This window comes from Rattus norvegicus, chromosome 15 (assembly GCF_036323735.1).
Source record: "Rattus norvegicus strain BN/NHsdMcwi chromosome 15, GRCr8, whole genome shotgun sequence".
Lineage (NCBI taxonomy): Eukaryota > Metazoa > Chordata > Mammalia > Rodentia > Muridae > Rattus > Rattus norvegicus.
The window spans coordinates 27,602,721-27,891,078 of NC_086033.1; the positions used below are offsets into that span (position 1 = coordinate 27,602,721).

Genomic DNA, 288,358 nt, shown 5'->3' on the forward strand with positions numbered 1-288,358 from the left:
CCAGACCAACTGATCTAGATAACCACTCAGTCGAAATCCTTTCAGTGTATTGGAGATTATGTCAAGTTGATAGTTAAAACAAACTAGCATAGCATCAGTCGTTTGAGTTGATTGGCATGACAACATCCCAAGGGTTGCAAGTTTTCCTATGTCTGGACACTGTTGGGAAACACTATGCAGAATTATTGGAAACCATGTAACAGAAGAATGCCTAATTAATCATATAATACCATACAATGGGTCAGCACCCTAAAGAGGAATCACAGAGAAATGAATTTCAGTGGTTTGGAGAAGTATAAAACAATTAATTACTCCACAACTTCCATCTATCTAATTCATTTCAAACTAATTGCTTCACAATGTCTGTACTGGGAACTTTTATGTCAACTTGAAAGAAGCTAGAGTCACCAGAGAGGAGAAAGACTCAGCTGAGAAATGTCTCCATAAGATCTGGCTGTAGGCAAGCCTGTAGGACATTTTCTTAACCACTGATGGGCTCAGCCCATTGTGGGTGGTGCCATCCGTATAGGCTTGTGGCTCTGGGTTTTACAAGAAAGCAGGCTGAGTGTGTCATAACAAACAAGGCAATAGGCCACATCCCTTCATGGCCTCTGCATCTCCTCCTATCTCCAGGTTCCTGCCCTGTCCTGACTTCCTTCAGTGATGAATGGTGATATGGAAGTATAACCCAAATAAACCCTTTCCTCCCCAACTTGCTTTTTGGTCATGGTGTTTCATCACAACATGAATAACCCTAAGACAATGTCTCTTTCCATGAGGACTCTACCAGGACTTTTGTGATATAGTCCTGGGCCTTTCTATGTTACTTCAGGGTTCTCAGGGCTTCATCATGCTTTTTGTGGAGAACATGGCTCCACAGTAATACAGCTCTTTCCTCAACATTCACTCTGGCTGCCACCTCCTTGGTGAGAGTTTCCCCAGTCTTTGAAGGGATGAGAGCTTCTATTATGAAAGGTGATTACGGTACAATTTAAAGGCATCATCTGCTTAAGTGTTTACTTTTTTTCTTCTACTGTATCTGTAATCTACTTCAGAGCAAGGAACCAATCTACTTTGTTCTTTGATATATATGTGGCAGCTGCCCTATTGTTTGGCAAGTGGAAGGTAATAGAGAAATATCTCTTGGCCAACTGGCCAGTTATGTGACTAATGCCTCTTCTATTGATTCTGTGAGTACAGTGACCATCATGTCTCATATAATCATATTGTATACCTGAATTATACACAGTATATGACACTTTTCCTATTTCCTGCTGCTGACTGGACTGTAGGAGAAGCACAAGCAATGCGAATCCATGTTCAATGTAAGAGAGGCCCAAGTTTCCTGTTTGCTCAGGAATATTGTATTCATTTATTAAATGACCCAAGGAGGCCATTGGTTTGGATCATGTGGCTCATAGGATCTGACCTTTAGTACGTGTATTACTGACATCTTCTGTGTCTGTGAATAAAATACTCTGGCAATAGCAATTTTGGAAAAGAAGGGTTTGCCAGGCGTGGTGGCACACACCTTTAATCCTAGCACTTGGGAAGCAGAGGTAGACAGATCTCTGTGGGTTCTCGGCCAGCCTGGTCTACTTTGTGAATTCTAGGTCTAGATAGTGAACACCTCTATCAAAAAAAAGAAAAGAAGGTTTATTGACTTATCATTTAGGTATAATTCATCATGCTTCAGACATGTGCTAGCTACTCTTCTCTTGTTGTGATAAAGCACCATGACCAAGGCAGTTTATAGAAGGAAGGGTTTATCTGGGCTTACACAGTTCCAGAGGATTAGTCCATCCCCATCAGAGCATGGGGACGTGGCAGCAGGCTGCAAGCAGGAAACAGCATAACTGGGAATGGCTATAGTCTTTTATTTTTTATTTTGAGACTGTATAGCTTTGGCTGTCCCCGAACTTACTATGTATACCAGGGCTGGCCTGGAACTCAGAGATCCATCTGCCTCTGCCTCTCAAGTGCTGGGATCAAAGCCATGTGCCACCGCCACCACCCAGTGTGCTCTCTCTTTCTTTATTTCACTTTTGCAGTGCTGTGGATTGAACCCAGGTTCTTGAAATGCTAGGCAAGTATCCAGCAAGTGCTTTACCATTGGACTAACCCCTGTCCTCCTTTGCCTTTTGGAGAGGATGGTGTGGTCTTGTTATATTATTAAGGGTGGGCTCAAGTCGTCTTCCTAGTTTGGTCTCTGGAATAGCTGGGGCTACAGGAATATACCACCAGGTCCTGTTACTGCTTTCTAAAATCAGTCAATCAATCAATCTATCAATCAAAAGGTCTTTTGAGTTATTTACAGTGTGTGCTGCATCTTATGAAGGTTTTCTTGTCTCAGAAAGTTGTTGTTTTTCTTTTTTTCTTGCCATGATGGTGTTTTAAGTAACCTTTGGTTCAGAGTCTCATTATGTAGACTCGATTCAGCAGGGATTTGTGATCAACTTGCCTTAGTCTCCCAGGTGCTGTGATTACAGGCATGGATCACCATACCTAGCTAAAATTACGTTTACTGTGTATATTTCAGGTATACAATATGATTTTATGAGGCTTGATGGTCACTGTTCTCCAGCAAATTAATATGCTCATTACCTCACACAATGTCCTTTCCTGCAGAGAGCATAGTTCACATCTACACACATTGTTGAGGTGAACACAGTCAGGAATAACCATCAAGTTAGTTCTAGACTAAACTATTACATGTTAACTAGAAGCCAGTGGTAGTGGCGCATTCCTTAAATGCCAGCACTTGGGAGGCAGAGGCAGATAGATCTATGGGAGTTCAAAGCCAGCCTGGTGTACATAGCAAGTTTTAAGACAGTCAGAGCTACATAATACCGAGTCCCTGTCTAAAACAAAAACAAATACAAAAACAAACAAATGAACAAGCAAATAGAGCTAATTATATGGAGAGCCTAGCATTAACAGATGAATCATAGAGATACCATTAGAACATTCTTCTTTATAAACACAAATCTCAAGCACATTTTATCCATAATACTACTATTGAAAAAGGATTCGTGTATACAATAACATTTAGTAATTAACGATGCTGACCGTATCCTACTTCATAAGGCTCATAGAAGTGCGAATTTCAGAGATTGTCCACAAAGAGATTAAGTTAGATTTCTCTCACCTTGTTTTTGGGAGAGGTTGCCTTAATTTCCCTTGGAAGGATGGCTGTCTCTCTGTTTGGCTGGAAGAGAAAGAGATGGTGCAATTTCAACACAGGCCACCTCAGCACATTTTGTGAAAACTTGGTCATACTACAATTGCGAAGAATGAGGAAGACAGTTGCTTGAATATTCATAGATAATGAGCTTAAATGAATATTAAGAATCTTTGCATGGATAAAACATGTTTCTTTAGCCCGAGACAGGGAACTCTGGTGTGCTTTCCCAAGTGCTTCAGTGAAAGGATTTCTTCACCCTTTTCTTCTTGTCCTGGCCTGAGTAACTTGGAAGGAGGGAGACGGAAGGTACTTATTGTGGGTGGGCCCACGGGACAGGCTCCTTTTCTGGGTAGAGATAGCACAAAATGGTGGTTTTGAGTTGGGTCTGTGCTACTGGGGTTCTGGAAAATTGACCTGGGAGGTAAGGGGAAGATTTTTCCCAGAAGTGGCTACGTTCTACTGGTAGAAGACATGGTGTAGGATGCACATTGTCAGAGAGCAATTATAGGAATGGGTGGAGTCTTGTTTTTACAGACAAAAGGGAGCCAACCTAGGGGAAAAATGAAAACCAAGAGTAATTGACTGTTAACCTGGGACTCTTTTTTATTTGACAACTGACTGTTTGAAGTTGTGTAGCCTTGGTCTATGGAAACTGAGGTGGAAAAGCGATCTTAGATTCATCACTTAAAATATTTAAATATTGGGGGAGAAGTAAATTGTTTAGTTGGTAAAGTGTCTTCTGTAGAAGCATAAGAATTTGTGCTTGGATTCCCAGCACCCGTATACAAGCTGGACAAGGGGGCGCACATTTGCAACTCCAGTACTGGGTGAGGTGAGGGTAGGGTGGAGGTGAGGAGGATCCTCAGAATTCACTGGTCAGCCTGTAGAACCAACTGAGGAGCTCAGGTTAATGAGAGACCCTGTCTCAAAATCTAATGTGGTGAAGGGAGAAATGGCTCACTAGTTAAGAGCACTGGTCGATATACCAGAGGACCCAGATTCAATTCTCGGCACCCACACATTGGCTAACCAGTATCTGTAACTTTAATTCTGTGGGGATCCAATGCCCCTTCTGGTCTCCATGGGTACTAGGCACTCATATGGTGTAGAGATACTTGTTCATGCAGAACACCTATACACATACAATAAAATAATAAGTTAAAACATTCATGGAAAGCAATTGAAAAGGACACTCAGCATTGGCCTCCAGTCTCAACATACACCCCCCCATGAACATACACAGCACACACATAGATAATATAATAAAACTAGTATATTCTAGATGAAATAAAGCATATAAAATGAAGTATATGAGTATGTTCCTCGTCCAGGCTTATGAGGGGGAGGTGCCAGGTCTTAATCCAATTAGATATGCCATATTTGATTGATATCCCTGGGAGGTCTGATCTTTCCCAAATAGAAATGGAGAAGAGGATCTGGGGTGAGCAGAGGAGTTATAGGGACTTGGAGAGGAGGAGGGAGGGGCAGCTTCAGTGGGGATGTAATAAATGAGAAAAGAATAAATAAAAAAATTAAATATTTTGTCTTAAATACTTTTCTAAAATTTCTTGTTTTAAATAGATTGTTTAATGCCATCTTATATAATAGCTATCATTTATTATTAAAAGCATATAATTAAAGCAAACAGAAAGATGGCATCATCTCCCATACAATCAGCATTTAAAACAACATGGCTCAGGGGTGTGGCATGGTAATTTAAGGGAGAGGCCCCTTGAGCTGTAATGAATGAGAGCTGCAAGGACAACCACATAAGGGGAGCAGGACCCTCTTAACCACAGGCTAGACTGTTTGCTGCGACTCTTTGCTGGGAGGATGAGCTCCTTTGAGGCTCACGTGGTGTGGTAACTCTTCTTGCCTTTCACAGCATTAGACTGTGAAGGGTGGCAGGCCTTTTTTGTTTTGGCCTGTCTGCACTGAGCTCGGCCTTTTCAATATGCCTGCACTGAGGTTGATTTTGCATAGGACACTTTTGCATGAACGAATGAATTGCTTAAGGCTGTGTGGGATAAAGAACTACGTTCTGGCTCAGGTCTGCTTTTAGAGCCACATTCAGACGTCAGCCCTTTCAAGCCATGAGCTTGAGCCGAGAGGCAGAAGAGGCAGACCGAAGTGAGCATGCCCAGTGTGGGGAGACAGAAGCCACATTATTTCCATCTGATTCTTGTGCCAGTATCCTTGCATTCTAAGTTAAAAGAAAAATAATGTTCTTAAGGAAAGGCTCCTGAAGGAAGACACTCCAGTCAAATGTGTCTCAGGAAAGGGAGGGTTAAGCGCCTTACCTCTTACTGTGCTTGCACGGTGAAGCTGAACCAGGAACCATCTATTGCTTTACCACCCCCTAAAGAGACAAACAATAAATGGAAAAAGTTAATGTAAAATCGATATGCCTAATGTCTTAACTTCAGGTAGACTGAGGAAGAAGAAGAAGGCTTTTAAAAAAGTAAATATCGTTTTTGATCAAATTGTTAGAAAGAATCCTAAGCCTTGGAATGACTTTGCTACTATTGTAAATTGTTCTGGCCTTAGAGACACCTTTTCCTCAGATTCACAAGGACGCAGCAGTGCAGTCTTGGAGGAGGTCCTCTCTTCCCCAGGAGAAGAGTGCCTGGAGAAGAGTCCCCTCAGAGTAGCCCCCAGCCAGCTCTTTGCTTTGGAAGGCGATGAAAACCTTCCGGGACAGACAATGGCCGGAAGACTGAAGACTTGCGAGACCTGTTCTTGAAGGCTCTTTATACAGTACGGCTTCTTTCTCTATCCTAAATGTGGTTAGTTATTGAAAAATACCACCAAGAGATTTGGAAAAAACAAAACAAAAGGGAACCAAGGCAAAACAAACCCTCTGCCTCTTGGGAGTTCCACTCCAAACACTTCCCAGGCGAGAACGATGCCTCCCAGGTCCTCATTACTCTTTGTTTTGACAGCAAGCAAGGGTGATTTCTACCCATTTAGAAAGTGAACTACGAAGATCAATAGAACCAATTTGGGTGAGCTGCAGTTTCCGTGATTCCCCTTCCTGGTTGTTACCTGGCAGTCTATTGACATCTTCATAAATCTTCAATAATTGAGTATCTTCCTCACCTTCCCATTTCTCTAAACACAGAACAAAATCCCAAATAAAACAAACAACCCCTGCCCATGCCAGAAATTTAGGTTGGTTGAGAAAAGTCGGCTGCCTCCATTTTAAATAGTCTTGGATGACTTCTATCGATATTCCCATTAATTTCACTCTGAAATTAGGCAGAGTCTCACTCGGTAGCCTAGGCTGGCTCATATTTCTGCTTCAGCCTCCCAAGTACTGGAATTGCAGATGTGAGCCGCCATGCCAGGACTGCGTAGAGATTAAAATACCAATTTGCAATTAAAGTATATTTTAATTTAGTAAGGCATAGTAAACAAATATTATACTACTCAAAGCCACCACTCACAGTTATTTTATTGTTTTTAGTCTTGTCCGTAGTGGGCATGCTCCCTGGTATACCTCTCCCAAGTTCCGTGTGCAGGGTTTAGGACTCGGATCTGACTCAGTGGCAGTGTTTACACAATGGGAGCTGGAAAACAGCACAGAGCAGTGCTCAATAGACCATCTTTACGGCGATAATATTGTGTTATCACATTTATCCTTTTAGATGGCACATGTGTCACTGAGCATCCATGAAGGTCAGAAGCAGCTTGTGAGGGGCAGCTCTCTCCTTTCTCCATGAGAGTCTCAAGGAGAAAGCTCAACTTGTCAGGCTTGAGCAATCAGCTTTGAGCCATTGTGCTGTCCCATACTGTAGGTTTTTTTTTTTTTTTCTCAGAGCTGAGGACCGAACCCAGGGCCTTACGCTTGCTAGGCAAGCGCTCTTCCACTGAGCTAAATCCCCAACCCCCATACTGTAGTTTTTAAAACATATATTTTAGCTAATATCCACTTATTAGTGAGTATATACAGTGCACAGCCTTTTAGGGCTGAGTTACCCTACTCGGGATGATATTTTCTAGTTCCATCCATTTGCCTGCAAAACTCATGATGTCTTTCTTCTTAATAGCTGAGTAGTATTCCGTTGTGTAAATGAACCACATTTTCTGTATCCATCCTTTCATTGTGGGACTTCTGGGTTCTTTCCAGCTTCTGGCTATCACAGATAAGGCTGCTATGAACATAGTGGAACAAGTGTCCCTGTGGCACAGTGGAACATCTTTTGGGTACATTCCCAAGAGTGGTATAGCTGGGTCTTTGGATAGATCTATTTCCAATTTTCTGAGGAACCTCCAAATTGATCTCCAGAGTGGAAACCAGCAATGGAGGAGTGTTCCTCTCTCTCCACATCCTCGCCAACATGTGCTGTCACATGAGGTTTTTTATCTTAGCCATTCTGATTGGTGTAAGGTGGAATCTCAGGGTCGTTTTGATTTGCATTTCCCTGATGACTAAGGACTTTGAACATTTCTTTAAGTGCTTCCCAGCCATTCAAGATTCCTCTGCTGTGAATTCTCTGTTAACTCTGTACCCCATCTTTTGATTGAGTTGTTCGGTTTTTTTGGAGATTAGCTTCTTGAGTTTTTTTTATATATTTTGAATATTAGCTCTCTGTTGGATGTGGGGTTAGTGAAGATTTTTTTCCCCAATCTGTAGGTTGCCAATTTGTCCTATTGACTATGTCCTTTACCTTACAGAAGCCAGGATACACAGAACTCAAGAAGGTTAAGAAGCCATAAGGGCCCAAGTAAGGATGCTTCAATCCCACCTGGGAGGGAGAAGGAATCAATCATGGGAGGCAGAGGGAGGGAGGGAGCTGGGTGGGAGAGGGGAGGGGAAAAGGGGAACAAGATCAGGTATTGGGGGGAACTGGTGAGAAGCCCTGAAGGCCAACGTAATGAATGTAAATATGCAACCTCAGGAGGTAGGAGGTGGGGGACCCTCTAGAATGTACCAGAGATCTGGGAGGTGGGAGACTCTCTCAGGACTCAAAGGGAGGGGCCTTAGATGAAATGCACAACAGTGGGGAGAGGGAACTTTACAGTCCACCTCCAGTAGAAAGACAGGGCATCAAATAGAAGGATGGAGTTGCCATCCCACAGTCAAACACTGACCCAGAATTATTCTTGTCTAAAAGAACTGTTGGGACAAAAATGGAGAAGAGACCAAGGGAAGGGAGGTACAGTGACTTGCCCAACTTGCAATCCATTTCAAGGCAAGGCTCCAAGGCCTGACACTATTACTGCTGCTATGGTGTGCTTCCAGACGGGAGCCTAATATGGCTGTCCTCCGAGAGGTCCAACAAGCTGCTGACTGAGACAGACTCAGATACTTACACCCAACCAATGGACTGAAGTTGGGGACCCTGTGGTTAAATTAGGGAAAGGCTGGAAGAAGCTGAAGAGGAGGGAAATTTCATAGGAAGACCAGCAGTCTCAATCAATCTGGACCCCTGAGGTCTCTCAGACACTGAGCCACCAACCAGGTAACATACACTAGCTGCTCGGAGGCCCCTCAACACCTATACAGCAGAGGACTGCCTGGTCTGGCTTCAGTGAAAGAAGATGAACTTAACCCTTGAGAGACTTGAGGTCCCAGGGAGTGGGGAGGACTGGCGGAGATGGGGTGGAGTGGGGTGGGTGGGGGCGAGTGGGCGGGGTGGGGGCATCATCTTGGAGAGGGGGGAATGAATGGGACGAGGAACTGTGGGAGGGCAGACAGGAGGGGGATAATGACTGGACTGTAAACCAAGTAAAAGTAATGAAAATTATTTTTATATTTTAAATGATGTGTATGCACGTATTTGTCTGTATGTAGGGTCATGTGCAAATGAGTGGTGCCCTCAAAGGCCAGAGGTACTGGATGCCCTGGAGATGGAGTTACAGGTGGTGGTGAATAGCCTGATGTGGGTGATGGGAACTGGACTCTGGTCCTCTGGAAGAGCAGTAGGTACTCTCCCTGGCTGAGCCATCTGTCCAGTCCCTGTCTTTTAACTGATGTGTAATTTTACTTATTTTACAATTTACACACGGTTTAGTGTGACAATACCATACATGCATACAGTATGTCGTGGTCAGAGCAGGGGTTTCCTCTCGGAAACTCCAGTGCTTTTTCGGTTGGGAACTTCTGAACCTTTTCTTCCAGTTCCTTATTAAAATTGAGCAGCTTTGTTGGGTTTCTGATCTACTGTATTGGGAAGCAGCAGCCTCGTCTTCCTGCTAAGTGCACCTCTCTTCTTCTTCTTCCCTGGCGCCAGTACTGTTGTACCTTTGTGAAGTCAATGTTTTTAGCTTTCATCCACTAGTGAGCACAAGCGACACCTCTTCCTTCCTTCCTTTTTTTTTTTTTTTTTTTTTTGATTTTTCAGCTGACAGCAAGAGGGTTTATTGTACATGAGTTACACTTGGCCACAAGAGAGAACAGAACTAGTTCAGAATGCCAAAGGTCCAGGGCAGAGGGCCAGCGGGACTGTTTTGGTTGTGAGGAAGGCAGTCATTTTCCCAGCTGATCTAGGCGAGGTGACGTTCTGGGTCTACTGAGACTTATTACCGACAGCGGCATACAGTCCAACTACTTGTTCCGGCGTTCCGGGCTTCAGCATCCCTTACTTCTGCTCCCGCAGGCTTCGTGGGTGCACAAGATGGTTTACTTGGACCTCTGCTCATCTTTCTTCTCTTGCGCTTCGGTCTGCGCATTCTCTTCTTCTGCCACTTCGCTCTCGTGGCGCAGGAGTTTCAAGGAAGATGGCGCTAAGACCGAGATGGGATACGTCTTTCCATGTATAGTTTATTTGACTTAAAAAAGCGTCTTCTGCCTTCATCCATTGCAGCAAATATCACACTCTCATTTTTTTTGAGTGGTGTGATAACATTCCGTTATATAGGAACCTTTCCCTTTCCTGCCTCTCCTTTCCCTGCCCTGTTTTCTTCTTCCCATTTCTTTCTCTTTTTGTTTCCTTTACCTGTCCTCTTTCCATGATCCATCTCTTATTTATTGTTACTGTTTTAATATATGAGTGTTTTGCCTGCATAGTTCTATGTGTGCTGTGAGAGTGCTTGGTGCTCATGGAGGCCGGAAGAGGGCACTGGATACCCTGGAGCTAGAGTTACATTATGATGAAGATGTGCTTGAACTGATCCTCCTGCCTCCATGTTGGGAGTGATGGTATTAGAGGTGCCTACCACAATATCCAGTTTATGGTTGTGAACTTCTGCGTTCTGGGAACCAAACCTGGGTCTTCATCAAGAGCACACAATGTGCTCTTAACCACTGAGCCATCTCCACCTCTTTTCCTTTCTTCCTTCCTTTTCCCTTCCTTCTTACCTTCCTTCCTTTTTTTAATAACAAAAAAAATTTCTTTATTTATTTTATGTAGGTGAGCACACTGTCACTGTTTCCAGACACACCAGAAGAGGGCGTCAGATCCCATGACAGATGGTTGCGAGCCACCATGTGGTTGTTGGGAATTGAACTCAGGACCTCTGGAAGAGCAGCCAGTGCTCTCAACCGCTGAGCCATCTCTCCAGCCCCACCCCCTTTTCTCTTTCTTTAAAAAAATATAAAATTTACTCATTTTATTTTTATGTGTGTGTGTTTTGTCGGTATATATACACATGTGCCACGTGTGGGCTTGGTGCCTTAAGATCTGAAGGGTGTATCAGATCCCTTGTAACTGGAGTTATGGGTAGTTGTGAACTACCCAGTGGGTGCTGAAATTTGAACCTGGGTCCTCTTCAACAGCAGCAGTAGCTCTTAACTGCTGAGTCATCTCTAAAATGCCCCTCCTGAAGCTCTCAAGCCTGATCCTCCTTCTTCCCCTTTATGGTGATTCTAAATCCTTCTTCCCTGCCCAGGAAATCTGAAGTCCCACCTCTTTCTCCCTGCCCAGCCATTTGCCTCTGGCAACCTTATTTATCAATTAGAGCCAACTCAGGGCAGTGACCCGGGGAGTCTCATGCAGACATGCAAATTCCTGTGTAATACGGGGACTCAATTAACATAATACACGCAATAAGCCAAACCCACAACAATTCTATCTCCTGAAAATTGTGATCACTGCAGCAATTAGACATGGCTGACTAAGAATTACGGAAGGTCCTAAAGAAGGTCCCATGCTTATTTTTTGTGCTGGCTTCAGAGAAGCTATACCTCCCTGATGCTGTGGCTGGCCATGAAGCTTCCCTCAGTCACTACACCACTGCTAGAGGAGCGCCTCAACTCAAGTAAGCAAAACAGTCTTCTAACGGGCTTACTTGGAGGTTTTTCTCTCTGTATATTTCAGGAATTTTACTCTATTCTCTCTCTATATTGAAGTTCAAGCCATGATGATGTCTTCTTCTTTTCTCTTTCATCCAAGATTTATTATCTATGTTGGCTATTCTTGGTTGTCAACTTGACTGCATTTGGAATCAATTAAAACCCAATGGTTAGGCACGCCTGTGATAAATATTTTCTTAACTAAATCATTACACATGAGAAGACCCCACTAATCTGGATATTTGAGGTGGGAATATAAAGGCTCAATCAAAATCTTTAGAGTTGGGGAGATCCGGGTCTGGAGAGATGGCTCAGTGGTTAAGAGCACTGACTGTTGGGGTTGGGGATTTAGCTCAGTGGTAGAGCGCTTACCTAGGAAGCGCAAGGCCCTGGGTTCAGTCCCCAGCTCCGAAAAAAAAGAACCAAAAAAAAAAAAAAAAAAAAAAAAAAAAAAAAGCACTGACTGCTCTTCCAGAGGTCCTGAGTTCAATTCCCAGCACTTACATGGTGGCTCACAGCCATCTGTAATAATGGAAACCGATTCCCTCTCCTTGTGTGCATAAAGACAGAATGTTCATATACATTAAAATCACATAAATAGTTGGGGAGATCCATCTTTAATTTGGACTTCACCTTCTTCAGGCAGAACATGAAGAAAGGAAGCTCTCTCCTTTTGCCTACTTGCTCATTGTCTCATTGGCAAGTCCATTTTATTTATTTATTTATTTATTTATTTATTTATTTATTTAACACTCCAATTTTATTCCCCTCCTGGTCCACCCTCTGGCAGTCCATTCATTTTTTTTGCCTTAGAGCCTACTTCTTTAGAATTTTGGCTTGGACCTTCCATTGGTTGGACCAGCTGGACCATAGCCTGTAAGCCATTCTAATAAGTAACTCTCCCCTCTCTCTATATAGATTCTTGTAATATATAATTACATGTTACATATATATTACAGAATATATATTATTCTTAGGGTTTCTGTTGCTGGGAAGAGGCACCATGACCACAGCAACTTTTACAAAGGAACATGTTTAATTAGGGCTGACTTACAGTTCAGGGGTATTTCATTCATTATCGTCACAGCAGGAAGCAGAGCAGCACGCAGGCAAACATGGTGCTGGGGAGGGAGCCAAGAATTCTACATCTGGATCTTCAGGCAGCCAGAAGGGACAGGAAGGACAGCTGGCGACAAAATGAAGTATCTGTTAATAAACTCTAGAAATTGTACTTTTTCTTCTTTCAAGAGCAGGTAACTGGGCAACCTCACTGAAATGTGAGGTTTCTTAAGTAAGGCTTTCTTGGTGGTCATCTGTAGGACACTAAGTGACCCATCAGCTGTCCATATTCAGCATAAATTAGTCTCGTTCTTTTAAAGGGTTGGACATGATCTTAAAGTGGATGGGATAAAGGAGGCAGAAGGAGGTAGCGATGGGAAAGGAAGTGGGGTTTCAGTTTGACTCCTTCCTTCCTTCCTTCCTTCCTTCCTTTCTTCCTTCCTTCCTTCCTTCCTTCCCCCTTATCTTCTTTTTGAGACAGAGTCTCACTGGGTGGCCAGGCTGACCTCACACATCCTCCTAGCAGTTTCCCAGGCGCTGGGATTACAGGCATATACTCCTCTGATCAACTTACTCATTTCATTCTTTAAAAATTTAAAAATCACGAATTAATTTGTGTGCATTTCATAGGCACATGTGTGCTCTAGTGTCATGGAGTGCCTATAGATGGCAGAGAACAACTTGAAGTCGGTTCTCTTTTTCCACTATTCGGGTCCAGGCATTGAACTCAGACCGTCAGGCTTAGTGGCAGGCACCTTTACCAGCTGAGACCTGTCACTGGCCCTCACTACTTGCTTTATGTTGACACTGAATTCCTACTAACAACCTTGTAATACAATATCAGTTGTTTTATTGATGAGCTTGACATTTGTACATATAATTCTGAAAGCAGCTACACTTTGTGGATGAATTTGTATGTGATCTCCAGATGGCACAGTGACTTACAGTGACATGAAGAAACCGGTCACGACTTCTAGATTCTGTTTATTTATTGTTCATGGTGAAGACCAAACCCAGATCCCTGAAGATGCCTGGGAGCACTTTACTAATGAGCTGCTTACAGTTCTTTAATTGCTTAGATGTTAAAACTTGATTCTGGGGCTGTACAATCATGTCTACGTCCTGCTGCTATGGTCTTCCTGCAAGGCAGGGGTGGTGTTGTACTAATATATTTCTGAAGTTAAGAATTTTAAGTCTCTCCATGACCTCACTCACTCAAAGAGGTGAAATTTACCACAAATAAAAACATGCTTTTAAGTGGTTGACTGCGTGTTTAGAGCACAGATACTGGGCTCTTCTCCCTCCAGTTTCTTTGATCTCTAGTGTGTCCAGGGGAGAGTAAGACAGATAGCAGGAATAACTGATTCTATCTTGACTTTATCCCTATTTTTATTTATTTTAAGAATTGACTCTGAAAATCCCGTTCATGTATAGATTGTGTTTGGATCACATCCATCCACATCACTCTTCTCTATCTCCTGACTCCCTCCGACTTTCCGAGTTTATGTCCTTCCCCCCAGCATCCACACACTACTAACAGCTATCCAGACAGGGGAGGAGTCTCACGACCTCTTCTCCAGCTGAGTCTGTGGGTACAGTGGTTCAGTCCTATCCAGAACACAGCATTTCACGGTACTCTCTTCCATTTTCTTGCTCTTCTGTTTTCCCTGAACCTTGCCTGGGGTGGTGATCTAGATGTCTTGTTCAGAACCCAATGCTCAACAGTTAATTATTCCCAGTGGTTTGAATCTTTGTATTAACTGTTGCCCACTGTAAATAGAAGCGTCTCTGGCCAAGCACTGATCTACAGGTCTAAGCATAAATACGTAAATAAGTCAGTTTAGTGACAGGACTTTAGCAAAACAGCAGTAGTAGGCTCCTCTTCAGGGCCTATGATCTTTCTGGCATTAGGCCAGGTTTACAGTACTCACTGAGTTCCTTCCTGTGGAGTTAGCCTCAAATCTGGTCAAAGGCACAGTGACTTTATTTATTTATTTATTTATTTATTTATTTATTTATTTATTTAAGGACTTATTTTATGTATGTGAGTGTACTGTTGCTTTCTTCAGACACACCAGAAGAGGGCATCTGATTTCATTACATATAGTTGTGAGTCACCATGTGGTTGCTGGGAATTGGACTCAGGACCTCTGGAAGAGCAGTCAGTGCTCTTAACCACTGAGCCACCTCTCCAGCCCCAACGACTTTATTTTTATTTTAAACGTTTTTATAATTTTATTTATTTCAATGTGCATTGGTGTTTCACCTGCATGTATGTCTGTATGAGGGTGCTGGATCCCCTGGAACAGTTGTGAGCTGCTATGTGGCTGCTGGGCATTGAACCTGGGTCCTCTGGAAGGGCAGCCAGTGCTCTTAACTGCTGAGTCATCTCTCCAGCACTGTGATGGCTTTATTTTATTCATTTAAATATTTATTTAATTTTGAACTTGGAATACGCATGTGTTTCTGTTCATGAGTATATCAATGTGAATGTGAATGCCTCCAGAGACTAGAAGAGGATTTCGGATCTCCTGCAGTTTGAGTTATAGGTGGTTGTAAGCCACCCAAGATGGGTGCTGACAATCAAACTCACTTCTTCTGCAAGAGGAGCAAGTTCTCTTAACTACTGTACCATCTCTTCAGCCTGACGTCTTAATGTTTAAAGAAACACTTCAGGACACTTTGCCAGCCGTGTTTTGATTTGGACAACAATGAAATTTGATTGATAGTTATTAGGGGTGAAGAACAAGTACAAACGAAAGAATGCCTTGTTTCTCTTGGGACTCACAGTACATTTGGAGTAAAGAGATGACACCTTGCATCATATAGGACAGATTGTCACATGGTCTGTAATAAAGTAACCGGGCCTGGTGGCTTATGCTTGCAATCCTAGCACTGCAGGGGCCAAGGCTGGTGGATTGCTGTTTGTGCCTTTGAATTTACTATGTTTCTTAGGCTGGCCTTGACTTCCTGATTCGGTTGCTTCGTCTCTTGAGTGCCAGGATCACAGGTCTGCACTAGCAGGCTTGCAAGGGAATTAAATTTGATTATGGTATGAGGAGTAAAAGGAGACATGACTAGTTAGGAGACATGGGGTCAGTAACCAAACATTAATAATTATATTATCCTGGTTAGCTTCCTATTGTTGTGATAAGAGACTAAGCAAATGCAACTCACAGGAGGAAATAATTTATTTGGCTCACAGCTTGTAATCCACCATCAAGGGAAGCTAAGGCAGGAACTCAAGGTAGAAACTTGGAAGCAAAGACCTGAAGCAGAGACCATGGAGGAGCGCTGTGTACTGGCTGCTCAGCTACCTTCCTTGCTCAAGGGTGGCACCGCCTTCAGTGGGCTAGGCTCTCATCTACTAATTAGCAACCAAGAAAATATCCCACAGACACGTCCAATCTGATAAAAGCAACTCTTCAACAGAGGCGCCCTTCTCTCAGGTGTGTCAAGCTGACAACCAAAATTAACTATAAAAATAATTCAGGATTTTCACGTTCAACTACTTAGATGTATTGATGCCATGGACAAGCAAATCCCACAGAGTTTGGACAGGCTTGATTAAGGGTAAAGACAGTGAAAATGAGAGTGTGGTTAGCATTGTTTTATTTTATTTTCCTTCAGAGCTTCCGGCATAACGATGCACTTGCTAAGATGTAGATGCATTAGTGTTTGCCTCAATCTTCCACGAAGCATTTTCTCCTCTCAAGAAGTTGTTAGAGATGATAAGTCATGTGCCTGTTTATTTCTAAAATAATCTACAATGAAAAGATTAGGGTAGGAAGTCTTCCAATTTTAATTAAACTCAGTTTAGTTTAAACCATTATCATTGTTGAGCATTTGTTCCACGAGGAGCAGTAGTTAAAAACAGGGCAGTTATGATGGTGATGTGTGTGGTCCCTGAGTCATTGGCTACTTGTCTCCACCCACATGCCCTCTACCTGCTCTTAGCCTCTTCAGGGCAGCCTTCACTTCCTGGTTCCTCAGAGTGTAGATGAGGGGATTCAGTAATGGAGTGACAACAGTGTAAAATACAGCAACCGCTCCGTCAAAGGAACTCTTGGAACCTGCCCGAAGGTAGATGAAAATACAGGGGACATAGTAGACTGTGACCACAGTGAGATGGGAGCCACAGGTGGAGAAGGCACGTCTCCTGCCATCTGCAGTGCGTATCTTCAGGATGGCATGAACTATGTTGGCGTAGGAGAGCAGAATCAGCAGGAAGCAACTGGCAGCCACTACCCCAATGTCCACAAAGGTCACCAGTTCATTGATTGCTGTATCAGCACAGGCCAGTCTCAGCACTGCAGGAATGTCACAGATAAAATAATCTATTTGGTTGGGCCCACAGTAGGGCAATCGGAAGGTCAGGGTGGCTTGAATAGACCCATGGATGGAGCCAGCCACCCAAGCTCCAGCCACCAGGATTGTGCATAACTTCCCATTCATGAGCACAGGGTAGCGAAGAGGCTGACATATTGCCAGGTACCTGTCATAGGCCATCAAGGTATAGAGGAAGCACTGGGTGCTGCCTAGGAAGTGGAAAAAATAGAGTTGAGCTACACAGCCACCAAATGGGATAGCCTTGCTGGCAGGAGTGAAGTTTAAAATAAGTTGAGGGACAATGACTGAGGAGAGCCACATGTCCAGGAAGGAGAGCACGCCCAGCAGAATGTACATGGGGCGGGCATGCAGCTTGGGGTCAGCCCACACCGTGAGCAGGATGAGCAGGTTCCCCAGCTGTGTCAGGATGTAAATGAGGAAGAAGACCAGGAAGAGGAACGTTCTTAGATTTGGAGGATGAGCCAAGCCCAGGAGAAGGAAATCTGTCACCACAGTGTCCAGTGATGTGTTTCTGTTTCTTTTCATGTCTTAATCTGTTAAGATGAACCATGAAGTCAGACAAGGGGAATGCATAGAGGAAGGAGATAAAACGAGGCTTTTGTTTGATGATTAGTGGCTAACAGGAGAGGAATATATATGTATAAAATGGTTTGAAAGAAGAAGGCTTGGTGTCACCTATTAATTATTTAGGTTTATGTGGAAAAAAATAACCCACAGGCTGGCTGTTTTGGTGGATGTATGGAACCTCTTGACCAGTGAGAGGCCACAAGGAACAGTATTACACAGATCAAGGAAGAGAAGAAGCTGTCAGCCATAGGATGAACTGGTAAGTACAATAGAAAGGATTTTAATGAAGGGAGGCTAAAGCAAATGCAGGGCAGCAAACAGATATCCTAAGATCACACGTACTTCCCCTCACTGACCTCACTGCTATGCTGCCTTTTTGTCTGCAGCTAAGAATCAGCTATACTCACCATAGCATGCGATGTCTGGTCCTCCCTCACCACCATATCAGTTCCCACCTAGTGTTTGGTCCATAACAACATTCTGAAGGCTCTCTTGAAATGTGCTTTCAACACCTAGACATGCTGTATACTTAATTTTTCCCTGGGTAGAACCCCCTCTTCCCTTCAGCCTTGTTTAGGGGACCATTACCTTCAAGAATTATTTTCTGATTCTTGATTACATATACCTTTTCAATGACTATCCTACTCTATTTACATTGTCTAATTCTTTATCAATCTTTCCATTATTCAATTGCTAGTGCATTAAAAGTGATAAATACTTTAATCTTACCTGTTGGGCCTCTTTCAGGCCAAAGTCAATCTTTGGTATTATACGATATGGATCTAGTTTAATGGTAACAAACTCCAGAGATCACTCCTGACCCTTAGTATTTTAGGCTATCATTTAGTTTTATTGATTTATATGTCCACTGGTTTAGATTGAATTTTGTAAAATGCAGAATTTCAAAGGAACTTTTTATTGTTTGTTTTAAAAGCATTGACCAACACATGGTTGTTAGCAAGCTTGTGCACATATATACACACAGGTTTCTGTTAGCAAGCTTGTGCACATATATACACACAGGTTTCTGTTAGCAAGCTTGTGCACATATATACACACAGGTTTCTGTTAGCAAGCTTGTGCATGTATATACACTTGGTTTCTGTTTGCTATCCAGCAACTCTTTCTAAAGAATGTTAAAGATTTCAAATACCTGAACCAGCCAGATGACAAGGAAACCAGAGGAATGCTTTCATATCTGCTTCTTGCTTACCAAAAAGTCTCCACCACAGGTTTCTACCACAAAGATTCGCCCAGGTACACAGGGCCAAGCAGACATGGACTGCGCTATGAACCAAATAGATCTTTCCTCTCTTAAAAGAAACAAAAACCAACCTTCCCCCAAACCAACTGACCAACCAACCAATCAACTAACCAACCAACCAAAAAACAAAAACAAAACAAAACAAAAGCGTCAACCCCCCCAAACCCCCAAGCCCCTAAACAACAACAACCCCCAAAACAAAACAAAAAAGAGACAAAGAGGAAAGACTTATTATTTCATTCTTGTTGCTGAATAATTTTTTTTCCTATCCTGGGGTTTAATATGCATTCATCTAACCATAAATAATCTATAGTATTTTTAGAAAGCAACAAAATTATACCCATGTTTCACCATTTAGCTGCCATCAAAAACTCTCCTAGCGGGTGGTTAAGGACTCTTGCTGACAGGCCTGACAACTTGAGTTCAATTCCTGGGATCCACACAGAAGAGAAGAACTAACTCTTGAAAGTTTTCCTCTGATCTCCCACACCCATGCCTGTGTGTGTGCACATGTACACACACACACACACACACACACACACACACACACACACACACACACACACACAGAGACACACACACACACAGACAGACAGACAGACACACACACACACACACACACACACACACACACACACTCCCCTACCTCTCCAAATAGATTTTTATCTATTTTCTAAAGTAATAATTCCTATGTTAAAGTATTATCCCTAATGATGGTGATGGTGATGGTGGTGGTGGTGGTGGTGGTGATGACGGTGAGCAGGCATGGCTTTTCCTGAGACAGTCCGTGTCTCTAGACAGGCATGTAAATAATGCAGATCACTGTGGTGTTCAGGAGCTGCAGAGGAACATACCCTGGGCTTCCCAGATATAAATTTTATAACAATAGAGCATGTTTTTGCCAAAGATTTGGATCTGATAATGAGACTAGAACAGGACAGGCTTAAAGGAAGTAAAGACAGACTACCCAGCATCCTCCTGCACCACCTCCCCCATTCTTTAGCTTCCTATGTCATAGGGTTTGTAGCCTCTTTCTTGTTTTTAGTTGTTGAAACTTTCAAAAACGTTGCAAACAAGTTGAGTATATCCAGTCTGGCTGATTAAACAACCGAGATATTCTAAAAAATAAATCCAAATATTAGCTTGTATCTGATAATGATAAAATTATCTTGTAATATGGTCAGAATCTAATCAAAGCACATAAAAATACTGACTGATTAAAATTCAATATAAAGGCATTGCACTATAAGACTCCAGTAACATCAGAGACTAAGTGTCACATCTCTGGAAAGTAATTGCAGTGAAAGTTTCAGGAAGACTGTGAGGATAGATGGAAGAGGACCAGTGAGGCGCAAAGGGTCAAACAGTTCCCCAGGAGTGAGAAAGAGTGGATTTCTACTGTGACCCTGGGGTGTGGGGTACTAGGGAAACAGGTATGAAATTCTGAAGATGGGGAGGGAAACTGACTGAGTGCTGGGCCCAACACGCTCAAAGGACTCCTATTTACTATGGGGAAATATCTAGTCCGAATCTATTCCTGGCAATGGTATTTACCTTCCTCCTCTTTCATTCAGTTAGGTGTTCTGGTAAGGACAGGGCAGATCAAAGGGAATGTAGAGTGTCCTAGGCACATTTTAAGTAATCAACAGAGTAGATTTCTGTCCTTTACCATAGATTAAGAGAAAAAGAGCATATCTTGGAAGAAACCTAGTCCCTCTTCACTGGAGGGGAAAGAACATCTGGCCTCTCTTTGTTTCTGCCTTGCCATCATAATAAAAAGAGAAAGTAAAAAAAAAAAGATATTAGCTTTCTGAGTCCTCTTTTCAACTTTATTAAGGTCAAACTTATCCTAACAATTGGGGGAAAGTTCCAGAAAGAAATGGGAAGAGACTAACATTTAGACCATACGATCTAGCCTCCAAGCTACAGGCTGGTTGTGCTCTCTTGAGTGGAGCTCTCCTCCACATTTTCCTCTTAGACTTACCTGTGTAGAGCTGCAGAATTGGTTGTTTGTCCCTGAGTGGACTTGTCCTGCAGATAGAGTGATGCTGTCCAGAGGCTCAGTCCAGCCTGTGGTACAGGGCTCTTCTCTGTTTTAAAAAGAATTTAGCATTCTTTCAGGAGTTTGCCCTGCAGGCAAATGCCCTTCAGGGCTCTCTGATGAGTGCGACTTATCTCAAGTCATCAGTTTTTATCAAGTTGCTTTTCTTGCTCTGATTAAAAGGTTGGTGGGGGGTAGGGAGAAGAATCACTGCCTAGAGATTCGAGGCAGACTTCTGACCTCAAGGGAAATCCTACAGCAAAGTATTCCCCTAGTGAGTCCTCCCTCCCTGAATCCTCATTATTTTTTGTTGAGAGAGGTATCAGGCAACATGAGCAGTAGCTCTCAGGAAAGGGGGCTGTGGACTGTGGAGAATGCTCGCATGTATGTGAGCTCTCAGTTTGTGTTCTGAGTGCTCTCTGTGGGACTGCTGACTTCTTAGTGCTGTCTCCATTTACCCCTGGTCTCTCACATACTCCTCTGCTCTGGCTGCCACCTGTTTCCTTCTAAGATGCCGTTGAGTCCAGTGGATGAAATCTCCCTTGACTTTCCTCTTCCTCTATTTCGTTTTCTTGGTTCCTGTTAATGCTATTGAATATACTGTGTTTGCCCATCTATTTTTTGTCTTCATTCCCTAGAATGTAGCCTTTGTAATGGCACTTTGGCTCATGTGGAATTGCATGTAATAGGTTCTTAATAGATATTTTTCAATGAATGCCTTGGGCGGCAAAAAAGAAAGCTGTGGTTTCAAATATAAACCTGACATTTAAAGTTACCTGGAGTATGGCTGGGGAGATGGGTCAGTGGATATAAGGGCTTGCTGTATGAGCATAAGGACACACTTAATACGTATGTATATACATAAACCACACACATATATGCACATACACATGAACATATACATGTGAATACAGAATGCACCACCTCATGTGCATTGACATACATATATATTACACACATATATATCACATGTACACACAAACACATGAATACATCATACACTACCCCATAAGAATCCACACACATGTATGACACACACAAGGACACATAAATACACAAATATACACATGGATATACCATATACCATCCCCAGATGCACACACACATACACCACACATGTATACACACCACATGTATGGAAATATACACTATAGATACCATATGAGTACACTACACACATTCCAGCTACACATATGTAAATACATTATAACACACACACAGAGGGAGAGAGAGAGAGAGAGAGAGAGAGAGAGAGAGAGAGAGAGAGAGAGAGAGAGAGAGAGAACAAAGTTACTTGGAGTATTTCTTGATATCAAATTGATCTCTACATCTACTCTCATGTTTAGATTCCTAGGTAAGTCACACTGGAAATTCATTTATTTGTTTTACAAATATTCATGTCAGGTGTATGTATGTGCAACAGCCTGTCACCTGAGACTTGTTGTGTGGGTTCTGGTGTCAGTGGGTGACAGTGGCTGGAGAATGAGGAGAGGGCCCTAAGGAGATAGGAATGGTTTCATAGAAAACCATATAGTCTTGGGGCCAGCAAGGTGACTTAGTGGGTAAGGGTGCTTGCCACAAAGCTTGCTGTCTTAGTTAGGGCTTCTATTGCCATGACATAGCACCATGACCTAAAGCAGCTTGTAGAGGAAAGGATTTCTTTTAGCTTATAGTTCCACATCACGGGCCATCACTGAAGGAACTCAGGGTAGGAACCCAAACAGGGCAGGGACCTAGAGGTAGGACATAAAGCAGAGGCTATGCTTACTGGCTTGCTTTTCATGGCTTGCTCAGCCTTCTTTCTCACAGCACCCAGGACTACCATTCCAGGGGTGGTACCACCCACACTGAGCTGGGCCCTCCCCCATCTGCCATCAATCAAGAAAATGTGCCACAAGCTTGCCTACAGTCCAGTCTGGGGAACATTTTCACAATCTCTTGCGATTTCCCCTTACAAAATGACTCTAGCTTCTGTCAAGCCAACATAGAGTCAGTTAGCATGTCTGTACACCTAAGCTTGAACCATGAGACCCACATAGCAGAAGGAGAAAATCAATTTTCACAAGTTGTCCTCCAAACTCCACATATGCACCAGTGTGTGTACATGGCCTGCCAATAAATGATATCTCTAATAAAAAATGGAAGAGAAAACCAATAGCCTATCTGCATCTGGTGAAATTAGTAGATCAGTGGATCGAGGACCTACAGCCCAGAGCTAGGTGGGAACCCCATCCACTGCTGCCAAACTTCTTTTCTAATGTTCAGGGGTTCAAGTGTTAGTAATCTGAAAGAGGTTTGGAAGATACTGGATGATACCCAGGCACAGTCTGCCAGAGCTCCCAAGAGGAAATTGGAGAAAGCTGAATATAAGATGTCAGAGGGGAAGGATTATACAGATACAGGGTCAGCATTCATAACTGGACTCCTGAAGGACTGCCCCGAAGAGAGGCCAGCATCTGAGACCCCATCTGTGAGGTATCACATGAATTTGACCAGAACTTGTACCCAGTCTTCCAAAGAAAGAGCTGGAAGCGAGGACAGGATGCCTGTAAAGGAACTTAGGGATAAGATAAGTTTCCAAGTGCTGCAAAGAAGCACTGAGAGACTTGAGGCTGGTCCGGGAATCAGTGCAGACAACATTCAGCTGCTTCCCCTCCTTCATATTTATCTCACTGTTTTATACACATCAATTTAGCCGGTCAGCTCATTCCTACTCGGTCTTCCCTCCTCCCACTCTAGTCTCGCCTTTACGTTTTCCTTTCTTAAAGAATGCAGACTGGCCTTGTTGGTGGGTTCTGCGTGGCTTAGCCTGTGGAGATTGGGGACTTTTCTATGTCATCTGAATACAATTTAATAAGAGGGGATAGTAGAACACAGGTGACGTAGAAGAAGAGATGGGAGAATGCTCAGGTTTAAAGACCTAAGGGGGATAGTGGGCTTGTAGATAGGAAAGAGTAGGTTGTGTATTCATAAAGGTATATAAATAAACTTTATGGAAACCAATTAGTTTGTGAGACGACTAAGAAAACACACACACACACACACACACACACACACACACACACACACGCATATGGATTTAAGCAGAATCATCTTGTGCAGGTGGGCAATGCTGCTCCCATAGGACAAGGGTTAGTAAATGAAAATCTCAGTGCCAGGCTGTCATGCATAGGATACTTTTATACAAATTGCTGGTCAGGGAGGCCCTCAAAGGACACAGGGTACTGTCACTGCTACTGGTTGCCCACCGTGACTAGATGGTAAGACCTTATTGCTGAAGATACCATTCAGTTTCAACACAAGGCATAAAGAAATCAACCTTGACTTTACCAGGGAACTCTGACTATACACATGTAGGAAAGTAAAACTAGATTCCCCATCTCTCACCCTGTATAAAAATAGGTTCCAAATGCAGCTTTAAGTCATTAAGGGAAAACCCGAAACTCTGCAACCACTAGAAGAAAAAGTAAGGAAAACATTTCAAGGCACAAGACATAGGCAAGGACTTTCTCAATGGTAATCCCAACACTTTCATTAATCAACTGATGGATTGACATATTTTTTAAAGTTTACGTGCATAATTGTCTAAATGTATTTATGTGCACTGTGTGTATCTCTGATACCCATGGAAGATGATGTTGTATGCCCTGGAACTGGAGTTATGGATGGTTGTGAGTCATTGTGTTTATGCTGGCTACAACTGTTGCTGGGTCCTCTGAAAGAAGAACAAGTTCTTTCTCTCTCTCTCAGATTGTAATTTAATTACAGCATTTCTCCATTCCCTTTCCTCCACCCAAGCCCTCCAAGACACCCCTCCCTCACTTCCTTCATATTCATGGCTTCTTTTCCATTCATTTCTATCACATAAATATATGTATTTGTAGCTACATATATTTCCAGATATAACCCGAAAAATGCCCTTAATTACTAAACCATCTCTTTAGCTCTTAACTTCAACAATTAAAAAAATATACCTTATGAAATTAAAAAGATTCTGTATAAAAAAAAAGGAACAGTTGAGTAAAGAGACTCAGCTGGAGTGGGAGAAAATTTTTGCTGGCTATATACATCTGACAGAGGATTAATATAAAGATATGCAAAGAAAAAATGAAGCATAGATACAATCAACTGAATAATAACATTGGTTAATAAGCTGAGCAGACAGCTCTCAAAAGAAGTACAAAGGTTAACATTTAGAAGCATGTTCAACGTTCTTAACCATCAGGGAAATGGCAATTAAAACTCTTTTGGGGTTGAATCTCACCCCAGTCAGATAGACTACTATTAAGGATGTTTCAATCATACTTAGAAGGGGGGGACAAAATAATCGTGAGATATAGAGGGAGGCAGGGACCTGGAGGGAGACAGGAGGGGGAAGACAAAGGGGGGAGGCAGGATCAGGTATGGGAAGAGAGAGGAGAGAAATCCAGAGGGCCAGGAAAATGAATAGAAATATGTAGCAGTGGAGATTGGGGAATGGGGTGGGGGAAACCATTAGAAAGTCCCAGATGTCAGGGAAGCAAGAGGTTCCCAGGACCTAACAAGGATGGCATTAGCCGAAATACCCAACAGGGGGGAGATAGAACCACCTCCAGTAGATAGGCACGCCCCTTGGTTGAGGAATGGGGTCACCCACACATCTCAAAATGTTTAGCATGGAATTGCTCCTGTCTAAAGGAAACACAGGGACAAAAAATGGAGGAGAGACTGAAGAAAAGGCCATCCAGAGACCACTCCTCCTTGGAATCCATCCCATCTGCGGATATCAAACCCTGACACTATTCCTGATGCCAAGATGTGCTTGCAGACAAGAGTCTAGTATGACTGTCCTCTGAGAGGCTTGACCAGCAGCTGACTAAGACAGATGTAAGACAGATACTCACGGCCAACCATCGGACTGAGCCTGGGGATCCCAATGGAAGAGTAAGGGGAAGGACTGAAGGAGCTGAAGAGGATTATAACCCCATGGGAAGAACAATAGTATCAACTAACCAGACACCCCAGAGTTCCCAGGGACTAAACCACCAACCAAAGCGTATACATGGAGGAGTCCATGGCTCCAGCAATGGATGTAGCAGAGGATTACCTTTTCTTATATCAGGGGGAGGGGAGACCCTTGGTCCTATGGAGGCTTGTTGCCCCAGCATAGGGGGATGCTAGAAGTGTGAGGTGGGAGTGGGTGGGTGGGGGAGTACTCTCTTAGAGGCAAAGGGGAGGGAGGATGGGATAGGAGTTTATGGAGGGGACAAGGGAGGGGGACGGCATTTGAAATGTAAATAAATAAAATAACCAATTTAACCAATTAAAAAAAAACAGAAAAAGGAAAAGAAAGAAAAAGAAGAAGAAGAAAAAAACCCCAACAAATTAACAGTTGGGTTACATTTGGTGTCGCATCCTGTAAGCCGTATGCCTTAAGAATCCAGTGGAGGGATAAAGACATCCACCCATCCACAAAACTTTCTACCCCAAATTTGTCCTGTCTACCAAAAAAAATGCAGGGGAAAAAGATGGATCAGAAACTGAGGGAATGGGCAAACAACTTGAGACCCATCCCATGGGCAAGCACCAATCTCTGACACTATTAATGACTCTGTTGTATTTGTAGACAGGAACCTAGCATGACTGTCCTCTGAGAGGCTCCACCCCCCAGCTCTCTGAAACAGATGCAGAGACCCACAGCCAAACAGTGAATGGAGCTTGGGGACTCTCATGGCAAAGTTGAGGAAATGATTGGGGGCCCAGAAGGGGATAGAAACTCTACAGGAAGACCAAGAGATTCAACTAACTTGGACCTTTGGGAGCTCTTAGAGATTGAACCACCAACCAAAGAACATACACTTGTTGGACCTAGGCCTCCCCTCACATCTGTAGCTCAGTGTTCTTGTGGGTTCCCCAGCAACTGGAGCAAAGGCTGTCTTTGAAGTTGTTCCTGTCTGTGGAATTCATTCTCCTAACTGGGCTGCCTTGTCTGGCTTCAGTGGGAGAGAATGCTTCGACGCTGCAGAGACTTGATGTGCTACGGTTGGGGGATACTCAGGGAGGCCTCAGAGGAGAAGTGGAAGGGGATTGAAGGAAGGAATTGTGTGAGGGGGAGATGGGTGGTTTACAATCAGGGTGTAAAGTATATAAATAAATAATTTAATGAAGAAATTGTCTACTCTTGCTTTACCGTAGGTCCTGATCTTCTCAGCCAGTCTTGTGCTGGAACACAAGGGGAAGAAGCTAGCTGAATGGATGTTTTAGGGATTTTTTTTCTGCAATAGTTGGGTTTACCAGCAGTTTCGTGGCTGAACATTTGGGTGGACTGTCTATATAGTTATGGTCAGATTTGTTTTCCCGTGTCTGCTAACACTTCCCCCGTGGCCCACCTACCCCCAACATCCCCTGAAGTGGTTACCTGTTCAAGACTTAGGCACAGAAGACAAGAAATCAGGGGACAGAAACATTAATAGGTATTCTAAATATAATTGATCGGTGCTCTCACGATTCAGCACTTGCTTTTGTTTCTTGTACAGTGAACTGAATTGCTTTCATAACCAAAACATGAGCTTAAACCGCCTACGTGCTTACGAGCACAGCTGTGTAGAGATCCAGTTGTCCTGGTTTTATTTCTAATCCGATTGTATTTTAATTTATAACTATTTTATATCATCTCTTCATAATCTTGTTATGGAGGACAAGAAATGCAGGTATGTAATGCCTCTTTCAGGTGCGTATAATGAACAGACACTGCATAACTGGTAAAGAAAAGAAGAGCTCTCTCCTCCTGCCGAGCAAGACGCTCAAAGGAAAGAAGGCCTAGGCGAAGAAGGTGGCCCCAGCACCCGCCATCATCAAGAAACAGGAGGCCAAAAAGGTGGTCAATTCTTTGTTTAAGAAAAGGCCCAAGAACTTCGGCATTGGGCAGGACATCCAGTCCAAAACAGATCTCACACGCTTCGTCAAATGGCCCCGCTACATCAGGCTGCAGCGGCAAAGAGCCATCCTCTATAAGCGGCTCACAGTACCTCCTGCCATCAACCAGCTCACCCAGGCCCTGGACAGGCAAACAGCACCTCAGCTCCTTAAGCTCACCCACAAGTTCAGGCCAGAGACAAAGCAGGAGAAGAAGCAGAGGCTGCTGGCCCGCGCTGAGAAGAAAGCTGCTGGCAAAGGGTACGTCCCAGCTAAGAGACTGCCTGTCCTCTGAGCACGGGTCAAGAAGGCTCAGCTGGTGGTGACTGCCTATGATGCTGCACCCCATTGAACTGGTGGTTTTCCTGCCTGCCCTGTGTTGAAAGATGAGGGTGCCCTACTGCATCATCAAGGGAAAGGCCAGGCTGGGGCGCCTGGTCCACAGGAAGACGTGCACCACTGTTGCCTTCACACAGGTTAACTCAGAAGACAAGGGTGCTCTGGCTAAGTTGGTGGAGGTTATTAGGACCAATTAGAATGACAGATCTGACGAGATCTGCCGTCACTGGGGAGGCAACGTTCTGGGTGCTAAGTCTGTGGCTTGCATTTGTCGAGCTGGAAAAGGCAAAGGCTAAAGAACTCACCACTAAACTGGGTTAAATGTATACTAAGTTTTCTGTACATAAATATAATTACAAAATTAAAAAAAAGAAAAGAAAAGAAAGAGGAAAACAAACAACAGTCAGGTGGTTGCACATGCCTTTGATTCAAGCACTGGAGGCAGAGGCAGGTGAATTTCTGTGAGTTCAAGACCAACCTGGTCTACACAGTGAGTTCCAGGCCAGTACACAGAGAAAAAAAACAAAACAAAGCAAAACAAAAGAAGCAAACAAGGCTACAAATATTGGCATGGATGTGAGGAAAGAGGAAACCTTATTCACTGCTTATGGAAATGTATATTTGTGCAGTGAATAAGGAAACCAGCATTGAGGTCCCTTAAAAAATTACAGAATTTCCACATGACCCAGCCAAGCCAGTTCTGAGCATATTCCTAAAGTAGTCTATATCCTACCAAAGAGATACATGTACATCCATGTTAAATATTTTATACACAGTGACAGCTAATGGAATTAGCCTATCTACAGATGAAGGGGTAATGAGATCATGGTAATACACGCAATAGACTTTTATTCAGAACTTAAGAAAAATTTCATGTGATTTACTTGAAAATGCATACAATTGGAAAAGATTATATTTACTGAGATAATCCAGGCCCAGAAAGACAAATACTGCATTATTGAATGTCCTTTTAATATGCGTGTCCTTGCTTTGAATATGCCTGCCTGTCTACCTACCTACTTATCTACCTACCTATTCGTTTATAATGTATAGAGTCTGTGTAACTGGAAAGGTGACTGTGAGGTGGAACATTGGAGGTCGAAGTGTATGAGCAGGGACAGGGAGTAGGGAGATGAGGGGAGAGAGTGCCGGCCAACCAAAGTAAGTATGTATAATAAACCGTGAAAATGAGGAAACCTATTATTTTGTATCCAATAAAGGAAGGAAAAAGAATTACAAAAAATAAGTTAATGTTATGAGTAATGCTAGAGACGTGGTTGAAATAAAGAACTGTTGGAGTGTGGTACCAGCTGTAGGAGGCTATTCTGACTAATGGAGGTCTGTGAAAACTGAATGGCTTCTAAAGGATCTTTCAATTCTAAATTAGGAAGTGACTGCTTAAAGCTTGGTGTGGTGGTGGTGGTGGTGGTGGTGGTGGTGGTGGTGGTGGTGGTGGTGGTGATGTGTGTGTGTGCATGTGTGCAAAACTACAGGGCTTTATATATCTCACAAAAGATGACAGCGTTATCTTTACTTTTCACATTTATTGATTGATTGACAGTGACATATATGTATAGAATGTATTGTGATCATATTCACCTCCTCTCACTCTGTCTCCTCTCCCATTCTCAATGACTCCTTTTTCCTGTGAGCCCCACTCTCCCTCCCCTGTTTATGCAAGCCTCATTCAGGCAGCCGTATCTGCTGTGTGCTCATGATTGCAGGAGCCCTGCTGTATCCAGAGGGCAGTGTTTCCAGCTCTTCTTCATCCTCTACTTCTACTTGTCTTCCTTCTCTTCTGCGATGCTCTCTGGGCCTGGGAATGGGTGATACAGATGTGCTGCTAGGGCAGAACACCGTCTCACTTATTCTCAACACACTGGACCCTTGTCAGTTTCTGTATTAACTCTGCAGAAAGAGACTTCCCTGGCCTAGATTGCGAGCAGCTGTAGTTTGTGCACATCAGTGCTTAGGAAATACTTTGTGTCTTAGGGTTTATATTGCAGTATAGAGACACCCTAACCACAGCAACCCTTATAAAGGAAAACATCTAATTGGAGTTGGCTTACAGTTCCGAGATTTACGTCATAGAGGGAAGCATGGGGACACACAGGCAGACATGGCGCTGGAGGAGTGGAGCTTTCTATATCTAGAACAGCAGATGTCACTGGGCCTGACGTCTGAGACCTCAAAGCCCATCTTCACAGTGACGTACTTCCTCCAACAAGGCCACACCTCTCAATAGTGCCACCTCCTGTGGATCTATGGGGGCGATTTTCATTCACACCACCAGTTTGTCTGAAATATCAGTGGTACATTCTTCCCAAGGGCCTGAGATCTCCTCAGTGACAGCCTTTTGACCAGGTTTATAGTACTAGGTGTGTGCTCACTCTCCTAGAGAGGGCCTTAAACTCTATTACAAAGTGGTTGGTTAGCTCATAGTGGTCTGACACTATTGCCCAGTGGGTGAATGTATGCTAGTAGGTCAGAATAATAGCATACAGGGTCTACAACTCATTATTATTTTTAATAAAGCCATGTATTACATTCTACTTTACGGAGTGAGTGCACAGAAATGAATCCAAATGATTCATGATGAGAGTAGTTACTCTGGTAAGAATACCACATGTTGACCCAGATCTGGAGGCAAACGTTTGTAATACCATCTCTTGGAAGGACATGATTCTGAGATCAGCCTGGTCTACACTGCCGGGTTTATTTCAATGCCAAACCAAGCCAAGCCAAACCAAACCAAACTAAACTACGACAAGACAGAAGAAAACAAACAAAACCAAATGAGGCAGGCAGGCAGAAGACACTGAGTGTCCTGCCACCAGAGGCACCACTACCGTGTGGTGGAGGGGTGGGAGAGGAAGAGAAGCGGAATGTTGTGAACACAATGAAGAGCGGTGGAACTGGAGACTCCAGGGTGGTGAGGAGCAGCCTGGGGTGAGAAGCCTGTGATGCCACCTGAGGCCATGGCAAGGTCCTGGCCTGGTCTACCAATGAGGGACATGTCTGGGTCTGTGTCAATGTCTGTGGCCCATGTTACCACCAAAGGTCATGCAGATGTCCGTAGTCTGGGCTGCCACCCGGGATCATGTTGATGTCCAAGGGCTGCCCAGATTTGGCCTCACCTCTTCCTGGCTGCAGCACTCCACATAGTGCTCCTCCTTGGCATCACAGTAGATCTGCCCCTGGCCTCAGGGGTGCAGGTGAGCTGGTGTGAGTGCTAGAGAGCCTGCTCCTGCCTCTTGTTGGTTGTCACTGGCAAAAGAGCTGTCCCCGTGTCCCTTACTTGGGGAAAGCAGGAGAGTTGGCCTTGGTGGTGTGAGCGCAAGATTCAGGCTAACCAACTCAGCTACTCAGATCCAGGGCTTGCTTGCTTTATTTATTTATTTATTTATTTATTTATTTATTTATTTATTTATTTTAAGCATGTCATGAAGATTTTATTGTACATTTTTCTTTTTTCTTTTTCTTTTTTATTAACTTGAGTATTTCTTATTTACATTTCGAATGTTATTCCCTTTCCCGGTTTCCGGGCCAACATCCCCCTAACCCCTACCCCTCCCCTTCTTTATGGGTGTTCCCCTCCCCATCCTCCCCCCATTGCCGCCCTCCCCCCAACAATCACATTCACTGGGGGTTCAGTCTTAGCAGGACCAAGGGCTTCCCCTTACACTGGTGATCTTACTAGGCCATTCATTACTACCTATGAGGTTAGAGTCCAGGGTCAGTCCATGTATAGTCTTTAGGTAGTGGCTTAGTCCCTGGAAGCTCTGGTTGCTTGGCATTGTTGTTCATATGGGGTCTCGAACTCCTTCAAGCTCTTCCAGTTCTTTCTCTGATTCCTTCAACGGGGGTCCTATTCTCAGTTCAGTGGTTTGCTGCTGGCATTCGCCTCTGTATTTGCTGTATTCTGGCTGTGTCTCTCAGGAGAGATCTACATTCGGCTCCTGTCGGTCTGCACTTCTTTGCTTCATCTATCTTGTCTAATTGGGTGGCTGTATATGTATGGGCCACATGTGGGGCAGGCTCTGAATGGGTGTTCCTTCTGTGTCTGTTTTAATCTTTGCCTCTCTATTCCCTGCCGAGGGTATTCTTGTTTGATCCAGGGCGTTTGACACAGCCCAACATCTCCATCTATGAACCACTAGTGTGTGAAGAGGCTGGTCTTGCAAATCCAAAGCTTCAAGATCTCCATGACACAGGGTTAACAACATGACATCTGAGAGGATCCAGTATTGATAGTGCAGCAGAAGCCAGAGGCCTCGAACTAGACCTCATTGCAATGAACATTTGCAAGTAAAGATGTGTGGACAAGGGCTTATACTATGTGACACACCATGAAACATTACAGCTTCCAAGGCAAGGTGATTTTTTTTTTTGATGGGTGAAATTTCACATGTGGAGGGCAGATATGGAGGGGCAGGGAAATAAGTAGGATTGGGTGCATGATGTGAAATTTACAGAGAACAAAAAGTTAAAAACCAACACAAATAACAGGAAAAAGATGCTACATGGCAGACACTTACTTGAGAAAACAACATTTTCTTTTAAAATAGGGTTTCATATATCTCAAACTGGCCTTGAACTTGAGTTCCTGATCCTCCTTCCCTGACCCCTATTGTTGGAATATGATACACCACATCATGCACTGTTAACCACGCCCTTTTACACTTAGGAAGTAGGCTGAAGTGCAAGCCTCTTCCTGAATGTGCTCATCTAGCTTTCATTTCTTTAGCCCTGTCTTCTGCTTCTTGCTTTCTGCCTTTTCTCTTTTCCAAGGTTGCATGTTACTGAGCAAAAATATTAAATAGCAGAGATATTTAAGACAGTGTTAATGCTTGGTCTCTTCTTTTTTAATATTCCAGGCATCTGAAATAATAGATAGTTTAACTCCCCACTTCCGCTGTATTCACACATATATTCACTCATACATTTACACACATATTCACACACATATTCACACACAGATACAGTATCCATTTATTCACTGCCACAAACACCGCCGTGGAGACCGCAGTGTATTCACACTGTGTGCATATTCTACAGCCTTTGTTTTTTGTTTTCTTCTATCCTGGGAAAAGAAACTTAGCATGGGGCACTTGACCACTTCTGCTCTTGCTTTACGTTCCTATTTGCTCTGCTTTTTCTTGGTAGGCACCACGGACTGGCCTTGAGCACAGGATCTCCCCCGGCCTTTCAAGTGCCGCCTTCAAGTGCCGCCGCCGTTAGAGGCCTGCACCACCTCTCCCAGCTGTTTTTCTTCTTCACAAGCAGTACTGTGAATACTTCACAGGCGAGCTTCATCAAAGTCAGTGGTGTTAAACCCTAAGGAGTAGTCAGAACACACGGTCTTCAGAAGGGACTCCCGATTTCAAAGGGACTTCCCCCGATGTCGCTGAAGCATCTTGAAGACACCCCTCCACAAAGGACATCCTCTTCTTGCTTCTGTGGGTTTGCATCCAGGATGAGCCTCCTCCCTTCCCGCATGGGGTTTTCTTTCTGAAGCCGCTGGTGCTCAGAACTGGGGGACTCAGTGTCAGGGTGGCGGTGTCTTGCTGCAGATGTGGGGATTTGTTCTCTGTCTCTTCCTGATGGCGGGAGGTGAGCGCCAACTTCAGAGAGAACACGGCTGGGAGTTTTCAAAATAATTTTCCTCCAGCTGAATAATTGCGACTTTTCTAATGGAAAAAGCCTTTGCTATTAGATGTTTTCTTTTCGTTCTTTTCTGTCTGTCTGTCTGTCGAATGTCTTTTGAGACAGGGTTTCTCTGTGTAGCCCTGGCTGTCCTGGAACTCACTCTATAGACCAGGCTGGCCTTGAACTCAGAGATCCACCTGCCCCTGCCTCCTGAGTGCTGGGATTAAAGGCATGGCCAACATCTCGGGTGGATAGATTGTCTTCTTATAATGTGCCCACTGTTACTGGCCTTTTGATAATGAGCAGTCCCCACTGGTGCCGCTGCTTTTGACACTCACTGTTTATCTTAACAACTCCCTGTTGCTCTAAGTTTTCCTGGACCACATGGAAGCATGGCATCTTTTTAAATTAATTTTTAAATAATTCAATGTGTGAGTAGTGCATCTATGGCATTTCCACACTCTCCTTCTCCTAATCTTTCCTGTGTCTCATAGGTGCTTCAGGACAAGGCGTGGAGCAGCCTGCCAAGTTGATGTCTGTGGAAGGAACCTTTGCTCGGGTCAACTGCACATACAGCACCTCAGGGTTCAACGGGTTATCCTGGTACCAGCAGCATGAAGGCCAAGCGCCTGTGTTTCTTTTTTACACTGTTCTGGATGGTTTGAAGGACAGTGGGCGTTTCTCCACGTTTCTGAGCCGCTCGGATGGGTACAGTTACCTGCTTCTGACAGAGCTCCAGATCAAAGACTCTGCCTCATACCTCTGTGCTGTGAGGGACACAGTGACTGTGCTACCTCTGCAGCTGCACAGAAATTCAAAGAGGTCACTGCAGGGGTGCAGTTACATTTCCCTCCTGTGCTTTGCTACGAATCAAGACTAGGCCCCTTGGAAACAGCCTGATTCAGTTTTCCACTTTCTATCTGGGTGGTTTTTAAATGAGCCACTTTAACTTAAAGTGATTTTTACATTTATTGATTGATTTTTTTTTTTGGTTGTGAGCCTAGCCTTTAACAGCTGAGCCATCTCTCCAGCCCTAGTGATTGATTTTTTTAAATTATCATTTCAATTTTCTCATGTATAAAGTGGGGCTAACAACTTTAGCCTTAGCCCTAACACAGAATATTTTTATGAAATTTTAGTTATTTATAAAGTTGAAGTCTTTCTAAAGTTTGACTAGGGGGATGCATATCCAAGATAGTGCATTTACATAAGGAGAGAGTAGAATCTGGGAAAGCAAGGGAGGTAGGGAGGAGGGGAGGAGAGAAAATTATCTTTGTAAATGAGCCTCAGAAGTGCCATCCAAAAACAATGACTTCATGAAATTCATAGGCAAATGGATAGAACTAGAAAAATATCATCCTGAGTGAGGTAACCCAATCAAAGAAAAACACACATGGTACGTACTCATTGATAAGTGGATATTAGCCCAAATGCTCAAATTACCCAAGATGCAATGCACGGACTACATGAAACTAAAGAAGCATGACCAAAATGCTTTACTTTTTCTTTAAAAGGGGAACAAAAATATCCATAGGAGGGGATAGGGAGGCAAAGTTTAAAGCAGAGACTGAAGGAATGGTCATTCAGAGCCTGCCCCACATGTGGCCCATATCAAAACTAGATTCACAGCCATCTTAGCTGGATGAAGCTAAGAAGGGCAGGCTGACAGGAACCGGATGTAGATCTCTCCTGAGAGACACAGCCAGAACATGTCAAATACATAGGCAAATGCCAACAGCAAACCATTGAACTGAGAACGGGACCCCCGTTGAAGGATTCAGAGAAAGGACTGAAAGAGCTGAAGGGGCTTGCAACCCCAGAAGAACAACAATGCCAACCAACCAGAGCTTCCAGGGACTAAGCCACTACCCAAAGACTATACATGGACTGACCCTGGGCTCCAACTGCATAGGTAGCAGTGAATAGCCTTGTTGGGGCACCAGTAGAAGGGGAAGCCCTTGGTCTTGTCAAAGTTGGACCCCCAGTGTAGGGGATTGTTGGGGGGCAGTAATGGGGGGTGGATGGGGAGGGGAACACCTATATAGAAGGGGAGGGGGAGAGGTTAGGGGGCTGATGGACAGGAAACCGGGAAAGGGAATAACATTTGAAATGCAAATAAGAAATAACCAATTTAATGAAAATGGGGAAAAAAAAGGAAAAAAAGAAGTGTCATCCATCACAGCTATTGTATTTTAAAGGCCTCGTATAGTGAAGTAGGAGATTGCACAGAGACGTTTAATGTCATTTCTATCACTTTGCTGATTGGCTACTATCTGTCAAACCCACCACGTGTGTGTGTGTGTGTGTGTGTGTGTGTGTGTGTGTGTGTGCGCGCGCGATGGCCACATGTGCAAGTCACAGGGTAACTTCCCAGACCAGAGTCAGCTCTCTCCTACTATCATGTTGGCCTTGAAGACTGAACTCAGGTCATCAGCTTTACAGCAAGCGTCTTTACCCACTGAGCAATCCTACTCTCTGAATGCTAAAACTTTCATTATTGTCTCATAGATCGTTGGGACACATTTTCCCCTCCAGACTGTTTTTCTTGCTGTAAGAAAATTCTGCCCCCTGTCTCTCAGATCTGGCCACTCTCATTTTCCTGTTGATTCTAACCTGAAAGATTTTTCACTTAAGTTTTAATCTTTTATTTCTTTAGTTTACTAGATGTTTTTCTCCACAATTTCTTTTTTAATTCTTGACTGAAATGTTCTGGTTTCCCGATTAAGAGGAATTGCATTCATGCATTTGTTGAAGCATTTCACGGTAGCTGTTAAAACATGCTGTCCCGTGAGTTCGGAATCGGATTTGTCTTGGTGTTGGTGTCATCGTTTCTCATTCATGTTGTGATTTTGCTTCTTAGAATCAGGATGAGCATCACTGTAGAAAACGTGGCTCCCCATTTGATTTTCTCTTCAGCAGGTTTGTCTGTAGAGGTGTAGAACGAGGGTTGGCTCCAGCTCGTTCCATTCCGTTGAGGAGAGTTGAATTTGCCTACTGCCGGATCCCATTCCCTGCTTGCCGAGCGACTGGAGCGTCACTTGTTTCTGCCAAAAGGACAATGGGAGAGCTGCTTTCTGCTTACCAGGCGGAATCTGGGGCAAGGATCGCATGTTGGTGTTTGTCTGGCAAAGGAAGGGCACTGCCTGAGAGACTTTTCTTTTGTTAGAATTCCACTCCTTTCCTTGACCTTTGAGGAGCACCAGGCTTTCCTGAGATTCTTTTAGATTTGTGTACCACGACACATTGTTTTCCAAATGCCTTTACTTTTAACGTCTCCGTGTCTTTACATTTAAAGTGAATGTCTTCCTCGGACGTAGCTCAGTCTGTAGAGAGACTGCTTAACCTTCATAAAGTCCTGGGTTCAAAGTCCCAGTTCCACATTATATCAGGTATGGTAGTGCATACCTTGGAAGATGGGAACGAGGATCAGAAATTTAATGTTGTTCTTGGTTACATATTAGTGCCAAAGCCAACCTGGGATATATGGAATCTTGTTTTAAAAAGAGGGTTTTTGTTTGTTTGTTTGTTTGTTTGTTTGTTTTGTTTTTCGAGACAGGTTTCTTCTTGTACCCCTGGCGGTTCTGGATCTTGAATTGTAGACCAGGCTGGACTTGAATTCAGACATCTGCCTGCCTCTGCCTCCTGAGTCCTGGGATTAAAGGCATCCACCACCAGTGACTAGTTTAAAAAGTTTTTTTTTTTTTTTTTTTTTTTGGAATGGAATTTCTGCAATGATATAGCATTTAGTAATGCTTCCTTTAAACAGTTAAAAAGTTGAGATTATAATATTTCTCCCCTATTTTCTTTCCTTCCAACTCCTCCCCTTCTCTTTAAAATTAATTACACAAAATTCAGAACTTAAATTTTTATCCTTCCTTTCAGTTGCATTAATTTTGACTGAGAAAACTTGATAAATGAGTTCATCTTATATATATATATAAATTTTTAAAAATATATTATCCATCATTCAACAGTATTATGCTAATTTCTATTGTAAATAGAATATATTAAGAAAATCTCTAGAATTTAAAAGGGCTATGGGAATTTGTATTTTGTAAATGGAGTTAGTTGCAGCAGTTCAGAATAACATGAGAGTAACTTGTTCCTCGAAAGTCCAAGTTAAAAATTTATCCCCATGCCACCAAAACTAGATAAGATTGATGAAGCTCAAAAATGCATGCTGAAAGGGACCGGATATAGATCTCTCCTGAGAGACACAACCAGAGCATGTCCAATACAGAGGTTAGTGCTAGCAGCAAACCACTGAACTGAGAACAGGACCCCCTTGGGGGGAATTAGAGGAAGGATTGAAAGAGTTGAAGGAGCTTGCAACCCCATAAGAACAGCAATGCCAACCAACCAGAGCTTCCAGGGACTAAACCACTACCAAAAGACTATACATGGACTGACCCAGGGCTCCAACTGCATATGTAGCAGAGAATAGCCTTGTTGGGGCACCAGTGGAAGGGGAAGCCCTTGGTCCTGCCAAGGTTGGACCCCCAGTGCAGGGGAATATGGGGGGGCAATAAGGGGGATGGATGGGGAGAATACCTGTATGGGGTAGGGGGAGGGGATGGGGGCTTTTGGACAGGAAACCGGGAAAGGGAATAACATTTGAAATATAAGTAAAGAAATACATCTAATAAAAAATTTATCCCTATGGAAAAATAAATATTTAATCCCTTTTATGGAAAACAAAAATGTAATTGAAATAATTGACAGGAAATAAAATTAATAACAGAAAAAATGGCAAAAATTATCATTTTAGAATATCAGTTACTTCAAGTACACATTGACATGGATGAGGTGGCAAAGGAAAAAGACAAGTATTAATTATTCAACTACTAAGTATATTAGATGCTCTTTTTCTAGTCTCAGTTCAAAATATTTAGATTTTCCTTATAAATGCTAGAATTATCACAAAAGCCTTCAGATTCAGACAACAAAGATGTATTTTAAGAATCTATATTCTGTAGCAGAGGATGGTCTTGTTGGGCACCAATGGGAGAAGAAGCCCTTAGTCCTACCAAGGCTTGGTACCCCAGTGTAGGGAAATGTCAGGGTGGGGAGGCAGGAAGGGATGGGTGAGTGGGTGGGAGAACACCCTCATAGAAGCAGGGGGGTGGGGGATGAGGTATCCAGTGAGATAGAAACAATAACTAAAGATCTCTAATGTGAAAATAACCCCAGTGCTATTTCAGCAGAAAATTCTGCTAGATCTTCAGGGAAGAGCTAACACAAATATTCTTCAAACTAGTCTACAAAGTAAATGAGGAGGGAACATTTCCAAAATTCTTTGACAAAGCTGGTATTGCTTAATACCAACCAAAGATCTAACAAAAATAAGAATGATGCCAATATTTCTCATGAATGTAGGCACATACATTTTCAACAAAATATTTGTGAAATGAATACAAGAACATATAAAAAAGATGACCCATCATGATCAAGTGGACCTCATTCCAGAGGTACAAGGATGGGTCAATATATTTAAATCATCAGAGGTAATTCACCACAGAAATAGGCTCAAAGACCACACGATTATTCACTAGATACTGAAAAGGCTTTTGACAAAAATCCAGTTTTTCTTCATGAGAAAAGTTCTGGAGAGCTTAGGGTTACAAGGGACACATAGCAGCACCATAAAGATGATTTACGGGAAGACTACAGACAATATCATTCTAAACGGAGAATAACCTCAAAGCCTTTTTACTAAAATTCAGGCACAGGACAGGGATATTCACTCTTCCTGCTCCTGTTCAGTTGTGGTCTTGGGTAAAGCAGCAAGACAACTGAGAGATAAAGGGGCTATAAATAGAAGATGTTGAAGTATCCTTATTTTCAGATGATATGATTCTGTACAAAAAGACCTACGGTCTCCACAAGAAAACTCCTACAGCTGACAAACACATCTAGTGAAGCAGCAGGGTGGTCCTAGTTATGGTCTCTATTGCTGTAAAGAGACACCATGACCACAGCAACTCTTTTTTTTTAAATTGTTTTTATTTTTTTACAGTCCAGTTGTTGCCCCCCTCTCAGTCTGCCCTCCCACAGTTCCTCATCCCATTCCTCCTCCCCTCTGTCTTCAAGAGGGTGTCTCTCCTCTGTCAGGACTCCTCACTCCCTGGGGCCTCAAGTTTCTCAAGGGTTAGGCATGGTCTTCTCCCACTTAGGCCAAATCAGGCAGTCCTCTGTTGTATATTTGTCGGGGCCCTTGGACCAGCTTGTATATGCTGCCTTTTAAAAGGGAGAACATTTAATTTGGACTGGCTTACAGTTCAGAGGTTTAGTCCATTATTATCATGGGTAGGAAGCATAAAGGCATGCAGACAGACAGGGTGCTGGAGAGTTATCTAAAGTGTTCTATATCTGGATGGGCAAGGAGGAGAAAGTGATACTGGGCGTAGCTTGAGCTTCTGAAATGTCAAAGCCCACACCCAATGACCTATTCCAAGATCACACCTATTCCAACAAGGCCACACCTCCTAAGAGTACCACTCCGTATGAGCCTACAGGGATCATTTCATTCAAACCACCATATTCCACTCCCTGCCCCCATAGACCGATATCCATATCACAATACAGAAAGCATTCAGTCCAACCTAAAAAATCCCCATAGTTGATTACAATCTTAATTTTTAAAATGTTCCAAAGTTCATAGTCTGTTCTGAGGTTCATCGATCTCTTAACTGTGATCCCTTGCAAAATTACAATAAAAGCCAGATCATGTACTTCCAAAATACAACAGCACAGGATGTACATTAGCAAGAGAAAAGGGAGGAAAAGGAGCATAGCGGGGAAACACTGGACCAAAGTAAGATCAAGAACTAATTAGGCAAACTCCAAACTCTGTATTTCCATGTCTGATGTCAAAACGCTCTTTAGATCTCCAGTTCCTTTCATCTCTGTTGACTGCAACACTTCTTTCTCGTGGGCTCGTTCCACTCCCTGTTAGAAGCTTTCCTTAGCAGGTGTCCCACAGCTCTGAAATCTTTAACACCTTGGGTCTCCAAGGCAATTTAGGCTTTGAGAACCTTCACGGCTTCACACAAAGGCTGCTTTATGTCACCTAGCAGAGACATCTGTGGACACAAGTCTGGCCTCAGAGGCTTTTCTTAGTCTTGGAGGGAGATTCCATAACTCCTTTCTTCTCTCCTTGAAGCTGAAGTCTACCATTGTCTGGATAATCTAAGCTCTGTGCAAAATGGGGACTTCCTTTACTAGGCGGGCTTCTTCTCTGACCTTATCTGGGGAGTTTGAAACCCCCATACTCGTAGCCTTGGTTAGATTACAGGTTCACTTTCCTTTCTTCCATTAATATCTCAATACCTTAGCCTTCAGCCAATGATTTTTGCCCACATTGGATATTCCTACCCACTTCTCCAAAACCATACCAACCAAGTTGATCTGTCTCCCTGAAGTGATCCCAGAGATGAGTTGGTTATTGTCATCATACTCATGGGCCAACCCAAACCCTGTTCATGACTCTCCTCCCTTTGTCCTCATGGGCTGGTGGCCAAATACCCTGGGGAGAAGAGAGACCTACAACTTTTCACATGTTGGAAGCTTAACAGGGTGGAGTCTTGACCTGAGGTCACCACGTCCTTTATTTCATTCAGCATCAGGTTTTTCTTAAAACTTTTTCCTGGTGCTCCTTTCCCCTTCAAACCGCGTATTTTATATTTGCCTCACTCAGCTTGCTTTTTTTTTTCATTATAGATTTGCATATTACTAGGAACCAATAACTAAGCAATATAGTCAATACTAGACTGCTTTGAAATGTCCTCTGCAAAAGCTGTTAATTGCAAAAGCTCTTCAACGTAGTCTCAGGGAGAGTTTTTGGACAAGGACAGAAAGCAGAAACATTCTTAGCCCAAGTATTACAAGAACCATCCCTAGTCTACATATTAATATTCTTCTCTTCTGAAACCTCGAGTCAGGCCCATGCAGTTTAAATCACCCTTGGTACCATTGTTTCCCATGCTCCTTTTATAATACTTAAAGCGTTCAGCTGCTTTTATAGTCCAATGTCCAAAAGCCCACATTTCTCCAAACAAAAACATACTCGGGACTGGCACAGCAATATCCAGTCCCTGGTACTAATATCTGCCTTTGTCAGGATTTCTACTGCTGTGAAGAAGATACTACGACAATCGCAACTCTTATAAAGGAAAACTTTGAATTGGGGCAGGCTCAGGTTTAGAGGTAGCACACATGGTGTCACGTGGTCATATATGGTGTTGGAGAGGTAGCCAAGAGGTCTACATCATCAGTTGGCAATAGGAAGAAAGAATGACATTGGTCCTGGTTTGGGCTTCTGAAACCTCAAAGACAACCCCCAGTGACACATTTCCTCCAAGAAGACGTACCTCCTAATAGCGCCACTCCCTGTGAGCCTATGGGGGGGCTATTTTCATTCACGCTACCACAAGGACACAAAATCTCTCCAAAAAGAAAGAGCTCTCAAAACAGTGAAACACAAATAACTGAGAAACATCTCTGAAATATGTTCAACATCATTAATCATTTGGGAAATTCAAGTTAAAGCCACGTTGAGAGTTCATTTTTACCATAGGCACAATATTTAATATTAAAAAGCAAAAAGGCTGCAAATGCTGGTATGTGCATGGGGAATGGGAACATTTATTTACTGTTAGTGGGCGTTCAAACCCATACAGCCGGTATGAAAATCAGCATGGAGCTTTCCTCAAAAAGCTTTCTACCACGTAGAGTTACACCACTCCTTATACCCCAAAGACTCTGTGTCCTATGACAGAGGTATCTGCTTGCCCATTTTTATTGACACTTTATTTATGACAGTAAAGGAATAGAAACAGTCTAGACGTCTATCAATGGACAGATGGTTAAGGGAAATGTAGCACATTTACACAATGGGATATTTATACAGCTGTTAAGAAAAGTGGAATCGTGAACTTAATTTGCAGGTAGAGGATAGAGCTGAGAACGATCATTCTGTGTAAGGTAACCCAGGCACGCAAGGACAGATGTCACATGTTTTCTCTCATCTGTGGATGGTTTCTTTGAAGTTTTAGATTTGTCTGTTTCATTTGGAAAACCCACTGAGATCGGGAGATTAGTAAGCAGCCATGGAGGGGGAATTTCAAGGGAGGGAAGAGAGAATACAGTGACTGTAAAAGGGGAAAGGGAATAATGGGATAAGAAGGGTTAAATGAGATGGGTAAATGGGAGGGCAGGGGAGAGGAGGGGATATGAAGAAGGGCAACGAACACGAGAGACCTTCTGAAAAAGTCTTGAGAAAAATCAACACCACAGAAGCTTCCTAAAATATAAACTCTTGTCTATAGAGAGAATTTAAATGGAGTTATCCTACACTAGTGCAACAATATGCTACTAGATAACTCAGGCTAACAAAGAAAGAGCCTGGTGCTAGGAATTGGTTACTTCTAAGGAGCTGCTAACCAGTGATCACATAGAACCCCAAATTTTATAGACTAATGTCGTTACTATCAGTTACCCTCCAGAACTTAATGATAAAACTCTATTGCTGAAAATTATCACATACTTGAGTAATAGGACTTGGAGGAATCAAGTTGGCACTGATGTGGAAGGCTTATTCTGGCTAGCTTTCATATGCACTACTGGGGGAGAAAAATAATTACCAGTTTTATGCAGCTATGAACCTTGTGAGCTACAATAATGACCAGCTTGGCAAGATGTGCCCGTTGGTACAATGGTGGAATAAGTATCATGGGAATAGCCATCTACTCTATGACTGGATTTAAGGTCCACTACCAAAAGATAAACCTTTTTTCTTTTTCCAAATTTGCTTTTCTTTCTTTTTCTTTTTATCGGATTTTTTATTTACATTTCAAATGTTATCCCTTTCCCAGTTTCCCATCCATAAGCCCCCTACCCTTGCCCCCTACCCATTCTTCTATGATGGTGTCCCACCCCCAAACACCCACCCCTTCCTGCCTCCCCACCCTGGCACTTCCCAACATGGGGGTCCAGCTTTGGCAGGACCAAGGGCTTCTCCTCCCATCGGTGCCCAAGAAGGCCATCCTCTGCTATAGATGCGGCTGGAGCCATAGCTCTGTCCGTGTGTGTGCTTTGGGTGGTGTTTTAGTCCCTGGGAACTCTGGTTGCTTCGTATTGTTGCTCTTATAGGACTACAAGCCCCTTCAGCTCCTTCAATCCTTTCTGTAACTCCTCTGATGGAGACCGCTCCCCCTTCTCAGTTCAGTTGTTGATTGCTAGCATTCGCCTCTGCATTTGTCATGCTCTGGCAGAGCCTCTCAGGAGACAACTATATCAGGCTCCTGTCAGTGTGCACTTCTTGGCATCAGCAATATTGTCTGGGTTTGGTGGCTGTATGTATATGGGCTGGATCCCCAGGTGGGGCAGTCTCTGAATGGCCTTTCCTTCAGTCTCACTCCAAACTTTTTCTCCATATTTCCTCTTATGAATATTTTTGTTTCCACTTCTTAGAAGGACTGAAGCATCCAGACTTTGGTTGTTCTTCTTGAGCTTCATGTGGTCTGTGGATTGTAATTTAGGCAATTTGAGCTTTTGGGTTAATATCCACTTATCAGTGAGCGCATACCTTTTTTGGGGGGGGGTTGGGCTACATCACTCAGGATATATTCTAGTTCCATCTATTTGCCTATGAATTTCATGAAGTCATTGTTTTAAAAGCTGAGTAGTACTCCATTGTGTAGATATACCACATTTTCTGTATCCATTCTTCTGTTGAAGGACATCTGGGCTCTTTCCAGCTTCTGGCTATTATAAATAAGGCTGCTATGAACATAGTGGAGCATGTGTCCTTGTTATAGGTTGGAGCATCTTTTGGGTATATGCCCAGGATTGATATAGCTGTGTTCTCAGGTAGTTCAATGCCCAATTTTCTGAGGAAACTCCAGACTGATTTCCAGAGTGATTGTACCAGCTTGCAATCCCACCAACAATGGAGGAATGTTCCTCTTTCTCCATATCCTCCACAGCATTTACTGTCACCTGAGTTTTTGATCTTAGTCATTCTGGCTGGTGTGAGGTGGAATCTCAGGGTTGTTTTGGTTTGCATTTCCCTGATGACTAAGGATGTTGAACATTTCTTTAGGTACTTCTTAGCCATTTGATATTCCTCAGCTCAGAATTTTTTGTTTAGCTCTGTACCTCATTTTTTAAAAAAGGGTTATTTGATTCTCTTGGGTCTAACTTCTTGAGTTCTTTGTACATATTGGATATTAGCCTTCTATCAGATGTAGATTTAGTAAAGATCTTTTCCCAATGTGTTGGTTGCCATTTTGTCCTAGTGATAGTGTTCTTTGTCATACAGAAGCTTTGCAATTTTTTGAGATTCCATTTTTGATTCTTGGTCTTAGATCATAAGCCATTGGTGTTCTGTTCAGAAAAATTTCCCCAGTATCCATGAGTTCCAGGCTCTTCCCCACTTTTTCTTCTATTAGTTTGAGTGTATCTGGTTTTATGTGGAGGTCCTTGATCCACTTGGACTTAAGCTTTGTACAGGGTGATAAGAATGGATCGATTTGCATTCTTCTACATGCTGACCTCCAGTTGAACCAGCACCATTTGTTGAAAATGCTGTCTTTTTTTCCACTGGATGGATTTAGCTGCTTTGTCAAAGATCAAGTGACCACAAGTGTGTGGGTTCATTTCTGGGTCTTCAATTCTATTCCACTGGTCTATCTGTCTGTCTCTGTGCCAATACCATACAGTTTTTATCACTATTGCTCTATAAATACAGCTTGAGGTCAGGGATGGTGATTCCCACAGAAGTTCTTTTATTGTTGAATATAGTTTTTGCTATCCTGGGTTTTTTGTTAATCCAAATGAATTTGCAAATTGCTCTAACTCTGTGAAGAATTGAGTGGAAATTTTGATGAGGATTGCCTTGAATTTGTAGATTGCTTTTGGAAAATGGTCATTTTTACTACATTAATCCTGCCAATCCAGGATCCTGGGAGATCTTTCCATCTTCTGAAATCTTCTTCAATTTCTTTCTTCAGAGACTTGAAGTTCTTGTCATACTGATCTTTCACTTGCTTGGTTAGAGTCACACTGAGGTATTTTATGTTATCTGTGATTATTGTGAAGGGTGTCATTTCCCTAATTTCTTTTTCAGGCTGGTTATCCTTTGAGTAGAGGAGGACTACTGATTTGTTTGAGTTAATTTCATATCCAGCCACTTTGCTGAAGTTGTTTACCAGGCTTAGTAGTTCTCTGGTGAAACTTTTGGGGTCACTTAAGTATACTATCATATCATGTGCAAAGAGTGATGTTTTGACTTCTTCCTTTCCAATTTGTATACCTTTGACCCCCTTTTGTTGTCTGATTGCTTTGGCTAGGACTTTGAGAACTGTATTGAATAAGTAGGGAGAGAGTGGGCAGTCTTGTCTAGTCTCTGATTTTAGTGGGATTGCTTCAAGTTTCTCGCCATTTAGTTTGATGTAAGCTACTGGTTTGCTGTATATTGCTTTTACTATGTTTAGGTATGGGCCTCGAATTCCTGACCTTTCTAGGACTTTTATCATAAAACGGTGTTGAATTTTGTCAAATGCTTTCTCAGCATCTAATGAAATCATCATCTGGTTTTTATCTTTTAGTTTGTTTATATAGTGGATTACGTTGATAGTTTTCCATATATTGAACTATCCCTGCATACTTGGGATGAAGCCTACTTGATCATGATGGATGATCGTTTTGATGTGTTCTTGGATTTGGGTTGGAAGGATAAGAGTTCATCTTGGATTTTATTGAGTATTTTTGCATTGGTATTCATAAGGGAAATTGGTCTGAAGTTCTTTTTCGTTGTTGGGTCTTTGTTTGGTTTAGGTCTAAGCGTAATTATGGCTTCATAGAAGGAATTGGGTAGTGTTCCTTTTGTTTCTATTTTATGGAATAGTTTGGAAATATTGGTATTAGTTCTTCTATAAAGGACTGATAGAATTCTGCACTAAACCCATTTGGTCTTGGGCATTTTTTGTTTGGGAGATTTTTTTTTTTTCGGAGCTGGGGACCGAACCCAGGGCCTTGCGCTTGCTAGGCAAGCGCTCTACCACTGAGCCAAATCCCCAACCCCTATGTTTGGGAGATTTTTAATAATTACTTCTATTTCTTTAGGAGTTATGGGACTGTTGACATGACAGGTAGGTGCCTGATTTAACTTTGGCACCTACCTGATGTCTGTCTAGAAAATTGTCTATTTCATCCAGATTTTTCAGTTTTGTTGAATATAGTCCTTTGAAGTAGGATCTGATGATTTTTTTGAATTTCTTCAGATTATGTGTTATGGATTCCATTTCATTTTTGATTTTGTTAATTTGGATACATTCTCTGTGCCCTCTGGTTAGTGTGGCTAAGGGTTTATCTATCTTGTTGATTTTCTCAAAGAACCAGCTCCTGGTTTTGTTTTTTCTTTATATAGTTCTTTTTGTTCCTCTGTGGTTGATTTCAGTCCTGATTTTGATTATTTCCTGCTGTCTACTCCTCCTGGGTGTATTTGCTTCTTTTTGTTCTAGAGCTTTTAGGTGTGCTGTCAAGGTGCTAATGTATGCTCTCTCCAGTTTCTTTTTGGAGGCACTCAGAGCTATAGGTTTTCCTCTTAGCACTGCTTTCATTGTGTCCCAGAAGTTTGGGTGTGTTGTGCCTTCAGTTTCATTAAATTCTAAAAAGGCTTTAATTTCTTTCTTTCTTCCTTGACCAAGTTATCATTGAGTAGAGCGTTGTTCAACTTCTATGTCTGTGTGGGCTTTCTGTCATTTTTGTTGTTATTGAAGACCAGCCTTAGTCTGTGGTGGTCTGATAGGATTATTTTAATTTTCTTGTATCTGTTGAGTCCTGTTTTGTGACTGATTATATGGTCAATTTTGGACAAGGTACTATGAGGTGCTGAGAAAAAGATAAATTATTTTGTTTTAGGATGCAATGTCCTATAGATACCTGTCAAATCCAGTTGGTTCATAACTTCTTTTAATTTCACTGTGTGTCCGTTCATTTTCTGTTTCCATGATCTATCCACTGATGAGAGTGGGGTGTTGAAGTCTCCCACTATTATTGTGTGAGGTGCAATATGTGCTTTGAGCTTTAGTAAGGTTTCTTTTATGAATGTAGGTGCCCTTGCATTTAGAGTATAGATATTCAGGGTTGAGAGTTCGTCTTGTAGTTTTCCATTGATGAATATGAAGTGCCCTTCCTTATCTTTTCTGATAACTTTTTACTGAAAGTTGATTTTATTCGATATTAGAATCACTACTCCAGCTTGTTTTCTGGAACCATTTGCTTGGAAAATTGTTTTCTAGCCTTTTACTCTGAGGTAGTGTCTCTCTTTGTCACTGAGGTGTGTTTCTTGCATGCAGCAAAATGCTGGATCCAGTCTGTTAGTCTATGTCTTTTTATTGGGGAATTGAGTCTATTGATGTTAAGAGATATTAAGGAATAGCGATTGTTGCTTCCTGTTATTTTTCTTGTTAGAGGTGGAATTATGTTTGTGTGGCTCTCTTCTTTTGGGTTTGTTGCAAGGTTACTTTCTTGCTTTTTGTAGTGTGTAGTTTCCCTTCTTGTGTTGTTGTTTTCTATCTATCATCCTTTATAGAGCTGGATTTGTGGAAAGATATTGTGTAAATTTGGTTTTGTCATGGAATATCTTGGTTTCTCCATCTGTGTTACTTGAGAGTTTTGTTGGATCTAGTAGCTTGGGCTGGCATTTGTGTTTTCTTAGTGTCTGTATGACATGTGTCTAGGATCTTCTGGCTTCCATAGTCTCTAGTGAGATGTGTGGTGTAATTCTGATAGGTCTGCCTTTATATGTTACTTGGCCTTTTCCCCTTGCTGTTTTTAATATTCTTTCTTTGTTTTGTGCATTTGGCATTTTGAGTATTATGTGATGGGGGGAATTTCTTTTCTGGTCCAATCTATTTGGAGTTCTGTAGGCTTCTTGTATATTTATGGGGATTTCTTTTTTTTTAGCTTAGGGAAGTTTTGTTTTATAATTTTGTTGAATATATTTACTTGCCCTTTAAGTTGGGAATCTTTGCTCTCTTCTATACATATTATCCTTAGGTTTGATCTTCTCATTGTGTCCTGCATTTCCTGGATGTTTTGAGTTAGGAGCTTTTTGCATTTCACATTTTCTTTGACAGTTGTGCAGAAACCAGAAGGATCCCATCCCAGACTGCTCCTTGGTTTATGTGTCCTGAGGGCTCCATGTGGGTTGCTTGGAGCAGAAAAGTTGGTCTTACCTCTGATCTCATGTGTGTCAGTGCTCCTGGCAACCGTCTTTCAGCTCTGGGCTCAGGCAAAGACCTGAAGGATCCTCTCCCTGACTGATCCTAGGTCCCTGTTTTCAGAGGGCTTGTAGGCCGGTTCCTCTTAGGCCAGGAATGTGAGCAGAAGTGGTGTTCTCCCCTGAGCTCTCAGGATTGTCCGCACTTCTGAAAGTCCACCTTTCTCCCTCACAAGATTTGAATACAGAGAGTTGTGGGACCAGGTCAGCTCCTGGCACAGGTAGAAACTGGGAGGGTCCTGTTCCAGAGTGCTCAAGGGTTTATGTGTCCTGAGGGCTCCAGGCTGGTATCTCAGAGTAGAAGTGGTGGTCTTCCCTCTGGTCTCAGGTGTGCCAGTGCTCCTGGTGACTCCAAAAGATAAATCTTATACCTGGAACATTTATTGGGGTCAAGAAACTGTGGCTGCATGGATCATTGGCCCTAGGGAAAAATCTAGTTCAGTCATGTTACTCTGCTAATGGTGTATAGTATTAAAACAACTCTTAACAACTTATCATCATACCTCTAGATTTATATACCTTTGGCCTTCACTGCAGAAGTTTCTTTTTGCAGTAGATGACTATTAATGCAGGGATGCACAACTGGGCAAGCTGTGGAGCATAAGTACCAGTAGGAGTTCCAGCCCTAAAGGAACATCTATGTCACACATCATTGTGGTAAGGTTCAGAGGTCATTGCAGAAGAAAGGCAGAAAGGTTTTAAGAGCTAAAAGTGGTATATGAGTACAAAGAGCCAGTGTTTCCAGATACGGTAGTATAGCAGTGGTTATGATAGCATGCACAAACCTGTACAGGCTGAAGGCAGTCCAAATCCCAACGTGGAGTGGGGAGGCAGGCATGAAACCATACTCCTAGATAAGGAGTTATTTGTATTTGCTAGGTGCTGAAGAGGGAGTGTTAGTTTATTTTGTAGGTGTGTCCCCTGGTAGGTCAAACATTATCATTGGATGGACACATACTGAAGTATATAGACAGCAATTCCTGGACTCAAGTTAAAAAAAGAACACAAAGTTGGGGTGTGTATCGAACAGAGGGTAGAGTAAGAGATATGGAAGCAAGGTGAATATGGCCAAATATATGAAATTCTCATAGAATTAATAAAACAATAAAAAGTAGATTAGGGCAAAACCAAACCTGCTTATACTTGGATGATTTATACCATCTATAGTTCACTTTATTGTCATAATGCACAAGACAATATTTTTTAGAATACTAATGGAGTCATAAAATCAAACTTAATCTTTGAACATCTTCAACATCTCAAAAAGGAAAGCATGCTGTCTAGCCATCTTCTTCTTTTCTCTATTTTTCAGCCCCTCGAAACCATTAATTTTACCTTTACAGATTTGCCTATTTTGGAATATATATATATATATACATATATATATATATTTCTAAAAAATAGCTTCCATTTAAAAGTTACTGTTCTACTTGTGAACGTCCTTAACATCCCTGGTGTGTAGTGCAATGTCTAGTGTCATGTCCACATAAGCTGTTGTCATGGAAACTGCAAAAGTGTTTGAACTCTTCCTTATTTAGAGGCTACTGCATTTGTTGTCCATTTATCAAATTGCTAAATGAGTGAGGCTAATAACAGGAAGTACACTGAGCCATAAAACTTTTAATAATGCCCCTGGGTATTCTCTGATGGGAGACTCAAGTAGAGTCATTTAACAATCATTTCCAGTTCAATTAGAGCCATTCAGTGACCACTTCAAGAGCTTGGATTAGATTGATTAAAAACCTCAGAGCTTGCAAGCCTAAAATATGCCCAGTACAGGATTTTGTGCTCTGTGATTTTGTATCCCAGGTGTCTGTGCTAAAGGGTAGGAGAACTGAATCACTAATGGAAGTATGGGATAGATGGCTTCTGTTGTCTGTTGGGGGGATTTATTTTGAATAAATATAGATATGTAGATCTCATCTATAAAGATGTATTTATTATTTATTGCTTTGGGCCATACAGAGAGTTTAACAGAGCTACTGGGGTGAATGATACAAGTCATGTTTGTAAAGAGTTTGTTGTCATTTATTTAAAATGGATGATGATCAGGACTAGAAGGAGATAAAGTCTTCCAGGGACAGCTCTCTCCTGAGGGTGCACAGGATGGTGATATTTCTTCTCTCTTACTACACTGGTATCTTTAAGGCCATTGCAAGCATTGCAAGAAAGAAAACTCTATTAGCCACGGTTATCCAGACAGACAGATGGTGGGAGAGAGAGAATGGGAAGTAAACTGAGTGCTTGAATGAATTGAAGGTGGAGTTTTTCTTCTGCTGGGAAACTCAGCCTTGTAAGGCTTTCTAATGGGTGGATAAGGCCTGCCCACATCATTAAGGATCTTTCCCAAAGTCTATGCATTTAAGTTTTTTTTCCAATAAGAATAAAATTTATTTGTGCATCTTTAACATACTTATTTAAATGTCCATACATAACAAATAATCAGAATGTATGCATGAAATTTTGTGGGCTGTATTTTATAGACACACAAACTTTGCAATTTTATTCTACTTCTTGCCCTCATATAAATTAGGGATTGCAGACAACCTTCACTTATCAAACTTTCAATATTTTAAATTCACTGTTAATTCTCAAATCAAATTTTGAAAAATATATTTTATTTAAATACAAGGAGAAAATTTTAATCATGACTAAAAATACCACCACAGAAATAGCTAGGTCACTAACCAGAAATCTGTGTTTCATGGCATAGCTGAGTTGATGCATAAAGCTAATTATTATAGTAATTTAAAATGTTAATTTTACCTACTTATTGAGAATGAAGTGACTTGCCCAAGTGTATTCAAATATATCAACTCAGAAAAGGTCTTCACATGATGTTTATGAGTTAATCCAGACAGTAAAAGAACCCAAGATTAAATAGACTTGATTTGACATAGATTCCTTAAATTTATATTTTTCTAGAAAAAATTTAAACTTGATGTTGTCATCAGGTTACATCTCCTCAAGTATGCCTCATATTTATATCCCCCAGAGTAAATAATTTTCTTGTATGAAAAATTTGCACAATCTATATCTTACTTTTGAATGACAAATCTGGGGAGGTATTGATGTAAGTTCTAGTGGTGGTCATGCTTAGTGACTGCTTAAAATGATACTGAGAGGAGGTTTAATTCTACTTATCTTGGCCAGAAAGAAGGGAAAAAAACATTTGAAAGTATAGATCAGAACATTCAGAGAAGGAAAATATTAAAAAAAAAAACCTCAAAGGGCCAATATTACAATTATATAATTATTCACACAGAAGACTAGTTACCTAAATCGGAATCTGTTATTTATTTAAAATATGCCACTGTTTGTGTTGTATTTCTAGGAGGAATTGTGAGGAAGGTGAATGAAAGAGCATAATATCACTGTAAGAATCCCCACTGGACAACTGTAGAGCACTGGTCAGTGCCAGCACTCTTCATTGACAGCATGGGAACATGCTTCTGTGGGTCTGCCCCTGACTACACTGTGGCACAGCACTGAACAAGGCTCTTTTCCAGGTATTTATCAGATAAATTGTATCCACATGGCTTGAAGTTTAATAGGAGTACTTTTAACTTAGACTCATTTTAAATTTCCTTGACATTCAGAATCAGCCATATTTTTTGATGTGCTGCACACATGCATCCCCCAGCACAAACATGTAGGTGTGTGTGTGTACACACAGGCACAGGTACACACATCCCAAACATACTCATACCCTGCACACTCCTCACTGTCGTCCCAAGCATATATGTACACACAAACATGTCTGTCTGTCTGTCTGTCTGTCTGTCTGTCTGTCTGTCTATCTATCTATCTATCTATCTATCTATCTATCTATCTATCTATCTATCTATCTATCTATCTATCCATCCATCCATTCCATCATCCATCTATCTATCTATCTATCTATCTATCTATCTATCTATCTATCTATCTATCTATCTATCTATCTATCTATCTATCTATCTATCCATCCATCCATTCCATCATCCATCCATCCATCCATCCATCCATCTATCTATCTATCTATCTATCTATCTATCTATCTATCTATCTATCTATCTATCTATCTATCTATCTATCTATCCTATCCAAGACTCTTCAAGATGTTTGAGGCTATGACTCTTTGTCTTTTCTATTTCACGGTATCACTTGCCTCTTTTGATTACTGAAAGAATCATTGGGTCTTGGGTGGGGAGAGATCAATGCTTTCTCTTCCCACTGCTTCTTCATGTTTGAATCTCCAGCACAATTCATAGAAAAGAGTTCACAGAAAGAACACTGAGCTTGAAAAAAACTTCCAAAGAAGAGGCCCTATTTTTGGCTCATTTGTCTTACCACCAGAGGAAAATTCTCCTCCATGTTCTGAAATTCAGCCAAAAGATCTGCTTTGGGATGCTCCAGAGATGATACGGAGGACTAGTTGAGGCATGGTGGCTTACTTTGGCTGCCTGGGCTTCCCTCTCTGGGAGGGTCATTCTCTGGGGCTCATCACAACTGCATTCTTGATGTGGTGTGAAACTGAGGCATTTCTCTGTGTGCAGAGTGGAAGGTATTGTTGTGTCTTTTTGGGTGTCATTTTCTTTCTCAGAGGCTTCTGTCTCAGTGTTGGTTGACCACTGGGTATATGATCTCATTTATATGCTAAAGAGTCAAATCTTTTTTTTTTTTTTTTTTTTTTTTTGAGCTGGGGACCGAACCCAGGGCTTTGCGCTTCCTAGGTAAGCGCTCTACCACTGAGCTAAATCCCCAGCCCCTAAAGAGTCAAATCTTAAGAGCTTGATACAGCCTATTGTAAACAATAAAAAAAAAACAGATAAGAATCTAAGTACAATTTGGTAAAAGATGCAAGAATTTATTTCACTCAGTTTTCCACAACTGTCAAACAGAGGAGGCCTATGGTAGAGGTAGTGGGATGGAGTTCTAATCTTAATATGATTAAAATCTCAAAATATTCCTGAAACCTATTGCATTTTACTAGAATGTGAAACTGTCAAAAAGGTTTACACAGCTCTCTGTGAGTACCTCTCTGTCTCCTTTAACCCTCTGACATTCAATTAGTGTAGGGCATTTTCTCCTTCTGGATTCATTCAAGTAAGGTCTTGGCAGCCCAGAATTTTATAGATAAACTTGAAGCTAAATTGGTAGGCGGCAGTGATGGGCACCAAGCCTTCTCTTTGCAAAAGGAGTTCCCTCTAAGGGTGTCTTTGCCAAGGTTTGGTCCTGGAGTTTTCAAATAGAGGTCAGGTAGAAACAGACAAGGCATCAGACAGACGAATACAGTTTGGGGGTTTCTGATACAGTGACAGACACCAATAGGCTAAAACTGGGGAGTCTGGAAGTGAAGGCCTTTAATCAGTAGTGACTCAGTAGACAATTAGCAGGGTAATTGAAAAAAGGGACAATCATTAATGTCTGTGTTTGGAAGCCGCTGTGGGAACTCTAGGAAAAGCTAAACAGGCAAAGTAAAGGACCAAAGCTCAGTCCTTGCTGCCTCACTATGCATGCCTGGGCACAATCCTCGTGCCCAGTGGGGATTCTGGCCCTTTGGTTCTCCCGTCCCATTACAGAGTGCATGTCTATTAAGGTCATCTTGTGCCCCCAATATTTGGTTTCTTTACTGTTTTCTATTTGCAACATTATTTCCTTTTTTCAGCTAAGAAGTAGTTAGTGGGTTCTGTTTTTTGTGACAAGGACTTTGCTATATGGATAGAAAAATAAAATATTTCCCTTTCTTCAAGGAGTGCATGGTTAGGCCCCATTGTTCCTTAAAGGCCACTGCATGTTTGCTCGCTTATTTCTTGTTCAGTGTGTTCTAAGCAGCACGACACTGCGCTTTAGTGTGCAGGCTTTGGAAAGTTGGATCCCTCTTCCTCAACTTTCAGAGCTCTAGGACTATAGGTGTGTGCTACGACAGCCAGATGATGACTCTTTATTTTAAAAGAGCTATTATTAAGTCAGTAGATGAGGAATTCTTTCCTTCTCCCTCCCACCCCCAATCTCTCCCATATCTTCTGCTGAGTATCAAGCATAGGACCTTGTGTATGGTAAGTGAATGCTTGACCACAGGACTACACTGCAGCCCCAAAGAGGAATTTCTTAATTAACTTTGTTTTACCCAATAATTTGAATTTAATATTTTTTATTTAACAGTCTTACATTGCAAAGCACTATGTTTAACCTTTTCTGTGTTTGAAAGCATCCATAGACTGAGGATATAACTCACTGGTAGAATATTTGCCTAGTAGCATACATTAAATGGGTGCAATTGCCAGTGCCACTAAAAACACTAAATCAAAGCAAAATGGTTGTGTGGCTCGTGTCTTAGTGATGTAGAGATAACACCCAGCACAAGAGTATTTCTTTATAAAAGAGCTAGATATGTTTGCGCATGCCTGCAACTTCAGCACTATGGGGCTCAAATGGGAAGGTTGTATGGTCGAGGCCAGCTTGGGCTACAAAGAGAGTTCTAGGCTGGCCTAAGCAGCATTGTGAGACCATTTCACAAGACAACATAAAGATACAAACACATCATAATCCCTCAGACACAGAGAAGGAGAAAAAAAAAACTACTTGGAACTCTATGAAATCACCATATTTTAAAAGCTTTTCTCCATAAAAGTTTCAATATTCTGTTTTTAAAGCATGCCTTGTGTGTAAACGATTATAGAATATAACAAAAAAGTTAATAAAATCTTTGTATTCTCTTTAATCCTGTGCTTATGGAAGAAAATAATATTGAAATTTATATTCTTCAAATCTACTATTTTAGAAATATATGCAAGTAGAAATAATGAATATTTACATATGTTTGCATGTTTAAAAACATATATACATGTACACATATGCATATACAAATGTTTCTTGATTCCTTTCTTTGTCCCTTTCTTCTTCCCTCCATCCTTTTCAAGGACTCACACTATATTCATAATAGATTCTTTAGGACTTCCTTTGAAATTAGTTGTTTGAGGTCTTGACTATATGTTGAAATCACCAAGGAGAGGTGAATTAATTGTTTGAGGTGAGATTGGACATCAAAATTTATAAACATCATTTAAAACATCATTTATAAACAGCCATGTTGAGAACCACTGCCTTTGGCTACTACACATGCATCATTCATAGTTCGAGTGTATTCCATATAGTTCCTGTAGCAAAAGTCATTTACCCATGGGGCTCATTGGATAAGAGCACTGGATGCTCTTTCATAGGACCCTGGTTCGATTCCTAGCACCCACACAGCAGCTCATAACTGTCTGTAACTTAAGTTCCACAGATTCTTCTCTAGTCTTCAACTTCGCAGGCACACGCATGATACACAGACATACCCTCAGGTAAAACACACATACTCCTAAAATAAGATAAACATTAAGAAACTTAAAAAATCATTTATTTCTGTACTGATAAGCATTGCTTGTTTCCAGTACCTCATTTTACTAAAAATTATTTTAATAAGTGCCTTTAGTCCCCAGTTCCCAGTTCCCAGTTCCCTTAGTGCTATGAAATTCAGTCCTGAAAACAGGATTCCTTCATGTAGAAGTAGAGACATTAAAATTCTCTTCAGTACCAACTTATTTCCCACAAAAGGCCTTAAGAATACTGTCAGGAACTGTATGTAAAGGCTGAACCCGTTTTTCATGCTTTCGTCAGTGGGACAAAAGCAAGTGTGTTTGGTTTTATTTTCTAACTCTCCTGAATGACTGTCCCGTTTTTCATGCTTTCGTCAGTGTGTTTGGTTTTATTTTCTAACTCTCCTGAATGACTGTCCCTCAGACGTACATCTCCTTTGTGATTCCATTCCAGTGGTCTTTGGGTTTGTATTTTCAATGTGGCCATTTGTATTTTACTATCAAATTTTAAGGCTCTTTGAATAAGAGAATATTCTCCTTTTCTGTCCTATATGCTCTGACATTTTTTCCCGGTCTTCTTTTTGTCTTTTGATAACTTGATGGAGCACTAGCGTATAACAAAATGTTGAGGATATGCTATCATTCATCACCAGTATGTACTGCTTCAGTAGCTCTCGTGTCACCATCATTCCTAATGGGTGAGACAAGTCTAGTCAACTTCAGCCATTCATTCGGACTCCCTACACCCAACCCAATCCACGACTGCTAGGCTCCTTCGAATAGTAATAGATCTAAAATTCCTCTGTCTTTAGCTTTTTCTGTAGTTTGAACACTGTGTGAGCTTACCTTCCCCTAAGTGAAACACTTAGATCAAAGCTTCAATCTTGGATGATTTGTGATGGTAATCTTCTAAACTCTTGTAGTTTATGGTCACCCAACCAAAATGAACAATTAGGAACATTGCGATAGTTCTTGTATATAATATTTTCTGGCAGGAAACTTACGTTATAGAACTGAAAGAAACACACTTTGTGGCTTATTAGTTCAATTGAGAGGGCATGATTGGACTCACAATACCTAAGAAGTGAGTTTACTGCCAATAAGATACTTTTTTGCGAACCTACAAAGTGCAAGGCACCTGCAAAGTTCTGCCAGAGGTAAGTCACATGTGGTTGTTACATTTTGAAAAATATAATTTTTACAATTAAAATATAATTAAATTATTTCCCCCTTCCTTTTCCTTCATCTATACCCTGCCATATACTCTCCCTTTCTCCTTCCCAAATCAAATCCTCTTTTTCTTCATTATAATATATATGTATATAGATAATATTTATACATCGATATACAGATGTATAAATATGTAAACACAACTTGCTCAGTCTGTGAGTGTTTAGTGTTACCATGTATAAATAATTTCAGGGCTGGTCACTTTGTATTAGATAACCAAATAGGGGAAGACTATCTCTTCCACTCTCAGTATTCCTTAGTTGCTTGTAGTTCTTTGTTTATGACTGGGGCCCTGTGAGGTTCCCCCTTTCATGTTAGTGTGTCTATTGGTAGTGTACTTGTTCAGGTCTTGTTTAGTAGTCATATTGATGTATTATTGCTGATATGTATCAAGGGTGAAGCTTCTCTGTCATTTCTAGGAAACAGTATCTCACGGTTGGTTTCCTTGGTGCTCTGGCTTTTAAAATCTTTGTTACTTGTGTACTTTTAAAGAAATTTATGGGAATGAAAGCCAAATCTCCTACTTTCTTTTATAATTAAGTACCATAAAATAATTATGAAAGAGAAGCAGACTTTTATTGAATCAGGATAGATTTCCTAAAGTCAGTACTTTGAGATAGTTCAAAAATGAAGTAAAAAATGAATGGCATTTTAATAGATATAAAAGGACCCAACATTGACAAAAACAAAAGCCTGTTAAGGTTTTGAAGTTTAATTATCTTAATATAGAAGTCAAATAATGAGTGGTCTCAGTTGGAGTTTTATGATTTGGGAACAAATTGGATACTATTCTTGGTGGATTATTCTGAAATGAAAAGAACCAGGTAAAAACAGGATTTAAAATAACTTACATATTCATGCCAAGCCTCATAGAAAAACAGTCATTTCAATTACATCATCCCTGTATTACTCAGGATAATTTAAATTTACCCCCTCCCCCCAGGTCCTCTGGAACGCTCATTAGATGGGAGCTCTAAATCAAACAAGAGTGACTGAATTTGTCTTCCTGGGCCTCACTGACAACTGGGTGTTGGAGATTCTGTTTTTCATACCATTCACAGTCACTTATGTGTTAACACTTTTGGGGAATGTCCTCATTGTTGTCACCATCGTCTTCACTCCACGTCTCCACAATCCCATGTACTTCTTTCTGAGCAACCTGTCCTTCATTGACATCTGTCACTCATCTGTCACCGTGCCCAAGATGCTGGAGGGCTTGCTTTTAGTGAGGAAGACCATTTCCTTTGACAACTGCATCGCACAGCTCTTCTTCCTGCATCTCTTTGCTTGTGCTGAGATCTTTCTACTGACGATTATGGCGTACGATCGTTACGTGGCTATCTGTATCCCATTGCATTACCCCAATGTGATGAACATGAAGGTCTGTGTACAGCTTGTCTTCGCACTCTGGCTGGGGGGCACTGTTCATTCGCTTGTGCAGACCTTCTTGACTATTCGTCTACCCTACTGTGGCCCGAACACCATCGATAGCTACTTCTGTGACGTACCTCCTGTCATCAAGCTGGCCTGCACAGATACATACCTTACCGGGATTCTGATCGTGTCCAATAGTGGAACCATCTCCCTCGTATGTTTTCTAGCCTTGGTCACTTCCTACACAGTCATCCTGTTTTCTCTTCGAAAACAGTCAGCAGAAGGTCGTCGGAAAGCCCTGTCCACCTGCTCAGCCCACTTCATGGTGGTTGCCCTGTTCTTTGGGCCATGTATCTTCATCTATACTTGGCCAGATACCAGCTTCTCCATCGACAAGGTGGTATCCGTCTTCTACACAGTGGTCACCCCTTTGCTGAACCCTCTCATTTACACCTTGAGGAATGAGGAGGTGAAAACTTCCATGAAGCATCTCAGGCAGAGACGAATTTGCTCATGAAATCACGTGTGTGCATGTGCAGGGGGCCTTATGATGACAGTTGCAGTTGTGGCCACATCTTGAATGTGGAAATAACAAGTGCTCTTAAACACTGAGCCATTTCTCCACCCCGAAAATTCATTTTCTTAATAAAATACTCAGAAGATAAAAAGTTAAACATTTTGACTAAATTGATTATGACTTTTTATTTTTGTGGTTGATCCTTTCACATTGGAATCTGTCTACGTCCAAGCCTCAAAGATTTTTGACTGTTTTTTCTTTCTATAGTATAGAATAGAGTTTATTCAGAGTATGGGGAGCGGAGTTGAGGGAGTAGAGATAGAGAAAGGCAGAGAAACAGAGTAGAGGAGTAGAGGTTGGCAATGAGCACGTGGAGGATTTTGGGCTGTTTTACTTTACAAATTTCATAAATTTTCCCAAGTTTGACAAAATTTATTGTAATTTTAGTAAAGACACTCAGCTCAGTGGTCTCTCTCCATCTTGACCTCAGGTTAATTTGTTCTTTGAGTCAAGTAAAGAACATGTAGGAGAGATGTTATTTCAACAAACAGTAAAATGGACACATGGGCAGTTTGCGGACATAAAAGTTAATTTATGTATCTTGATATACTTAAATCACGCATGAACTAATAGTGCTAGTGTACATTTCCATCGTGGACTTGGGGGCTTATTAAGTAAACTAAATGTAGTGAATAATGTGTTAGGAACACCCGCAGGCTGCTTCTAGGAAGTCGTTACATTAAAGATTGCCTATCGTATAATCACCACCCATGAAACTCACCGAAACTGCCTCCAAAGTTAACATTCCAAGGGCATCTTATCATTTTGTTTGTCTGTGACTATTAAAGATGCATTAACTGTCACAGTTCCAAAGCCCATATACAATACAAAAGATACAAAACAAACCACCTAAATACAGAAATCTAAAAGCATATGTGATGAGAGACTCACAATGAAAATGTGTCTGAAGAAGCATTTCTGTCCTATTTCAGCCACTAAATGTGCCTTTGAAACCACTGCTCGGTATGTATATACTTAAAATAAGCCATGGAGTTGTACAAATAAGAAGTCCTGTGACTTCAATTCAAATTGTATCTAGTAAGTTAGTAACTTAAATGCTTCAAAAGTCACAGAAGGTGAGCTGCCTCATCTGTCTTCACACAATGTTATACCTTTTCCCTTTTTTGGTATTTAAATCTTTAAAAAAAAATAAAAGCCAGCCAAATTCTTAAGCAGTATACACACTGGTATTTTTTGGTGGTGTTTGTACTTTAAAAGAAACAGCTTCCTTAGTTTTGTCTCAAGTTCTGGTGGAAGTGCTTTATAAGAACTAGAATAGAAACCAAGAGAAGCACATTCAAGATACTGATTTACTTTGTAGCAAATAGTGTCCTTTGAAGACTCCTGAGGGGAGACAAGCTCCATAAAAGTGGGCTAGTTATAATACTCAATACATCATACAGGAGATTTTAAACAAAAAGCATCTTTTTTTAAAAGAGCAAAGCGTCTGTACCCATTGACAGAGAAGAAGTACTAGCATATGAAATGGCCCAGAACAAAGTGAAGTGCCCACAGGAAAAAGATTATTTTAATTGTATCTAAATTTACTTTCAGTCATAGTCTGGTAACATTGTCTTCTCAATCCAATACTCCCTCTCGGTAAGGCTGTTCCAGGGAGCCAGATAGTGAGGTAATGTGCGGAGAAGTCAGGAGAGGAACTGCTTTCAGTTTGAAGTAGGCAATAACTTTAGGTTTCCCTCTTAATGTGCTAATAGTTGTGTCTAAAAAAATATGCAATTCTTAGAAAGGTACCACTTCTGATTTCTTTATTATCTGTAACCCTTGGAAACTAATCATGGGAAACTACAAAATTAGCTAATGTCTTGAAATCTGTATATAAACCATACATTACCTCTAATTGCAAACTCTCATTTATTAGTGTACCACGCAACCTTAAAAAAAAAAACAGAAAAAAGGAAAAGAAAAAAGAAGAAAGAAAAACGGCTCCAAAGCTAGTCTTACACTATTCTTTACAAAAGGGAGACTGACTGCTCCTTCTAACTGCACCTGCCCACACCCCAATCTCAGAACATTTCACGCAATTGTCTTGGTCATGGACATTTCCAAGATGAGATTTTCTAATTCGCTCCCTCGGCTTCTGGTTACCGGAAAAGCCATGCTTTCCTTATTAAAGGAGTTTGTTCCGGCTGATGTTGGTGTGTCCCTTCCAATATTCTCCATCCTCATCTCTGCTTCTGGAGGCGTTTCTTCCGACTCATCATCTTCAGCTTCATTGCAAGCTGCTGCTACTGAAAGAGTTTTGGAGCAAGAGGTGTAACTGTTTCCTAATGGAGATGGCGGATGCTCTCCTTGCTGTCTGACTACCTATGGCAAATCCGAACTTGGACATCTTTCTTTGTAGGCTTTGTTGGGAGGTCTGCAGCTGACCACTTTTCAGCGTTGCGACTGGAACTTTGCCCTCCTTTACTGGAAGAAACAGTCTTAGTTTTCACAGGTTTTTCTGCTTCTTCTTCAGGTCCCCTGGAGGCTCCGGCTCCCTGCGGCTTCTCAGGCTTCTCCTCTTCCGCCTTCCGGTCCGCCATCTTCCCCACCGTGGCCTCCCAAATTTTATAATTTTACCTTTAAATTCTAGGTTTATAATGTTTTGGGTTTAGTTTTTGTACATGGTATGAAATAAGTTTGAGATTCATTTTATTCATCCATTGGCTTGATATGGCACAGTTTGAGATATTTATTTTATTATTAAATTACTTCTATTGAAAAAGACTTGGTCTTTCAAGAGTGGATTTCTTTTTTTATTAAATTATTTTATTTAAAAAAAATTATTTTATTTATTTACATTCCAAATGTTGTCCCCTTTTCTGGTCCCCCTTCCCAGAGTCCTTCACTTCCTCCTCCAATCCATTGCCTTTGATAGGGTGCTCCTCCAGGCACCCACATACCCACTCCCACCTCCTCCCCCTTCCCTGGGGCATTGGTCTCTATAGGCTTAGGAGCATTCTCTGTTCCTGAGGCCAGAGAAGGCAGTCTCCTGCTACATATCGGTTGGGTACATATCTGCTACATATCATGGTCTGTTGGGGCTACAGACCAGCCCATGTAGGCTCTTCGGTTGGTGGCTTAGTCTCTGGTAGCTCTGAGGGGTCCGGGTTAGTTGATACATGTTCTTCCTATGGGGTTACCATCCCCTTCAGGTCTTCAATCCCCCTAAGTCTTCCATAGGAGTCCCTGACCTCAGTCCAATGGCTTCGTTTGTAACTCTTTACATTGACTTTGATGTCTATACTTACATATGAGCATACTGTCTTGACTATTTTAGCTTTATAGTGGGCTTTTAGTGTGTTATGTGACTTCATTGGTCTTTCTCACAATGTTATGCATTTTCATGTGTATCTTGGGAAATGTTTTCTACAGAGGAAAATGTTGGATGGAATCTAGACTGTTGTCACATGATCTCAATAGACGACCTGGGAGAGAACTAAGCTGAAAAATATTCAACCTCAATCTGCTAATTTGAGAGGTCCTATTTTTTGTTTATGTTTTCTTTAGCTTCTTCATTAATCTTATCATTTGAATTTCTAATAAAACAGAGTTCATTAAGCTTATTTTGTTTTAATTTTGTTTTGTTTAATTTTATTTTGTTTCTTAAAAATATACACAGTGGATTTTATTCAATTGTAAAGAAGACTAAAATTTGTCAGATACAGGAATATAGATGGAGTGTAGATTACTATATTAAGTGACAGAAGCCTGAATTGGGCATGGTGGTGCATGCCTGTAACCTCATTTGGCATGGGGAGGCAGGAAGAACAGGAGTTCAAGGCCAGCCATGGCTATGTTGTGAGTTTGAAGTCAGCCTGAGTTTCATGAGGCCTGTCTAAAAAACAAAAGCAAGGCAGAGTTGAAATACAAATAATCACATATTTTCACTTATACATGAACTTCCATAGACAAAAAAAAATCCCGATGTAAATAAGACAGATCGATGAACACTTTATAGGAGGAATCTAAAAGAACAGAGTGATGGGAACAAGCAAGGTAGGAAAGGGGGAAGAAACAACTATCTCACCATTTTTCTCCCATGGTTTCTCATATGTACACACACACATATATATGAGCTAAGAATATATATATGAATATATATGAATATATTGCATATGGTTATCAGAATGAGAAGTGGGGCAAAAGAGGGGAAATACAATGACATGAATTTATGAAAATGGTGCAATGGAATCCCACTTGCACATTAAATAAAGAATAAAGTATAAAAACAAGACACATTTTTCTTATTAACTTGTCTACCATTATTATAGTCTTAATTTTCAAGCTGTTAGGGTTATAGTGTCTTTTCTCTCATCATAGACGCTGGGTATTCTAACAGTGGTTGTGTGCACACCAGAGAGGCAGAGAGCCATGTAGGTTCAGTCCATGAAGCTGATGCCTCAGCAGCACCAATTCAGTGCTGAAAAGCCAGGAAGGTCCCTGGATAGTCATTGGCATTGAGTCTAACACAGAAGGAGAAAGACACTGAAGTTTGATGTTAGCATTACAGGCTCAGGGAAGCAGTGAAGGCAGGAAGGAACTAGTGTTTTACTTTATTGATTGTTATTATTAATTTCATTTTTCATGTTTGTCGTTAATATGCAGTTACATATGTTATCTTTATTCTGTTGACATTGTTAAATGCAATCACAAGTTGGGCTAGACAAAATCTTTCCCTTCTCTTTCCTGTCCCCTTCCTACTTCACCTCCTCCTTCCTTTCCCTGTTCGTCTTTTGATAGAGATTGAACACAAGGCTTTACAGATGTTGGCAAGCCCTCCACAAGTGAGCTGCTGTACTTCAGATCTTCTGTAAGGTTTTAAGTCTTTCACTTTGGTAACAGCATCATCTTTTAATAAGAGGTTTGCATCTCCCTTTCTGATCTGTGTCATATTTGTTTTTTTTTCTTTCTGTCTTATTGTGCTGACTGGTTTCTATAGGTTTTTGTAGTACAGGCAGCTTTGTGCTTAAGTGAGGAGGAAGCTTTCAATAGTTTATAAAGTATAGAGTTGGGGCCAGAGAAACTTCTCAGAGGTTAAGAGCGCTGCTGTTCTTCCAGAGGACCTGAGTTTGGTTCCTGGCAGTCACATGATGGCTCACAACCACATATAACTCATTCCAAGGGGTCTGACATCATCGTTCTTTTTCCAATGACGTCACTCTCATTGGTGAGAGATGGAATCTCAATGTAGCTTTAAGTTTTATTTCTCTGATGACTATTGTTGTGGGACATTTTTAAAAATATTTATTGACTACTTGTATCATATCTTTTGAGAATGGTTTGTTCATTTCATTAGCCCATTAATTGATTTTTTCTTTAGTTTTTCGAGTTCTTGGTGTATTCTAGATATAAACCCTCTCTGGCAGATGCAAAGTTGGCAAAAATTTCTTCCATTTTGTAGTCTGTCTCTTTTTACATAATAATGGTTTCCTGGTTGTGCAGAAGTGTTTAACTTCATGAGGATTCATCAAGCATTAGCGTTATTTTCCGAGTGACTACAGGAGTCCTATTCAGAAAATCATTCCCCATCCCTGTATCTTCAAATGAATTCTTTACTTTCTCCTCTAACAGCTTTGGAGCTGATTTTTTTGTATATGATGAGATGTAGGTATCTAATTTCATTCTTCTACCTAGAAATATGTAGTTACTAGCATCATTTATTGAAGAGACTATCTTTCCTTCAATGTATACTTCTGAAATTTTTGTTTAAAAAAATCAGGTGTCTGTTGATGTGTGGGCTTATATTTGGCTCCTCTATTCTGTTCCATCCATCTACATGTCTGGTTATTTGCTTATATTAGACTGTCTTTGTTACTTATGGCTCTGTAATAAACTTGACTCAGGTATGTGACACCGACAGCATTATTCCTTTTATTCAGGCTCGCTTTGGGTGTTTGGTGTATTTTGTACTTCCACATGAATTTTAAGATTATATTTTATATATATATATATATATATATATATATATATATATATATGAAGAATGGCATTGAGATTTTTATGAGGACTACACAAGCCTGAAGACTGCTTTTGGTAGACTAGCGTTTCATATTATTTATTCCTGCAGTCAACACACGTGAAAGCAGCATCTCTAACTTCTAGAATGGTTTTCAATTTATTTTTTGTAGTTTAATATTTTCATTGTAGAAATGTGTCACTTTGTGGGTATGTCATTGTTTTTGTTTTTCTTTTCTTCCTAAGCATATTTGTGATTGAGGATACTGAATTTTTGTATCTTAATTTTGTATCTTTCCACCTTGCTGAAAGTTTCAATCAGCTCTAAAAGTTTTCTGGTAGAGTCTTTAGGGTCCTTTATAGATAGAATCACATCATCTGCAAATAAAGGTATTTTGACCTCTTTTCCCAATTGTGTCCCCTTTATTTCCTTTTCTTCTTCTATTGTTCTATCTGTGACTTCATCAAACACCATGTTGAGTTGAACTGGAGAGAGCAGGCAACCTTGTTTTGTCCTTCTTTTCGTGTATTTGGTATAATATTTGCTAATATAAAATTTGGCTATGCTTTTGTTGTATAAAGCCTTTATTATGTTAAGGCATGTTCTTTTGATTTATGACTTTTCAGGGATTGTCATCATGAAGGGATGCTGGATTTTGTAAGAAGACTTTTCTGAATCTATTGGTCATCACTTTAGTCTTAGTCTATTGCTGTGAAGAGACACTATGACCATGGTAACTCTTATAAAGGGAAACATTTAATTGGGGCTGGCTTTCAGTTTCAGAGATTTAGACCATTATCATCATGGCAGGAAGCATCGTACCATGCAGGCATGGAGAGGAGCTGAGAGTTCTACGTTACAATTGGCAGGCAGCAGGAATAGAGAGAACCAATGAGCCTGACTTGGGTTTCTGAAATCTCAAAGCCAGTTGCATATTTCTTCTAATAAGACAACACTTCCTAATCCCTCCCAAGTAGTGGCACCTTTTGATGACCTAGAATTTAGACATGTGTGTCTGGGGGGACCATTCTTACTCTGTTTAACTGTTTAAAGGCCAAAGTCTCTAATACTCATGGCAGTCTCTTAACTCTAACCGTCTGTAAAATCAAAATTATAAAGTGCATCATGTACTTCCACTATTCGATGACACAGAATATATATTACCCTTCCGAAATGTAGGACATGGAGAACAGTGAGGAAATGCTGGGCCAAAGGAAGACCTAAAATTAGCAATTCTAAATTCTGCATCGTCATGTTTGATATCAAAGCACTCTAAGAATCTCCAACTCCTTTCAGCCTTGTCTCTCTTGGCTGGTTCTACACTTGGTCTGCAGCTTTCCTTGGCTCATACTCTGGTATCTCCAACATCTTGAGGTCTCCAATACAATCCAGGCTTCACTTTCACAGTTACACACAATGGCCTTTCTTGGCCTCTATGCAGGGACACTCCTGACACATGCTGGGCCTCCGCAACTTTTATTAGTTGTAGAGCGAGATTCTAAACCACTTTCTTGTGTCCGTGACCAGAACCACATGGTGGAAGCTGCCAAGTTCTCCTACATTTTCACAGCTTTCTGTTTTGGATGTTTCTTCCACTGCTTAAGCTTTCCTTTCATTTTTTTTTCCCCACAAGTTGGAAGCTTAGCTGGGTGGAGTCTTTCCCCTAGGCTATCACTCCCTTCATTGCCATTTAGCTTAAAACTTAACCTTTTTAATCTCCTTGATCCCTGACCTAGTTCCATATACTTTCTTGTCTTCTTATTCTCTTCAATACAATATATTTTGTATTGTTCCTCGCTCAGCTTGTTCCTTTTAAAATTATAGGTCTGCATAAGAGTGGCCGTTAATAACCAAGTAACACAGTTGTAATTAGGCTGTCTTGAAATTTCCTCTGCCAAGTGCTTCAATTTAACCTCAGGCAGATTCCTCCTCCTCCTCCTCCTCCTCCTCCTCCTCCTCCTCCTCCTCCTCCTCTTCCTCCTCCTCCTCCTTCTCCTCCTCCTCCTCCTCCTCCTTCTTCTTTTCGGGACAAGGGCAGAAAGCAGTCACATTCCTAGTCAAAATTTCCCAAGCATGGTCTCTAGGCCACTTACTAATATTCTTCTACTCTGAAACTTCTTGAGCTGGGTTATCATAATTTACATTTCCTCAGCACCAGTGTCTTCCACACTCCTACTAGTGTGGCCCATTAAGCTCCACTTAAAGTGTTTAACTGCTTTCCTAATCCAAAGTCCCAAAGTTCACATTCTACCTACAAGAAGCATGGTCAGGCCTGTTGTAGCCATACTCAATACTTCCGGTAGCAACTTCAATCTTAGTCAATTTTTTTATTGCTGTGAAGAGACACCATGTTTTTGGCAACTCTTACAAGAGAAAGCATGTAATTGGAGTTTATTAAAGTTTCAGAGGTTTAGTTAGCTACTAGCATGGCAGGAAGCATGGTAACATGTTAAAGAGTTCTATATCTGGATCCACAGGCAGCAGGGAGAGAGAGAGAGAGAGAGAGAGAGAGAGAGAGAGAGAGAGAGAGAGAGAGATGGACTAGTCTAGTTTGGGATTCTGAACCACAAGACTCACCTCCAGTGGCACAATTCTTCCAACAAGACCATACCTACTCCATCAAAGCCACACCTCATAATTACTCCCAAGTAGTGGCACTCCTGATAACTAAGCATTCAAACATATGAACCTATGGGGGGCATCCTTACTGAAATTAAACCAATGTTTAAAGGTTTTTTTTTTTACCCCAGTGTCCTCTTTCCCCTTACTTTTAACCTGTAATCTACTATTCTCCCTTACTTAATGTGTCTTCTTCAAAGTTCAATTTCTGGCTTTCCCTTGTGCTCAAATACGCAAAACAAGCTTTGACACCAAGACCCTTATGTGAGAGAGAATATGAGACATTTGTCTTATGAGGCCTGAGTTGCTCACTTTGTATAATTGTGTCCCACTCACTTACCAACAAAATTCATTATTTCAATTTTATTTTCGGCTGATTAATATTACACTATCTACCTATACATATATATCTGTCTGTCTATCTATCTATCTATCTATCTATCTATCTATCTATCTATCTCTTATTTTTCTTATCCATCCATTTGGTAATGAACATCTAAATTTTGATCCCACTCTCTAGCTATTGTGAGTTCAGCCTTGATGAACATGGATGTTCAAGTGTTTCTATAGTAGGATATAAAGTCCGTTGAGTATATTCACAAGAGTCGTACAGAAGGGTCATATGTAAATTCTATTTCTTGTTATTTTAAAAGGATTTATTTTTTTTATGTGAATGGGTCATTGCCTATATGAACATATATGTACCAGAAGTGCCTGGTGCCTGTGGAGGCCAGAAGAAGTTGTTGGATCGCTTTGAATTGGAGTTACATATAGTTGTGAGCTACCATGTAGGTGCTGAACCTAGGTCTTCCACAAGACTAACAGGTGCTCTTGACAAGGAGAAGAAAGCAGAAAATATCAGAGGGAAATGCAACCAGGAAAGGTACTAAGAGGATCAATATTGGTGTTTTCAATGGTGAAGGGACTAACAGTCCTGGAATGTCTATAGAAATTGGAAAATGAAACTGAGCTTTCAGAAAACATGCCATCTTCCTGACACCTAAAGCTGGCCCAGGGTGGCGCGTGCTGAGTGTCTGGACTGACCACAGACCTGCAATGCAATGTTTACGGTGTTTAAAGAACTAGGTTGCAGTAGTTTGGTAACAGCACAAATACAAATGTTAGTGTCAGTACTTGCCATAAGAGCACATGCAAAACTTAGGTAGCAATCTTAATAATATTTTGTAGCTTGTTTGGGAAATGTCAACAAATCAAAATAGTTAAGAGGGCAACTTGCACGTTTACAATTTCAGAGCCTGATTTCTTGAACTTGATGTATTGTAGAATAGATTTAATGACACATTTTGAGATGCAGGCTAAAAGTATATAGTGTATGTGGAGAATTTCTGCTTATTTTGAAAAGAATTTAGAACCCAATGATATTAACTGGCATTCTGTTACTTGTAGAAATGATATCCAAATATATTCTGGAGTATTGGGCACAGGCAATATGGGCATAGGTACATCACAGACATACAGAGTGCAGAGTGAATGACCCACCAATTGCAACAAAAAGGCAAAACATGATTGAAGTGAGAGGGCAAAGATGTGATCTGTTTAAGCAAACAAGCTGTTCACAAGAATATTAATATCTGAAACCTGTAACTCTTTAGTTGATAATAAGGGGCAAAATATTGTCTACTCCTTAATCCTCTTATAAAACTAAAGTCAAAATAAAAGTCTTGTGTGATATAAGGGGTGATGAAAGAATGTCTGGGTATAACTTCTAAACTTATATTTAAGAATTTAGGAAAGAATAATTATACTTTACATTGTTTACATTTACATGCTCAGTCCCATTGTTATTTATTATATAGAAACAAGCCTCTAATATTTTATTTGAAATATGAAAATATTTTTCTATTGAATGGAATGTTGTGCCTGAGAGATTCAGTGGTTGGAGAAAAGGCAGTTGAACAAGTATCAAGGTCTTTTGAGCTATTTAAGGTGTTACAGGCTAAGCTCATAGTGTAAGCATAGCTCCTGGTTAGTGAGGGCAAGGGGATAATTAATTAAAAGCTAGCCTCAGGGCTTGAGACCCCATATGAACAACAATGCCAACCAACCAGAGCTTCCAGGGACTAAGCCATTACCCAAAGACTATATACATGGACTGACCCTGGGCTCCATCTGCATAGGTAGCAATGAATAGCCTAGTAAGGGCACTAGTGGAAGGGGAAGCCCTTGGTCCTGCCAAGGCTGGACCCCCAGTGAACGGGATTCTTGCGGGGAGGGCGGTAATGGGAGGAGGATGGGGAAGGGAACACCTATATAGAAGGGAAGGGGAAGGGGTTGGGGGGATGTTGGCCTGGAAACCGGGAAAGGGAATCACATTTGAAATGTAAATAAGAAATACCCAAGTTAATAAAGATGGAAAAAAAAAGCTAGCCTCAGCTATATAGTGCATTTGAAAAGAGCCTAGGATACAAGATCTTGTCTCAAAAAAAAAATTACAAAAATCCAAAAGATAAAAAACAAACAAACACACACACACACACAAACAAACAAACAAATAAACAAAACCCCCTTGGGCTGGAGAGATGGCTCAGCAGTTAAGAGCACTGACTGCTCTTCCAGAGGTCCTGAATTCAATTTCCAGCAACCACATGGTGGCTCACAACCATCTGTAATGGAATCCAATAAACCATTCTGTGAGTCTGAAAACAGCTATAGTGTGCTCATATAAATAAAATATATAAATCTTAAAAAAAAAACCTCAAAAAACCAAACAAAAACCCCCTCAAAACTCCAAAACCAAAAAGTCAAGATTATTTTCATTGTATTCTTTATCAAGTACACACATTTTAATCTTTTGTCAGAGTCTGAAATAATTTATGTGAAGTGGAGAATAGCTGTTTTATTTTATATCTTTAGAGAGTTGTGAAGATTCCCACAATTGTGATCGATAGTGGCCATTCACAGGTGACAACCTTAGTGATTGCTAGGCAACATTGGGTGATGTCGCCTTTCCTATCAACAACCTGTGTTTCTCTGCTGATTCCTGCACATGGGGGCTCTGTGCTCTTTGGAAATCTATTCTCACGCCTACCATTGCCTATAGGAAAAGGACATTTGTTTTATATGAGCCCTATGATTTTAGAACTTGGATCTTTTATCACACCAGGCAGAAGAACAAATATGGTTTAATGATATTCGGGCAGTTATGTTTGGGGAAAACAAGCATGGTATTAATGAGCTGATGTGTCTGTGGGAAATAAACATGTGCTACCTTAAATAACCCCCTACCACCAGTGCCTGCATAACCAAAGCTCAGAACAACTGAAATAGCTTTTGAAGCTCAAATCACCTACTAATACATTTACAGGCAAAGGGCTGTTAAAAGTAGAGATGGTTGTTGTGGTCCAGGGATTTATTGATGGCATCCTCACTGATGGCTGATGGCTTAGGAGATCCAAGATGAACTGCAGTGTGACTCTGACTGACGGAGTCACAGTGAATGTCTGATTTCCAGTATGTCATGCTCCTTTGTAAACACAGGTTCTTATGTAGTCCAGGCTAACCTTAAACTCAACAAGTAGCTGAGGCTGACTGTGAAGTTCTGATCCTCCTGCCTCCACATCTTAAATGTAGGGGTGACAGTTGGTACCACCATGTCTAGCCACTTCTCTTTTATAAATATGTTTGCCAATTCTGTTTGTCACATGCCTATTTGCTGTGGTGCAGGCTACCCCAAAGCAATGAAACGAGCTGGAAATAGACCATGGACTCAAGTTGGTGTTCTCTTTCAGTACTTGAAGCAGCATCAAGTGCTTATGATTAGTTTAGTGATAAGTGCTTAGTTGGGTTAGTTCTCCACACAATAAACAGACCAATCCAGGCATAGTGGTTCATGCCTGTAACTCTAGTGTCTGGAACTTAAGGGCAAGGGGATCAGGAATTTAAGGCCAGGCTGAGCTACATAAATGTCTGTCTCAAAAATAGCAATAAACCATTCAGTGGTGGCACACACCTTTAATCCCAGAACTGGGGAGACAAAGGCAGGTGGGTCTCTATGAGTTCGAGGCCAGCCTGATCTTCAGAGCAAGTTCCAGGACAGCCAAGGCTACACAGATAAATCCTATCTTGAACAACCAAAACACAACCAACCAACCAACCAACCAACCAACCCACAAACCAACCAACCAACCAACCAACCAACCAACAAACCAACCAACCAACCAACCACGATAAGAAAAATCTATTTTAACCTAACAAAACCTACGTGCCATTTCTCCTTTCTTTGCTTACTCAATTTTGGCATCTTCACACTGTATGAAAACGACTCTTAAACTCCTTAAGTGAATACAGATTTTTCATTTCTCCAGTGACCCATTTGCTGCCAGCCTGCCCTGCTGCCCCTATAGTGGTTGTCACTTGGAACAAGCAGTCTCCCCAAAGAGATTTTTGTACCTGACATTTCTTTAGCTTGGAATGCTTGCTGCTTCTGGTTTTTCATGGTTGGTTTCCTCTCGTGTTTCACACCTCAGGTATAATGAAACTTCCTCAAAGAGGTCAGTGCAGGGCACACCACCCCTCTGTGTCCATGGCACTCACTCTGCTCTTTCTTGTAGCATTTATAACTGTATTCAGTTGTTCACATTTCTGTTTTTGTTTTTTATTAGACTGTATACTCCACGTAGGACTGTCTATTATATATTTGCTGCATTTGTAACTGTAAATCTAGTATCCAGCACAAATTTGATGCTCTGAAAGTATTTGTGAAATAAGAAATAAAATGTTCCCATTTCATTATTCTGATGGCACATTTGAATGAACTCCCAAGAGCATTAGTAACCTTAGTGGATCAAAGTTTTTCTTTGTCACCAGTCATATTGCAATATCCTTTGTTTCATTTACCTTCATTTGAGAAGTCATTTAGGCAAGTCTCACAATGAGCAAAGTAGGTGGGAGTGGTTGGTTCAGAAGTCTGGTCTTGTTTAGATTTCTGGTTAATTGAAAAGCAGGAAGAACAGAATGAGATAATGAATTCAAGTTGGTATTTTCTCCCAGTTCTTGGAACAATAGTGTGTTGGTGGAATCTGTTTTGAAATCCAATCTTGTGACTTTTTTCTTTTGTCAAGTAGGGAAGTGAACCCAGGGCCACCTATATGCCAAGTACACATTCTGCACTGAGCTACACTCTGGGTTCCCTGAGTCCTGTCTATGGTTTTGTAGCAGGGTGATTTTCAGCATGGTATTTGGTGTAGTTGGATGAGCGTGTAACTACTGCTGTTGAGATAATTAAGTAAGCCCCACTCACTATGATAATGTCTACAATGTGAAGATGTTACCAGTCACAGCAGTTACCTTGACTGTTAGATATAGGACCAGAGGAAAATGTTGTAAGTCACATCACATGGTAAAAATAACATAAAGTTGCTGCTTTGCTTTGGATCACCAAGAATCCTAAGGGCTTATCATTTTTACTTTTCTCTCCTCCTGATTAACTTGTTCAAGGCACTCTTCATGTCCTCATTCCGAAGAGTGTAGATTATGGGGTTCAGTAGAGGGGTGACAGCAGTGAAAAACACAGATACAACCTTGTCCTCGGGAAGGCTGGTGGATGGGCGTGAGTAGATGAAGATACAGTGTCCCAGAAACAGAGTGACCACAGTGAGGTGGGCTGCACAGGTGGACAGGGCTTTCCTCTTGCCCTCAGAGATCTTCTGCCTCAGACTCACAAGGATGACGGCATAGGACACTACAAGAACCACAAAACATACCACAGAGATCAGCCCACTGTTGGAGACAATGAGAATCTCGATGATGTGGGTGTCAGTGCAAGCCAGTTTGATCACTTGAGGTACATCACAGAAGAAGTTGTCAATCTCATCAGGACCACAGTAGGGAAGTTTGATGGTGAGTGAGGTAAGAGATATGGAGTGGATGGTGCCCCCTGTCCATAGTGCTGTTGCCAGCAACATACATACTTTCCAGTTCATTATTGTCATATACTGCAAAGGTTTACAAATGGCCACATAGCGATCATAGGCCATGACAGTAAGCAGGAAGATCTCCGTGCAGGCAAAGAGATGCAGGAAGAACATCTGGACCACACAGGCATCAAAAGAGATGAGCTTGTCTTCTGACAAAGTGTCACTCAGCATCTTTGGGACAGTGACAGTGGAATGGCAGACATCAATAAAGGATAGATTGCTGAGAAAGAAATACATGGGAGTATGGAGCCGGTGGTCGAATATGATTGTTATGACAATGAGGATGTTACCAACCAGTGTCAGGACATAGAAAATGAGGAATATGAAAAACACAGCCATCTGTACTTTTGGATTTGCAGATAAACCTGTGAGCCGAAATGATGTCACTGAAGTGTGGTTGATGAGGACAGCCTTTTCCATTGTTTTAATTCTCTGTCAGAAAGTAGAGTAAAAATTTGAAACAAACGTGACACTTAACACTTGCATCAATCATTTGGTCCCTTAATTTCTTGGTTATTCATGACCTCATCCATATTTATAATTTGTGGGTCAAATATCTTGTGTTTATTTATTGTTCTGCTCACCCTCCTCTACACCCTCGGTGTTGAGAATTCGATAGCAGCTCAAACATGTGAAATGCTTGCTTTACCTGTGAGCTACAAGCTTTCTCTTGCATTTCTTAAAAACATTCTCTTTCAGGGTTGGGGATTTGGCTCAGTGGTAGAGCGCTTGCCTAGCAAGCGCAAGGCCCTGGGTTCGGTCCCCAGCTCCGAAAAAAAGGAAAGAAAAAAAACTCTCTTTCAACACCTAGTGAACGTGATTGTTGGGGGGAGGGTAGTGGGGGGGGAGGATGGGGAGGGGAAGCCCATATAGAAAGGGAGGTGGAGGGGTTAGCGGGATGTTGGCCTGGAAACTGGGAAAGGGAATAACAATCAAAATGTAAATAAGAAATACTTAAGTTAATAAAGATAAAAAAATTCTCTTTCAGCATCTTCACTAGATGTTAAACCTACAGCTTGCAAATAATGCTAGAGTGAACCTTGATTTACTAGGAAATTACGTTGAAGAGGGAGGTGGAGAACTCAAAGAAGCTATTCCCCTGTAGTCGTGTATCAGTTTTTAGAGTTACATTATAGTTTTTTGGTTTATTTGGAGATAGAGGTTCAAAGAGCCCAGACATGCTATGTAGCTGAGGGTGACCTTGAACTTCTCATCCTTCTCCCTCTGTTCCTGACTGCTGAGTGTGCTGGTGTTTGCCAGCTCAGCCAGCTCAGACTGTGGGTTAAGGTGCTTCACATTCTAAATAGGTCCTTCTTCTAAGGTTTGTAAGATTGGCCTTTGAATATATTTTCAATTGTTTTCTGATCAATCGTATTTTTCATGAGCCCAAATGTCTTCTCCTCTGGTGGTTTTGCCCAGGTGCTGGGAGCTTGAGGTCCACAATGTCAGTATTTGAGGACCGCAGACATTCACCATGCTGCTAGACAGATGGCCATGTGACTCTGAAGTTTGTTGAACAGTTCTTTAGAGAAGGCTGCACAAACCCTAGAAGCCCTAAGCTTCAGACAGGCTTGCCCTCATCCTGGAGGTCAAGGTCCAGGCTTAGCAACATCTGTGTGTTGACTAGATCACCTCCAGCTCTTCAGATTCTCCTCTTGCTTGATTTACCAGTCTATCCAAAGAAGCTGTTTCATTCATTTATATATTAGCTTTCTTGATTCAAGTATCACTGCTACTTTGCAAGATTTTATCTGTCTGTCTATCTATCTATCTATCTATCTATCTATCTATCTATCTATCTATCTTATGATTTCATGTGCATGGTTGTTTTGCCTGCATATATATTTTTTTGTTTATTTCTATATATTTTTTTTATTAACTTGAGTATTTCTTATATACATTTCAAGTGTTATTCCCTTTCCCGGTTTCCGGACAAACATCCCCCTCCCCCCTCCCCTTCCTTATGGGTGTTCCCCTCCCAACCCTCCCCCCATTGCCGCCCTCCCCCCACCAGTCTAGTTCACTGGGGGTTCAGTCTTAGCAGGACTCAGGGCTTCCCCTTCCACTGGTGCTCTTACTAGGATATGCATTGCTACCTATGAGGTCAGAGTCCAGGGTCAGTCCATGTATAGTCTTTGGGTAGGGGCTTAGTCCCTGGAAGCTCTGGTTGCTTGGCATTGTTGTACATATGGAGTCTCGAGCCCCTTCAAGCTCTTCCAGTTCTTTCTCTGATTCCTTCAACGGGGGTCCTATTCTCAGTTCAGTGGTTTGCTGCTGGCATTCGCCTCTGTATTTGCTGTATTCTGGCTGTGTCTCTTAGGAGCGATCTACATCCGGCTCCTGTCGGTCTGCACTTCTTTGCTTCATCCATCTTGTCTAATTGGGTGTTTGCCTGCATATATTAATGTTCACCATGAATGTCTACTGCCTGTGGAAGTCAGAAGTGGGCACCAGATTCTTCTGGAACTGGACTTACAGATGCTAATAAGCTTTCATATAGGCACTGTTGAGAGAACTTGGGGCTTCTGCAAAAACAGCTAAGCTCTTAATTGCTAAGACCTCTCTCCACTCCCACTACTGTTTTCTTTTCTTTTCTTTTTTTTAAATAACAATTGTATGTTCTATATAAGAGTCCCAGGATTTTAGTTCTTAGAAGGAGTTAAGGGTTTATTTTTTTCTTCCATTTCACAAATGGCAAAAATGAGACAAATAGAGGTAAAGCACTAACTATGCTCAAGGTTACACAGAATTGGAGTCATAGCTGGGTCAAGAGTTGAGGTGTTCTGGCCCCAGGCTTTATCCACTTCATCATTGCTCTGAACTTCTGAGATGGCCAGCAAAATAGGAGAGTCTGGCAGAGGTGTCTTAACACCATCTTTCTTCTCTTAGGTGTCCTGAGTCTGCTTGGGGTTTGCTCTTTACAGGGACCCATTTCTCAGCCTTGCCCAATCTTTGTGTGCCATCGTTGCCCACAGATATCCAGTGGTGGCTCATCCTGAGAACCTGTCTTTCTTTGTCCCCCACAGTCCCTCATTCTGTACTATCTGTCTATAACATTCCTCAGAATCAGACTCTGCTGGAAAATGAATCTTTCTCATATTGGTTAGAGGGAACTTCCCCTCTGCTCTCAGCAACTTCTAATATTCCCTGTCATTCACTGTGCCAGCCTTATGCAAATAATGGACACTTGCTGTTTATGTCAAAAGAAAGATTAACAGTAGGGTCAAACTGAGGCATTAACTAAATGGCAAACAGACAGAGGTCTTTCAATTAATACCTAAAAAAATAAATAACCAAATTAGTGCTTTATTGCAATTTACAGCAACATCTTTAGCTAACTATGGATTAATTTTGCATTTTATCATTTTTATTAGAACATGCATTTAACATTTTTCTTTTGCTACCGGAAACTATTTCAGGTATTTAATTAGTGTCTTACAGCCATTTTCCTTGTTTAAAAACTGAAAGTTGAAAGGCCAGGGGTTGATTTTAAGTTCATCAGGTGACATTTGTTCTGAGGCAAAGACTTCTGCTTCCTCCTCTTTGGACAGTGATATACACTGTTACCTCACCCTTTCTCCTGTCAGGATTTTTCTTGGACTTCTGTGAGCTCACACAAAAACATGGTTGTAAATTGTAGTGCCCAATGACATCAAATAACTGAGGTCAAAAATATGGGATAGCGAGATGGTTCAGAGTTAAGAGCACCTGTCACTTTCGTGGAGTACCAGGGCGTGGTTCCCAGCCACCATAACTCTGGTTCCAGGGTATATGATACCTTCTTCTGACCTCCACGGGCACCAGACAGTCACATGGTACATACACACACACAGATAAAACACTCATACATGTAAGATAGATGAGCTGAATCAAATCTATCGCTATCTATCTGTCTGTCTGTCTGTCTGCCTGCCTGCCTGCCTGCCTGCCTGCCTGCCTGCCTATCTATCTGTCTGTCTGTCTGTCTGTCTGTCTGTCTGTCTGTCTGTCTGTCTGTCTGTCTATCTATCTATCTATCCTCACACACGCATAGTGCATGAAGCTATACATTTCAGGAAAATGTAGAAGATGACGAGCAAAATAAAAAAGATTACTTACAAATCTCACCTGAGTGCTTCCTGATTCTCTCAGCCTCTTCGAAGATACCTGGGCATTCTATTGTGAAGTTTGAATATAATGAAAATTATCTTCCAGCAGGAGAATTCTTGAAGTTGGATAGTCAGAAAACCTTGTATTACTAAAGTTCTTGGAGAGTTTGTCAGTCATATGTCAGGGCAGAGAGGTTCGATTCCGGATTTCTGACAAAGCCATACTGTTGCATCTATACTCTTGCCTTGTCTACAGTATGCAAATAATTCTGCAGTAAGAGTTCGTAGGATGGTGTCCAGTGGACTGACGCTGTGGGCTAAGGGCACTGTATCTTCTATGTCTTTACAGTGATGAGTAGGGATTCAGAGCTGTGAGAAATCAGTTTCAGAGTTGCCCCAGTTGATCAGGACAGTTTAAAAAGAAAATGTCACCAATTTACTCAGAACCCCAGTGTGGCTGAAGTGTCTTGTTTCCTCTGTCACACACTTTAGGTGCAAGTTTTATTGTTAGTTACAGATGCATCTTTCAAGTTTTAAGCTCTGAAGGGGAATCATGAAGGAAGCAAACAGCTGGCTGGCAGCTGTTGCATTGGTGGTGTTCCACCCGAATTATCAAGGCTTTATTTCCAAGGCAACATCCAAACCATGACATCAGCTTGCCAGGTTACTAGATAGAAAAAGTGAATGCTGTGGCTGCTGATGTAATCACCTTGGTGTCTGTTGCTAAGAGGGTTTAATGGAAAAAAAAAGAATAGGACTTGAACACCTATCTCTCTGGGGCATATTGCATTAATTAAATTAACTAGTAGTATTTAGTGACCCTATGTGAAGAGCTAATTACTAGTTACAGGTTCTGCATTTTTAAAAAATTTATGTAAGAATGCAGATGTGAGAAGGACAGTAGATGTGAGGATTGATTTGATAGTGTAAGTGCTTTGTCTGGGAGTTAGATTGTAAAAGCCCTAGATGTTTAAAATTTGGGAAGTATGTTGGAACTCTGATCTTTATTTTCTTTTCCATAAAGTATGAATCAGGCCAGCAAGATGGCTCAATTGGGTAAAGGATTGTCATGTGAACCTGACAATTTAAATTTGATTCCTGGAACACATCTAAAGGTGGCCAACTCCACAAAATTGGAGAACTCTGACCTCCACATCAATGCTATGTCATATACACACATCCACACAACCTTCATACATATGTATATTTATGTGCATAAGTACATATATATGAATGACACATGAATATACATATAAATTAATGAGAATAAAATGAATAATTTTTAGAACTGTTGAGATATTCTCAAAGCATGTGGCATTAACTGTTAGGCATAAAATATGTATTTCAGGCAAAAAAATGAAACAAAATAAAACCTACCATCAATATTTTTGCCTCAAGTATTTGTTACTTTAGACAATGGCAAATCTCTTGAATAAATCAGAGTCTCTTATCCTGGTTCTCTTCTTGCTTCTTCTTTGCTGTAGCTTTTTGAATTTGGTATGTAACTATGTGAACAAGAATACAAAGTGGAGAGGTGAGGTTGCACTGATTTACAAAAATTAGCAAGTGTTTTAAAAAGATTTATTTATTATATACATTAAATAAAAAGTATGTATTAAATATTAAGTATATATGTTAAAATATGAATTAAATATTAGTTAAATCTAGTATGTCTATAATAGATACATACATAATCACACATGTGTGTATATATAGATTAGCCACATTAAATACAAATTATATATTAAATAAAAATTATACAGGTTAAGTATCAGTTATATACAGTGAATATGATTTATATATGTTAATATATGTGATATACAGTAAATATAAAGCATATGCATTAAATATTAAGTATATTTAAATGAAAATTATATATTTAATATGTATATTATATATCATAATAGTAAATATAAATCATATGCATAAAATATTATATACTATAAGGGAAACATATACTTTTAATATAAACTATGTATGTTAAATTATGAATTAAATATGAGTTAAATCTACAAAATATGAGTTACAATCTATATAATATATATAATTTCACATGTCCTCAAGGACAGGGAATTATGGAATGAGCCCATGGAGCTCTAAAAATTTAGTTACAAACAATGAAAAAAGCTGGAATTATATATTCCTTCACCACCAAATTTTATTTTAAAGTTTTTGACCTAGGATGCCAAGGGACTCTCTGCTGCTGAGTGTGTATGGCATCCTAAACCCAGCATACTAATGCCCCGGTGAAATGGAAGGATCTCTTACTGGCATATGGCACGTTCCTGATCAGGCATTAATATGGGGAAGAGGGTGTGTTTGTGTCTTTCCGCGGGATGGTGAAGGAGCATGGTTGCTGCGAGAGCAATGGTGAGGCACCCTGATGCTGGCACAGAAAACGATGCTGACTGTGATCTTGCGGAGTGCCCTGACGATGGTGATGGGGAAGCTGTACTGGGCATATGCTCCTGATCCACTTTTGTTACATCCTTCTGTATGGTCAAGGACAGAAGTAATTGTGACCTCTAGCAATACTCAGCTGTTAGGATTCCCTTTGTCTGAGAGTAAGAAGTATTCCAAATTGGTGAATTACACTGCTCTGGGTCAGGGCCTGCCTATTTGTTTTACTAGAAATAGTGCCAATGCTGGATGTGCTCCTGTGGATCCTCAACTTGGAAGAAGACTATCTCTAAGACTGTGCAGTGCAAAGCATTAAGATGGGAGTGCCCATATCTCAGACTAGACAAGCTGCCTTGCCTCAGGCTTTTAGACCTATGGGAGAGAGAACATGGAGACTGTGGAACCTGCCTTCCAAAAATCAGTCAAATGGAGAAGTTGTTATAATGAATCTCCTCTTTCCTTTAATGTGACTGGTTATTATGTCTCAATCATGAGCTGGCCTGGAAACCAATCCAATATTGAACAAACGGAAGTGACAGTGGGCATTTGGAGGGCTGGATCTGGACATTTTCAGAAACATATTTGGAAATTGGCAGCTGCCTTTTATGATGTTTCGTTTGCTGTGGATAGAAATGGAACAGGTTCTGGGGTTAAGGTAAATGTGACACCCTGCTTTGCCCTACCTAGTCTTTTACTAATTGGGAATGTTACTTTCGTTGTAAGCTCTGATAATGAGCTCAAGGCTTTTTGTTTTAATTGTCTTTTGTCCAAATGTGTTTCTGTCCTGGATAATGGTCAATCTGTAGTGGCAGTTTATCAACCAGCTAATATTGTGATTCCTATAAATTTACCTGAACCTTGGTATTCTGAAGAAGGTTTACAAATACTGGGAGAATTAGATCACACGTTGGCAAAGAGCAAATGTATGGTTGGGCAGATCATTGGCAGGGTTGTTGCTCTTATAACTTTTATAGCCAGTGTTACTACTGCATTAGCTTTAGCACAAGAGTTACTTAGAAACAGCTAGTTTTATTAATCATCTTTCTGAAAATATAACCAAGGGCCCTGAGTATACAAGAGTATTTGGAGAGATGATTAGAACAAAGAATTGACTCATTATATGATATAGTGCAGATCATGGGAGATGAGGTACAAGGAATGAAAGTCAGAAGCCATGAAGATGTCATGCTTGATATCTCTGGATTCGTAGAACTCCAAAAATATATAATTAGAGTCAACATAACTGGGCCAGAGTAAAAAGGGACCTTCAGGGTATACAAAATAATACTAATACTTCTTTACATTTGTTAGTCCTACACAAGAAGTTTGTAAGTTTAAGAAATGCAAAGTTTTTGTCTTTTGATGCTGCTAGAGCTGCAAAGGATATTCTGAAAGTTACAGGCCGTTTTTCCTTCTTGACCCTCGCTTACATTTCTCTTATTTGGCATAGCAGGACTTGGCTTTATGGACTTTTAATGGCATATCTACTACCTGTTCTTTTGTGAGGAATCACCAGAGCTTTTACAGACATCAAAGTAGAGTTGCATAACTTTAAGTTCTGATGCGCCCACCTCGACCAGCAAGGAAGATGCAACACGGTTGGATTCTTCTCTACAGCCTTTACTGCAGGACACCTTCATTGTTGACATGGGGACCACGAGCGGCAAAGTCGCTCGCCTTATATACACAACAGTATGCTAATAATCTCTCAGGGATTGGTGGGGCACGGGTCACCCCACTATCACCCCACTGTCATTCCACTATCACCCCACTACTTGTCCTCCATGGATTGGCGAAGAACGAATCACCTCACCAGCATGGTACCGCCCCCCTCATTAGCATATTACCGGCCAACTGACACCAGGTGCAAAACCTGTGCACGTGCAGTACTATTGTTCACCACAGGAGGGCGCCGGATCATACAGCTGCCCTGACGAGGGGACAAGCCTGTGCATGCGCGGTAAGTTGTTTACATTCAGACGGGGCTGGCTGTCGGCGACATCTTTGTTTTGCCGCACCACTCCCTACAAAGTTCCAACATCTTCCCTAGCAGAAGTTGGTAGTCAATGATGGGTAAGATCATCTTAAAATTCTTCTCAACTTAAGACAGGCCACAAATACAAGATTATTCACTTGCCAATGATGGGCAAGAGCTGTGTTTTTGGATGGCAATCTAAGACAAGCACAACTTTCTGCTCTGTGACTGATAAAGTGCGCCTTATATTTTTGGTTGTGAGCCTAGTCTTTAATGGCTAAGCCTTCTCTCCAGCCCAATATCTTATAGATAAAAAAGACAGGTAAGGTCTCTCAAAGGTGGATCAACCTAAGATAGGGCATAAATGCTAGGATTCATGTACTGATGACAGGTAATGTCCAAACTCCTAGAGGGGATGCCTAAGACAGGCATAGTATTTCTATGCCAATAGGTGAGACAGTTTTGGCTTGTATAGATAAAAAGGGGGACATGTGGGGAACACTTCTGGAGTTAACTTTGGCTGACTTCTTGCTTGTGATTAATCATGAATGAGTCTGCCTATATCTGTCTTTGTTTTTAATTAAGAAGTGTGTTATACCCTGCCAAGTTTTTCCAATTACTTATACATGCTCGAGAGACTGTCCTAGATGGAAGGAAATGGCCTTAGCCATACATAGATACTGTGTACCATAAACTCACCATTTAAGGATTTGTGGTCATTGTTTATCTTCCTGGTGTTGCTGCTTGCCTTTAAAAGATACTGAGAAAGTAAACTGGCTCACTGGTATGATATTAACCAGCAATCCTCCCATATTCTATCTGCCTTTCCTATAATCATCCTCACTTCCCTAGTCATGGTTCCTGTGTTGACTGACTGGCAGACTCTGGCAATAAATGAGGATTTGCTTTCATATATACCTGTGTACTGCATCTCTGCTTGGTATACACAGAGTTTAGGTGAGGGTGTCAGACCTCTTGGAACTGTATTTACAGATAGTTCTGAGCTAGCATGTGGGTGCTAGGAAATGGACCCAGGTCCTCTGCAAGAATAGCCAGTGCTTTTAGCCATTGGCCAATCTCTCCAGTCCCTTAAGTTTATTTAATTTTTATTTATTATTAACTTATTTATGACATACACACAAATTATACATGCTATGAGGTACCATGTTATGTTTGATATGTGCATATTTTATGTAAAGTTCATACCTGACTGTATACAGTCACTCCCTCCTCAAATTTTTATCATTTCTTTATAGCTAAAGGATTCAAAATTTTGTGTCCTAGCAATTAAGAAATGTGTAGAATTACCTATAGCAGCTTGGTGTCTGTTGTGGCTGGGGTCCAGGTGTTATTTCTCCTGTGCCATACCATGTCAAGTCAGAGGAAGGTCAAGGTCATCTCTCTCATGCACATGCCCTCAGTGCTGGCTCACTTGCCCCTCCCCCTGCTACCAGGGCCAGTTCTACTCTGTTGCTCAGGTATGGTACAGGGCTTGCTCTCTGGAGTTCTATAGTTGGCAAGGAGTAGGGCCAGAAAAGAGATTATTCTTTAATATTTGTGTGTGTGTGTGTGTGTGTGTGTGTGTGTGTGTTTGTGCACATCTTACTTGACTTTGATGTTAGAGTAATAATGTTTTTGTGAAAGAGTGTGGTAGAGGTCCTTCTGTTCTAATTTTAGGCAACAGTTTCAGAGGGATGATGCTCTTCTTTAAAGTTTTGGTAGAATTCAGCAATAAGTACATCTAGGTCAACAACCAAAGAACAAGCATTGACTAGATCTAGGCCTCACACACATATATAGAAGATATGCAACTTGGTCTTCATGTGGGTCTTCTGACAACTGAAGCAAAGTTCCTCCATTCTGTTGCTGCCTGTGGATCCCATTCCCCTAATTGGACCACCCTGTCTGGCCTCAGTAGAAGAGGATGCACCTAATCTTGCAGTGACTTGATGTGCCAGGGTAGGGTGATACCCAAGGGGGAAGGCCTATCTCTTTTCATAGGAGAAGCAAAGGAGGGAATGGGGGAAACAGACTATTTGAGAGGGGGACTGGGGGGAGGGGTGTCTGATATTAGGCCCTCTACCAAGTGAATAAATAAATTAATTAATAAAAAATGCATCCAGACAATTTTTTTCTGTTAGGAGGTTTTATTTTATTTATTATGATTTGTTTATTCTTGAGAATTTTATAGATGTATACGATGAAATATAATTAAATCATCTCATACTTCCTCTTTCAATTCCCCTGTATCCCCCAACATATTCTTCTAACGTTCGTTTGTTTCTTTCTTTCTTTTGAGAAGGCACTTGGTTCAATTAGGTCCACCTATAAGCACATGGATGTAGACCACCTATTGAAAGATGGGAAACCCATTAGTAGTCACACCCATGATTTTCCCTCTTCCAGAAGGTATGAATGTTTAAGAGCTCCACAGTAAGGGTTTAGGTTTGAAGGGTACCTTGCCCTGTCTATAACAAGATTTTGGCTGGTTTGATCTTGTTAGCAGATATCTGTAATTTCTGTGCATTGATGAGAACAATAGCCTTGTTATGGGTAGGAAAGAGCATTTCACAGCACCTCTCCCCATCCTCCAGCTCTTCTGAGATATTTCCTGAATGTTGCCATGAAGGGATTGATAATGGTGTCCTATATAGGATTGAACACTTAATTTGTTGTTCTCAGTACTTTGACCAATTATACATTTTTGCATTGACTGCTGCTCAGTACAAAAAGAGGCCTGTTTAACCCATATGCAGAGCAGACTAGCTCTATGGGAATAACAATAATATTTAGAAGGCTATTTGATACTATGATTATTGAGCAAACCAACAAGAGCAGATTTCCCCCTATGGCCCATGGTTTCCCCAGTCATGAGCTATTTACCAGGGTTATAGAAGCATAACTGAAATTCTCTCCTGTGGAACAGACATCCAGTCAAACCAGAAAATTATTACTTATCCCACAATAGTCATACCAGTACTATACTAAGGGACATATCTTGCTTGGAAGCTCAATATTGTAACATGCAAAATCTAGCACTGGGTAGCATGCAAAAAATACTGCTGATATTTTTTCTCTTCCACCATCCTGCATAATATATTCAAGCACTTACAGTGCTATTCAGTATGGAGTAAGTTTTATGATCATTTTGTGATTAATTTCTCTATCTCCTATAGCCAACATGTATAGTATTTTCAGCAATAGCACCTTACCATATAGCTATGGTGGATAACCAAGGAAAATGTCAGTTAACTAGTGTTGGTTTTGAGACTGTTGATCCTCATTAAGCATAGGGAGGTGTTCTAGTCCTTGCACTGTTATTTAATAATCATGACTTCTTGGGCTGGCATTGATCACCCATGTCAGGTAATTCTAGTTGAACTCTTTATAAAATTGTACTCTGAAATTATCTTATTAATTAGTAGATTTTGATAAATTTTATATGTTATAGAGCCTCAGTTTTGCCTAATCCATCCAGTACCTCTTCCTCTCCCTCATCGTCCTGTTCCCATCCCCCACCTAATTCTATTTTTTTAATTGGATTTTTAAATTTACGTTTCAAATGCTATCCCCTTTCCCAGTTTCCTGTCCATAACCCCCCATCCCATCCCCACTCCCCATTCTTCTATGAGTGTGTTCCCCCATCCACAAACCCACCCTTTCCCCCTCCCCACCCTGACATTCCCTTACACTGGGGGTCAAGCCTTGGCAGGACCAAGGGCTTCCCCTCCCATTGGTGCTCATGCCCATTGATACATAGGGAGCTGGAGCCATGGGTCTTTCCATGGGTACTCTTTTGGATGGTGGTTTAGTCCCTAGGAGATCTGGTTGGTTGGTATTGTTGTTCCTGTGGGGTTGTAAACCTCTTCAGCTCCTTGAATCCTTTCTCTAACTCCTTCAATGTGGACCCCATTCTCAGTTCAATGGTTGGCTGTGATCATCTGCCTCTGTCATGCTCTGACTGTGCCTCTCAGGAGACAGCTGTATCAGATCCTGTCAACATGAATTTCTTGGCATCAGCAATATTGTCTGGGTTTGGTGGCTGTATATATATGGGCTGGATCCCTGGGTAGGTAAGTCTCTGAATGGCCTTTCCCTTAGTCTCTGCTCCAAAATTTTTCTCCATACTTCCTGCTGTGAATATTTTTGTTCCCCCTTCTAAGAAAGACTGAAGCATCTGCATTTTGGGTGTCCTTCTTCTTGAGCTTCATATAGTCTGTGTATTGTATCTTGGGTAATTTGAGCTTTTAGGATAATATCAACTTATCAGTGAGTGCATACCGTGTGTGCTTTTGTGATTGGGTTACCTCACTCAGGATAATATTTGCTAGTTCTATCCATTTGCCTATTAGTTTCACGAAGTCATTGTTTTTGATAGCTGAGTAGTACTCCATTGTGTAGATGTACCACATTTTCTGCATCCATTCTTCTGTCCAGGGACATCTGGGTTCTTACCAGCTTCTGGCTATTATAAATAAGGCTGCTATGAACATAGTGGAGCATGTGTCTTTGTTATATGTTGGAGCATCTTTTGGGTTTATGCCCAGGAGAGGTATAGCTGGGTCCTCAGGTAGTGGAATGTCCAACTTTCTGAAGAACCTCCATACTGATTTCCAGAGTGGCTGTACCAGCTTGCAATCTCATCAACAATGGAGGAGTGTTCCACTTTCTCCAAATACTGTTTGTCAGCATCTGCTGTCATCTGAGGGTTTTTTTTTTTTTTTTATCTTAGCCATTCTGACCAGTGTGAAGTGGAATCTCAGGATTCTTTTTTTTTTCTTGTTATTTTACTCTTTTTTCTCCATCTTTATTAAATTGGGTATTTCTTATTTACATTTCAATTGTTATTACTTTTCCTGATTTCCAGGCAAACATCCCCCTAACCCCTCCCCTCCCCTTCTATATGGGTGTTCCCCTTCCCATCTTCCTCCCATTACCACCCTCCCCACAACAATCCTGTTCACTGGGAGTTCAGTCTTGGCAGGACCAAGGACTTCCCCTTCCACTGGTGCTCTTACTAGGCTATTCATTGCTACCTATACAGTTGGAGCCCAGGGTCAGTCCTTGTATAGTCTTTGGGTAGTGACTTAGTCCGTGGAAGCTCTGGTTGGTTGGCATTGTTGTTCTTATGGGGTTGCAAGCCCCTTCAGCTCTTTCAATCCTCACTCTAATTCCTCCAAAGGGGGTCCTATTCTCAGTTCAGTGGTTTGCTGCTAGCATTCATCTCTGTATTTGACATTCTCTGGATGTGTCTCTCAGGAGAGATCTATATCCAGTCCCTTTCAGCATGGACTTTTTAGCTTCATCAATCTTACCTAGTTTTGGTGGCTGTGTGTGTGTGTATATATATCTATCATCTATCTATTTATCTATCTATCTATCTATCTATCTATCTATCTATCTATCTATCTATCTATCTATCTATCTATCTCTATATATCTATCTATCTCACATGTGGGGGAAGCTCTAAATGGCCATTCCTTCAGTTTCTGCTCTAAACTTTGCTTCCTATGCCCTCCTATAGATATTTTTGTTTCTCTTTTTAAGAAGGAGTAGGAACATCCACATTTTGGTGATCCTTCTTCTTGAGCTTCCTGTGGTCTGTGGATTGCACCTTGGGTAATTTGAGCTTTTGGGCTAATATCCACTTATCAATGAGTGCATACCATGTGTGTTTTTCTGTGATTGGGTTACCTCACTCAGGATGATATTTTCCAGTTTCATCCATTTGCCTATGAATTTCATAAAGTCATTGTTTTTGATAGCTGAGTAATATTCCATTGTGTAGATGTACCACATTTTCTGTATCCATTCCTCTGTTGAAGGGCATCTGGGTTCTTTCCAGCTTCTGGCTATTAGAAATAAGGCTAACATAGTGGAGCATGTGTCTTTGTTATATGTTGGGGCATCTTTTGGGTATATGCCCAAGAGTGGTATAGCTGGATCCTCAGGTAGTTCAATGTCCAATTTTCTGAGGAACCTCCAGACTGATTTCCAGAATGGTTGTACCAGTTTGCAATCCCACCAACAATGGAGGAGTGTTCCTCTTTCTCCACATCCTCTCCAGCATTTGCTGTCACCTAAATTTTTGATCTTAGCCATTCTCACTGGTGTGAGGTGAAATCTCAGGGTTGTTTTGATTTGCATTTCTCTGGGTGCTTTTAATTTGCATTTCTCTGATGACTAAGGATGTTGAGCATTTCTTTTGGTACTTCTCAGCCATTTGATATTCGTCAGTTGAGAATTCTTGGTTTAGCTCTGCACCCCATTTTTTCCGAGACAGAGTCTTTTCTTTTCTTTTCTCTTTTTTTCGGAGCTGGGGACCGAACCCAGGGCCTTCCGCTTGCTAGGCAAGCGCTCTACCACTGAGCTAAATCCCCAACCCCTGCACCCCATTTTTTAATAGGGTTATTTGATTTTCTGGAGTCTAACTCATTGAGTTCATCGTATATAATGTACATCTCCATCAGATGTAGGATTGGTAAAGACCTTTTCCCAATCTGTTGGTTGCTGTTTTGTCCTAATGACTGTGTCCTCTGCCTGACAGAAGCTTTGCAATTTTATGAGATCCCATTATTCAATTCTTGATCTTAGAGCATAAGCCATTGGTTTTTTGTTCAGGAAAATTTTTCCGGTGCTCATGTGTTTGAGCCTCTTCCCCACTTTTTCTTCTGTTAGTTTGAGTGTATCTAGTTTTATGCGAAGATCCTTGATCCAGTTGGACTTGAGCTTTGTAGAGGGAGATAAGAATGGGAGATAAGAATCAATTCTTCTACATGCTGACCTCCAGTTGAACCAGCACCGTTTGTTGAAAATGCTGTACTTTTTCCACTGCATGGTTTTAGCTCCTTTGTCAAAGATTAAGTGACCATAGGTGTGTGGGTTCATTTCTGAGTTTTCAATTCTATTTCATCGATTTACCTGCCAGTATCTGTTGCAATACTACACAGTTTTTTTTTTTTCCACTATTGCTCTGTAATACTGCTTGAGGTCAGGGATGGTGATTCCTCCAGAAGTTCTTTTATGGTTGAGTATAGTTTTTGCTATTCTGGGTTTTTGGTTATACCAAATGAATTTGCAAGTTTCTCTTTCTAACTCTAAGAAAAATTTTGTTGGAATTTTGATGGTGATTGCATTGAATCTGTAGATTGCTGTTGGCAAAATGACCATTTTACTATATTAATCCTGCCAATCCATGAGCATGGGAGTTCTTTCCATCTTCTGAGATCTTCAACTTCTTGCTTCAGAGACTTAAAGTTCTTGTCATACAGATCTTTCACCTGCTTGGTTACAGTCATACCAAGGTATTTTATATTATTTGCGACTATTGTGAAGGGTGTCATTTTCCTAATTTCTTTTTCAGCCTGTTTATCCTGTAAGTGGAGGAAGACTACTGAATTGTTTGAGATAATTTTATATCCAGCCACTTTGGTGAAGTTGTTTATCAGGTTTAGGAGTTCATTGGTGGAATTTTGTGGGTTACTTAAGTATACTATCATATCATCTGCAAATAGTGATATTTTCACTTTTTCTTTCCAATTTGTATCCCTTTGACCTCCTTCTGTTGTCTGATTGCTCTGGCTAAGACTTCAAGTAGTATATTGAGAGAGTGGGCAGCTTTGTCTATTCCCTCATTTTATTGGGCTTGCTTCAAGTTTCTCTCCATTTAGTTTGATGTTGGCTACTGGTTTGCTATATATTACTTTTACTATGTTTAGGTATGGGTCTTGAATTCCTGATCTTTCCAAGACTTTTAAAATGAAAGGGTGTTGAATTTTATCAAATGCTTTCTCACAATCTAATGTGATCATTGTGTTTTTTTTCTTTCAGTTTGTTTATATAGTGGATTATGTTGATGGATTTCTGTATGTTGAACCATCCCTGCATCCCTGTGATGAAGTGTACTTGATCGTGATGGATGATCGTTTTGATGTGTTCAGTTTGCAAGAATTTTATCGAGTATTTTTGTGTCGATATTCATAAGGGAAATTGATCTGAAGTTCTCTTTCTTTGTTGGGTCTTTGTGTGATTTAGGTATAAGCATAATTTTGGTTTCATAGGAGGAATTGGGTAGTGTTCCTTCTGTTTGTATTTTGTGGAATAGTTTGGACAGTATTAGTATTGGTTCTTCTATGAAGGTCTGATTGAATTCTGAACTAAACCCATCTGTTCCTGGGCTTTATTTTTTTGGGGAGCTTTTTTTTTTTAATAACTGCTTCTATTTCTTTAGGAGTTATGGGACTGTTTAGATGGTTTATCTCATCCTGATTTAACTTTGTTACCTGATATCTGTCTAGAAAATTGTTTATGTCCTCCAGATTTTCCAGTTTTGTTGGGTATAGGCTTTTGTAGTAGGATCTGATGAATTTTTGAATTTCCTCCGATTCTGTTTTTATATCTCCCTTTTCATTTCTTATTTTGTTAATTTGGATACTCTATCTGTGCCCTCTTGTTTGTCTGGCTAAGGGTTTATTTGTCTTTTTGATTTTCTTAAAGAACCAGCTCCTGGTTTTGTTGATTCTTTGTATAATTTTTTTTTGTTGTTTCTACTTGGTTTCTTTCAGCCCTGAGTTTATTTCCTGCAATGTTTACTCCTCTTAGGAGCATTTACTTCTTTTTGTTCTAGAGCTTTCAGTTGTCATGTTAAACTGCTAGTGTATGCTCTTTTGAGTTTCTTTTTGGAGGCACTCAGAGCTATGAGTTTTCTTCTTAGCACAGCTTTCATTGTGTGCCATAGTTTGGGTATTCATTTTCATTAAATTCTAAAATTTTCTTTATTTCTTTCTTTAATTTCTTTCTTTCTTCCTTGACCAACTTGTCACTGAGTAGATCATTGTTCAGCTTCCATGTCTATGTGGCCTTTCTGTTGTTATTGTTGTTATTGATGACCAGCCTTGTCACGCCCAACCTCGACCAGCAAGGAAGACACGACCAGCGAAAATCTTCTTCAAGCAGTTTTACTCAGGAACCTTGATACAATCTTCTGACCCCAGGGAACCCCCGCACCACACTTAAATAGCTAGCGCTGGACAATCCTAGCAAGCCTCGTGGGTCATGCAGATAGGCTGTCACTATGCGGAAGCTAGCAGGCCAGGCAGGCATAGCCAAATAAGGACTTGTTTACTACAAGGAGCATTCACCGTTGGGAGGGTGGAAGGCGGAAACCAGCGCCATCTTTGAGGCGCAGCACGTCGCAGCTCCCTACACAGCCTTAGTCTGTGGTGATCTGATAGTGGGATTATTTCAATCTTCTTTTATCTGTTGAGGCCTGTTTTGTGCTCGATTATATGGTCAATTTTGGAGACGGTACCATGAGATACTGAGAAGAAGGTATATTATTTTGTTTTAGAATGAAATGTTCTATAGGTATCTGTTCAATCCATTTGGTTCATAACTTCTGCTAGTTTCCCTGTGTCTCTGTTTAATTTCTGTTTCCAGAATCTGTTCATTGATGAGAGTAGGTTGTTGACGTCTCCCACTATTGTTGTGTGCTTCTGTTTTAGTAAGGTTTCTTTTAGGAATGTAGGTGCCCTTGCATTTGGAGCAGAGATATTTATGATTGAGAGTTTATCTTGGTGGAATTTTCCTTTGATGAATAGGAAGTGTCCTTCCTTATCTTATTTTGATAACTTTTGGTTGAAAGTGGATTTTATTTGATATTAGAATGGCTACTCCAGCTTGTTATTTGGACCATTTGCTTGGAAAGTTGTTTTCCAGCCTTTTACTCTGAGGTAGTGTTTGTCTTTGTCTCTGAGGTGTGTTTCCTATATGCAGCAAAATGCTGGGTCCTCTTTCTATATCCAGTCTGTTAGTCTATGTCTTTTTATTTGGGAATTGATTCCATTCATGTTGAGAGATTTTAGGGACCAATGATTGTTGTTTCCTGTTATTTATTTATTTTTTTTTGTTAGAGGTGGAATTATGTTTGTGTGTCTCTCTTCTTTTGGTTTTGTTGCAAGGAGTTACTTTTTCTTGCTTTTTCTATTGTGTAGTTTTCTTCCTTGTGTTGGAGTTTTCCATCTATTATCCTTTGTAGGGCTGGATTTGTGGAAAGATATTGTGTAAATTTGGTTTTGTCATGGAATATCTTGGTTTCTCCATCTATGTTAATTGAGAGTTTTGCTGGATCTAGTAGTTTGGGCTGGCATTTGTGTTCTCTTAGGGTCTGTATGACATAAGCCGAGGAATTCTGGTTTTCATAGTCTCTGGTGAGAATTCTGGTGTAATTCTGATAGGTCTGCCTTTATATGTTACTTGACTTTTTTCCCTTACTGCTTTTATTATTCTTTCATTTTTTTTGTGCATTGGTGTTTTGTCTATTATGTGACTGGAGGAATTTCTTTTCTGGTCCAATCTATTTTGAATTCTGTAGTCTTCTTGTTTGTTTCCGGAGATCTTTTTCTTTAGGTTAGGGAGGTTTTCTTCTACAATTTTGCTGAAGATATTTACTTGCCCTTTAAGTTGGGAATCTTTGCTCTCTTCTATACCTATTATCCTTAGGTTTTGTTTTTCTGGAGTTTTTTGGATACTTGGGGTTAGGAGCTTTTTGTGTTTTACATTTTCTTTGATGGCTGTGTCAATGTTTTCTATGGTATCTTCTGTCCCTGAGACACAGCTGTCAAAATTCTACCACTGAGCTAAATCCCCAACCACCCCCCCCCCACTTAATTTTTCAACCCCAGGTTTATCCTCACTTCTTTCATATCTCATGTACTCCATGATTCCTTTGATTATATTTTAAAGATAGGTTGTGAGATAGTAGATTTAAATATAGCTTTTCACATGACTGTTCTTTGTGTTAGCTGTCTCTACTAACCTCTCATTTCCCCATCTTTTTTCCTGTTTGCTTTACTTAATGTTCTATTGCTGTGGAGAGACACCATGGCCATGATTACTCTTAAAATGCAAGCATTTAATTGGGGTTTGCTTATAGTTCCAGAGGTTTAGTCCATTGTCATTATGGCAATGAGCAGGGTAGCATGCAGGCCGAACAGACATGTCATGGGAAGTAGTTAAGAGTTCTATATCTGGATCTACAGGTAGCAGGAAAAGAGATAGCGTGACTTGGGTGTTTGAAACCCCATAGCCCACCCCAGTGACACACTTCTTTCAACAAGACCACATGTACTCCAACAAGGCCACATCTCTTAACCTCTCCCAGTATTGGCACTCCCTGAAGACTAAGCATTCAAACAAAAGAGCCAATGGGGGCCATTCTTATTCAAATTACCACAATATTTAAGAGTGTTTCCACCCCCAGAATTCTATTTTCCACTCTTTTAATCTACAGTTTACTTTTCCCTCTTTATTAATGTGTCTTCATCCTCAAAGGTAAATTTATGGCTTTCACTTCTGCTCCATACACACAAAACAAAAGATTTAAAATTAAGACCCTCATATAAGAGGCAATATGAGACATTTGTCTTATGAGGTCTGATTTGCTCACTTTGTATAATTGTGTACTACCCAGTTAACAACAAAAGTCATTATTTCATTTGTCTTTATAGTTGACTAATATTGTACCATTTCTGTCTCTATACATCTATACACACATCTATCTATCTATCTATCTATCTATCTATCTATCTATCTATCTATCTATCTATCATCTATCTATCTATCTATCTATCTATCTATCTATCTATCTATCCATATATCTATTTTTCGTATCATCTAGTTATTGATAAACATCTATTTTGATTCCATTTTTTAGCTGTTTTGAGTTCATCTTTGATGAACATGGATGTGCAAGTGTTTCTATAGTAGGCTGTAAAGTCCTTAGGCTATAGGCACAAGGGATGTATAGATGGGTCATATGTAAATCCTATTTCCGGTTATTATAAAATGATTTTTATTTTTACATGAATGGATCATTGCCTACATGGATGTATGAGTACCACAAGTGCTTGGTGCTTGTGGAGGCCAGAAGAGTTTGTTGGATTTCTTTGAACTAAAGTTACAGATAGTTGTGAGCTACCATGTAGGAACAGGAAGCTGAATCCAGGTCTTCTACAAGAGTAACAAGTGCTCTTGACAGGGAGAAGAAAGTAGAAGATCTTAGAGGAAGACGATGTTGATACTACCAAGTGAGAACAAGAACTTTCTCCCAAATTAAAGCCTGTTAGGTGATCTTTATTTACCATGCATAGGACTGACTCTCCAAAATGGGATTTGAGGGCTTACTTTTCAGGCTTCCTTTTATAAAGGAAATTGTATAAACTGGGGATTTTGTAAAATAAGGACTTTGAAAGCAAAATTTATAAAAACAGATGGCAAATTAGATTATTTGACAGATCATCTTGGCAGAACATCTCAAGGTTCCTTGACAGAAGACCTTATCTTAGCAGGGCAGACTACCTGTGAGTCAAGCTCCATTCCAGAGACAGAACATTTCGGGATTCCTTAGGCAGAATATCATCTTATCAGGGTAAAATATGCTGAGTCAAACTTTAGTTTTGTAACAAATAGAATTAATCTATTCTGATCTTATAACAAAATGGCTTTTTACCCTAAGACGGAGCTAGACTGGTCCATCAGTACAGCCAGGAAACATACTGGACCAACACTGTCTGCTTCGAAGACGAAGAGACTAACAGCCCTAGAATGCAACATGGCTTCTAAAAATTAGAACAGGAAACTGAACCTTCAGAAACCATGTTATCCTCCTGACACCTGGTGCTAGTCTAGAGTGGTGTCTGTTGAATGTTTAGATCACATTGTGAATTGGATGTCTGGACCACAGAACTGCAATGCAATGTTTATGGTGTTTAAAGCACTAAGATGTAGTAGTTGATTATAGCACCAATACAAACGTTAGTGCCAGTACGTACCATAAGTGGACACACAACATTGTTGGGAAACATTCCCAGTAATAATTTAAAATTTATTTGGAAAATATTGTGTGGTATAGTTGATGAAAGAAAGTCTGGATATAGCTTCTTAAACTTATATTTAAGAATTTAGGAAAGAATAATTATACATTACATTGTGTACATTTACATGCATTGATGTTCAGACCCTTTGATCCATTATATAGGAAGAAGTCTCTAATACCTTATTTGCTCATTTACTTTGTGACAATATTAAAATATTTTCTATTGCGTGGAATGTTGTGCCTGAGAGATTCAGGGGTTGAAGAGAAAGCAGCTGAACAAGAGTCAAGGTCTTTTGAGTTATTCAGGTGTTACATGTTTGTAAGCATAGCTCCTGGGAGGTGAGGGCAAGGGGATAATGAGTTAAAGACTAGCCTCAGCTCTATAGTATGATTGAAGAGAGCTTGGCCTACAGGAGATCCTGTGTCAACAAAACAAACAAACAAACAAACAAACACCCAAAAACTTCACCCCCCCAAAATCAAACGAAATTTAAGATATTTTTATTTTATTTGTCATTAAGCAACTATACATATTTTTATCTTTTGCCAGAGTCTGAAATAATTTCTGTGAAGAGGAGAATAGCTATTTTATTTTATGTCTTTAGAGAGTTGTGAAGATTCCCACAATTGTAATCGATAGTGGCCATTCACAGGTGACAACCTAAGTGACTGCTAGGCAACATTGAGCGATGTCGCCTTTCCTATCAACAGCATGTGTTCCTCTGCTGATTCCTGCACACAGGGGCTCTGTGCTCTTTGGAAATCTATCCTCACGCCTACCATTGCCTATAGGAAAAGGACATTTGTTTTATATGAACCCTATGATTTTAGAAGTTGGCTCTTTTATCATACCAGACAGAAAAAATATGATTTAATGCTATCCAGGCAGTTATGTTTGGGGAAAACAAGCATGGTATTAGTGAGCTGATGTGTCTGTGGGAAATAAACATGTGCTACCTTAAATAACCCCCTCCCACCAGTGCCTACATAACCAAAGCTCAGAACAACTGAAATAGCTTTTGAAGCTCAAATCACCCACTAATACGTTTACAGGTAAAGGACCATTAAAAGTAGAGATGGTTGTTTTGGTCCAGGGATTTATTGATGGCATCCTCACTGATGGCCGATGGCTTAGGAGATCCAAGGTGAACTGCAGTATGACTCTGAGTGACGGAGTCACAGTGAATGTCTGATTTCCAGTATGTCATGCTCCTTTGTAAACACAGGTTCTTATGTAGTCCAGGCTAACCTTAAACTCAACAAGTAGCTGAGGCTGACTGTGAAGTTCTGATCCTCCTGCCTCCACATCTTAATGCAGGGCTGAGGCTGACTGTGAACCTCTGATCCTCCTGCCTCCACATCTTAAATGTGGGGATGACAGCTGGTGCTACCATGTCCAGCTACTTTCTCTTTTATAAATATGTAGAGACACAATTTTTTGTTTGCCAATTCCATTTGCCACATGCATGTTTGCTGTGGTGTAGGCTACCCTGAAGCAATGAAAGGAGCTGGCAATAGACCATGGACTCAAGTTGGTGTTCTCTTTCAGTACTTGAAGCAACATCAAGTGCTTATGATTAGTTTAGTAATAAGTGCTTAGTTGGGTTAGTTCTCTACATAAGAAACAGACTAATCCAGGCATAGTGGTTCATGCCTGTAACTCTAGGGTCTGGAACTTAAAGGCAAGGGATCAGGAGTTTAAGGCCAGGCTGAGCTACTTGAAAGCCTATTTCAAAAACAACACCACAAAGTTTACTTACTTAGCAAAACCCACATACTATTTGTCTGTCATTCTGGAATATTTTTATTATATGATAAAAGACTCTGGACTCTCTAAGTGAACACAGAAAGATTTTCTTTTTACTTCTCCAGTTCCCCCTTTCTTTCTAGCCTGCCCTCCTGTCTAGGCTGTGGCCACAGTGGTTGCTACTTCTCGGAACAAGTCATCTTTACCAAGAGAGGATTTTGCACCTGCCATTTCCTCTGCACGGACGTTTGCTGCTTCTATATTTCATGGCTGGTTCCTTTTCCATGTTTTATACCTCAGCTCAAATGCGACTACCTCAAAGAGGTTTCTCTGGACTGCTCAGCCCAAGTCCTGCCTTTCTGCATGTTCACGACACTCATTCTCTTCCCCATCAGCATTTTGTTGCATCTGTAACCACATTTAGTTTTTCACAGTTTGCTTCTTCTTTGGACTAAACTGTGTACTCTATGTAGGGGTGTCTATATATTTGTTGCGTTTGTAACTATAAATCTAGTATTTAGCACAAATTTGATGCTTAGGAAATATTTGTGAAATATGAAATATGTCCTCATTGTGTTACCTTGATGTCAGATTTGGGTAAACTTTCAAGAGGATTAGTAACTTCAGTGGTTCAGAATCTTTGTCACCAGTTATACTCAAATGTTAATTGTTTCATTTATCCACTTTTAGTGTGCCATCTAGGCAGATGTCAGAATGAATCATGTAGGTTAGGTGACAACTGAAAAGCGGGAGATAATGAATTCAGGTTGGTATTTTCTCCCAGCTCTTGGAGCAATGATGGGTTGATAGATTTGATTGAAATCCAATTTGTGACGTGTGTGTGTGTGTGTGTGTGTGTGTGTGAGAGAGAGAGAGAGAGAGAGAGAGAGAGAGAGAGAGAGAGAAAGCAAGGAGATTTTGTGTGTGTGTGTGTGTGTGTGTGTGTGTGAGAGAGAGAGAGAGAGAGAGAGAGAGAGAGAGAGAGAGAGAGAGAGAGAGAGAGCAAGGAGATTTTTGTGTGTGTGTGTGTGAAGTAGGGAATTGAACCAGGGCCTCTTATATGCCAAGTACACATTCTGTACTGAGCTACATCCTGGGCCCCTGAATCCTGTCTTTATGATTTGTAGCAGGGTGACTTTCAGCATGGTATTTACTCTGAGTGAGCTTTTGTTTCCTTATAGTTAGATGAACATGCAACTATTGCTATAAAGAAAGTTAAGTTAGCGCCCAGTCCTATGACAATGTCTAGAATATGAAAAATGTTACTAGTTACAGCAGTTACTTTGTTAGATATAGGACCGGAAGAAAATGTTGTCATATCATTTGTTAAATACAATATATAGTTGATTCTTTGATTTGGATCACTAAGAATCCTAAGCAGTTATCATTTTTACTTTTCTTTCCTCTCTTTCCTCCTGATTAACTTCTTCAAGGCACTCTTCATGTCCTCATTCCTAAAGGTGTAGATTATGGGATTCAACAGAGGGGTTACAGCAGTGAAAAATGCAGATACAATTTTGTCCTCGGGAAGGCTGATGGATGGGCGTGAGTAGATGAAGATACAGTGTCCCAGAAACAGAGTGACCACAGTGAGGTGGGCTGCACAGGTGGACAGGGCTTTCCTCTTGCCGTCAGAGATCTGTTGCCTCAGACTCACAAGAATGACTGCATAGGAAACAACAATAATCACAAAACATACCATAGAGATCATCCCACTGTTGGAGACAACGAGAATCTCAGTGATGCGGGTGTCAGTGCAAGCCAGTTCTATCACTTGAGGTACATCACAGAAGAAGTTGTCAATCTCATCAGGACCACAGTAGGGCAGCTTGATGGTGAGTGAGGTGAAAGATATGGAGTGCACAGTCCCTGCTGTCCACATGGCCACTCCCAGCACCGTACACACCTTCCAGTTCATTATTGTCATATACCTCAAAGGCTTACAAATGGCCACATAGCGGTCATAGGCCATGACAGTAAGCAGGAAGATCTCCGTGCAGGCAAAGAGATGCAGGAAAAATATCTGGACCACACAGGCATCAAAAGAGATGACCTTTTCATCTGACAAAGTGTCACTCAGCATCTTTGGGACAGTAACAGTGGAATGGCAGACATCAATAAAGGATAGATTGCTGAGGAAGAAATACATGGGAGTATGGAGGCGGTGGTCGAATATGATTGTTATGACAATGAGGATGTTACCAACCAGTGTCATGACATAGAAAACGAGGAATATGAAAAACACAAACATCTGTACTTTTGGATTTGCAGATAAACCTGTGAGCCGAAATGATGTCACTGAAGTTTGGTTGATGAGGACAGCCTTTTCCATTTTTTAAAAAAAAATTCTGTGTCAAAAATTAAGGGAAAAATCATGAAACAAATGTATCACTTAACACGTGCATCAATCATTTGGTCCCTCTGTTTCTTGGTCATTCATGATGTCATGTACATCTAGAACCTATGAGTTAAATATCTAGTTCATTTCCCGTTCTCTTGTTCTGTCCCTTCTCCCTTGATGCGGAAGATTTGATAGCAGCTCAAAGATATTAAGAGCTTGTTTTATCTCTCTCTGAGCTATGTCCCCTGTCTTGTTTCTTTAAATGCTCTGTAAGATCCAAAAGAATCGAGGATACCACAAAAAATCCTACAAAGTAAACTAATCTGGGCTTGTAGGGGCTCACAGAGACTGAACTGACAACTAGGGATTTTGCTTGAGACTGACTTCGATTCTCTACACATACATTATAGTTGTTAGGAGTCTTGAGGGACTCCTAACATTGCAAACAGGGACTGTCTTTCATTCTACTGCCTGCTTTTCTAACCCCTTTCTCTTACTGGGTTGACTTTTCCAGACTTCACAGGAGAAGTTGTGCCTAGTCTTTCTGCAGCTTGATATGCCAGGGCTGGTTGAGATCCATGGAAGGCCTGCCCTTTTCTGAAGAGAAAAGGAATGGATGAGGGGGAAAGGAGTAGGGAGGTACTGGGAAGAAAGGAATGAAGGGAAACTGCAGTTGTTTTATATATAAAACAATCTAAATAAATAAATAAAAATGAATAAATAAAACATAAGACTGTCCCATGAGCCCTCAAGTAGGTTTAGACTTAGATTTAGAAATAAAAAGTATTTTTGTAGGAATAACTATTTCCAAAAATATGTGTGTGATATTCTCTTGGGTGTCTGTACATAGTACCTTCTCTTAAGTCTAAAGTATGTAGCCAAACCCTTTGGAATATTAGATTATAACAGAAAAGCAGCAAAGAAATAAGGGCTTTGATTAATGCTCTTTAAATTCAAAATAAATAGTGTCTTCTATGTAATGTAGACATAGTTTCAAATGAAACAATTTTCTCAATTCTCTTCGTTCCCATTTAACAATAACAAGGGCCAGTTCGGGCAGATTAAATCACAGGCTTTCCCCCATAGTGTAGCAAATATAACTTTTGCTTTACGACATCTACTCAGAAGCCAAAGGAACACACATTAAGGGGAAGACAAAAGAAAACTGTATGTGCAGTGGACGTTGGGTCTTCCAGAGACCTCCTCAGGACTGAGAGGCTGATTCCAGCAACTGTTGGGGGAAACTGCTAGCAGACAGCCCTCAGCTGTCATCCTGCTTTGACAAGTGTCTCGTCTATACACCTTGGAAGGCAGCTCCAGTCCAGCCCTTGGCAGGATAAAGTGTTTCTCTTTTCCCAAGTCAGGATAACTGTAATGGACCATGCTGGCTTCAGCCTTCTCACAGGCTTGAGTGGAGCCACTGAGACTGCAGAGGAGGACAAACTCGTCCCCTTGCCCAGCTAACGCTTCTTTCTTCCAAGGGTGATGATTCCTATAGGGCTCCTAATAAACAAACATTCTTCACTCTCAAAAAACAAAACAAAACCTTCTTTCAGCATCTTCACTAGATGTGAAGTCCACACTTTGCAAATAATGCTATAGTGAGTCTTGGTTTACTAGGAAATTAAAAAAATCACCTTGAAGAGGAAGGTGGAGAGCTCAAAGAAGCTATTTATCCCTTACTGTAGCGATGTATCAGTGTTTAGCGTCACTTTATAGTTTTTTTGGTTTTTCTGGAGACTTGCTATGTAGCTGAGGGTGTCCTTGAACTCCTGATCCTCCTCTCTCCCTTCCTCACTGCTGAATTTGCTGATGTGTGCCATCGCAACCAGCTCAGATTATGGATTAAGATTATCCAAGCTCTAACTAGGTCTTTTGTCTAAGGTCCATAAACTTGACCTTTGAATAGTTTTTTTTTTAAAATTTTCTCGTTGATTATACTTTCCACTGGCCCACATCTCTTCTTCCCTGGTGGCTTTGCCCAGGTGCTGGGAGCTTAATGTCCACAATGTCGGTTTCTGAGGGCCAAAGCCATTCACCATGCTGCTGGTCATGTGGCTGTGATGTTTGTCAAGCAGTTCCTTAGATAAGGCTGCATAAATCCTAGAAGCCCTGCACTGCATACTGGCTTGCCCTTAACCTGGAGGTCAAGGTCCAAGCTTAGCAATGTCTGTGTGTTGACTAGACCATCGCAGCTCTTTAGAGTCTCATTCTGTTGCTTGATTTATGAGTAAATCAAAAGAAGCTGTTTATTTATTTTTTTAAAATTAGCTTTCCTCTGATCCAAGTATCACTGGAATTTAAAAGATTTTTATTGATTTATTAACTATCTATCTATCTATCTATCTATCTATCTATCTATCTATCTATCCATGTATGTATATATATATTTTATGTGTATGGGTATTTTGCCTGCATATGTTAATGTGCACTATGAATGCCTACTGCCCATGGAGGTCAGAAGTGGGCATCAGATTCTTCTGGAACTGGAGTTACAGATGCTTAAAGCTTCCTTGTGGGTTCTATCGAGAGAACTTGGGACCTCTGCAAGAGCTGCCTTGGTCTTAATTGTTGAGACCTCTCTCTACTCCCACTACTGTTCCCAGGATTTTAGTTCTTAAAAGGATTTGAGGGTTTATGTTTTCTTCCACAAATGTCAAAATGAGGCATACAGAGGTAAAGCACTAACTATGCTCAAGGTTACACAGAATTGGAGTCATAGCTGGGTCAAGAGTTCAGATGTCCTGGCCCAAGGTTTTATCAACTTCACCATTGTGAACTTCTGTGGTGGCCAGCATAATAGGAGAGTCAGGCAGAGGTGTCTTAACGCCATCTTTCTTCTCCTAGGTGTCCTGAGTCTGCTTGGGGTTTGATCTTTACAGGGGCCCATTTCTCAGCCTTGCCTAATCTTTGTGTGCCATCGTTGCCCACAGATATCCAGTGGTGGCTCATCTTGGGAACCTGTCTTTCTTTGTCTCCCACAGTCCCTCATCCTGTACTATCTGTCTATAACATTCCTCAGGATCAGACTCTGCTGGAAAATGAGTCTTTCTTATACTGGTTAGAGGGAACTTCCCCTCTGCTCTCAGCAATTTCTAATATTACCTGTTGTAGCCTTATGCAAATAATAGACACTTGCTGTTTATGTCAAAAGAACGATTAACAGTAGGGTCAAACTGAGGCACTAACTAAATGGCAAACAGACAGAGGTCTTTCAATTAACATCTGAAACAGAAGTAGACTGGTGTTTTGTTAGAATTACAGCAGCGTCTTTACATAACTGTGGATAGATTTTACATTTTATCATTCTTATTAGAACATTCGTTTAACATTTTTTCTTTTGCTACAGAAAACTATTTCAGTTATTGACTTAAAGCCAATTTCCTTGTTTAAAAACTAAAAGTTGAAGGGCCAGGGGTTGATTTTAAGTTCATCAGGTGACATTTGTCCTGAAGCAAAGACTTCTGCTTCCTCCTCTTTGGACAGTGATATACACTGTTACCTCACCCTTTCTCTTGCCACCATTTTTTTCTTGGACTTTTTGTGAGCTCACACAGAAAGATGTTGGAAATTGTAGTGCCCAATGACATTGAATAACGGAGGTCAAAAATATGGGATAGCGAGACAGTTCAGAGTTAAGAGCACCTGTCACTCTCACGAAACCAGGGCGTGGTTCCCAGAATCCACAACTCTGGGTCCAGACATTTGATACCTTCTTCTGACCTCCATGGGTACCAGGCATTCAGGCAAAATACTTATACATGTAAGACAAATGAACTCAATCTCTCTCTCTCTCTCTCTCTCTCTCTCTCTCTCTCTCCACACACACACAGACACACACACACACACACACACACACACACACACACACACACACACAGTGCATGAACCTATACATTTCAGGAAAATGTAGAAGAGGATGAGCAAAATAAGAAAGATTATTTTTAAATCTCACCTGAGTGCTTTTTGATTCTCTCAGTCCCTTCGTAGATACCTGGGCATTCTGTTGTGGAGTTTGAATATAATGAAAATTATCTTCTAGCAGGAAAATTCTTGAAGTTGGATAGTCAGAAAACCTTGTATTACTGAAGTTCCTGGAGAGCTTGTCAGTCATACGTCAGGGCAGAGAGGTTCTATTCCAGATTTCTGCCAAAGCCATACTGTTGCATCTATACTCTTGCCTTGTCTTCAGGATGTGAATAATTCTGCAGTAAGAGTTCCTAGGATGGTGTCCAGTGGACTGACACTGTGGGCTAAGGGCAGTGTATCTTCTATGTCTTTACAGACCCAGTGATGAGTAGGGATTCAGAACTGTGAGCAATCAGTTTCAGAGCTGCCCCAGTTGATCAGAACAGTTTAAAAAGAAAATGTTACCGATTTACTCTCAGAACCCCAGTGTGGCCGAAGGGTCTTGTTTCCTCTGTCACACACTTAAAGTTTTATTGTTAGTTACAGATGCAACTTCCAAGTTTTAAGCTCTGAGGGGGAATCATGAAGGAAGCAAGCAGCTGTGGCTGGCAGCTGTTGCATTGGTGGTGTTCCACCTGAATTATCAAGGCTTTATTTCCAAGGCAACATCCCAACCGTGACATCAGCTTGCCAGGTTAGTAGTTAGAGAAAGTGAATGCTGTGGTCGCTGATGCAATCACCCTGGTGTCTGTCTCTAAAGGAAGTTAATGAAAACAAACAACACAAAACAATCCAACAGAACTCCAGTAACTTTTTGGGGCATAATGTATATAGTAAATTAACTACTAGTGCTTAGTGACTGTATGTGAGGAGCTAATTACTAGATGATGGCTCTGCATTTTCTTATTTAATTCGTATGAGAACACAGACAGAGGAAGGGAAGTGGATGTGAGGTTCAGTCAGCCCTCCGATAGTGTAGATACTTTGTCTGGAAGTTAGATTGTCTGGGTACAACTGTAAAAGTCCTGGATGTTTAAATTTTGGGAAATGTGTCAGTGTTGCATGTAATATTAAAAGATCAACCCATATTGTTGCGGGCTATGCTCTTGTAATGTGGTTTCCCCTCCCCCATTGGGAGCTGCAAGTCGTGGTCTTTTCTGTTTTGGTTCACCTACCTCTGAACCACTGGACCTTCCCAGCCATCTGCCCCCATGGTTAGCTGTCACAAATTCCCATTACCCAGCAAAAACTCTAGAGGCTTGTAGTTTATCTGTCAGATTTATATCAGTAAATTCTCAACCCACAAAACGCCCATGAACTCAGAGACATTTGATATTGATCCATGCTGCCTACCTAGATTGGACAAATTGTCCTATATTATTCTACCCCTTCTATGATATTCATAGCTACCTGTGATTATTCAAAGCCATGTGAATCTGGTCCTTCCTCTTCTTCCATCTTCTCTGTCCTTCTGTCCTTCTGTCCTCTCTGTCTAGTCTTTAAAACTTTCAGACTGCCTTCTCTCTTTACTGCCCAATTACAGACTCCGTCTTATAGTTTACCTGCCCTCATCTCTACAGCAATCCACATGTCAGGTCTCTGATCCTTAGTTTCTTCTCCATAAAGTATGAATAGGGCCCACAAGATGGCTCATTTGCATAAAGGCTTGCTATATGCACTTGGCAACCTAAGTGTAGTTACTGGGACACACGGAAAGGTGGAAGGAGAGAACCGACTCCACAAACTCGGAGAACTCTGACCTCTACATTTATGATATGTCATGTAGATATGCCCACACCTTCTCTGTCTCTCTGTCTCTCTCTCATTCTCTTTCTTTATATATTCATATATATATATAAACAAAATTAAAAAGAATAAAATGCATAACTTTTAGAACTTTTGAGATATTTCCAAAGCACGTGGCATGAAGTATTAATAAAATATGCCTTTCAGGCAAAAGAAATGAAACAAAACAAAACCTACTGTCAATTTTTTAGCCTCAAAGTTTTTTATTTCAGACAATAGCAAATGTGTATATAAATTAGAATCCCTTACCCTGGTTCTCCTTGTCATTTTTCTTTGCTGTAACTATTTGTGTTTGGTGTTTAAATCAATGAAGAAGAATACAAAGTGGAGAGATGAAGATCATGCTAATTTTTAAAAATTAAAATGTGTATATTTTAAGATCTATTTTTTCATATGTCAGTTTTTTAATATACGTTGCCTACAGATATGTCTGAGCACCACATACATGCTTTGTATCCACTGAGTCCAGAAGAAGAGGGTGTCAGATCCCCTCAACTGGATGTACAGACAGTTCTGAGCAACCATGTGGGTGCTGGGAACTGAACCCAGGCCCTCTGCGGGAGCAGGCAGTGCTTTTAACCATCGAGCCATCTTTCTAGCCCCTTAAATTTGTTTTTTGTTTGTTGTTTATTTATTTATTTTTGGTTTTTTTGAGACAGCGTTTCTCTGTGTACTAGCCCTGGGTGTTCCAGAACTTGCTTTGTGAACCTGCCTGGGATTGAACTCACTGAGATCTACCCGCTTTTGCCCTTCAGATACTGGGATTAAAGGCAAGGCTTACCATACCTGGCTAATTTATTTTTAACGTATTCATGACACACAAAGTATAAATGTTGTGAGGTACCATGTCATGTTTGATGTGTGTTTATTTGATGTATATATCTGATTATACATCAGATATTATTTTTGAACTAACGCCTTCAAAATATTGTCTCATAGCAATTAAGAAATGTGTAGAGTTATCTATAGCAGTCCTACTGTGCACACGAATTCACCTGTTCCTGTGTAACTATGTACAGTTACTGTTGATCAATTTCTCCCCACCCTTTCAACCCTTCCCTTCCCCTAGCTTCAGGAAAGTTCCATTCTACTCTCTACTCTTGTGGGATAAACATTCTCAGACATCTAAGAATATCTAAAATTATCTAAGAATTATTCTGATTGTGAGTGAGATAATCCAGTATTTACTTTTCTGAGCTTGGATAATTTTATTTAACACAATCACGTTCACTTCCACTTATGTAGTCTCCAGTGACAATATTTCGCTTTTGAAAAGTGGCCAGCACACAGTATTTCATTTTATTCACACACACCACATTAAAAAAAATCATCAGTTAGAGTTGGGGGAGGAATTGGGAGCCCGGAAAGGACAGGAACTCCACAGGAAGACCAACAGAGTCCACTAACCTGGACCCTTGGGGGCTCCCAGAGACTGAGTCACCAAGGAATAAGCACCGACTGGACCTAGGCTCCCGCACACATGTAGCAGATGAGCCCTTTGGTCTTCATGCTGGTCCCCATCAACTTGAGTAGGGTCTGTCCCTGAGCCTGTTGCTTGCCAGCCTGTGGATCCTGAGTCACTAAATGAACCACCTCAGTGGGAGAGGATGTACCTAGTCCTGGAGTGACTTGATGTGCAGGGGGCCAGGGAGGTTAGTGTGTGGGAGTAATACCCAGAGGTTAGGGGAGGGGAAATAAGAGAGGACTTGCATGAGAAGGGGGTACTGGGAGGAGAGGAAGGGCTGATTTGGGGTTGTAAAGTGAATAAATAAAAAAATTAAAAAAGCAAAAACAAAACAACCCATCAGTTCATTAGCACTTTGGTTGTTTTTATTTCTTAAATTTGATGAGAATGCTAAATAAACACTTTGGAGCAGTTGTCTCTTTGAGTTATTGATTTATTTCTTTTGGTATACCCACAATGTGATTAAAAAATTATATGATAGTTATATTTTTAATTTTGAGGAACTGTTTATGTATTGGCTTAAGAAAACAGTATGCAAATATTCCCTTTCGCCCCACAGCCTTGCCAACACATTTTATCTTTATTTTATTTTGTATTTTTTTTTTTTTTGGTATATGTGGCACTGGAGAGAAATCTTACAACATTACAACAACAACAACAAAAACAACAACATCATCTTTTAATTGCCTTTAGAATTAATCCTGCTTTTAAAAATTTTTATTAGATATATTTTTTTATTTACATTTCAAATGTTATTCCCTTTCCCGGCTTCCTGTCCATAAGGCCCCCCTCCCCTCCCCCTCCCTGATACGTGTGTTCCCCCCATCTACCCTCCTTATCCTCCCGACATTCCTCTGCACTGGGGGTCCAACCTTGGCAGAACCAAGGGCTTCCCCTTCTACTGGTGCCCCAACAAGGCTAGTCTCTGCTACATATGCAGTTGGAGCCCTGGGTCAGTCCATGTATAGTCTTTTGGCAGTGGTTTAGTCCCTGGAAGTTCTGGCTGGTAGCCACTGTTGTTCTTATGGGGTTGCAAGCCCCTTCAGCTCTTTCAATCCTTTCTCTAATTCCCCCAAAGGGGTTCCTATTCTCAGTTTAGTGGTTTAATGCTAGCATTGACCTCTGTATTGGACATGCTCTGGATGTGTCTCTCAGGAGAGATCTATATCCAGTTCCTTTCAGCATGCACTTTTTAGCTTCATCAATCTTATTTAGTTTTGGTATATATATATATATATATATATATATATATATATATATGTATATGGGCCACATGTAGGGCAGGCTCTGAATGGCCGTTCCTTCAGTCTCTGCTCTAAACTTTGCCTCCATATCCCCTCCTATGAATATTTTTATTCCCCCTTTTAAGAAGGAGTGAAGCATCTGCATTTTGGTCATCCTTATTCTTGAGCTTCATGTGGTCTGTGAATTGCATCATGGGTAATTCAGGTTTTTGGAATAATATCCACTTATAAATGAATGCATACCAAGTGTGATTTTCCGTGATTGGGTTGCCTCACTCAGGATGATATTTTCTAGTTTATTCCATTTGCCTATGAATTTCATGAAGTCATTGTTTTTGATAGCTGAATAGTACTCCATTGTGTACTCCATCTGCTGTCACCAGAGTTTTTGATCTTAGCCATTCTGACTGGTGTGAGGTGGACTCTCCAGGTTGTTTTGATTTACATTTCCCTGATGACTAAGGATGTTGAGCATTTCCTTAGGTGCTTTTTGGCCATTTGATAATCTTCAGTGGAGAATGTTTTGTTTAGCTCTGTACCCCATTTTTTAATAGGGTCATTTGACTCTCAAGAATTGACAAATGGGATCTCATAAAACTGCAAAGCTTCTGTAAGGCAAAGGACACTGTTGTTAGGACAGAACGACAACCAACAGATTGGGAAAAGATCTTTACCAATCCTACAACTGATAGAGGGCTTATATCCAAAATATACAAAGAACTCAAGAAATTAGACCACAGGGAGACAAATAACCCTATTAAAAAATGGAGTTCAGAGCTAAACAAAGAATTCACAGCTGAGGAATGCCGAATGGCTGAGAAACACCTAAAGAAATGTTCAACATCTTTAGTCATAAGGGAAATGCAAATCAAAACAACCCTGAGATTTCACCTCACACCAGCGAGAATGGCTATGATCAAAAACTCAGGTGACAGCAAATGCTGGCGAGGATGTGGAGAAAGAGGAACACTCCTTCATTGTTGGTGGGATTGCAGACTAGTACAACCATTCTGGAAATCAGTCTGGAGGTTCCTCAGAAAATTGGACATTCCACTACCTGAGGACCCAGCTATACCTCTCTTAGGCATATACCCAAAAGATGCCCCAACATATAACAAAGACACATGCTCCACTATGTTCATAGCAGCCTTATTTATAATAGCCAGAAGCTGGAAAGAACCCATATGCCCTTCAACAGAGGAATGGATATAGAAAATGTGGTACATCTACACAATAGATTATTACTCAGCTATCAAAAACAATGACTTTATGAAATTCATAGGCAAATGGATGGAAGTGGAAAATATCATCCTGAGTGAGGTAAGACAATCACAGAAAAACACACATGGTATGCACTCATTGATAAGTGGATGTTATCCCAAATGTTCGAAGTACCCTAGATGCACAGAACACATGAAACTCAAGAAGGATGACCAAAATGCGAATGCTTCACTCCTTCTTTAAAAGGGGAACAAGAATACCCTTGGCAGGGAATAGAGAGGCAAAGTTTAGAACACAGGCAGAAGGAACAGCCATTCAGAGCCTGCCTCACATGTGGCCCATACATTTACAGCCACCAAACTAGATAAGATGGATGAAGCAAAGAAGTGCAGGCCAACAGGAACCTGAGAGACACAACCAGAATACAGCAAATACATAGGTGAATGCCATCGTTAAATCACTGAACTGAGAATGGGCCCCCTGTTGAAGGAATCTTAGAAAGGACTGAAAGAGCTTGAAGGGGCTTGAGACCCCATATGAACAACAATGACAACCAACCAGAGCTTCCAGGGACTAACCCTGGGCTCTAACCTCATAGGTAGCAATGAATAGCCTAGTAAGAGCATCAGTGGAAGGGGAAGCCTTTAGTCCTGCCAAGACTGAACCCCCAGTGAATGTGATTGTTGGGGGGAGGGTGGTAATGGGGGGAGGATGGGGAGGGGAACACCGATAGAGAAGGGGAGAGGGAGGGGCTAGGGGGATGTTGGCCCAGAAACCGGGAAAGGGAATAACAATCGAAATGTAAATAAGAAATACCCAAGTTAATAAAGATGAAGAAAAAAAAGTAATTTTGGCTTCATAGAAGGAATTTGGTAGCGCTCCATCTGTTTCAATTTTGTGGAATAGTTTGGATAGTATTGATATGAGGTCTTCTATGAAGGTCTGATAGAATTCTGCACTGAACCCATCTGGACCTGGGCTCTTTTTGGTTGGGAGACCTTTAATGACTGCTTCTATTTCGTTAAGAGTTATGGGGTTGTTTAAATGGTTTATCTGTTCCTGATTTAACTTCGGTACCTGGTATTTGTCTAGGAAATTGTCCATTTCCTGCAGATTTCAAGTTTTGTTGAATATAGGCTTTTGTAGTAGGATCTGATGATTTTTTGAATTTCCTCTGATTCTGTTGTTATATCTCCCTTTTCATTTCTGATTTTGTTAATTTGGACACACTCTCTGTGTCCTCTCGTTAGTCTGGCTAAGGGATTATCTATATTGTTTATTTTTTCAAAGAACCAACTTTTGGTTCTGTTGATTCTTTCTATGGTCCTTTTTGTTTCTACTTGGTTGATTTCAGCTCTGAGTTTGATTATTTCCTGCCTTCTACTCCTCCTGGGTGTATTTGCTTCTTTTTGTTCTAGAGCTTTTAGGTGTGCTGTCAAGCTGCTGACATATGCTCTTTCCTGTTTCTTTCTGCAGGCACTCAGAGCTATGAGTTTTCCTCTTAGCATAGCTTTCATTGTGTCCCATAAGTTTGGGTATGTTGTACCTTCATTTTCATTAAATTCTAAGAAGTCTTTAATTTCTTTCTTTATTTCTTCCTTGACCAGGTTATCATTGAGTAGAGCATTATTCAACTTCCATGTATATGTGGGCATTGTTTCCTTACTGTTATTGAAGACCAGCTTTAGCTCATGGTGGTCTTATAGGAATCATGAGATTATTTCTATCTTTATGTATCTGTTGAGGCCTATTTTATGATCGATTATATGGTCAATTTTGGAGAAAGTACCATGAGGTGGTGAGAAGAAGGTATATCCTTTTGTTTTAAAATAGAATGTTCTATAAATATCTGTTAAATCCATTTGGTTCATGACTTCTCTTAGTCTGTCTATGACTCTGTTTAATTTCTGTTTCCATGATCTGTCCATTGACGAGAGTGGAGTGTTGAAATCTCCTACTATTATTGTGTGAGGTGCAATGTGTGCTTTGAGCTTTAGTAAAGTTTCTTTTATGTATGTAGGTGCCCTTGTATTTGGGGCATAGATATTTAGGATTGAGAGTTCATCTTGGTGGATTTTTCCTTTGATGAATATGAAGTGTCCTTCCTTATCTTTTTTGATGACTTTTGGTTGAAACGTGATTTTATTCAATATTAGAATGGCTACTCCAGCTTGCTTCTTCAGACCATTTGCTTGGAAAGTTGTTTTCCATAAGGTTGGTATTTCATGCCCACTTCCTCTCGTCCATGCTGGGATTTTGTCTGGCTTGTGTTTATCAGCTGTAGAAGTTCCTGGTAGAGTTTGTATTGTCTTTTATATATGGGGTCATATCATTGACAAATAGATAATTCCACTTCTTCCTTTCCTAGTTGTATCCCCTTGATCTCCTTCAGTTGTCTTACTGCTCTAGCCAACACTGCTAGCAAAATATTGAATTGATATAGAGTGGACACCCTTAGCTTGTTTTTTATTTTAATGGAAATGCTTTCAGTTTATCTCCATTTAGGGTGATGTTGATTGTGGTCTTACAGAAAGTGCATTTATTATGTTGGGTTTTTCCATTGTATCCCTTATCTCTCCGGGACTTCTATCATGAACACATATTGGGTTTTTCCGAAAGATCTTGTTTTTCTGTGAGCTTCTAAAAAGAAAGTATATTCTTTAGTGTTTGGTAGAAATGATCTGTAGATACCTGCTAGGTCCACTTGATTTATGACATTATTGAACTTCAACATTTCTATAAACTTTCTATTGTCAAGCAGGTGGTATTAATCTCCCTGTATCACTGTATGAGGGTTGACATGTGATTTTAGCTGTAGTAATGTTTCTTCCATGAACTTGGATGTCCTTATGTTTGGTTTATAAATGTTTAGAATTGCCATATACTCTTGGTGTTTTTTCCCTTTCATGAGTACCTAGTGTCCTTCCCTATCTCTTCTGATTACTTTTGTTTTGAAGTCTATATTTTCTCAGCCCTTAAAATGGCTGAACCTACTTGCTTTTTGGAGCAATTTGTTTGGAATATCTTTTTTCCTCTTTTTGCACTGAGGAGGTGCCTATCTCCGATGATGAGGTTTGTTTCTTGGATGTAGTAGAAAAATAAATTCTATTGTCTGATCAAGTCTGTTAGTCTGTGTTTGGAGAATTGATGCCATTAATATTGAGAGCTATCAGTAAGCAGTGTTTATTTGTTTCTATTATTTTGTTCTTATGATGTGGGGTTTTTCACTCTTCTATTGATTTACTGCTCTGGTATTACTCATTCCTTGTGTCTTCTTGGGTGTGTTAACCACTTCAGACTGAAGTTTCTTTCTAGAGCCTTCTGTAGATCTGAATTGGTAATGAAAAATGGCTTACATTTTGTTTTACTCATGGAATATATTTCTTTCTCCATTAATTGTAGTTGTTAGTTTTTCTGGGTATAGTAGTTTGGACTAGCATCTGAGGTTTCTTAAAAAGTAGAGGGTCTCAGGTGGAACCCAGGGAGTGGCCATCAGGGCACTGAAGGAGGAGGCCAGGGTGAGACCAAGATGGCAAATATCAGGCCCCGTGACTGGGAAATAGGCTGGGAAGTAGTCTAAACCCAGCGTAATCAGGATAGAATAGCTCAATATCTACAAGCTACAGTGCAAGAGGTTTTTAGTAAATAATGAATAAGTAAATAAATAAAAATTCTACTGAAAACATAAAACAATTTTGTGCTTCTGGGGGAAAAAGAATTGTAGAATATGTATCCACATCCTTCTGGCTTTCAGAGTCTCCACTAAGAAGTCACGTGTAGTTCTCATAGATCTGCCTTCATATATTACTTGGTCATTTTCCTTTGTGGCTTTTAACATCCTTTTTTTGGTCTGTATATTTAGTGTTTTAATTATTATGTGTCATGGGGAATTTCTTTTCTGGTCCTGCCTATTTGGTGTATGCTTCTTGTACCTTGAAGGAACCTCCTTCTTTAGGTTGAAGAAATATTTCTATATGATTTGTTCAAAGTATTTTCTGTGCCTTTGACATGGGTTTCTTCTTTCTTTGTCTCTATTTTTTTTAATTTTGTCTTTTCATATGATTCTTTATTTTCTGTGTAATTTTGCCTGGATTTTTTTTAGATTTAACATTTTTTTTGGTTGACTTATCAATTTCTTCTATCTTGTAGAGACTCCCTCTTCCACATTGTGTACTCTGTTGGTGAGGCTTAACTATGTTGTTTTTGTTTGCCATCCTAAACTTTTTAACTTTTATTTGTTTGGGCTCCCTTTAGCAATTCTGCTGCTGCTGCTGCTGCTGCTGCTGCTAAATTCTACTGAATGCTCTTTTTGAAGCCTACAGAAAGCAATTGGAAGGTCAGAAGTTCACCATGTCTACTCTCAAGATTCATCCCACTGAGATCTTTGACTGTCATAGGAATCCCATGGTTGAGGTCGATCTTTGCACTTCAAAAGGTCTCTTTCAAGCTGCTATGCCAAGCATCCTGCCAGTCCCACCTTTCAATGTGATCAACAGCTGGAAACAAGCTGGTCGTACAAGAGTTCATGATCCTCCCTGTTGGGGCATCCAGTTTCCACGAAGTGCTGTGCATTGGAGCAAAGGTTTACCACAACCTGAAGAATGCCATCAAGGAGAAATATGAGAAGGGATGCCACCAATGTGAGTGACAAGGGCAAGTTTACACTTAATGTCCTGGAAAACAAAGAAGTGCTAGTGCTGCTTGAAGATCATAATTACAAAGTCCAGCTACACTGACCAAGTCATTATTGGTGTGGATATGGCTGCCTCTGAGTTCTTTAGATCTGGCAAGTATAACCTGAACTCCAAGTCTCCTATGACTTCAGCAAGTACATCACACCTGAACAGCTGGTTGACTTATATACGTTCTTCATCTGGGAGTATCCAATGATGTTCGTGGAAGACCCCTTTGACCAGGACAATGGGACAGCTTGGAAGAAGTTCACAGCTAGTGCACGTGGTTGAGAGTATCTCATAATAACCAATCCTAAATGGATTGCTAAGGCTGTGGGAAAGAAGTTCTGCAACTGCCTCCTCCACTCAAGGTGAACCAGATCAGCTCTGTGGCTGAATCTCTGCAAAAGTGTAAGATAGCACAGTCCAATGGTTGGCATGTCATGGTGTCCCACATCGTTCTAGGGAGACTAAGGATACTTCCATCACTGACCTGGTGGCAGGGCTTTGCACCGGGCAGACCAAGACTGGTGTCCCTTGCTGGTCTGAACAACTGGTCAAGTACACTTATGTGCTTAGAATCAAGGAAGAGTTGGAAGTCAAGGCCAAGTTTGCCAGCAGGTCCCTCGGGAATTGCCTGGCCAAGTAAAGTGCAAGCTGGAGAGCCCTAAAGTCACCATTGCTTAGACCCTATTCTAAGATCATCGAGGCAGCTCAAAGCTGACCCAGTTCTTGACCCTCCAATGCCACTGATTCCTTAGATGTTGGAACCAGTGACACTTAGATGTTGGACCACTTGATGCTGGAAGCCCAGATGGAAACTCCTGCTTTGTAATCAAGTGATTGGCTTAAATAATTGTTTCTATTAACTCACTTCCCAGCTAGTGTCTGGAGTCCTTGTAACTCCACTTTAATCTCAAGGGTTGCCACTGGCAAGACCCCCCCCCCCCAATCAGTGGTTCTACATGCAAAAAAAAAAAGCCTCAGTGATCCCTAATTAGTTGTACTTTCGTATCTTTAATTTTTCAATATTTTATTCAACTGCTTGTGTTTTCACAGACTTCATTATTCATATCCTCTTTATTCATATTTTCTGTAAGATCCTTAAACATGTTCATAGTTGCTATCTTTGAAGCCCTTGTCTTATGCTTCAGTGGTATTGTATTTCTCAAGGTCTACTGTAAAAGGATTACTGGCTTCTGGTGGAGTCTGGTTGTCTTGACTGTTTGCTTTTGTGTTCTGCACTGAGGTCTAAGCATTCGGAGCCATGATGTTTGAGATGTTTCTCGGTATTGGTACCTGATTTTGTTGTTGAGTGTGTGTTCTGTTCTTTGGTTGCTGTTACCCTTTGCCTGTATCCTAAGCAAGTGTGGTTGCTGTGGGGTCTCTGGTAAAGAGTAGTTTTGTGGGTAGGTCACTGGCAGAAAGGAATGAAGAGCTACTAGAAGGAGAGGCTGAGAAGACTGTGGGAAAGAGCTGGAGGAATGTGTCCATATCAGGAGTCAGAGTCTCCAAGGGATATAGGTGTTTTGGGGGAAGGGCTCCAGTAAACACGCTACAGTTGAATAAATAAAAAGTCTGGATACTGTGAGCACCTGCCTCTGTATTTATCAGGCTCTGGAAGAGTCTCTCAGGAGACAGCTATATCAGGCTCCTGTCAGCATGCACTTCTTGGCATCCACAATATTGTCTGGGTTTGGTGACAGTATATGGGGTGGATCCCTAGGTGGCGCCATTTCTGGATGACCTTTCTCTCAGTCTTTGCTCCACACTTTGTATTTCCTCCAGTGAATATTTTGTTCTCCCTTCTAAGAAGGACTGAAGCATCCACTCTTTGGTTTTCCAACTTCTTGAGCTTCATGTGGTCTGTGGATTGTATCTTGGGCATTCTGAGCTTTTGGGCTAATATCCACTTATCAGTGAGTGCACACCATGTGCATTCTTTTGTGATTGGGTTACCTCACCCAGGATGATATTTTCTAGTTTCATCCATTTGGTTAAGAATTTCATGAAGTCATAAATTGAACTGAGAATGGGGTCCCTAATGGAGGAGTTAGAGAAAGGACTGAAGGAGCTGAAGGGGTTCTCAACCCCATAGGAATATCAAGCAATCAGATCCCCCAGAGCTCCCAGAGTGTAAACCACCAACCAAAGAGTACACATGGAGGGACCCATGGCTCCAGTCACATATGTAGCAGAGGATGGCCTTTTAGGGCATCAATGAGAGGAGAAGCCCTTGGCCCTGTGAAGGCACAATGCTCTTGTGTAGGCTCAAAGCCAAGGCAGGGAGATGGGAGTGAGTGAGTGGGTGGGTGGGGGAACAATCTCATAGAGTCAGGGGGAGGGAAGAAAGGATAGGAGGACTCCAGAGGGGAAATCGGGAAATGGGATGTCTTAGTCACAGTTTCTATTCCTGCACAAACATCATGACCAAGAAGCAAGTTGGGGAGGAAAGGGTTTATTCAGCTTACTTATATGTTGCTGTTCATCACAAAAGGAAGTCAGGACTGGAGCTCAAACAGGTCAGGAGGCAGGAGCTGTTGCAGAGGTCATGGAGGGATGTTACTTACTGGCTTGCTTCCCCTGGCTTGCTCAGCTTGCTCTCTTATAGAACCCAAGACCATCAGCCCAGGGACTGCCCCACCCACAATGGGCTGGGTCCTCCCACCTTGATCACTAATTGAGAAAATGCCTTACAGCTGGATCTCATGAAGGCATTTCCACAACCGAGGCTCCTTTTTCTGTGATAACTCCAGCTTGTGTCAACTTGACACACAAAACTAGCCGGTACACAGGATAACATTTGAAATGTAAGTAAAGAAAATATCCAAAAAAAAAAAAAAAGAGAAAAGTCTGGAGATGGGTGAAATGGCAAGAGTATCCCTGATTCTGCACCAAAATGTGGAGTCACTAGTGAATGGAGTTTGGTTGAGAGGAGGGGCTTCTGTAAAAAGGCTGCTACAGCACTAGGAATAAAGACTGGACAGACAGGAAGAACAGTTACAACTGCCTACCTGAGTTCCAGCCTAGTATGGCCATTGGAGTCCCTGGTAGAAAGTATTTGTGGAAATGGATGATCCATGCAAAGGAATGAAAATAGGGTAGCAAGGAAGGCTGAGAGGGACAGCAGGAAAGGTTCTACTCCAAGCAATAGTCCCCAGGAAGTAGGGTAAGAGGAAGGACTCCTGCAAGTCTGAAGATATAATGGCAGACAGGAAGGATAGTGAAAAATGCCTGCATGAGTCCCAGACCCAGGGATGCACATCTTCATAGAAATACTTCAGTCTTCTGTTAGCGTGACTGTCAAGGAGGTGGCACTGGATGATTAATCCTAGGTCTTGTAGATCCTAAGCAAGCACTAACACAAAAGTAGATCTCCAGTCTTTTCTACGTTTTCCTCTTATTTTGAGACTATCCCACTAAGTTGCCCTGCCTGGTCTTAAACTTACCATGTAGCCCAGTTAATTCACCTGTCTCACTTCTCAAGTAAATAAGATTACTTGCGTGCACCAGCAAACAAGTTCTTTTGCTCATTTTAACAATATATTGTTTGTTATTTTATTGTTAAGTTGTACTATGGCTTTTTAAAGGCTTTCTAATTGTTTGAGAATTTTACACAATATATTTTGATCATATTCACCCACCACTCCACCCCCTAATTATACCCTGTGATGGTTTGAATATGATAGACCCAGGGAGTGGCACTATTTGGGGGTGTAGCCTTGTTGGAGTAGTTGTGGCCTTGGAGTAGGTGTGCCAAAAAGGCATGGGCTTTAAGACCATTGTCCTAGCTGTCTGGAAGTCAGCCTTCTAGCAGCCTTCAGATGAAGATGTAGAACTCTCAGCTCCTCCTGCACCATGCCTGCTATGTTCCCACCTTGAGGATAATGGACTAAATCTCTGAACCTGTAAGCCAGCCCCAATCAAGTGTTGTTCTTGTAAGACTTGTCTCAGTCATGGTGTCTTCTCACAGCAGTAAAACACCAAGACACACCCACATCCACTCCCATATCCTTCTTCCCATGTCTTTTTCTTTTCTTTTCTTTTCTTTTCTTTTTTTTTTTAGTTTACTAACCCATCAACTCCAATTTGTGCTGTATAGTTCTTGCTGTGGGGTCATCTAGTGGAGCATGGGTGACCTACCAGGAATAATACACTAAAAGAGAATTCTTTCTCTCCCATTTCTATTCTCTCTCTCTCTCTCTCTCTCTCTCTCTCTCTCTCTCTCTCTCTCTCTCTCTCTCTCCCAGAAACCATCTAGTTCCTCTAGAATATTGTATACAGGAACCTTTTTTGAGGGAAGCAGACACTAGTATTTCTTTTCTTTAATGTGATTCTTTTTTATAGACTATGTGTTTTCTTAAATCATATTCTTTCCCCCCTCTCAACTCCTCCCAAAGACAAAGAGCAAAACAAGCAGGCAAAAAACTAATAAGCTAATGAAGTCTAAAACAAAACAAAAAGCACACACACAAAAATAAATGGAGTCCATTTTGTGTTGTCTACTCTTGGGAATGGCCCCTGGAGTCATTGATATATACCCTACTGGAGAAAAGTGATGTTTCAGTAAGGATTTTTATTGCTGCAGTGAAAACCCATGACAAAAAAGCAGGTTGATAAGGAAAAGGTTTGTTTGGCTTACACTTCTACATTATGACACATCACTGAATGGAGCTAGGACAGGAACTCAAACCCATTAGGAACCGCAGTCAAGAGCTGATGCAGAGGCAATGAAGGGGTGCTGCTCCCTGGCTTGCTCCCCATGGCTTGCTCAGCCTGCTTTCTTATAGAACTTAGGACCACCATTCTAGGGATGGCACCACCTACAATGGATTGGGCCCTCCACTACCAATTCCCAATCGAGAGAATGACCTACAGCCAGATGTTATAGAGGCATTCTCTTGAGATTTCCTCCTTTCAGATAACTCTACCTTTCAAGTCGACATAAAACTATCCAAGAAAATTTATTTTCTCTTTCCAATAGGTGTCAATTACAAAAAGATTCTTGGCAAATGGTAGGATTTTGTGTCCACTTCCTCTCTATGTTAGAATTTTTTTTTTTTTGAGGAGGGTCTGGTTTGAACCTGTGGAGATAATACGAGTGCTATCACAGTCTCTGTAAGTTCTTAAGTTTATCCATCCTATTGTCTCTAAATGACTCTATTTCCCTGGAATCATCCACCATGACTGGCTCTTACAGTCTTTAGGTCTTCATTCCACATAGAGCCCTGAGCCTTGACAGGGGGAGGGTTGATAAAGACATCAAATTTAGGACTGAGTGATCCAAAGTCTCAGGCTCTCTGTATGTCATCCAGTTGTGAGTCTCTCTATTAACTATTGCCTACTACCAAAAGAAGCTTCTCTGATGAAGGTTGAGAGATCTATGGGTATAGCAATATGTTATCAGAAGTCTTATGGTTATGTTCCTTTAGGATAATAATAGTAGTACATTTTTCCTGAGTGGTCCTTACCAATCAAGTCTCAAGTTCTTGGTCATTTTAAGAGTGTGGGGTATATATTCCTATTCGAGGGCTGTGCCTTAAATCCAATCAGAAATCACTGCTCTTGTACTGCTACCTGTGCCACTACTATATCAGTATATCCAGTGGGCAGGTTGCTGTTGTGGGTTACAGGGTTTGTAGCTGAGTGATACTGACAATCACTTTTCTGTCACCATGAATGCTAGTCAGTAGGTAGGAATGAAACTTCCAGTTGGGTACCAGATCAATTTATCTAAATTTGATGACATAAGAAATGGTGTTAGGTTGTGGAGAGTAGCTAGTAGCCTTAGTGAAAGGACAACATAAACCCCACTTGTCTCCATTTAAGAACCAGACCTGATTTCAAAAAGAAGACCATAAGGCACCGACTTCGGGAGTAGACCATAAGTCCCAGAAACTAGACCATAAGTCACCAGCTTCAGGAACAGACCATAAAACCCAGGAAGAAAGTCAAAAATCCCCTCCCAAAGAGCAGACTAGGGTAACCACAAGAATGGAAAAATACCTTGTCTCAGGATCGGCCATCTGTACTGGACAGCCCTATCACATTCTGTGGTTAAACATTAATGGCATAGGAGGATAGACCAGTGGCCAGCTGACACAAACCAACCAGAGGCCAACCCTTGTGACATGACTGAATGCTCATGACATAGGAATGTAGACCACTGATCACCTGTGACCTCTAGCATCCACCAGTGAAATTTTAGATTACCTAATCCTTTTAGAAAATACCCCTAATTCCTTTTAAGAAGGTCTGTGTGCCTTTGTCTAGGGTCGGCATTTTGAAGAATGTTTAGCCCCTATATGTTGATTGTTTCTCCAGAATAAAGGCTCTTTGTCTTCCATACTATCTGAGGCTGAGGTCTTCCTTCAGTGATTTTTTGAACTCATATTAGCAATAGCCATATGAAAACTTTCAAAATATATTCTAGAAGCTAGACCTTTATCAGAAATATGATGTTTTTTAGTATTTTCTTCTGTTCTTCAGATTGTCTTTTTGCTTTTTTTATTGGATACTTTTTATGTACATTTCAAATATCCCCTTTACAAGTTTCCTGTCCATAAGATCCTTATCCTATCATCCTCCACTTCTTCTATAAAGGAGTTCCCCCTCCCCAACCAGCCCTGACATTCCCCTACACTGGCAGGGGAGGGGGATGTGCATCCAGCTTTGGCAGGACCAAGGATTTCTCCTCCTACTGGTGCCCAACAAGGCCATCCTCTGTAACATATGCAGCTGGAGCCATGGGTCTGTCCATGTGTAGTCTTTTGGGAGTGGTTTAGTCCCTGGAGGCTCTGGTTGATTGGCATTATTGTTCTTATGGGGTTGCAAGTCCCTTCAGATCCTTCAATCCTTTCTCTAATTCCTCCAATGAGGACCCCATTCTCAGTTCAATGGTTTGCTGCTAGCATTCACCTCTGTATTTGTCATGCTCTGGCTGAGCCTCTCAGGAGACAGCTATATCATGATCCTATCAGCATGCACTTCTTGGCTTCATCAATATTGTCTGAGATTGGGGGATGTATGTATATAGGTTGGATCCTCAGGTGGGGGAGGCTCTGAATGGCCATTCCTTCAGTCTCTACTCCAAACTTTGTCTCCATATCCCCTCCTATGAATATTTTTGTTCCCCCTTTTAAGAAGGACTGAAGTATCCCCACTTTAGTCATCCTTCTTCATGAGCTTCATGTGGTCTGTGGACTGTATCTTGGGTAATTTGAACTTTTGGGCTAATATCCACTTATCAATGAGTGCATACCATGTGTGTTTTCTTGTGATTGGGACACTTCTCTTAGGATGACATTTTCTAGTTCCATCTATTTGCCTATGAATTGCATGAAGTCATTGTTTTTGATAACTGAGTAGTAATCCATCGTGTAGATATACAATATTTTCTGTATCCATTCTTCTGTTGAAGGGCATCTGGTTGTTTCCACATTCTGGCTATTATAAATAAGACTGCTATAAACATAGTGTAGCATGTGTCTTTGTTGTATGTTGGGGCATCTTTTGGGTATATGTCCAGGAGAGGTACAGCTGGGTCCTTAGGTAATGCAATGTCTAGTTTTCTGAGGAATCTTCAGATTGACTTCCAGAATGGTCATACTAGCTTGCAATCCCACCAACAATGGAGAAGTGTTCCTCTTTCTCCATATCCTCACCAGCATCCGTTGTCACCTGAGTTTTTGATCTTAGCCATTCTGACTGGTGTGAAAGGAAATTTCAGGGTTGTTTTGATTTGCATTTCCCTGTTGACTAAGGATGCTGAACGTTTCTTTAGGTACTTCCCAACAATTCATTGTTTAGCTTTTTACCCCATTTTTAATAGTGCTATTTAATTCTCTGGAATCCAACTTCTTGAGTTCTTTGTATATTTTGGATATTAGCCCTCTGTCAGATGTAGGATTGGTAAAGATCTTTTCCCAATCTGTTCGTTGCCATTTTGTCCTAATGACAGTGCTCTTTGCCTTATAGAAGCTTTGCAGTTTTATGAGCTCCCATTTGTCAATTCTTGATCATAGAGCATAAGCCATTGGTGTTCTATTCAGGAGATTTTTCCCCAGTGTCCATGTGTTTGAGGCTCTTCCCTTTTTTCTTCCATTAGTTTGAGTGTATCTGGCTTTATGTGGAGGTCCTTTGTCCACTTTGACTTTTTTTTTTTTTTTTGACTTTTTTTTTTTTTTTTTATTAACTTGAGTATTTCTTATATACATTTCAAGTGTTATTCCCTTTCCCGGTTTCTGGGCAAAATCCCCCTCCCCCCTCCCCTTCCTTATGGGTGTTCCCCTCCCAACCCTCCCCCCATTGCCGCCCTCCCCCCATAGTCTACTTCACTGGGGGTTCAGTCTTAGCAGGACCCAGGGCTTCCCCTTCCACTGGTGCTCTTACTAGGATATTCATTGCTACCTATGGGGTCAGAGTCCAGGGTCAGTCCATATATAGTCTTTAGGTAGTGGCTTAGTCCCTGGAAGCTCTGGTTGCTTGATATTGTTGTACTTTTGGGGTCGCGAGCCCCTTCAAGCTCTTCCAGTTCTTTCTCTGATTTCTTCAACGGGGGACCTATTCTCAGCTCAGTGGTTTGCTGCTGGCATTCGCCTCTGTATTTGCTGTATTCTGGCTGTGTCTCTCAGGAGCGATCTACATCCGGCTCCTGTCGGTCTGCACTTCTTTGCTTCATCCATCTTGTCCAATTGGGTGGCTGTATATGTATGGGCCACCTGTGGGGCAGGCTCTGAATGGGTGTTCCTTCAGTCTCTGTTTTAATCTTTGCCTCTCCCTTCCCAGCCAAGGGTATTCTTTTTCCTCATTTAAAGAAGGAGTGAAGCATTCACATTTTGATCATCCATCTTGAGTTTCGTTTGTTCTAGGGATCTAGGGTAATTCAAGCATTTGGGCTAATAGCCACTTATCAATGAGTGCATACCATGTATGTCTTTCTGTGATTGGGTTAGCTCACTCAGGATGATATTTTCCAGTTCCAACCATTTGCCTACGAATTTCATAGACTCGTTGTTTTTGATAGCTGAGTAATATTCCATTGTGTAGATGTACCACATTTTCTGTATCCATTCCTCTGTTGAAGGGCATCTCGGTTCTTTCCATTTTCTGGCTATTATAAATAAGGCTGCGATGAACATAGTGGAGCACGTGTCTCTTTTATATGTTGAGGCATCTTTTGGGTATATGCCCAAGAGAGGTATAACTGGATCCTCAGGCAGTTCAATGTCCAATTTTCTGAGGAACCTCCAGACTGATTTCCAGAGTGGTTTTACCAGTCTGCAATCCCACCAACAATGGAGGAGTGTTCCTCTTTCTCCACATCCTCGCCAGCATCTGCTGTCACCTGAGTTTTTGATCTTAGCCATTCTCACTGGTGTGAGGTGAAATCTCAGGGTTGTTTTGATTTGCATTTCCCTTATGACTAAAGATGTTGAACATTTCTTTAGGTGTTTCTCAGCCATTCGGCATTCCTCAGCTGTGAATTCTTTGTTTAGCTCTGAACCCCATTTTTTAATAGGGTTATTTGTTTCCCTGCGGTCTAACTTCTTGAGTTCTTTGTATATTTTGGATATAAGGCCTCTATCTGTTGTAGGATTGGTAAAGATCTTTTCCCAATCTGTTGGTTGCCGTTTTGTCCTAACCACCGTGTCCTTTGCCTTACAGAAGCTTTGCAGTTTTATGAGATCCCATTTGTCGATTCTTGATCTTAGAGCATAAGCCATTGGTGTTTTGTTCAGGAAATTTTTTCCAGTGCCCATGTGTTCCAGATGCTTCCCTAGTTTTTCTTCTATTAGTTTGAGTGTGTCTGGTTTGATGTGGAGGTCCTTGATCCACTTGGACTTAAGCTTTGTACAGGGTGATAAGCATGGATCGATCTGCATTCTTCTACATGTTGCCCTCCAGTTGAACCAGCACCATTTGCTGAAAATGCTATCTTTTTTCCATTGGATGGTTTTGGCTCCTTTGTCAAAAATCAAGTGACCATAGGTGTGTGGGTTCATTTCTGGGTCTTCAATTCTATTCCATTGGTCTATCTGTCTGTCTCTGTACCAATACCATGCAGTTTTTATCACTATTGCTCTGTAATACTGCTTGAGTTCAGGGATAGTGATTCCCCCTGAAGTCCTTTTATTGTTGAGGATAGCTTTAGCTATCCTGGGTTTTTTGTTATTCCAGATGAATTTGCAAATTGTTCTGTCTAACTCTTTGAAGAATTGGATTGGTATTTTGATGGGGATTGCATTGAATCTGTAGATTGCTTTTGGTAAAATGGCCATTTTTACTATATTAATCCTGCCAATCCATGAGCATGGGAGATCTTTCCATCTTCTGAGGTCTTCTTCAATTTCTTTCCTCAGTGTCTTGAAGTTCTTATTGTACAGATCTTTTACTTGCTTGGTTAAAGTCACACCGAGGTACTTTATATTATTTGGGTCTATTATGAAGGGTGTCGTTTCCCTAATTTCTTTCTCGGCTTGTTTCTCTTTTGTATAGAGGAAGGCAACTGATTTATTTGAGTTAATTTTATACCCAGCCACTTTGCTGAAGTTGTTTATCAGCTTTAGTAGTTCTCTGGTGGAACTTTTGGGATCACTTAAATATACTATCATGTCATCTGCAAATAGTGATATTTTGACTTCTTCTTTTCCGATCTGTATCCCCTTGATCTCCTTTTGTTGTCTGATTGCTCTGGCTAGAACTTCAAGAACTATATTGAATAAGTAGGGAGAGAGTGGGCAGCCTTGTCTAGTCCCTGATTTTAGTGGGATTGCTTCGAGTTTCTCTCCATTTAGTTTAATGTTAGCAACTGGTTTGCTGTATATGGCTTTTACTATGTTTAGGTATGGGCCTTGAATTCCTATTCTTTCCAGGACTTTTATCATGAAGGGGTGTTGAATTTTGTCAAATGCTTTCTCAGCATCTAATGAAATGATCATGTGGTTTTGTTCTTTCAGTTTGTTTATATGATGGATCACGTTGATGGTTTTCCGTATATTAAACCATCCCTGCATGCCTGGGATGAAGCCTACTTGATCATGGTGGATGATTGTTTTGATGTGCTCTTGAATTCGGTTTGCCAGAATTTTATTGAGTATTTTTGCGTCGATATTCATAAGGGAAATTGGTCTGAAGTTCTCTTTCTTTGTTGTGTCTTTGTGTGGTTTAGGTATAAGAGTAATTGTGGCTTCGTAGAAGGAATTCGGTAGTGCTCCATCTGTTTCAATTTTGTGGAATAGTTTGGATAATATTGGTATGAGGTCTTCTATGAAGGTTTGATAGAATTCTGCACTAAACCCGTCTGGACCTGGGCTCTTTTTGGTTGGAAGACCTTTAATGACTGCTTCTATTTCCTTAGGAGTTATGGGGTTGTTTAACTGGTTTATCTGTTCCTGATTTAACTTCGATACCTGGTATCTGTCTAGGAAATTGTCCATTTTCTGAAGATTTTCAAGTTTTGCTGAATATAGGTTTTTATAGTAAGATCTGATGATTTTTTGAATTTCCTCTGAATCTGTAGTTATGTCTCCCTTTTCATTTCTGATTTTGTTAATTTGGACGCACTCTCTGTGTCCTCTCGTTAGTCTGGCTAAGGGTTTATCTATCTTGTTGATTTTCTCAAAGAACCAACTTTTGGTTCTGTTGATTCTTTCTATGGTCCTTTTTGTTTCTACTTGGTTGATTTCAGCTCTGAGTTTGATTATTTCCTGCCTTCTACTCCTCCTGGGTGTATTTGCTTCTTTTTGTTCTAGAGCTTTTAGGTGTGCTGTCAAGCTGCTGACATATGCTCTTTCCTGTTTCTTTCTGCAGGCACTCAGCGCTATGAGTTTTCCTCTTAGCACACCTTTCATTGTGTCCCATAAGTTTGGGTATGTTGTATCTTCATTTTCATTAAATTCTAAAAAGTTTTTAATTTCTTTCTTTATTTCTTCCTTGACCAGGTTATCATTGAGTAGAGCATTGTTCAATTTCCACGTATATGTGGGCATTCTTCCCTTATTGTTATTGAAGACCAGTTTTAGGCCGTGGTGGTCCGATAGCATGCATGGGATTATCTCTATCTTTCTGTACCTGTTGAGGCCCGTTTTTTGACCAATTATATGGTCAATTTTGGAGAAAGTACCATGAGGAGCTGAGAAGAAGGTATATCCTTTTGCTTTAGGATAGAATGTTCTATAAATATCCGTTAAGTCCATTTGGCTCATGACTTCTCTTAGTCTGTCGACATCACTGTTTAATTTCTGTTTCCATGATCTGTCCATTGATGAGAGTGGGGTGTTGAAGTCTCCCACTATTATTGTGTGAGGTGCAATGTGTGTTTTGAGCTTTAGTAAGGTTTCTTTTACGTATGTAGGTGCCCTTGTATTTGGGGCATAGATATTTAGGATTGAGAGTTCATCTTGGTGGATTTTTCCTTTGATGAATATGAAGTGTCCTTCCTTATCTTTTTTGATGACTTTTAGTTGGAAATTGATTTTATTTGATATTAGAATGGCTACTCCAGCTTGTTTCTTCTGACCATTTGCTTGGAAAGTTGTTTTCCAGCCTTTCACTCTGAGGTAGTGTCTGTCTTTGTCTCTGAGGTGTGTTTCCTGTAGGCAGCAGAATGCAGGGTCCTCATTGCGTATCCAGTTTGTTAATCTATGTCTTTTTATTGGGGAGTTGAGGCCATTGATATTGAGAGATATTAAGGAATAGTGATTATTGCTTCCCTTTATATTCATATTTGGATGTGAGGTTATGTTTGTGTGCTTTCATTCTCTTTGTTTTGTTGCCAAGTCGATTAGTTTCTTGCTTCTTCTAGGGTATAGCTTGCCTCCTTATGTTGGGCTTTACCATTTATTATCCTTTGTAGTGCTGGATTTGTAGAAAGATATTGTGTAAATTTGGTTTTGTCATGGAATATCTTGGTTTCTCCATCAATGTTAATTGAGAGTTTTGCTGGATACAGTACCCTGGGCTGGCATTTGTGTTCTCTTAGGGTCTGTATGACATCAGTCCAGGATCTTCTGGCCTTCATAGTTTCTGGCGAGAAGTCTGGTGTGATTCTGATAGGTCTCCCTTTATATGTTACTTGACCTTTTTCTCTTACTGCTTTTAATATTCTTTCTTTATTTTGTGCGTTTGGTGTTTTGACAATTATGTGACGGGAGGTGTTTCTTTTCTGGTCCAATCTATTTGGAGTTCTGTAGGCTTCTTGTATGTCTATGGGTATCTCTTTTTTTAGGTTAGGGAAGTTTTCTTCTATGATTTTGTTGAAGATATTTACTGGTCCTTTGAGCTGGGAGTCTTCACTCTCTTCTATACCTATTATCCTTAGGTTTGATCTTCTCATTGAGTCCTGGATTTCCTGTATGTTTTGGACCAGTAGCTTTTTCCGCTTTACATTATCTTTGACAGTTGAGTCAATGATTTCTATGGAATCTTCTGCTCCTGAGATTCTCTCTTCCATCTCTTGGATTCTGTTGGTGAGGCTTGTATCTACAGCTCCTTGTCTCTTCTTTTGGTTTTCTATATCCAGAGTTGTTTCCATGTGTTCTTTCTTGATTGCTTCTATTTCCATTTTTAATTCCTTCAACTGTTTGATTGTGTTTTCCTGGAATTCTTTCAGGGATTTTTGCGATTCCTCTCTGTAGGCTTTTACTTGTTTATTAATGTTTTCCTGTGCTTCCCTAAGTGTGTTCATGTCTTTCTTGAAGTCCTCCAGCATCATGATCAAATATGATTTTGTAACTAGATCTTGCTTTTCTGGTGTGTTTGGATATTCCATGTTTGTTTTGGTGGGAGAATTGGGCTCCGATGATGGCATGTAGTCTTGGTTTCTGTTGCTTGGGTTCCTGCGCTTGCCTCTCGCCATCAGATTATCTCTAGTGTTACTTTGTTCTGCTATTTCTGACAGTGGCTAGACTGTCCTATAAGCCTGTGTGACAGGAGTGCTGTAGACCTGTTTTCCTCTTTCAGTCAGTTATGGGGACAGAGTGTTCTGCTTTCTGGCATGTAGTTTTTCCTCTCTACAGGTCTTCAGCTGTTCCTGTGGGCCTGTGTCTTGAGTTCACCAGGCAGCTTTCTTGCAGCAGAAAATTTGGTCTTACCTGTGGTCCCGAGGCTCAGGTTCGCTCGTGGGGTGCTCCCCACGGGCTCTCTGCAGCGGCAGCAACCAGGAATACCTGTGCCGCCCCTTCCGGGAGCTTCAGTGCACCAGGGTTCCAGATGGTCTTTGGCTTTTTCCTCTGGCGTCCGAGATGTGTGTGCAGGGAGCAGTCACTTCTGGTTTCCCAGGCTTGTCTGTCTCTCTGAAGGTTTAGCTCTCCCTCCCACGGGATTTGGGTGCAGAGAACTGTTTATCCGGTCTGTTTCTTTCAGGTTCCGGCGGTGTCTCAGGCACAGGGGTCCTGCCGCTCCTGGGCCCTGCCCCACGGGAGCCCAGAGGCCTTATACAGTTTCCTCTTGGGCCAGGGATGTGGGCAGGGGTGAGCAGTGTTGGTGGTCTCTTCCGCTCTGCAGCTTCAGGAGTGCCCACCTGACCAGGCGGTTGGGTCTCTCTCTCACCGGGTCTGGGACCAGAGAGCTGCTGCGGGCCAGGATCCGCGGGTGTGGGACTTCCGGTAAACACAGAACGTGCCCGGTCCTAGAGAAATTCTGCTTTCCTGTGTCCCAAGCTCACCAGGCAGCTTTCTTGTAGCAGAAAATTTGGTCTTACCTGTGGTCCTGAGGCTCAGGTTCGCTCGTGGGGTGCTCCCCACGGGCTCTCTGCAGCGGCAGCAACCAGGAAGACCTGTGCCGCCCCTTCCGGGAGCTTCAGTGCACCAGGGTTCCAGATGGTCTTTGGCTTTTTCCTCTGGCGTCCGAGATGTGTGTGCAGGGAGCAGTCACTTCTGGTTTCCCAGGCTTGTCTGCCTCTCTGAAGGTTTAGCTCTCCCTCCCACGGGATTTGGGTGCAGAGAACTGTTTATCCGGTCTGTTTCTTTCAGATTCCGGCGGTGTCTCAGGCACAGGGGTCCTGCCGCTCCTGGGCCCTTCCCCACGGGAGCCCAGAGGTCTTATACAGTTTCCTCTTGGGCCAGGGATGTGGGCAGGGGTGAGCAGAGTTGGTGGTCTCTTCCGCTCTGCAGCTTCAGGAGTGCCCACCTGACCAGGCGGTTGGGTCTCTCTCTCACCGGGTCTGGGACCAGAGAGCTGCTCCACTTTGACTTTTTGTACAGGGTGATAAGAATGGATCAATTTGCATTCTTCTACATGCTGACCTCCAGTTAAACCAACACCATTTGTTGAAAACGCTATATTTTTTCTACTGGATGGTTTTAGCTCCTTTGTCAAAGATCAAGTGACCATAGGTGTGTGGGTTCATTTCCGGGTCTTCAATTCTATTTGATTGATCTACCTGCCTGTCTCTGTAACAATAGCATACAATTTTTATCACTATTGCTCTGTAATACTGCTTGAGGTCAAGGATGGTGATTCCCCCAGAAGTTCTTTTATTGTTGAGGATAGTTTCTGCTGTCCTGTTTTTTGTTTTTGTTTTTGTTTTTTTTTGTTATTCTTAATGAATTTGCAAATTGCTCTTTCTAACTCTATGAAGAATTGAGTTGGAATTTTGATGGGGATTGCATTGAATCTGTACATTGCTTTTGGCAAGATAGACATTTTTACTATGTTAATCATGCCAATACATGAGCATGGGAGATCTTTCCATCTTCTGAGATCTTCAATTTCTTTCTTCAGAGACTTGAAGTTCTTGTCATACAGATTTTTCACTTCTTGGTTAGAGTTGCTCCAAGGTATTTTATGTTATTTGTTACTATTGTGAAGGGTGTCATTTCCCTAATTTCTTTCTCAGTTTGTTTATTCTTTGAATAGAGGAAGACTACTGATTTGTTTGAGTTAATTTGATACCCAGCAACTTTGGTGAAGTTGTTTATCAGGTTGTGTGTGAGCACTCCTGTAGACCTGTTTTTCTTTCAGCTGGATCTGGGAACAAAGAGCTGCTCCTGGGTTTGTGTGTCCTGCCTCTAGGCAAGTCGCTTGGAGCAGAAGAGTTTGTCTTACCTCTGTTCTCAGGTGTGTCAGTGCTCCAGGTGACTGTCTTTTGACTCTGGTTGTAGACAGAAAGTGAATGGGTCCTGCCCCTGACTGCTCTAGGGCTCAGAGGGCATTAGCCAGGTTCCTCTTGGGCCAGGATGTGAGCAGAAGTGGCAGTTTCCCCTGAGCTCTCAATATTGTCCGAAATTCTGAGGGTCCAGCTCTCTCCCACATAGGATTTGGGTGCAGAGAGCTGTGGGAGCTGTTCAGCTCTGGGCACTGGCAGAAACCAGAAGTGTCCTGTCTCAGACAACTTCTGCCTTTGTGTGTCCTGAGGCCATCAGGTGGGTTGCTTGGAGCAGAAGAGTTGGTCTTACTTCTGCTCTCAGGTGAGGCTGCAGTCCTGGTGACTGACTTTCAGCTCTTGGCACAGGCAGAAACCCATCTTTTTGCCTTTTTGATATTATCCTTCTATATATTGTTCATTTTAAAGACAAAGTATTTTTTTGTCCATTACTGTTTGTGCTTTTGATGGCTTTTCTAATAATCAACTTTTGCTAAATCAAAAGTCATGGAAATTACTCTTATGCTTTCTTCTAAAAGTTTTCCCTTTTATCTCTTCAGTTTAGATGTTTGGTACATTTTGAGATAGAATTTATATCTCTTATGAGGTATGGATCCAACTTTCTTTGTTGCATATATTCAGTTGTTCCTACATTGTCAGTGAGATCATTCTTTTTCTTACTAACAGGTCTTTCCTTTTTTGTTGCAAAGCAATTGCGATAGCTATATGGGTTTCTTTGATCTTTCAATTTTATCCTATTGAGTCTCTTTTGTCTGTAATACATGACCAAGAGCAAGCAAAATCATTGTAGACTAATGCTTTCTAAAGTATGTCCTCTATACAAACATGAGATAAGAAAATATTTTAAAATATTGATTCTTGGGTTTTACCCTAAATCAAATTAGTTGGAACCTTGTAAGAGTTTTGCAGGGGAGAGAGGAATGAGGTCTACTGATAGTAAAATAAATGTTCTACCTTATACAGATGTTCAACCACAGAGCCCTTCTTACATTTTAGTTTACACAATGTCTCATTCTGTCACCCAGTCCAGCTTTGCTCTCAGGGGTCACCTGTCTTAGGTGGCCTTGCAACAGTGGGCTTGCTAAATATTTGTGTTTCTGTAAGTCTTCCAAGCGATTCCAATGCATTCTGAAGCTTGGAATCCACTGTTCTGGAATTATATTGAAAAAGCTATGACTAACAATGTACAAGATTTAAACTCAGCTCCAGCATGAATCCTGACACCCATCTTTCCACAATGTTTTATCTTCTGCATTTCTTTTTGGCTCAATACTCACATATCTTCATCAAATATACTCATTCTAAAAACAAAGAAAAGATTGATGCAAAGCTAATTGGAATTCTCAGTTTAAAACCCTAACCCTAAAATTATTTCAGTTTTGAGATACTTACCTACATTTAATTCCCCCTCGCTCAATTTATTTAGTTTTATTTTATGTATATGGATGCTTTGCCTGAATGTATATCTATGTACCACTTGCACACAGTGCCCCCAGAGGCTGAATAAGGTATTGGCTCTAGCCATTACATAGACGCTAGGAAATAAATCCAGGTCCTCTGAAAGAACAGTCAGTGCTCTTGATTGCAGAGTCATCTCTCGAGTACCCTCCTCTCCCCTTATCCTACCCCCATCTCTATTAAGCACAAGGACAACTTTATGTGCAAAAGGAAAAGATCCAGAGCAAGCAAACTGTAATCTCAGAAGGTTCCAGGAGGACAAAACATAGGAGAGGAGGGGAATAGGAGAGGAGGGGAAAAGCCATGCCATTTGAGTATCAGCATGAACATCAGCAACATGGCAAGGAAGGTATTTTCAAGAAGTGAAGCACAAAAGAGAGAATATCCAAATTAACAAAATCAAGGGAGACCTAACAACAGAATCTAGGGAAATTAAAAAAAATCATCAGATCCTACTACAAAAAGCCTATATTCAACAAAATTGGAAAATCTGGATGAAATGGACAATTTTCTAGGCAAATAACAGGTATAAAATTAAATCAGGATCAGATTAACCATCTAGACAGTCCCATAATTCCTAAAGAAATAGAAGCAGTTATTAAAAGTCAACCAAAAAAAAAAAAAAAAAAAAAGAAAGAAAGCCCAGGACTAGATGGGTTTAGTGCAGAAATCTATTAGACCTTCATAGAAGACCTAATACAAATACTATCGAAACTATTCCACAAAATAGAAACAGGCACAGCACTACTAAATTCCTTCTATGAAGCCACAATTCACACAAAGACCTAACAAAGAAAGAGAACTTCTGACCAATCTATGAAGCCACAATTATGCTTATACTTAAACCACACAAAGACCTAACAAAGAAAGAGAACTTCAGACCAATTTCCCTTATGAATACTGATGCAAAAATACTCAATAAAATTCTTGCAAAATGAATCCAAGAATGCTTCAAAACGTTCATCCATCACGATCAAGTAGGCTTCATTCCAGGGATGCAGGAATGGTTCATATAATGTGGAAATCACCAACATAATCCAATACATAAACAAACTCAAAGGAAAAAACACATGATCATGATGACCTGATGATTTTTTGAATTTCCTCTAATTCTGTTGTTGTGTCTCCCTTTTCATTTCTGATTTTATTAATTTGGACACACTCTCTGCGTCCTCTGGTTAGTCTGGCTAAGAGTTTATCTATCTTGTTGGTTTTCTCAAAGAACCAGCTTTTGGTTCTGTTGATTCTTTGTATAGTCCTTTTTGTTTCTACTTGGTTGATTTCAGCTCTGAGTTTTTTTTTATTTCCAGCCTTCTACTCCTCCCGGGTGTATTTGCTTCCTTTTGTTTTAGAGCTTTTAGGTGTGCTGAAATCTACCCATTCTTATCGCCCTGTACAAAGCTTAATTCCAAATGAATCAAGGACCTTCACATCAAACCAGATGCACTCAAACTAATAGAAGAAAAAATGAGGAAGAGTCTTGATCACATGGGCACTGGGGAAAATTTCCTGAACAAAACTCCAATAGCTTATGTTCTAAAATCAAGAATCAACAAATGGGACCTCATAAAACTGCAAAGCTTCTATAAGGCAAAGAACACTGTCATTAGGGATAAAATGGCCACCAACAGATTGGGAAAAGATCTTTACCAATCCTACATCCAACAGAGGGGTAATGTCCAATATATACAAAGAACTCAAGAAATTAGACTCCAGAGAATCACATAACCCTTTTAAAAATGGGGTACAGACCTAAACAAGAATTTTTAGCTGAGGAATATCAGATGTCTGAGAAGTACCTAAAGAAATGTTCAACGTCCTTAGTCATCAGGGAAATACAAATCAAAAACAATTCTTAGATTCCACCTCACACCATTCAGAATGACTAAGATAAAAAATTTAGGTGACAGTACATGCTGGAGAGGATGTGGAGAAAGAGGAGCACTCCTCCATTGTTGGTGGGATTACATGCTGGTACAACCACTCTGGGAATTGATCTGGAGGTTCCTTAGAAAATTGGACATAGTACTACCTGAGGACCCAGCTATACCACTCCTCAGCATATATTCAAATGATGCTCCGGCATATAATAAGGACACATGCTCCACTATGTTCATAGCAGTCTTATTTATAATACTGCTAGGGAAAACCCAGATGTCCTCCAACAGAGGAATGGATACAGTATATGTGGTAAATCTACATAATGGAGTACTACTCAGCTATCAAAAACAATGACTTCACAACATTCATAGGCAAATGGATGCAACTAGAGAATATCATCCTGAGTGAGGTAATCCAATCACAGAAAACACACATGGTATACACTCACTGATAAGTGGTTATTAGCCCCAAAACTTTGATTACCCAAGTCCTCATGAAGCTCAAGAAAAATGATGACCAAAGTGCAGATGATTCGGTCTTTCTTAGAAAGTGGAACAAAAATATCCATAGCAGGAGATATGGAGACAAAGTTTTCAGCAGAGACTGAAGGAGTGACCATTCAGAGCCTGCCCCACCTGGGGATCTAGTCCATATTCATACAGCCACCAAACCTAGACAATATTGCATGCTGACAGGAGCCTGATACAGCTGTTTTCTGAGAGGCTCTGCCAGAACATGACAAATCCAGAGGCAAATGTTAGCAGACAACCATTGAACTGAGACTGGTGTCCCCTTTGGAGGAGTTAGAGAAAGAATTGAAGAAGCTGAAGTGTTTGCAACCTCATAAGAACAACAATACCAACCAATGGGAGCTTGCCATCCCACAGTCAAAAACTCTGACCCAGAATTGTTTCTGTCTATAAGAATTGCAGGGACAAAAATGGAGAAGAGCCTAAGGGAAAGGAGGTCCAGTGACAGGCCCAACTTGGGATTCATCTTACGGGGAGGCTCCAAGGCCTGACATTATTACTGATGCTATAGTGCTATGATATACTTACAGACAGGAGACTAGCCTGGCTGTCCTCTGAGAAGCCCAACAAGCAGCTGACTGAGACAGATGCAAATACTTACACCTAACCAGTGGATTAAAGTCAGGGGACCCTGTGATTGAATTAGGAAAAGGCTGGAAGAAGCTGAGAAGGTTTACCCCATAGCAAGACCAACACTAACCCAGACCCTTGAGCTCTCTCAGACACTGAGCCACCAACCAAGCAGCATACAAGAGCTTGTCTGAGGCCAACACATATACAGCAGAGGACTGACTGGTGTGGCCTAAATGAAGGAAGTGTCTAACCCTCCAGAGACTTGAGGCCTCAGAGAGTGGAAGGCCTGGTGAGGGTGGGGGTGCATAATCCTCTTGGAGACAGGGGGAAGAGGAATAGGATGAGGAACTGTGAGAGGGCAGACTGGGAGGGGTCTAATGACTGGACTGAAAAAAATAAAGGTAATTAAAAAATACTTTATCTGATCCTAATTTAACTTTGGTTTAAATTAAGTGGTATCTATCTAGAAAATCATCTATTCCATATAACTTTTCCAATTTTGTATAGTGAAGGCTTTTGAAATAAGTCCTTATGATTCTTTGAATTACCTCAGTGTCTGTTGTTATGTGTCCCTTTTCATTTCTGATTTTGTTAGTTTGGATACTGTCTTTGCCTTCTAATTGGTTTGGCTAAGAGTTTATCTATCTTGTTGATTTTCTCAAAGAACCAGCTCTTGGTTTCATTGATTCTTCGTATTGTTCTCTTTGTTTCTAATTTATTGATTTCAGCCCCAAGTTTGGTTATTTCCTGACCTCTACTCCTTTTTGGTGTATTTGCTTCTTTTTTTTCTAGAGTTGACAGGTGAACTGTTAAGTTGCTAGTATGTGATCTCTCTAATTTCTTTATTAAGGTGTTTAGTGCTATGGACTTTCTTCTTAGCACTGCTTTCATTGTGTCCCATAAGTTTTGGTATGTTGTACCTTCATTTTCATCGAATTCTAGAAAGTCTTTAATTTCTTTATTTCTTCCCTGACCCAGTGGTCATTTGTAAAGCATTGTTCAATTCCCATGCATTTGTAGGCTTTCTGTTGTTTCTGTTGTTGTTGAAGTCCATCTTTAATCCATGATGATCTGATAAGATGCAAGGAGTTGTTCCCATCTTTCTTTTATCTGTTGAGGCTTGCTTTGTGACTGACTATATGGTTAATCTTGGAAAAGGTTCTGTGAGGTGCTAAGAAGGTATATTCTTTTGTGTTTGGGTGAAATATTCTGTAGATAATTGTTAAGTCCATTTACTCCATAACCTTTCTTAGTTTCATTATTTCTGTTTAGTTTCTGTCTTGATGATGGGTTTATTGGTGAAAGTTGAGTATTAAAGTCTCCCACTATCAATATGAAGTGTGCAATTTAAACTTTAGTAATGCTTGTTTTAAGAACATTAAGTATGCCCTTGCACTTGAGGCAAAGATTTCAGAATTGAACAGTCATCTTGGTAGACTTTTTGCTTTGATGACTATGAATTCTCCTTCCCCATTAAAATTAATTTTTTGATTAATTATGGCTGAAAGTCTATTTTATAAGAAATTATAATGGTTAATCCAGCTTGCTAACTTGCTTCTTGGACTGTTTGCTTGGAAATTTTTTTTCAAGTTTTTTACTCTGAGGTAATGGGTATCTTTGTTGTGGAGGTGTATTTATTGTATATAGCAGAATGATGGATCCTGTTTTCACATGGATTCTATTAGCCTCTGTCTTTTTATTGGGGAAAAAACTGTGGGAATGTTGAGAGATGTTAATGTGATGTTGAGAGATGTTAATGACCAATAACTGTTAATTCCTCTGATTTTGATGTTTGTGGTATGGGTGTGTGTGTGTGTGTGTGTGTGTGTGTATTTTCCCTCTTTTATTTTCGTTGGTGTGGAATTACTTTATTTCCTATACTTTTTTGGGTGTAGTTAAGCTTCCTGGGTTGGAGTTTTCCTTCTAGCATTTTCTGTAGAGCTGGATTTGTAGATAGATATTGTATAAATTTAGTTTTGTCTTGAAGTATCTTGCTTTCTCCATCTGTGGTAATTGATGGTTTCGCTTAGTATAGTAGTCTAGGTTGGCATATGTGGTCTCTTAGAGACTGCAATATATCTGTCTAGGCCCTTCTAGCTTTTGGAGTCTCTATTGAGAAGTTGAGTATAATTCTGATAGGTCTGCCTTTGTATGTTACTTGGCCTTTTTCCCCTTGCAGCTTTTAATATTCTTTCACTGTTTTATAGATGGATGTTTTGATTATTAGGTAGTGGGAAATTTTTCTTTTTGGGTCCAATCTAGTTCATGTTCTGTAAACTTCTTGTATGTTCCTTCATGTTGGAGAATTTTTCTTCTATCATGTCGTGGAAAATATTTTCTAGGCCTTGGAGCGGGGACTCTTCACCTTCTTCCATCCTATTATTTTTATGTTGGGTCTTTTCATAATATCCTTGATTGCCTGGATATTTTGTGTTAGGAATTTTTTAGATTTAACATTTTCTTTGTCTGATGTATCAATTTCTTCTACCAAATCTTCTACACTTGGGATTCTCTCTTCCACCTCTTGTATTCTCTTGATGATGTTTGCATGGTTTCTTCCTGTTCTTTTCTCTAGGTTTTCCAACACCAAGACTCCCTCAGTTTGCATTTTCTTTATTGTTTCTATTTATAGTTCCAGGTCTTATTCATTCCTTCACCTGTTTAATTGTATTTTCCTGTATTTCTTTAGTGGATTTATCCAACTCTTCTTTTAAGGCCTCTATCATCTTTATAAGATTGGATTTAAAGTAATTTTTCTTGTGCTTCAGTTGTGTTAGGATATCCAGGGCTTGCAGTAGTGGGATAGCTGTGCTCTGGAGGTGCCATACAGCCCTGGCTCTTGTTGATTGTGTTCTTATAATGGTCTTTAGAAATTTGGCTGTCCCTGTATGTCCCTGGTAAAGCCAGTCTCCAGAAAGGTGGGCTTAACCTAGATTTTTTTGTACATCTGGGCTCAGGTGGGCAGCCTTAGGCTGGATAGTGATACTCAGAGAGATGTATACCTCTCTGAGTCATATAAACAAACCATGTTCTCCACAGTTGCTGGGACAACTGTGTGTGCACCAGGACAGCTGGGTGTGCACCAGGGGACTCAGGGCTAGTAGACTGGGGTGGAAAGGGATCTAACCTGAATGTTCCTGGTGAAACCTGCCTGGTAAAGATAGGTGGAGTGGTGTTCAGAAAATAGAGCTATGGGGACAGCACACAGCTTGAAATAGCTGGGTATGTCCCAGAGTACTTGGCAGGCTGGGTTTTACTTTTTAAGTTCCTGAAACTAACAAAAGTGATTTCAAAAAAATGTAGTAATTTTACTTCCAAAATCAGTTGAGAAGTTCTCTTTGGAGAGGAAAATGATGAGGGAAAGAAGGAAGAGAGGATTAAACACCTATTTTAATGTGTTTCTCTAACCATTGTTATCACAGAGAAGCCTTCATCAATGTTATCAAAAATGTAGATGTGGAGTATTACATTCAAGTGTAATTTTATAATTTTCAGAGTGGACATACTCACTGGTAGCATTTGTGATCTCGGTTGATCAAAATGTTAGTAGACTAAGACCAGGATCAATCCATTAAGTACAAATGCCATTCCATCATCTGTTAAATTCAACCTTTTGTTTTTATAAGGATTCCATTTTAAATACATTTCTTTATCCAAGTCTAGCTCCCTGAATAGAGTAACCATGCATTACCAAGAAAGTTGGTGAGTGCAAGCAGCTGTGGATCCCCAAGGCAATAACCCCATCAGTGCTTCCCCAAGTGGGGCTCCCATTCTGTCTTGTTCTGGAACACAGAAAACTCCCTCACAGGGAACCAAGTGGAGGCAAATTCACATGGCCTCAAAGCCTGCTACATAGGATGGAAAATGATCTCTTCGAAGTCCTTCACTGTTACGAATCATTTAAGAATGTAGGAGCAGCAGATTCTAGAAAGGAGCTGACACAAGATTGCCCTATTAGAAGGGAGATTCTTGTGACCATAGTTGTAAGGGGGTATAATCAGGCCTTGAAGTGGGAGAGCATTAGAAGAAGTTCATACCAGAGACAGAATGATTGAGGCCATGAAGATTTAGACAGCCTTCCCTTCGTTAGGAGAGATGCTTGAAGTGGGAGAGTAGGAGAGATATCTGGCATGTACAGAATTATGTGTGTTCTACAAGAGAGAGGTAAGCCCTTCAGTAGCTCTCAAAAACATTCTAAACCAAAGGTTTTTATTTACTTGTATATATTTTCAGGATTCCCTCTCCATTTGCTTTGTCAGACACAGTCTACATGAATCTTAGATTGCTTTCTACTGCTGTGATAAATGCCATGACCTAAAGCAACTGTGGAGAACATGGTTTGTTTATATGACTTAGACATCCAATCATAGCCAATCATTGAAAGAAACTAGTGTAGGAACTTACTTGCTTTCTTTAAGATCCTGTTCAACCATCTTTCTTATGCCTCCCAGAACCACCTGCCCAAGGACAGCACGGCCCAGAGCACCTCTGCATCAATCATCACTCAAGAAAATGACATGAGGACATGCTTAAAGATAATTCTGTTGGAAGCTTTTCCTCAACTTCATCCTATATGATCTACTTGGCAGAAACTAACCAGCATGATGAGGGAAATGGAAGAGGCGGGCACTGAATAGGACCATAATTTATCTTGTCATTGTAAGAAAGAGGAACTAGCTTGCCTCCACATCACCTCAGCCTGAGTGCTCATAGCCAGAGTTGTCTTTGTAGAGAACAGACTACTGGAGAGTGTGGCCTTGATCTGGGAGATAGAGGGGAAGGTAGAGGGTCTCTTATTTAACATCCACCATCAACTATTGCCTCAAGTTTCCCTCAGGGCCAAATGGGAGAGAAAAACCAAATGAAAGAGTTCCTGCAGATCTAACATAAAAGTCTATTTAAATAGTACAACTGCTGTTTTGAAATTAGAAATAGTTTTTGCCCTAAAGGATAATCACATTGCCAGAGTGGTGAGAGAAAAACACACACTTAAGGAGAGACCTAAGTAAACACACGCACACACACACACCATGTTGTCAAGGTTTAGAGATTTGAAACAGGATAAAGTCCCTAAAGCCACCTTCTAATAAAACTTGAGAGACACAACCTGTACCCAAAGAAAGTCTTTAATATAAGACAACTCAAAGAACCAACCAAAAGTGGAAAGAAGAAAAGGGAGCTTTACTATGGGGTATGTGTGTCTGTGTGTTAAGAGAGTGAGAGAGAAAGGAATAAGAGAGAAAAACATCTAGTAAAAGAATATTTACTGGAGGGTGTAATGTACATTATATTGGTCTTTTTGTTGTTATTGTGATTATTGTTTTATAAATTTCTTTTTTATTAGAGATTTTTAAATTTACATTTCAAATGTTATCCCCTTTTCTAGTTTCCCATACATAAACGCCCTACCCCATAACCACTCCCCCTTCTTCTATGAGGATATTCCCCCTCCCCAACCACCCACCCCTTCTTGCCTCCCAGCTGTAACATTATCCTACAAGGAGGTGAGGGGGTCCAGCTTTGGCAGAACCAAGAGCTTCTCCTCCAATTGGTGCCCAACAAGGTCATCCTCTGCTACATATGCAGCTGGAGGATGGGTCTGTCCCTGTGTACTCTTTGGATGGTAGTTTAGTCCCTGGGAGCTCCCATTGGTTGGTATTGTTGTTCTTATGAGGTTGCAAACACTTCAGCTTCTTCAATTCTTTCTCTAACTCCTCCAAAGGGGACACCAGTCTCAGTTCAATGGTTGTCTGCTAACATTTGCCTCTGGATTTGTCATGTTCTGGCAGAGCCTCTCAGAAAACAGCTGTATCAGGCTCCTGTCAGCATGCAATATTGTCTAGGTTTGGTGGCTGTATGAATATGGACTAGATCCCCAGGTGGGGCAGGCTCTGAATGGTCACTCCTTCAGTCTCTGCTGAAAACTTTGTCTCCATATCTCCTGCTATGGATATTTTTGTTCCACTTTCTAAGAAAGACCGAATCATCTGCACTTTGGTCATCATTTTTCTTGAGCTTCATGAGGACTTGGGTAATCAAAGTTTTGGGGCTAATAACCACTTATCAGTGAGTGTATACCATGTGTGTTTTCTGTGATTGGATTACCTCACTCAGGATGATATTCTCTAGTTGCATCCATTTGCCTATGAATGTTGTGAAGTCATTGTTTTTGATAGCTGAGTAGTACTCCATTATGTAGATTTACCACATATACTGTATCCATTCCTCTGTTGGAGGACATCTGGGTTTTCCCTAGCAGTATTATAAATAAGACTGCTATGAACATAGTGGAGCATGTGTCCTTATTATATGCCGGAGCATCATTTGAATATATGCTGAGGAGTGGTATAGCTGGGTCCTCAGGTAGTACTATGTCCAATTTTCTAAGGAACCTCCAGATCAATTCCCAGAGTGGTTGTACCAGCATGTAATCCCACCAACAATGGAGGAGTGCTCCTCTTTCTCCACATCCTCTCCAGCATGTACTGTCACCTAAATTTTTTATCTTAGTCATTCTGAATGGTGTGAGGTGGAATCTAAGAATTGTTTTTGATTTGTATTTCCCTGATGACTAAGGACGTTGAACATTTCTTTAGGTACTTCTCAGACATCTGATATTCCTCAGCTAAAAATTCTTGTTTAGGTCTGTACCCCATTTTTAAAAGGGTTATGTGATTCTCTGGAGTCTAATTTCTTGAGTTCTTTGTATATATTGGACATTACCCCTCTGTTGGATGTAGGATTGGTAAAGATCTTTTCCCAATCTGTTGGTGGCCATTTTATCCCTAATGACAGTGTTCTTTGCCTTATAGAAGCTTTGCAGTTTTATGAGGTCCCATTTGTTGATTCTTGATTTTAGAACATAAGCTATTGGAGTTTTGTTCAGGAAATTTTCCCCAGGTTTCTAGTACATTCTAGAGGGTCCATCTCCCACTCCCTGAGGTTGCATATTTCCATTCATTCTGCTGGGCTTCAGGGCTTCTCTGCTATTCCTTCCAATACCTGATCATGTTCCTCTTTTCCCTCCCTCTCCCCTCTCTTACCTAGGTCCTTCCTCTGCCTCCTGTGGTTGCTCTCTTCTCCCTCCCAAGTGGGATTGAAGCATTTTCATTTGTGCCTTTCTGCTTGCTAGCCTTCTTGAGTTCTGTGGATTGTATCCTAGGTATTCTGAACTTTTTCACCTAATATTATTAGGCAGTACATATAATGCATGTACTTTTGGGTCTGAGTTATCTCACTCAGGAAGATATTTTTAGTGCCATCTATTTGCCTGAAAAACCCATGATGGCCTTGTTCTTAATAGCTGAATAGTATTCCATTGTGTAAATGAACCACATTTTCTAATCCATTCTTCTGTGGTTGGACATCTGGGTTCTTTTTAGCTTCTGGCCACTATGAACATAGTGGAACATGTGCCCCTGTGGTATGGTTGTGCATTTTTTGGGTATATGCCCATGAGTGGTATAGCTGGATCTTCAGGTAGATCTATTTAAAATTTTCTGAGGAACCTCCAGACTGATTTTCAGAGTGGTTGTACCAGTTTGCAATCCTCGCCAACATTTGCTGTCACCTGAGTTTTTGATCTTAGCCATTCTGGTGCAAGGTAGAATCTCAGGGTAGTTTTGATTTGCATTTCCCTAGGATCAGGTAAACTATTTAAATAGTTCTATAACCTCTAATGAAATAGAAGCAGTCCTCAAAGGCACCCCAACCCCCCCAAAAGCAGCTTAGGGCCAGATGCTTTTAGTGCAGAATTCTACCAGAGTTTCAAAGAAGAGCTAATACCAGCATTCTTTAACTATTCCAAAAAATAGAAAGGAATGTGGCCAAATTCATTCTCTGAGGTCACACTCTCTGTGATATCTAAACCATACAAAGGTTAAACAAATAAAATATCAGAATAATTTCCCATATGAGCATTGGTGCAAAAATACCCAATAAAACACTCATAAACTGAATACAAGAACACATCAAAAGTATAGCCTTCATTCCAGGGATTCAGGGATGGTTCAGTATATGAAAATTCATCAACATGATCCAACATAATATGATCATCTCCTTAGATGCTGAAAAAGCCTTTGACAAATCTAACACCCCTTCATGATAAAAAATCTGGGCTACAAGGCACATACCTAAGCATAGTAGAAGTAATCTACAGCAATCCAATAGCCAACATCAAGTGTAATGGAGAGAAACTTTAAGCAATTCCACTAAAATCAAGGAGAAGTCAAGGCTGCCTACACTCTCTGTATCTAGTCAACATAGTATTTGAAGTTCTAGCTAGAGCAATAAGACAACTATAGGAAATTGCCAGGGACCATTGAGGCACCCCAGGGGGACTGGTTTCAGGTGGGCAAGGAGTCAGCAAATGACAAACAGACACAGACGCCAGATGGTCTTGGATCTGAGTGCGATTTTACTGTTCAAGCATCAGACTTTTATCATCATAAAGCAAAGTGAAAAGCAATGTTGCATATACACAGGAACAGGAAGGACCAAGGTTCCCAGGAACAGTTTTACAATGTTCTTATTAGATATTCATAAATTGGACACAACTCCAAGAAATCAGTAAACCATTCATTTGCAAGGAATATCTGAAGTTGATGTTATCTCTAATGTTTGAGACAGTGGCCAAGTTGGCAAACCACTCAGTGGTATTTGTGGTCAGCAGTTAACTATCTGAGATTTTATAGTAACCTTCTTCTTGTTGCTTTTTGAGCTGCCAAATTAGATTCATCATATATGGGTTTCTTTCTAATTTCTTCTAATATATTTAATTCTAACACTAACTCTACTTAGGGGTTGTTGTAACTGTGTAATGATACTATCTCTATTCTCTTTAAATAATAAACACCACGGGGGTCAAGATTGTGCCAATTTTCCCCATAAATGGGAGTGAATAATATACCTATTTTCCATTGTTATTGATCAATCGATTCCCAGATTCATCATAATCTCCTGTATATGACAAGGGATCAAGGGGAGCACACTGTGGCCCCATCCTGCTTACAGGGGGAAACCACCATCTCCCTGCTCTAAGCCATTGCCATCTGCCATCTGCCATCCACAAATCTCTTAGGAATGCCGTAAAGCCTTTTATTTTTAGAGAAACTCATTCCTTTCTTTAAAGGAAACTCATAAGAGTGAGTGGCTGGAATAATTTCCTGTCTAACCATCCCCACTTTTAAGGGTTATATGTATTTACAGGGAGTTCTGGTAAAACAATTCTTACTGCTGTAGTTCAGTCAAAAGTCCATATTCTGCAAGATAAATGATGACATTTTCCCACAGAAAGGCCAAATCCAAAACAGGGTCAGTGGTTACCCTATTGCACTTTCTGTGATCTTTCTTTGTCTATGGGAGGCTAGTAGGGCAGAATGTGCCCTGAACAAAAGTACACAGGGTAGAAATGAGATGGCAAGAAAAGATGTTCCAAGCATGGCAGCCATGATGAGTGAAGTACGTATCCTTCTGAGAGGACAGCCAATCCCTCCAGGAGACTGACTTGCTTGAAGTCATTGCCTGGGGTGAGTGTGCCAGGCTTTTGCCCAGTCACACAGACTCTACTGGAGGGAGTGTGGCAGGAAATCAAGGGGATACAACTTGGAAAGGAAGAAGTCAAACTACCACTGTTTGAAGATGATATGATGGCATGCACAAGTATCTCCAAGGTAAACACCCTCAGCAAAGTGGCTGGATACAAAATTAACTGAAAAAAAAAGTAGCTCTCCTTTATACAAATGATAAAGAGACTGAGAAAGAAATTAGGAGAACAACACCCTTTACAATAGCCATAGTAATATATCTCAGTGTAGCTCTAACCGAGCAAGTGAAAGGTCTGTATGACAGGAACTTCCAGTCTCTGAAAAGACTAATTGCAGAAGATATCAGAAGATGGAAAGATCTCCTATGCTCATGGATCAGTAGGATTTACGTAGTAAAAATGGCCATCTTACCAAAAGCAATCTACAGATTCCATGAAATTCCCGTAAAAATTCCAATGCAATTCTTTACTGACTTTGAGAGAGCAATTTTCAACTTTAGGTGAAAAAACAAAACAAAAACAAACAGACAAAAACAAAAATAAACAAAACCCAAAAACAAACAAAAACCCAAAAACCCCAGGATAGCTAAAACAATCTTGTAAAATAAAAGAACTTCTGGAAGTTTTATCATCCTTGATTTCAAGTCATTTCAAGTGTAGGAAGAGTAATAAAACTGTATGTTATTGGCATAAAAACAGACAGGTTGATCAACGGAATCGAATCAAAGACCCAGAAGCAAACCATATATGTATGGATACTTGATTTTTGATAAAGAAACCAAAACAATACAATGGGAAAAAGAAAGTATTTGCACCAATAGGTGCTTGTTTAATTGGATGTGTGAATGTAAAAATGCAAATAGACCCATTCCTTTTTCCCTGCACAAAGCTCAAGTCCAAGTGGATCAAAGACCTCAACACAAAACTGGGCACATTAAATCTAATAGAAGAGAAGGTGGGGATCTTCCTTGTACATATTGGCATAGCAGATAAATTCCTGAACAGAACACCAATAGCTTAGGCACTGAGATCAACAATTAATAAATGGGACCTCATGAAACTGAAAAGCTTTTGCAAGGCTAAGTACACCATGTATAAGACAAAACAGCAGCCTACAGATTGGGAAAAGATCTTTACCTACCCTACATCTGGCAGCAGACTAATATCCAAAATATATAAAGAACTCAAGAAATTAGACACCAACAAACAAAATAGCCCAATTTAAAAGGGAGTACAGAGCTAAATAGAATTCTCAACAGAGGAATATCTAATGGCTGAGAAATACATAAAGAAATGTTCAAAATCTTTAGTCATCAGGTGAATGTAAATAAAAAAATGACTCTGAGATTTCAACCTTATACACATTAGAATGGCTAAGACCAAAACTCAAGGGGCAACACATGCTGGCAAAGATGTGGAACAAGGGAGAACACTTCTCCATTGCTGGTGCGAGTGTAAACTTGTACAACCACTTTGGAAATCAATTTGGCTTTTTCTCAGAAAATTGGGAGTAGTTCTACCTGAAGACCCAGATATACCACTGCTGGGCATCTTCCCAAAAGATGCTTCCCTATATCACAAGGACACTTGCTCAACTATGTTTATGGGAGGTTTTTATCCATCATAGCCAGAAATGGAAACCAATCGACATGTCCCTCTACTGAAGAATGTACATACAGAATGTGGTACATGTTACACAGTGGAGCACTATTCAGTCGTTGAAAACAAAATCATCATGAAATTTGCAGGTAAATAGATGGAACTAGAAACCATCCTGCCAGGTGTGGGGAGGATAAGGGAGGTGGCCAGATGGCCATGAAAATGAATAACGAACTATGCAACTGAAGATGTTTGGGAGGTGGGGGGGGCATCGTCAGGATGTGACAGAGACCTGGGTTAAAGGAGATATCCAAGAATCAATGGGGGTGACCTTATCTGTGACTCACAGCATTAAGGATATGTGGGTCTGTATTTTGCCACACCACTGGGGTGTGGGACATGACACTTGGGCAGGCAGAACCCAGAGACATTAGAATGCTCCCTGCTCATAAATAGCAGATGTGCAGCTTGGTCTTCCTGTGGGTCCTAAACAACTGGAGAGGGTGCTATCCCAAAAATGTTGCCTATACATGGAATATATTCTAGCTGGGCTGCCTTGTCTGGGTTCAGTGGGAGAGAATTCACCAAGCCCTGAAGAGACTTGATGTGCCAGGGTTGGAGGATACTGGGGGGTGGGCCCAGCCACTCAGAAAGAGAGGGGCAGGGGCAAATAGGGGGAAAGACTATAGGAAGGGGTGACCAGAATGGGGGCAGTGAGCAGGATGTAAAGTGAATATATATTCAATAAATTAATATATATATATTAAATAAAAAGAAAATAACATCATGAGTATGGTAACCCAGATCAAGAAAGACATAGACATTATGTACTCACTTATAAGTGAAAAGTAGCCATAAAGCACAGGATAACCACACTACTATGAAACTAAGTAATAAGGAGGGCCCAAGGGAGAATACATGACTCTCACTCAAAAGGGAAAATAAAATAGATGCCTGAGATGAAGCGGGGGAGCCGGGTGGAAGACAGGGTAAGGAGGGGAACAGCAATGGGGCTCAGGTGCGGGGAGAGGTGGGGCAGGAGAGGACTGTGTGTGAGAATGGAGTTGATAGGGGGCGTCTCTGGGACTAGCTGGAGACCTGAGAGGGGGGAGGCTCCTGAGAGTCTATGGTGGCTACCCTAGCTGATCCTCCTATCATCTGGGAATACGGAGACTGAGGTGGTCATCTCCAGTAGCCATGTGGGACTTCCAGTGGAGGAAGATTGACATCAACCCATCAACAAAACCTTAAACCTAAAATTTGTCCTGTCTACAAGATGTACAGAGAGAAAGATGGAGCAGAAGTTGAGGGAAAGGCCAACCAATGACAGGCCAAACTTGAGACCCATCCGATGTGAGAAAGCCAAACCCCAACACTATTAATGATACTCTGCCGTGCTTGCAGACGGGAACCTGGCATAACTGTCTCCTTGGAGGCTTCATCCAGCAGTGGATGGAAATAGCTGCACAGACTCATAGCCCAACATCAGGCAGAGCCAGGGGATTCTTGTGGAAGAGCGGGGGACAGGATCAAGGGAGCTGGAGGAGTCAAGGACACCACAAGATGACCTACTGAGCCAATTAACCTGGGCCCATGGGGCCTCACAGAGGCTAAACCATCAACCAAAGGGCATTCAGGGGCTATCCATAGACCCCTTACACATTTGTAGCAGATATGCGTCTTGGTCTTCATGTGGGCCCTTGCTCTAGGTGATGTTCCTGGAGTCTGCTTTAAGGTTGCTAAAGAAGCCCACAGGTCTCTTTGGGCCCTGTGCAAGGCAAGAAGGAAAAACCAAGATTATGAGAGCATAAACTTTGACGATGGAAACAATAATAAATTTCATACTCTACAAAAAAGCAGCCATTTCTAGGCTTATACAAATTACATACACTTTTAGAAGAATAAAGATCATGACTCTTTATTCCTCTTGCCTTGGTCTCTTTGTACATTATGATGCTTAGGTGGTGAGGCCAACAGGTAAAACAGACGGATTAAGGAAACCACGGAGTAAAATATTGCCCAAGGACATTAAAAAAAAAAAAAGAACTGGATTAGCGCTGTCTCTGACTCTCCTGCCTGCCACTGGTTCCCTTTCCCCCAGCTGGACTGCTTGGTTGGGCCTCAGTGGGAGAGCATGCACTTAGTTCTGCTTCAGTATCCCAGAACGTAGTGGTGCCCAAGGGGGGTTCCCCTTCTCTGAGAAGAAAGGAAATGGTTAATGTGGAGGGGACTTGTAAGGGTGGGACTGGGAGGAGAAAAGAGAGGGGGCTATGATTGGGATGTAAAGTGAATAAATAAATTAATGGAAAAAATTGTTTACTTGATTTCTGTTTCAGTTTTTAAGACTTAGTGTTTTTTTTTTAATATGGACATGTAAATAGAAATGATGAAATCGATAGGACTTGTAACTGTTTTTTTTAACTAATTTATAATGAAATCAATAGAACTCTTTTTAACTAGTTTATACAGACATGAGCATATGATTTTTTTGTACACAAATATTTATTCCAATACAAATCCTGCACTTACAGATAAAAACTGTATTATTATTTATGCAGTAGAAAATCAAAGAGCTAGAAGAGAACTCATAAATTCATACTGCAAAGAGCGAGATTCAGAGTTTTCTTCCTACATTGATTAATTTTGTAAAGCTGGTTTAATTCCTCCAAACTTCGTTATTCCTCCTGAAAATTGAGGCTAGTAATTTACATGTCATATGTGTAATCTTAAGATTATGGTATTAATCCTACTATATGTATTTGTTCATATATAAACATTAAAATGAATTTAGTAAAATAATTAAACTTTTCGTTTACTAATTCTTACTCTGTATCCCCTTACGCTCTGATTGACTATACAGAGAAAAGGTCTTCCTATTTCCACAGTTTTGTTATCCTGATGCCATCTTCTGCCACCAGCATTCCAAGGGAATTTGGAGTCCCTTTTCTCCTATGTGACTCAAGTGGTGGATCTAGTGTGGCTGAAATTCTTCTAACCCCAAGTAAAATGTCCTATAAATGTCTACCCTCTCTAGCGATGACGTGGAATGAGGTGAGGAATACTTTTTTCTCATTTGTAATGGTTATAATGAGAAGACCTTTTTTTGCTAGCAGCAAACCACCGAACTGAGAACAGGACCCCCTTGGGGGGAATTAGAGGAAGGATTGAAAGAGCTGAAGGGGCCTGCAACCCCATAAAACAACAATGCCAACCAACCAGAGCTTCCAGGGACTAAACCACTACCCAAAGACTATACATGGACTGACCCAGGGCTCCAACTGCATATGTAGCAGAGAATAGCCTTGTTGGGCACCAGTGGAAGGGGAAGCCCTTGGTCCTGCCAAGGTTGGACCCCCGGTGCAGGGGAATATGGAGGGGACAATAAGGGGGATGTATAGGGGGAATGTATAGGGGGAGGGGGAGGGGAGGGAATGGGGGCTTATGGACAGGAAACCAGGAAGGAGAATAACCTTTGAAATTTAAGTAAAGAAATATATCTAATGAAAAATTAAAAAAGTAAAAAATTAAAAATCTAAAACATATCAAAAATTATTTATTTATTTATTTATAGAGATACTTATTTACATTTCAAATGTTATCCCTTTTCCTGGTTTCCTGTCCATAAACCCCCTATCCCATTCCCCCCTCCCTCTTCTTCTATGAGGCTGTTCCCCCACTCATCCACCCACCCCTTCCCACCCTGACATTCCCCTACACTGGGGGGTTGAGCTTTGGCAGGACCAAGGGCTTTTCTTCCCATCGGTGCCCAACAATGCCATCCTCTGCTACATGTGCCGCTGGAGCCGTGGACCTGTCCATGTGTGCTCTTTGGATGGTGGTTTAGTGCCTGGGAGCTCTGGTTGGTCGGTATTGTTGTTCTTAGACTATCACACAGAAAAACCCTTTACTTCAAATTCTACAGGAGAGGGAATGAAAGCAATGAGGAGGACTCAGAACTGAAGGATTTTGTCTGAGCCGGAAACAAGAGTCACAATCCAAATTCACCTGGGATTCAAAGATTTCAGTAGAGATGAGCTGTAAGGTGGAGTTGGTGAGAGGTGGAGAAAATTTGAGACAGTATCCTAGAAGGTAGAATTAGTGTTAAAGACACTGGGACATGCGCACAGACTTCAGTTACAAAGGAGAACTCAGCCATACCCAACTCTGCTGTACTTTGCGCCTTGAAAATTCTTTTGGGGAAAGTTCTGAATTTTTGTGATAATTATTTATTCTCTTGCTCCTTGTACTTCATCATATTCCACTCTACTCTCATGGAATCAATGTCCTCAGCTTATAAATGTCTGAAACCTCTTCAACTAAAAAAAGGTCCCTAAAACCTAGTTTAGGCGAATGGCTATTCTCTTATTTATTTATTTCATAAAACATTATTTGCTTGTTTGCTTCTTGTAGTTGCATATCCATACTTAGAATCTGGTGGAAGTTATTCTCTTGAAGGTCACGCATCACCTCATAACGGTCAGTTCAGAAAACTAACTTTATGTATGTATGTATGTATGTATGTATGTATGTATGTATGTATGTATGTATGTTTGTCCCAACTACAGCTTCCTTTCTCTCCTCTCCTTCCAGTTCCTCCTTGATCCCCCTCCTCTTTGACAATCCATCTGCTCCTCCTCATGTTTCTCTTCAGGAAAATGCAGGCTTTTTGTGGACATCGACTAGTTATGGCATCACATGTTGCAATAAGACTAGGCACCTCCTTTCCTATTAAGGCTAGATGAGGCAAACCATTAGAAGGAAAGGGTTTGAAAAGCAGGCAATAGGGTGGGAGACAGCCCCTGCTATCACTGTTAGGAATCCTAAGCTATACAATTGTCAGTCCCTAGGTCAGTCCCATATAGGCTCCTTGGTTTGTGGTTCAGTCTCTGCGAGCCCCTATGGATTCAGGTTAATTGACTTCGTAGGTTTTCTTGTGGTGTCCTTGACCCCTTTGGCTCTTACAATTCTTTTCTCTTCTTCCACAGGATTCCCCAAACTCTGCCTAATGAACCTTTGCAAAATTATCTTTTATTTGCCAGATGTAATTGCCATCTTGAAGGCTTACTGCTGAACAGGCTCAACCTTTCTAGTTCTTTCTGAACTCTGGCTAACTCATTATGGCTCAAACTCGTCTCCATGTTGACTGATTCAATGTGACTTCTCTCAGCTGCTCACTGAATTGCTCTGCTTGGCGTCAAGCTTACTCTGGCAATTTGTTCTAATCATCTGGCTCCTTCTTATTCTCTGACTTCAACTGTCTCTGCTGAACTGCACTGAACTTCATTAACTTACAAATGAACTCAACTCCACTGTATTCCATTGACTCCCACCTCACTGACCGAACTGATTCCACTGCACTATCTCTCAAATGCCTCCCCACTCACTGAACTCTCTTTTCTGTGCTCCTTCCTCTTAAATAGCTTCTCTTTCCTGAACTGTTATAGTGCGAGCTGGGTGTATCCCAGCTCTGACTCATTCTGTCAGATCTTTCTCTGATTCATCATTTTGGCTGTCCTTCAATTAGATGTCACTTTCCAACGTGGCTGCTTCCTTCTACAAACTAACTTCACCTTCATTATTTGGGATTAAAGGTGTATATTAAGGATTCCAGAGGGATTAAAGATTAAACGCATGTCATTCCAGCCAGGTAACACACGTGTTTGGATGTGATTCCTTGCCAGAGGAGACATGTTGCTGGGTTAAAATTCATCTACAATATTTTTGTTTTAACATAATATTTTTAATGATTATTTGGGAATTTCATATAATGCATCCTGATTACCCTTACTTCCCAGTCCTCCCAGATCTACCTCCTACCCTAAGGTCTCCTTCACAAAAAATGATTTTTAAAAAGTTCAATTTGTGTTGTCTATGTAGTTCCTGGAGCATAATCAAACTCCCTGTGGCCAGCCCCTTAAAGAAAAGTGAGTCCTTCTTCACTACCACTCTGCCGGTAGACATCTATTGTGGAAAACTATAATTCAGCATACCTATCACAAATTTTAAGAGTTCTCTTTGATGGCTCCCTGTCCTAAGTTGTTACTTTTGGGGTGAGGGTAGGAGTAAGAGAGTTACCATAGAAGAAGCCTTCTATGTCCCTCTTTCTCAATTGTGAGTCTGCAGCCATCAATACCACCACAGAAGCTCCTTTTTTCTTTATAGTCAGTAGAAGCATGGATCATGAACTTACATGCTATCTGTCCACAGCATGAACCACAGACATCTGCCCTGGTCTCTGGTATTGGCATGTGCCATGGACTTTAGCATGGTGTCTAATGGCAAAATGGGCCATAGATATCAACATCATCCCCAGTGGCAGCCCAGTCCATCGAAATCAACATGGTTTTAGGTGGCACCACAGATCACAGACCTTGGATATCAGGGGTAACTTCGTGGGCCATGGATGGCAGCATGGACCACAGACATCAACATGATAGGTAGCAGCACAGGCTATTCACATCTGTGTGGCTATCAGTGGCATCATGGCCCACAGGCATGAGCACATCCCTGACAGAAAACCATTTTAAAAAAATACATTTATCAGGGCATATGTGATGGCTATTTTCTTTTATTTTGAACTTGATTATTTAAGGAATTAACTAAAATGCATAGTGTTCATAACAAGATTATGAAGACAATTTGGTATCTTGATTCACCTATTGTGAGAAACTAGAGATTTGGTGACTATATAAAACTTTTGGCAATGTGTGGAAAATCAGGAAAGTAATGATGCTGGCTGGTTGTTCCTGGCATCTCTGGATAAACTGACAAAGGAAACGGATGGACTCTGATAAAACATCCAACTTATATCATCTCAGAATACGGAAGACAACAATGAACTCAATGATTGAAGTGACCATTTCTAGATTGTATAAAATAGTTTAAAGTTTTCTAAATGTCCCCTGGAATAGAATCTTTTCACCAGCAGCCATAGAACTCAAGTTTCAGAAGATTAAACCAAAGTCCTAAATATAAGATTGGCTGAATTACAGAGAAAATTCTCAAGCCCCAGTTTCAGAGAGGGTCAGTGGTTATTGTAAGAGAATTAATTGGTAAAAAAGAGATTCTCTAACATGGGAGTGAAGATGTGTAGGAGGACCCTACTGCAACTGAGAACTTGATCTCACAGATTCTTAAGGGTTTATTTCATCTTGGGGAATTCTTTCCACCCTTAGGAAAAGATGCCCCCAGGAACTCCACCAACTGAAGGCCCTTCATACCTTTCCCTGGGATAATTAATCCTTCAATGTCTCATAAGAAAGCAATGGCTCTCCCTGGAGATGCCAGGCAAGACAATATTGATGTCCCTCAGGGCTTAGCAATAGTTTTCTCTAGACCTATAATCAGACTTAAGGCTAAGAAGGCTCCTAGTGGGAAGACAGAAAGCATTGTCTATGAAGAAATTTGCTAATTTATTCAAGCAGAAGTCTGGGGAATTTGTATGGGAATGGATTTTTAAGGGTGTGGGATAATGGTGGGAGGAACCTAAAACTAGATCAGGCTGAATTTACTGATACAGACCCACAGGGTGGAAATTATAGGTTTAATATGAACCACCATACAGTTAAAAAGATGCCAAAAGTCTGATTGGTTGGTTAAAACATTTGTCAAAAGATGGCCTACTGAAAAGGAACTAGAGATGCCTCATATCTCTTAGCTTAGTGTTAATGAAGAAAATTTAAAGCTCAGAGAAACTGCAGTGGTAGAGTGGGAATGCTATGTAAAACTTAATCCTCCATGATGGAAGAAGACCCAGAAGATACGCCCTTCACTAATTCTATAAGATATAAAATAGTGAGGGAGTACCAGCATATGTCAGTGCTGTCTTTGCCTTTTCCCTTATGGCAGACCTTTGGATTGGAGATGCTGCCGCTCAGTTGGATGAATTAAATGTTATGGGTTTAAAGTAGCATGACCAAGGCAAGTCTTATAAAAGAAAGCATTTAGTTGGAAGCTTGCTTACAGTTTCAGAGGTTAGTCTGTTATCACCGTGGTGGGGGACATGGTGGCATGCAGGCAGACATGGTGCTGGAGAAATAGTGGCCAAGTTCTGTGCATCAGTATCCTGACCTGTAGGAAGGCATACATACATACATACATACATTCATACATACATACATACATACATACATACATACATACATACATACATATTCTGAGCTTTTGAAACCTGAAAGCTAACACCCAGTGACAAACTTCCTCTAAAGGGCCACATGTCCTAACCTTTTTTTAAATGTAATTTTTATTGAGTTTTTTTTTGTGTGTGTGAATTTCACCTCATACACTCCAATCCCAGTCATTTCCCAGTCTTTCCATATCTCCCCTTACCTTTGTAACCCCCCCCACCTAAATGAAAAAAAATGGCTTCTTGACCCTCAACAACCCACTTCTCTATTAACTGCAGCCTTGTCTCATACCTGCCACAGCTATTGCTCCTCTAGTTTTGTTGTGCACGTACTATTCCACTCCTCTGTCTTTCCCACCTCTCCATCACCTGTCACAGAGGCATTAGAAACTGTGTAAGTGTTCATTGCAACTAGGTTGGGTTCAAGACCTCTGATTTCTGCTACACCATCGATACTGGACCTTACTGAGATTGGCAACGTCTCTTGGCTATCCTGATGTTGTCCTGAGTTATGGAGACCCTTTGATTTTGCAGAACTGGCGCCTTCACATACTCTAGCAGTTCATAGGTGTGGTAGGTAGATGCTGGGGTGGGCCAGCTTAAAGCCCTGGATCTGGGCTTCAGTGGTAGCTGATTTGGTCACCCCACCAGCTTTCCTGCACCCATTCCACCAGGACCAGCTCTTCTGTGCTGCCCTGGGAAGGGGCAGAGCTAGCTCTCTTGTGTGTAGCAGCTTGTGTGGTGTGGGGAGAGATCTCCCACACCTACACCACCATGTCCAGCTCTCCTGCACTGCCCAGAAAGAGGTAAGGCCAGCTTAGCAAGGCTCTGGGACATCCACATGGCTTCAGGAGGCAGCCTAGACAATGGGCATCCACATGGCCTTTGATGATAACATGGGCCATGAACATCAACACAGACCTTGGCAACAGTAAGGGCTTGGGCCCCAACATGGCTCTTGGTGGCAGCACAGGATGTCACCATGCCCTCAGGTGGCAGCATAGACCTCTCACATCAGGCTGTTTCTCACCACCATAGCTTCCACCTCTCTTCATTGGGCCCAAACCACTCTGCTTCTCTCTTTTCTATCTCCCCACCAAGTACTTGCTCATCTTAGTGGTAGCTACTCCAGGCAGACCTTAGGCTGGCTTCCACCCAGCCAGGTGCTAATGGATAGGCCTCTGACCCTAATCCTTTTAATCCCTTCAAATAGTGCCACTTCCTGGTGACTAAGCACTCAATTACGTATGCATAGTGGCCATTCTTATTCAAATAACCACATGGCCTGACCCATAAATAGGCAGCACAGGTAAAGTGATTTTTTTTTTTAATGGAGGCATGACTCCTATAGACCTTCAGTACTGGTTATTCAGTCATATTTCCAGGCATGAAATAGGTAAGAAGCACATGGTGTTTTTGTTTGATCTGTCTATGAAGAAAAATTTGCAAACGGAAGAAAGGTTACATTGGATCCTGGCAAGAGGGAATCTGAGCCTATGAAACAATTTCCAGACTTGAACAAGTTTGCAGACTCAAAGCCCCTTTAAGGAGGGAAGGCTGATTCCTCCTAACGGAGGGCCTTGGTAAAATACTTAATTTTTTATTGTTACTCTTTTTCTCATTCTTCTGTAGAGGTGTCAACAGTCTTTTACAAGGGTAACTGGACACTGGGGGAAAAGAGACAATCAGACTTTCCAGGAGCTACTGGATACTGGTTCAGAATTGAAATTGATTCCAGGAGATCTTGAGGAATATTGTGACCATTTAGTTAAAGTAAGGACTTCTGGAGCTCAAGTGATTAATGGTGCTTTGACTGAAATCCAAATCACAGTAGGCCCAGTAGTCCCTGAACTCATTGTGTAGTTATTTCCCTAGCCCCAGAATGCATAACTGAGATGTGCACACATATATATTATATATATTATAAAATTTAAAATATATTATATATTTATAAATTTATATGTATTATGTACTATAATACATTATATATTATGTACGTATATACATGTATATATATGTAATATACATACAATACATAACATGTATATAATATACATATATGTAATTACATATATATTTATAATGTTATTAGAATTCCCACAGAATACCAGGGAAACATGCCAAAAATATTGGAATATATGCTTTGATGAATATTGACTATGTATACATTCATGAGACAACCAAATTATCTAACAAATATTTTGAAAAGTCTCCTTTTGTCCCTTTAGAATCTCATTTTCTGCTGAGATTAGTGGATTTTACCTATATTTACAGTATTTGGAGGTTGAGGAACTTTGAGTCCAAGGCTAGCTTGGTCTAGTGAGTAAGATTCTGTCTCAAAAAAAAAAAAAAAAGAGAAAGAAAGAAAAAAAGAAAAAGAGTATTCTTTTGGCCCTGATTTCTCTATAAGGAAGTAATAATAGATTTTATGTTACTACTGAATAATTTGCATTTTCAGAGTTTTAGGTAAGTAGATAAAAATGTACTTTTGGGGGGAATCTAGTTTCTTTTACTAAATATAATTATGTCAAGTTTCATTTCTTTTATCAATTTTTATTCTTTCTAAATCACAGAATACTACTCCATTATGCGATATATCAGTTTGTTTTTTCCAACTTTAATATTAAAGATGTATTTATAAAAATATGATAGAAAAGATATGAAATATATACAATTAACTTTGGGAAGAACACAAAATGTTAAATCTATTTTAGAGAAAAACTGAGAACATAGGTCAAAGAATTAGAAATAGTTACATTATTTGAGGCATCGCATTTTTACTAAATATAATCTGGTCTTAACATTTTGCCCATGGGACTTGTCTTCAGGCGGCAGATACTCATATGCTTATCTGGAAGAATACTGAGCAAGAAGACTAAAGTGCTAGCTATAGAGCCCGTTAGCTACTTTATGACTTTAGACAAGTTGTGTATCTCCAACATCTGCTCTCTGTCCTAAGAAATGATTGACTTGCTACAGGTCAACTACAAGATGCCTTCCCACTCCAAAGCCCTCACACTTTCAGAACTGCAGCTGCATTCCTGATTGCACTTAAGAGAACAATTCAGGTAGGAATGGGAAGAGTTGAACAGGCCAACTCCTCATAAAACAACTACTAGACTAATAGTTTTTTTGCACACTGTATTGTCTCTTAATGATGAAGGATGCTGGGCACAATGGAATAGAGATAGAAGACATCCCCATTTACCTCTGCTCTGCCAGGTTTACTGACACTCAAGAGGTTATGCACTTTAAATCAAGACATATAAAGTTCTGGGAAGATATAAGAGTAGAGTTGGTTACTTTTGACAAGTTACAGATCCATAGGGATTATCTGGTAAGATGAACAACCCAAAGGAAAGCTTAACTTTTTAATTAATCTCCTGTGTTTTTCAGGTTCAGGCCTATATCACCGGTAAGACCTAGGATGCCTCTAGTGGTTCATTATAGTTCTTCTCTCATTAATCGCCCTTTGCTCTCAAAATGTGTCTCTGGGGCAAAGAGGAACTGAATTCCTCATGGGACCTCATTAAATGTATCATAGTTATAAGGTGAATAATTCATGTAAATAAATTAGTGTTATCAGTGAATCCTACATCATATGTGCACAGAGGGGATAGGGAATCACAATGTCTAGTCATACCCAGGAGAGCATTGTTTGTCAGTCAAAAGTTAGTTCTGGGAGAAGGAAGAAAAAGGAACCCTGAGATCCACCACTGTAGTTTCAGAAATTTTAAACATGAAAGGATAGGATATTAGGTCATTGTAGCATTTAAATGTGTCGTTTTAGTATATACTTCTGGAGCAAAAAGTAAAAGTGCCTTTCCTTTAGGGAGGCTGATCAGCTCCAGAAGCTGTTCCAAGCTGCCTTTGTCCACCTGTTGGAACTGTGTCAACACCATGAAGTTCCTTATACACACTGAGAGAGAGAGAGAGGCTGCGTGCTTTTCGTCTACTTTGTAGAGCAGATAGGAGGGAGGTTGGAGCTAAGCCAAGAGCTTGAATCTAGGTGAATAGTAGCAATAAATGTGGATATTGAAAGTCAGAAGGACAAAGTTGTTTGTATTAAAATTTAGGTTAGATTTTGGCTTGTTGAATGACAAGATATTCTAAGTAAAGAAAGTTGAGTTTGCCTCTTAGGAAGTCACTAGTTTACTTTGTGTTTTTGAGTTATTAGAAAGCAAGGACCATTATGAAATATTTTTGTATGAATTATAATGAATTTCAGTATGTTCGCAATTTGCTGATTTTCAGATGATAAAGTTGCTTTAGCAGCACTTCTCAGGAAATTGTAATGGAGTTTCAAATCTCAGGGTTAGCAATGGGAATTATTCTCATAGGACTGGGCAGTACACACGTGATGACTACATGCAGGGCCATATCAGGCTAGAGATTTATTTGAAAATAAATAGGGGCTGGGGAATGCAGCTCAGTGTCAGAGCCTCAGTGTAAGAGCATATGTTTAACATGAATGCAGTCCTGAGTTCAGTTACAAGTGCCAAAACCAATTAAATAAATAATAAAGTCAAACAAAGTAAAAACAAAAGATTCAAACACTTCCTCAGAATATATATATAAAATTAATATATATTTATATATATAAATAAATAATAAATAAATTTATATATATAAAATTATATATATTATATATCATATATGAATTTATATATATAAAATTAATACAAGACAGAAATGATGATCAAAGATACAAATAGTATGAAACTTGAAAAACAACAAAAGTTTAAGGCTGGAAGTAAAATCTTAGAGAATGTGTATGGAAAGGAAAATAATGGATAAATAAAAAGATAGAGTTTTAGAAGTACTGGGTTTTAATGTAAAAAACTATTCTTTCGAATGGACTATCACAAGGTAGGCAAAGGCCAGCCTGGTCTACAGAATGAGTTCCAGGAAAACCCAGAGAAAAAATTAAATGGTGGTTGATAAGTCTTTAGTCAATTTAACCACCCCCCCAAAAAAGATAGAGAATACAATTTAGTAAAATTAGAGATGAAAATGGAGATATTATAACAGATACTGAGGAAATTTAGAGACATGCAGATTTCTATAAATTCAAGGCCAACCTGGTCTGCATGGTGAGTAGCCAAGGATACATAAATGAGGTCCTGTCTCAAACAACCAAACCAATAAAATAAGTCAAGATGAAATAAAAAATTTAAATAGACCCGTAACATTCAATGGGTTAGGAGCAGTAACTAAAAATTTACTGCTTCTCCCATTTCAAAAGCCCAGGGTCAGATGGTTTCAGCATAGAATTCTATTAGACCTTCAAATAACTACCACCAATACTCCTCAAACTACTCCACAAAACAGAAAAGGAAAGAATATTTACAAATTTCTTTTACAAAGTTAGCATTACATTGAGATCATAAACCAAAGACCTAATAAGAAAGAAAATAATAAGTCACTATCTCTGATGAATATAGATAAAATTCCCAATAAAATACTTACAAATGTAATTCAAGAAAACATCAGAAAAGTTATCCACTATGATGAAATCAGTTTTATCCCAGGGATGGTTCAACATATGGAAATCAGGAAATGTAATCCAGCACTAAAATAGACTCAAGGACAGAAACCACATGATCCTCTCATTAGATGCAGGAAGAAACTACAACAAAATCCAACATCCTTTTTATGATAGAATCCCCAGACAATTGAGGAAAACCAAGCACACATCTCAACATAATAAAGGCTGTTTACAACAACACTATATGCAACCATTTTTTTAAAAAAATTATTGGACAGTTTATGTATTTACATTTCAAATGTTATCCCCTTTCCCAGTTCCCCCCTCCCATACTCCCTCTCCCTGTTTCTATGAGGATGCTCTCCCTCCCACCCACCTACTCCCATCTCAACACCCTGGCATTCCCCTACTCTGGGGAAAAGAGACTTTACAGGGCTTCTCTTCCTATTGATGCCAGACAATGCCATCCTTTGCAACATATGCAGCTGGAGTCATGAGTCCTCACATGTGTGCTCTTTGGTTGGTGGTTTAGTCCCAGGGAGCTCTGGGGTGATCTGGTTGGTTGATGTTGTTCTTCCTATGGGGTTGCAAACCCCTTCAGCTCCTTCAGTTCTTTCTCTAACTCCTCCATGGGGTCTTCATGTTCAGTCTGATGGTTAGCTGCCAGCCTCTTAGTCTGTATCAGTAGGGCTCTGGTAGAGCCTCTCAGGAGACATCCATATTAGGATCCTGTCAGCAAGCACTTCTTGGCATCAGCAATAGTGACTGGGTTTGGCGACTGCATATGGGATGGGTCACCAGGTGGGGCAGTCTCTGGTTGGCCTTTCCTTCAGTCTCTGTTCCACTCTTGTCACTGTATTTTGAGTATTTTGTTCCCCTTCCTAAGAACAGATGCATCCACATTTTGATCTTTCTTCTTCTTGAGCTTCATATGGTCTATGAATTGTTTCTTGGTTATTCTGAGCTTTGGGGCTAATATCCACTTATAAGTGAATGCATACCATGTGTGTTCTTTTGTGACAGGGTAACCTCACTCAGGATGATATTTTCTAGATCCACCCATTTGCCTATGAATTTCATGAAGTCACTGCTTTCAATAGCTGAGTAGTACTCCAGTGTGTAAATATTCTAAGTAGCAAAAACTCAAAGCAATTCCATAGAATCAGGAACAAGGTATGGCTGCCTCCTCTCTTCACTTTCTCTCAACATAGTACTTAATGTCAGCTTAAGCAATAAGGCAAGCAAAGGAAATAAAGAGAAACAGTCAAATATTTTTATTTGCAAATGATATGATTCTATACATAAAAGACTCAAAAGACTCTACCAGAAAACATCTACAACAGATAAATATAGTCTGCAAAGTAGAAAGAAACAAAATCAACACATAAAAATCAGTAAGTAGCCTTCTTATATACAAAGGATAAACATGCCGACAAAGAAATAAAGGAAAATGACATAATTTTCAATTACTTTAAAATATTGGAATAAATCTAACAAGTAAAGTAAAAGACTTGTACAGTAAAACCTTTAAGACACTGAAGAAAGAAAACAGAAGGTGGAAAGATGTTCACTTCATAGATTATTTGGAATGATATTAGAAAGTGGCCAACCTATAAAAGCTACCTACAGATTCATTGCAATCACCAGCAAAATTCCAATTCAATTCTTCACAGGAATTAAAAAAATTTTTAAACTTTATAGAAAAACAAACAAATAAACAAACAAAGACAACTCATGATAGCTCAAATGATTCTGAACAATAAAAGAACTGCTAGAGATATCACCATTTCTGATTTTAAGTTACACTACAGAGTTATAGTACGAAAAACAGTATGGCAGTGGCATAAAGTAGACATGTGGATCAGCAGACTAGAATTGAGGACTCAGAAATAAGTCTACATAAAAACACCCATTGTTTCACAGAGGTAAAAAAATATACATTAGAGAAAAGATAGCATCTACTATCTCATCCTGCACAAGATTCAAGTTCAAACGGGTCATAGACCTCCAACCTAAGACCAGATACCTTGAACCTGATAGAGGAGAAAACAGCAAGCTTAAACTTTTAGACACGGGAAAGAACTTTCTAAACAAGCATTGCACAGACATTAAGATCAAAAATTGATAAATGTTTACCACATGAAACTAAAAAGTTTTGAACAGAGTCTACCACCTTTTGAGTGAAGAGTAGCCTGCAGAATGGATGAAAAGTCTTTACCAGCTTTACATCTGACAGAGGATTAATATATAAAATATACAAACAACTAAATAAACTAAACATGAAAAAACAAAACAAAAAACAAACAACACAATTAAAACTGTGGCACAGAGCTAAACAGAGAGTTCTCAAAATATAAAATGCTAATGCTGAGAAACACTTTAAAGAAATGTCTAACAATTTTAACCATCAGGGAAATGCAAATTAACTACTTTCAGATTTCCTTTTGTCCCAGTTAGAATGTCCAAGCAAAACAAACAAACAAACAAAACCAAATGACCACAGATGAAGTTCAAAATGTGGGAAAGAGAAACACTTAGTCACTTTTGGTGGAGTGCCAACTGGTATAGTCTCTATGGAAACATTTTGAATTTTTCTCAAAAAGCTGAATAGATCTATCACATGACATAATTATTCAATTCTTAGGCATATACCTAAGGGACTGTACCTTATTACAGATCTACTTCCTTTTCCAAGTTAGTTGCTACTCTATTTACAATAGCTAGGAAGTAGTAACAACCTAGATGACCACCAACTGATGAATGTATAATGAAAATCTGAGACTTATACACAATGGAATATTATTCATCTGTTAAGAAGAACAAGATCATGAAATTCAAATGAAAATGGATGAAGTTGGAAATAATCATCCTGAGTGAGGTAACTCAGACCCAGAAAGACAAATATATCATGCTTTCTCTCATATGTTGGTGTCAGATTTTAATCTCTAGATATGTATGCTTCATTTGGAATATTCATTGAGTTCACATAACTAGTAAGGTGCCATTGTTCAAGAAAACTGTACTAGCTAGTTTTATACCAATTTAACGCAAGCTAGCATCATTTGGGGAGAGGGAACCTTAAGTGAGAAAACTATCTCACCAGATTGACCTGTGTGCAAGCCTGTAGTGTGTTTTCTTGAATGATGATTGATGTAGGAGAGCCCAGCTCACTGTGGGCAATGCCATTCCCTGGACTGGTGGTCCTGGAATATGTAAGAAAGCAGGCCGAGCAAGCATGAGGAACAAGACATTCCATCTGATCAGAGCTCAGTGGGCTGTTCTGTCAGTGTCTGACACATATAAATGCTGAGAACTGTGAAGGAGGAGATCTGGCTTGCAAAGTTTCTGATAGAAGGTTCTATAGTCCCTTGAAGACTCTATCTGGGACCGTTCAATACTTTAAAAACTTGTGCTTCTCATCAGCAGGAGCTGAAGGATTGGTTGTGATTAACAAGAGACAGGAACCATTAAAGTTCAAGTTTTGCTTTGCAAGGATAATCAATATTAGTCAAATGGGATGAAGAATAAGCAATGACTAAGAAAAGACTAGCACCATTGGGGCAAAAATTTTCTGGAAAGTGTTTTCTTTGGGTCATCACACAGAAGCTGTCATCCAGTGTGAGCCAGGGTACCTTGTGCTGGCCACTGAACTTGAGTAATGGGTAAGGGTTTCGTAGGTGGTATTGATTTTGAAGGTGTGAAGGGGTTATGGAGAACAGTTGAGGCATTGTACTGTGTGACAAGGTTAGGTCAGTGAAGAGAGCTCAGGAGAGGATACTGAGTAAGTTGCAGTCCGGTTGTAGCAGAGACCCTTGTATTTTGGAGATATCACTACCATGGGATGACCACCAAGGGCGGCAGAGACTGTGGAGGGACCTGGCCTGAGCTTATGGGACAAGTTGTATGTGCTATTAAAAGTAGACCTGGAGAAATGGAGCCCCATTGGATCCCAGAATACTGTGAGTGACATTGAGCTTTACCCTGTCGGATCTGGGTTTGACTTGATTGACTGTGTCCTGATTTTTTCCTCTCTGAGTAAGATGGTGTTTAATTTATTTTTGATATTATAGGAGCCCACAGTTGAAAGACTTTGGAATTTTAGAGGGATGTTTGAATCTTAAAGATTAGAATTTTAGAGAGATTTTTGGATATTTTAGAGAGGCTTTGGATGATTAAAGAGGCAGAACTTTAAAATGTTTGAATTTTTAGACTCTGGGACTTCTAAAAGTTGAGACGATTTATAGTGTGATAAAAATATTAACATGACATCTTGGGGTACAAATAGAAAAGAAAAGTCCCAGTTGAAAAGTAGTATGTATGTCAAGTTGACAAGGTATCAATTGTGGGATATGGTTTTATATCAACTTTACACAAGGTAGAGTCATTTGGGAAAGAACTTCAATTGAGAAAATGCCATTGTCTAACAGAGAGAAAGGGTGGGGAGAGAGAGAGAGAGAGAGAGAGAGAGAGAGAGAGAGAGAGAGAGAGAGAGAGAGAGAGAGAGAAACTATCAATATCAGAAGACAGGAGGTAGTTGTATATGGATGTAGAATGCCTGGTCTTTTCCCCCAAGTCACCATCAGAAAATACTGTTCAAAGGGAACACATTATTTTAGAAGTAATCATCTATTCCTATCCATGATACTTTGTTTGTTTTGGGATGACCTGTCTGCTTCTGCCTCGTGGGAAAAGCCACTTTTCCTTATACTTTTTTTAAGAGAAAAAGAAACAACCAATTTTCTTAGCATTATTATGATTTTGAGCTGTGGATGATACAGTGGATGAGTAAAAACGTAAGACCAAAATTTAAATGTATTTACAATCTATTATTTTCATTTCGAATTTTCGAAAAATTGAATTACACCTAATTTTCTTTTTAGCTTATAGATGTTTTTAGTTCAACACTTTACAAATTAAAGGTTAAAAAACTATTGTTTTTCTAGGAACATTAAGCAGATGAAGTTCTTTGTTGAGTGATAATCTTTACTCCGTTTGAGAAAATGAAAACCTGCGAAACTGGCTGATTAATCACCTTGTAAATGCTACTGAAATCCCCTAAACACTTGCAGAGATGAGAACACACAAGAACGCCCGGCTTGGCCCCGGCCCGCCCCGGCCCGCCCCGGCCCGCCCCGCCCCGGCCCGCCCCGCCCCGGCCCGCCCCGCCCCGGCCCGCCCCGCCCCGCCCCGCGCCCCGCCCCGCTCCCAGACCAAAACAGGGAGCCCTTAATTGGAAGACAGATCAGAAAGGGACAGTAGAAGCTGTTGAGGAAACAATTACAGAAATGGGATGCTGTTAGGAAGCTCCTGCTGTCTCTCACTAGAGTCCTCCACACTTGTGGTAATCACAAACTGTGCACCCAGTTTCTGGTTCCCAGGGACATGGAGTGAAGACAAGTGTTTCCTTTAGTCTATTGGCCTATTAAACTCAGTGCGAGTGTTTGTAGGCAGGATGTTTTCAGAATGTGTGTGATATCCTATGTAACTGACAGGTACAGCATAGTGGAAGGCTATTTGGAAACTCATGTTTTAATTTTTGTTTATTTATACATTATATTTTTATTTAATAATATAGAATATATGATGTAAAATAATATTTTATTATTTTGGATATTTACATTATGTTTACTGTAACAACCCCAAGCATTTGTTAGGGAGATTGCTTTCTCTTGATTGCCTCTTCACTGAAGAAGCCCCAGACCTTCCATGTAATATAAGGCTTTAGCTCTCTCCTTTCCCCATTTCTTTATTTTCTCACTTGTTCAAAGTTATATTTCCTTGGTGGATTGAAAATTGTCTTTCAGAAAACTTGGCATTGCAACAGGCTGTAGTGTCTATTCTATATATTTAGAACTGTGATTTCAGCCCCCCCCCCTCTCTCCTATTAGTTTTCTAGTAGGATTTCCCTTTTTGGGGTCTTAGAGCCATTAATGAAAGAAGTTCGTTGTCTCACTTTCTCCCTGGCTCCATGAATTGCTTCACACCGAGTTGGTTTGAGAATGTGGCCCCACTGGGTGGGGAGGGTCTGCTTCCCTGTTTGATGCATGTTAAACAGTACTTGGAAAATAGATGATACGTGGACTTGAGATCCTTTAAAGATACCCATGAATTAGGAGATGGAAGGTCCCGGTTCAGACTTTTCATCCGTTCTTTTTTGAGATGAGATAAGGGTCTTGTGGTCTATCTTCTGGGGCATATTTCAGGCCATAGCGTGCTAGATAATAAAGATTTTGCCTAGTCTATGAGTCTGTGAGTGTTGGATGTCTACCGTAGCTGACCTCCCTCTGGGGCTGTCCCACAGGGACAGGGAAAGAAGAGCATGAGTGAAGCTACCTGTCGTGTAGTTGCTTTATGATCCCCTCATCGATTTGACTGCACCAAACATTTAAAGCGAAACCCAGACTGCTACTCTCAGAGGCTGCCGCCCACCCCCTCCTCCTCTACTTCCTTTTGCTTTGGGGCTTTGAATTCTGAAGGGAAGTCTTACAGTCGGCAGCTGCTGCCCTGCTGTTGGTAGTTCTTTGGGGATCACACCCAGGTGAGGGAAGCAAGAGTGGTGCCTGGCAACGCCTTCCCTGTCTCTTCCTTGGTTCCTACTCTGGTCTAGCACAGACTCAGGGCCTGTGCTTACAAAGAGACTATGAAGCAGGTGGCAAAAGTGACTGTGCTCCTGGTCTTGGGTGAGTTCTTTTTGGATTCAAAGGAATTAGGACCTGGGCTTTTGGATGCTGGACAGGGTTCTTCAATGAGGCAGGCCAACTACTCATTATCCAAGATACCCAGCAAAGCTTTGTGGTGTTACTCATCGCTGGCCTTTACCCGGCTTTTATGTGAAGCATTTGTTGGGGGTGAGAAAGTTGTTCATGGTCACTGATCACTCACATCGTGCAAGGGACAGGGAAAGTAGCTGCTGTCACTGTACCTGTGATCCTGGCATCTCTTGAATTAAAGGAAAGGGTAGTTTTGATCTGAATCACAGATGGGAAGTGAATTTGGTACATGTGTATGGTTGACAGGAAGAGTAAGGGGTAGGTTCGACTGAGAAACAGCTATGTGAACTGCATGGGGGGATTCTACTCATCTTGCTTCAGGATAGGAATGACGAATGTGTTTGCTCCCACAGCCTCGTGGAGCCTTGCCAAGACGACCCAGCCCCTCTCCAGGGACTCCTATGAAGGGCAAGCAGTGAATGTGTCCTGCAGCCATACAAACATTGCTACAAGCGAGTACATCTACTGGTACCGGCAGGCCTCCCACCAGGGACCACAATTTATTATTCAAGGATATAAAGACTATGTGGCAAATGAAGTGGCATCTCTGTTTATCTCTGCTGACAGGAAGCTCAGCACTCTGAGCCTGCCCCGGGTTTCCCTGAGAGACACTGCTGTGTATTACTGCATTGTGGCTGACACACAGTGAGACAGCTGGCTCTGCACCTGTGCAGTATCCTGCGGTGGGTACTTCTAGATGGAAGTCCAGACGCAGTGCTTTTCAAAGTTCCACTGTATTTTCAGTTTTAGAAGGTGTAAGCATGCATTATATTTTAAAAATAAAGTATTTATTTATTTACTTACTTACTTATTTATACACTCCAGATTTTATTCCCCTCCTGGTCCACTCTCCGACTGTTCCACATCCCATACCTCCCTCCTGTCCCTCCTTCTCCACGTGGATTTCCCCACCCCACCAGACCTCTAAACTCCCTGGGGCCTCCGGTCTTTTGAAGGTTAGGTGCATCTTCTCTGACTGAACCCAGACCTGGCGGTCCTCTGCTGTATATGTGTTGGGGACCTCATATCAGCTAGGATATGCTGCCTGGTTGGTGATCCAGTGTCTGAGAGATCTCTGGAGTCCAGGTTAATTGAGACCGCTGGTCCTCTTACAGGGTCACTCTCTTCCTCAGCTTCCTCAAGCTTTTCCCTAATTCAACCAGAGGGGTCAGCAGCTTCTGTTCATGGGTCAGCGGCAACGTATCTATTCTGTTTTGTTTTATTTTTCTTTGCTTTCCAGATGAATTTGAGATTTGCTCTTTCCATGTCTATGAAGAATTGTGTTGGGATTTTGATGGGGATTGCATTGAATCTGTAGATTGGCTTTGGTAGAATGGCCATTTTTACTATGCTAATTCTGCCCATCCATGAGCGTGGAAGATCTCTCCATTTTCTGAGATCTTCGATTTCTTTCATGAGAGACTTGAAGTTTTATCATACAGATCTTTCACTTGTTTGGTTAGAGTTCCCCCAAGATATTTTATATTATTTGTGGTTATTATGAAAGGAGTTGTTTCCCTAATTTCTTTCTCGGCCTGTTTATCATTTGTATAAAGGAAGGCTACTGATTTATTTGAGTTAATTTTATATCTGGCCACTTTGCTGAAGTTGTTTATCAGCTGGAGAAGTTCTCTGGTAGAATTTTCAGAGTCGCGTATGTATACTATCATATCATCTGCAAATAGTGATACCTTTATTTCTTCTTTGCCAATTAGTATACCCCTTCATCTTTTTTTTTGTTGTCTTATTGTTCTAGCTAGCACTTCGAGTACTATATTGAATAGATATGGGAAGAGTGGGCATCCTTGTCTTGTCCCTGATTTTAGTGGGATTGCTTCAAGTATCTCTCCATTTAATTTGATATTGGCTGTTGGTTTGCAGTAAATTGCTTTTACTATGTTTAGGTATGGGCCTTGAATTCCTGATTGAAGAAGGGGTGTTGGATTTTGTCGAATGCTTCTTCTGCATCTAAGGAGATGATCATGTGATTTTTCTTTGTTTGTTTATATAGTGGATTATGTTAATGGATTTTCATATATTGAACCAATCTTACATCCCTGGGATGAAGCCTACTTGATCGTGGTGAATGATTGTTTTAATATGTTCTTGGATTTGGTTTGCAAGAATTTTATTGAATATTTTTGCATCAATATTCACAAGTGAGATTGGTCTGAAGTTCTTCTTTTAGTAGGGTCCTTGTGTGTTTTAGGTATCAGAGTAATTGTGGCTTCATAGAATGAATTAGGTAGTGTTCCTTCTGTTTCTATTTTATAGACTAGTTTGAGAAATATTGGTATCAGGTCTTTGAAGGTCTGGTAGAATTCTGAACTAAATCCTTCTGGCCCTTGTCTCCTTTTGGTGGGGAGATTTTTTAATGACTTCTTCTATTTCCTTATGGGATATGGACCTGTTTATAAAGTTTACCTGCGCTTGATTTAACTTTGGTATGTGGTATCTGTCTAGAAAACCATCCATTTCATCTAGATTTTCCAGTTTTGTTAAGTATAGGTTTTTGTAGTAGGATCTGATGATTTTTGAATTTCCTCTGTTTCTGTTGTTATGTCTCCTCTTCATTTCTGATTTTGTTAATTTGGATACTGCCTCAGGGCCCTTTGGCTTGGGCTTTATCTATCTTGTTGATTCTCTCAAAGAACCAGATTTTGGTTTCGTTGATTCTTTGCATTGTTCTCTTTGTTTCTTTCTTAAAAAATATTTTATTAGATATATTTCTTTACTTTCATTTCAAACATTATACCCCTTCCCGGTTTCCTGTCCATAAGCCCCCATTCCCTCCCCTCCACCATACAGGTATTCCCCCATACATCTGCCTTATTGTACCTCCCCATATTCCCCTGCACTGGGGGTCCAACCTTGACAGGACCAAGGGCTTCCCCTTCCACTGGTGCCCCAAAAAGGCTATTCTCTGCTGCATATGTAGTTGGAGCCCTGGGTCAGTCCATGTATAGTCTTTCGGTAGTGGTTTAGTCCCTGGAAGCTCTGGTTGGCTGGCATTGTTGTTTTTATGGGATTGCAAGCTCCTTCAACTCTTTCAATCCTTCCTCTAATTCCCCACAAGGAGGTCCTATTCTCAGTTCAGTGGTTTGCTGCTAGCATTGACCTCTGTATTGGACATACTCTGGTTGTGTCTCTCAGGAGAGATCTATATCCGGTGCCTTTCAGCATGCATTTTCTAGCTTCATCAATCTTATCTAGTTTTGGCAGCTGTATATATATGGGCCATATGTGGGTCAGGCTCTGAATGGCCATTTCCTGAGCTCTAAACTTTGCTTCCATATCCCCTCCTATGGATATTTTTTCTCCTTTTAAGAAGGAGTGGGATCATCTGCATTTTGGTCGTCCTTTTTCTTGAGCTTCCTGTGGTCTGTGGATTGCATCTTGGGTAATTCAGGCTTTTGGGCTAATATCCACTTATCAATGAGTGCATACCAAGTGTGTTTTTCTGTGATTGAATAACCTCACTCAGGATGATATTTTCTAGTTCATTCTATTTACCTATGATTTTCATGAAGTCATTGTTTTTGATAGCTGAGTAATATTCCATTGTGTAGATGTACCACATTTTCTGTATCCATTCCTCTGTTGAAGGGCATCTGGGTTCTTTCCAGCTTCTGGCTATTATAAATAAGGCTGCGATGAACATAGTGGAGCACGTGTCTTTTTTATATGTTGGGGCATCTTTTGGGTATATGCCCAAGAGAGGTATAGCTGGGTCCTCAGGTAGTGCAACGTCCAACTTTCTGAGGAACCTCTAGACTGATTTCCAGAATGGTTGTACCAGTTTGCAATCCCACCAACAATGCGGGAGTGTTCCTCTTTCTCCACATCCTCGCCAGCATCTGCTATCACATGAGTTTTTTATCTTACCCATTCTGACTGGTGTGAGGTGGAATCTCAGGGTTGTTTTGATTTTCATTTCCCTGATGACTAAGGATGTTGAACATTTCTTTAGGTGCTTTTTGGCCATTCATTAATGCTCAGCTGAGAATGTTTTGTTTAGCTCTGTACCCCATTTTTTAATAGGGTTATTTGGCTCTCTAGAGTCTAACTTCTTGAGTTTTTTTTTTTTTTATATTTTGGATAGTAGCCCTCTATCAGATGTAGGATTGGTAAAGAACCTTTCCTAATCTGTTGGTTGCCATTTTGTCCTAATGACAGTGTCTTTTGCCTCACAGAAGCTTTGCAGTTTTATGAGGTCCCATTTGTCGATTCTTGATCTTAGAGCATGAGCCATTTGGTTGTTTTCAGCCCACTGTTTGATTATTTCCTGCCATCTACTCTTCTTGGGTGAATTTGCTTCTTTTTGTTCTAGAGCTTTCAGGAGTGCTGTTAAGTTGCTAGTGTAAGATCTCTCCTGTTTCTTTACCAGTGCACTTAGTGCTATGAATTTTCCTCTTAGCACTGCCTTTGTTGTGTCCCACAGGTTTGGGTATGATGTGTCAACATTTTCATTAAATTCCAGAAAGTCTTTAATTTCTTTATTTTACCCCTGACCAAATTATCACTGAGAGTTGTTCAGTTTCCACATGTATGTGGGTTTCTGTTGCTTTTGTTGTTATTGAAGACCAACCTTAGGCTATGGTGTTCTGATAGGGTGCATGGGATTATTTCAATCTTCTTGTGTCAATTGAGGGTTGTTTTGTGACCAATTATATGGTTGATTTTGGAGAAGGTACCATGAGGTACTGAAAAGAAGGTGTATCATTTTGTTTTAGGGTGAAATATTCTGTAGACACTTATTAAATACATTTGGCTCATAACCTCTATTAGTTTCACTGTGTCTCTGTTTAGTTTCTGTTTCAGTGACCTGTCCATTGATGAGAGTGGAGTGTTGAAGCCTCCCACTATTATTGTGTGGGGTTCAATGTATGTTTTAAGCTTTAGTTAAGTTTCTTTTATGAATGTTGGTACCATTGCATTTGGGGCATAGATGTTTAGATTGAGACCTTCTTTTGGTGAATTTTCTTTTGATGAATATGAAGTGTCCTTCCTCATCATGCTTGACAACTTTTGGTTGAAAGTCCGTTTTATTGGATATTAGGATAGCAGCTCCAGCCTTTTCCTTGGGACCATTCGCTTGGAAGACCTTTTACTCTGAGATAGTGTCTGTCTTTGTTTTTTAAGTGTGTTTCTTGTATGAAGCAAAGGTTGGATTTAGTTTGTGTATCTAATGTGGTAGCTTATGTCTTTTTATAGGTGAGTTGAGTCCATTAATATTGAGAGATATTAAAGACTATTGGTTCCTGTTATATTTGTTTTTTTGTAGGTGGCTTTATGTGCTTGAAGTTCTCTCCTTTTCTTGTTAGATGCTTTATATGTTGTGTTTTCTTTGATGTAGGTATCTTCCTTGTGTTGGAGTTTTCCTTCTAGGTTCCTCTGTAGGGCTGGATTGGTGGATAGGTACTGTGTAAATTTGGTTTTGTCCTGGAATATTTTGGTTTCTCTGATTGAGAGTTTTGCTGGGTATAGTAGCTTAGGCTGGCATTTGTGTTCTCTCAGAGTTTGCATGACCTCTGACCAGGCTCTTCTGGCTTTCATAGTCTCTGTTGAAAAGTCTGGTGTAATTCTGATAGGTCTGCCTTTGTATGTTACTTGGCCTTTTTCCCTTGCAGCTTTTAATAATCTTTCTTTGTTGTGTGCATTTAGTATTTTGATTACTATGAGATGAGAGAATTTTATTTTCTCATCCCATTTGTTTGGTGTTCTATAGGCTTCTTGTACCTTTACGGCCATCTGTTTCTTTAGGTTGGGGAAGTTTTCTTCTATGATTTTGTTGAAGACCTTTTCAGGTTCTTTGAGCCGGGAATATTTGGTCTCTATTCCAATTATTCTTAGATTTGGTGTTCTCATTTGTGCCCTGAATTTCTTGAATGTTTTGGGTTAGCAGTTTTTTTATGTTTTGAATTTTCTTTGACAGTTGTTTCAATCTCTTCTACACCCGAGATTCTTTCTTCTATCTCCTGTATTCTGTTGGTGATACTTACATCTGTAATTTCTGATGTCTTTCCTAGGTTTTCCATTTTCTGGTTTGCCTCCATTTGTGTGTTTTTTTTTTTAAATTTTTATTTTTTCTACTTCCACTTTTAGGTCTTGGACCATTTTACGCAATTCCTTCACCTGTTTGATTGTGTTTTCCTCTATTTTTTAAAGGGATTTATTTGTTTCCTCTTTAAGGGCTTCTACCTGTTTACCTGTGTTTTCCTGTATTTCTTTGAGTAAATTATTTATATCCTGTTGGGCCCTACCTTGGTGTTTCCCTCCCCCTTCGCTGAGCCTCTTAGCCTGCTATAGCAAGAAATTGTTTACACCCTTGGGAGCTGTTCTTAGCCCCTGATTTGGGGCTGGGATTTTCCATGGCACCCTTCCTCCCCACTGAGCCTTCCTACTTGTTGTTAAGAAGTTGTTTATGCCCCTGATTGGGCCGGAACTTTCACCACACAGACTTTTCCTGTTTTCCTAGTTGGGGATTTTTCACCTGCCTTGTTTTTCCAAGGCTTTTGCCTCGGGTATATAAGGAGATCTCAGTAAAGCCTTGCGGGCACTCGCTGAAAACTGGTGATCCGTGGACTCGATTTATTTCAATCTCGCAGACCTACGCCCGATATTCATACACTGGTGGCACAGGCGCCGACAATATCCTCCTTAAAGAACTCTATTATCATCATGAGATAGGATTTTAGGTTAGCTCTATGATTTTCAGGTGCGTTGGTGTGTGCAGGTCTTGCTGTGGTGGGAGAATTGGGTTCTAATGATTCCCATGTATATTGGCTTCTGCCACTTATGGTCTTGCACTTGCCTCTTGCCATCTGGTTATCCCTAGTGTTTGATGGTTTGGGTGACTCTGTCTGGAGTTTTCCTCTTTTGTCCCTGGGTTGCAACAGGGCTCTTGGTAGGCCTGTGGCCCTGGCTGTAGCAGACAGCCTGTGGGGTCTTCCAACTGGAGGGTCTTCAGAGGGGCAGAGAAGCTGCTGATTTGTTGCCCTGGCTGCAGTAGGTATCCTGGGAGGCCTGCAGACTGTTGGGTCTTCAGAGGAGCAGTCAAACTGTTGTTTGGTATGAAGCTGTTCTCCCGGGCGGGGGGGGGGGTGCGGGCTGTGTATGTGTCAATAGACTGTGGTTTCTGTTTCCTTGTGTGAAGCCAAACTCCAGGGAGGCTTTCAGTCTTTTGGGCCAGTGACTCCGGGTGCCACAGAGCCTCTGGGAGGTCTTCAGAGCCTCTTGGAGGTCTGTGGTGTCAATTGCCCAGTTGCCCTGTGTACAGAGGAACTCCTGGGATGATTTCGAGGTGTGGTGTCCTGGGTGCAGTGGATCTCCTGGGATGTGTCCAGTTGTGGTGTCAGATGACCAGGATGCAGCAGATCTCCTGGGATGCCTCAGGATGTGGTATCAAATGCTCTAAGTGCAGTGGTTATTCTTGTATCTTTCAGGATATGATGTCAAATGTTCTGAATGCAGTGGATCCTTTGGTATGTCTCAGGATATATTGTCTTCCAGGGAAACAGATTAGCTAGCCGTCTGTCCCAGCAGAAAGGACCAGGCAGAAGGGAAAAAGCATGCATTCTTAGGTTACCTAATTTTTTGTCACTAGTTTAAAATTCACTTGATTTTAAATAGGCATTTCAGTTTAGATGGTGTTAAATTTAAAAAGTAAGAAGACGGGACTGGAGAAATGGTTCAGTGGTTAAGAGAACTTTTTGCTGCAGCAGCTGCCTATATCCCTGAAAACCTGTTGCTGGAGCAACCAGGCGAGATTCCCCAAGCCTCAAACCCTTTTCCCCTGGGTCCCCTCATGAGCCCAATAGCCCTGAGGTCTGCCCTGTTCATCTTCTAGTTCACACCTTTCACTACAATCCCAGAGGCCTGCAGCCACTGGGGGCTACCAGGTGAGACCCTCTTAAACCCCACCTCCCAATTTCCTGCAGCTTTTTCTGTAATCCCAGAGGCCTGCTGACATCAGGGACTACCAGGCCTCCAAACACAAGGAACAGCCAATGGCTAGAGGACAGCATAAGAAAACAATCAACAAAAGCCAGGGCTGTAGGGCACCTCCAGAGCACAACTATCCCACTACAGCAAGCCCTGGATATCCTAACACAACTGAAGCAAAAGAAAATGACTTTAAAATCTAATCTTATGAAGATGAGAGAGGCCTTTAAAGAGGAAATGAGTAAATCCCTTAAAGAAATAAAGGAAAATACATTCAAACAGGGGAAGAAAATGAATAAAATGGTTTAAAACTGAAAACAGAAATAGGAGCAATAAAGAAAACACAAGCTGAGGCAATCCTGAAGATGGGCAACCTAGGAAAGAGAACAGGAACTACAGACTCAGGCATCACCAACAGAAAATAAGAGATGGAAGAGAGAATCTCGGGCTTAGAAGATATGGAAAATTCAAAAACTAAAATGTTTCTAACATAAAATATCCAAGAAATTTGGGACACTATGAAAAGACCAAACCTAAGAATCATAGGAATAGAAGAAGGCTCCCAATTAAAAGGCCCAGAAAATATCTTCAGCAAAATCATAGAAGAACATTTCTCTAACTTAAAGAAAGAGATGCTTATAAACATACAAGAAGCTTACAGAACCCCAAATAGATTGGACCAGAAAAGAAAATCCTCCTGCCACATAATAATCAAAACAGCAAATGTACAGAACAAAGGAAAAATATTAAAAGTCACAAGGGATAAAGGCCAAGACTAGGCATTTTCCCTCATATGAAGCATGGATGAGGTGTCCCCAGTAGGAGGATAAAAGTCCCTAAAGCAGGCAAAAGTGTCAGGAACAGTCCCTGCTCCCTCTGTTAGGAGTCCACAGAAACATAAGCTACATAACTATAACATATATGCAGGGGGCCTAGGTTAGGCCTATGCAAGCTTGCTATCAGTTCAGGCTCAGTGAGCCCTATGAATCCAGCTTTGTGGATTCTGTGGGTTTTCTTATGGTGGTCTTCACTCTCTCTGACTCCTACAGTCCTTCCTCCTCCTCTTCCACAGAATTCACTTGAGTTCTGCCTAATGTTTGTCTCTAGGGTCTCAGCATCTGTTTCCATCGGTTGCTGGATGAAGCCTCTCTGATGGTGATTACGCCAGGCTCCTGTCTATGGGGATGGTAGAATATCATTAGGAATAATTCCCTTACTTTTTTTTTCTGACAAGTTTTGGTTCTGTCCTAGGTCCCTGGGCCATCCAGCTTCTGGTTTCTGATCCTCCAGGCAGTCTTGGGGTGGGCTTCTCCTCATGGCATGGGTCTCAAGCTGGACTGATTATTGTTTAGCCACTCCCACAGTGTTGTGCCACCTTCACCCCAGTACATCATGCTGGCAGGACAAATTGTAGGTTGAAGGTTTTGTAGCTGGGTTGATGACCCTATTCTTCCATTAGAAGTCTTGCATGGTTATAGGAAATAGCTGGTTCAGGCTCTGTATGCCCCATGACTAGGAGTTTTAGCTAGGGTCACCCTAATAGTTTCCTGGGAGTTCCCATTGCTCTAGGTTTCTACTCTCCTGCCCCTGAATTGCATTTCAATTTCAGTTGTCTCCCAATACTCTTCCCCCATAACGCTCCCAACCTGATCGCTTCTGTTCCTATCTCCACCCACTACCAGACTATGTGAAATATATATTATATTTCTCCTTCCCAGGGAGAGCTATGCATCCCCCATTGAGCCTTACTTGTTATGTATTTTCTCTAGGTCTGGGGATTGTGGTATCATTATCCTTTAGAGTTAATATCCACTTATAAGTGAGTGCATAGTATGTTTGTATTTCTGGGTCTGGGTTACCTCACTCAGGATGATATTTTCTAGTTCCATCAATTTGCCTAAAATTTTCATGATGTTATTGTTTTTACTAGCTGAGTAATGAACCCCCAGTGATTGTTGGGGGGAGGGTGGTAATGGGGGGAGGATGGGGAGGGGAAGCCCATATAGAAGAGGAGGGGAAGGGGTTAGGGGGATGTTGGCCTGGAAACCAGGAAGGGGAATAACAATTGAAATGTAAATAAGAAATACTCAAGTTAATAAAGATAAAAAAATTGAGTAATACTTCATTGTGTAAATGAACCACATTTTCGTTATCCAGTCTTTGCTTGGGGACATATAGATTGATTCCAGTTTCAGGCCATTATGAATAAAGGTTATATGAACATAGTTTAGCAAGTGTTCTTGTGGTAGGATGGAGCATCTTCCTGGGTATATGTGCAGGAGTGGTCTTGAAGTAGATCTGTACCCAGTTTTCTGAGAAACCACCATAATGACTTCCACCATATTGGCCGTACAAGTTTGCCCTCCCACCAGCAGTGGAGGAGTGCTGTTCTTGTTCCACATCCTCTCCTGTATGTGCTGTCCCTAATGTTTTTGATTTTAGCCATCTGAGAGTTGTAAGATGTAATCTCAGAGTTGTTTTGATTTGCATTTCCCTCATGGCTAAGAATGTTGAACATTTCTTCAAGTGCTTCTCAGCCATTTTGAGATTCCTTTGTTGAGAATTCTCTGTTTAGGTCTGTACCTCACTGTTTTACTGGATTATTATTTTTTAATATCTAGTTTCTTGAGTTTGATGTTGGCTTGCTGTATATTGACTGTATTATGTGTAAGTATACATCTTGTATCACTGTTCTCTCCAAAGCTTTTATCATGAAGGGGTGTTGGATTTTTGTCAAAGACTTTTGCAGCATCTGAGATGATCATTTTTTAAAAATTTTTGTCTTCTTTTCAGTCTGTTAATATGGTAGATTACATGGACAAATTCTTGTGTGTAGAGTCATCCCTACACATCTGGGATGGAGCTTACTTGGTCATATTGAATAATCTTTTTGATGCATTGTTGGATTTGTTTTGAAATATTTTATTCAGTATCAATCAGAATATTTTGCATCAATGTTCATGAAAAAAGATTGGTCTGTAATTCTCTTTCTTTGTGGAGTCTTCATGTGGTTTGTGTATCAGGGTGACTGTGGCCTCATAAAATGAATCTGGCAATGTTCCTTCTCTTTCTATTTTGTGAAATAATTTGAGGAGTATTAGTATTATTTCTTCTTTATAAGTCTGGTAGAATTGTGCCTTAAAATTCTCTGGCCCTTGGCTACTTTTGTTTGGGAGACTTTTAATGACTGCTTCTATTTCCTTAGAGGTGATAGGTCTATTTAAAATTGTTTATCTGATCTTGATTTAACCTTGGTAAGTGGTATCTATCTATCAAGAGAATTGTAAGTTTCTTTTATTTTCCAATTTTGAGGAATACAGATTAGTTTGGATAAGGGTTTGCCTGTCATGTTGACTTTCTCAAAGAACCAACTTTATTTCATTGATTCTTTGTATCATTCTTTTTGTTTTATTTTGTTGATTTCGTCCCTGAGTTTGATTATTTTCTGACCTTCACTCCTCTTGGTGCATTTGCTTCTTTTTGTTTTAGAGATCTCAGATCTGTTTGAGTTAAAAATGACTGTTAGCTCTATTATTTCTCTGTTTAATTTTTGTTTGTAATTGACCTATATATTAGAGTATTGAATCCTCCCACTCTTAAAAATTCAATGTGTGATTTAAACTTTAGTAATGTTTCTTTTGTAAATGTGGGTGTCCTTGCACTTGGGACTCAGGTATTCAGAATAGAGGTGTTATTTTGATGGATTTTTTTTCTTTTGATGAGATTTTCCTCCCCATCTCTTTTGATTAATTTTGGTTTAAAGTCTATTTTGTTAGATATTAGAATGACTACACTGGCTTGCTTCTTAGTTTGTTTGAAAATCTTATCTATCACTTAACTCTTAGGTAATGTTTATCATTGATGTTAAGATGTATTTATTATATTCAGGAAGAAGATGGATCCTGTATTCATGTTTGTTCTGTTAGCTTGTGTCTTTTTATTGGGAAATTGAGTCCATTGAAATTGAGAGATATCAATGACCAAACAATTGTTAATTACTGTTATTTTAGTATAGTTTTTGTTGGTTTTGTGTGTGTGTGTGTGTCTGTGTGTGTCTGTGTCTGTGTCTGTGTGTCTGTGTGTGTGTTTCCCTTCTTTTAGTTTTGATGGTGTGAGATTATTGTGTTTTCTTGGCTGTAGTTAACCTTCTTGGGTTGGAGTTTTCCTTCTAGTACCTTCTATGGGGCTGGATTTGTGGACTGATATTGTTTAAATTTGGCTTTGTCATGGAATATGTTGTTTTCTCCTTCTATGATGATTGATACTTTTGCTGGATACACTAGTATGCACTGGAATCTGTGGTCACTTATAGTCTGCAAGACTCTAAGTGTCTGACCAGGCCTTTGTGGTTTAGCATTTTCATTGAGAAGTTGGGTATAATTCTAATAGGTCTGCCTTCATATTACTTCCTCTTTTCCCACTTATAACTTTAATATTCTTTCATTGTTCGGAATATTTAGTGTTTTGATTATTATGTGGTGAGGGGACTTCTTTTTCTGGTCTCATCTATTTGGTGTTTTTATAAGCCTTTTGTACTTTTATAGGCATATCCTTCTTTAGGTTATGAAACTTTCTTCTATTTTTTTGATGAAAATATGTATGTAGTCCATCATTGTGGAAACTCATGACAGGAATTGATTGGGAGACCACATAGGAGTTCTGCTTACTGACTTTCTCCTCATGGCTTGCACATTAGTGTGGTTTCTTATACAACCCACTACTACCTGCCAAGTGGTGGTACCATCCACAGTGAGTTGGGCTCTCCCACATCTGGACGTGCCTCAAGATTTGCAGGCCTGCCAGTCTGACAAAGGTATTTTCTCAATTGAAATTCTCTCTCCCCAAATGACTATGGCTTGTGTTATGTTGATAAAAAACTAACCAGCACAGTAACTTGGCTGCTTTTATTAAAGGACAGCCCACAACACTGCCTATCTCCTGGGATTGGGGAAAACATCAAAAATTGAAGGAGCAAAGCCTGTGGTATCACGTATATGACATACTTTGTGAGTCTCTGTCCCGTTGTCCAATATTTGTGCTTATGTTCTTTCCATAGGTGGTGTTTTCTTCTGTGAGAGCTGAATAAAGATGATCTGGCACCCAGCTGGTTGCTATTGTTACAATCTAAAAGTAGAAGCCTGAGGGGGAAGACTTATTTCATTCGCTTTGTAGACTAATTGATACCAGTTCCCTGATTTCAAACAGGCAAATCCTGTTGTTCAATAAACATGGGAAACTCCCAGCTTTCCTGAACGATCTCGGCAGTGTGCAGAGAACATGCAACATAATTCTGTACTTTTATCTTTTCACCATGTTTGCTGTCTGTTACATGATGCCAATTTTGATATTGGATGCACTTGGAACTTAATTCATTGACTTACTATTTGGTGTGTCTCAATGTTTGGGAGGTACAGGCTCAAAGAAGACTGGAGTCTCTGGTGCAGCAGAAAGGAGCTGTCCACAAGGTGGCAGAGCATTTCCACTCCTGCAAACTCACAAAGGGCTTTTTTTTTTTTTTTTTTTTTTTTTTTTTGTTGCTTTCTGTAAGAGCAGCCTGCAGACAGTCAGCAGCAGCCTTCTGTGCAGATGGCTGAAGAAGCCTCAGTGTTGTGGAGGACAGAGGAAGTGAGCTGATCACAGAAGCATCCTGTCTGGCTGGAGGCCACAGTCCGGAGGGAGAGCAATGAAGACACTGACTGGGTCTTTGTTCCTGTTCTTCTGGCTGCAGCTGAACTGTGAGTGAGAGCTTTGGGGGAACAAGGTGTTTGTCAGTGTTCATTATCAGTCTGTGGAGAAGACTGGCCTCCTCAAAATTGCCTGAAATCACTGTAGGAAGGAAAGCAATGTCTGGAGAATGGCGGCCTCATGGTCTCCTGCTCTTTCCTTTTGCACAGGTGTGAGCAGAGGGGAGCAGGTGGAGCAGCGCCCGTCTCACCTGAGTGTCCTGGAGGGAGACAGTGCCGCTATCGTCTGCACCTACACAGACAGTAACAATGATTATTTCTTTTGGTACAAACAAGAGTTTGGGGCAGGTCTCCAGTTGCTTATGAGTGTTCTTTCAAATGTGAATAGAAAAGAAGAACAAGGACTCACTGTCCTACTGAACAAGAAAGACAAACATCTATCACTGAACATCACAGCTGCCCATCTTGGGGACTCAGCCATGTACTTCTGTGCAGTCAGTGCACAGTGCTCCCCAGGCACCTGCTGCCTGCACACAAATCCTGCACGGGGATAAGAGGAAGCAACTTTAAAAAGTGTTTGAAATAGATTATGTTTAGTTATGTTAGTATATGAATATTCTAAAGTACCTTGAAAGTTAGCCTCAATTGTACCTGGGAACATTTTGAAGGAACTTTATACTGAGAATTTCTCTTATAAAATACAAACTTTTATTATTTTATATGTATGAGTATTTTGACTGCATATGTCTGTCACTTGTGTGCCTACTGCTGGCTGAGGCCAGAATGGGGCATAGGATTCGTTGGAAATGGAGTTACAGATAGTTGTAAGATGCTGGGTCTCCTGGAAGAGCAGCCAATACTCATAACCCTTAGCCATCTTTTTTCTTTGACATTTTTTCTCTTATTAGATATTTTTAATTTAAATTTTAAATGTTATACCATTTCCAGGTTTCCCCTCCAGAAATACACTACCTCTCCCCCTCCCCTTACTTCTATGAGGGTGCTCCCTCACCCACACACCCACTCCTTCCCACCTTCCCACCTTGACATTCCCATACACTGGGGCATCAAGCCTAGACAGGACCAAGGGTCTCTCCTCCCACTGATGCCCGACAAGGTCATCCTCTGCTACATATGCAGATGGAGCCATGGGTCCATCTCTGTGTACTCTTGGGATTGTGGTTCAGTTCCTAGAAGTTCTGGGGAGTCTGGTTGGCTGATATTGTTTTTCTTATGGGGTTGCAAACCTCTTCGGCTCCTACAGTATTTTTTATAACTCCTCCATTGATGTCCCTGTGCTCAGTCCAACAGTTGGCTGCGAGCATCTGCCTCTGTATTTGTTCTGCTCTGGCAGAGCCTCTCAGCAGACAGCTATATCAGGCTCCTGTCAGTATGCACTTCTTGGCATTCACAATATTGTCTGGTTTTGGTATCTGTATATGGGCTGGATCCCCATGGGACAGGCTCTGAATGCCCTTTCCTTCAGTCACTGCTCCAAACTTTGTCTCTGTATTTCCTCCTGTGATTATTTTTGTTCCCTCTTCCTAAGAAGGTCTGAAGCATCGGCACTTTGGTCTTCCTTCTTCTTGAGCCTCATGTGGTTTGTGAATTGTATCTTGAGTATTCCGAGCTTTTGGGCTAATATGCACTTATCAGTGAGTGTATATCATGTGTGTTCTTTTGTGATTGGGTTACCTCACTCAGGATGATTTTTTTCTAGTTCCATCCATTTACCTAAGAATTTCATGAAGTCACTGTTTTTAATAGCTGAGTAATATTCCATTGTGTAGATGTACCACATTTTCTGTATCCATTCCTCTGTTGAAGGGCATCTGGGTTCTTTTCAGCTTCTGGCTATTATAAATAAGGCTGCTATGAACATAGTGGAGCACGTGTCTTTTTTATATGTTGGGGCACCTTTTGGGTATATGCCCAAGAGAGGTATAGCTGGGTCCTCAGGTAGTACTGTGTTCAATTTTCTGAGGCCTGCCAGACTGATTTCCAGAGTGATTGTACCAGCTTGCAATCACACCAACAGTAGAGGAGTCTTCCTTTTCTCCACATCCTCGCCAGCATCTGCTGTCACTCGAGTTATTGATCTTAGCCATTCTGACTGCTGTGAGGTGAGATCTTAGAGTTGTTCTGATTTGCATTTTCCTGATCACTAAAGATATTGAACATTTCTTTAGGTACTTCTCAGTCATTCGATATTCCTCAGTTGAGAATTCTTTGTTTAGGTCTGTACCCCATTTTTTAAAAAGGTTATTGGGTTTTCTGGAGTCTAACTTCTTGAATTTTGTTCCCTTTTTATTGGATATTTTTATTTACATTTTAAATATTATTCCTTTTTCCAGTTTCCCCTCCATAACTCCCCTATCCCATCCCCCTTCCCTTCTTCTATAAGGGTGTTCCTCCTACCCACGCCCCTTTTCCTTTCTCTCCTCCCTGACATTCCCATAGCTTTGGCAGGACCAAGGTCTTCCCCTTCCCATTGGTGACCAACAAGGTCATCCTCTGCTACATATGCAGCTGGAGCCATGGGTCTGTCCATGTGTAGTTTTTGGGTAGCTCTGGTTGGTTGGAATTGTTGTTCTTATGGGGTTGCAAGTCCCTTCAGCTTCTTCCGTCCTTTCTCTAACTCCTCCAACAGGACTCCATTATCAGTTCAATGTTTTGCTGCTAGCATTCACCTCTGTATTGGCACGCTTTGGCTGAGCATCTCAGGAGACAGCTATATCAGGCTCCCATCAGCACGCACTTCTTGGCTTCATCAATATTGTCTAGTTTTGGTGGCTGTATATATATATGGGCTGGATTGCCAGGTAGGGCAGGCTCTGCTCCAAACTTTGTCTCCATATTTCCTCCTATGAATATTTTGTTCTCCCTTTTAAGAAGGACTGAAGCATCTGCACTTTGGTCATCCTTCTTCTTGAGCTTCATGTGTTCTGTGGATTGTATCTTGGGTAATTTGAGCTTTTGGGCTAATATACACTTATTGGTAAGTGCATACCATGTGTGTTTTTCTGTGATTGGTTACCTCACTCAGGATGATATTTTCTGTTTCCATTCATTTGCCTATGAATTTCATGAAGTCATTGTTTTTGATAGCTGAGTAGTACTCCATTGTGTAGATGTACCACTGGTACAACCTTTCTGGAAATCAGTCTGGAGGTTCCTCAGAAAATTGGGTATTGCACTACCTGAGGACCCAGCTATACCTCTCTTGGGCATATACCCAAAAGAAGCTCTAACATACAACAGACACATGCTCCACTATGTTCATAGCAGCCTTATTTATAATAGCCAGAAGCTGGAAAGAACCCAGATGCCCTTCAACAGAGGAATGGATACAGAAAAGTTGGTGCATCTACACAATGGAGTACTACTCAGCTATCAAAAACAATGACTTCATGAAATTCATAGGCAAATAAATGGAGCTAGAAAATAACATCCTGAGTGAGGTAACCCAATCACAGAAAAATGCACATGGTATGCACTCATTGATAAGTGGATACTAGCCCAAATGCTCGAATTACCCAAGATGCACAGAACACATGAAACTCAAGGATGACCAAAATGTGGATGCTTCACTCCTTCTTTAAAAGGGGAACAAGAATACCCTTGGGAGGGGATAGGGAGGCAAAGTTTAGAACAGAGACTGAAGGAACGGCCATTCAGAACCTGCCTCACATGTACATACAAACTAGATAAGATGGATGATGTAAAGAGGTGCAGGCTGACAGGAACCGAACGTAGATCTCTCCTGAGAGGCATAGCCAGAATATGGCAAATGCATAGGCAAATGCCAGCAACAAACCACTAACCTGAGAACAGGACCCCCGTTGAAGGAATCAGAGAAAGGACTGAAAGAGCTGAAGGGGCTTGAGACCCCATATGAACAACAATGCCAACAGCCAGAGCTTCTAGGGACGAAGCCACTACCCAAAAACTAAACATGGACTGGCCCTGGGCTCCAAATTCATAGGTAGCAATATATAGCCTAGTAAGGGTACCAGTGGAAGGGGAAGCCCTTGGTCCTGCCAAGGCTGGACCCTCAGTGAATGGGATTGTTGAGGGGAGGCTGGTAATGGGGGAAGAATGGGGAGGGGAGCACCCATGTTGAAGGGGAGGGGGCTAGGGGGATGTTGGCCTGGAAACCAGGAAAGGTAATAACATTTGAAATATAAATAAGCAATACCCATTTAATAAAGATGGAAAAAATATGCAAAATGCAGAGGATGGAAGTCCCATGGTAAAGCCCATGCAGAAAAGATACAAACTAAAATAAAACAACTAAATAATTGAAACACAAACCATAAATAAAACATAAGAAAAGAAATAAAAAGAAACAGAAGGAACTATAATCTTAGCATTTCTTGAGATACTGAGATGAATGAATGTTGAGATGAATGTTGTTTGTTCTTTCCCTTGATTGCCTTTTGTAGAAGTCTCTTCAGGTACAAAGAAGGCAGCAAGACTCAAGAACTCAAAGAATTTAAGACCCTATGTGGTTCCTGTTCAAAGGAGTTTCTGTGGAACTACACAAAGACCTTTAAAAAAAATTCAGTCCCTCTTGAACATTGCCAACATTTCACTGAAAGAAGAAAGTTAGGTTTCATCATCACCATCATCATCATCATCACCACCACCACCACCACCACCACCATCATCATCATCGTCATGATAATAATAATAAAATAATAATAATAATAATAATAATAATAATAATATGATCAACTAATGGCTTGACTAAAGATACCCATGTCCCAGTGCTACATTAAAGATTCTTGGATGAGACAAATACCCCCATCTGGCCCATTGGGCACCACTGCAAGGAGAGATCAGATGATGGAGAGAAGGGAGTGACTGAAGAAGAGAGTGATGTGTACCCTTGGAGGACAGAACTGGAGAAATGACAGGGGTAACTGGAGAGAGATAAAGGGCTGAGGTTGATGGTGGGGTTGCCCAGTGGGGTTTACAGGATAGTATGTAGCAACCTGAAGCTTAAGCAAATGCAGACTCAGCCCTAGAACAAGCTTCCCTGATAGAGGCTCACCCTAGATCTGGGCAGTGATAGACATCTGAGATGAGGAATGGCCCACTTTTTAGATTAGACCTCTTTGAAGAACCACCATGTACCATGATGTGACTGAGGACCCTGTGTGGGTCAGTAGTCCTGATGTGACCAGAGTTAATGTTTGAGGACCATGTTGTCATCTGCCAATATGCAGATGTTCATGGGTTGTGCTGTGGCCCGATTCCATGTTGATATTCATTGGCTGTGCTGCCCCAGGGTGCTGTTCTTATCTGGGTGGTCTGTGCTGCCACCTGGGGCCATGGGGATGTTCAGGCCCAAGCTACTGCTCAGGGCTATGTCACTTTTCTACCAATTCTTACCAGGTCTACCCCTCCTTCTTACTCCTCCAGCTTCTCTTTCTTTGATTTTGGAGAAAAAGAGAACCTTTAAGTACAGTGTGTGCTGTCCATACCTCTTAGACATGACCTTCATTCAAGTGCTGTTGAAGCCATAACTGGGTCCATAACTGAAAAGAAAACAGATTGACCTTCTCTTGGTTGCTATCAGATGCCAGTATCTCCTTAGTTAGGGGCAGAACTGCCCAAATCCCCCAACCCCACTGGAAGTTTGTGTAGCTTGATGCCATTCCAACTGCTTTGAGTTCATGTAAATTACTTTTCCTTGTAATTGAAGATTCGATGATAAAATGTATAAATAAAGATTCTGATTACATACAAATTATGATGGTTTGAATGAAAGTTGCCCCCATAGGCTCATATATCTGCATGCTTTACTCCTCATTGATAAACTGTTTGGGAAACATTGGAAGGTGTGTAGATTTGTTGGATGAAGTGTTGAGCGTATGTCACTGGCTTTGAGGTTTACAAAGCCCACAGCAGGCCCAGTGTCTCTTTCTCTGCCTGATGCTTACTGATGAGGATGGAAAAACTTCCTTGGCGCCACACAGCTTGCTGCCATGTTCCTGGTCATGGTGATAATGAACCAATGCTCTAAATCTCTAGGCAAGTCCCAATTTAAATTTCTTTTATAAGTTGCTTTGGTTTTGGTATCTCTTCACAGCCATAAACAGTAACTAAGACACAAATAATAAAGCCACTTTTACTTTATCAGATATCCACAACTTACAAAAATGAAGTTTGAGAAAGTACTTAATTGCTACCATGTAAGTTCACTGCTGTAAAAGTTAATGCTTAGAACAAAAGACTTATGCAAAACTCAGGTGTATTGAGTAGATAATTCATTTCAGAAAAATTGTTCCTCTGCAATCATCAAACCTAGATTTAATAAAGCATGTGTCTGCAACTAATTCACTAGATGTTTCTGCTGATATCCTTGCAGTGCACAACACAGTGGTCAGAGCTCAGGTGTCAGCTTTGTCCTTTCTCAAATTCAGAAACCGTCAAAAATTGGGTTTAAAGTTTTACATTTCTAAAAAGCATCTGACATCATCCAGTTGTACAACTTGTAAAGAAAGTTGCTAGAGGATAACTTTATACACGAGTGAATAGCTGTACAGGGTTAAGCAGAACAGTCAAAGGATTAACACATCATTGCATCAAATCCCAAGATACATTAGCAGAGCAATGCCACTTACTTTTTATTACATTTTAAAATTATTTTTGAATTTTATACAATATATTTGATTCTAGTCTTTATTTTCCCTCGTGTCCTCCCAGGTCCTCTCCACCTCATGCTCAACTAACCCTTAAAACCAAAACAATCAAGAAGACAAAACAACCCCCAAAGACAAAACCCACTAAAGCATATAACAGCAATAGCACACACAAAAATATGCCTGTTGGCTTAGTAATTCTGAACTTGAAGCCTGCCCTTGAATGTGGGGATATCCCTGTTGTCACTCCACTGGAGAAAACTGATTTTCCTCTCCCATTAGATATTAGTGCAGAAGGCTTCTCCATTAGGGGTGAGACTTTCTGTGCACTTTTCCTTCTCTATGCTAGGATTTTGTATGGCTTCAGTTTTTTTAGGTCTTGTGCACGACATTACAGTCTCTGAGAGTCCATATGTAGATCAGCAGTGTCTTCAGAGACTATTTCCTTGTCTTCAGAGACAAGGGAGAAGTTGTAAGAACTGAAATGAACTCACACTGGTCCTGGTAGTGCTGGCCTCTGGTGTCAGCACTTGGGATATTGAAGCAGGGCAATCCTAAGTCAGAGGCCAGCCTAGGTGTCATAACAATATTTGTGCTCATTTAATGAGATGGAATGTACTAGCTTCTTCAAAAGCAAGTAAAAGCCATGCAGAAGGGTTCTGCAGCACACTAACTTGATGCTATCTGAGTGTGTTCTCACCTTGTCCAGTTTTTCTGCAATGTTCTCTATAGGGCTTGTGCTGCTCATGTATTGGCTGGACCTAGGCACACCATGGCCAGTTGTTCTCTGCAGCATGACTAGTAGTGTTTTTCCTTTATGATCTCCTGCTGCTGTGAAAAGGACCTTTACAGAGGAGGTACCCTATGTGAACATAAAGGTAAGTCTTTAGGATGTTGTTAGGGCTTATACTGGCTTAGGAAAATGGCAGTGCAAGATTCTTATTTAGAGTTCATGACCTCTTTAGCCTTGGATAACCAAGTTGACAATAGCAGGCATGAATTTCTTCACATTGAGTTGGATAAAAGTCCAATTCAATGGTTGTCGGTTGCCTCCAAGATATAAGTGCCACAATTGAAGATTTGGGTTGCTGGTCATTGTTGTGGTTTATAGGTGTGACAGTTGGATGGGACTACTGACTGCTTTTTGCCCTTGGAAGTTTTTTTTTTAATATCTTTGGATACTATGAGAACTAAAACTCAGGAAAGAGATTTCTAGATCTGTTGTATCCTATTCCTCCAAGTCCTTTGTCCAAAGTGTATAGTAAGTGCTGGAGTTCATCTCTGGCAGGTCCTATCATCAAGTAGCACCCCTCTGTCATAAGACTTTTAAAGTTTCAGATAGAGTCATGCTCGTTGTATCATGCAACCTGATACATATCCATTATTCCTGATTAAACCATCTTTCCAAGAACCATTTTTTAAGTCTCTATGATCAAATACAGCTTCCTCATTTTAACCCTTTGTTGCTCAGACCTAGGTTCCTCAGAACAGTTATGCAAGCAGGACCCACTCCTCTCCAGAACAGCCAGAGGTTTACTCAGTGTGACTGTAGCTGTTTCTCTAGGGACATGATTACATGATACCCAGGATTAATGGTCACGTCTGGAGGATTGATAGAGGTAGAGAGAGCAGAGGAGGGTTTTACCCATTAAAAGACTACTGAGAAAAGTAGAATCATCCACAGGGCTTTAAGATAATTTGACTTATTTTCTTATTTCTATTCATTTAATTTTCTTCTTTTCTCTTATTGCACTAGCTTGTAGGCTTGGATTTTTCAAAATCTACTTTAGTTATTGTTCTTTAATGTTTTAACCTCCCTTCTAGCCCAGTACCCACCAGAGGTAGGGGAAAAGAAAGGTTAATAGGAAACATGGGTTGTAGACCTGTTTACAAATAGTTCTTTGGGGTTTAATTACAATCTTTTTTGTCAGCAGTCCAGTCCACTAGTAAAACATCAATCAACAGTGGCAGCCCAGTCAAATGGGCAAACACTAAACACAAATCAGTAGCAGTGGCTAGATCCAGAAGAAACTGCAAGGCTCTGCAAATCAGCATGGAAGCAGCCAGAGGCAGCCAGAATACCACCAGAAGTTCTTTGGTGCATTTTTCTCTATGAAGTCACAAGTGATGATTAGCGAAGAAAGCAAGAGTGTCATCAGCGAAGACCAGTGACAGCAAGGCCCAATGATGACCAGCAAAGCATATACTCTTTTCAAACATCACATGCTCTGTCAAGCATCCATTCCAGCAAAACATCCTATGCCCTTTCACCAGGCAACTTCAAGGAAAATACCACATGTCTGTTTTTAGCAAAACATCCTCTCATAAGACAGTTTCCAGAAAAATATTACATGACAGAACTGAGTCTCCAAAGAAACCAGAAATCCCTACTTCACTAGCTAGTGTTTCAAGCACTGTTTTGAAAATAAGTGGTGACAGTGGGCAGTCTTAACTCATTCCTGATTTTAATGAACTACTTTGAGTTTTCTCCATTTAAGAATCTGTTGGTCAAAATATATATAGCTGTTATTTTTATTAAGGTATGGTTCCTCAGTCCTACTTTCTCAGGACTTTGATCATGAAAGTTTATTAGATTTTATCAAAGAATCTTTTCAATATCTGTTGGTATGATCATGATTATGAGGGATATTGGCCTGCAAATCTATGTCTTTGTTTAGCCTTTCCCTGGTTTTCGTATTAGAGTAATGCTGGATTTAAATAAGGAGTTTAGAAGTGTTTCTTCTGTTTTTATTTTCTGAGTCATTTGAGACGTTTAGGATTTTTGTTTTTGTTTTTTTTATATTTTTATTTTTTGGAAATCTGGTAGAATTCTATACTAAATCCATCTGGGCCTGAATTTATTTTTGTTGGAAGACTTAATCACTGTTTCAATCTCCTTAATTAGTTTTGGTCTGTTTAAGTTAATGTATTTTTTTAAGGATTTATTTATTATTTATTATATATAAGTACATTGTAGCTGTTCAGACCAGAAGAGGGCATCAGATCTCATTACAGATGGTTGTGAGCCACCATGTGGTTGCTGGGATTTGAACTCAGGTCCTCTGGAAGAGCATTCAGTGCTCTTAACCACTGAGCCATCTCTCCAGCCCAAGTTAATGTATTTTTGATTTAACTTTAATTGTTTGTATGAATTTCCTTTATGTTTTTCAGTTTTATGCAGTACAGGGTTTTTTTTTCTTTCTTTCTTTCTTTTTTTTTTTTTTTTTTTTTTTTTTTTGGAGCTGGAGACCGAACCCAGGGCCTTGCGCTTGCTAGGCAAGCGCTCTACCACTGAGCTAAATCCCCAACCCGGCAGTAAAGGTTTTTAAAGTATTCTCTTACAACATTCTGAATTTCTTTGGTGTCTGCTTATCTCTGACTCTGTTAGTGAGTGTCATATCTCTTTCTCTTGATTAATTGGACCAAAGTTCTGCTAATCTTTACATTCTGGAATGACCAACTCTTCAATTTATTATTTTTTGTTTTTTTAATTCTACTTCATTGATTTCTGCTTTGATTTTTGTTACTTTGTCCCATCTATTGGATTTTGTGTTTCATTTGTTCTTATTTTTCCAAAGTTTTGAATTGTATCTTTAAATCATTTATTTGTATTTTCAGATTTCTATTTAAAATGTAACTACTTAGAACCAAAAAGCCTTATTCTAGTCTGCTTTTATTGAGTCTCAGAAGGGTGTGTGTGTGTGTGTGTGTGTGTGTGTGTGTGTGTGTGTTTGTGTGTGTGTGTGTGTGAGTGTGTGTGTGTGTTTGTGTGTGTGTGTGTTTGTGTGTGTGTGTGTGTGATGTGTGTGTGTGTGTGTGTGTGTGTGTGTGTGGTCATTTTGATTTCATTACAAGACTTTTTTCCCCTTGATTTCTCCTTTGACCTATTCATTATTAAGTAAGGGGTAATTTAATCTTCAGGAGCTTGTATAACTATTAGAGATTTGTTTGCTATGGATTTTATATTGCAGTCAGAAAGGACGCACAGAATTATTTCAGTTTTCCTGAGTTTGTCAATGTTCATCTTCTGTCCAAGAGTGTGGTGTACTCTAAAGAGCCTTCCACGTACTACTGACCAGAACGTGCACTCTTTGGTGTTTGTGTGGAATAGTCTATAGATACTGCTAGCTTTACTTGATGTATGATTTCATTTGATTCTAATGTTTACCAGTTTACTTTTTCACTTGCATGATTTGTCTATTGGAGTTGTAGGGCTATGGAAATCACCTATTATTACAGAATCGATATTAATCTGTTTCTTTGAATCCAAGAGTAGATTTTTTTTTTTAAAATAAAGTTGGGTGTCCCTGAGTTTGGAGCTTATATGTTTAGGATGCAATGTCTTCTTGGTTAACTGTTCTCTTGATTAAAATGAAGCGTCGCTCCTTATCTCTTCTGATTAATTTTAGCTTAATGCCTGTTTTGTGAAATATTAATGCAGAATCACCTGCTTCTGTGTCCTGATGTTAATCTAGGTAATTCTTATTGGAGAACATTTCTATAGAACTGATGGGTTTTTGTGGGAGTGGGGGTTGTCTTGACCTTTTATATTTGCCGTTTTGTAATATGATCTAGGCATGTCGATTTCTTTCATGGTGTCTGATATTGTAGCCTGCCTCTTTTGTAGAGAATTTTGCTTTTGATGTTTCTCAAGCTCACTTGTTTCAGATCGGCTTCTAAGAGCTGGTAGGTTTTTCCTTCTGATACAGATACTTCTTATTGATTGCAGGGATGAGAGTGATTCTAATTCAGTGATAGTCAAGAACGTGTGTGAATATGACCCAGGTCTGGGTCTCTCTATCGGTGCATAAGCTGTCCAAGCTTAGCGGTGCACGGGAGTGTGGGGATGGTACAAGAAGTTTCTAGGGAACTTACCCGCCTGGATTGGTATGCAGGTTTCAGGATCCAAGGCTGCAGGCTTTCTAGGAGCGTTGGGAAGAATGTGAGTGGATTGAGATCTGTGTCTCTTAACTGGATGGGCTGGTTTAGAGTTGGAGTAGCCACTACTAGACCTAGGGGTATAGGGATGGAGTAGGCTAATTGAGATCTGAAGCACTGGTTGTACTGGTTCACTGGCTACTCGACACAGCTAGGTCTGAGGATGTGGTACTCAGATGGGTGAATAGGAAGGTAAGGCACCCACCCTTGTTAGGCTGGTGCACAGTCTATGTGAGCACAGTTATTCTTTGAGGAGTAGGGATGGGACACGGGGGTCGGAATCTCCTCTGGAGATTTTTCTTTTTCTCTTTTTTTAAAATTTATTTTTGCACTCCAGATTTTATTCCTCTCCAGGTCCACCTTCACACCCTCGACTGTTCTACATCCAATACCTCCTCCCCACTCCCACCCCCATCTCCCCACGAATGTCCCCACCCCTCCCACCCCACCAGGCCTTGCTGCTGGGACAGACTGCTAACTAGTCTGCTCCCGGGAAGGAAGAGTCTAGATCCTGCACTCAGAATTTGGTAGGAACCCACCCCCTATCACCCCAAGTCCCACAGCTGCTGCTGGGGGCCAGTGGACTCGGAGATTTTCCTTTTTATGTGTTGTCTTTCCTAGAGTAAGATGTAAGCCAACTAGATTTCAGCAGTTAGACATCCGACCACAGGGTGGCAGTGCACCTCAGCTGATGCACGACAGAACACCTTCGTCAATTCTGAAAGAGCTGGCTTTTTTTTTTTTTTTTTTTTTTTCTTATTGTCTGGGCCAATCACTCATCATGTATGATTCTTAGAACAACAAGGGCCAATCTGAACTTACAAGTGTCTCAGCTGGCTACAGGCTGAGCATCTACAACTGATTTGAATAGGAAGCACAATGAAGACGGCTGTTCATGCTTTGTTTCTTTTCCTCTGGCTGAAGATGGACTGTGAGTTGAGGATGGGCGCTGGGTGAACCGGGTACCTGGGCATCGAGTATGTTAGTGGATGGTCCTTAAATGTTCAGAAAAGTGGCTTTATTTAGTTTTTCTCTCCTTACTGTAGGGAAAATATAAGCAAGGTTGACAATTTGACCTTTCTCTCCATCTTTCTGCATAGGGGAGAGCCAAGGCGAGCAGGTGAAACAGCACCCTTCCTCCCTGAGTGTCCAGGAAGGAGCCACTGCCCTCATCAACTGCTCCTACACAGACAGTGCCTCCGTCTACTTCCCTTGGTATAAGCAAGAGCCTGGGAGGCGTCCTCAGTTCATCATTGACATCCGTTCAAATATGGAAAGAAAGCAGACCCAAAGACTCACCCTTTTGTTTGATAAGAAAACCAAACACCTTTCCCTGAACATCACAGCCACTGAGCCTGGAGACTCAGCCGTTTACTTCTGCACAGCAAGTACACATTGCTCCCCAGGCACCTGCAGCCTGTCTTCAAACTTGCCTCCGGGGCTAGAGTGGTGCCCTTTTGCTGTGTCAGACATTTCCTGAGAGCATTTGTCACATTGTTTGTGAACGGAAAAAACTGATAAAGATACTAAAGTATGTAAGATAAGACCCAAGATGACTCAGGACGTTTAAAACATATTGTTAATTGCTGCTTAATAATTACTTAAAATTGATATTTATTCAGAGTATCTTGGTTTAGGCTAACATTAGAAAATGAATAGTTGGGTGAGTAGATGCACAGAGCGACGTCTGAAATAAGGAGTCAACTTGGATCTCCTTTCTGTGTGAGCCGATCTCGGCATGCCCATGTGTTCAGCAGTCCAATAACTCTGCATCGGAGATTCTACAGGAATTGGTGATGTTCTGCTTAGAAAACCACGCTCTAACAAATTTAAATTTGACATTCAGCCTCCTATCATGTGTGAAGCCCTTCAGTTTCAGTATCACAATCTCTGGCACTCATGGACTTTTGACTCTAGATAATTGCTTTTGCAGTTATTTTGGGGATTAAACATGAATTATATGTATATATGTTGTATAATATATATATTATACAATGTATGAAAGTGATTGACTGTGTACCTAGAGTGTAAATTGCTAAAGTTTGTTCAAACCAGAGTAATATGTCGTATCAATATATTCAGAGTTACATTGTACAATGTCAGTACTATAATTAAACTACAGTGTACAGTGGATTTTTGTTAAATACGTGATTTTAGCTGTTCCTGTCAAACACCCAAAACGTACCTGAAAATGATGGGCATATTGATTCACTTCACAATGTGATCATTTGATTACCCACTGTATCCTCTACCAAACATACTGTTGTGAACCTCAAATAGGTGCAACACAATCGATTTAAAGAAACACATCACATCTTTCCTTTTATGTTTCACTAAAGATACAAGCTTTTCAAGAAAATTAACTCGATTTCTACACTCTTGGTTTCTGCTGCTGCTCTGTCTTTCTGGTGTTTGTGAAAGTGTGTTTATCAATCACCTTACCCTGCTCTTGTAGTGGATAGAGAAGGAGATGAACTGAGGTTAATGTACAAATAGCTTTCTAAAGAATTCTCCGCTTTGGAGGCCCTTGGTCCTTGGAGGTTTGATGCCCCAGTGTAGGGAGATGCTGGTCTGGTGGGGTGGGAGTTGATGGGTAGGGGAGCACCCTCATAGAGGCAAAGGGGAGGAGGGAGAGGGCAGATGTGAGATGGGGGTTTTGTAGAGGGGTAACTGGGAAGTGGGATATCATTTGTGATGTGAATGAATGGAATGTGAATTAAAAATGAAAGAAAAAAGAATTTTCTGCTTGAGACTGAACTACCAACCAGAGAGTGAGCATGGGCTGGATCTAGCCCCCCTTCCCCCATATGTAACAGATATGCAGTTTGGTCTTCAAGCAGGTCCCCCAACCACTGGAGTGGGGGCTGTTCATATATGTTGACTGTCTGTAGCCTGTTGTTCTAACTGGGCCACCTATTCTGTCCTCAGTGGGAGAGGATGCACCTTGATGCAACTTGATGTGCCAGGTTTGGGTGATACCCTGGATGGGCTGTCCCCTTCTCAAAGGAGAAAGGAGTGGGGGGGAGGAGACGTATGGTGGGGAATTGGGAGGAGAGGGGTGCTGATATTAGGTTGTAAAGTGAATAAATAAATTAATGAAAGAGTTCTCTGCTTTATCTTCATGGTCTGAAGGAATCAAACATTAGCATAATTTAAAGTGTACTTTTGAGTAGTTGATGAGTCAGTGGCAATAAAGTTGTGTCAAAAACTGATTCCTTAATACTTCAACTTCTGACAAGGGAGGTATAATTTCAAGAACATCCAAACTCTAAGAGTAGGTATAATTAACTATTGGCTTGCTGAACCTGATTCACTCTTGTGATAGTTAAATATGCATTGCCTTTTTTACTACCAGGTCTTTTAGGAGAGAAGCAAGTTTACTCTTGATTGGTGGATTAGTCCATTTCCCCTACAGATGATAACGCTGTGAAGGGTAAGTGTGATTTATGTTGAATTATTTTATAACCCTTTTGATTTCAGAGAAAGGATATAATTAACGATGCTGGGCTCTTATTGAATTTTCTCGGTAGCATTTAAAGGCATATCTAGTAATGCAGAATGAGTGATGTTTTTTTAGAGGCAAGTACTTCACTAGTACAGCTACTGCCTGAGTAAATGCATTATGTTAGCAAATTAGCTAGTAAAAATAAGACAGCATACACTAGAGACACAGCATTCTAGCAGTAAGTAAGAAAAATAACTTAAAGGAAGAAAAGCAAAGGACTCTAGAGGAGAATTTGACAGGCAGTTGCTTCTGTCATTCTACTGTGACCATCATGGACGGGCTGTCTACATCATGGAAGTGAATGTGTGTCTAAGGGGTTTGGAGTCAGCTCTCATCTTCTGGATGATTTGCTGGAGATTAATTAAGATTGGTTAAGATCTTAAATATGACTAAGTTTCTGCTTACCATATGAATAGTGTCATACTAGTTGACAAAATGCAATGAGGAGTGACTTCTCCTGTTATGTCTGCTGACCTGTGTGAGAACAGTAGTAATGAGGTAATTTTTGCAAGGTTCAGTGGTGTTTTTATCCTGAACTGATTTTTAATCACTACCTCATCAGCATGCAGATCAAAGAAAGAAAGAGCAGGAAGGACAACTCTTTGGCCTATTGATGAAGGGACTGCCCTTCATTAGTTTCTCTAGCTAAGTCTGTGGAAAAATTACAATATGTATTGTGACAACATTAATGCACAGGTATCCCTCTCCACTTATGCTGACATTGATTCTTTTAGGAGTATACACAGGACTGGTATAGTAGAGCCACAGAGTAATTCTATATTTATTTATTTTTTTTACAAACCTTCATACTGATTTCTATAGTGGTTGTAAGTGCACATTCTGACTAACAATGCACAGGATTTATTTTTCTTACTACATTTGTTGATTTCTATTTTTTGGAGATTATAACATTAACCCAAATACGTCAGATACACAAGAACAAATACTGATTTTTTCCTTATACAAAACATCTAGATTTGAAAACAAAAACATGAAAATAGAGAAATACTATTTGGGAAGGCTAAGGGTAATATAGTTTATGAGAGGATAGGCAAGAGTGGGTTGGTTATAGGGGATGGGTCTGAACAAATCCATTGTACTCATGCATTTTATTTGTGTAATTAGCATACACTAAAGAAGTGAAGATTTGTATGATTTGAAGTTCTTGTTAGTGACTAGTCATGGCAAGAGTATGTAAGACTTTCTAAGGAAGAAGAATGCAATGGGAAGGAATGCTTTGCATAGCCCTTGGGTTTCAAGAACAAATACAGTGATTAGTCAAGGCCTTTGATTGTGGTTCTGTGGATTGAATGTGGAGTCTCAAAATACTCAATAGGTCTTCTGTTCTTGAGCTGTAGCCCAACATAATACAACAATGACCTTCAGCTTTAGCACACTGTTCCTGGTTTCCACCTTTCAGAGGATAGCAGGTGACAAAAAATTAAATTCCTGAGTGAGAGTAAGGTGGAACCTTGTTCCAGGAAACTTTTCTTCAGAACTAGAAGGATTCCAAGTAGAGAACACAACGTGAAACTGAATTTTAGCCATTATGAGTAGAGAGCGCCTCTGCTGCTGTAGAAAACAAAACTAAGCAAAAACAAAAATAAAAGCAACAACAGAAAAATGAATCCAAACTTATAATTCAGACAGGGAATATAATTTTACAAAATCACTGTGGAGATGTTTAAATAACTCCTTGGGCTGAGTTCTTGCTAAAACATCAGAGTTTCAATTTTTGTGTGATTTTTGTCATCTCAAACAACAGAACTGCACTCTCCTGTTGTTCTAGAAAACATCTCCATGAACAATTACCCTGCAGCCATTCTGTCCATGCTGCCTCTGAGGGATTTTATCAGGTGCCCATTGGGCATCATCTCAGCAGCAGACATTTCTAGCTTTGATCATATCTTTTCTTTATTTATGAAACAAATCAGAGCTTTCTCTTGCTTCTTTACAATACTGTGAACTACATGTTAGATGCCAGTGTTTCTGGAGTTAAGATGGACTAATGATCCTATCTCATGCATTTTGTCATTGTCATTTTAAGTTGTCCTTTCTTAAAGTTGTGAGTCAGAAGGACAAGTTTACGTTATAGTGATAATTTATTCAAGTACTGCCCTAATTTCAATAATGTCTCTTAGTGTCGTAGATTTTTTTTTCTTCATGACACTACTTTGGCTCTTGTGTGTTTTTTTTTTATGACACTACTTTTTCTTCATAATACTACCTTGAGTAGTATTAAGATTTCAAACAATTAATTAATTAATTCATTCATTCATTCATTCATAGGAATGTGTGGGATACATACCTTCAAAAAGTTTGGAAATACCACCATCACTGTAATACATGAAAGTTTTAGACATCAAAGTGTTTATACTCTTGCGCATATTTTTGTAATTTGCCATACCCAAAAGGGGGGTCATAAGTTTAGCAGCATATATTAATTTTGTTTCTCTCTTTTTTTATTTGATATTTTTATTTACATTTCGAATGTTATCCCCTTTCCTGGTTTCCTGTCCATAACCCCCCTATCGCATCGCCCCTCCCCCTGCTTCTATGAGAGTATTCCCCCACCCACCCACCCACCCCTTCCTGCCTCCCTGTCCTGACATTCCCCTACACTGGGACATTGAGCCTTGGCAGGACCAAGAGCTTCTCCTCCCATTGATGCCCAACAAGGCCATCCTCTGCTACATATGCAGTTGGAGCTATGCGCCTGTTCATGTGTACTCTTTGGATGGTGGTTTAGTCCCTGGAAGCTCTGGTTGCTTGATATTGTTGTTCTTATGGGGTTGCAAACCCCTTCAGCTCCTTCAATTCTTTCTCTAACTCCTCCAATGGGGTCTCTGTTTTCAGTTCAGTGGTTTGCTGCAAGCATTCTGGCTGAGCATCTCAGGAGACAGCTATATCAGGCTCCTGTCAGCATGCACTTCTTAGCTTCATCAATATTACTTAGTTTTGGTGGCTGTATGTATATGGGATGTATACCCATGTGAAGGAGGTTCTGGATGGCCATTTCTTCAGTCTCTGCTCCAAACTTTGTCTCCATATTCCCTCCTATGAATATTTTTGTTCCCCCTTCTAAGATGTACTGAAGCATCTGCACTGTGGTAGTCCTTCTTGAGCTTCATGTGGTTTGTGGGTTGGATCTTGGGTAATTTGAGCTTCTGGGATAATATCCACTTCTCAGTGAGTGCATACCATGTGTGTTTTTCTGTGATTGGGTTACCTCACTCAGGATGATATTTTCCAGTTCTATCCATTTGCCTGTGAATTTCATGAAGTCATTGTTTTTGATAGCTGAGTAGTACTCCATTGTGTAGATGTACCACATTTTCTGTATCCACTCCTCTTTAATGCTTGGATTTTATATTGGAGTCAAGAGTATTTGTTGGCTTTATCCACATCAACATCCAGCATGGCACAGTAACCCTCTGGGAGTAGTAGCGGCTCATACACCTTGGTAGCAATCATCTACTTTATAATCAGACTGGAGACTTTCTGAAAAATAGGTATGCTTGGTACTGGGCACCTAGTTAATCACTCAGTGCTAGTGAGGTTATGGTTATTTAAGGAGAATTTAGAACCACTGATTCGGTACTTCAGTCCAATCACTAAAAACAATCTATAAACATGTGTCGTTACATGCACAAGTAACTGTAGTCATCATTCATCATCAGGGAAACTTCCTCTGTAATAAATTGAGACCCTTACAGTAAAGTACAACCGATCAAAATACAGAGTTGTGGAAAATAGTTTCAATGGATACACCCCTTTTCCATTTTTAATGAGGATTTATTAATTAAACACAGTGTGTGTGTGTGTTTGTGTGTGTGTGTGTGTGTGTGTGTGTGTGTGTGTGTGTGTGTGTGTGTTTGAAAACTCTGCTAATTAAGGTTGAGGTCCACCATGACTGGATAGCTCCTGAACTCGGTGCAAAATGGGAAACTCCCTTGTTAGCAGGTTTTATCCTTCTCTGACCTTGTCCAGGGGATTCTAAGCCCCCACCCTTGCTTGTACATGAGGAACGTCACATAGCTTTAATAAGTTTGTAGATCAATTTTCTTTTGACAAAAATCTGTTCAGCTAGCATTTCAGAGTCCTCAAATGGTTCTCCATGCTAATGAGGTATGCCAGGTACCCTAAGCCTCTAGCCAATGGCCTTTGTTCATCCTGGATGTCCCAACCCTCATTCCCCAAAAGTTTATAAGCCTTGAATCACCCTAATGAGGCTGATCTGCCTACTGGCAAGCAGTACTGGTATGGTCATTCACCATATGTGCTCCCAGGGCTTCTGAACCACCCTACCCCATCCTCCTGCCAGCTATCACGGCTCACGTTGTCCTTGTGAACTGAATCAGCTGACGACCCACAAGTGTGGGGAGACCTACCTGTGTGTGTGTGTGTGTGTGTGTGTGTGTGTGTACCACATGCATGGGTCGTACCCATGGAGTCCAGAAGAAGGCGTCACAACACCTGGATCTGGAGTTATTGGTAGTCGTGAGCTACTATGTGTGAACTTGGAATTTAACTTAGGTATCCTGTAAGAGCTGCAAGTGCTCTTAGCTGCCAAGCCTTCCCCCTAACTACACTCTTTCAATTTTTAAGATAAGACTTATTGAAAAGGACTGTGGAGAGATCACTTAGCAATTAAGTAATCTTGCAGAGGACTGGAGTTGAATATCAAATACCCAAATCAGGAGGCTCGTAACTTCATGTAGCTTCACCCCTAGAAAATCCTAAGCCCTCTGCCTCCATGAACACTTGTATCCCATGTACAGACCCACACACAGACATGCAAGCATACGCCAAACTAGCCAGAGGAGAAACCATTAAAAATCTTTTATCAGGTTTGGAGAAGCAGTGAAAAACACTGGCTTCTCTTCTAGAGGATCCGAGTTCCATTCCCAGCACGAACATCATGGCAGCTTACAACTGTCTGTAATTCCAGTTCCAGAGGATCTGGCACCCTCCCACAGATATTCATGCAGGCAAAACATCAATGCACAAAAATACTGTTGAAAAATCCTTTATAAATCCCAAATTAAATTAAATTTGGCATGGCAGTATCAAGGCATTGTAGAACAGACATGGAAGTAGAGTTGAGAGCCCCTTGCATGAGAACTATAATGGATTTGTATTTGTAGCCATCCTACCCTGTAGATAAATGTAACCTCTCCTTAGAGGGGATAAATTTATACAGCCAGAGTGGCATCAGATTTGATGGAGTTGTCAGCACCAAGTCTGGAAGTGCGTCAGTCAATATAGACAATTCTGAAATTTTTTTGGAGATATGAATAATACGCTTTGACTATTATACCTGTCTTTGTTTGATTTGTGATAATTATTCTGAAAAAACCAAATTAGGGTAGTGCCTATAGCCAGAAAGTATACCACCTTGTTGTCTCCCATATATAGATCCTAGCTTTGAATGTTTAGAATTTTCTGTTTAAAGAATACAAGGTACAAGAGACCACTACAAGAACTCATAGGTTTTTATACAAATATTTCAGAGTTAGGTGTATGATATCTCCATGTGACATTGTTCAGGGAGGCCCCACAGGTCTCCAAACAATATGATGTTGCCAATCTCTTGGTTACATAATTGAACTAATTGAGAAGATGCTATTGTTGAAGAGACCATATTATTTTTGGGTAACATACAAAAAAGTAAGATTTGAACAGATATAGAATATTCTCGATTATGTAGAAAGCTACTAAGAGAGATAATCATCATTGGATTTACTAGCTGTGGACCCTGTGTGCTAAAAGACCAACCTGATAAGTATGATGTACTGGCTGGTGCAATGGTGATATGACTACTTTTAGGAGTAAGCAACTACTTCTTTATTTGAGAGTAGCCTTCTCTGTGGATGATGCATATACCCAATATATCAACTTGTAAAAAAAATCCTGTGACTATGAATTGCAAAAATAAAAAGGAAATAAGAAATAAAATGTGTTTTTATAAGTGATTCTACATCTTTTGTAGGAAGACAGCATGAAGAGCACATTCTGAAGGAGCTACAAGAATTGCTGGTGAGAAAAAACCAGAACTGGCCACATAATCATTACTTTGAACTATAAGAGACAAAGGTTCTGAGCCAAAAGCTAGCATTTAGAGATTACATTAACAACCTTAAAAATTAAGAATTAGGAAACAGATGTGGACAAAGGTGAGACAGGATAGCTTTGTGAGAAGGCAAATTCTGTCAGTGAGGAAAAATGACTAAGACCAAATTAAAGATAGATAGAAGGAGCTCTCACAGAGACATGGCAGCCATGAAAGCCAGACTCATGAGTGGAAGCTTCGAAACCTGAAAGAAGTAGCTTTTCTGGAGACAGGTATATGAGCTGGCGGCTGGGGATGCTCTCTGCAGGTCCTCAGGAAAGAGTCACACATGTCTGACCAGTCCCAAATAATAGTCAGCTTTGTGTTTCTCTACAGAGACCACTGGTCACAATGATATTTACAGAAACGTGCTAAGAAAAAGTCATATTGTACCTTTGATGGAGAATATGATACAACATGTGAGCCTTTCATGCCAGTCACAACTGCTTCCTTTGTTGTGGATGTCTGTGCAGTTAATCTTCAAGCATTGTTTCAAGACACTAATGATGTACCAAGTAAATGGGCAGAATGAACCAGTTTGAAAATTTTAGACAGTAAACAGAGCAGACTGTAATAATTGCACATTCCATAGGGCCAATTTGTAATTACTTAATTTTGAAGCAAACCTCTAAACTGAGAATGGGACCCCCATTGGAGGAATTAGAGAAAAGACTGAAAGAGCTGAAGGGGCTTGAGACCCCATATGAACAACAATGCCAACCAACCAGAGCTTCCAGGGACTAAACCACTACACAAAGACCATACATGGACTGACCCATGGCTCCAACTGCATATGTAGCAGTGAATAGCCTTGTTGGGGCACCAGTGGAAGGGGAAGCCCTTGGTCCTGCCAAGACTGAACCCCCAGTGTAGGGGATTATTGAGGGGTGATAATGAGGGGTGGATGGGGAGGGGAACACCTATATGGGGGAGCAGGCAGGGATGGGGGCTTATGGACAGGAAACTGGGAAAGGGAATAACATTTGAAATGTAAATCAGAAATACCCAATTTAATAAAAATGGAAAAAAATTCCTTAATTTAGTAGTATTTTTGAGAAAAGTTTAAAACCTTCTTTATCCCGTTTTATGTGCATGAATGTCTTGCCTGCATTTGTGTTTATGTACTGTGTATGTACCTGGTGCCAACGAAGGTCAAAAGAGGGAATCAGTTTGCCTGATACTGGAGTTACAGATGATTGTGAACCGTTGTTTGGGTACTAGGAATTGAACTTGGGCCCTCTGCAAAAACAAGTTCTCTCAAGTCTGAGCCAGACCCACATAGCACCTTACTATGTATTTAGATTAGTGAAAATAAATGGGTAGAAACCTACTTTTTGTCATTCAATTTGCCATGTGGAAAAGACCAAAGCAGAAAAACCATCAGTTACTCTACTACAACACTTTCACGTCGGGTAGAATCCCAAGAATGACAGCAGTCAATACGTTAATGGCCACTGTTTATGCTCTTCAGATTGATAAGGGACCTTTGAGGTCTGACAAGTGCCTTACAAATGATATTGAGTACTGGAGCACATTTCTGACTTCTGCACCATGTGCAATAGACCCTAGTTTAGTCTCTGTCCACCAGGGGGTGGAGTTCCCTAAGACAAGATCATTATCTGTGTGAATTATAAGCTTCATAATTCATCATTTGGTGTCATTTTTATCATTTCTTGGTATGAAGAGTTGAGAGTATCACTCTGGTGACACGGAAGATGAACTCTTCACCAGTTTTAGTGACTGTGATGCTATTCATGCTTGGTAAGTGCAGTGACTTAAAATTTGTACTTTTTCTTCTGTGATGTCAGAATATATTTAACTATCTATGAAATTTGCCCTTAATGTGACATAATCTCTTCTTCTTCCAGGAAGGACCTACGGAGACTCAGTGACCCAAAAAGAAGGTCAAGTGATCCTCTCAGAAGATGACTTCCTACTTATAAACTGTACTTATTCAGCTACGGGGTACCCGACTCTTTTCTGGTATGTCTGATATCCTGGAAAAGGTCCACAGTTCCTTTTGAAAGTCACAACACCCAATAACAAGGGAAGCAGCAGAGGTTTTGAAGCTACGTATGATAAAAGGAACACGTCCTTCCACTTGCAGAAAGCCTCAGTGCAAGCGTCAGACTCGGCCGTGTACTACTGTGCTCTGAGTGACACAGTGGCAGAAACCACAGAGGGAGCTGAGCACAAACTCTGAGAGGCAAAAGGAAGCCTGACTTCTGATCACCTACATTTTAGATCACCCTGTTTCCCCCACAGTCTGTGCTGTGTTCCGTAGTATTTCTCTGGTTGATGAAAAAAAAAATCATACAAATGGTCAGAGCAGAGCAGAAAGTAGATGACAGTAGTGCTGGATTTTTATACAGGAAACGAAAACCATAGGAGAGCAATGTTTCTTCATACAGGGACACAGTGATTTCATAGTAAAGCCATGGAAACATTGACAAGATCAGTTGTCTTTACCTCCATATGCAAGTCATTATTTTCACATTGCTTGTCACCTCCAGCCTGACATAGAGGGTTAATATGCCAGGAATGGTGGTATTTAGATAATATCCAGCTGATACTATGGAAGATTATCTGAGGGCTAGTGACTTGCATATCTCAAAATTTCTAAAAAGAAATATGAGGTTATGGCATGATTCTCTCTGTATGTCTGTACTGAGGAGCAGTAGAAAATTTTTTCCAGCTAGCTTCTCTCACACCGAAATGTGTGCCTCTACCTCATGAAACACTTGACGGACATGAGGTCCTCAGAAAATTGGACTACCTGAGAATCCAGCTATATCACTCCTGGGCATATACCCAAAAGATGCTCCAACACATGACAAGGACACGTGCTCCACTATGTTAATAGCCTCCTTATTTATAATAGCCAGAAGCTGGAAAGAACTCAGATGTCCTTCAATAGAATAATGGATACAGAAAATGTGGTATATTTACACAAAGGAATTCTACTCAGTTATTAAAAACAATGATTTCATGAAATATATTGGCAAATGATGGAGCTAGAAAATTTCATCCTGAGTGAGGTAACCCAATCACAAAAAAGCACACCGGCTGTGCACTCACTGATGAGTGGATATTAATCCAAAATCGGATTACCCAAGATACAATCTCAGACCACATGAAGCTCAAGAAGGATGACCAAAATGTGGATGGTTCAGTTCTTCTTAGAAGGGGGAACAAAAATTTCACAGGAGGAAATATTGAGACAACATTTGGAGAAGAGACTGAAGGAAAGGCCATTCAGAGCCTGCCCCACCTAGTGTGCCAGCCCATATACAGCCACCAAACCCAGACAATATTGCTGATGCCAAAAGTGCATGCTGACAGGAGCCTGATATAGTTGTCTCCTGAGAGGCTCTGCTACAGCATGACAAATACAGAGGCAGATTCTGGCAGCCAACCATTGGTCTGAGGATGGGGTCGCCATTCGGGGAGTTAGAGAAAGGATTGAAGGAGCTGAAGGGGTTTGCAATCCCATAAGAACAACTATACCAACTAACCAGAGCTCCCAGGGACTAAACCACCATCGAAAGAATACACATGGACAGACCCATGGCTCTAGCTGTAAACGTAGCAGAGGAGGGCCTTGTTAGGCACTGATGGGCGGAGAAGCCCTTGGTCCTGCCAAAGCTGGAACCCCCAGTGTAGAGGAATGCCAGGGCAGAGAGGTGGAAGATCAGAAGGGGTGGGTGGTTGGGTGGGGGAACAGTCTCATAGAAGAAGGTTAATGGGGGATTGGATAGGGTGTTTATAGACAGGAAACCAGGAAAGGGGATAACACTTGAAATGTAAATAAAATAATGTCCAGTAAAAAAAATGTCAGGATAATATGTCTACATTAAAACCCAGAATTCTACAGTAGACTCTGAGACATGCAACATAATTGAAGCCAAGACAAGGACTTCAGAAGAGTCTTTATAAATATGTAGAGGTCTTGCAAGAGAAATTGAATAAACTCCTTAATGAAATTTATAAAAATACAAACAATGGCATGAAATGAAGAAAATAGTTCTGGATGTGAAAGCCGGAGTAGAATCAGTAAAGAAAACAGAAACTGAGGAGAAACTGGAAATATAACAATTAGGAACTCAAATAGAAAACTCAGAGTCAAATCTTACCAAGAGAGTATACAAGATGGAAGAAGGAATCTTGGCCACTGAACACATGGATACCTTGGTCCCAGAAAATTTAAAAATGTCCAGGCACAAACCATCAAGGAAATCTAGGATACTTAGAAAAGACCAAATATATAAACAGGAGAAATAGAAGAAAGAGAAGAAACCCAGGTTGAACAGTATGAATAGAAGAAGGAGAAGCAGGCCAGGTCAACAGTATAGAAAAAAAAATCGACATCTCATAACTAAAATCTGTAACCCCCAACAGGGTTACCTATCAAAGTACAAGGAATAAACAGACAGAAAATAACTTCTGATTATATAATTATATAATACATATAATTTATTATATTTATAGTTTATAACATATTACATAATTATATAATAATAGAATACTTAATGTACAGAACAAGGAAGGAATATTTAGAGGCACAAGGGAAAAAGACATATAAAAGGAATAACATATAAGGCAGGCATGTTATTACACCTGACTTCTCAGTGGACTCTATAAACAAAAAAGATCCTGGACCAATGTTTTAAAAAATTTTAAATATTTTAAAAATTCTAAGAGACCTCAGAAGCCACCCTGACTACTACATTCAGCAAAAGTTTCAATCTCTATAGATGGAGAAAAGCATTCAATGAAAAACCAAATTAAACATAATCTATCTACAAATCCAGCTCTACAGATGTTGCTAAAAGGAAAACTTCAACTTGAAGAGGATAACGTCACTTCATTAAACATATGAATAAATAGTGTCAGATCAGCAAATCAAAAGAAAGGGGAAAGAAACCCACCACCAAACAAAAACGGAACCGACAAACACTGCTCATTTATAACTCTCAATATCAAATGGTTTCAATTCCTCAATAAAAAGACACACTAGTTAAAGGGTTAAAAAAATAGGACCCATTCTACTGCCTAACACACATTAACATCAAGGGTAGACATCCCCTAAGGGTAAAAGGATGGAAAAATATATTCCAAGCAAATGGACCAAAGAAGTAAGCTGCTATAGCCATTTTAATATCTGACTAAATAGATATGAAACCAAAACTACTCAGCAGAGATATATACTCATAAAAGGAAAATCCACCAAAGGACATTGCGATTCTTACCATCTATGCACCACAAAGAAGGGCACACAGGTTCATAAAAGAAACTACTACAGTTTAAATCATGTATTGGCCTTCACACACTGATAACGGGAGGCTTTAGTACTTCACTTTCACCAGTAGACACATCATCAGGACAAACACTCTAGAGAAAAATTTTGGAGCCAGCTGACATCATAAACCAAATGTACCTAACTAGGGACCATTTCACCGAAATACAGGTCTTTTCAGAACCTCAAGTAATTCTCTTCAGAATTGACCACATACTCAGACACAATGCAAGTCTCAACATGTATAAGAAAATTGAAATGACAACCTCCATCCCTTTTTTCAGTACCGTGGACACTACTACCAGCAGAAACAACAGAAAGCTTGCCAACTCATGGGAACTGAAGAACAAATTACTACATGAAAAATGGGCCAATACAGTGATTAGGAAAGAAAGAAAAAACTTTCTGCAATTGAAGGAAAATGAAACTCAACATACCCAGATTGATTTGACCCAAAGAATATGGTTCTAAGGGCATGTTCATAGCACCAAGTGCCTACATAAGAAAAGAAAAGCTGGAGAGATCTTATAGTAGCATCTTAACACGCTTAGAAGCTGCAGAAATAAGACCCACATGTGTAGATGGCAAGAAGTGCCCCAACTGGAGTTTTGTTAAATATTTTATAGGTCGTGTGTGTGTGTGTGTGTGTGTGTGTGTGTTTTTGTGGGGGTTATCAGTACAACTTAGTGTAAGATTGCGTGTTTATGTGTGTGTCTCTCTCTCTGTGTACATGTAATTTTAGGAGAACAGAAAATAATACAGTTCATTCAGAATTTACAAATATCATTTATTCTGTTTCTCCTCCCTCTGCTTCTGTGTTCACATCCCTTTCCGTCCGCAGTTAAATCTCCCTCCTCCTCATCTTGTCTATCTCCTTCTTCATATCCTTTATTTCCTGCTATTTCCCTCCTGGAGCTCCTCTCACTTGGTCCGTTTTTACTTTACTGGTGTGTGTAGTTACTTTAGTTTATAGTTCACATCTGAAGATCTGAGTTAGGAATAACAGATCAGAGAGAACATGAGGCGTGTGCCTTTCTGGGTCTCTGTCATTAGTGAAGGGTGTGTATCGAGTTCACTCATTTTGTTGTATTTTTACTGTTTGCAGTCTTAGTCATGCTTTGTGCTTCAGTAATTATCACTTCATTTGTTTTCTTTCTTTAGTTTCTTGGCCACATTTAATCAGCTCTTCAGCCTTTAGTCTTCCTTCTAATATCTGTGTGGATGGTCTCATGGACATGAGTTCTTTTAGGCTGTTTGTAGCATGGATACTTTCTCTTTCTCCTTCACCCACAGCAGATAGTTTTGCTGGGTCCTGTTGTCTAGGTTGACTTGTATAGACTTTTAGAACTTGGCATACATTGCTCTAGTCTCTAATGACTTTTAAAGTTTCCGTTTAGAAATCGTGTGCTCTTAGGATGGGTTTTCCTTTATGTATAACTTGTGTTTTTCCTTTTGCAGCTTTTAATACCTTTTCTTAGCTCTGTATGTTTAATGTTTTAACTATGATATTTTGTGGGGAATTTCTTTTGTGATATTTATTTGCTGTTTGTGTGCCTGTAGTATCTATATGAATGTATCTTTTCTTTGTTTCAGGAAGTTTTCTTCCATGATCTTTTTGAAGATCCATTTTATGCCATTGTCCTGGATTCTTCTTCTTTGTCTAGGCCTTTGGTTTGGAGATATGAATTTTCATATTTTATCATCATCATCACCATCATTTTCATCATCACTGTTGTCACTATTCTTATTCTTTTATTCTTATTCTTATAATTTTGTGTGTATGTGTGTTTCACCTACATGTGTGCCTATGCAGACCTTGTGTCTGATACCTGAAGAGGCAGGAGATGATGTCAGCTCCTCTAAAAATGTAGTTACAGCTGACCGGGAATTGAGCCCAGGTCCTCTGGAAGAGCAGATGGCACTTTTAACTGTCCAGCTTCCTCTCAAGATTTATCAACATTTAGCGTTTTTCTGGTGTCCTACAGTTCCTGCATGTTCCTTTCTCATGTTTCAAAAATGTTTTCCTTATTTCTTGCTCTTATTTCTTGCCTTTTAATTTCATCTTTACTTCAGCTTGAGTTGTCTTCAACTTTTCTATCTCTTGTTGAATTTGGTTTTAAACTCCTGCATTTTGTCTCTCATTTCTTTTAGGTTTATGTTTTGTTTTTGAGCATCACCCAAACATTTATTTCTTTTAAAATAATTTTCTTTAAATTCATGGATCTGTGTGCTTGTGTCACCTTTAAACTCTTTGGATTGTTTAATGAATTTTGTGATGGTTCTTTTAAGTTCTATGTTACAAGGTTCAACTAGGTAATTCTGGGTTTGGGATGATGGAGAACATCATAGCTTGACCTGTCATATTGCTTTTCTTTTTTGTTTTTTTGATTGGACTTGGACATGTAGATATCTTTCATTGATGTCTTGTGATGACAGAGTAGGCTGAGCTAGTACACAGGATTTGCCACCTGGACAAACTCAGAGGTTGAGTAAGACACAACTGGGACTCAGCAGTCTATATTGGGTCCTTGGTTGTGGATATGGGATAGATCTGAGGACTGGGGAGGGTGCAGAAAATATCACGCATTGTTGGCAGGCTGTGTTGGTGTATAAGATCTAGTGTGGGCCTAGAGGTTGGATATGAACACTAAGACTTTTCTACAGAAGATCTCTTATGATACCTTCAATGAATTATCTAGTGAGTGGAAGGCCCCATTCTCCAGTTCCTGCTTGTTGTCAGGTCACAGATCTCTCATAAATTATACCTTTGCAGTATGGCATATTTTACATCTGTGGATATTATTGAAACTCTTGTTTTCACTTCTGCATGAAGCTACACCAAGGGGAGTCTTCTCTCCCCTACTGTGTTTTCAGCACATAATATTAGGATTCTGAGTTTCTTTCAGAAGGTTAAACTTTAGTAATTTAGGATTTCATGAGTGTGGTGGTTTGAATATGCTTCTCCCAGGGAGTGGCACTATTAGGAGGTGTGGCCTTAATGGAATAGGTGTAGTCTTGTTGGAGGAAGTGTGTCATTGTTGGTGTGAGCTTTAAGACCCTCATCCTAGCTGCCTTGAAGTTAGTCTTTTCCTAGTGGCCTTCAGATGAGGATGTAGAACTCAGCTCCTCCTGAAGCTGCCTGCCTGGACACTGCCATGCTCCTACCACAATGATAGTGGACTGAACCTCTGAGCCTGTAAGCCAGCTCCAATTAAAAGTTTTCCTTATAAGAGTTGTATTGGTCATGGTGGCTGTTCATATCAGTAAAACACTAAAATGATCTGACTCTGTGATTACTTTGTGACTCCCACAATTTTACATATTGATCCCCCTCCTTAGTATCCACACCATGATGTTTTGTTTCAGGTTCACTGTGGCAAAGGAAAGTGCTGTGTATCTCTAACTAGTTCTTCTCCTGCTCTCTTGAGAAAACAGTTTATCTCGTTGTATGGCATATCTCTTCCTGGGAAGTGTGTGACCCTTCCTCTCCCCCAACCTCAGTGGCTGTTTTCCCACAGGGAATGGGGCCTAGGGCTCGACAGGCCAGGCCAGGATTTGGACAGTGTGAATACTGAGGGATTGACTTTTGTGTCTGCCTCTGAGAGACAGCTCAACCTTATTCCAGATGAACAAAGGCTATGTAGATCTTGGGGAGTGGGTTCTGATTTCCACAGTGGATATACACTACTGGCTATGGCAGAGATGCTTCATTTTACCAATGGAATTCTATAAATCTGCTGGGTAGGTTCCTACTGGGAGAGAGGAAGCTGAAACTGTAATCTGGCCATATAACATGACTTTCCTCCAAGGATATCTTTTGGGGGAGAGGCTGATTGGTCACAAGACAGTACCTAATTATCATAAGAGAGGAAGGGTTGAGTGCTAAAACCTGTAGTGCTTGTCAGAAGCTTTGTGCAGAGTCATCCTGTAGATAAGGTCAGGTGTCTGTTCTTAGAGTCACTCTCCAGATAAGATCAAGCAGAGAAGAGGAAACCCTTTGAGAAAGGGAGTCCTCCCTTTTCTGTGAGATTAGGGAGCTCATACAGACATTTTGGACTGTGACCTTAATTGCAGCATCTTCCAACCGAGGTGTATATTTTACAAAGACTGCTTCAAGTTGTTTCCTGCTCCTTTTTGAAAATTTCCCAAGGGCATGGTATTTGTTATTTTCATTGTTCTAACCCCCTCTATTGAGTTTGTTAGACACAAGGCCCCCCTTAATTCTAAGGAATGCCTTAAACTCACATCCTCTTGTATCAGCCTCCCAAGCCTTAATCTGCTCTGGGTTGAACATGTGCCCTGATTATCCCATTGTTTAGGGTTGACATTTCCTGAGAAATGAACATTGTTATTATTGTCATGGATAATATACTCTTGAAGTAAACCATTTGAGTATGGACATCTTTCCTTCATTCTTTTCCCTTTCTACTTGTTGGTGATAATGGAAGGTCTGATCAAACCATGTTTTGTAGATTCTGAGTACATGGCTCTTGAGCAGGATTAGACACCAGTATCTGTAAGCTCTCAAAGCTCAACATGGGACAGTTTTGGAGGCACAGAATTTCTATTGCTCACAGATATCTATGGGGGAACATTGAATGTGAATCCCAGAGGGTTGTTTCTTCAATGAAGGAACACATAATCTGTTATGTGCCCAGAAGTCTGGGAGCAGAAGTGGTTCAGAGCCTGGTAATCTTTGCACCTCACTTCCTTGCCCAGCTCCACACCATTATCATAAGCTTGTTTTTCTCAGTCTACTGAATCCATCTTTACAGAAGATTCCAATGACGTCAGGTCCAATCTTTACTTAGCTTACTTTGTGCCTCAAGTAGATTTATGATGCTTTATTGTATACACAGGATAAGTTAATTATCACCTGTGAAGTTTTGATCACATTGGCCTCCTTAAATATACCTAAAAATACACTCTTAGTATCAGGTCACCAAAGCAGGAACCAAGACCTGCTACTTAACTGTGTTGATCCACACTGCTTTCTTACCCCCACTCTACAGGCTGTGGAGTCTCACAGAGTCCTGCAGGACAGTTATTTCTTGATTTGTTTCCATGTGGACCTAATTCAGCTCTGGGATTCCTATTCCTCTGGTATATATGGCTTGACAACTATGTTAGAAATGGAGTGAGATAAAGTGAAAGGGATTGGGAAGAGGAGAGAGAAGTAAGAAAGGGGAGAGATCGAGGAGATCCAGACAGGCAGAAAGAGGGCAGAAGAAAGAAGTGAGATCTAGAATTTTCACAGATCAATACCTACTCAGCAAGACTTTATTGAAGAAAAGAGAATAAAACTGTTAGAGAGATGAACAAGTTGCCTAGGTTGTATTTTGAGTTTTGGTGTTCAACACAGCTCCATCTTTCCTCCACCAACTCAAGTTCAGTTTGTTACACACAAGTGTGCTCTTGGCTCCAAATGGATTGAAGAATTCCAGGCCTTTCTAGGCTCTGGCCAAGTGTCAGACCCTGTTTAGAGTCTGTGCAGACATTTGTAAGCCTTGAAGATTGATCTGAATGGGAGTGACAAGGGTTAGAGTTATGCTATAGAGAAGACTCTGTCTTAGATTTCCATGGCTGATGTTTCATAGTGATTTTTCAGTGCACATCAGTGACTGACTGTGTGCAATACTTATTACTACTGAGAAATGAGACATCTGCTGATTGTGTACACACAAACTCACCTCACTCCCAACTCTGACTTGGAGCAAATGTCTCTTCAATAGTCCAGTTGAACTGTCCAGTACTTTACCTTTTAATGGTTACATTAGAAGAGTTTACTGTGGGGCCCAGGAGCAGCAGGTCCGCTACATCTGAGACACCGCTGGAACCTGAAGGGAGTGACCAGATAAACAGTTCTCTGCACCCAAATCCCGTGGGAGGGAGAGCTAAACCTTCAGAGAGGCAGACACGCCTGGGAAACCAGAAGAGACTGCACTCTGCACACATCTCTGATGCCAGAGGAAAACACCAAACGCCATCTGTAACCCTGGTGCACGGAAGCTCCCGGAAAGGGCGGTGCAGATCTTCCTGGTTGCCACCATCGCAGAGAGCTCATAGGCAGCACCCCACGAGCAAACTTAAGCCTCGGGACCACAGGTAAGACCAACTTTTCTGCTGCAAACGACCTGCCTGGTGAACTCAGGACACACAGAGGCAAAATTCCTCTAGGACCGGGCACTTCCGGTGGTTAACGGGAGTCCCAAACCCGCGGATCCCTGCCCGCAGCAGCTCTCTGCTCCCAAACCCCGAGGGAGAGAGACCTCACCGCCTGGTCAGGTGGGCACTCCTGAGGCTGCAGAGCGGAAGAGACCACCAACACTGCCCACCCCTGCTCACATCCCTGGCCCAAGAGGAAACTGTATATGGCCTCTGGGTTCCCGGAGAGAAGGGCCCAGGAACAGCAGGTCTGCTGCGTCTGAGACACCGCCAGAACCTGAAGGGACTGACCGGATAAACAGTTCTCTGCACCCAAATCCTGTGGGAGGGAGAGCTAAACCTTCAGAGAGGCAGACACGCCTGGGAAACCAGAAGAGACTGCACTCTGCACACATCTCTGATGCCGGAGGAAAACACCAAATGCCATCTGAAATCCTGGTGCACGGAAACTCCCGGAAAGGGCGGCGCAGATCTTCCTGGTTGCTGCCGCCATGGAGAGCTCATAAGCAACACCCCACGAGCAAACTTGAGCCTCGGAACCACAGGTAAGACCAACTTTTCTGCTGCGAGTGACCTGCCTGGTGAACTCAAGACTCAGGCCCACAGGAACAGCTGAAGACCTGTAGATAGGAAAAACTACACGCCCGAAAGCAGAACACTCTGTCCCCATAACTGGCTGAAAGAAAACAGGAAAACAGGTCTACAGCACTCCTGACACACAGGCTTATAGGACAGTCTAGCCAGTGTCAGAAATAGCAGAACAAAGTAACACTAGAGATAATCCGATGGCTAGAGGCAAGCACAGGAACCCAAGCAACAGAAACCAAGACTACATGGCATCATCGGAGCCCAATTCTCCCACCAAAGCAAACACGGAATATCCAAACACACCAGAAAAGCAAGATCTAGTTTCAAAATCATATTTGATCATGATGCTGGAGGACTTCAAGAAAGACATGAAGAACTCCCTTAGAGAAACACAGGAAAACATTAATAAACAAGTAGAAGCCTACAGAGAGGAATCGCAAAAATCCCTGAAAGAATTCCAGGAAAACAAACAAGTAGAAGCCCATAGAGAGGAGACACAAAAATCCCTGAAAGAATTCCAGGAAAACACAATCAAACAGTTGAAGGAATTAAAAATGGAAATAGAAGCAATCAAGAAAGAACACATGGAAACAACCCTGGATATAGAAAACGAAAAGAGGAGACAAGGAGCTGTAGATACGAGCTTCACCAACAGAATACAAGAGATAGAAGAGAGAATCTCAGGAGCAGAAGATTCCATAGAAATCATCGACTCAACTGTCAAAGATAATGTAAAGCGGAAAAAGCTACTGGTCCAAAACATAAAGGAAATCCAGGACTCAATGAGAAGATCAAACCTAAGGATAATAGGTATAGAAGAGAGTGAAGACTCCCAGCTCAAAGGACCAGTAAATATCTTCAACAAAATCATAGAAGAAAACTTCCCTAACCTAAAAAAAGAGACACCAATAGGCATACAAGAAGCCTACTGAACTCCAAATAGATTGGACCAGAAAAGAAACACCTCCCGTCACATAATAGTCAAAACACCAAACGCACAAATTAAAGAAAGAATATTAAAAGCAGTAAGGGAAAAAGGTCAAGTAACATAAAGGCAGACCTATCAGAATCACACCAGACTTCTCGCCAGAAACTATGAAAGCCAGAAGATCCTGGACAGATGTCATACAGAACCTAAGAGAACACAAATGCCAGCCCAGGTTACTGTATCCTGCAAAACTCTCAATTAACATTGATGGAGAAACCAAGATATTCCATGACAAAACCAAATTTACACAATATCTTTCTCCAAATCCAGCACTACAAAGGATAATAAATGGTAAAGCCCAACATAAGGAGGCAAGCTATACCCTAGAAGAAGCAAGAAACTAATCGTCTTGGCAACAAAACAAAGAGAAGAAAAGCACACAAACATAACCTCACATCCAAATATGAATATAACAGGAAGCAATAATCACTATTCCTTAATATCTCTCAACATCAATGGTCTCAACTCCCCAATAAAAAGACAGAGATTAACAAACTGGATACGCAACGAGGACCCTGCATTCTGCTGCCTACAGGAAACACACCTCAGAGACAAAGACAGACATTACCTCAGAGTGAAAGGCTGGAAAACAACTTTCCAAGCAAATGGTCGGAAGAAGCAAGCTGGAGTAGCCATTCCAATATCAAATAAAATCAATTTTCAACTAAAAGTCATCAAAAAAGATAAGGAAGGACACTTCATATTCATCAAAGGAAAAATCCACCAAGATGAACTCTCAATCCTAAATATCTATGCCCCAAATACAAGGGCATCTACATATGTAAAAGAAACCTTACTAAAGCTCAAAATATACATTGCACCTCACACAATAATAGTGGGAGATTTCAACACCCCACTCTCATCAAAGGACAGATCATGGAAACAGAAATTAAACAGAGACATAGACAGACTAAGAGAAGTCATGAGCCAAATGGACTTAACAGATATTTATAGAATATTCTATCCTAAAGCAAAAGGATATACCTTCTTCTCAGCTCCTCATGGTACTTTCTCCAAAATTGACCATATAATTGGTCAAAAAACGGGCCTCAACAGGTACAGAAAGATAGAAATAATCCCATGCGTGCTATCAGATCACCACGGCCTAAGGCTGGTCTTCAATAACAATAAGGGAAGAATGCCCACATAACGTGGAAATTGAACAATGCTCCACTCAATGATAACCTGGTCAAGGAAGAAATAAAGAAAGAAATTAAAGACTATTTAGAATTTAATGAAAATAAAGGTACAACATACCCAAACTTATGGGACACAATGAAAGCTGTGCTAAGAAGAAAACTCATAGCGCTGAGTGCCTGCAGAAAGAAACAGGAAAGAGCATATGTCACCAGCTTGACAACACACCTAAAAGCTCTAGAACAAAAAGAAGCAAATACACCCAGGAGGAGTAGAAGGCAGGAAATAATCAAACTCAGAGCTGAAATCAACCAAGTAGAAACAAAAAGGACCATAGAAAGAATCAACAGAACCAAAAGTTGGTTCTTTGAGAAAATCAACAAGATAGATAAACCCTTAGCCAGACTAACGAGAGGACCCAGAGAGTGTGTCCAAATTAACAAAATCAGAAATGAAAAGGGAGACATAACTACAGATTCAGAGGAAATTCAAAAAATCATCAGATCTTACTATAAAAACCTATATTCAACAAAACTTGAAAATCTGCAGGAAATGGACAATTTCCTAGACAGATACCAGGTATCGAAGTAAAATCAGGAACAGATAAACCAGTTAAACAACCCCATAACTCCTAAGGAAATAGAAGCAGTCATTAAATGTCTCCCAACCAAAAAGAGCCCAGGTGCAGACGGGTTTAGTGCAGAATTCTATCAGACCTTCATAGAAGATCTCATACCAATACTATCCAAACTATTCCACAAAATTGAAACAGATGGAGCACTACCGAATTCCTTCTATGAAGCCATAATTACTCTTATACCTAAACCACACAAAGACACAACAAAGAAAGAGAACTTCAGACCAATTTCCCTTATGAATATCGACGCACAAATACTCAATAAAATTCTCGCAAACCGAATCCAAGAGCACATCAAAACAATCATCCACCATGATCAAGTAGGCTTCATCCCAGGCATGCAGGAATGGTTTAATATACGGAAAACCATCAACGTGATCCATTATATAAGCAAACTGAAAGAACAAAACCACATGATCATTTCATTAGACGCTGAGAAAGCATTTGACAAAATTCAACACCCCTTCATGATAAAAGTCCTGGAAAGAATAGGAATTCAAGGCCCATACCTAAACATAGTAAAAGCCATATACAGCAAACCAGTTGCTAACATTAAACTAAATGGTGAGAAACTTGAAGCAATCCCACTAAAATCATGGACTAGACAAGGCTGCCCACTCTCTGCCTACTTATTGAACATAGTTCTTGAAGTTCTAGCCAGAGCAATCAGACAACAAAAGGAGGTCAAGGGGATACAGATCGGAAAAGAAGAAGTCAAAATATCACTATTTGCAGATGCTATGATAGTTTATTTAAGTGATCCCAAAAGTTCCACCAGAGAACTACTAAGGCTGATAAACAACTTCAGCAAAGTGGCTGGGTATAAAATTAACTCAAATAAATCAGTAGCCTTCCTCTACACAAAAGAGAAACAAGCCGAGAAAGAAATTAGGGAAACGACACCCTTCATAATAGACCCAAATAATATAAAGTACCTCGGTGTGACTTTAACCAAGCAAGTAAAAGATCTGTACAATAAGATCTTCAAGCCTCTGAGGAAAGAAATTGAAGAAGACCTCAGAAGATGGAAAGATCTCCCATGCTCATGGATTGGCAGGATTAATATAGTAAAAATGGCCATTCTACCAAAAGCGATCTACAGATTCAATGCAATCCCCATCAAAATACCAATCCAATTCTTCAGAGAGTTAGACAGAACAATTTGCAAATTCATCTGGAATAACAAAAAATCCAGGATAGCTAAAACTATCCTCAACAATAAAAGGACTTCAGGGGGAATCACTATCCCTGAACTCAAGCAATATTACAGAGCAATAGTGATAAAAACTGCGTGGTATTGGTACAGAGACAGACAGGTAGACCAATAGAACAGAATTGAAGACCCAGAAATGAACCCACACACCTATGGGCACTTGATTTTTGACAAAGGAGCCAAAACCATTCAATGGAAAAAAGATAGCATTTTCAGCAAATGGTGCTGGTTCAACTGGAGGTCAAAATATAGAAGAATGCAGATCGATCCATGCTTATCACCCTGTACAAAGCTTAAGTCCAAGTGGATCAAGGACCTCCACATCAAACCAGATACACTCAAACTAATAGAAGAAAAACTAGGGAAGCATGTGGAACACATGGGCACTGGAAAAAATTTCCTGAACAAAACACCAATGGCTTATGCTCTAAGATCAAGAATCGACAAATGGGATCTCATAAAACTGCAAAGCTTCTGTAAGGCAAAGGACACTGTGGTTAGGACAAAACGGCAACCAACAGATTGGGAAAAGATCTTTACCAATCCTAGAACAGATAGAGGCCTTATATCCAAAATATATAAAGAACTCAAGAAGTTAGACCGCAGGGAGACAAATAACCCTATTAAAAAATAGGGTTCAGAGCTAAACAAAGATTTCACAGCTGAGGAGTGCCGAATGGCTGAGAAACACCTTAAGAAATGTTCAACATCTTTAGTCATAAGGGAAATGCAAATCAAAACAACCTGAGATTTCACCTCACACCAGTGAGAATGGCTAAGATCAAAAACTCAGCTGACGACAGGTCTTCCTGGTTGCTGCTGCTGCAGAGAGCCCCTGGGCAGCACCCCACGAGCGAACCTGAGCCTCGGGACCACAGGTAAGACCAAATTTTCTGCTGCAAGAAAGCTGCCTGGTGAGCTTGGGACACACGGAAGCAGAATTTCTCTAGGACCGGGCACGTTCTGTGTTTACCGGAAGTCCCACACCCGCGGATCCCGGCCCGCAGCAGCTCTCTGCTCCCAGACCCGGTGAGAGAGAGACCCAACCGCCTGGTCAGGTGGGCACTCCTGAGGCTGCAGAGCGGAAGAGACCACCAACACTGCTCACCCCTGCCCACATCCCTGGCCCAAGAGGAAACTGTATAAGGCCTCTGGGCTCCCGTGGGGGAGGGCCCAGGAGCGGCAGGACCCCTGCCTGAGACACCGCCGGAACCTGAAAGAAACAGACTGGATAAACAGTTCTCTGCACCCAAATCCCGTGGGAGGGAGAGCTAAACCTTCAGAGAGGCAGACAAGCCTGGGAAACCAGAAGAGACTGCTCCCTGCACACACATCTCAGACGCCAGAGGAAAAAGCCAAAGACCATCTGGAACCCTGGTGCACTGAAGCTCCTGGAAGGGGCGGCACAGGTCTTCCTGGTTGCTGCCGCTGCAGAGAGCCCGTGGGTAGCACCCCACGAGCGAACTTGAGCCTCAGGACCACAGGTAAGACCAAATTTTCTGCTGCAACAAAGCTGCCTGGTGAACTCAAGACACAGGCCCACAGGAACAGCTGAAGACCTGTAGAGAGGAAAAACTACACGCCCGAAAGCAGAACACTCTGTCCCCATAACTGACTGAAAGAGAGGAAAACAGGTCTACAGCACTCCTGTCACACAGGCTTATAGGACAGTCTAGCCACTGTCAGAAATAGCAGAACAAAGTAACACTAGAGATAATCTGATGGCGAGAGGCAAGCGCAGGAACCCAAGCAACAGAAACCAAGACTACATGGCACCATCGGAGCCCAATTCTCCCATCAAAACAAACATGGAATATCCAAACACACCAGAAAAGCAAGATCTAGTTTCAAAATCATTTTTGATCATGATGCTGGAGGACTTCAAGAAAGACATGAAGAACTCCCTTAGAGAACAAGTAGAAGCCTACAGAGAGGAATCGCAAAAATGCCTGAAAGAATCGCAAAAATCCCTGAAAGAATTCCAGGAAACATAAATAAACAAGTAGAAGCCCATAGAGAGGAGACACAAAAATCCCTGAAAGAATTCCAGGAAAACATAAATAAACAAGTAGAAGCCCATAGAGAGGAGACACAAAAATCCCTGAAAGAATTCCAGGAAAACACAATCAAACAGTTGAAGGAATTAAAAATGGAAATAGAAGCAATCAAGAAAGAACACATGGAAACAACCCTGGATATAGAAAACCAAAAGAAGAGACAAGGAGCTGTAGATACAAGCTTCACCAACAGAATACAAGAGATAGAAGAGAGAATCTCAGGAGCAGAAGATTCCATAGAAATCATTGACTCAACTGTCAAAGATAATGTAAAGCGGAAAAAGCTACTGATCCAAAACATACAGGAAATCCAGGACTCAATGAGGAGATCAAACCTAAGGATAATAGGTATAGAAGAGAGTGAAGACTCCCAGCTCAAAGGACCAGTAAATATCTTCAACAAAATCATAGAAGAAAACTTCCCTAACCTAAAAAAAGAGATACCCATAGGCATACAAGAAGCCTACAGAACTCCAAATAGATTGGACCAGAAAAGAAACACCTCCCGTCACATAATTGTCAAAACACCAAACGCACAAAATAAAGAAAGAATATTAAAAGCAGTAAGGGAAAAAGGTCAAGTAACATATAAAGGGAGACCTATCAGAATCACACCAGACTTCTCGCCAGAAACTATGAAGGCCAGAAGATCCTGGACTGATGTCATACAGACCCTAAGAGAACACAAATGCCAGCCCAGGTTACTGTATCCAGCAAAACTCTCAATTAACATTGATGGAGAAACCAAGATATTCCATGACAAAACCAAATTTACACAATATCTTTCTCCAAATCCAGCACTACAAAGGATAATAAATGGTAAAGCCCAACATAAGGAGGCAAGCTATACCCTAGAAGAAGCAAGAAACTAATCGTCTTGGCAACAAAACAAAGAGAATGAAAGCACACAAACATAACCTCACATCCAAATATGAATATAAAGGGAAACAATAATCACTATTCCTTAATATCTCTCAATATCAATGGCCTCAACTCCCCAATAAAAAGACAGAGATTAACAAACTGGATACGCAACGAGGACCCAGCATTCTGCTACCTACAGGAGACACACCTCAGAGACAAAGACAGACACTACCTCAGAGTGAAAGGCTGGAAAACAACTTTCCAAGCAAATGGTCAGAAGAAGCAAACTGGAGTAGCCATTCTAATATCAAATAAAATCAATTTCCAACTAAAAGTCATCAAAAAAGATAAGGAAGGACACTTCAAATTCATCAAAGGAAAAATCCACCAAGATGAACTCTCAATCCTAAATATCTATGCCCCAAATACAAGGGCACTTACATACGTAAAAGAAACCTTACTAAAGCTCAAAACACACATTGCACCTCACACAATAATAGTGGGAGATTTCAACACCCCACTCTCATCAATGGACAGATCATGGAAACAGAAATTAAACAGTGATGTCGACAGACTAAGAGAAGTCATGAGCCAAATGGACTTAACGGATATTTATAGCACATTCTATCCTAAAGCAAAAGGATATACCTTCTTCTCAGCTCCTCATGGTACTTTCTCCAAAATTGACCATATAATTGGTCAAAAAACGGGCCTCAACAGGTACAGAAAGATAGAAATAATCCCATGCGTGCTATCGGACCACCACGGCCTAAAACTGGTCTTCAATAACAATAAGGGAAAAATGCCCACATATACGTGGAAATTGAACAATGCTCTACTCAATGATAACCTGGTCAAGGAAGAAATAAAGAAAGAAATTAAAAACTTTTTAGAATTTAATGAAAATGAAGATACAACATACTCAAACTTATGGGACACAATGAAAGCTGTGCTAAGAGGAAAACTCATAGCGCTGAGTGCCTGCAGAAAGAAACAGGAAAGAGCATATGTCAGCAGCTTGACAGCACACCTAAAAGCTCTAGAACAAAAAGAAGCAAATACACCCAGGAGGAGGAGAAGGCAGGAAATAATCAAACTCAGAGCTGAAATCAACCAAGTAGAAACAAAAAGGACCATAGAAAGAATCAACAGAACCAAAAGTTGGTTCTTTGAGAAAATCAACAAGATAGATAAACCCTTAGACAGACTAACGAGAGGACACAGAGAGTGTGTCCAAATTAACAAAATCAGAAATGAAAAGGGAGACATAACTACAGATTCGGAGGAAATTCAAAAAATCATCAGATCTTACTATAAAAACCTATATTCAACAAAATTTGAAAATCTTCAGGAAATGGACAATTTCCTAGACAGATACCAGGTATCGAGGTTAAATCAGGAACAGATAAACCAGTTAAACAACCCCATAACTCCTAAGGAAATAGAAGCAGTCATTAAAGGTCTCCCAACCAAAAAGAGCCCAGGTCCAGACGGGTTTAGTGCAGAATTCTATCAAACCTTCATAGAAGACCTCATACCAATATTATCCAAACTATTCCACAAAATTGAAACAGATGGAGCCCTACCGAATTCCTTCTATGAAGCCACAATTACTCTTATACCTAAACCACACAAAGACACAACAAAGAAAGAGAACTTCAGACCAATTTCCCTTATGAATATTGACGCAAAAATACTCAATAAAAATCTGGCAAACCGAATTCAAGAGCACATCAAAACAATCATCCACCATGATCAAGTAGGCTTCATCCCAGGCATGCAGGGATGGTTTAATATACGGAAAACCATCAACGTGATCCATTATATAAACAAACTGAAAGAACAGAACCACATGATCATTTCATTAGATGCTGAGAAAGCATTTGACAAAATTCAACACCCCTTCATGATAAAAGTCCTGGAAAGAATAGGAATTCAAGGCCCATACCTAAACATAGTAAAAGCCATATACAGCAAACCAGTTGCTAACATTAAACTAAATGGTGAGAAACTTGAAGCAATCCCACTAAAATCAGGGACTAGACAAGGCTGCCCACTCTCTCCCTACTTATTCAATATAGTTCTTGAAGTTCTAGCCAGAGCAATCAGACAACAAAAGGAGGTCAAGGGGATACAGATCGGAAAAGAAGAGGTCAAAATATCACTATTTGCAGATGACATGATAGTTTATTTAAGTGATCCCAAAAGTTCCACCAGAGAACTACTAAAGCTGATAAACAACTTCAGCAAAGTGGCTGGGTATAAAATTAACTCAAATAAATCAGTAGCCTTCCTCTATACAAAAGAGAAACAAGCCGAGAAAGAAATTAGGGAAACGACACACTTCATAATAGACCCAAATAATATAAAGTACCTCGGTGTGACTTTAACCAAGCAAGTAAAAGATTTGTACAATAAGAACTTCAAGACTCTGAAGAAAGAAATTGAAGAAGACCTCAGAAGATGGAAAGATCTCCCATGCTCATGGATTGGCAGGATTAATATAGTAAAAATGGCCATTTTACCAAAAGCAATCTACAGATTCAATGCAATCCCCATCAAAATACCAATCCAATTCTTCAAAGAGTTAGACAGAACAATTTGCAAATTCATCTGGAATAACAAAAAACCCAGGATAGCTAAAGCTATCCTCAACAATAAAAGGACTTCAGGGGGAATCACTATCCCTGAACTCAAGCAGTATTACAGAGCAATAGTGATAAAAACTGCATGGTATTGGTACAGAGACAGACAGATAGACCAATGGAATAGAATTGAAGACCCAGAAATGAACCCACACACCTATGGTCACTTGATTTTTTACAAAGGAGCCAAAACCATCCAATGGAAAAAAGATAGCATTTTCAGCAAATGGTGCTGGTTCAACTGGAAGTCAACATGTAGAAGAATGCAGATCGATCCATGCTTATCACCCTGTACAAAACTTAAGTCCAAGTGGATCAAGGACCTCCACATCAAACCAGACACACTCAAACTAATAGAAGAAAAAATAGAAGAAAAACTAGGGAAGCATCTGGAACACATGGGCACTGGAAAAAATTTCCTGAACAAAACACCAATGGCTTATGCTCTAAGATCAAGAATCGACAAATGGGATCTCATAAAACTGCAAAGCTTTTGTAAGGCAAAGGACACGGTGGTTAGGACAAAACGGCAACCAACAGATTGTGAAAAGATCTTTACCAATCCTACAACAGATAGAGGCCTTATATCCAAAATATACAAAGAACTCAAGAAGTTAGACCGCAGGGAAACAAATAACCCTATTAAAAAATGGGGTTCAGAGCTAAACAAAGAATTCACAGCTGAGGAATGCCGAATGGCTGACAAACACCTAAAGAAATGTTCAACATCTTTAGTCATAAGGGAAATGCAAATCAAAACAACCCTGAGATTTCACCTCACACCAGTGAGAATGGCTAAGATCAAAAACTCAGGTGACAGTAGATGCTGGCGAGGATGTGGAGAAAGAGGAACACTCCTCCATTGTTGGTGGGATTGCAGACTGGTAAAACCATTCTGGAAATCAGTCTGGAGGTTCCTCAGAAAATTGGACATTGAACTGTCTGAGGATCCAGCTATACCTCTCTTGGGCATATACCCAAAAGATGCCTCAACATATAAAAGAGACATGTGCTCCACTATGTTCATCGCAGCCTTATTTATAATAGCCAGAAACTGGAAAGAACCCAGATGCCCTTCAACAGAGGAATGGATACAGAAAATGTGGTACATCTACACAATGGAATATTACTCAGCTATAAAAAACAACGAGTTTATGAAATTCGTAGGCAAATGGTTGGAACTGGAAAATATCATCCTGAGTGAGCTAACCCAATCACAGAAAGACATACATGGTATGCACTCATTGATAAGTGGCTATTAGCCCAAATGCTTGAATTACCCTAGATCCCTAGAACAAACGAAACTCAAGACGGATGATCAAAATGTGAATGCTTCACTCCTTCTTTAAATGAGGAAAAAGAATACCCTTGGCAGGGAAGGGAGAGGCAAAGATTAAAACAGAGACTGAAGGAACACCCATTCAGAGCCTGCCCCACATGTGGCCCATACATATACAGCCACCCAATTAGACAAGATGGATGAAGCAAAGAAGTGCAGACCGACAGGAGCCGGATGTAGATTGCTCCTGAGAGACACAGCCAGAATACAGCAAATACAGAGGCGAATGCCAGCAGCAAACCACTGAACTGAGAATAGGTCCCCTATTGAAGGAATCAGAGAAAGAACTGGAAGAGCTTGAAGGGGCTCGAGACCCCAAAAGTACAACAATGCCAAGCAACCAGAGCTTCCAGGGACTAAGCCACTACCTAAAGACTATACATGGACTGACCCTGGACCCTGACCCCATAGGTAGCAATGAATATCCTAGTAAGAGCACCAGTGGAAGGGGAAGCCCTGGGTCCTTTAAGACTGAACCCACAGTGAACTAGTCTATGGGGGGAGGGCGGCAATGGGGGGAGGGTTGGGAGGGGAACACCCATAAGGAAGGGGATGGGGGAGGGGGATGTTTGCCCGGAAACCGGGAAAGGGAATAACACTCGAAATGTATATAAGAAATACTCTAGTTAATAAAAAAAAAAAAACAAAAACAAAAACAAAAAAAAAAAAAAAACTCAGGTCACAGCAAATGCTGGCAAGGATGTGGAGAAAGAGGAACACTCCTCCATTGTTGGTGTGATTGCAGACTGGTACAACCATTCTGGAAATCAGTCTGGAGGTTCCTCAGAAAATTGGACATTGAAGTGCCTGAGGATCCAGCTATACCTCTCTTGGGCATATACCCAAAAGATGCCCCAACATATAACAAAGACACGTGCTCCCCTATGTTCAAAACAGCCTTATTTATCATAGCCAGAAGCTGGAAAGAACCCAGATGCCCTCCAACAGAGGAATGGATACATAAAATATGGTACATCTACACAATGGAATATTACTCAGCTATCAAAAACAATGCCTTTATGAAATTCGTAGGCAAATGGTTGGAACTGGAAACTATCATCCTGAGTGAGGTAACCCAATCACAGAAAAACACACATGGTATGCACTCATTGATAAGTGGCTATTAGCCCAAATGCTTGAATTACCCTAGATGCCTAGAACACATGAAACTCAAGACAGATGATCGAAATGTGAATGCTTCACTCCTTCTTCAAAAGGGGAACAAGAATACCCTTGGCAGGGAATAGAGAGGCAAAGATTAAAACAGACACAGAAGGAACACCCATTCAGAGCCTGCCCCACAGGTGGCCCGTACATATACAGCCACCCAATTAGACAAGATGGATGAAGCAAAGAAGTGCAGGCCGACAGGAGCCAGTTGTAGATCGCTCCTGAGAGACACAGCCAGAATACAGCAAATACAGAGGCGAATGCCAGCAGCAAACCACTGAACTGAGAACGGGACCCCCGTTGAAGGAATCAGAGAAAGAACTGGAAGAGCTTGAAGGGGCTCGAGACCCCTTATGAACAACAATGCCAAGCAACCAGAGCTTCCAGGGACTAAGCCACTACCTAAAGACTATACATGGACTGACCCTGGACTCTGACCTCATAGGTAGCAATGAATATTATATTCTAGTAAGATCACCAGTGGAAGGGGAAGCCCTTGGTCCTACTAAGGCTGAACCCCCAGTGAACTAGATTGTTGGGGGGAGGGCGGCAATGGGGGGGAGGACGGGGAGGGGAACACCCGTAAAAAAGGGGAGGGGGACTAGGGGATGTTTGCCCGGAAAGCGGGAAAGGGAATAACACTCGAAATGTAAATAAGAAATACTCAAGTTAATAAGAATTAAAAAAAAAAAAAAAAAAAGAAGAGTTTACTGTTTGTCTTTCCTTGGTAACTATCCTGTCCCCACAAGGTGGCAGTGTTGAACAAAATTTTCAAAGAGAGAAAGGTGAAAGAGGGGTGGGCAGGCTGAACATGGAGGGAGGGGAAGAGAGAGGGTGGAGGAAAGGCTTGGTGCTGATTAAGTGGTGAAGTCTCACTTTCCTGATGCTAGCAAAGCTGCGTTTCCTGCTTCCTAAGTAGGAGAGGGGGAAACTTGTATATGACTATATGAGTTCACGGTTGAGAATCTGAATCCTCAGTGAAGAGAAAAAAGGAGAGAATGAAATCCTTGAGTGTTTCACTAGTGCTCCTGTGGCTCCAGCTACACTGTAAGTTTGTAGATTTGTTCTGGATCCAGGTGTGAGATGTAACATTGTTGTCTGCTCCAGGCTAATGGTAGAAACACAGATGTTTTCATCACTAGTTAGGGGCCGGAGGCCCATCGACAATTCATTCTGAATCCATTTGCATCCTTTCTTGATTATCTGACCTTTATTTTTCTTCACAGGGGTGAGCAGCCAGCAGAAGGTTCAGCAGAGCCCAGAATCCCTCATTGTCTCAGAGGGAGACACAGCCTCTCTCAACTGCACTTTCAGTGATAGTGCCTCTAATTCTTTCTGGTGGTACAGACAGCATTCTGGGAAAGGCCCCAAGGCCCTGATGTCCATCTTCTCCAGTGGTGACAAGCAAGAAGGCAGATTCACAGCTCACCTCAATATAGCCAGCCTGCATGTTTCCCTTCACATCAGAGACCTGGGGCCCAGTGACTCTGCTCTCTACCTTTGTGCAGTGAGCACACAGTGATCCCCAGCCACCTGCAGCCTGCACCCAAACCTACTGTGCCCCAAAGACCTGAGATAGAGCACACACTACCCAGTGGAGACATTCTGCTTCTATTTTGCATGTGATGAGAATTAAGAATTATAGTGGAGTGAATTTCCCTTCATTGATTGGGAAAGCTTTTTAACATTTTGAAATTAAGCATTCTGAAAGGAAAGGTACACTTTGGTTTGGTTGAAGTATTTTCCACGTTTATCTCATATGCTGATGGTTTTACAACAGCATGTGAGAAGCATGTACACACTTTTCTTGTGCACATGTTGGTGAGTTGAATGACAAGCACTGGGCCGTGCGACTCACCACATGTCATTCTGCAAAGACCACCTTCATCTCTCCAGCACTGTACTTTCCTTGATTATTAGAAGCTTTCAATTAAAAAAGTATTTGATTTCCTTTAAAAAAAAAACCTAGTTTACAATGTGGCATGTTTCTCAATGGAGTTTTCGTCCATATTTATTTCTGTTAAGCCTTCTCCAAGCTAATCCCTTCTGTCGTCCCCCAGTTCCCTAACCCCAGCTAAACCTTCTTGCTCCCAGTATCTCCTCTTCTCCTTCTATATCTTGGTTCTATTTCCTTCCCATTCATCTTCCTTAATCCTTCTTTTTCTCCTCTTGTAGGCATTTCTCTCATTTCATAGCATCCACACACTCTCATGTTCACATGAATATATATTTTAAGGCCCATGATTTGCAGAAGAATGATACTTCAGATTTGAATAGTATGTCAAGGCAAAGAGTGTTTTATTCTTCAGAATTCCAGGATGTTGGGCTCTCCAAGACTCAACCAAGTGAGCTTGCAGGCTTGATTTAAAGCACAGGAGAATTCTGGGGCATGAAGTTGGAAACCCTTGCTGAGGACCTCTCAGGCAAATGAGCTTTATCTTATTCTATCTCCAGGCATTCTGGAACCCAGATCAAGGCCTGAAGGCTCAAGCCTGGAGTTTCTTTTCTTTCCTTTTTTCTTTTCCTTTTTTTTGTTTTTTTTCTTTTTTTTTTGTAATTGACTTGCCTGGGCTTCAGTGGACTTTCCAGATTTAGGCCTAGTCTCCTTAACTACCAATTTGAAATCTGCCATGGAGTTAGCATAGCCTTCTCAATAGAAATAAAAATTAGAAGCTGTTGTTTGCATGTATTGTCTCTCTGAATTTGAATAACCCCAGTACTTTTACAGTTTTGCAGTCTCATGAAACTTTTATAATTTCATTTTTTTGAATAACATTCATCTGTCTATATGTCTATCTATCTATCATCTGTTTTTGTATGTATCTATGTATCTATCTGGAGATAGATTTTCATCTCCACCAAGTTCTCATTATCCATTCTTTTGTTGATAAACATGTAGGATTCTTTCATTCCCTAGCAATTTTGAATAAAGTAAAAAATGAATAAGATTGAGGAAGCATCTCTGCAGTGAGATACAGAGTCCTTCAGATACACACTCAGCAATTACATATCTGAGCTGCATAAAATGTCAGCGTTTAGGTCTGAGAATGCTTCACACCCATTTCTAAAGGATTTTATAGCAGTTTATGCTTCTAACAATGGAGAATGATGGCCTCCTGTTTCCTACCATCTTCCTCACTCTCTGTTGTCACTTGATTTCTTCTTTTTTCATTAATTGATTTACTTTATATCCAGATCACAGCTCCGCTTCCCTCTTCTCTTTCCAGTTCCACAACTCTTCCATCCCCAGCCCCTCCCTTTCTTTTCAGAGAAAGAGAGACCTCCCATGGATATCAACCTGCAGGAGGATTAGACACTTCTTTCCCTATTGAGGCCAGGCAAGGTATCCCTGTTGGGCGAGAAGCAATCAAAGGCAGGCAGTAGAGTCAGAAAGAGCACCTGCTTCTGTTGTTAGGGGTCCCTCAGGAAAACCAAGGTGTATGTCTTAGTTAGGGTCTTATTGCTGTGAACAAACACCATGACCAATGTAAGTTTTATAAAGGACAACATTTAATTTGGGCTGGTTTATAGGTTCAGAGGTTCAGTCCATTATCATCAAGGCTGGAGCGTGGCAGCATCCAGGCAGGCATAGTGCAGGAGGAGCTGAGTTATGCATCTAGGAGGAGGGTCTCCAAGCCCACCCAACAGTGACACACTCCTTCAACAAGGCGACACCTTCTAGTAGTGCCACTCCTTGGCCAAGCATATATAAACCATCACAGTGTATATCTGTGATATTTAACCAGGATCTTCTGGCTTTCATAGTCTCTGGTGAGAAATCTGGTGTTAGCCTCATGTGTCGGCCTTCCAAGTCTGTATGCCCTCTGGGATTAACCACATACCCCGATTATCCCATTCTTTAGGGTTGATATTTAGTGAGAAATGAACATTGTTGTCATTGTCATGGATAATGTACTCTTGAAGTAAGCAGCTTGAGTATGAGCATCTTTCCTTCATCTATTCACTTTCTACATGTTGGTGGTAATGGAATGTCTGATCAAACCTTGTTTTGTACATGCCAATTACATGGCTCTTGAGTAGGATTTAGTCACCAGTTTCTGCAAGATCTCAAAGCCCAACATGGGACAGTTTTGGAGGCACAGAATTCTTTTTTCTTTTTTTATCCAATAGATAAGATATAATTGCCCACTTAAACATACAAAGCCTGGTACCATCCATCCCTTAAGAACATTGATAACAACCTGTAAATACACAAAGTGAGATGTACGTCAGCCTCCATTGTCCTGCCATGGCTTCTCTCTCTCCCTCCTGTTTCCCTTCCTTTTAGTTTCAGTCTCCTCCTCTTCCTTCAAACTTCTCTCCCACCCATCCTTTCTTCTCCTCCAATGACAGGCTTTCTATCTTGTACCTACCTCTCACCTGTATTTTACAAATTCAATGGGGAGGTTTTGGTGAAGTCACCTGATTCCTGAGTAGGCAGCTGTCCTTGAGGACGTGGAATTAGCATCAAAATACAGGTTACTCCAGAGCAAACCACAACATTTCCCCCTTCTTGTCCAGTTATAAAGCCTTTTCACTTATATATAAATTGATTACAATTATTCCCATTCTACATTTTATAAAACATATGATATACTCAATACCTAGTCCATCACTATATCGGTTAAACAGAACATTTAGTTATTCATTTCAGCTTTAGAAAGGCTTAAAATCTGTATTGTATCTTGGCTAGCTTGTATGCTATTTGATAACTATCCAATAAAATATGTATATTCAGAGTCAAATAGCCTGATAGGCTATGAGACTATAATCAGTCTTCAACCCCGTCAGAAATCTGAGAATGACCAAATATCTGTACACAAAATAAGCCTAACACAGCTTCCAGAACTGAGAGGTTGTAGAGACAAATCTCCACTATCACAGTCCCCTGTTAACAAAATGTGAGAGCAAGTCTTCAGCCTTCTGGTCCAAAATCAACTGACAGAATCTTGAAATGCAGATTTTGAAGGGCTGATCACCCTGTCTTGGCAGAATTTATCGGTCAACTATTCTGCATGATTTGTCCTTTTCTGGACAGTATTAGTCTGCAGATGAAACAGGCAGTTTTGTCTAGTGGCTGCCTAGCCACAAAGTATTGCCTCATCTGGAGGTAGAGATGCTCAATTTCTTCATTAAATCTGCCACAGGGGAGCTGTTAGGAGCAGATATGTCTCAACAATAGATAAATAACTTTAAATCTCAAATTTTGTGGATTTCTGAAGTTTTTGAAAACCATCTACGTATATAAAACAATCTTTACTGTTGTCTTTATATCTTAACAATATCTTGAAAGTACTCTCACAGAGTCAGCAATATGCTTGCTATTTGACCCTTTACTCACATGTGTAATCAACTGAGAAGTTTGTAATGACATCATTGGAAGGACTGGCTCTAAACCTTGTACTTTTAAACTCTTTTAACAAATAAATTCTATATCAAAACAAAGATATGATTTTAGCTTAGTTACCAAATGAGATTATGACTGTACAACTGAATCTAGCTAATTCCTCCCTGTTGAATTACAACCAATTTTAAGTTCCTCATAAAAACAACTTTAGAATAACCACTTCCAGTCCACCAAAAGTCCAGGGAATTGGGATGAGGACTCCTCCATAACTTCTTCAAGCTGTACATGGACATTGAGATATCCTTGGGGGTAAGGGGATAGGAAGTGAAAGAATAAAAAATGCAGCTAAGAAGTCAGAAGTTTAAAAAAGCCCTAAATACCTCAAATTCCAGACCCTGCCCTCTACCTGTACTAGCTGACCATAAAGTTAGATTAAAATCTTAGAGAATAATCTTGAGAAGCAGGAAGCTTCTCCCAGGAACTGATGGACATAAAGTAAACAATCTTGAGAAACAGGAAGCTCCTCCTTGTGATTTTTCACTGGTATTCTCGACATTTTCCAATGATGCCCTCCCTACCTGCTGGGGTTGAGGTTTCCTCCTTTAAATTCCCCTTGTCTTAGTTACTGGGGGTCGAACTCCACTGCCCCTGCGTGGGATATGAGTCTCGACCCCAGTGCACTGGTTCCTATCAATAAACCTCATGTTTATTACAGCAAGGGCGGTCTCACGTGAGTTCTTGGGGGGTCGCATCATCCCGAGACTTGAGTGAGGGTCTCCCTGCTCTGGGGGTCTTTCAGAAGAATGAAGCAAATGCTGTAGCCAATGTGTCCTGACTGGACCCAGTTGAAAGTCCTTGAGACCAGGAATCCAAATAGGCACACTATGCAAAATACAACTCTCAAGACAAAAGTTTAGAATCGAGATATCTTATTTAATTCTCTTGAATCAATTTTCAGGCGGTCTACCTCTATGAATTCTGATCAGTATGACTCTGTGAGGTTTCCAGAGCCTAATTACACTTTTTAAAAACACAAAGACAAAATCTTTCTCCCAAAATACTGTGTTCCTTAGTCTGTAACCAGAAAAGCTTGTATCTTGCACTCTCTCCCAGAGTAATAATATAACCATAAAACTCAAAGTCACACCCATTATGAAGATTAAGCAAGTTTTTTTAAAAAGTAAGCTAAACAATGAGCCTGATAGGCTTTGGTAATCTGTGATATCAGGAAATGAACCCAAAATTCTTGTTAAGAGAATCTGAGCTTCCTGTTGTGCTAAATATCAAAAGTAATCACAAACCCTCGCCGGCATCAACAAGCCATATGGCCTTTAGCGGGATAATTCATAAAACAAACCAAATACCTCCTATCAATTCCAATATCAATAAGCAACATATCAAACCAGGACTATAGCCCCAAATATATCCATCTGTTAAGCTCTCTACCCAGAGCTACAGATTTTCCTTTAACCTTAAAACTTCTATAATATATGTCTGCATTCACTCTCCCTGGTGTTGCAGACATTTATCACAACTCTCTACTTGGAGTTATTGACCAATTTTTCCCTATCTAAGTTCCAAACCATAGATGAAAATCCCCAAGAGATTTGGGTAATCTCTTTACTCTCCTTAAAACAAACTTAAAGACCTTCTATCAATTCTAAAACCAATAAACAACTTATCAAACCAGGACTTTAGCCCATCTATTTGGTTATCTACCAGGAGTCACAGATTTTTCTTTAACCTTAATTACTTCTATAATATAGGTCTGCATTCACTCTGGTGTTACAGACATTTATCACAACTCTCTACTTGGAATCAGCGACTAATTTTTCCCTATCTAAGTTCTGAACCATGGGTGAAAATCCCCACCTGATTCAGGTAATCGCTTTACTCTCTTCTTTCTAAAAAATAAATTTAATCACCTTTTAGGAATACCTGTAATTAAGAAGTACCTTGTCTAACTAGGATTTCAACCCAAAATTCCCGTGGAGCCCACTTAAAAAAGAATTTGAGTATCCTGAAAGACTTTCTAAACAACTTTCTTTAAAAAGCAGCTTTTAATCTCTAACTCTTTGAGCTGCCATTACTTATCACTACAGCCTGCCAGCCCAGGCTTCTTCCCTGTTTCTTTGTTCGAATTCCCTCCCTTAAGGTATCACATGACTTAACATGGTGCTGGTCTCCTCTTACTTACAAAATAAAAACTTTCTCTCAGCTCTTCAGATTACTACTGGATTCTTGCCCATCACATTGGTTCGCCATCTGTTGTTGTAAAAATAGAAAAATAAAACAATGTATTGTTGTCTTTTACCTCGCTGTGTCCCCACCTCGGTGTCCCAAGATACCTGCTAGATATCACTGTGGAAACACATCCCAACTCCGCCCCGGCTGCCCAGTGTCTCCAGCCACCGCATACTTTCTTATACTCAAACCCTCACATAAAAGAACACACAACATAATAATCTTTGATCCAATTGATAAGATATAATTGGCACTTAAACATACAAAGCCCGGGGGCTGGGGATTTAGCTCAGTGGTAGAGCGCTTACCTAGGAAGCGCAAGGCCCTGGGTTTGGTCCCCAGCTCCGAAAAAAAGAACCAAAAAAAAAACAAACAAACAAAAACAACAACAACAACAACAAAAAAAAACATACAAAGCCCGGTACCATCCATCCCTTCAGAACATTGATAACAACCTATAAATACACAGAGCGAGATCTACGTTTGCCTCCATTGTCCTGCCACGGCATCTCTCTCTCCCTCCTGTCTCCGAGGGAGAGAATTCTTATTTCTCACAGATACATTTAGGGGGACATTGAATGTGAAACCAAGACGGTTGGTCCTTTAAAGGAATCAACTCATAATCTGCTATGTGCCCAGAAGTCTGGGAGCAGAAGTGGTTTATAGCCCGGTGATCTTTGCACCTCACTTCCTTCCCCAGCTCCACACCATTATCATAAGCTTGTTTTTCTCAGTCTACTGAATCCATCTTTACAGAAGGGGGTCCAATGATGTCAGGTCCAATCTTTACTTAGCTTACTTTGTGCCTCAAGCAGATTTATGATGCTTTATTGTATACACAGGATAAGTTAATTATCACCTGTGAAGTTTTCACCAAATTGTCCTCCTTAAATATACCTAAAATTACACTCTTAGTATCAGGTCACCGAAGCAGGACCTAACACCTGCTACTTAGCTGCGTTGATCCACACTGCTTTCTTACCCCCACTCTACAGGCTGTGGAGTCTCACAGAGTCCTGCAGGACAGTTATTTCTTGATTTGTTTGCATGTGGACGTACTTCAGCTCTGGCATTCCTATTCCTCTAGTATATATGGCTTGGCAGCTATGTTAGAAATGGAATGAGATAAAGTGAAAGGGATTGGGAAGAGGAGAGGGAGGGAAGAAAGGGGACAGATGGAGGAGAGACAGACAGTCAGAAAGAGGGAGGGAGAAAGACATGAGATCTATAATTTTCACAGATCAATACCTACTCATCAGGACCTTATTGAAGAAAGGAGAATAAACTTTTAGAGAGATGAACAGCCTGGGTTGTATTTTGAGTTTAGGTGTTCAACACAGCTCCATCTTTCCTCCACCAACCCAAGTTCAGTTTGTTACACACAAGTGTGCTCTTGGCTCCAAATGGATTGAAAAATTCCAGGCCTTTCTAGGCTCTGGCCTAGTTTCAGACCCTTTTTAGAGTCTGTCCAGACATTTGTAAGCCTTGAAGATGGATTTGAATGGGAGTGACAAGGGTTAGAGTTATGCTACAGAATAGACCCTGACTTGGATTTATGTTTCATAGTGATTTTTCAGGGCACATGACTGTGTGCAATACTTATCACTACTGAGAAAGGAGACATCTGCTGAGTGTGTCCACACAAACTCACCTCACTCCCAGCCCTGACCTGGAACTAACGTCTCTTCAATACTCCAGCTCAACTGTCCAGTACTTTACTCTTTAATGGTTCCATTCGGAGACTTTACTGTTTGACTCTTTCCTTGGTAAGGATCATGAGCCCACAAGGTGGCAGTGTTGAGTAATATTCTCAAAAGGGAGAGAAAGGGGGAAAGAGGGGCTACAGGAGGAAGAGGGTGGGGTAGAGGGAGGGCTGGAGGAAAGGCTTGGTGCTGTTTAGGTGGTGAAGACTCACTTTCCTGATGCTAGTAAAGCTGTGTTTCATTTTTCCTCAAGTAGGAGAGGGGGAAACTTGTATGTGACTATCTGAGTTCAGGGTTGAGAATCTGAATCCTCAGTGAAGAGAGAAGAGGAGAGAATGAAACCCTTGAGTGTTTCACTAGTGCTCCTGTGGCTCCAGCTCAATGGTAAGTTTGGAAATTCCTTTGGGATCCAGATGTGAGATGTAAAGTTCTTTCCTGCTCCAGGCAAATGGTAGAAACACAGATGTTTTAATCTCCAGTTAGGGGCAAGTGGCCCATGAAAAGACCCTTCTGGAGGGATTGCATCTTTTTGTATCCCTTCTTGATTATCTGACCTTTGCTTTTCTCCACAGGGATGAGCAGCCAGCAGAAGGTGCAGCAGAGCCCAGAATCCCTCATTGTCTCAGAGGGAGCCAAAGCCTCTCTCAACTGCACTTTCAGTACTAGTGCTTCTCAGTCCTTCTGGTGGTACAGACAGCATTCTGGGAAAGGCCCCAAGGTGCTGATTTCCATCTCCTCCAATGGTGATAAGCAAGAAGGCAGATTCACAGCTCACCTCAATAAAGCCAGCCTGCATGTTTCCCTGCACATCAATGACTCCCAACCCAGTGACTCTGCTGTCTACCTCTGTGCAGTGAGCACACAGTGATCCCCAGCCACCTGCAGCCTGCACACAAACCTACTGTACTGAGAAGACCTGAGACAGAGCACACACTACCCAGTGGAGACATTCTGCTTCTATTCTGTATGCAATAGGAATTAAGAGTAAGAGCAGAAGCCACCAAACTAGGTAAGATGGATGAAGCAAAGAAGTGCAGGCTGACAGGAATTGGATGTAGATCTCCCGAGAGACACAGCCAGAATATGGCCAATACATAGGCGAATGCCAGCAGCAAACCACTGAACTGAGAATGGGACCCCCGTTGAAGGAATCAGAGAAAGGACTGAAAGAACTTTAAGGGGCTTGAGACCCCATATGAACAACAATGCCAACCAACCAGAGCTTCCAGGGACTAAGCCAATACCCAAAGACTATACATGGACTGACCCTGGGCTCCAACCTCATAGGTAGCAATGAATAGCCTAGTAAGATCACCAGTGGAAGGGGAAGCCCTGGGTCCTGCTAAGACTGGACCCCCAGTGAATGGGATTGTTGGGGGTAGGGCGGTAATGAGGAGAGGATGGGGAGGGGAACACGCATATAGAAGTGGAGGGGGAGGGCTTAGGGGGATGTTGGCCTGGAAACCGGGAAGATAATAACAATTGAAATGTAAATAAGAAATACCCAATTCAATAAAGATGGAGAAAAAAAAAAGAGTGAGAATAGGGAAGGCTTCCTTGTTTGGGAAAGCTTTTTAACATTTTTTCAAGATTTATTTATTATGTATACAGTCTCCTTTCATGTATGCCTGCAGGCCAGAAGAGGACATTGGATCTCATTACAGATGGTTGTGAGCTACCATATGGTTGCTGGAAATTGAACTCAGGACCTCTAGAAGAGCAGTCGGTGCTCTTATCCTCTGAGCCATCTCTCCAGCCCACTTTGTAACATTTTAATACTAAGCAATCCTGGAGGGAAATATGCACTTGGTTTGGTTGAAATATTTTCCACTTTTCTCTTTTCAAATGCTGATGGTTTTACAACAGCACGTGAGAAGCATATAAACATTCTTAAGGTGCAGATGTTGGTTTGTTGAAAGACAGGCACTGGGCAGTGAGACTCATCACATGTCATTCTATAAAGACCACCTTCATCTCTACAGGACTGTGCTTTCCTTGATTTATAAAAGCTTTCGACTGAAAAAATATTTGTTTTTCTTTTTCTTTTTTTTTAAGCCTAGTTTACACTGTGGCACGTTTCTCCATGGAAGTTTCATACATATTTATTTTTTGTTCAGCCTTCTCCAACCATATAGCTTCTGTCCTTTCACAGTTCCCTAATCCCACTTAAACCTTCTTGCTCCCAGTGTCTCCTCTTCTCCGTCTATATCTTGGTTCTATTTCCTTCCCATTCATCTTCCTCAATGCTTTCTTCTCCTCTTCTGAGCACTTCTCCCCTTTCATAGCATCTACACACACTCATATTCACATGGATATATAGAGTAAGGACCTATGATTTGCAGAACAATGATACTCCATATTTAAAGAGTTATTGCAAATAGTGTTTTATTCTGCAGAATCCAGGATTCTGGAGTCTCCCGTTACCAAGATAGAGATACAACCAAGTGAGCTTGCAGGCTTAATTTAAAGCACAGTGGAATTCTGGGTCACGAAGGCTGGAAACCTTGCTGAGGAACTCTGGGGCAAATGAACTTTACCTTACTCTATTTCCAGGCATTCTGGAACCACTAACAGGGCCTGAAGGCTGGAGCCTGGGTTTCTTTTAGTAATTGACTTCAGTAGACTTTCTAGTTTTTATGCCTAGTCCCTTTAACTGCCAATTTGAGGTCTGTCATGGAGTTAGCCTAACGTTCACAAAATAAATAAAAATTAGAAGCTTATGTTTGCATGTATTCATCTCTCTGAAGTACCCCCAGTACTTTTACATTTTGCATTCTTAAGCAAATTCTATATCATTTTTGAATAATATTCACCCGTCCATGTGTCTATCTATCATCTATTTATGTATGTATCTATGTATTTATCTGGAGATAGATGTTCTTCTCCACCAAGTTGTCATTATCCGTTCTTTTGTTGATAAACATGTAGGATTCCTTCATTCCCTAGCAATTTTGAATAGAGTGGCAATAAATAAGATTGAGGAACCATCTCAGCAGTAAGATACAGAGTCCTTCAGATACACACTCAGCAGTTACATATCTGAGCTGCATAAAATGTCAGCGTTTAGGTCTGAGAATGCTTCACACCCATTTCTATTGGATTTTATCGCAGTTTTTGCTTCTAGCAATGGAGAATGATGGCCTCCTGTTTCCCAACATCCTCCTCACTCTCTGTTGTCACTTGATTTCTTTTCTTCCATTAATTAGTTTACTTTACATCCAGATCACAGCTCCCCTCCCCTCTTCTCTTTCCAGTTCCACAACTCTTCCACCCACTCCCTTCCCTTTCTTTTCAGAGAAAGAGATACTTCCCATGGCCATCACCCTGCAGTAGGATTAGGCTCATCTTCCCCTATTGAGGCCAGGCAAACCAGCCCAGCTTGGGGAAAAGCACTCAAAGGGAGGCAGTAGAGTCAGAAAGAGCCCCTGCTTCTGCTGTTAGGGGTACCTCAGGAAAACCAAGGTGTATGTCTTAGTTAGGGTCTTATTGCTGTGAACTGACACCATGACAAATGTAAGTGTTATAAAGGCCAACATTCAATTTGGGCTGGTTTATAGGTTCAGAGGTTTAGTCCATTATAATCCAGGGTGGAGCATGGCAGTATCCATGAAGGCATGGTACAGGAGGAGCTGATCTACATCTAGGAGGAGGTTCTCCAAGCCCACCCCACAGTGACACACTTCCTTCAACAAGGCGACACCTTCTAGTGGTGCCACTCCTGGACCAAGAATATGCAAACCATCACAGTGTATATCTGTGACAATTACCCAGAATCTTCTGGCTTTCATAGTCTCTGGTGAGGAATCTGGTGTCAGCCTCTTGTGTCAGCCTCCCAAGTCTGTATGCCATCTGGGATTAACCATGTGCCCCGATTATCTCATTCTTTAGGGTTGATATTTAGTGAGAAATGAACATTGTTATTGTCACGGATAATGTACTCTTGAACTAAACAGCTTGAATATGAGCATCTTCCCTTCATCTATTCCCTTTCTACATGTTGGTGGGAATGGAATGTCTGATCAAACCTTGTGTTGTAGGTGCTGATTCCATGGCTCTTGAGTAGGATTTAGTCACCAGTTTCTGCAAGATCTCAAAGTCCAACATGTGACAGTTTTGGAGGCAGGGAATTCCTATTGCTCACAGATATATTTAGGGGAACATTGATTGTGAAACCCAGAGGGTTGGTCCTTTAAAGGAAGCAACTCATGATCTGTTATGTGCCCAGAAGTTTGGGAGCAGAAGTGGTTCAGGGTCTGGTGATCTTTGCACTTCACTTCCTTCCCCAGCTCCACACCATTATCATAAGCTTGTTTTTCTCAGTCTACTGAATCCATCTGTACAGATGGGGGTCCAATGATGTCAGGTCCAATCTTTACTTAGCTTACTTTGTGCCTCAAGCTGATTTATTATGTTTTATTGTATGCACAGAATAAGTTAATTATCACCTGTGAAGTTTTCACCAAATTGTCCTCCTTAAATATGTCTAAAAATAAACTCTCAATATCAGGTCACTGAAGCAGGACCCAACACCTGCTACTTAGCTGCGTTGAACCTAACTACTTTCTTACCCCCACTCTACAGGCCGTGGAGTCTCACAGAGTCCCGAAGGACGGTTATTTCTTGATTTGTTTCCATGTGGACCTACTTCAGCTCTGGCATTCCTATTCCTCTGGTATATATGGTTTGACAGATATGTTAGAATTGGAGTGAGGTAAAGTGAAAGGGATTGGGAAGAGGAGAGAGAAGGAAGAAAGGGGAGAGGTCGAGGAGAGCCAGACAGTCAGAAAGAGGGAGGGAGAAAGACATGAGATCTAGAATTTTCACAGATCAATACCTAATCAGCAGGACTTTATCCAAGAAAAGAGAGTGATACTTTTAGAGAGATGAAAGAGTCGCCTGGGTTGTATTTTGAGTTTCGGTGTTCAACACAGCTCCATCTTTCCTCCACCAACTCAGGTTCAGTTTGTTACACACAAGTGTGCTCTTGGCTCCAAATGGATTGAAGGATTCCAGGCCTTTCTAGGCTCTGACCTAGTTTCAGACCCTCTTTAGGTTCTGTCCAGACATTTGTTAGTCTTGAAGACGGATTTGAATGGGAATGACAAGGGTGAGAGTTAAGCTATACATAAGACACTCACTTGGATGTTCATGGCTGATGTTTCATAGTGGTTTTTCAGGGCACATGACTGTGTGCAATACTTATCACTACTGAGAAAGGAGACATCTGCTGAGTGTGTCCACACAAACTCACCTCACTCCCAGCCCTGACCTGGAACTAACGTCTCTTCAATACTCCAGCTCAACTGTCCAGTACTTTACTTTTTTTTTTTTTACATTTTATTTATTTTTTATTAACTTGAGTATTTCTTATTTACATTTCGAGTGTTATTCCCTTTCCCGGTTTCCTGGCAAACATCCCCCTAATCCCCCCCTTCTTTATGGGTGTTCCCCTCCCCACCCTCCCACAATTGCTGCCCTCCCCCCAACAATCATGTTCACTGGGGGTTCAGTCTTAGCAGGACCCAGGGCTTCCCCTTCCACTGGTGCTCTTACTAGGATATTCATTGCTACCTATGAGGTCAGAGTCCAGGGTCAGTCCATGTATAGTCTTTAGGTAGTGGCTTAGTCCCTGGAAGCTCTGGTTGCTTGGCATTGTTGTTCATAAGGGGTCACGAGCCCCTTCAAGCTCTTCCAGTTCTTTCTCTGATTCCTTCAACGGGGGTCCCATTCTCAGTTCAGTGGTTTGCTGCTGGCATTCACCTCTGTGTTTGCTGTATTCTGGCTGTGTCTCTCAGGAGAGATCTACATCCGGCTCCGGTCGGCCTGCACTTCTTTGCTTCATCCATCTTGTCTAATTGGGTGGCTGTATAGGTATGGGCCACATGTGGGGCAGGCTATGAATGGGTGTTCCTTCTGTCTCTGTTCTAATCTTTGCCTCTCTATTACCTGCCAAGGATATTCTTGTTCCCCCTTTTAAAGAAGGAGTGAAGCATTCACATTTTGATCATCCGTCTTGAGTTTCATGTGTTCTAGGCATCTAGGGTAATTCAAGCATTTGGGCTAATAGCCACTTATCAATGAGTGCATACCATGTGTGTTTTTCTGTGATTGGGTTACCTCACTCAGGATGATATTTTCCAGTTCCTTCCATTTGCCTATGAATTTCATAAAGTCTTTGTTTTTGATAGCTGAGTAATATTCCATTGTGTAGATGTACCACATTTTCTGTATCCATTCCTCTGTTGAAGGGCATCTGGGTTCTTTCCAGCATCTGACTATTATAAATAAGGCTGCGATGAACATAGTGGAGCACGTGTCTTTTTTATATGTTGGGGCATCTTGTGGGTATATGCCCAAGAGAGGTATAGCTGGATCCCCAGGTAGTTCAATGTCCAATTTTCTGAGGAACCTCCAGACTGAATTCCAGAATGGTTTTACCAGTCTGCAGTCCCACCAACAATGGAAGAGTGTTCCTCTTTCTCCACATCCTTGCCAGCATTTGTTGTCCCCTGAGTTTTTGATCTTAGCCATTCTCACTGGTGTGAGGTGAAATCTCAGGGTTGTTTTGATTTGCATTTCCCTTATGACTAAAGATGTTGAACATTTCTTTAGGTGTTTCTCAGCCATTCGGCATTCCTCAGCTGTGAATTCTTTGTTTAGTTCTGAACCCCATTTTTTTTATTAACTTGAGTATTTCTTTTTTTTTTATTATTCTTTTTTTTTATTTATTTTTTTTTATTAACTTGAGTATTTCTTATATACATTTCAAGTGTTATTCCCTTTCCCGGTTTCCGGGCAAAATCCCCCTCCCCCCTCCCCTTCCTTATGGGTGTTCCCCTCCCAACCCTCCCCCCATTGCTGCCCTCCCCCCATAGTCTAGTTCACTGGGGGTTCAGTCTTAGCAGGACCCAGGGCTTCCTCTTCCACTGGTGCTCTTACTAGGATATTCATTGCTACCTATGGGGTCAGAGTCCAGGGTCAGTCCATATTTAGTCTTTAGGTAGTGGCTTAGTCCCTGGAAGCTCTGGTTGCTTGACATTGTTGTACTTTTGGGGTCTCGAGCCCCTTCAAGCTCTTCCAGTTCTTTCTCTGATTCCTTCAACGGGGGACCTATTCTCAGTTCAGTGGTTTGCTGCTGGCATTCGCCTCTGTATTTGCTGTATTCTGGCTGTGTCTCTCAGGAGCGATCTACATCCGGCTCCTGTCGGTCTGCACTTCTTTGCTTCATCCATCTTGTCCAATTGGGTGGCTGTATATGTATGGGCCACCTGTGGGGCAGGCTCTGAATGGGTGTTCCTTCAGTCTCTGTTTTAATCTTTGCCTCTCCCTTCCCAGCCAAGGGTATTCTTTTTCCTCATTTAAAGAAGGAGTGAAGCATTCACATTTTGATCATCCGTCTTGAGTTTCGTTTGTTCTAGGGATCTAGGGTAATTCAAGCATTTGGACTGATAGCCACTTATCAATGAGTGCATACCATGTATGTCTTTCTGTGATTGGGTTAGCTCACTCAGGATGATATATTCCAGTTCCAACCATTTGCCTACGAATTTCATAGACTCGTTGTTTTTGATAGCTGAGTAATATTCCATTGTGTAGATGTACCACATTTTCTGTATCCATTCCTCTGTTGAAGGGCATCTCGGTTCTTTCCATTTTCTGGCTATTATAAATAAGGCTGCGATGAACATAGTGGAGCACGTGTCTCTTTTATATGTTGAGGCATCTTTTGGGTATATGCCCAAGAGAGGTATAGCTGGATCCTCAGGCAGTCAAATGTCCAATTTTCTGAGGAACCTCCAGACTGATTTCCAGAATGGTTTTACCAGTCTGCAATCCCACCAACAATGGAGGAGTGTTCCTCTTTCTCCACATCCTCGCCAGCATCTGCTGTCACCTGAGTTTTTGATCTTAGCCATTCTCACTGGTGTGAGGTGAAATCTCAGGGTTGTTTTGATTTGCATTTCCCTTATGACTAAAGATGTTGAACATTTCTTTAGGTGTTTCTCAGCCATTCGGCATTCCTCAGCTGTGAATTCTTTGTTTAGCTCTGAACCCCATTTTTTAATAGGGTTATTTGTTTCCCTGCGGTCTAACTTCTTGAGTTCTTTGTATATTTTGGATATAAGGCCTCTATCTGTTGTAGGATTGGTAAAGATCTTTTCCCAATCTGTTGGTTGCCGTTTTGTCCTAACCACCGTGTCCTTTGCCTTACAGAAGCTTTGCAGTTTTATGAGATCCCATTTGTCGATTCTTGATCTTAGAGCATAAGCCATTGGTGTTTTGTTCAGGAAATTTTTTCCAGTGCCCATGTGTTCCAGATGCTTCCCTAGTTTTTCTTCTATTAGTTTGAGTGTGTCTGGTTTGATGTGGAGGTCCTTGATCCACTTGGACTTAAGCTTTGTACAGGGTGATAAGCATGGATCGATCTGCATTCTTCTACATGTTGCCCTCCAGTTGAACCAGCACCATTTGCTGAAAATGCTATCTTTTTTCCATTGGATGGTTTTGGCTCCTTTGTCAAAAATCAAGTGACCATAGGTGTGTGGGTTCATTTCTGGGTCTTCAATTCTATTCCATTGGTCTATCTGTCTGTCTCTGTACCAATACCATGCAGTTTTTATCACTATTGCTCTGTAATACTGCTTGAGTTCAGGGATAGTGATTCCCCCTGAAGTCCTTTTATTGTTGAGGATAGTTTTAGCTATCCTGGGTTTTTTGTTATTCCAGATGAATTTGCAAATTGTTCTGTCTAACTCTTTGAAGAATTGGATTGTTATTTTGATGGGGATTGCATTGAATCTGTAGATTGCTTTTGGTAAAATGGCCATTTTTACTATATTAATCCTGCCAATCCATGAGCATGGGAGATCTTTCCATCTTCTGAGGTCTTCTTCAATTTCTTTCCTCAGTGTCTTGAAGTTCTTATTGTACAGATCTTTTACTTGCTTGGTTAAAGTCACACCGAGGTACTTTATATTATTTGGGTCTATTATGAAGGGTGTCGTTTCCCTAATTTCTTTCTCGGCTTGTTTCTCTTTTGTATAGAGGAAGGCAACTGATTTATTTGAGTTAATTTTATACCCAGCCACTTTGCTGAAGTTGTTTATCAGCTTTAGTAGTTCTCTGGTGGAACTTTTGGGATCACTTAAATATACTATCATGTCATCTGCAAATAGTGATATTTTGACCTCTTCTTTTCTGATCTGTATCCCCTTGATCTCCTTTTGTTGTCTGATTGCTCTGGCTAGAACTTCAAGAACTATATTGAATAAGTAGGGAGAGAGTGGGCAGCCTTGTCTAGTCCCTGATTTTAGTGGGATTGCTTCAAGTTTCTCTCCATTTAGTTTAATGTTAGCAACTGGTTTGCTGTATGTGGCTTTTACTATGTTTAGGTATGGGCCTTGAATTCCTATTCTTTCCAGGACTTTTATCATGAAGGGGTGTTGAATTTTGTCAAATGCTTTCTCAGCATCTAATGAAATGATCATGTGGTTTTGTTCTTTCAGTTTGTTTATATGATGGATCACGTTGATGGTTTTCCGTATATTAAACCATCCCTGCATGCCTGGGATGAAGCCTACTTGATCATGGTGGATGATTGTTTTGATGTGCTCTTGAATTCGGTTTGCCAGAATTTTATTGAGTATTTTTGCGTCGATATTCATAAGGGAAATTGGTCTGAAGTTCTCTTTCTTTGTTGTGTCTTTGTGTGGTTTAGGTATAAGAGTAATTGTGGCTTCGTAGAAGGAATTCGGTAGTGCTCCATCTGTTTCAATTTTGTGGAATAGTTTGGATAATATTGGTATGAGGTCTTCTATGAAGGTTTGATAGAATTCTGCACTAAACCCGTCTGGACCTGGGCTCTTTTTGGTTGGAAGACCTTTAATGACTGCTTCTATTTCCTTAGCAGTTATGGGGTTGTTTAACTGGTTTATCTGTTCCTGATTTAACTTCGATACCTGGTATCTGTCTAGGAAATTGTCCATTTCCTGAAGATTTTCAAATTTTGTTGAATATAGGTTTTTATAGTAAGATCTGATGATTTTTTGAATTTCCTCTGAATCTGTAGTTATGTCTCCCTTTTCATTTCTAATTTTGTTAATTTGGACGCACTCTCTGTGTCCTCTCGTTAGTCTGGCTAAGGGTTTATCTATCTTGTTGATTTTCTCAAAGAACCAACTTTTGGTTCTGTTGATTCTTTCTATGGTCCTTTTTGTTTCTACTTGGTTGATTTCAGCTCTGAGTTTGATTATTTCCTGCCTTCTACTCCTCCTGGGTGTATTTGCTTCTTTTTGTTCTAGAGCTTTTAGGTGTGCTGTCAAGCTGCTGACATATGCTCTTTCCTGTTTCTTTCTGCAGGCACTCAGCGCTATGAGTTTTCCTCTTAGCACACCTTTCATTGTGTCCCATAAGTTTGGGTATGTTGTATCTTCATTTTCATTAAATTCTAAAAAGTTTTTAATTTCTTTCTTTATTTCTTCCTTGACCAGGTTATCATTGAGTAGAGCATTGTTCAATTTCCACGTATATGTGGGCATTCTTCCCTTATTGTTATTGAAGACCAGTTTTAGGCCGTGGTGGTCCGATAGCACGCATGGGATTATCTCTATCTTTCTGTACCTGTTGAGGCCCGTTTTTTGACCAATTATATGGTCAATTTTGGAGAAAGTACCATGAGGAGCTGAGAAGAAGGTATATCCTTTTGCTTTAGAATAGAATGTTCTATAAATATCCGTTAAGTCCATTTGGCTCATGACTTCTCTTAGTCTGTCGACATCACTGTTTAATTTCTGTTTCCATGATCTGTCCATTGATGAGAGTGGGGTGTTGAAGTCTCCCACTATTATTGTGTGAGGTGCAATGTGTGTTTTGAGCTTAATAAGGTTTCTTTTACGTATGTAGGTGCCCTTGTATTTGGGGCATAGATATTTAGGATTGAGAGTTCATCTTGGTGGATTTTTCCTTTGATGAATATGAAGTGTCCTTCCTTATCTTTTTTGATGACTTTTAGTTGGAAATTGCTTTTATTTGATATTAGAATGGCTACTCCAGCTTGCTTCTTCTGACCATTTGCTTGGAAAGTTGTTTTCCAGCCTTTCACTCTGAGGTATTGTCTGTCTTTGTCTCTGAGGTGTGTTTCCTGTAGGCAGCAGAATGCAGGGTCCTCATTGCGTATCCAGTTTGTTAATCTATGTCTTTTTATTGGGGAGTTGAGGCCATTGATATTGAGAGATATTAAGGAATAGTGATTATTGCTTCCCTTTATATTCATATTTGGATGTGAGGTTATGTTTGTGTGCTTTCATTCTCTTTGTTTTGTTGCCAAGACGATTAGTTTCTTGCTTCTTCTAGGGTATAGTTTGCCTCCTTATGTTGGGCTTTACCATTTATTATCCTTTGTAGTGCTGGATTTGTAGAAAGATATTGTGTAAATTTGGTTTTGTCATGGAATATCTTGGTTTCTCCATCAATGTTAATTGAGAGTTTTGCTGGATACAGTAACCTGGGCTGGCATTTGTGTTCTCTTAGGGTCTGTATGACCTCAGTCCAGGATCTTCTGGCCTTCATAGTTTCTGGCGAGAAGTCTGGTGTGATTCTGATAGGTCTGCCTTTATATGTTACTTGACCTTTTTCCCTTACTGCTTTTAATATTCTTTCTTTATTTTGTGCGTTTGGTGTTTTGACAATTATGTGACGGGAGGTGTTTCTTTTCTGGTCCAATCTATTTGGAGTTCTGTAGGCTTCTTGTATGTCTATGGGTATCTCTTTTTTTAGGTTAGGGAAGTTTTCTTCTATGATTTTGTTGAAGATATTTACTGGTCCTTTGAGCTGGGAGTCTTCACTCTCTTCTATACCTATTATCCTTAGGTTTGATCTTCTCATTGAGTCCTGGATTTCCTGTATGTTTTGGACCAGTAGCTTTTTCCGCTTTACATTATCTTTGACAGTTGAGTCAATGATTTCTATGGAATCTTCTGCTCCTGAGATTCTCTCTTCCATCTCTTGAATTCTGTTGGTGAGGCTTGTATCTACAGCTCCTTGTCTCTTCTTTTGGTTTTCTATATCCAGGGTTGTTTCCATGTGTTCTTTCTTGATTGCTTCTATTTCCATTTTTAATTCCTTCAACTGTTTGATTGTGTTTTCCTGGAATTCTTTCAGGGATTTTTGCGATTCCTCTCTGTAGGCTTTTACTTGTTTATTAATGTTTTCCTGTGCTTCCCTAAGTGTGTTCATGTCTTTCTTGAAGTCCTCCAGCATCATGATCAAATATGATTTTGAAACTAGATCTTGCTTTTCTGGTGTGTTTGGATATTCCATGTTTGTTTTGGTGGGAGAATTGGGCTCCGATGATGGCATGTAGTCTTGGTTTCTGTTGCTTGGGTTCCTGCGCTTGCCTCTCGCCATCAGATTATCTCTAGTGTTACTTTGTTCTGCTATTTCTGACAGTGGCTAGACTGTCCTATAAGCCTGTGTGACAGGAGTGCTGTAGACCTGTTTTCCTCTCTTTCAGTCAGTTATGGGGACAGAGTGTTCTGCTTTCTGGCGTGTAGTTTTTCCTCTCTACAGGTCTTCAGCTGTTCCTGTGGGCCTGTGTCTTGAGTTCACCAGGCAGCTTTCTTGCAGCAGAAAATTTGGTCTTACCTGTGGTCCCGAGGCTCAGGTTCGCTCGTGGGGTGCTGCCCACGGGCTCTCTGCACTGGCAGCAACCAGGAAGACCTGTGCCGCCCCTTCCGGGAACTTCAGTGCACCAGGGTTCCAGATGGTCTTTGGCTTTTTCCTCTGGCGTCCGAGATGTGTGTGCAGGGAGCAGTCACTTCTGGTTTCCCAGGCTTGTCTGCCTCTCTGAAGGTTTAGCTCTCCCTCCCACGGGATTTGGGTGCAGAGAACTATTTATCCGGTCTGTTTCTTTCAGGTTCCGGCGGTGTCTCAGGCACAGGGGTCCTGCCGCTCCTGGGCCCTTCCCCACGGGAGCCCAGAGGCCTTATACAGTTTCCTCTTGGGCCAGGGATGTGGGCAGTGGTGAGCAGAGTTGGTGGTCTCTTCCGCTCTGCAGCCTCAGGAGTGCCCACCTGACCAGGCGGTTGGGTCTCTCTCTCACCGGGTCTGGGAGCAGAGAGCTGCTGCGGCGAGTATTTCTTATATACATTTCAAGTGTTATTCCCTTTCCCGGTTTCCGGGCAAACATCCCCCTCCCCCCTCCCCTTCCTTATGGGTGTTCCCCTCCCCACCCTCCCCCCATTGCCGCCCTCCCCCCATAGTCTAGTTCACTGGGGGTTCAGTCTTAGCAGGACCCAGGGCTTCCCCTTCCACTGGTGCTCTTACTAGGATATTCATTGCTACCTATGAGGTCAGAGTCCAGGGTCAGTCCATGTATAGTCTTTAGGTAGTGGCTTAGTCCCTGGAAGCTCTGGTTGCTTGACATTGTTGTACATATGGAGCCCCTTCAAGCTCTGTCAGTTCTTTCTCTGATTCCTTCAACGGGGGTCCTATTCTCAGTTCAGTGGTTTGCTGCTGGCATTCACCTCTGTATTTGCTGTATTCTGGCTGTGTCTCTCAGGAGCAATCTACATCCGGCTCCTGTCGGTCTGCACTTCTTTGCTTCATCCATCTTGTCTAATTGGGTGGCTCTAAATGTATGGGCCACATGTGGGGCAGGCTCTGAATGGGTGTTCCTTCAGTCTCTGTTTTAATCTTTGCCTCTCCCTTCCCTGCCAAGGGTATTCTTTTTCCTCATTTAAAGAAGGAGTGAAGCATTCACATTTTGATCATCCATCTTGAGTTTCGTTTGTTCTAGGGATCTAGGGTAATTCAAGCATTTGGGCTAATAGCCACTTATCAATGAGTGCATACCATGTATGTCTTTCTGTGATTGGGTTAGCTCACTCAGGATGATATTTTCCAGTTCCAACCATTTGCCTACGAATTTCATAAACTCGTTGTTTTTGATAGCTGAGTAATATTCCATTGTGTAGATGTACCACATTTTCTGTATCCATTCCTCTGTTGAAGGGCATCTGGGTTCTTTCCAGTTTCTGGCTATTATAAATAAGGCTGCGATTAACATAGTGGAGCACGTGTCTCTTTTATATGTTGAGGCATCTTTTGGGTATATGCCCAAGAGAGGTATAGCTGGATCCTCAGGAAGTTCAATGTCCAATTTTCTGAGGAACCTCCAGACTGATTTCCAGAATGGTTTTACCAGTCTGCAATCCCACCAACAATGGAGGAGTGTTCCTCTTTCTCCACATCCTCGCCAGCATCTGCTGTCACCTGAGTTTTTGATCTTAGCCATTCTCACTGGTGTGAGGTGAAATCTCAGGGTTGTTTTGATTTGCATTTCCCTTATGACTAAAGATGTTGAACATTTCTTTAGGTGTTTCTCAGCCATTCGGCATTCCTCAGCTGTGAATTCTTTGTTTAGCTCTGAACCCCATTTTTTAATAGGGTTATTTATCTCCCTGCGGTCTAACTTCTTGAGTTCTTTGTATATTTTGGATATAAGGCCTCTATCTGTTGTTGGATTGGTAAAGATCTTTTCCCAATCTGTTGGTTGCCGTTTTGTCCTAACCACAGTGTCCTTTGCCTTACAGAACTGAACCCCATTTTTTAATAGGGTTATTTGTCTCCCTGCGGTCTAACTTCTTGAGTTCTTTGTATATTTTGGATATAAGGCTTCTATCTGTTTTAGGATTGGTAAAGATCTTTTCCCAATCTGTTGGTTGCCGTTTTGTCCTAACCACAGTGTCCTTTGCCTTACAGAAGCTTTGCAGTTTTATGAGATCCCATTTGTCGATTCTTGATCTTAGAGCATAAGCCATTGGTGTTTTGTTCAGGAAATTTTTTCCAATGACCATGTGTTCGAGATGCTGCCCTAGTTTTTCTTCTATTAGTTTGAATGTATCTGGTTTGATGTGGAGGTCCTTGATCCACTTGGACTTAAGCTTTGTACAGGGTGATAAGCATGGATCGATCTGCATTCTTCTACATGTTGACCTCCAGTTGAACCAGCACCATTTGCTGAAAATGCTATCTTTTTTCCATTTGATGGTTTTGGCACCTTTGTCAAAAATCAAGTGACCATAGGTGTGTGGGTTCATTTCTGCGTCTTCAATTCTATTCCATTGGTCTATCTGTCTGTCTCTGTACCAATACCATGCAGTTTTTATCACTATTGCTCTGTAATATTGCTTGAGTTCAGGGATAGTGATTCCCCCTGAAGTCCTTTTATTGTTGAGAATAGTTTTAGCTATCCTGGGTTTTTTGTTATTCCAGATGAATTTGCAAATTGTTCTGTCTAACTCTTTGAAGAATTGGATTGGCATTTTGATGGGGATTGCATTGAATCTGTAGATCACTTTTGGTAAAATGGCCATTTTTACTATATTAATCCTGCCAATCCATGAGCATGGGAGATCTTTCCATCTTCTGAGGTCTTCTTCAATGTCTTTCTTCAGAGTCTTGAAGTTCTTATTGTACAGATCTTTTACTTGTTTGGTTAAAGTCACACCGAGGTACTTTATATTGTTTGGGTCTATTATGAAGGGTGTCGTTTCCCTAATTTCTTTCTCGGCTTGTTTCTCTTTTGTGTAGAGGAAGGCTACTGATTTATTAGAGTTAAGTTTATACCCAGCCACTTTGCTGAAGTTGTTTATCAGCTTTAGTAGTTCTCTGGTGGAACTTTTGGGATCACTTAAATATACTATCATATCATCTGCAAATAGTGATATTTTGACTTCTTCTTTACCAATCTGTTTCCCCTTGATTTCCTTTTGTTGTCTGATTGCTCTGGCTAGAACTTCAAGAACTATATTGAATAAGTAGGGAGAGAGTGGGCAGCCTTGTGTAGTCCCTGATTTTAGTGGGATTGCTTCAAGTTTCTCTCCATTTAGTTTAATGTTAGCAACTGGTTTGCTGTATATGGCTTTTACTATGTTTAGGTATGGGCCTTGAATTCCTATTCTTTCCAGGACTTTTATCATGAAGGGGTGTTGAATTTTGTCAAATGCTTTCTCAGCGTCTAATGAAATGATCAAGTGGTTCTGTTCTTTCAGTTTGTTTATATAATGGATCACGTTGATGGTTTTCCGTATATTAAACCATCCCTGCATGCCTGGGATGAAGCCTACTTGATCATGGTGGATGATTGTTTTTGATGTGTTCTTGGAGTACTTTACTTTTTAATGGTCACATTAGAAGACTTTACTGTTTGACTCTTTCCTTGGTAAGGATCATGAGCCCACAAGGTGGCAGTGTTGAGTAATATTCTCAAAAGAGAGAAAGGGGGAAAGAGGGGCTACAGGAGGAAGAGGGTGGGGTAGAGGGAGGGCTGGAGGAAAGGCTTGGTGCTGTTTAGGTGGTGAAGACTCACTTTCCTGATTGCTAGCAAAGCTGTGTTTCCTGTTTCCTCAAGTAGGAGAGGGGGAAACTTTATATGACTATCTGAGTCCAGGGTTTAGAATCTGAATCCTTAGTGAGGAGAGAAGTGGAGAGAATGAAATCCTTGAGTGTTTCACTAGTGCTCCTGTGGCTCCAGCTCAATGGTAAGTTTGGAAATTCCTTTGGGATCCAGGTGTGAGATGTAAAGTTCTTTCCTGTTCCCCCCAAATGGTAGTAACACTGATGTTTTAATCACTAGTTAGGGGAAAGAGGCCCATGAAAATACCTTCTGGAGGCTTGAATCTTTTCCTATCCCTTCTTGATTATCTTACGTTTGTTTTTCTTCACAGGGGTGAGCAGCCAGCAGAAGGTGCAGCAGAGCCCAGAATCTCTCATTGTCTCAGAGGGAGCCAGGGCCTCTTTCAACTGCACTTTCAGTGCTAGTACTTCTGATTATTTCTGGTGGTACAGACAGTATTCTGGGAAAAGCCCCAAGGCCCTGATGTCAATTGTCTCCAATGGTGACAAGCAAGAAGGCAGATTCACAGCTCACATTAATAAAGCCAGCCTGCATGTTTCTCTGCACATCATTGACTCCCAACCCAGTGACTCTGCTGTCTACCTCTGTGCAGTGAGCGCACAGTGATCCCCAGCCACCTGCAGCCTGCACACAAACCTACTGTACTGAGAAGACCTGAGACAGAGCACACACTACCCAGTGGAGACATTCTGCTTCTATCCTGTATGCAATAGGAATTAAGAGTAAGAGTAGAGAGGGCTTCATTGATTGGGAAAGCTTTTTAACATTTCGATATTAAGCATCCCTGAAGGTTTGGTTGAAATATTTCCCACTTTTCTCTTTTCACAAGTTTATGGTTTTACAACAGCATGTGAGAAGCATATATACATTCATAAGGTGCAGATGTTGAAAGACAAGTGCTTGGTGGCGGGACTCACCACATGTCATTCTATAATGACCACCTTCATCTGGACAGCCCTATGCTTTCCTTGATTTTTAAAAGCTTTCAATTGAAACAAATATTTGTTTTTCTTTTTTTAAAAAACATTATTTACAATGTGGCCTGTTTCTCTATGGAAGTTTCATACATATTTATTTTTTGTTAAGCCTTCTCCAAGCTAATCCCCTCTGTTCTTTCACAGTTCCCTAATCCACTTAAACCTTCTTGCTCCCTCTGTCTCCTCTTCTCCTTCTATATCTTGGTTCTATTTCCTTCCCATTCATCTTCCTCTATCCTTCTCTTCTCCTCTTCTGGGCGCTTCTCCCGTTTAATGGCATCAAAACACACTCATATTCACATGAATATATAGAGTAAGGTCCTATAATTTGTAGAACAATGATACTCCATATTTAAAGAGTTATTGCAAATAGTATTTTATTCTGCAGAATCCAGAATACTGGAGTCTCCCGTTACCAAGACAGAGAGACAACCAAATGAGCTTGCAGGCTTGATTTAAAGCACAGTGGAATTCTGGGTCGTGAAGGCTGGAACCGATTGCTGAGGAACTCTGGGGCAAATGAACTTTACCTTACTCTATCTCCATGCATTGTGGAACCACTATTAGGGCCTGAAGGCTGGGGCCAGGTTTTTTTTTTTTTTTTGTAATTGACTTGCCTGGGCTTCAGTAGACTTTCTAGTTTTTATGCCTAGTCTCTTTAACTGCCAATGTGAGTTCTGTCATGGAGTTAGCCTAGCGTTCACAAAATAAATAAAAATTAGAAGCTTATGTTTGAATGTATTCGTCTCTCTGAAGTACCCCCAGTACTTTTACATTTTGAATTCATATGCAAATTCTATAATATCATTTTTTGAAAAATATTCACCCGTCCATGTGTCTATCTATCATCTATTTATGTATGTATCTATGTATTTATCTGGAGATAGATGTTCTTCTCCACCAAGGTCTCATTATCCATTCTTTTGTTGATAAACATGTAGGATTCGTTCATTCCCTAGCAATTTTGAGTAGAGTAGCAATAAATAAGATTGAGGAAGCATCTCTGCAGTAAGATACAGAGTCCTTCAGATACACACTCAGCAGTTACATATCTGAGCTACATAAGACTTCAGCGTTTAGGTCTGAGAATGCTTCACACCCATTTCTATTGGATTTTATCACAGTTTTTGCTTCTAGCAATGGAGAATGATGGCCTCCTGTTTCCCAACATCTTCCTCACTTTCTGTTGTCACTTGATTTCTTTTTTTTCATTAATTAATTTACTTTACATCCAGATCACAGCTCCCCTTCCCTCTTCTCTTTCCAGTTCCACAAGTTTTCCACCCACTCCCTTCCCTTTCTTTTCAGAGAAAGAGAGACCTCCCATGGATATCAATGTGCAGTAAGATTAGGCACTTCTTTCCCTATTGAGGCCAGGCAAAGCAGCCCTGTTGGGGGAAAAGCATTCAAAAACAGACAGCAGAGTCAGAAAGAGCCCCTGCTTCCACTGTTAGGGGTCCTTCAAGAAAACCAAGGTGTATGTCTTAGTTAAGGTCTTATTGCGGTGAACAGACTCCATGACCAATATAAGTTTTATAAAGGACAGCATTCAATTTGGCTTGGTTTATAGGTTCCGAGGTTCAGTCCAGTATCATCCAGGGTGAAGCATGGTAGGCCCCTGGCAGGCATGGTGCAGGAGGAGCTGAGTTCTACATCTAGGAGGAGGGTCTCCAAGCCTATCCCATAGTGACATACTTCCTGCAACAAGGCCACACCTTCTAGTAGTGCCACTCCTGGGCCAAGCATATGCACACCATCACTTTGTATATTTGTGACAATTATCCAGAATCTTCTTGCTTTCATAGTCTCTGGTGAGAAATCTGGTGTCAGCCTCTTGTGTCAGCCTCCCAAGTCTTTAGTCCGTCTGGGATTAACCATGTGCCCTGATTATCCCATTCTTTAGGGTTAATATTTAGTGAGAAATGAACATTTTTGTCATTGTCATGGATAATGTACTCTTGAAGTAAACAGGTTGAGTATGAGCATCTTTCCTTCATCTGTTCCCTGTCTACATGTTGGTGGTAATGGAATGTCTGATCAAACCTTGTATTGTAGGTGCTGATTACATGGCTCTTGAGTAGGATTTAGTCACCAGTTTCTGCAAGATCTCAAAGCTCAACATGGGACAGTTTTGGAGGCAGGGATTTCCTATTGCTCACAGATATCTTTAGGGGAACATTGAATGTGAAACCCAGAGGGCTGGTCCTTTAAAGGAAGCAACTCATAATCTGTTAATGTGCCCAGAAGTCTGGGAGCAGAAGTGGTTCAGAGCCTGGTGATCTTTGCACTTCACTTCCTTCCCCAGTTCCACACCATTATCATAAGCTTGTTTTTCTCAGTCTACTGAATCCATCTTTACAGAAGGGGGTCCAAGGATGTCAGGTCTAATCTTTACTTAGGTTACTTTGTGCCTCAAGCAGATCTATTATGTTTATTGTATGCACAGGATAAGTTAATTATTACCTGTGAAGTTTTCACCAAATTGTCCTCCTTAAATATGTCTAAAAATAAACTCTCAATATCAGGTCACTGAAGCAGGACCCAACACCTGCTACTTAGCTGCGTTGATCCTAACTGCTTTCTTATCCCCACTCTACAGGCCGTGGAGTCTCACAGAGTCCCGAAGGACGGTTATTTCTTGATTTGTTTCCATGTGGACCTACTTCAGCTCTGGCATTCCTATTCCTCTGGTATATATGGTTTGACAGCTATGTTAGAAATGGAGTGAGGTAAAGTGAAAGGGATTGGGAAGAGGAGATGGAGGGAGGAAAGGGGCGAGATGGAGGAGAGCCAGACAGTCAGAAAGAGGGAGGGAGAAAGACATGAGATCTAGAATTTTCACAGATCAATACCTACTCATCAGGACTTTATTGAAGAAAGGAGAATAAATCTTTTAGAGAGATGAACAGCCTGGGTTGTATTTTGAGTTTCGGTGTTCAACACAGCTCCATCTTTCCTCCACCAACTCAAGTTCAGCTTGTTACACACAAGTGTGCTCTTGGCTCCAAATGGATTGAAGAATTCCAGGCCTTTCTAGGCTCTGGCCTAGTTTCAGAGCCTGTTTAGGTTCTGTCCAGACATTTGTAAGCCTTGAAGGTGGATTTGAATGGGAGTGACAAGGGTTAAAGTTATGCTATACATAAGACAATCACTTCGATGTCCATTCTGATGTTTCATAGTGGTTTTTCAGCGCACATGACTGTGTGCAATACTTATCACTACTGAGAAAGGAGACATCTGATGATTGTGTACACACAAATTCACCTCACTCCCAACCCTGACCTGGAACTAATATCTCTTCAATACTCCAGCTGAACTGTCCAGTACTTTACTTTTTAATGGTTTCATTAGAAGACTTTACTGTTTGACTCTTTCCTTGGTAAGGATCATGAGCCCACAAGGTGGCAGTGTTGAGCAATATTCTCAAAAGGGAGAGAAAGGGGGAAAGAGGGGCTACAGGAGGAAGAGGGTGGGGTAGAGGGAGGGCTGGAGGAAAGGCTTGGTGCTGTTTAGGCGGTGAAGACTCACTTTCCTGATTGCTAGCAAAGCTGTGTTTCCTGTTTCCTCAAGTAGGAGAGGGGGAAACTTGTATGTGACTATCTGAGTCCAGGGTTGAGAATCTGAATCCTCAGTGAGGAGAGAAGAGGAGAGAATGAAATCCTTGAGTGTTTCACTAGTGCTCCTGTGGCTCCAGCTAAACGGTAAGTTTGGAAATTCCTTTGGGATCCAGGTGTGAGATGTAAAGTTCTTTCCTGTTCCCCGCAAATGGTAGAAACACTGATGTTTTAATCTCTAGTTAGCGGAAAGAGGCCCATGAAAAGATCCTTCTGGAGGCTTGAATCTTTTCCTATCCCTTCTTGATTATCTTACGTTTGTTTTTCTTCACAGGGGTGAGCAGCCAGCAGAAGGTGCAGCAGAGCCCAGAATCCCTCATTGTCTCAGAGGGAGCCAAAGCCTCTTTCAACTGCACTTTCAGTGATAGTACTTCTGATTATTTCTGGTGGTTCAGACAGTATTCTGGGAAAAGCCCCAAGGCCCTGATGTCCATCTTCTCCAATGGTGACAAGCAAGAAGGCAGATTCACAGTTCACCTCAATAAAACCAGCCTGCATGTTTCCCTGCACATCAATGACTCCCAACCCACTGACTCTGCTGTCTACCTCTGTGCAGTGAGTGCACAGTCATCCCCAGCCTCCTGCAGGCTGCACACAAACCTACTGTACTGAGAAGACCTGAGATAGAGCACACACTACCCAGTGGAGACATTCTGCTTCTATCCTGTATGCAATAGGAATTAAGAGTAAGAATAGAGAGGGCTTCATTGATTGGGAACGCTTTTTCACATTTTGATATTAAGCAATCCTGAAGGGAAATGTACACTTGGTTTGCTTGAAATATTTTCCACTTTTCTCTTTTCACTAGTTGATGGTTTTACAACAGCATGTGAGAAGCATATATACATTCATAAGGTGCAGATGTTGGTTTGTTGAAAGACAAGTGCTTGGTGGCAGGACTCACCACATATCATTCTGTAAAGACCACCTTCATCTGGACAGCCCTATGCTTTCCTTGATTTTTAAAAGCTTTATATTGAAAAAATATTTGTTTTTCTTTTTTTTAAAAACCTTGTTTACAATGTGGCTCTATGGAAGTTTCATACATATTTATTTTTTGTTAAGCCTTCTCCAAGCTAATCCCCTCTGTCCTTTCACAGTTCCCTAATCCCACTTAAACCTTCTTGCTCCCAGTGTCTCCTCTTCTCCTTCTATATCTTGGTTCTATTTCCTTCCCATTCATCTTCCTCAATCCTTCTCTTCTCCTCTTCTGGGCGCTTCTCCCGTTTAATGGCATCAAAACACTCACATTCACATGAATATATAGAGTAAGGGCCTATAATTTGTAGAACAACGATACTCCATATTTCAATAGTGATTGCAATTAGTATTTTATTCTGCAGAATCCAGGATTCTGGAGTCTCCCGTTACCAAGATAGAGAGACAACCAAGTGAGCTTGCAGGCTTGATTTAAAGCACAGTGGAATTCTGGGTCATGAAGGCTGGAACCGATTGCTGAGGACCTCTGGGGCAAATGAACTTTACCTTACTCTATCTCCAGGCATTGTGGAACCACTATTAGGGCCTGAAGGCTGGGGCCAGGGTGTTTTATTTTTGGTGTTTTTTTTTTTTTTGTTTTTTGTAATTGACTTGCCTGGGCTTCAGTAGACTTCATAGTTTTTAGGCCTAGTCTCTTTAACTGCCAATGTGAGTTCTGTCATGGAGTTAGCCTAGCGTTCACAAAATAAATAAAAATTAGAAGCTTATGTTTGAATGTATTCGTCTCTCTGAAGTACCCCCAGTACTTTTACATTTTGAATTCATATGCAAATTCTATAATATCATGTTTTTGAAAAATATTCACCTGTCTATGTGTCTATCTATCATCTATTTATGTATGTATCTTTGTGTTTATCTGGAGATAGATGTTCTTCTCCACCAATTTCTCATTATTCATTCTTGTCTTGATAAACATGTAGGATTCCTTCATTCCCTAGCAATTTTGAATAGAGTGGCAATAAATAAGATTGAGGGAGCATCTCTGCAGTAAGATACAGAGTCCTTCAGATTCATACTCAGCAGTTACATATCTGAGCTGCATAAGAGTTCAGTGTTTAGGTCTGAGAATGCTTCACACCCATTTCTATTGGATTTTATCACAGTTTTTGCTTCTAGCAATGGAGAATGATGGCCTCCTGTTTCCCAACATCTTCTTCACTTTCTGTTGTCACTTGATTTCTTTTCTTTCATTAATTAATTTACTTTACATCCAGATCACAGCTCCCCTTCCCTCTTCTCCTTCCAGTTCCAAGTCTTCCACCCACTGCCCTTCCCTTTCTTTTCAGAGAAAGAGAGACCTCCCATGGATATCAATGTGCAGTAAGATTAGGCACTTCTTTCCCTATTGAGGCCAGGCAAAGCAGCCCTGTTGGGGGAAAAGCATTCAAAAACAGACAGCAGAGTCAGAAAGAGCCCCTGCTTCAACTGTTAGGGGTCCTTCAAGAAAACCAAGGTGTATGTCTTAGTTAAGGTCTTATTGCCATGAACAGACACCATGACCAATATAAAGTTTATAAAGGACAACATTCAATTTGGCTTGGTTTATAGGTTCCGAGGTTCAGTCCAGTATCATCCAGGGTGGAGCATGGCAGCCCCCTGGCAGGCATGGTGCAGGAGGAGCTGAGTTCTACATCTAGGAGGAGGGTCTCCAAGCCCATTCCACAGTGACATACTTCTTGCAACAAGGCCACACCTTCTAGTAGTGCCACTTCTGGGCAAAGCATATGCAAACCATCACTTTGTATATTTGTGACAATTATCCAGAATCTTCTTGCTTTCATAGTCTCTGGTGAGAAATCTGGTGTCAGCCTCTTGTGTCAGCCTCCCGTGTCAGCCTCCCAAGTCTTTATGCCTCTGGGATTAACCATGTGCCCTGATTATCCCATTCTTTAGGGTTTATATTTAGTGAGAAATGAACATTGTTATCATTGTCATGGATAATGTACTCTTGAACTAAACAGTTTGAGTATGAGCATCTTTCCCTCATCTGTTCCCTTTCTACATGTTGGTGGTAATGGAATGTCTGATCAAACCTTGTGTTGTAGGTGCTGATTACATGGCTCTTGAGTAGGATTTAGTCACCTGTTCTGCAAGATCTCAAAGCTCTACATGGGACAGTTTTGGAGGCAGGGAATTCCTACTGCTCACAGATATCTTTAGGGGAACATTGAATGTGAAACCCAGAGGGTTGGACCTTTAAAGGAAGCAACTCATAATCTGTTATGTGCCCAGGAGTCTGGGAGCAGAAGTGGTTCAGAGCCTGGTGATCTTTGCACTTCACTTCCTTCCCCAGCTCCACACCATTATCATAAGCTTGTTTTTCTCAGTCTACTGAATCCATCTTTACAGAAGGAGGTCCAATGATGTCAGGTCCAATCTTTACTTAGCTTACTTTGTGCCTCAAGCAGATTTATTATGCTTTATTTCATGCACAGGACAAGTTAATTATTACCTGTGAAGGTTTCACCAAATTGTCCTCCTTAAATATGTCTAAAAATAAGCTCTCAATATCAGGTCATTGAAGCAGGACCCAACACCTGCTACTTAGCTGTGTTGGTCCACACTGCTTTCTTACCCCCACTCTACAGGCCGTGGAGTCTCACAGAGTCCTGCAGGACGGTTATTTTTTGATTTGTTTCCATGTGGACCTACTTCAGCTCTGGCATAGCTATTCCTCTGGTATATATGGTTTGAAAACTATGTTAGGAATGGAGTGAGATAACGTGAAAGGGATTGGGAAGAGGAGAGAGAAGGAAGAAAGGGGAGAAGTCGAGGAGAGCCAGACAGTCAGAAAGAGGGAGGGAGAAAGAAATGAGATCTAGAATTTCCACAGATCAATACCTACTCAGCAGGACTTTATTGAAGAAAGGAGAATAAATCTTCTAGAGAGATGAATAGCCTGGGTTGTATTTTGAGTTTAGGTGTTCAACACAGCTCCATCTTTCCTCCACCAACCCAAGTTCAGCTTGTTACACACAAGTGTGCTCTTGGCTCCAAACGGATTGAAGAATTCCAGGCCTTTCTAGGCTCTGACCTAGTTTCAGAGCCTGTTTAGAGTCTGTGCAGACATTTGTAAGTGTTGAAGATGGATTTGAATGGGAGTGACAAGGGTTAGAGTTATGCTACAGACTAGACCCTCACTTCGATGTCCATGGCAGATATTTCATAGTGATTTTTCAGTGCACATGACTGTGTGCAATACTTATTACTAATGAGAAATGAGACATCTGCTGATTGTGTACACACAAACTCACCTCTCTCCTAACCCTGTCGTGGAGCAAATGTCTCCTCAATACTCCAGCTGAACTGCCCAGTACTTTACTTTTTTTTTTCTTGGTTCTTTTTTTCGGAGCTGGGGACCGAACCCAAGGCCTTGCGCTTCCTAGGCAAGCGCTCTACCACTGAGCTAAATCCCCAGCCCCCAGTACTTTACTTTTTAATGGTTACATTAGAAGACTATTCTGTTTGACTCTTTCCTTGGTCAGGAAGATGAGCCCACAAGGTGTCAGTGTTGAGCAATATTCTCAAAAGAGAGAGAAAGGGGGAAAAGGCAGGGTGCAGGATGAAGAGGGAGGGGAAGAGGGAGGGCTGGGGGAAAGGCTTGGTGTTCTTTAGGTGGTGAAGAGTCACTTTCCTGATTAATAGCAAAGCTGCCTTTCCTGTTTGCTGTAGTAGGAGAGGTGGAAACTTGTATACGACTATCTGACTTCAGGGTTGAGAATCTGAATCCTCACTGAAGAGGGAGGAGGCAAGAATGAAATCCTTGAGTGTTTCACTAGTGGTCCTGTGGCTCCAGCTAAATGGTAAGTTTGGAAATTCCTTTGGGATCCAGTGTGAGATGTAAAGTTCTTTCCTGTTCCCCGCAAATGGTAGAAACACTGATGTTTTAATCACTAGTTAGCGGAAAGAGGCCCATGAAAATACCTTCTGGAGGGCTTGAATCTTTTTCTATCCCTTCTTGATTATCTTACCTTTGTTTTTCTTCACAGGGGTTAGCAGCCAGCAGAAGGTGCAGCAGAGCCCAGAATCCCTCATTGTCTCAGAGGGAGCCAAAGCCTCTTTCAACTGCACTTTCAGTGATAGTGCTTCTCAGTATTTCTGGTGGTACAGACAGTATTCTGGGAAAAGCCCCAAGGCCCTGATGTCCATCTTCTCCAATGGTGACAAGCAAGAAGGCAGATTCACAGCTCACCTCAATAAAGCCAGCCTGCATGTTTCCCTGCACATCAATGACTCCCAACCCAGTGACTCTGCTGTCTACCTCTGTGCAGTGAGCACACAGTGATCCCCAGCCACCTGCAGCCTGCACACAAACCTACTGTACCAAGAAGACCTGAGACTGAGCACACTCTACCCAGGGGAGACATTCTGCTTCTATTCTGTATGCGATGAGAATTAAGAATTAGAGTGGAGAGGGCTTCATTGATTGGGAAAGCTGTTTAACATTTTGATATTAAGCAATCCTGAAGGGAAAGGTTCTCTAAATATTTTCCACTTTTCTCTTTTCATATACTGATGGTGTTACAACAGCATGTGAGAAGCATATATACATTCTTAAGGTGCAGATGTTGGTTTGTTGAAACACAACACTGGGGGATGTGACTCACCACAAGTCATTCTATAAAGACCACCTTCACCTGTCCAGTCCTATACTTTCCTTGATTTTTAAAAGCTTTCAATTAAAAAAAATACGTGTTTTTCTTTCTTCCTTTCCTTTTTTTTAAAATTTAGTTTACAATGTGGCTGGTTTCTCTATGGAAGTTTCATACATATTTAATTTTTTGTTAAATTAAATATTAAATTTTTTGTTTCCTCCAAGCTAATCCCCTCTGTCCTTTCACAGTTCCCTAATCCCTCTTAAACCTTCTTACTCCCCGTGTCTGTGTCTCCTCTTCTCCTTCTATATCTTGATTCTATTTCCTTCCCATTCACATCTTCCTCAATGCTTCTTTTATCCTCTTGTGGGCACTTCTCTCGCCTCATTGCATCTACATATACTCATTTTTCATGAATGTGTATTGTAAGGGCCCATGATTTGCAGAAGAATGATACTCCAGATTTAAATAGGAAACACAATATTGTTTTCTTCTTCAGTAATCCAGGATGTTGGGGTCTCCCATTACTAAGAGAGAGAGACAGCCAAGTGAGCTTGTAGGCTTGATTGAAAGCACAGTGGAATTCTGGGTCATGAAGGTTGGAAACCATTGCTGAGGAACTCTGGGGCAAATGAACTTTACCTTCTCTATCTCCAGGCATTCTGGGACCGCTATCAGGGCCTGAAGGCCGGAGCCTGGGTTTTTTTTTTTTTTTTTTTTTTTTTTTTTTTTTTTTTAGTAATTGACTAATTTGGGCTTCAGTAGACTTCCCAACTTTTAGACGTAGTCTCCTTAGCTGCCGATTTGAAGTCTGCCATGGAGATAGCCTAGCATTCACAATATAAAGAAAAATTAGAAGCTTATGGTTACATGCATTTTTCTCTCTGAATTTGAAAACCCCCAGTACTTGTACATTTTGCATTCTCATGCAAATTTTGTAATTCCATTTTCTGAATAATATTCATCTGTCTATATGTCTATCTATCATCTATTTATGTGTGTATCTATGTAGAGATAGATGTTCATCTGCACCAAGTTCTCATTATCCATTCTTTTGTTGATAAACATGTAGGATTCCTTCATTCCCTAGCAATTTTGAATAGAGTCACAATAAATAAGATTGAGGGAGCATCTCTGCAGTAAGATACAGAGTCCTTCAGATACATACTCAGCAATTTCATATCTGAGCTGCATCAGAGTTCAACGTTTAGGTCTGAGAATGCTTCACACCCATTTCTATTGGATTTTATCGCAGTTTATGCTTCTAGCAATGGAGAATGATGGCCTTCTGTTTCCCAACATCCTCCTCACTCTCTGTTTTCACTTGATTTCTTTTTTTTCATTAATTAATTGACTTTACATCCAGATCACAGCTCCCCTTCCCTCTTCTCTTTCCAGTTCCACAACTCTTCCATTCCCCACCCCTCCCTTTCTTTTCAGAGAAAGACAGACCTCCCATGGATATCACCCTGCAGTAGGATTAGGCTCATCTTCCTCTATTGAGGCCAGGCAAGGCAGCCCTGTTGGGGGAAAAGCATTCAAAGGCATGCAGTAGAGTTAGAAAGAGCCCCTGCTTCTGCTGTTAGGGCTCTCACATGAAAACCAAGGTGTATGTCTTAGTTAGAGTCTTATTGGTATTGAACAGACACCATGAAACTTACATGACTAATGTAAGGTTTATAAAGGACCACCTTTAATCGGGGCTGGCTTACAGGTTCAGAGGTTCAGTCCAGTATCATCCAGTGTGGAGCATGGCAGCATCCAGGCAGGCATGATGCAGGAGGAGCTGAGTTCTACATCTTTACCCAAAGAAGCCAGGAACAGACTCAGTATTCTAGGAGGAGGTCTGAGGAGGGTCTCCAAGCCCATCCCACAGTGACACACTTCTTCCAACAAGGCCATGCCTTCTAGTAGTGCTACTCACTGGGCCAAGCATCTGCAAACCATTACAGTGTTTATCTGTGACATTTACCAATTGTCTTCTGGCTTTCATAGTCTCTGGTGAGGAATCTGGTGTATTTCTGATAGGTCTTCCTTTTTTATGTTACTTGACCTTTTTCCCATACTACTTTTAATACTCTTTCTTTGGTTTCAGTATTTGGTGTTCTGACTATTATGTGACAGGAAGAAAATCTTTTCTTGTCTATTCTGTTTGGAGTTCTGTAGGCTTCTTGCATGTTTATGGGCATCTCTTTCTTTATGTTAGAGAAGTTTTCTTCTATAATGTTGTTGAACATATTTACTGGCCCTTTAGGTTGTGAGTCTTTATTCTTTTCTATACCTATTATCCTTAGGTTTGATCTTCTTATTGTGTTCTGCATCTTTGGATGTTTTGGGTAGGATATTTTTCTGGTTTACATTTTCTTTGACGGTTGTTTCAAATTTTTCTATGGTATCTTCTGCCTCTGAGATTCTCTCTTTTATCTCTTGCATTCTGTTGGTGAATCTTGTGTCTATGACTCCTGATCTCTGTCCTAGGTTTTCTATCTCCAAAGTTGTCTCCCTTATGATTTCTTTATTATTTCTATTTCCATTTTTAGATCCTGGATGGTTTTGTTCTATTCCTTCACTTCTTTGGTTGTGTTTTCCTGTAATTCTTTAAGGGAGTTTTGTGTTTTCTCTTTAAGGGCTTCTATTTGTTTACATATGTTGTCCTGTATTTCTTTAAGGGAGTTATTTATGTCCTTCTTAAAGTTCTGTATCATCATTTTGAGATGTGATTTTAAATTCAAATCTTACTTTTACAATGTGTTTGGATATCCAGTATTTACTTTGGTGGGAAAATTTAAGTGCTCTGATGATGTCAAGTATTCTTGGTTTCTGTTGCTTAGTTTCCTGGACTTGCCTCTTGCCATTTGGTTGTCTCTGGTGTTAGCTGTTCTTGCTGTCTCTGACAGTGGCTTGACCCTCCTGTAAACCTGTGTGTCAGCATTCCTGGAGACTGGCTTTCTCCCAGCAGGATCTGGGTGCAGAGAGCAGTGGACTGGGTCAGCTCCTGGTGCAGGCAGAAACCAGAAGCTTCTTGTCCCAGATAGCTCCTGGATTTGTGTGTCCTGAGGGCTCTGGGCTGGTCTCTTGGAGCAGAAATGGTGTTCTTACCTCTGCTCTCAGATGTGTATGTGCTCCTGCAGACTAGCTTTCAGCTCTGGGCACAGGCAGAGACTGGAAGGATTCTGGCCATGAAGGCTCCTGTGTGGAGAGGGTTCTAAGCAATTTCCTTTTGGGCCAGGAATGTGGATAGAAGTGGTGGTCTCCCATGAGCCCTCAGGATTGTTTGCACTTTTGAGATTCCAGCTCTTTCCCCCATGGGATTTGGGTATAGAAAGCCGTGGTACCTGGTAAGATCCTGGCCCAGGACAAGAGAAACTATTTTAATGGAGGGTGACTAGTACAACATGTACCATAATGTGGCAAGGTCACAGATCTTTCACCATAAATTATAACTTTGCAGAGCATCAGATTTTTACATCTGTGGATATTATTGAAACTCTTGTTTTCACTTTTGTATGAAGCTACACCAAGGGGAGTCCTCTCTCCCCCACTGTGCTTTCAGCACATAATGTTAGGATTCTTACTTTCTTTCAGAAGTTTAAACTTTTGTAATTTAGGATTTCATCTGTGTGGTGGTTTGAATATGCTTCTCCCAGGGAGTGGCACTATTAGGAGGTGTGGTCTTATTGGAGTAGGTATAGTCTTGTTGGAGGATGTGTATCAGTGTTGGTGTGATCTTTAAGACTGCCTGGAAGTCAGTCTTTTCCTACTGGACTTCAGATGAGGATGTAGAACTCAGCTCCTCCTGTACCTGCCTGCCTGGACACTGACATGCTCCTACCACAATGATAGTGGACTGAACCTCTGAGGCTGTAAGCCAGCTCCAATTAAAAGTTTTCCTTGTAAGAGTTGTGTTGGTCATGGTGGCTGTTCATAGCACTAAAACATTAAAACAATTTGACTCTGTGATTACTTTGTAACTCCCACAATTTTACATATTGATCCCCCTCCTTAGTATCCACACCATGCTGTTTTGTTTCAGGTTCACTGTGACAAAGGAAAGTGCTGTGTATCTCTAACTAGTTCTTCTCCTGCTCTTTTGAGTTTATCTTGTTGTATGGCATATCTCTTCCTGGGAAGTGTGTGATCCTTCCTCTTCCCCATCTCCAGTGGCTGTTTGCCCACAGGGAAGGGGGGCCTAGGACTGGACAGGACAGGACAGGACAGGACAGGACCGGATTTGGACAGTGTGAATATTGAAGGATTGAAATTTGTGTCTGCCTCTGAGGGACAGCTTAACCGTATTCCAGGTGAACAAAGGTTATATAGATCTTGGGGAGTGGGTTCTGATTTCCACAATGGATATACATTACTGGCTAGGGCAGAGATGCTTTTACCAATGGAATTCTATAAATCTGCTGGGTAGGTTCCTATTGGGAGAGAGGAAGCTGAAACTGTAATCTGGCAATGTAACATGACTTTCCTCCAACGATATTTTTTGGGGTGAAAGGCTGATTGGTCACAGGGTTGAGTGCTAAAACCTGTAGTGATTGTCGGAAGCTTTGTGCAGGGTCATCCTCTAGATAAGGTCAGGCACCTGTTCTTAGAGTCACTCTCCAGATAAGACCAAGCAGAGAAGAGGAAGCACACTGAGAAAGGGAGTTTTCTTTTTTTCTGTGTGCTCAGAGAGATTATACAGACATTGTGAACTGTGACCTTAATAGCAGAGTCTTCCAACAGAGGTGTACATTTTACAAAGACTCTGCTTCAAATTATTTCCTGTTTGAAAATTTCCCAAGGGCATGGTATTTGTTATTTTCTTTATTCTCACCCTCTCCCATCAGCCTCCCAAGCCTGAATCCCCTCTGGGATAAACACATGGCCTGATTATCCCATTCTTTAGGGCTGATACTGAAGGAGAAAATAACATTATTATCATTGTCATGGATAATGCAGTCTTGAAGTAAACCATTTGAGTATGAGCATCTTTCCTTCATTCTTTTCTTTCCCCTTGTTGGTGGTAATGGAAGGTCTGATCAAACCTTGTTTTGTAGGTGCTGATTACATGGCTCTTAAGTAGACCCATTTTTGTAAGGTCTCAAAGCCCAACATGGGACAGTTTTGGAGGCACAGAGTTCCTATTGCTCACAGATATGAATGGGGGAACTGGAATATGAAACCCAGATGGCTGTTCCTTCAAGGAAGGAACACATAATTTGTTATGTGCCCAGAAGTCTGGGAGCAGAAGTGGTTCAGAGCCTGGTGATCTTTGCACTTCAGTTCCTTCCCCAGTGCCACACCATTATCATAAGCTTGTTTTTCTCAGTCTACTGAATCCATCTTTACAGATGGGGGTCCAATAATGTCAGGTCCAACCTTTACTTAGCTTGCTATGTGCCTCAAGCAGATTTATTATGCTTTATTGTATACACAGGATAAGTTAATTATCACCTGTGAAGGTTTCACCAAATTGTCCTCCTTATATATGTCTAAAAATAAACTCTCAATATCAGGTTTCCAAAGCAGCAACCAAGACCTGCTACTTAGCTATGTTGATCCAAACTGCTTTCTTACCCCCACTGTACAGGCCATGGGGTCTCACAGAGTCTAACAGGACAGTTATTTCTTGGTTTGTTTCCATGTGGACCTACTTCAGCTCTGGCATTCCTATTCCTCTGGTATATATGGTTTGAGAACTATTAGAAATGGAGTGAGATAAAGTGAAAGGGATTGGGAAGAGGAGAGAGAAGGAAGAAAGGGGAGAGGTAGAGGAGAGCCAGACAGGCAGAAAGAGGGAGGGAGAAAGACATGAGATCTAGAATTTCCACAGATCAATACCTACTCAGCAGGACTTTATTCAAGGAAAGAGCATAAAACTTTTAGAGAGATGAACAAGTCGCCTAGGTTGTATTTTGAGTTTAGGTGTTCAACACAGCTCCATCTTTCCTCCACCAACCCAAGTTCAGTTTGTTACACACAAGTGTGCCTCTTGGCTCCAAACGGATTGAAGAATTCCAGGCCTTTCTAGGCTCTGGCCTAGTTTCAGACCCTGTTTAGGGTCTGTCCAGACATTTGTTAGCCTTGAAGATGGATTTGAATGGGAGTGACAAGGGTTAGAGTTATGCTATAGATAAGATCCTCACTTAGATTTCCATAGCTGATGTTTCATAGTGGTTTTTCAGGGCACATGACTGTGTGCAATACTTATTACTACTGAGAAAGGAGACATCTGCTGAGTGTGTACACACAAACTCACCTCACTCCCAACCCTGATGTGGACCAAATGCCTCTTCAGTACTCCAGCTCAACTGTCTAGTACTTTACCATTTAATGGTTACATTAGAGGAGTTTAGTGTTTTTCTTTTCTTGGTAAGGATCATGAGCCCACAAGGTGGCAGTGTTGAACATAATTTTCAAAAGAGAGAGAAGAGGAAAGAGGGTTGGGCAGGAAGAAGAGGGAGCGGTAGAAAGAGGGCTGGAGGAAAGGCTTGGTGCTGTTTAGGCGGTGACGACTCACTTTCCTGATTTCTAGCAAAGCTGTGTTTCATGTTTCCTAAAGTAGGAGAGGGGGAAACTTGTATGTGACTATCTGAGTTCAGGGTTGAGAATCTGAATCCTCAGTGAAGAGAAAAGAGGAGAGAATGAAATCCTTGAGTGTTTCACTAGTGCTCCTGTGGCTCCAGCTACACTGTAAGTTTGTCGATTTCTTCTGGATCCAGGTGTGAGATGTAACATTGTTGTCAGCTCCAGGCTAATGGTAGAAACACAGATGTTTTCATCACTAGTTAGGGATGGGAGGCCAATTGACAATCCATTCTGAAGTGTTTGCATTCATATGCATCCTTTCTTGATTATCTGACCTTTATTTTTCTTCACAGGGGTGAGCAGCCAGCAGAAGGTACAGCAGAGCCCAGAAACCCTTATTGTCCCAGAGGGAGACACAGCCTCTCTCAACTGCACTTTCAGTGCTAGTGCTTCTCTGTATTTCAGGTGGTAGAGACAGCATTCTGGGAAAGGCCCCAAGGCCCTGATGTCCCTCTTCTCCAATGGTGACAAGCAAGAAGGCAGATTCACAGTTCACCTCAATATAGCCAGCCTGAATTTTTCCCTGCACATAAGAGACTTTCAGCTCAGTGACACTGCTGTTTACTTCTGTGCCGTGAGCACACAGTGATCGTCAGCCACCTGCAGCCTGCACACAAACTACTGTGACCCAAAATACCTGTGATAGAGCCCATACTACTCACTGGCGACATTTTGTTTCTATTCTGTATGCGATGAGAATTAAGAATTAGAGTGTAGGGGTGTTCATTGATTGGGAATGCTTTTTAACATTTTGAATTTAGGCAATCCTGAAGGGAAAGGTACACTTTGACTTGGTTGAAATATTTTCCAGTTTTCTCTTCTCACATGCTGATGATTTTACAATAGCATGTGAGAAGCATATACACACTTTTCTTGTGCACACATTGGTGAGTTGAATGACAAGCACTGGGCTGTGTGACTCACCACATGTCCTTCTGTAAAGACCACCTTCATCTTTACAGCAATGTACTTTCCTTGATTTTTAAAATCTTTCAATTAAAAAGTATTTGTTTTCCTTTAAAAAAACTAGTTTACAATGTGGCAGGTTTCTCAATGGAGTTTTCGTCCATATTTATTTTTGTTAAGCCTGCTCCAAGCTAATCCCTTCTGTCCTCTCCCAGTTCCCTAATCCCAGGTAAACCTTCTTGCTCCCAGTGTCTCCTCTTCTCCTTCTATATCTTGGTTCTAATTCTTTCCTATTCATCTTCCTCAATGCTTCTTTTTCTCCTCTTGTAGGCACTTCTTTCATTTCATGGCATCCACACACACTCATGTTCACATGCATATATATTGTAAGGTCCATGATTTGCAGAAGAATGATACTCCAGATTGAAATAGTATGTAAAGGCAGAGAGTCTTTTATTCCTCAGAAGTCCAGGATGTTGGGGTCTCCCATTACCAAGATAGAGAGTCAGCCAAGTGAGCTTGCAGGCTTGATTTAAAGCGTAGTGGAATTCTGGGGCATGAAGTTGGAAACCATTGCTGAAGAACTCTCAGGCAAATGAGCTTTATCTTATTCTATCTCCAGGCATTCTGGAACCACTAACAGGGTCTAAAGGCTGGAGCCTGGATTTTCTTTTCTTTTCCTTTCTTTTCTTTTCCTTTCTCTTTTTTTAGTAATTGACATGCCTGGGCTTCAGTGGACTTTCCAGATTTACGCCTAGTCTTCTTAACTTCCAATTTGAAATTTGCCATGGAGTTAGCATAGCCTTCTCAATAGAAATAAAAATTAGAAGCTGTTCTTTGCATGTGTTTGTCTCTCTGAATTTGAATAACCCCAGTACTTTTACATTTTACAGTTTCATGTAAATTTTATAATTTCATTTTTTTGAATAACATTCATCTGTCTTTATGTCTATCTATCTATCATCTGTTTTTGTATGTGTCTATGTATCTATCTGGAGATAGATTTTCATCTCCACCAAGTTCTCATTATCCATTCTTTTGTTGAGAAACATCTAGGATTCCTTCATTCCCTAGCAATTTTGAATAGAGTCACAATAAATAAGATTGAGAAAGCATCTGTGTGTCGGCACCTGCGCCGCCAGTGTGTGAATATCGGGCATAGGTCTGCGGGATTGAAAGAAAACATGTACACAGGTCACCCGTTTTCAGCGAGTGCCACCAAGGCTTTACTGAGATCTCCTTATATATCAGAGGCAAAATCCATGGAAAACAACAAGGCAGGTGAAAATCCCTAACCAGGAAAACAAGAAAAGTCTGTGTGGTGGAAAGTCCTGGGCCCAATCAGGGTCATAAACAACTTCTTAAACAACAACAAGCAGGAAGGCTGGGTGGGGAGGAAGGGTGCCATGGAGAATCCCAGCCCCAAATCAGGGGCTAAGAGCAGCTCCCAAGGGTGTAAACAATTTCTTGCTATAGCAGGCTAAAAGGCTCAGTGAGGTGGGAGGGAAACACCAAGGTAGGGCCCAACATCTCTGCAGTAAGATACAGAGTCCTTCAGATACATACTCAGCAGTTACATATCTGAGCTGCATAAGACTTCAGAGTTTAGGTCTGAGAATGCTTTACACCCATTTCTATTGGATTTTATCACAGTTTATGCTTCTAACAATGAAGAATGATGGCCTCCTGTTTCCCAACATCCTCCTCAGTCTCTGTTGTCACTTGACTTCTTTTTCTTTTATTAATTAATTTACTTTACATCCAGATCACAGCTCCCTTTCCCTCTTCTCTTTCCAATTCCACAAGTCTTCCATCCCCCACCCCTTCCTTTCTTTCCAGAGAAAGAGAGACCTCCCATGGAAGTCAACCTGCAGTAGGATTAGGCACTTCTTCCCCTTTTGAGGCCAGGCAAGGCAGCCCTGTTGGGGGAAAAGCATTCAAAGGCAGGCAGTAGAGTCAAAAAGAGCCCCTGCTTCTGCTGTTAGGGGTCCCTCAGGAAAACCAAAGTGTATGTCTTAGTTAAGGTCTTATTGCAGTGAACAGACACCATGACCAATTATGTTTTATAAAGGACAACATTTAATTTGTGTTTATAGGTTCAGAAGTTCAGTCCATTATCATCCAGGGTGGAGCATGGCAGCATCCAGACAGGCATGGTGCAGGAGGAGCTGAGTTCTGCATCTAGGAGGAGGGTCTCGAAGCCCACCCCACAGTGACACACTCCCTGCAACAAGGCCACTCCTTCTACTAGTGCCACTCCTGGGCCAAGCATATGCAAACCATCACAGTGTATATCTGTGACATTTACCCAGGATCTTCTGGCTTTCATAGTCTCTGGTGAGAAATCTGGTGTCAGCCTCCCAAGTCTGTATGCCCTCTGGGATTAACCATGTGCCCTGATTATCCCATTCTTTAGGGTTGATATTTAGTGAGAAAATGACATTGTTATCATTGTCATGGATAATGTACTCTTGAAGTAAACAGGTTGAGTATGAGCATCTTTCCCTCATCTCTTCCCTTTCTACATGTTGGTGGGAATGGAAGGTCTGATCAAACCTTGTGTTGTAGGTGCTGATTACATGGCTCTTGAGTTGGATTTAGTCACCAGTTTCTGCAAGATCTCAAAGCTCAACATGTGACAGTTTTGGAGGCAGGGAATTCCTATTGCTCACAGATATCTATAGGGAAACATTGAATCTGAAACCCAGGGGGTTGGTCTGAAAGACCCTTGGAGTGGGGAGACCCTCACTCAAGTCTCTGGATGATATGACTCCCCAGGATCTCATGTAAGGCTATCCTTGCTGTAACTGACACGAGGTTTATTGATAGGAACAAGTGCATTGGGGTTGAGACTCGTATTCCGCGCAGGGGCAGAGGGGTTTGACCACCAGTACCTGGAAGAAGAGGTATTTAAGGGAAGAAACCACAAAAACTACCACCTAAGGGGGTAGGGATGGCGTCATTGGAAAATGTCGAGTATACCAGTGAAAAATCACAAGGAGAAACTCCCTGTTTCTCAAGATTGTTTAACTTTATGGTCTGCAGTTCCTGGGAGAAGCTTCCTGTTTCTCAAGATTGTTCTTTAAGATTTTAATCTAACTTTATGGTCAGCTAGTTCCTGGGAGAGAGTTGCCGAACTGGCTGGTGCAATTCTTCTGCTCTAAACTTTTGTCTTGGGGGGGGGGCAACGTTAAAACTTCTACCTTTCATTCCCCACTTCTTTTAGTGGCTAGTTATAATCATAGCACTAAATATCAGTATCTTTATAATATTGATTTTTTCGACCTTGTAAAACATGATATTGCTGCCATTACATCAAAATCTGAACAGCACTCACTCTTTCTCTAATGAAGGTAACTAGTTTATTTAACACACATGGACCTATAATCAGAGACAGAAGCAAAATTAAGAAGGGTCCCATAAGGGAAGATATCAGACTAGTCATCCAAGGAGATCTACTAAACCAGCTCTCGAACCATCCCTGATGTGCTTCTCTGTCTTTTGTCTAACCTTTCTCTAAGTTTACTCATGGAGTCTTTAATGACTCCTGAATTGTCTACAAAAAAAATTCTTCTTTTAGTGTAGCACACAGACCTCCTTTTTTAAAGAATATCAGGTCTAATCTTCTCTTATTCTGAAGGACTATGTCTGAGAGGGAGGTTAGGGATTCTTGGAGGTCAGCCAAAAAGTCTTTTTTACTCTTTCTATATCTAAGTCAATGGCAGTTCTGAATTCTCCATAAGCCTTGTGTTGCAGGACAACAGCAAATGTCCTTGTAGCTGCCCTTGCAGCACCTAAATTCATCTCTAAGATAATTGTCAGAGTAATTCTCAACACCCCTTTGTGTCTTACTAAGTCTTTAGCATCAGGATTCCAATCTGGACACTAGTGGAACCTACACACAAAAGTCATGACTGCCTTTTAGAACTTCTAAACTTATACAGCTTGTGGTCCCTGAGGCACAGTCCCAAGAAGTGTTAGGAGTACTAACATATGCAATGCCTTCATAGTAAGAAGATGTTACATCATTTGCAAAAGAAATCAAGCCTACCCCAACACCTACGATTGGGGGACCTAATCTCGATGGAACCCAGGGGAAACATGAAATTCTTGTTTCTAAAGCACACTCCTCAAGGGAGCATTATAGCAACCTCCCAGTCACATCTCTGATGTATCCACTTATCTGATGTGCAAGTCTAGGGGGCTTTTTGAAGATCCGAGTGTCCCTCTAGGTCCCAGCTCTCAGCCCCAATAACTAGTACATGGCTGGTGAGGGCTGAGACTTGATGGCTGTCAGGGTGGTCAACAGCATCAGGTATGGTCCTTTCCAGCGAGGCTCGAGTGTCTGGGTTTGGTGTCCTCCTATGTAGTGAAGTCTCTGACCTGGAACTTGTGAGATGTCTCAGGGGTCCTCAGGCACAGGCTGCTGCCAGCCCTGACAAGATTTCTTTCTGTATCAACTGTAGGTCTTTTAGCTTGGGATACAAATCATTATTACTATGACATGTTGGTTTAATAGCATCATCTAATCTATTCAGAGGAACTGAGACCGCATACAAGATCTCAAAGGGGATAAGGCTGAATCTGGAAAGGGTATTTCTTGCTCTGAAGAGAGCAAGAGGGAAGGAGTGCCACCCAGTCTGCACCAGTCTCCAAAGTCAATATGGTCAGGGTCTCTTTTAGAGTTCTATTTATTTACTCTTCTTGTACTTAACTTTGAGGTCTGTAGATAAAATGTAATTTCTAATTGACCTTTAAATACCTGGCCACACTCTGGTTTACCTTGGCAATGAAAGCAGGGCCATTATCTGATTTGATTACCTTAAGCACTCCAAATTGGGGGAAGATTTCTTCCAGTATCTTCTTGATGACTACCAAGGCTGTCTTTTGCTTGGTGGGGAAAGCTTCTATCTATTCCTGAAATGTATCTACAAGCACTATGAGATACTTGTGACCATATTTTCTCAGTGAAGTTTACTTCAACTTCTCACTAACTTTTTAGGTCTTTTTGCCCTGTTTGCTTGTTAAGCATTTACTTGCTGACATACCTTATACTTTTTTACTGTCTCTCTGGCTAAAATCTTAAAGTCTATTACATATACCTGAACGTGGATAAGCTTCTTATCTCTTAAATGAGTCCATTTATGTATTTGGCAAAGTGAGTCTTTTGTTTGTCCTCTGGGGAGTATAGCTTTCCCTCAAGTGTACCATTGTCCTTTTTCTTCTAAGCAATTTGGGCCTTTTCTTCTGTTGTACATTCTAAGTGAGGCCATCTCTTAGTCCGATCCCAGTTCCCAGTGGTTGTCTCTTGCAGGTCTGCAACCAGGATAGGCTCCTGCAAAGCCATTTCTCGAGCCACTTGATCTGCTTTGTTATTGCCCCATGCCACTGAATCTCTTCCCTCCTGATGTTCTGGGCAATGAATAATACTCACAGTTGTTGGCTTCATCAGGGCATCCAAGAGATGGCAAAGGCATCTGTGCTGATGTGCTGGGGGTAGAGGTTCAGCCATCCCAGATGACATTTGTGTTGTCCACCATGGTATCACCCACTCATCTCTGACCTTCATGAAGAGAACTGTTCCCGTCTGTAGACAAGGTAGCCTTGGCTTTCAACATGGGTCAATCAGTCAGTTCGCAGAGGTCCATTTGGTTCATGACTTCTCTTAGTCTGTCTATGTCTCTGTTTAATTTCTGTTTCCATGACCTGTCCATTGATGAGAGTGGGGTGTTGAAATCTCCTACTATTATTGTGTGAGGTGCAATGTGTGTTTTGAGCTTTAGTAAGGTTTCTTTTACGTATGTAGGTGCCCTTGTATTTGGGGCATAGATATTTAGGATTGAGAGTTCATCTTGGTGGATTTTTCCTTTGATGAATATGAAGTGTCCTTCCTTATCTTTTTTGATGACTTTTAGTTGGAAATTGATTTTATTTGATATTAGAATGGCTACTCCAGCTTGCTTCTTCAGACCATTTGCTTGGACAGTTTTTTCCAGCCTTTCACTCTGAGGTAGTGTCTGTCTTTGTCTCTGAGGTGTGTTTCCTGTAGGCAGCAGAATGCAGGGTCCTCATTGTGTATCCAGTTTGTTAATCTATGTCTTTTTATTGGGGAGTTGAGACGATTGATGTTGAGAGATATTAAGGAATAGTGATTATTGCTTCCTGTTATATTCATATTTGGATGTGAGGTTATGTTTGTGTGCTTTTCTTCTCTTTGTTTTGTTGCCAAGACAATTAGTTTCTTGCTTTTTCTAGGGTGTAGCTTGACTCCTTATGTTGGGATTTAAAATTTATTATCCTTTGTAGGGCTGGATTTGTAGAAAGATATTGTGTAAATTTGGTTTTGTCATGGAATATCTTGGTTTCTCCATCTATGTTAATTGAGAGTTTTGCAGGATACAGTAACCTGGGCTGGCATTTGTGTTCTCTTAGGGTCTGTATGACATCTGTACAGGATCTTCTGGCTTTCATAGTCTCTGGTGAGAAGTCTTGTGTGATTCTGATAGGTCTGCCTTTATATGTTTCTTGACCTTTTTCCCTTACTGCTTCTAATATTCTTTCTTTATTTTGTGCATTTGGTGTTTTGACTATTATGTGATGGGAGGAGTTTCTTTTCTGGTCCAATCTATTTGGAGTCCAGTAGGCTTCCTGTATGTCTATGGGTATCTCTTTTTTTAGGTTAGGGAAGTTTTCTTCTATGATTTTGTTGAAGATATTTACTGGTCCTTTGAGCTGGGAGTCTTCACTCTCTTCTATACCTATTATCCTTAGGTTTGATCTTCTCATTGAGTCCTGGATTTCCTGTATGTTTTGGACCAGTAGCTTTTTCTGCTTTACATTATTTTTGACTGTTGAGTCAATGATTTCTATGGAATCTTCTGCTCCTGAGATTCTCTCTTCGATCTCTTGTATTTTGTTGGTGATGCTTGTATCTGCAGCTCCTTGTCTCTTCCTTTGGTTTTCTATATCCAGGGTTGTTTACCTGTGTTCTTTCTTCATTGCTTCTATTTCCATTTTTTATTCCTTCAACTGTTTGATTGTGTTTTCCTGGAATTCTTTCAGGGATTTTTGTGATTCCTCTCTATAGGTTTCTACTTGTTTATTTATGTTTTCCTGCATTTCTCTAAGGGAGTTCTTCATATCTTTCTTGAAGTCCTGCAGCATCATGATCAAATATGATCTTCAAATCTAGATCTTCCTTTTCTGGTGTGTTTGGATATTCAGTGTTTGCTTTGGTGGGAGAATTGGGCTCCGATGATGCCATGCAGTCTTGGTTTCTGTTGCTTGGGTTCCTGCGCTTGCCTCTCGCCATCAGATTATCTCTGGTGTTACTTCGTTCTGCTATTTCTGACAGTGGCTAGACCGTCCTATAAGCCTGTGTGTCAGGAGTGCTGTAGACCTGTTTTCCTGTTTTCTTTCAGCCAGTTATGGGAACAGAGTGTTCTGCTTTTGGGCATGTAGTTTTTCCTGTCTACAGGTCTTCAGGTGTTCCAGTGGGCCTCTGTCCTGAGTTCACCAGTCAGGCCTCTTGGAGCAGAAACATTGGTCTTACCTGTGGTCCCGAGGCTCAGGTTTGCTCATGGGGTGTTGCTTTTGAGCTCTCCATGAGGGCAGCAACCAGGAGGACCTGCCTTTCAGGTCCTTTAAAGGAAGCAACTCATAATCTGTTATGTGCCCAAAAGTCTGGGAAATGAAGTAGTTCATAGCCTGGTGATCTTGGCACTTCAGTTCCTTCCCCAGCTCCATACCATTATCATAAGATTGCTTTTCTCACTCTACTCAAACCATCTTTACAGAAGGGGTTCCAATGATTTCAGGACCAATCTTTACTTAGCTTACTTTGTGCCTTAAGCATATTTATTATGCTTTTTTCTATACACAGGATAAGTTAATTATCACCTGTGAAGTTTTCACCAAATAGTCCTCCTAAATATGTCTAAAAATAAGCTCTCAATATCAGGTCACCGAAGCAGGACCCAACACCTGCTATTTAGCTGTGTTGATACAAACTACTTTCTTCTTTTTTTTTTTTTAATTTTTTTTTTTATTAACTTGAGTATTTCTTATATACATTTCGAGTGTTATTCCCTTTCCCGGTTTCCGGGCAAACATCCCCCTCCCCCCTCCCCTTCCTTATGGGTGTTCCCCTCCCAACCCTCCCCCCATTGCCGCCCTCCCCCCATAGACTAGTTCACTGGGGGTTCAGTCTTAGCAGGACCCAGGGCTTCCCCTTCCACTGGTGCTCTTACTAGGATATTCATTGCTACCTATGGGGTCAGAGTCCAGGGTCAGTCTATGTATAGTCTTTAGGTAGTGGCTTAGTCCCTGGAAGCTCTGGTTGCTTGGCATTGTTGTACTTTTGGGGTCTCGAGCCCCTTCAAGCTCTTCCAGTTCTTTCTCTGATTCCTTCAATAGGGGACCTATTCTCAGTTCAGTGGTTTGCTGCTGGCATTCGCCTCTATATTTGCTGTATTCTGGCTGTGTCTCTCAGGAGCGATCTACATCCGGCTCCTGTCGGTCTGCACTTCTTTGCTTCATCCATCTTGTCTAATTGGGTGTGTGTATATGTATGGGCCACATGTGGGGCAGGCTCTGAATGGGTGTTCCTTCAGTCTCTGTTTTAATCTTTGCCTCTCCCTTCCCTGCCAAGGGTATTCTTTTTCCTCATTTAAAGAAGGAGTGAAGCATTCACATTTTGATCATCCGTCTTGAGTTTCGTTTGTTCTAGGGATCTAGGGTAATTCAAGCATTTGGGCTAATAGCCACTTATCAATGAGTGCATACCATGTATGTCTTTCTGTGATTGGGTTAGCTCACTCAGGATGATATTTTCCAGTTCCAACCATTTGCCTACGAATTTCATAAACTCGTTGTTTTTGATAGCTGAGTAATATTCCATTGTGTAGATGTACCACATTTTCTGTATCCATTCCTCTGTTGAAGGGCATCTGGGTTGTTTCCATTTTCTGGCTATTATAAATAAGGCTGCGATGAACATAGTGGAGCACGTGTCTCTTTTATATGTTGAGGCATCTTTTGGGTATATGCCCAAGAGAGGTATAGCTGGATCCTCAGGCAGTTCAATGTCCAATTTTCTGAGGAACCTCCAGACTGATTTCCAGAATGGTTTTACCAGTCTGCAATCCCACCAACAATGGAGGAGTGTTCCTCTTTCTCCACATCCTCGCCAGCATCTGCTGTCACCTGAGTTTTTGATCTTAGCCAATCGCACTGGTGTGAGGTGAAATCTCAGGGTTGTTTTGATTTGCATTTCCCTTATGACTAAAGATGTTGAACATTTCTTTAGGTGTTTCTCAGCCATTCGGCATTCCTCAGCTGTGAATTCTTTGTTTAGCTCTGAACCCCATTTTTAATAGGGTTATTTGTTTCCCTGCGGTCTAACTTCTTGAGTTCTTTGTATATTTTGGATATAAGGCCTCTATCTGTTGTAGGATTGGTAAAGATCTTTTCCCAATCTGTTGGTTGCCGTTTTGTCCTAACCACAGTGTCCTTTGCCTTACAGAAGCTTTGCAGTTTTATGAGATCCCATTTGTCGACTCTTGATCTTAGAGCATGAGCCATTGGTGTTTTGTTCAGGAAATTTTTTCCAGTGCCCATGTGTTCCAGATGCTTCCCTAGTTTTTCTTCTATTAGTTTGAGTGTGTCTGGTTTGATGTGGAGGTCCTTGATCGACTTGGACTTAAGCTTTGTACAGGGTGATAAGCATGGATCGATCTGCATTCTTCTACATGTTGACCTCCAGTTGAACCAGCACCATTTGCTGAAAATGCTATCTTTTTTCCATTTCATGGTTTTGGCTCCTTTGTCAAAAATCAAGTGACCATAGGTGTGTGGGTTCATTTCTGGGTCTTCAATTCTATTCCATTGGTCTATCTGTCTGTCTCTGTACCAATACCATGCAGTTTTTATCACTATTGCTCTGTAATACTGCTTGAGTTCAGGGATAGTGATTCCCCCTGAAGTTCTTTTATTGTTGAGGATAGCTTTAGCTATCCTGGGTTTTTTGTTATTCCAGATGAATTTGCAAATTGTTCTGTCTAACTCTCTGAAGAATTGGATTGGTGTTTTGATGGGGATTGCATTGAATCTGTAGATTGCTTTTGGTAAAATGGCCATTTTTACTATATTAATCCTGCCAATCCATGAGCATGGGAGATCTTTCCATCTTCTGAGGTCTTCTTCAATTTCTTTCCTCAGTGTCTTGAAGTTCTTATTGTACAGATCTTTTACTTGCTTGGTTAAAGTCACACCGAGGTACTTTATATTATTTGGGTCTATTATGAAGGGTGTCGTTTCCCTAATTTCTTTCTCGGCTTGTTTCTCTTTTGTATAGAGGAAGGCAACTGATTTATTTGAGTTAATTTTATACCCAGCCACTTTGCTGAAGTTGTTTATCAGCTTTAGTAGTTCTCTGGTGGAACTTTTGGGATCACTTAAATATACTATCATGTCATCTGCAAATAGTGATATTTTGACCTCTTCTTTTCCGATCTGTATCCCTTTGATCTCCTTTTGTTGTCTGATTGCTCTGGCTAGAACTTCAAGAACTATATTGAATAAGTAGGGAGAGAGTGGGCAGCCTTGTCTAGTCCCTGATTTTAGTGGGATTGCTTCAAGTTTCTCTCCATTTAGTTTAATGTTAGCAACTGGTTTGCTGTATATGGCTTTTACTATGTTTAGGTATGGGCCTTGAATTCCTATTCTTTCCAGGACTTTTATCATGAAGGGGTGTTGAATTTTGTCAAATGCTTTTCAGCATCTAATGAAATGATCATGTGGTTCTGTTCTTTCAGTTTGTTTATATGATGGATCACGTTGATGGTTTTCCGTATATTAAACCATCCCTGCATGCCTGGGATGAAGCCTACTTGATCATGGTGGATGATTGTTTTGATGTGCTCTTGAATTCGGTTTGCCAGAATTTTATTGAGTATTTTTGCGTGGATATTCATAAGGGAAATTGGTCTGAAGTTCTCTTTCTTTGTTGTGTCTTTGTGTGGTTTAGGTATAAGAGTAATTGTGGCTTCGTAGAAGGAAGTCGGTAGGGCTCCATCTGTTTCAATTTTGTGGAATCGTTTGGATAATATTGGTATGAGGTCTTCTATGAAGGTTTGATAGAATTCTGCACTAAACCCGTCTGGACCTGGGCTCTTTTTGGTTGGGAGACCTTTAATGACTGCTTCTATTTCCTTAGGAGTTATGGGGTTGTTTAACTGGTTTATCTGTTCCTGATTTAACCTCGATACCTGGTATCTGTCTAGGAAATTGTCCCTTTCCTGAAGATTTTCAAGTTTTGTTGAATATAGGTTTTTATAGTAAGATCTGATGATTTTTTGAATTTCCTCCGAATCTGTAGTTATGTCTCCCTTTTCATTTCTGATTTTGTTAATTTGGACACACTCTCTGTGTCCTCTCGTTATTCTGGCTAAGGGTTTATCTATCTTGTTGATTTTCTCAAAGAACCAACTTTTGGTTCTGTTGATTCTTTCTATGGTCCTTTTTGTTTCTACTTGGTTGATTTCAGCTCTGAGTTTGATTATTTCCTGCCTTCTCCTCCTCCTGGGTGTATTTGCTTCTTTTTGTTCTAGAGCTTTTAGGTGTGCTGTCAAGCTGCTGACATATGCTCTTTCCTGTTTCTTTCTGCAGGCACTCAGCGCTATGAGTTTTCCTCTTAGCACAGCTTTCATTGTGTCCCATAAGTTTGAGTATGTTGTATCTTCATTTTCATTAAATTCTAAAAAGTTTTTAATTTCTTTCTTTATTTCTTCCTTGACCAGGTTATTATTGAGTAGAGCATTGTTCAATTTCCACGTATATGTGGGCATTTTTCCCTTATTGTTATTGAAGACCAGTTTTAGGCCGTGGTGGTCCAATAGCACGCATGGGATTATTTCTATCTTTCTGTACCTGTTGAGGCCCGTTTTTTGACCAATTATATGGTCAATTTTGGAGAAAGTACCATGAGGAGCTGAGAAGAAGGTATATCCTTTTGCTTTAGGATAGAATGTTCTATAAATATCCGTTAAGTCCATTTGGCTCATGACTTCTCTTAGTCTGTCGACATCACTGTTTAATTTCTGTTTCCATGATCTGTCCATTGATGAGAGTGGGGTGTTGAAATCTCCCACTATTATTGTGTGAGGTGCAATGTGTGTTTTGAGCTTTAGTAAGGTTTCTTTTACGTATGTAGGTGCCCTTGTATTTGGGGCATAGATATTTAGGATTGAGAGTTCATCTTGGTTGATTTTTCCTTTGATGAATATGAAGTGTCCTTCCTTATCTTTTTTGATGACTTTTAGTTGGAAATTGATTTTATTTGATATTAGAATGGCTACTCCAGCTTGCTTCTTCTGACCATTTGCTTGGAAAGTTGTTTTCCAGCCTTTCACTCTGAGGTAGTGTCTGTCTTTGTCTCTGAGGTGTGTTTCCTGTAGGCAGCAGAATGCAGGGTCCTCGTTGCGTATCCAGTTTGTTAATCTATGTCTTTTTATTGGGGAGTTGAGGCCATTGATATTGAGAGATATTAAGGAATAGTGATTATTGCTTCCCGTTATATTCATATTTGGATGTGAGGTTATGTTTGTGTGCTTTCATTCTCTTTGTTTTGTTGCCAAGACGATTAGTTTCTTGCTTCTTCTAGGGTATAGCTTGCCTCCTTATGTTGGGCTTTACCATTTATTATCCTTTGTAGTGCTGGATTTGTAGAAAGATATTGTGTAAATTTGGTTTTGTCATGGAATATCTTGGTTTCTCCATCAATGTTAATTGAGAGTTTTGCTGGATACAGTAACCTGGGCTGGCATTTGTGTTCTCTTAGGGTCTGTATAACATCAGTCCAGGATCTTCTGGCCTTCATAGTTTCTGGCGAGAAGTCTGGTGTGATTCTGATAGGTCTCCCTTTATATGTTACTTGACCTTTTTCCCTTACTGCTTTTAATATTCTTTCTTTATTTTGTGCGTTTGGTGTTTTGACAATTATGTGACGGGAGGTGTGTCTTTTCTGGTCCAATCTGTTTGGAGTTCTGTAGGCTTCTTGTATGTCTATGGGTATCTCTTTTTTTAGGTTAGGGAAGTTTTCTTCTATGATTTTGTTGAAGATATTTACTGGTCCTTTGAGCTGGTAATCTTCACTCTCTTCTATACCTATTATCCTTATGTTTGATCTTCTCATTGAGTCCTGGATTTCCTTTATGTTTTGGACCAGTAGCTTTTTCTGCTTTATATTATCTTTGACAGTTGAGTCAATGATTTCTATGGAATCTTCTGCTCCTGAGATTCTCTCTTCCATCTCTTATATTCTGTTGGTGAAGCTTGTATCTACAGCTCCTTGTCTCTTCTTTTGGTTTTCTATATCCAGGGTTGTTTCCATGTGTTCTTTCTTGATTGCTTCTATTTCCATTTTTAATTCCTTCAACTGTTTGATTGTGTTTTCCTGGAATTCTTTCAGGGATTTTTGCGATTCCTCTCTGTAGGCTTGTACTTGTTTATTAATGTTTTCCTGTGCTTCCCTAAGTGTGTTCATGTCTTTCTTGAAGTCCTCCAGCATCATGATCAAATATGATTTTGAAACTAGATCTTGCTTTTCTGGTGTGTTTGGATATTCCATGTTTGTTTTGGTGGGAGAATTGGGCTCCGATGATGGCATGTAGTCTTGGTTTCTGTTGCTTGGGTTCCTGCGCTTGCCTCTCGCCATCAGATTATCTCTAGTGTTACTTTGTTCTGCTATTTCTGACAGTGGCTAGACTGTCCTATAAGCCTGTGTGTCAGGAGTGCTGTAGTCCTGTTTTCCTCTCTTTCAGTCAGTTATGGGGACAGAGTGTTCTGCTTTCGGGCGTGTAGTTTTTCCTCTCTACAGGTCTTCAGCTGTTCCTGTGGGCCTGTGTCTTGAGTTCACCAGGCAGCTTTCTTGCAGCAGAAAATTTGGTCTTACCTGTGGTCCCGAGGCTCAGGTTCGCTCGTGGGGTGCTGCCCAGGGGCTCTCTGCAGCGGCAGCAACCAGGAAGACCTGTGCCGCCCCTTCCGGGAGCTTCAGTGCACCAGGGTTCCAGATGGTCTTTGGCTTTTTCCTCTGGCGTCCGAGATGTGTGTGCAGGGAGCAGTCTCTTCTGGTTTCCCAGGCTTGTCTGCCTCTCTGAAGGTTTAGCTCTCCCTCCCACGGGATTTGGGTGCAGAGAACTGTTTATCCGGTCTGTTTCCTTCAGGGTCTGGCGGTGTCTCTGGCAGGTGTCCTGCTGCTCCTGGGCCCTCCCCCACGGGAGCCCAGAGGCCTTATACAGTTTCTTCTTGGGCCAGGGATGTGGGCAGGGGTGAGCAGTGTTGGTGGTCTCTTCCGCTCTGCAGCCTCAGGAGTGCCCACCTGACCAGGCGGTTGGGTCTCTCTCTCACCGGGTCTGGGAGCAGAGAGCTGCTGCGGGCCGGGATCCTCGGGTGTGGGACTTCCGGTAAACACAGAACGTGCCTGGTCCTAGAGAAATTCTGCTTCCGTGTGTCCCAAGCTCACCAGGCAGCTTTCTTGCAGCAGAAAATTTGGTCCTACCTGTGGTCCCGAGGCTCAGGTTCGCTCGTGGGGTGCTGCCCAGGGGCTCTCTGCAGCGGCAGCAACCAGGAAGACCTGTGCCGTCCCTTCCGGGAGCTTCAGTCTACAAACTACTTTCTTACTCCTACACTACAGGACATGGAGTCTCACAGAGTCCTGCAGGACAGTTATTTATTGATTTGTTTCCATGTGGACCTACTTCAGCTCTGGTATAGCTATTCCTCTGGTATATATGGCTCGAAAACTATGTTAGAAATGGAGTGAGATAATGTGAAAGGGATTGGGAAGAGGAGAGAGAAGGGAGAAAGGGGAGAGATTGAGGAGAGTCAGACAGTCAGAAAGAGGGAGGGAGAAAGACATGAGATCTAGAATTTCCACAGATCCATACCTACTCAGCAGGACTTTATTGAAGAAAATAGAATAATACTTTTAGAGAAATGAACAAGTTGTCTAGGTTGTATTTTGAGTTTAGGTGTACAACACAGCTCCATCTTTCCTTGACCAACCCAAGTTCAGTTTGTTACACACAAATGTCCTCTTGGCTCCAAATGGATTGAAGAATTCCAGACCTTTCTAGGCTCTGGCCTAGTTTCTGACCCTGTTTAGAGTCTGCCCAGACATTTGTAAGTTTGAAGATGGATTTGAATGAGAGTGACAAGGGTTAGAGCTATGCTATATATTAGATCCTCACTTAGATTTCCATGGCTGATGTTTCATAGTGATTTTTCAGTGCACAAGACTGACTGACTGTGTGCAATACTTATTACTACTGAGAAAGGAGACATCTTCTGATTGTGTACACACAAACTCACCTCACTCCCAACCCTGACCTGGAACTAATGTCTCTTCAATATTCCAGCTCAACTGTCCAGTACTTTACTTTTTTATGGTTTGACTCTTTCCTTGCTAAGGATCATGAGCCCACAAGGTGGCAGTGTTGAGCAATATTCTCACAGAGAAAGGGAGAAAGGGGATGGTGTGGGCAGGAAGAGTGAGGTGTAGAGGGAGGACTGGAGGAAAGGCTTGATGCTGTTTAGGGGGTGAAGAGTCACTTTTCTGATTGCTAGCAAAGCTCTGTTTCCTGTTTCCTAAAATAGGGGACCTGGAAACTTGAATATGACTATATGAGTTCAGGGTTGAGAATCTGAATCCTCAGTGAAGAGAGGAGAGAATGAAATCCTTCAGTGTTTTACTAGTCGTCCTGTTACTCCAGCTCAATGGTAAGTTTGGAAATTCCTTTGGGATCCAGGTGTGAGATGTAAAGTTCTTTTCTGTTCCAGGCAAATGGTAGAAACCCAGATGTTTTAATCTCTAGTTAGGGGCAAGAGGCCCATGAAAAGACCCTTCTGAAGGGCTTGCATCTTTTCGTATCCCTTCTTGATTATCTGACCTTTGTTTTTCTCCACAGGGGTGAGCAGCCAGCAGAAGGTGCAGCAGAGCCCAGAATCCCTCATTGTCTCAGAGGGAGACACATCCTCTCTCAACTGCACTTTCAGTGATAGTTCTTCTTATTCTTTCTGGTGGTACAGACAGCATTCTGGGGAAGGCCCCAAGGTCCTGATGTCCATCGTCTCCAATGGTGACAAGCAAGAAGGCAGATTCACAGCTCACCTCAATAAAGCCAGCCTGCATGTTTCCCTGCACATCAATGACTCCCAACCCAGTGACTCTGCTGTCTACTTCTGTGCAGTGAGTGAGCACACAGTGATCCCCAGCCACCTGCAGCCTGCACACAAACCTACTGTACTGAGAAGACCTGAGGCAGAGCACACTCTACCCAGTGGAGACATTCTGCTTCTATCCTGTATGCAATAGGAATTAAGAGTACAAGTAGAGAGGGCTTCATTGATTGGACAGCTTTTTAACAGTTTGATATTAAGCAATCCTGAAGGGAAGGGTACACTTTGGTTTGGTTGAAATATTTTCCACTTTTTTTCCCATGGTTTTACAACAGCATGTGAGAAGCATATATACATTCCTAATGTGCAGATGTTGGTTTGTTGACAGACAAGCACTAGGCAGTGTGATTCACCACATGTTGTGTATAAACATGTAGGATTCCTTCATTCCCTAGCAATTTTGAATACAATTGCAATAAGTAAGATTGAGCAAGCATCTCTGAAGTAAGACACAGAGTCCTTCAGATACATACTCAGCAATTACATATCTGAGCTGCATAAGACTTCAGCATTTAGGTCTGAGAAAGCTTCACACCCATTTCTAAAGGATTTTATAACAGTTTATGCTTCTAGCAATGAAGAATGATGGCCTCCTGTTTCCCATCATCCTCCTCACTCTCTGTTGTCACTTGATTTCTTTTCTTTCATTAATTACTTTGCTTTACATCCAGATGACAGCTCCCCTTCCCTCTTCTCCTTCCAGTTCCACAACTCTTCCACCCACAGCCCTTCCCTTGCTTTTCAGAGATAGAGAGACCTCCCGTGGATATCACCCTGCAGTAGGATTAGGCATATCTTCCCCTATTGAGGCCAGGCATGCCAACTCAACTGGGAGAAAGGGATTCAAAGGCAGGCATCAGAGTCAGAAAGAGCCCCTGCTTCTGCTGTTAGGGCTCCCACATGAAAATCAAGGTGTATGTCTTAGTTACGGTCTTATTACTATGAACAGACAGCATGAGCAATGTAAATTTTATTAAGGACAACATTTAGTTGGGTCTGGCTTTTAAGTTCAGAGGTTCAGTCCATTATCATCATGGCTGCAGCATGGCAGTATCCAGGCAGGCATGGTGCAGGAGGAGCTGAGTTCTACATCTTTACCCAAAGGAAGCCAGGAACAGACTCAGTATCATAGGAGGAGCTAAGAGGAGGTTCTCCAAGCCCATCCCACAATGACACACTTCCTCCAACAAGACCATACCTTCTTTTTTTTCCGATTTATCTTTCTGCTTTTATTCCTTTTTTGTACTTAATTTTTTAATCTTTATTAACTTGAGTATTTCTTATTTACATTTCGATTGTTATTCCCCTTCCCGGTTTCCAGGCCAACATCCCCCTAACCCCTCCCCATCCTCCCCCCATTACCACCCTCCCCCTAACAATCACGTTCACTGGGGGTTCAGTCTTAATGCCATAACTTCTAATAGTGCCCTTCCTCAGGCCAGGCATCTGCAAACCATCACAGAGTGTATCTGTGACTTTTATCCAGGATCTTCCGACTTTCCTAGTCTCTGGTGAGTAATCTGGTGTAATTCTGTTAGGTCTGCCTTTATATGTTACTTGACTTTTGTCCCTTACTGCTTTTAATATTCTTTCTTTTTTTTTGTATATTTGGTGTTTTGACTATTATGTGACAGGAGGAAAATCTTTTCTGGTTCAATCTGTTTGTAGGCTTTTTATATGTCTATGGGAATCTCTTTCTTTATGATAGAAAAGTATCTCCCATAATTTTGTTGAAGATATTTACTGGCCCTTTAAGTTGCGATCTTCACTCTCTTCTATAGTTATTATCCTTAGGTTTGATCTTCTCATCGTGTTCTGTATTTTTTGGATGTTTTGGGTTAGGAGCTTTTCATGTTTTACATTTTCTTTGGCTCTTGTGTCAATGTTTTCTATGGTATTTTCTGCCCCTGAGATGCTCTCTTCTATCTGTTATATTCTGTCGGTGATGCTTGTGTCTGTGACTCCTGATCTCTTTCCTAGGTTTTCTATCTCCAGAGTTGTCTCCCCTTGTGATTTCTTTGTTGTTTCTATTTCCATTTTTAGATCCTGGATGGTTTTGTTCAATTCCTTCACCTGTTTGGTTGTGTTTTCCTGTAATTCATTAGGGATTTTTGTGTTTTCTCTTTAGGGGCTTCTATTGTTTACATGGTTGTCCTGTGTTTCTTTAAGGGAGTTATTTATGTCCTCCTTAAAGGCATCTATCATCATCCAGAGATGTGATTTTAAATGCAAATCATCCTTTTCCGGTGTGTTTGGATATTCAGTATTTATTTTGGTGAGAGAACTTAAGTGCTCTGATGATGCCAAGTAGTCTTGATTTCTGTTGCTTAGTTTCCTGTGCTTGCCTCTTGCCATCTGGTTGTCTCTGGTGTTAGCTGTTCTTGCTGTCTCTGACACTTGCTTGACCCTCCTGTAAACCTGTGTTTCAGCATTCCTGGAGACTGGCTTTCTCCCAGCAGGATCTGGGTGCCAAGAGCTGTGGGATTGGGTTAGCTCCTGGCACAGGGAGAAACCAGAAGGGTCTTGTCCCACACTGCCTCTGGGTTTGTATGTCCTGAGGGCTCCAGCAAGGTCCCTCAGAGAAGTAGTGGTGTCTTACCTCTGCTTCCAGATGTTTCAGGGCTCCTGGCGACTAGCTTTCAGCTCTGGGCACAGGCAGAGACTGGAAGTATTTTGCACCTGAAGACTCATGTGCTGAGAGGGCTCTAGGCAATTATTTTTTGGGCCAGGAATGTGAGGAGTAGTGGTGTTCTCCCATGAGCTCTCAGGATTGTCTGCCTTTCTGAGATTCCAGCTCTCTCCCCCATGGGATTTGGGTATAGAGAACTGTGGGACCTGGTGAGATCCTGGGCCAGGCCAAGAAAAATAATTTTAATGAAGAGTGACTAGTACAACATGTACCATAATGCAGCAAGGTTCCAGATATCACTAAAAGAATTCATACGTTCTTACATGAAAATTTTGGACACAGGTATGTGATATCTCGATGTGAGTTATTGTCCCTACATATCCAAAACAACATATATAGCCTTTTCTCTTGGTTATGTAAAGTAACTAATTGATAAGATACTATTGTTGAAGAGACTATATACTTGTAACACAGAGAAATCAAGTCAGAACTGAGATAGAATATTGTTTTCTAAGTAAAGGGCTGCTGGGAGAGGTATATCTGTATTGGAATTACTATGTGCTAAATGACTAATCTGATGAGCAAGAGGAGCTTGTGGTTACAATGGTGACATGGCTGTTTTTAGGGACAAGCAATAATTTCTCATTGCACTTGAGAGATTTGAATATATGATGTACACATTCAGCATGTCAACATGCTCATAAGTGTATGGCCATGAAGTTGTAAAAATAAAAATAAATAAGAAACTGATTATTGTCATTCATCTGACACAAATGCATCTTATCTAGGGACTGACTGAAGAAGAGCACATTCTGAAGCAACTGCAAGAGTTGCTGGAGAGGGAAAAGCAGACGGGCTCAACAGTCATTACCTTGAATGGTAAGAGAAAAAGATTTTGCGCTAAATGCTGTCATTTACAGATAACATTTATAATTTAAAAACAAGAAGAATCGGGAAAAAGATGTGCATAAAGTTGAGAAGTAATGGCTGTATACAAAGACAAATTCTGTCAATGAGGAAAAAGTTGAAAAACCAAATTAAAGGATTGAAGGAAGTCTCACAGAAACATGGCAGCCATGAAGACCAGACTCATGAGTGGAAGTTTTAACACTTAAGGATGGATCTTTGTTGAAGTCACTTATGTAAACTGGTTGCTGGGGATGCCCTCTGCAGGTCCTCTGGAAGAGTCACAAGTGTCTCAAATGATCATTACTTTTATGTTTCCTGCCTGCAGGTACCACTGCCGATAATGACACAAAAATGTGCTAAGGAAAAAAGAGTAATACCGTATAATTGATGCGAAATATGGTATAACCTATGAGACATACATGCTATTTATTAATTTTTCCCTTTTTTTGTGTCTGTCTTGTGCAGTTAATCTGAAAATATTGTTTCAGTGATGTGCTAAGTGGGCAGTACTAACCCATATTTCACGTTTCTACAGGGTAAAAAGAGCAGAC

The 288,358-nt window shown here is 40.9% G+C and overlaps 4 protein-coding genes, 1 long non-coding RNA gene, 1 pseudogene and 6 gene segments (V, D, J or C); 8 read left to right on the forward strand and 4 right to left on the reverse strand.

Annotated features, from left to right (window-relative positions):
* Positions 1–16,397: 16,397 nt before the first annotated feature.
* Positions 16,398–17,354, reverse strand: Or10g1 (olfactory receptor family 10 subfamily G member 1). The gene has a single exon (NM_001000832.1). It carries the CDS (start codon positions 17,352–17,354, stop codon positions 16,398–16,400), a length of 957 nt encoding a protein of 318 aa, NP_001000832.1.
* A 41,052-nt stretch (positions 17,355–58,406) lies between these two features.
* On the forward strand, positions 58,407–59,333 carry Or4e2 (olfactory receptor family 4 subfamily E member 5). Its single transcript, NM_001000535.1, has one exon. It carries the CDS (start codon positions 58,407–58,409, stop codon positions 59,331–59,333), a length of 927 nt encoding a protein of 308 aa, NP_001000535.1.
* Pcnp-ps2 (PEST proteolytic signal containing nuclear protein, pseudogene 2) lies at positions 59,101–67,287 on the reverse strand (annotated as a pseudogene).
* A 3,528-nt stretch (positions 67,288–70,815) lies between these two features.
* On the reverse strand, positions 70,816–82,268 carry Or4e1 (olfactory receptor family 4 subfamily E member 2). Of its 3 annotated transcripts, none has more exons than XM_006251923.5 (3): positions 81,967–82,268; positions 79,373–79,500; positions 70,816–74,339 (listed from the first exon to the last, which is right to left on the reverse strand). In XM_006251923.5, exons 2-3 carry the CDS (start codon positions 79,373–79,375, stop codon positions 73,395–73,397), a joined length of 948 nt encoding a protein of 315 aa, XP_006251985.1. In that variant the 5' UTR covers positions 79,376–79,500; positions 81,967–82,268; the 3' UTR covers positions 70,816–73,394. The 3 variants fall into 3 exon arrangements, with proteins under 3 accessions (XP_006251985.1, XP_006251984.1, NP_001000101.1); XM_006251922.5 differs by having other exon boundaries at positions 81,887–82,232; NM_001000101.1 differs by lacking the exons at positions 79,373–79,500; positions 81,967–82,268 and having other exon boundaries at positions 73,395–74,327.
* A 35-nt stretch (positions 82,269–82,303) lies between these two features.
* On the forward strand, positions 82,304–172,798 carry LOC102555050 (uncharacterized). 2 transcript variants are annotated; one of them, XR_005493941.2, is made up of 4 exons: positions 82,304–82,468; positions 113,232–114,021; positions 138,649–145,489; positions 148,201–148,719. It is a non-coding gene; the product is annotated as an uncharacterized LOC102555050 (long non-coding RNA). The 2 variants fall into 2 exon arrangements; XR_005493940.2 differs by lacking the exons at positions 138,649–145,489; positions 148,201–148,719 and adding an exon at positions 166,077–172,798 and having other exon boundaries at positions 82,316–82,468.
* Or4e5 (olfactory receptor family 4 subfamily E member 14) lies at positions 98,318–99,323 on the reverse strand. Its single transcript, NM_001000102.2, has one exon. The coding sequence runs from the start codon at positions 99,321–99,323 to the stop codon at positions 98,382–98,384; it is 942 nt and encodes a 313-aa protein (NP_001000102.2). The 3' UTR covers positions 98,318–98,381.
* An 18,626-nt stretch (positions 172,799–191,424) lies between the features above and the next one.
* LOC134481962 (T cell receptor alpha variable 13-2-like) lies at positions 191,425–193,311 on the forward strand. The segment is given in 2 exon segments: positions 191,425–191,870; positions 192,040–193,311. Coding segments are annotated over 2 exon segments (432 nt in total).
* An 8,960-nt stretch (positions 193,312–202,271) lies between these two features.
* LOC134478891 (T cell receptor alpha variable 9-2-like) lies at positions 202,272–202,759 on the forward strand. The segment is given in 3 exon segments: positions 202,272–202,317; positions 202,425–202,502; positions 202,563–202,759. Coding segments are annotated over 3 exon segments (321 nt in total).
* Positions 202,760–234,284: 31,525 nt separating this feature from the next.
* On the forward strand, positions 234,285–235,279 carry LOC686863 (T-cell receptor alpha chain V region 2B4-like). The segment is given in 2 exon segments: positions 234,285–234,333; positions 234,522–235,279. Coding segments are annotated over 2 exon segments (345 nt in total).
* Positions 235,280–250,441: 15,162 nt separating this feature from the next.
* LOC120097174 (T-cell receptor alpha chain V region 2B4-like) lies at positions 250,442–251,012 on the forward strand. The segment is given in 2 exon segments: positions 250,442–250,490; positions 250,677–251,012. Coding segments are annotated over 2 exon segments (345 nt in total).
* Positions 251,013–254,995: 3,983 nt separating this feature from the next.
* Positions 254,996–255,764, forward strand: LOC691106 (T-cell receptor alpha chain V region 2B4-like). The segment is given in 2 exon segments: positions 254,996–255,044; positions 255,232–255,764. Coding segments are annotated over 2 exon segments (387 nt in total).
* Positions 255,765–259,642: 3,878 nt separating this feature from the next.
* LOC120097173 (T-cell receptor alpha chain V region 2B4-like) lies at positions 259,643–260,248 on the forward strand. The segment is given in 2 exon segments: positions 259,643–259,759; positions 259,946–260,248. Coding segments are annotated over 2 exon segments (345 nt in total).
* Positions 260,249–288,358: the final 28,110 nt, after the last annotated feature.

Bases quoted from the DNA above. Each gene is read 5' to 3' on its own strand.
- Or10g1 (NM_001000832.1), bottom strand. From the start codon at position 17,354: ATGAAAAGAAACAGAAACACATCACTGGACACTGTGGTGACAGATTTC.
- Or4e2 (NM_001000535.1), top strand. From the start codon at position 58,407: ATGGGAGCTCTAAATCAAACAAGAGTGACTGAATTTGTCTTCCTGGGC.
- Or4e5 (NM_001000102.2), bottom strand. From the start codon at position 99,323: ATGGAAAAGGCTGTCCTCATCAACCAAACTTCAGTGACATCATTTCGG.